The sequence below is a fragment of the Cnephaeus nilssonii genome, assembly GCF_951640355.1.
Source record: "Cnephaeus nilssonii genome assembly, chromosome: 11".
In the NCBI taxonomy this organism is placed as follows: Eukaryota; Metazoa; Chordata; class Mammalia; order Chiroptera; family Vespertilionidae; genus Cnephaeus; species Cnephaeus nilssonii.
The window spans coordinates 42,580,040-42,868,397 of NC_137082.1; the positions used below are offsets into that span (position 1 = coordinate 42,580,040).

Below are 288,358 nucleotides of genomic sequence, written 5' to 3' on the forward strand. Positions count from 1 at the left end.
ATGGGACGATGGTTCAACCAATGAGCCACACCAGCCAGGACTGGCACACAAGTCAGAGGTAAAATCTATCGTCTGTGAGACACTTCAGTAACCTTGTAATTGACCCGAATTTTTGCATAAGCTAGCGGGAAAGGATTTCACTTAGTTTAAACAAAAATAGTGTTAAAACTAAAGTTGCACAACAATTCATTGTTTGCATTCGTGGATTAATTATTATTGGAACCTCATAATGACTTTGAACCTGTCGTATTTGTTAAGAGTAATGAACATGATATCTGCTTGCTCCTTCAGTGTATAATCATGTTTCATTCATGCATGTGTCCATTCGCATTCACTCATCAAACATAATTGAATGCTCCACTATACTAGAGGCAAGGCAGGAGGAATACAACCTCCTTGGGGAGTTCAGATTTAATCTTAAAAATTAGAAAATTATTATACATATTTTAATAAGTGGGATGTTTTAGGCTGCAAGATAAAAAAAACAACAAACTTAATGCAAAGTGGCTGAGACAGTAAGGAAACCTGTTATCTCACAGAACTGTAAGTGAGAGGTAGGACTGGGTGCAGGAGGGTACAAACAGGCTCTGCTCTGCGTCTTTGAGATGTCCCTGGCTCCACCTTGCATTGACTTGGTCTTCAGGCTACTCTCAGGGTTTTAAGATGGCAGTTTCTTCCTCATGTTCCATGCGAGAGAGGGAGAGAGAGAGAGAAGAGAAAATCTCTCTTCCAACCTTGGAATACAATTTCTGCCCTTCATTCTGGTTAGGTCAGCTTAGGTTACATGTCCATCTTTGGAACACTAAGAGCAGCCTGGGAAAGGCCAGGCACTGAACCAATTATTGGTAAGGAGCATAGAATTACCAGGTTTGTTTAAGAACAGTGGTTCTCAAAATAGCGTGATAAGAAATCACCTGCAGAGCCCATCCCCAGCATTTCTAGTTTAGTAGGTTAAGGATAGTGCTCAAGAATTTGTATTGTTAATATATTCCAAGTAATGTTAATGCTGCTTGTCCAGGGACTACACTTTTTTGAGAATCACTGGCTCAGTTAGACAAATCATGACTTGTCCCAGAAGTTGGGGATAGAGGCAGCTTCCCTAAGTCACATGGGCTATGTGTGAGAGGGGGAATATCTGATCAAAGCAGTTTAGAAAGAAGATTGAATTGAAAGATCAAAAGGCAACCAACAGTGTCTCCTACACATATGTAAGCAAGAACATGGTAATGCCTTATATTTTATAGATTATTTATTAAGGATGCAAAAATGCAAGAGTGATCTATCTAAGTTAGGAGGACATGATAACATGAGTTTTCAATTCAAGATTACTCCCCAGTTAAAATAATCATTTTTTTAATCAACAGGAAAACAAGAGGTAAGGTTTCTAAGGAGGATGAACATGGAGTTGAATCAAGTCTCTATGAAGAACTGACACTTGTCTCTCTGGATCATCTCTATCCTGGGTTCATGGAGTCACTATTGTCTTTGCAAGGCTAGTGTGTAACTGCTAGGGCAGGGCTACAAAGCGATTTGCTTAAATTCATCTCAGGATGGTTTTTAATTAGGGTACCTTTAGATAGGTGAAGATGTGATAATGGAATGTTTGATTTGTCAAATTTTTTTATTAGTTGCATTTGCACCTATTAGCCAAAGCAGGGTAAGAAAAATCCAAAGGTGTTTCTCAAACTGTGCTCCTTAAAACTCATAGGTCCCAAGAGCTGCTATGCGGTACTATGAGAAGAATTCTATAAGCCAGTGTTAGGCAAACTGCGGCTTGTGAGCCACATGCGGCTCGAGAGCCAAGGTTTGCCGCTCTGTTGACTAATGAGTTTGCCGACCACTGACCTAGACTCTCGATTCCAATAATTACAGGCTGTTGTTGTTCCTTGTGATTAAGCCCTTATCCAGTGGTTGGCAAACTCATTAGTCGACAGAGAGGCAAACCGTGGCTCTTGAGCCGCATGTGGCTTGTGAGCCGCAGTTTGCCGACCACTGCTATAAGCAAATAAGTTTGAGACTTGACTTTTCACTTGCACCCTTTCAAGTGTTAAAAGCTCATGGAAGTTCTCTAATGTGGAAGCCCACACATTTCCCAAGGTTATTTGATCACAGAATCCTTTTTATACAACATATTAATATATTGCAGGACTTCTGTTTGTGGAACACACTTTAGGAAAAGCTGAACAAAAGTACATTTAAAACGCTGTCAAAGATCTGTTTCCATTGGTAACCACTCCAAGGTTTACCAAACTTCTCTTTAAAATAAGTTCATCCTGACAGCTAACCTAAGTGTACCATAGTCAAAGTCAATTTCCTGATGTCTCACACATACCAAGATTAAGCTGTGAGCCAATGTAATAAAATGATTTTCATATGACTTTTCTGCTAATTCTTACTCTGACTACTACAGTTGAACAAAATGAGGGCTGCACAATGCCTTATATACAATAGATGCTTAAATAGTTTTAAAGGTTGCATGCAGCCAAGGAATATAATCATGAATACACAAAGTTTTCTGTGCAACCAGTCAAGCATTCTGATTGAAAAAGATTTTAGCAATTTGCCAATGACTCCTTCAGAAATCTGGGTACCGTAAATAATTGGAGTGTTGAGTCACCAGTGAAGTTTATTTCTACTACATTCAATTCAGTTCAGTTTCCTAAACACTTTTTGGGTGGATGCCTATGAGATTCCAGGCTCTGTACTGTTTCTAGTTTGATACTTTAATGTTGAGAATTACAACATTTAAAATTTTAAGACATTCCCCCCCCTTAACTACATTCAATAATTTCATTATAGTCTAGATGGATTAAAATCTGGTCATGCTGAATGTAAGCTCTTATGGTAATTCTCAATTGATACCTGCATTTACTCACCTTTTACTTATTTGCAAAGACCATCGAAAGAGGCATCTCATTAGGTACATTCTAAGAATCCCTCCTTTCCACTCATCTCCCTCCGAGGCCATAATATGCTAGGCAGGACACTCTGGTGCTCAAACTTTCCCCCACAAAGTGTTTACTTTCTGGTTTTTAAAAATAGTTTTTTTCAGTTCCCTTGCTGGTCCAACATTGGTACACGAAGCCTTGTAATTGTGTAAATGCAAAGAGCAAACCCCTGCAATTATGATTTAAAAATATGCCCTTCAGTTTAAAGTAGTTAGTTATCAAGGACAAATGGAGGCAGGATCCTAACCAGGATGAATCTGCACAATATTGACATAGAGAATTGTCCTGAGAAGATTAAACCCCAACTAGAAAAGCAGGCGGAGGAACAGTGAGTGACAGGGGCTTTATGGAGGGGGGCGGGGGGGGCGTGCCTCCCAGGGGGAGAGTTCATCTTCTTACTCAAAGAGACGCCTTCAGGGATCATGGAACTTGAATTCCCTGCAAATTCAGTGTCATCTTAGCTTGACCAGCTCTGGAAGAACATATTAACCTCCGCTTGTGATTTTCAGAAAACCATTCTAATTTAGCAAGTAATTAAGGGTCACATGGAGGATAAAGAGCTAGATAATCTTGGATTACCCACAGGAAGCTTTGTCTCCAAGGCAACCCCCCGATGGAGGGGCTGTTAATGCTAAGGCCAGTCGGTTAATGAACTGGGAATGGTAACTGCCTCCCAGACTCTTTTGAGCCAGAGAAATGGAAATAACAATTATATGGCTATTGAATGATTCAGCGATAGAAAATAAGTGCTTCAAAAGTCAGGGGAGGCAAAACATTTAGAGAAGGATATAATTGTCACTGTTCTGCTAGACCACGCCTATGGATCTAAAATCAGCTTATCTCGAACTCAAGCTATGCCCATCTTATTTATGAATTTTAACCTGGTCTCCAGCTGAATCCCCTGGTTTCAGGGCTTCCTATGACCTAATTATTCCGCAGCTTTCTTTCTCCAGGGGGACAGCCTCAGCAACCACATCAGGCTGGGACATCAGCCCAAGGGACCTTTGGGAGAGGAGACAAAAGTGGCATTGTCCATCAGAGTCTTTGATTTCTCACGCTGGGCTGAAAAATAAGACAAGGTTGCACGGATAAGCACCATCGGAGGATTTTAGACCAGGTTGGTAAAGGTGGAAGAGAAAAAGTGCAGGCGACCTAATGAGAGTGCTGTGACAAATGGGAAGGAAACAAAAGCAGCTTCACACGGAAACCTGGGAGGGACTGAGTGGAAAACTCAAGCATCCTCCAAGATGCCTCATTGCTTCTCTCTATTTTCTCCTAATGGCCAAGTTTGGGTCTTACATTCTCCATGAAGCTTTCCGCAACGCTGTGAGCCCTTATTCACTGCCCTTCTTTGAACACTTACTGAAGCCCATTTCACACTCCACTGTAGTTTCTCTTTCAGTGTTCATTAATAGTCTCACCTGGTTTATGTCTCTTGGCTTATAAGTCATGGTATATGTATTCATATTCTATAAACATATAGTAAGGGTCAATTGTGAGGTGGGCACTGTGTTAGGTGCTGGAGAGACAAATATGAATAAAATATGGTGCCGGACAGCAGGTGCTTACAGACTAGAGAAAAAGCAGGTAAGTAGGCAGAAATGTGCTAAAGCTCTGAGAGAGATGTAGACACAGCTGGACATACATCTGGCACTGTACATTCTTGGATAGTCAGTAACAAGAAAGAGAGCTAGTAACATGAAAGACATTTATCACCAAGGCCAAGGCCAATGGCATGGTTGACTAAAACATTTTTAGGAAATATTGGCAGTGAAAAATTTGAGCTCATAAGCACCAAATCTAGAAATAGACGAGCAGCAGAGGGTATTGAACTTCTGGGTTAAGGCAGAAAAAGGTAAGGAGCAAGGAAGATATATTGATGGAGATTTACTATGATTTCCTTACCAGGAAAATAAGACCAGTGTGATGTTTCCATTTGAGCCATCAGGGCCGGCACCGGGTGCCGGCCTTGTGCGAGCAGCAACTCTGGCGCCGGCAGCAGGTGCGAGCGCCAGGCAGGACCGTAGCACATGGGAGCAAAGAATTTTCAGTAACTGCCAGAGGCTCCCCCTGATGCCCTGATGATAGCAACTGGCATCCCACTTTGGTCTGGCGCCCCCCCCCCCCCACCTACTCCACCATCCCTCCGTGGCCCATGCCCGCCATGTTCCACAGGGATCCCCTGGTGGTCATCACATGTCATAGCAACCGGTTGTTCGGTTGTTCCGCAGTTCCATTTACTTGCATATTAGGGAGATATATATATATATATGACTGGAGTGTGGTCAGTATATATATATGAAAGACAAAAGGAAACCTGATAGAATAAAGCCCAAAATACTCTGGGAAGTTGAGACCCAAATAAGATCACTGAGTGAGAAGCAGGGCCCCAAACAAGATCCAAATAAATTCGGAGCCTTCAGGTCCAAAGAGGCCGGCTTCACCAAGGGAAGTGGAGAACACTTCCTTGTATAGTGGGGAAAACGTGCCTCCTTATGAGCTGACCCCGGGGAAAGCCCTACTGGAAATAGATGGCCCTTGGCTAAGCTGTTCACACCTGTGGGCATTTACACAAAAGGCAGAGATAGAAGGCATATCTTACTATCCTGTCTCTGAATATTTGTAAGCAGATAGAAAGGGAAAGTAGATTTGGGGTGGGAAGGGAAGTAGATTTGGAAATAGAGACAATGATGAAGCCAATGGGAGGTTGAGATAAACTGAAGCCATTTATCTGATGACTGTTTAACTGGTCTGGGAGTATGCAGGATGGTACTTAATATCTATAATTATGGTAATAATTTATAACCTCCTCTGGGTTAAATTTCAGATATGCGCGGCCACATATGAAAACCATGGAGATGGGCAAGAAGGGTCTAAAACTGTCACCAATTCATTTAATAATTCCTCTATTGCACACCTATATGTGCTGAGCGCTGCTCTAAACATTAGGGGTAGAAAAATGAATCATACAGAGGAGGTATTGGTCTCATACTATTTTACATACTAGTGCAGGGAGATAGAGACTAAAACTGTGATCACATTTCTTAAAAGAAAGTTTCAAATTCTGATATTGATAACCAACCAACCACCACCACCACCACCAACAACAAAACAAACATAGTAATGGGATTGAGAGTGACTGTGGGTAGAGTGGGCAGGCGAACCGTCACTTTGGGGAGAGGGCCTTGGGAAGGCCTCTCTATGGGGGAGACATTTGATCTGAGGCCTGAGGGATGAAGAGGCAGCCAAGTGAGGATGAGGGGCAGAGTGTCCCAGGCAGAGGGGACAGGAGTGGAAAGTCCCTGGAAAGCGGTGTCTTGTTCAGAGAGCAGAAGAGAAGCCCAGAATGACTGGAGTGTGGTCAGTAGTTGGAGAACAATGGGAGAGGAGGCAGGAAGGATGGCAGGGGCCTTCTGAACATGATAAGGAGTTTGCATTTTTTTCTAATCATAGATGGCAGCCACTGGAGCGCTTCTAGCCAGTGACAACTATAATCCTGCTCTGTGATCTCTGCCAATATAAGAATCTCGTGGGCCAGCAGCACCGGTGTAATCTGGGAATTTGTCAGAAGTGTGGATTTCCGATCCCAACCCAGACCGACTGAATAAAAATCTGTATTTTAGAAGATCCCCGAGTGCTGCACAGGTACACAAAACCTTGAGAAGCACCGCTATAATCACGCTGATGCTTTGAAAAGACTTTAAGGAACACCTACTTAAGATGGCTATGATTTCTTAAAAAAAAAAAAAAAAGAAAGAAAAGTCAGTGTTGGTGAGGATGTGGAGAAATTGGGACCCTTGTACATTGCAGGTGGGAATGTGAAATGGTACAGTCACTATGGAAACCGGTTTGGCTATTCCTCAATAACTTAAAGATAGCTTATCATATGACTCAGCAAGTCCACTCCTGGATATATACACAAAAGAACTGAAAACAGGTGTTCAAACAGATTCTTGTACATGAATGTTCATCGCAGCACCGTTCACAATAGCCAAAAGGTGGAAACAACGCCAATGCCCATTAACTGATGAAGAGTCAACAAAACGCGGTGACATTATTCAGCCATGAAAGGAATGTAGTACCGATACATGCTACAACATGGATGAACCTTGAAAACATTATGCTAAGTAAGAGAATCCATACACAGTACGTCACATATCGTATGGGTTCATTTATATGAAATATTCAAAATGAGCAAATCTATTGAGACAGAAAACAGGTTGGTGGTTGCCAGGGGCAGTGGGAAGGGATACAGGAGGATGATTGCTTAATTGCTACAGGATTTCCTTTAGGAGCTAGACAATGGTGATGGTTGTATGACACTGTAAATGTACATGTCACTAATGGTAAGTTTCATGTTATGCGTATTGTATTATATATTTTTTTAAAAAAAGAGTGAAAAACACACCATATGGTATTTCCTCAAGGGTCATTTGTGGGTGGAGTTGCTAATTGTGTTTAAATTTTGTAACATTCCATTCATGAACAGGATACTAAAACTTTAACATGCACTTGCTTTTAGAAAACATCAAGCTAAATAAACCTAGTTGTACCTTGTTGAAAGCTAACATTAAAATGAACTTGGCCAAATTAGGCTAGAATCAAGTAGAATGCAGTTCCACAAGGTTAAGCAGAGAAACTAAACAGTTGTTGAGGGCAGGTGAGAGAGGTACAAGAGTTTAGAAGAATCGAGGGGTCAGAAAGCGTGGCTAGAGAGAACTCTGTGGACAAAAATCGGTTTCAGTGACTGGATTCATGTACTGGTGAACCACAGAGACACCACCGGGCTCCTTTGCCATTCCATTTAACGTCCCTTGGATGCATTTTCAAATTGTGCTTCCAACTCTAGGATAAGCTGGGAAACCCAGGAGAGCCATGAGTTGGTTAGACTTAGATTATGAACCCTACTAGTATGATGAGAAGTCTTGCATATTCATTGATTCATTTGTCACCCACTTCCCTCCCCCATCCAATCTCTCCATGTCCTGAGAGACAGTAGAGTATGAGAGCTCCGTGTCTGGAGTGGTCTTGATTCATGCATGCCACCACCATTTATTATGTGCAATACTGTGCAAATCACTTCACCTTGTGTGCCTCTGTTTTCTCATCTGTAAAATGGGGATAATGATTCAGAGTTGAGAGAATTAACTGAGTCAATACATGGAAAAGGCTTGGAACAATGCTTGGGACCTAGGAATCACTCAACCCCATTAGCTGCTATTATTGTTACTCATCTGAGCATCTGGGATTATGGCGAGAATAAAGTGTTTTTCCTGCTATGGCAGAGCGCACCTCTGGTGGGAAACAGACCGCAATATTGCCTGGCAAACACAAAGGAATAGGTGGGCACAAAGTGCTTTTGGGTCCCAGAGGGCTTTCATTCTGCTCAGGAGGAAATGGGAGGGTTCAAAGACCAGAGGGCATCTGAGCAAACCAGGAGATGGATGACATTCATGGTAGCTCAAGGGAACAATACGTGCAAAGGTCAGAGGTGTGCAAGACCTGACTCCCTGGAGGAGCTGTGACCGCTTTGGTGCAGCAGAAGGGTGTGAGGGAGGGATCTCTGCAGATGAGGTGGGAAGCCAGCTCTGCTAGCTTCTGGTGGTTGTGGTAATCCTTGGCATTTCTTGGCTTATGGATACATCATCAGGCAAATTTCTAACTCTGTGTTCACATGGCCATCTTCCCTCTATTTCTGGGCCTGAATTTCTTTCTTCTTCTATGGACTCCAGTCACTGATTAAGGTCTTCCCTAATCCAGGATGATCTCTTTTTCACTTGTTACATCAGCAAAAACCCTGTTTCCAAATGAGGTCACATTCATAGATACTGGTGATTGGTCTAGAACAAATCTTTGGGGGTTGGATGAGAGAAGGGATACAATTCAACCCCCAATAGGGACTGGCCAGTTAGAGCAAGGGAGAGATGCACATAAATAATACACTTTACGAGGATGAGTCTGGAGGTTTGAGGTGAGGAGACTAAAGGACTATAAAACACTGGAGGATCAGTTAGGAGTTTATTTCAAAACAGTAAGAACTGCCGAGGCCCTGACAAAGGCCATGTCTGAAAATGCTGAGCCATCAGAAGCACTGGCCACCCCAGCTGGAATTTTTGGCAAGAATCATTCTTAGGCAGTGGGCCATGTGTGCTTCCACTAGCAGCCACTGACAGTTATTTCTTGGATCCATTATTTAATTAGGTTTGATGAGATGGTTATATTCTAATCCCGTCATTTCTTCTTCATTTTTTAGTTGGATGCTTCCATAAAAAGAAACTTCTCATCAACTATTTACTTTTATCTACAGTTTATTTAATGGCAAGAAAAACGCTTGATTCTTTCCTTTTTTTAAAGCAAGCAAACAAACAAACAAACAAAAAACAGTTTAAAAGCTAGATTTAGTTTGCAGGCATCCTCCAAAAGTGACATATATGTTTTTGTTGTTGGGTGTTGTTTTTCTGTTTATTGTGAGGTGTCATTTTGAACTCATGTGTGTGTTTTTTTTAAAACATATTCATGCATTTTAACCCAGTTCAATTATTGTCCTTAATGCTCACAGCGTTTCTGTGGGTCCCTCTTCAAGCTGACTCCTCAGTCCCATTGATACAATCCCAGGAAACTTTGATAAGTTTTCTTGTTTTCTGGTACAATTTGTTGAACTTTTCCAATCTCACAGGTGAAAAGTGTTACATCATGAAGTCTTAATTTGCATTTCTTCTATTAATAGGAGCATTTCATGTATTTAAGTGGATGGATTTTCACTTTGCAGCTGACCAATACATGGGCCAGACAGGTGTCAGGGTGACCAGGAGCCCTGCTGTCTAACGTTACCATTGGCTTGACCTGTAAGGAAGTCACTGATCTTCCTGGAACTTTGTTTCTTCCTTATCACATTGGGGGAGAGGGGTGTCTCTACAATCTTCACATTTTAGCTAAAATGCTGAAAGCTTAATTGCTGGCTCTCGTGTGTCCCAAAGGTATTTTTTTTTTTCAGTAAAGCCAATTGAATCTTATATAATAAAAGGCTAATATGCAAAGTGTCCCCTTGGGAGTTTGACCAGGAGACTGGGAGTTTGATCACTCGCTATGATGTGCGCTGACCACCAGGGGATGGCACCGAACATGGTGAGTGACCAGCTGCAGTGGCGGTGGGGCCCTGAGGGAGCAAGGGAAGGAGGAGGCGGGGAGGCAGGGAGGCAGGAAGGCAGGAAACCTGATCAGCCTTGATAGCCAGCCAGGCCTAGGGACCCTACCCATGCATGATTTTCGTGCACCGGGCCTCTAGTAATTATATAACTCAGTTCATTTTAATTGTCTGTGCAAGTTATTTTATCAAATTAATTTGTAAAATGGAACAGTTTGTTAGATTATGTGCTCTGCTTTTTAAAATTATTTAAAATGTAGTGGCTGCCCTGATAGAGGCCACATTGCTTGACCCTCAGCTTGCACTTTCAGAAGTTGCAGCCCACTGCAAATAGCATCCCAGCATCTGCTGGTGCTCTCAGGTTGCTGAGGTTCCTCCTCCCCCAGTCTCCCCACCCTCCTCTTCAGGCTGCTCATTCACTCATTAGAAGCTGCTTTCATAGCAAGCGCGGCGGGGCGGGGGGGGGGGGGTGTTGTTCTGCTGTCTGCTGACTTGTAGCTCAGGGTTTTCAAAGCACCTGCCTCAGTGTCACCTGGAGACCTGGGTAAATGACCTATAGCATTCACCTGCTCTGGCATCACACCCTGCTTTTCCTCCCTAGCACTCAGCACAGCGTCAGGAATCAGCCCACTCCTTGTATAAGTCTTTGTCAGGCCTGCCTCCTGCATGGGACAAGAAGCTCCATGAGGGCAGGCTGTGTCAGACTATGTTCTGGTTTTGTTCACCTTCGGATCCCCAGCACCCAGCTTAGGGTATGGTATTTGTAGGCATCTGAGTATTCGCTGGATGCTGAATGTATGGGTACATGAGTGACCAAATGAATCAGTTTGATGGAGAGTCACCCAGATATACAGAGACCTTCCTCTTGACGTTTAAATTGTCCACGCGAGTTTAAGAAGGATTTTCCCCAAATTTGGGCCAACGTGTAGGTCTAGGGGCTAGTATATGTGTGCAAATGCATGCATGTGTATGCAAGGACATCAGAGCGCTCCTGTTCTAATCTAACATTCTCAGGAGCTTCAGAGGAGGAGGCCAGCCCATTCCTGGTCCTATGGGGCTACTGAGCACTGACCTGGCAGGCTGGAGATATATATAAAGTCTGGTGTGGACTCGGCCACTTGAGGTGACCTGGGCGATGGTGAGCACATCACTTCTTCTTCTGCACAGCAGTGGCACCTTAGGGATCTTTGCAGCACTGTCACCCTAAGGTTCTCCACAAGGCGAGTGTTGTCTCCCCAACCTGGAGCCAAGACACTGGCGGGCCGCCTTCTCAGTCCATAAATGACATAAACGATTTTCATTATAAATATCTCCCCACAAACCAACTCTTCCTTAGGCTTACAGTTTTCAAGCCAAATGCAGCATCTTTTTCCTTGCATGTCAGTTTTGTCTTTTAGGATTTTGCTTCCCACGGTTACCTCTCTTCTCTCAGTCTCTATGTGTCTATCAACTGTAAGTTACTGACTCCTAACTCTGTGTGCCAGGCATCGTTCCAAGCACTTGACATGTATCAACTCATTTCACAAAGGATAAAATTCGATCCCACTAGGATTTGCACACATCACGTGCTCGACCTGCAGCATGTCAATTTCATGTTTCTTTATGGTCGCTAGCATGGCTGGATTTTACATTAAGGCAGCTTGGAAAACGTAACTTAAGCACTTGAATACTTAGGTGGGAATGGAAGAAGCGGGGGAGGGAAGACCCACAGGTTAGCATGACACATGCTTCTATACACTCTCTTCTTGCAGTTTTGTAAGGGAGCCAGAGAGTTGAAACATAAAGGCTTTAGCCTGAATTCAGAGAATTGTGAGAACTAAATATGAGAATTAAAGGGAAGACACAGCTATACTAACTAGATTATTCCTTTTCTAGCTTAACCTCTAAAGATGCTTTGGAAAGATTTTTAAATAAAATATCTCTGCTGCTTGCCCCTCTCTCCCATCACGCCTCTCCCTTTCACCCCTCCTAGACATGGCAAATGACAGCTTTATTTTTTGTCCAGCTACACTTTGTAAGTTTTTTCTCTCTCTTTCTCTTTTGTCTCATTAACTCCACTCCCTCAGTCTCCCCAGATTTCCCAATGATTAAAGTAGTGGGCTTTTAAAAAAGGCCTCCAATTTGCACCTCATCAGCTCCAATTAGGGGAGACAAAAGCAGGGTAAAGATAACTCAATGAGAGAGGCCCGCACAACCTCATGTAATCACTTAAGACAAGCATTGAGCATTCTCTCTGCTGACCACGCTGGGCCCATTCACCTTTCTTTCTTCCTTTTGGATGCATTTAAGACTGTTTTGCTGGGAAGACAGGCCTCCCAGGAATCTCATAATTCCTTATTCAGAGGCTACCTGTTTACAGCTCCCGGAGCTCAAGGACCTAAACAATCCCACATTGTCTGCCCAGGGCTCCCTTAACCCTCGCCTCCCTAATGGCCCGTTCTCTGGGACCAGCCGCCTGGGTTGGAGCCCGCTTTCTACTCACAGAGTTCTTGTACTGTCTTCTAATTACACGGGGCAGCCACAATGTATTTTTTTTTTTTTTTCAATGAGAGTTCTTTGGAGCAGTTAATTTGGTGCCTGTCCTAAATGCCCCCAAACATTAATTAGGGTGGAAGGAACCCTAATTTCCCCCGCAGCTTTCCCCTCCACTTACTTCCCTCGTTTTCACATAGGCCTGGATGAGTCTCCGTAATGAAATTACCTCATTAATGCCTTTATTCTTCACAGTAACTCATTCAAAACCAACCATTTAGCTTTAACTTAATGCTGTCAAAAGGAAAAAGGTGCATTCATGGCTTTGATTAGCAAAAAATTCCCCCCCCCTGAGGGGCGGACAGATTTAAATTATGAAGATGGTAAGTAGTGAGTTATAATTGGGCACAAGCAGCACTTTAGGGAAGCTTAACTGCTTTCAAAGCCCAGCCTGGCTGGCTCGCAGACTATTAACTGTGTCCACTGCCTTGTTCTATTTGAATTGATGGCAACTTAACTATAAAAAAGAAAATGGGGTTTAATTTTTGTTTAATACACAGTGGGGTTGTATTTACCCACAGAGCAATAGCTTTTCGATGAGCTCAGTCTTTGTTCTCTTAATAATTTATTATCTGGGCTTTCTAACATGCGTTTTGAAGGGTGCCATGCAGGCCCCCCTTTCTAGGGGGGAAAAAACCCTTAAGTGTGCCGGCTGGGCAAGCCAGTGGTTGACCTAACACCTCGGCCAGGGCCATACCAGGTACACGGGCTCTAATAATATACTTCATAATGATTTTAAAGTTACAGACCTTTGGGGATTTAACCTTTAATAAATGCTTTCCTCGACATTTTCTCGTTTGCTAGAAAAATCCTATGAAGTAAGACTTAGATATTAAGCGCCCGTGAAAAAGCAGAGGTTTAGGAAGTCTGAGGGATTTCCTCAAAAATCATGGTGCATGGCAAAGGCAGGACCAGAGGCCATATATGGCAGGCTTGGGGACACACATGCTCTGATTTTGAGGTCAGAACTGCTTTTTGTAACATCCAGAGCATCAAGTATGTTTGCATTGGCTCCGTCTCAATTTGTATATAAAGAAGAGTCTATGCCAGCAGGCAATACTATCCTAGTTGGGATGTATACAGAGAAAATCATATAACACATGGTTCATTACATGCCATTGAGTGGTATTGATGGAGTAGGTCTTTCTGGATGTGATGTGAAGTGGTGTTCAATCATTCAATCATTAAGCACAACAACGAGAGAGAGAGAGAGAGAGAGAGAGAGAGACCAAGAGCACGTAGCTAATTTTTTCAAAACTTGAAATTATGTGACATAACCATCAAACAAGATAAGGCTCAATGGAAAGAATATGGAACTTGGGGTCAGATGGGTCTGCTTTAAAAATCCCCCGCTACCATGAACAGGTTACTTCCATTTTCTCAGTCTGAGTTATCTCATGTGTTTAATGGGGATAATAAACCCATTTGTGAGGATGAGATAACACATGCAAAAAGTAAACCTATAAATAATGCCTTGCAAGTTTCAGAGAGTAAGTGGTGTTGCAGAGGGAAAACTTTGCCTTTCACCTCTTATGTTGTGTTCTGAGGCCTGCAGATAAAACGACAAAGGGTAGATTAGCAACAGAAAAGACAGAGTTTTATTCATAGAAAATTGTGACTCAAGGAGAAATCTGGGGTTTTCAAACCATTTTAATAGGGGATGGGGTATTTCTGGGGGGAAAAATGACTTCTTAGAATCATGGTGTGGGGAGAGGGAGAAAAGGCACTTAAGAGAAACAAATGACATTTCGGAAAGATAAATGGGCCCTTGGGAGAATGGGTGGAAGATATGATAATGTCACAATGTCATGTCTGTGTGGTGTGGTGTAGACTCCTCTCCAAGAAGAGGTTAGAGTTGCTCCAGAGGAGATGGTTTATGACAATTAAGCTCTTTTAGGAGACTATTTTTAGGATGATGTTTCAGGAACTTAAATGTTTTCAACCCGAAATAATTTTTATGCCACAGTGCCTTATACTGGACCCCTTCATAAATAAAGGATGGCATTAATAATAACAATTTATTGAACCAAGCTAGATGCCTTTCATACCTTGGAAAAGCCCCAAGATGCACCAATTCATGTATTTTTGCATTAACTCACATATTTAATATTTATAGTTCATAACATAATATTAGAGGTGTAACTATTTTATTGAATTTATTGGGGTGACATTGGTTAATAAAATTGTGTAGGTTTCAGGTGTACAATTCTATAATATATCATCTGTATATTGTATTGTGTATTCACCACCCCAAGTCAAGTCTCCTTCTACCACCATTTACTATTTTAAAACCATAAGATATTAAACATGGCATTAGAATGCTTTGTACATTTTTGAGAACTTGAGATTATAAAATATTTAGGCAACAAACATCAAATACAAAAGTCCTAACCTTTTAGAAAATACCAGGAAGGGGAAAAATGTATTTTTCTACATCAAGTCTATGTGACTGTCAGATAATTTGCACATATTTAACCTATTTTTTGTTGTCACAGCCAAACATATTATTTGTAAACTTTTTCCCCATCATCCAAGTAAGGTATCTCCCTTAATTAATATAATATTAGTGGTTTTAGAAAATAATCAACTCTGCCAATGTGAGAACCTGTGTCCTGCCAGCGCGGCCAGGTTCGGTGAGCCTAAGGAGGGGCGGTGAAGGATTAAAGAAGGCAGACGAGAGAATACAGCTGGGGCCAGGTCGGATCACTGTGCCTGGATCAGGAAACAGTGACCCAGCCTGCAAGCTGAAGCTTCATTTTATAGTCAGAGCACACAAAGCAAAACAAGGGAAGTGGTCAACATGTTTACAATGTTCTTGTGCGTTTCCCCTTATTTTGGCAGCACTTGCTGCACCTCCCACAGCCCATTAGCTACCTAGGAAGGAACTAGGGAGGACTATAAGGTTAAACTTAATTGTGCTAGGAGGGCTCTGCCCTCAAGGCTGGGATTTGTTTGTGGCCCTGCCACAGGTCAGTCCCAGGCTTGACTCTATAGCCGCTCCCTACAAGAACCAACATTTTTCTGGCCTTTGGTTATATTTACTAGGCTTGGTCATTGTGGAAATGGCTACTGTTCTTGCTCAAGACCTTATTTTCTTGACTTGAACACATGAAACACACTCAGGATTTGGAATAGCTGGGCAACACCAGGTTTTTCAAGGTTATTGGAAAACAGGTGCTATTATGGGTTGACTTGTGTTCCCCCCAAATGATGATTGAAGTTCTAACACCCAGAACCTGGGAATATGACCTTATTTGGAAATAGAATCTTTGCAGATGCAATTACAGTAGTTAAGATGAGGTTAGCCAAAACCGGTTTGGCTCAGTGGATAGAGCGTCGGCCTGCGGACTGAGGGTCCCGGGTTCGGTTCCGGTCAGGGTCGTGTACCTTGGTTGCGGGCACGTCCCCAGTGGGGGGTGTGCGGGAGGCAGCTGATCGATGTTTCTCTCTCATCGATGTTTCTGGCTCTCTGTTCCTCTCCCTTCCTCTCTGTAAAAAATCAATAAAATATATTAAAAAAAAAAAAAGATGAGGTTATACTGGAATAGTGTGGACCTTAATCCAATATGACCGGGTATCCTTATAAAAAGGGGAAATTTGGACACAGGTCCTAGGAAAGAGGACTTCAGAGGGAGCACGGCACTGCCAACACCTTGACTTTGGACTTCTGGCCTCCAGAACTGTGAGATAAGTTACTGTTTTTTAAGCCACCTAATTTGTGGTACTTTGTTTTGGCAGATGGAGGAAACGCATACAGGTTTGGTACTGAAGTATAGTAACCTCCATCTTGTATAAAAAAACTGCTGTTTGAAACTCTCTGCTACTGTTAGATAGTCCCTAGTCCTGTAAACTGTCATTATATACTCTGTCACTTTAAGACAGTCTGTTATTCTGTAAAATGACTTCGTTTTTTAGTTCAAATAATAGAAAAAGATAAACTTAACTGCCTGACCTTGCAAGCTAGCCATCTAAAGTAATAGACTAAAATAGACTAATACTGATAATAATTATGCCAAGTACAAACTCATTATGTATTCAAGGTTACAACTGTCTGTAACAATAACTCACACAGAGCTCTTTGTAATATCTGCAAACAAAGAGGCTCAAAAAGTATAAATACGGAAAAAACTTCCTGTATGGGTGGCTCAGAGATTTGGAAGAAACACCTCCATTTATTGCCGCGCTCAATAAATGACTCCTAATTAATTGACTCATTAAGGCGTCTTGTATCTCATTCGATGATTTACAATACAACAATACAAATACTTTTAGAGTTGGTTATTTCACTTTGTAATAAGTAATGGACCTTACCTTTCTGTCATCATGATTATCAGTAGTACAGTGATTAATGATATAAATCATGTTAATATCTCTTATTAAAGCAATACCTTTTTGTTCATATAATCTTTTCCCCCAAAGACCTTTAAGCAAAAAAATTTTGATAATTGCTAGATATTTATTAGAAAACATATTCCTAAGGCACCCCTCTGACACTCCCGTTTCTCACCCCCCAAATCTAATACCACATGCACAGGCCTCTTCCATGTCTTGCCTTTACTCTGTGGTGTTCTTGACCATAGGGAAAGACCAGATGTCCAGGTGACCTTCTTACTAACAGGAAGCCATTTCCATCTTTGTTAAAATGAAGATAATATGTACATTTCAAAAATTATAGGAGAAATTATATATTTATAGCATTGACAGACCCAAGAACCAAGGAGTACATGAAAATCTTCTCCTTAAATAAGTGAGAAACAAGGTTGAAAGTGTCTAGTTCAATGGCTGGTACATAGTAAGTGCTTAACAGATATCCACCTCCCTCCTCCTCTCCCCTCTTTCATACAATCAGGCATTGCAATCAGTTAGGCAGCAAATCCACTTGTAATTAAAGAGCTAGGTGGGAGATGCTTAAATAATTTTGTAAACTCTTTCGTGTGTGTTAGGCATACCCAGTGCACTTGGATATAACCTTTTCCAGCTCTGAAGGGCACCTTGACATCTGGTGTTTCTCTATGGCAGGTGTCCTCAAACTACGGCCCGCGGGCCACATGCGGGTGTTTTTGCTGTTTTGTTTTTTTACCCCTGCTCTATCGTCAAGAACACCATACCACCTTGTTCCTTTAAGCACAGCCTGCTGTGGCTACTATTTGTGTTCATTAATGAACTTGTCTAACAGACTGTAAGCTCCTAAAGGGCAGGGGTTCTTTTCCTCTTTTTTTTTTTTTTATTTTGGTCCATGATTACCAAATCACTTTGTATCTTGCTCCAGTGTTCTCATTCCTACCCTTTCTACTTTGTTTACATACCTGCCTTCTCCAATAAGCTATGATCTCTTCAAAGGCAGGTGCAAACACTCAGGTACATTCTTATTATTTCCTGCTCTGGGCCCTGGCCAAGTTCACGCCCATTTCAAAACCACTCTTGTTTCTGGCAAAATCCTCCTGGACCTGCACTGGCTTCCTCTTTTGGGCCAGAGCCAAGAATTTGAACTTACTCCACACGAAGTGTTTCCACAACGTAACTCAGGACTGGGCACCTTGTATAGTAGGTCCCCACGGAATCGTACGAGTTATGATTTGGCATATCATAGTTCTAAATTGTGCAGTCCTGTGATATGTGATGTTCATGAAGGACAGTTCGTATACAGAAAAAAAAATGCCATGGTTGTATGGCAGTGTAGGGAGTGAGGTTAACTGAGGACAATTAATGAATAAGAAAATAAAAATGTTAGCCACCACTAAAATAATAGTGTTTTCACTTTACAGGGCATAATTTTCTAATGAGTAAATGAAACTGTGAGCCATTAGGGGCAGCCCTCGCCGTCGATTGCTGGCTCATTTGATTCAGACCAGACTCAGGGTCCATTTGGAGGAACAGGGAGACAGTCTATAATTATGCCTTGGAAAGTACACAATTTCATTCTCTTCACCACGGCTGCATGGAAGGGAAGCCGAACACAAGCCCCCTTTCTCTCTCTCCTCCCTTCCTTGTTGCATCTGGTCAATTCCAACAAACATTACTAATGACCAGGCTATATCGGCATTACCTAGTCAAGTAGCCCATTCAGTTTGCTCAAAAGAGCACAGACATAATCAAGCATTTGGCTGAATGCACAATTCACACTGAATAGGGCAAATATTTGGATTCAAGTATAGGTCAGCCTCAAGCAATTGAAATATTAATAAAGGAAGCCTGTGGGAACCAAATGTACATAAAGGCAGGACAGAAGGAAAGAGAAAAAAGGAGGTTTTCAAAGGGTGAGCCGGGGCCACAAAGACCACAGGGGCGATTCGTCTCTTTCCCGCGAAGGTAGGTGCCTTAGCTTGGGAGGTGAGCAAAGCCAGCCCTGACCATTATTCCAGCTTCAGAAAATGGTATGTCCAAACTGTTTTGTTTGGTTCCAAAGTGGAATTTGTAATATGCTACAAGTGCACCATGAAACTTTCTAATAGGAACTCCCCTGCCCCAGGCACCCAGCTTTATTTAAAAAGAGCATTAGGCTGAAGTCTCTTTGTGACTTTCTTAATATTGTCCTAGTTGGCCACCAGATCACGCCAGGGTCAGTTTTACTGACTGGAAAACCCTGCTGGGCCCGGAAGAGGTCCTGGTAACCTCCTGTGCTCCAACCCCCCCACCCCTCCCGTCATCCACTCACCCGTGACACTGCTCAGCACATCCAGACCTCTGCAGCCCAAAGTCAATGTTCGCCACACTCACAGCTCATTTATAATGCCCTGCTTTATGGATGGTTTAATTCTCAAACATTCACTCCGCATGTGGGCATTCATGTGCCCCAGTGCCGCTCTCAGCCACATCCTTTCCCTCCTGAAAGGGTCAGAAATCCCAATTTCCGACTTCCCCAGAATACTTGGCTTTCTTAGAAATCCCCCACTCTGCCAGGCACCAAGCAACTCTACAAGTCTAGCTCAACCCGCCCCCCCGCCCCCCCAGTCACCCCCCAGCTCTTTAAAACCCACCACTGAGCAGTGATTGGAAGGAGCTCTCCTCAGTCCCAATCTTTCCCAGCTTGCTCTCTGCCCTTGGAATTGTAGTGGCCACCTTGCCGGCAAGACGGGGCAGCAACTTGTGCCACCAGCCCTCAGAGCTCTGCTGAACTTGTGGGGTTGGAGGTAATCGTTCGGCAGCCAGGGCTCACTCCTTGGAAACGAAGGTTCTGCCTCCAGCCTGCACCCCGGCACAGTGATGTGCTTCAGAGAAGAGGGGACGTTCAAAGCTTGTTCAGCTGCATGGGGAACAGGTGAAGGGAAATGACCTCGGGTCTCAGGTTATTTTTGGAGGAGGTATAAAGCCTGAAACAAATGAAAAGCACACTGAATACACATTTAACCTCTCAGAAATTTCTCCCCAAATCCAGGTATAAAATGTTGATTATTTGGCATTCTATTAATCTGCCTCTTTATTAAACTTGGAGTTTTAACCTTATTGGATGAAGACAATTGGTATTAAGAAAAGGAGCTGTAACATGCTCTGTGGTAAAACGTGCTCAGAATAAAGTGTTCTGTCTAGTTCTTTGATTTTTTTCTTTTTTTGTTTATGGCATATATGATCTTTATATAATAATCAGAATATTTATCTTGACCACCTTCCACTCAGTCAATCAGATAACTTACTGTCCTTGACTTATAATAAATGATTATTTAAATGTTAAATGCAAGAATCTTACCCCAAACCACAGGCCAATCAATGGAGTGTATCCTAGAGAGCATACACATGGGTCTCTCATTCAGAAGATTCTTGCTCCCTCCCAACCAGCACATGGGTATCCTGGGCTATTAGAAGTCTGGGCAAGAGGGTGTGGGTGAGTCAGTAAAACCCTTGATCACACCTTGAGAAAGAGGCAACATCTGAACTGGAGAAGTAGACTAATGTGTGGGGCTATGCATGCAGCAGTCATGGCTTAGCAAGACTGTTAGAATTATCAGAGGTAGAACCCCATCGAAGAAAGTAAAAAAGGTAGGGTGAGTTTTTGCAAGGACAACAGGAGTCTCAGAACAGGAAGAGAGAGCAGCTGGGCTTTGCAAGGAAGATAAATAATGAAAGACAAGGCCATCAGGAAGGAAGGCAGAGGGCCCTGGTCCAACCCCCATGCCTTCTGCCTCTCATGTGATCTGTGGGTATCAGTGTGATTTCAGAACACTCACATCATCCTGACTTCATTTATTCTTGACAAGAATGGGAAAGTACCATGCCTTATCTTTTCTAAGATGCCTTAGGTTACAAGACTTAAGTCTCACTAAAGAGGAAAAACCACTGCCCATTGAACACTGATACCATCTTAAGCAGTCCTTTGCAATGCATGAATTGATGTCACTAGCTTCTGATTGCTTTGACATTTCTTTCATCCACTCTGAGGAATTTGACCCTTTCTTCTGCCTTGTGTTGCATTGTTTGGAGCCTGGTAAGTAATCTTTTAGCATGTATCCCAGTAGATAATAGGTGACGAAGCTTTACTTGTTTGAGAGCATCTACATTTCTTAAATTTTCTAAAGTGATTTGCAAGAAAATATAGAATTATGATCATACTGCCATGGAAGAATATTAGCTTTACTAATAGCAAATTCATGCCCAGTGTTCTAGTTCTGTGCCTTTTTGTGGACACAATAATTTTTTGTTTCAATGTTGAATCAGAGGGAATTTTTTTTGAAGCCACCCTAAAGAGCATGGAGTACCAATAATCCATATAACTCAATGGAAGTGATGATAATGATGTGACCAGCTGTGGGTAAGCTGGCAGACACCCAGGTGATACAACTACATGAAGACTGTCACCTGGTTGACAACGATTATAAAAAAGCCTTTGATTTGTAAGATGCATATGATTTTGTAGATGTTTAAGTGGGAAACAATGTGCATCTCATTGAAGAATTGATTAAATATGATATGTGCATGATGGATATTGGGAATAGAGATCTACAAAGGGGACAAAGACGAAACTTCTTCCAGAACATAACTTTATAGTGTTGTGAGAAGGCTACTTGCTAGGAGGGAGTGACCACTCCTGGTGTCTAGTGTAACCCAGGAGCTTTAATGAGCTTATCATGAGGTTTCCTGTGCGCCTCATGATAAGACCTCAAAGTAGCCCTTAGAGGACCTTTATTTAGAGTTGAGGACCTGGAGCAGGAGGGAGACAAAGGGCCTGCCCAGCTCACTCCATCCATCCCTGGGTGGCAGAGAGAGGTTGTGGAGCTTAGATTTACATGGCTCCAGTGTGTGCTTTCCCCATGCCACCCCGGGATGGAGAGTGGGGGACAGCTAAGGATTTGCAGGCAATTCTGCATGAATGAATGAACCACAAGAAATAGCTTAGGGCTGGAGATGGACCTTTGATAAATCAAATTTTAAAAAGAATAGTTCCTTCAGCAGAGAGTAATGTAGGTGATAGCTGAATATTCCCCAGCAGCTCTTGGGTAGAGAATATGTGGGACAGTAGAGAAACCATTATGCTTACCTCTATCTGTCGGGGTCTTGAAATTTATGCATATCTATCCATCTATCATCTATCTATCTATCTTTGCAAAATATAGATGTGAAATCAAAGGAGGCCATCTGTGATTTAGATGAGGTTCTAAAACCATTCTTAACAAATGTTTATGGAATGAAAGGATCTAACCATGACCCTAAGTTGACCTTCATGTACTCTTTCCATCCAAGGAACATCTTGTTATTTTTGCTACTATATCACAAAGTAAACAAAAATAGTGATAAGTGCAGTTGTACTATGTTTAACACATATAAAGCCTCCCATGGTCAGGAGTAGTTGTTTGGCTAATTGAGAAAGTCCATCAAATCACAGACTTCTAAAAACAACAACACATTTTCATTTGGCTTAAAGCATAGACATGTATACTCACACCAATCTTGTGATGTAAACTTATCGTCTTCTTTGTGCAGGATCCATTGATTTGAGCTCTTTATCATTTATTTTGCACAAATTACATCTTTAACATTGACAATCATGTCCGGAGATACTGCAACACAATAACAGTGTAGAATTCTATTAAATATTAATACATTTCCCCTAAACTTTTATAGCGATCTTACCCATATGTGATAAAAAGATGTCTTAGTGACTACGTATTTGTTTTTACCCAGTGTCTTCAACGTGTTCAATTTTGTTTTCTTTTTATGTATACTCATGTGTTCATAGATTTAGTCAATATTTAATTAGCTACATAATTATGCCAACAACTACGTGGGTTTATACTTGCATGATAACCTGACCACTCTCAACCAGGTCTGGCTCCTTCCTCACTTTCTCAAACAGGCCTTTCCTCTAAGAGCATCCATGTACATTGAATTCCATATTTGCATCTGCTTCTTAGAAGACCTCCAACTGACACAGCACACACTACATTTATTGTAGAAAAAAATTAGTGTGGCAGAAAAACACACTAAAACTTGACTAAACTTTCAGGAGACTTCCTGAGACCAGGATCCACACTAACCACAATCTCTGATGTCTCCATAGGCGCCTGTTGAGAACTGCTCAGAAAGAGGAGCCTGAATTTCAGAATTCTTAAACTTAAACAAAAGCTCAGTGCTATGGTTTGGACTATACATTAAGCCAGGAAACTGGGCTTGTGTGTTTACTAAATGTATGTCTACCACTATAGAAATATCATAACTCCATCATGAGAGATGGGAAGAGAAGAGAGAAAAAGGAATCTTGCCTACTAACTAAACTATTGTTATTTTGGTGAAGGGTAAATTCATGAATTTTAGAAAAGTTTTACAAAGATTGAAGCAAACAAGATTGTGAATTAACTGTCAAGTAACCAGAACATCCAGGAGCCCCTCGACATCCCTGATTCTCAAATAATTGCAGGCCAGCCCTGTTCTGTGGGAATCTGTTATGGGCCCAGCTTTCTAGTCCTTTCCTTGGTGGCCTGGCAAGTTGAAGTGGGGTGGAAGGTAGCTCAGGGGACAAACCAGGTAGGTGTCCCTTTTCCCAGGCTGACTGTGGTGGACTGCAGTGTTGTTCCATCTGAGATCACAGCTGCATCATCAGACAGGAATCAAGGGCACAGCCCCCTGTGAGAGGTCTCCACCCTGTGTTGTAATCAAATCCAGCACCAGGTGTGCCGAAGTCTTGGATTTTGCAGTTGAGAGAGGTGCTAGGTAATTACCTGCAAAACCTGATGCTTTCTCAGAGTTATGGAAGGCAGCTAAAGGCACTTCCCATGCTTTGGGGCACTCCCTGACCTTCCACACCAGTGGCTCTTAACAGTGGCAATACTGCTTCCTAGGGGTTTTTAGGAAATTATGAATGGCGTGTGTGTGTTTGTGTGTGTGTGTGTGTGTGTGTGTGTGTGTGTGTGTGTGTGTGTAGGAGGTAAAGGAGGGATTGTCCCAAGTAATGAAAATCGAACTCTGTTTTACATATAAACACAATTTATATTTTATATCTTTAATCTACAATAACTCCATGTAAATTAAGGAAAGATTATACTTATATTTGATTGGGACTTTACTGAGAGTTATTTACTAATACAATGCAGCTTATGGTAGTTGAGTTACCACCACCTATTCTGTGTTGTGGCTGTCACAGACTACTGAGGAAGTACAGGCACAGACATCAGACTACTCCCTTATTTCTTCTACCTATAACTGTGGCTCAGCATTTACATGTTGAAACACATATTAATGTATTATGACAACTTTGTTTTTATTTCTCCTTTATATTACCATTAGGTCATTAGAGTGAGTAAAATATTACCTGTGTAGATAAGTTGGATCTGTGCATCTCATTTTAGGACACTATAGGGAAGACTTATACCATATTTGTTATGAAAGGGGGGCATTGGGTCTGATAGGGTTGAGAAGCGCTATTCAATTGAACTTACAGTCCACAGCAAGGCTGCTGTGCTGGAATAATCTGGCATTTTGCGGTGCTCTGGGATATGGCTGCTGGGGGCTCTGCCCTGGCACACTGTAGTGCCTGCTCATTTGCTGGACATTCTGCAATTGTACCACAGGTGCCCTGAGCTCAACCCTCCACTCTTCATGTGGGTCCAGCGCTTACCCAGCTTCCTGGAGCCGGGCAGACCAGGACATGTTTTTTGGATCCTGGAAAGTTAGGTGCCGCATTCAAGCCCATAAACTTCTGAGGAATGGTGTAGGAAAGATGGCCCGATATAAGGAGCTGCCTCTGGATGTCCTATTCTAATCTGTATCCACCCTCGAGCATCAACTTCCCTTCATCCAAGTAGACTGAAAAATGGGGAGTCCACATATTCCCCTTGATTCCAAAAGCCAAAACCATCTTCATGAAACCCAGGTATGTAACAGTCTTCCTAACAGACAGCATATGAACTGATAAAAAGTTGGCCCCTAAAGAAGCACCTCTGAAGCTTGTCTGAGAGCCTGCAGAAAAGCAATAGAGATTTGGCTTCCCTGCCCCAGGCATAACAGTGACTGACTGCGTCTATGAGAGCCTCCAGGTGGCTCGGGGTTCACGGGAAACCTCAGACTGTATTTCAGCACTGCTGTTGCTGCCACTACTAGGACGGTTGCCTCATCTGATGGACATTCAAGAAAGAATATAAATGGACAACCAAAATAGGAACAGACTCATAGTTACAGAGATCAGACTGAAGGTTATCAGAGGGGAGGACAGTGGAGGGAAGGGGGAAGGTCTAGGTGAAAAAGGTGAAGGGATTGCAAAATACAGATAGGGAATATAATCAATAATATTGTAATAACGATGTATGGTGCCAGGTGGGTACTGGAAATATGGAAATATTGGGGAACAGAGTGGTTAGATAATTCACTATGCTGTACTCCTGAAACTAATACAAGTAATACTGAATGTAAACTGTAATTGAAAAAAAGAAATGCATTACACTTTATGAGTGACTCTGACATTCCCTTAGAGAGAGAGAGAGGGAGGGAGGGAGGGAGAGAGAGAGAGAGAGAGAGAGAGAGAGAGAGAGAGAGAGAGAGAGAGAGAGAATGAGAGAGAATGTAGGGTTGTCCCCAATGAGAGCAGCACAGGGCAGTTGCTTTGTGGGGACATGACTCAGGCCAGCTGTGCTGAGGCTCATCATACAGTTCAATTGCTCCATCTGCCGGGTCAGCTAGAAAATGCAGAACCTGCTGGAGAAAGGAGGAGGGATATAGGAAGGAGGGGGAACACAGACAAGATAACTCTTCCGGTCCCCATATTGAGTTGTTCATTACATTTATGATACAGAGAAACCCATATGTATAAGGAAATTATTGTTATACCCATTTCAGAGGCAGGGAAAATGAGACGCAGAGAGACTGAATTACTTTGTTTGAGTTCATATACCTGTTTACACGGCATAGTAGGATCAGGCACTTGGTTAAATAATTTCACTTTTAATGTCTTACTTAGTACAGCAAACCTTTGAGGTAGGTGTTTTCCTGATTTTTAGAAAGGTGGAATCTGAAATTTAGAGACATTAGGTAACTTATCCGAGGCCCAAAAACCACTAAACAGCAGAGTTCTGCCTGATTCCAAAGCTTGGCCCTCAGACATGGAGAGTGGAAGGTGAACAAATAGAGATAGAATAATATCATGCCTGTAAATAAGGAGCCCACCAGTATACTAATTCTGGATTTACTGACATTCTCACTATTTCCAATGAGCAGATATACTTTGCACAGCACAGACAGATGGGAGAAGATATGTGTAAATAGAATGTTGGTTAACTGAATGCTTTGGAAAGAAAGTTAATGACTGAAATAGATTCCATTGCAAACAGGTTTGTTGCAGAGAATAATAAAACTGTAATTTAGCTTTTTGTAAAAAAAATGGGTTTTCATACTTTGCTTTCATTAAAAAGATACATTTCACTATAGACCAATGGAACAGAACAGAAAACCCAGAAATCGACCCGAGCCATTATGCTCAATTAATATTTGACAAAGGAGGCCAGAGCATACAATAGAGTCAAGACAGTCTCTTCAATCAATGGTGTTGGGAAAACTGGACAGATACATGCAAAAAAAATGAAACTAGAATACCAACTTAAACCATACACAAAAATAAATTCAAAATGGATAAAGGACTTAAACATAAGATGGGAAACCATAAAAATCTTAGAAGAAGCCATAGGCAGCAAAATAGCACACATTTGTCGTAGCAATATCTTTACTGATACAGCTCCTAGGGCAATGGAAACTAAGGAGAAAATAAACAAATGGGACTACATCAAAAGAAAAAGCTTCTGTACAGCAAAAGAAACCATCAACAAAACAACAAGAAAGCCCACTGCATGGGAGAGCATATTTGCCAATGTTATCTCTGATAAGGGTTTAATCTCCAAAATTTATAGGGAACTCATACTAAACAATCCAATAAAAAAATGGGCAAAGGACCTAAATAGACACTTTTCTAAAGAGGACATACAAAAGGCCGAGAGACATGTGAAACATGCTCAAAGTCACTAATCATCCGAGAGATGCAAATCAAAACAACAATGAGGTACCATCTCACACCTGTCAGAATAGCTATCATCAACAAATCAACAAATGACAAGTGCTGGAGAGGTTGTGGAGAAAAAGGAACCCTCTTGCACTGCTGGTGGGAATGCAGACTGGTACACCCACTGTGGAAAACAGTATGGCATTTCCTCAAAAAATTAAAAATGGAACTTCCATTTGACCCAGTAATCCCACTTCTAGGAATATATCCCAAGAAACCAGAAACACCAATCAGAAAGGATATATGCACCCCTATATTCATAGCAGCACAATTTACAATAGCTAAGATTTGGAAACAGCCTAAGTGCCCATCAGCAGATGAGTAGATTAAAAAACAGTGGTGTATCTATACAATGGGATACTATGCTGCTGTAAATAAGAAGGAATTCTTACCATTTGCAACAGCATGGATGGACCTGGAGAGCATCATGCTAAGCAAAATAAGCCAGTCAGAGGAAGATAAATATCACATGATCTCACTCATTTGTGGAATATAATGAACAACATAAACTGACGAACAAAAATAGAACCAGAGTCATAGAAGCATCAAACAGACTGTCTAACCTATAAGGGAAGGTGGGGGGTGAAGGGGTAAGAGATCAATCAAAGGACTTGTATGCATGTATATGAGCATAACTAATGGACACAGACAGTGGGGGGGGGTGAGGGCATGTGCTGGAGGGTGGAGGCAGCTGGGAGAGGTCAATGGGGGAAAAAGGAGACTTATATAATACTTTAAACAATAAAAAATTTAAATGAAAAAAAACACACACACGATACATACCAAAAAAAATAAAATAAAGTAAGCAGATTAGAAAAAATAAAAGTTGTGATAGCCTGGCCAGTGCAGCTCAGTGGGGGTTGAGCATCAACCTATGAATCAGGAAGTTCAATACCCGGTCAGGGCACATATCCAGGTTATGGGCTCCATCCCCAGTATGAGTGTGCAGGAGGCAGCCAATCATCGGTGATGTTTTTATCTCTCCCTTTCCCTTCCTCTCTGAGATCTATAAAAATACACTTAAAAAAAGAGATACATTTCACATGAATTCATTTGTATATTTTCTTTATATAAATCCAAGTACACTCCCCGGAAGGAAATGCGGTGTATCTAAGACCTATTTGCTTTCCTAAATTGAACATAAACAATGCAACATCTTCACATTGCTTTCTCCCCCTCCACCCCAACTTAATATGATTAGATCCTTTTCCATGTCAGAGAGAGCATAAAGATCAGCCTCATTATTCTTTCAAAGTGCTCTATAGAATGGTGTATCACGGTTTACACAATTGTTTCCCTGATAATGGACATTTAGTTTCTTCCCTATTATAACTGTTGTTGCATTGAAAATCATTGCACACACCTCTTAGTGCACACGTGCTGTTTCTTGAGATAAGGACCTGCCAGGCAAAAGGGTATGCGCCTTAAAAATATTGATGGATAGAGCAAATTGCCCTTCTAAAATGTTTATATTTACTAGCAACATCTGCCTTTCTCATTAACTTTGGCAACTCTTGTTATTGTCACTTTAAAACGTTGGCATTATTTTGGGTGAGATTATCTCAATTTTTTAAAAAAATTGTATTTCTCTCATTCTTAGTGAGTCTCATGTTTATCAACCAATCCTATCTTGAATTGCCCATTATGCCTTTCTTTCTATAAAATTGTTTATTTTTCATTGTTATATATAGTTTTTTCATTTAAATAAATGTATTACCTTTGAATATAGTCAAATTAAGCTTTTTCCTTTATGACCCTTAGTTTTTTATGGGTTGATTAAAAGGTTTCACATACAGTAAGGTCATTACCTATAAGTTCCTATATAGCATTTTCTTTTAATACTTTTATGTTTATATTTAAACTAATTGGATTTAACTTATATTAGTGGTGTGAACTTAAGGACCAAATAGTTTTTCTAAATGGAAAGCCTATATTCAAACAATATTTATTAATGATCTATCCAATGATCTAAAGTGCAAATTTCATTATGGACTACATTTAAATATATACCTAAGCCCATTTCTGATACCTATTGTATCCTTGATTGAGTTTTCTATTTATTCACCTTCTGGTATAAAAATACTATGCCTTTTTAACCATGGTGGTTATATAATGTGTTTTAATATTTGTTTGGGCAAATCTTTTCTTGTTTTGTTCTTGTGTTTTCAGTTTCCTTTAGGGATTTTAGGATGAGCTTGTCAAGTTAAAAGAAAATCATTTGGAAATATTGTTTGAGGTTGTTTTGAACTTATATATTAAATTTGGGAAATGTAAAAAACTTACAATATTGAAACTTTCTATCTAAGAACATGTTTTTTTAAAAATCACCATTTTCCCAGTTTGTTTTTAAATGTTTGTCAGGAAAGTTTATAGTTTCTACATAAAGGCCACATACCTTTCTTGTTAGGTTTACTCCTGGGTCCTTTATAGTGTTTGTTGCTATGGTGAACAGAATCTTTTAAAAATGATCTTTCTATTGCTTATGGCTGGCACCTGGCAAATAAAGGTAGTTTGGCCTAGTCTTTCCTATATTTGTATTTTTTTTTATTTCCTGGAGCTCTTCAATTTTACTATGTATAGGTGGGTTTTATAGGTGGGTTTTCCATTTAATTGTATTTTTGTTTGGCTTCCTGAGTCTGAGAAATGCTCTTTTTTTCTTTTTAACAGTTTAGAAAACTTTCTCAGCCATTTTTCTCTTTCTCTTCAATTTATCACTTTTTTTCTTTTTTAAAAATTAAATTTGTTGAGTTTTTATTGAGATAGAGGAAGGGAGAGAGAGAAAGAGATATTTGTTGTTCTACTGATTTATGCATTCATTGGTTGATTCTTGTATGTGCCCCTGATTGAGGACTGAACCTGCAACCCTGGTACATTGGACAACATCCCAATCAACTGAGCCACCTGTCCAGGGCCCTATCACTTTCTAATACTTCCTTCTAGAATTCCAATTAGTTGTATTTTAGTTCTTGTCATATTGTCCCATATGTCTCTTTCTTCATATTTTCCATATCTTTTCTTTGTCTACATTCTGCATAACGTCTTTAGCTCTCTCTTCCAGTCTATCAATTCTGCTATCACTTACCTATATTTAAACCATCCATTTTATTTTTCAAATAGTGATTATACTCTTTTTTTATAGAAGTTTTTATTTCTTTTCCAAATATCCCTGATTAAATTTAACAGTCCCATGTTCCTCTTCCTATTTTCTATGCCTTTCTTCTTAAATTATGTTGAACATACTTAATTTATATTTTGCATCTAAAGTTTCCATATCTGCGTTCTTTGCAGTTCTCATTGTTTCCATCAACCCTCACTCTTGTTTCCTTGTGTTCAATGAGTTTTGACCAGGGGTTCATGTTTCTTGGAAAGTTATCTGTGGAATTTTTCTTTAAGATGTGGAGGGATTTGTGATTCCTTCTGCCAGGTGCCTGGGAACATTACCAGCCTGGGGCCATTTTAAACAAAATTTTCAGCCCTGAGTACTCCCTTCCCAGGAGTAGTTTAAAGCTCAGCTTGTGATGGGTACATCTTGTGGTTCCTCTGTGGGTGCTTTCTCCCTCTCCTTCGCCTACTGAGCTGGTCGTACTCTGTGTGTCCAGGCTTTGGGTGGGATACAAGCATCCAATCCAGTTCGCCTCCCGCTCCCCAACTCTCCCACCCCCATGTTAGTTTCCTCCGGCTGCCGTAACAAGCACCACAGACGGAGTGGCTTTAACAGCAGAAATTTGTTCTCTCACAGTCTGGAGGCTGGAAGTCCGAAATCCAGGCATCACAGGGTTGGCTCCTTCTGAACTGTGAATCTGCTCCATGCTGCCCCCTGGCCTTCTTCGGTATTCCTTGGCTTGTAGAAGCATCACCCTGATCTCTGCCTTCATCTTATATGGCTTTCTCGCTTGCATGCATGTGTGTCCAAATTTCTCCTTTTTATAAGGACACCAGTCATATTGGAGTAGGGCCTACCCTAATGAACTTAACACTTAACTAATTGCATCTGCAATGACCTTATTTCCAAAAAAGGTTACATTCTGGTGTAGCAGGGGTCAAGACCTCAACATATTAATTTGGGCGGGGGGCACAATTAAACCCATAACTCCCCGCTTTGTCCCAGGCTTTGTTTCCAGTCCACATGTACATGGTCCATTAAAATGGAATTTCAAGGTGACCAGGGACTAGTGGATACCCAGAGGTAAAGGCCAACTCAAATTCTCACTTGTCTGTTAGGATTTGTCACTTTCGACCTCCAAATAATTCCTAGTTTCCCGCTAGGTCAACCAGCCATTTAAAAAAATGTTGACAAAATTGTATCCATCATCTCAAAGTTCACAAAAGGAGTATTTTTCCTGAATATCTGCTCCAAAATATTCCTGGAAACGGGAATGCCTTGTGGTGCAAGATGAATGCAAAAGTCCTACATGACTTCTCCTGGGAAAGAAATAAGAATTTCAAATGATTGGTTCAATGTGACCAACATTTCTTTTTAAAACAAATCTCACAAATATTCTTCATCTTAAAATAGCACAAGATATGAAAATTAAACAAAATACAATCCTGGCAGGAATTCTATGTTTAGAAAAGGAAAATATTTAGCAATCCTGAGCATCCTGCCTGAACTGGTGGGATGCTAATATAAATTTGCAACTACTCAAGTTAGTTTTCTCTGCTCTGATACATTAAACATTTTTAAAGCAATCCTCCAGTAACTATCCTATGGGCACACTGTAGGGCTCCAGAATGAAGACTATCTGTCCACACATCAGATAATGAATGTTGCTTAAATAGTTTGATGCTTACGAAGTCTTGATGCACTTGCTAGTTCTCTGAGTGGTGTGTATTGCAGACAGGGTTTGTGTTTGCATCTGCCAGTTACAGTTTCACAATAACTCTGTTCTTTTAAAAGATTGATTTGCTTCTTTCCCACCTACCTCTTTCACAATAGTGAAGTTAATCCTTAGCTTCTTTGCCCCAATTCTCTCTTCCCCTCCCTCTACCCCACTGCCTTGGTCACCAGGACTGCCTTTGGTCATGCCTCTGCAGATCCTCCTCCAAAGGACCATTTCCTCCCACTCTCAGTGCTTTTGAAAATGAGATGCATTCTGGGAAAGATTCTCTTTTCATTCACCCCTCTCATCTTCTTCAATTCTGCTTTTGTGTAGAGTACCTTGACACTTGTTAATTATTTCTGTCTGGTTATATTTCCACTAGTCAATGAGAAAACCAATATTGAAAGGAGCCACCTATATATTATTTCTATTCATAGTCAAAGGCAGGGGTTCTGAAAGGGTGACTCATAGAACTTGTTAGAGACACAACTGTTCTGGCCCTACCCCAGAACCGCTGGATTGCAAGCTCTGGATGTGGGGTCCAGCAGTCTGTTTTAAAGAAGCTCTTTGGGTGATTATGATGCTCACTCAAGTCTGAGAAGCTTAGGGCTAATGTCTCCCTTTTCTACTTTCCTTCTCTTACTAGGTGTGTATGCAGCCCCTGGAGGTGCTGACAAGCATTGGGTCTGGGGAAAGTGAATTCCCAAAGAGCAGCGGGCAGACAAGTACGTTGTAGCATTTAGTTGCACCACCCACCCCCAATCCTTCCAAGTTAGTCTTTGGATGGGATAAAAAGCAAGTCTGAGAGCAAGCAGCCACTCAAAAAACGACTCAATGCCACAGCCAAAGAAAGTAAGATATCTCCAGTCCCCATCTTTTCAAAACCTAGTTTACTAACCCTGGGGCAGAAGGCCAGGTGCTGAAGGACTGTCTCCTCACCACTGAAATATGCCAGGAAATGTTGTCCAGCCCAGACCTGGAGCAGAGTTTCGGAGGGTCTCCCAACTGGCTCTGAGGATTTGCTAATTTTCATTTGCAAAGAATTTGTCTACTGAGGGTTTTATCAGATCAGATAAAGTTTAACTGCACATTACAGAAAACAAAACAAAACAAAATACCAGTAATTCAAGTGGTTAAAAAAGATAGTTCATTTTCATCTCACATACAAGGCCAGAGTTAGGCAGCCAAGGATTAGTGGCATGGCCTCAAGATATCAGGGATCCTGGCTCCATTTTCTTTCTGCTTTACCATCTGAATGGTCCAATTTATGTATGAAATAGCTGCTTATGTTCTCTACATTACGCCTGAATTCCAGCCAGCAGGAAGGAGGAAAAGAGCATGCTCCTCCCTTTAAGGACAAATCTGGAAGTTAAATATAAAATTTTGCTTACTGGTACCTAGTCATATGGCATCTCTTGTTGCAATGAAGTCTGGAAAATGTATTATTTATTTAGGATGGACACAAGCCCAGCTACAAAGCAGGAGTTTTCATACTAAGATAGAAGGTTAAGGACAATGAACAGTCTCCTCAGAGGTCCAATTGTAAGGGCTGCTGGTCACACCTTTATCACTCTGGCTCTCTACGTCCACCCAGAGTCCCTTGCTTGAGTTTTCTTGGGGGCCAGTTCTGCTGATAGACTTACCTCTCTGTTTTTCTCACTTCTAATTAGATTCACCAGCTGCAAGAGATCACTTGGGTCTGTTGGGTAGTGAGGAAGTTCAAAATTGCTTATTAATCCTTTACATTATTCCATGCAGCTCACTTTGGAGACTTCTGAGGCTGCAAGAATTATTCTGTGATTCTCTGGGAAAAAAGCAGATTGTCATAGTTCTTTCTGTAACAACATGAAAGCAAAACAGTTTTTGCTGGGTCATAGATATGATCACGAATTTGGCATGGTCAAATTCCACCCACGGTCAAGTGTGTTCTAGGCAATTGAGACAGTTCAGCTCAAAAGCTTCAACCTTTGTGCTTTAACTCCAAAAACAACTCTTAATGTTGAGGCTTTGTAAACATTCATGTAGTTTAGCATTACCATTCTGTCCTGAGCCTGTCCATTCTTAAAATGCCTCTGGGGTATATTCTAACCACTACTCAAAGCCTTTGTTCTGGTTCACATGTCTCACAAATATTACATCTCACAAATTTCTCAATTTTCTGATGGCAGTTAGCTCATATTAGAGGTCCTAGGGACTGATTCACTGTAAGTTCCACAGCCATATGGACCCATTCATAATGATCAGTCAGACCCATGAGAATGAGCTCAGTAAGGAATCATGACTATACAGCCTAAGTTATTCTGTAGTAACCAACAAGTCCAACAGAAATCCAATTTAACTATTTTAGGCAACAAGGGAAATGACTGGCTCACATACCTGAAAAACGCTGGGGTAGGTCTTACTCTGGGTCTGTTCCAGGTGTTCATCTCATTGCTCAGATTCTTTTTTTCTAGTCTTGGCTCTGCTTTCTCCTATGCTGACTTTATTCTCAGGCAGGCTTTCTCCATGTGATAGAAAATATGACTTGCTGCCATAAATGGTCACTCTTTGGGATCCTCAATAATAGTTAAAAACATGACAGGGTGTTGAGGAGAAAAAGTTTGAGAACTGCTGGGATATACATACTTACTAATGAATCAATCACCGGAGCCAAGATTTCTTTCCCTATCAAGTGAAATTCTCATCCATTCATTCATTTGAGTATAACTGTTCACCTATGTGCTCTAGGCACTGCTTGGCAGCAGAGATACCATGTAGGATAGGCCTGGGTCAAATATGTATCCCGCTCTGTGGTGGAAGAGGGGGCAGCCATACTCCAACCATATCAAATGGGTTCTCCAAAGGGAAGCGATTTTGTTACCAGAAAGAGAGAGAATTGCTGGGTAATCAACAACAGAGATACCCTCTCAGCACTGTAGATGCTGTGTTTGTTTACAGAAAACCAAACTTTCTAATTCACTTAGAATTAGAACATACTGAATTGACTAAAGAGAAAAAAAAATTGAAAATCTTTGGAATCTTTTCCCATGAGACCCAGAGTCTAACTCTATCGTATCCCCTTTGTCTGGGGTCAACGGGAGTAGAGAGAAGCTGATACTAATCTGTGGAGCCTCATAGTGTGGAAAAAGACCCAAAGCAAATTTATGTAAGGATTTTTTTTTTACCTGTTGGGAGTTGAGAATTTCTTTTCACTAAAAATCAAACCTAATCCTAGTGCTTTTGCCTATGGTCATAGGGACGGTCAGGAAATGACTGTGACAAATCTCCAAGTAAATAGATTAGCCCACTAGAAATTTTTAGAGAACAAACCTTGCCCAGAAATGGCAGTGAAGGGTGTACACAATGCAGCTTTTTCCACAAATATTGGGCCCATTATGTAAGGAAGGGAAACACAGAGTAAAACCAGAGGGATGGGATTTCATTTCATCCAAAGTGTGTGGGTTCTGATTTCTCTGGGACAGAGCCAACCTATCAAGTGGGGACTGCTCTAGAGAGGGAGAGGGCTCAGAGCTGCCCCTCAATGGACAGACCCCTGCAGCCCAGGTGGATGCTAAACTGTGATCTCTACCTTAGGACAAATAATGCTTCCACTTGTTAATCAGTAAGTGATTTTCTAAAGCTACTGAGTTTTCATGCAATTTTGAAAGGCCTTTTATTATAGACACTAGAGGCCCGGCACATGAAATTTGTGCATGGGTATGGTCTCTAGGCCTGGCCTGCGATCAGGGCCATCTTCCCCAGCTGCCCACAGCCAGCCCCGCCCACTGCCACCCCCAACCCCTGGTTCCCCACTAGCCATCGGGTGATTGGTGCCTGATGGCTGGGGGAAGGAACTGAGAGGTCAGCTGTTCCCGCCCGCTCGCTCGCTGGTCCTGCCCGAGCCACGGGTGGCCATCAGGCGATTGGAGCCTGCTGGCCGGGGAAAGGGACCAAGAGGTGGTCAGTGTGCCTCATGGTGACTGGTCCAGTGGTTGTTCTGGTCATTCTGCTGTTAGGGTCAATTTGCATATTACCCTTTTATTATATAGGATAGAAGCCTGGTGCATGGGTGGGGGCCGGCTGGCCTGCCCTGAATGGGGCCCTGGATCGGGGTGGGAGGTCCCTGCTGGGGGGCGAGGCCAGCCAGGGCGAGGGGCCGTGGGTGGTTTGCAGGCTGGCCACGCCCCTGGCTTTGTCAGGAAGGACCTCCGGGATGACATCCGGAAGACGTCTGGTCTATTCGATTTACTTAGCATATTACCCTTTTATTAGTATAGATTTTCATTTTCAAAACATATAATAGAGGGAATATTGTTATGAACATCCATGTACTACTACCCATTATCAACACATGGACAATCTGATTTTATCTATATCCCCACCCATTCCCTCTACCCCATGGGATTCTTTTAAAGATATCATGTAACAGACATCATGACATCTTAAATGATTGTTTTTAAGAGTTTAAAAATAATAATATTCACATATGTTTTAATGGTGTCATAGACCGAGCTCCCAAAACTCACAAATCAGAATTAAATAAATCTGGCCAAAGAAACAAATCTGCTTTTATCCTTCTTACCTCTCCATGTGCCTTCCCCCAAAGTGAGTCACCTCAATCAAGAATAATTATGAAGACATTTGGACATCCCCAATGTCAACAGCACTATCCAAATTATGGGCCTGAGTTCCAAGAGTTGTGGATCTTTGCCAGCAAATCTGCACAAGCGTGTGTCTCTCCCTCCCATTTTGAAATCCAATGACCTCAACATTTGGTTTACCATCCATGTCCTTCATTTTTCACTGCCCCTGGCATTGGAAGGAAGTTTTTTCCTATGTCTGGATTTCCTTCCATGCATCCCCCTAGGCAACGTTAGTTGTGAAATGACAGAATGGTTATAGCAGAGATGTCTCTCTTCCTCTGAAAACAGTGTAGAGTGCCAAAGGCCAAAGGATACTGTATCTCACAAAGATGAAAGAACATGTCTAAATGTTCAGGTCCACGGCTTATTGGGTACTTGTGTTAGATTGTGATTGGACCCTTCAAAGATAAAACAAGATCATCTCCAGGAGTAAATAAAAGTAACTGGGCAGGCCTTACAGTTTGCTAAATCTACCTGTAACACATTAGTGTGGGAAGAGGCAGCAGGAGAAGAAGCCTCATTTTACTGGCCAGTGTGTAAAGGTGGATCCTTTTCCTTAAAAGGGGTGAAAGTGAGAATGGGTGGTATTATCTAGGATGCAGAATCCAGTTTTGAGTTGTAAAATAAATATTCTGTACAGAGGAAAATTAAAAAGCTGATGGGGCTTCAGTGTGTGTTGACAAAGCTTTGTGACTTCAATCACTAGACCATAATTCCACACACACAGGGACTGGGGCTGATCTTGACATCCACTGTATTTCCAGTGTGTAAGTCACATTGAGGCAGTCAGTACATACTTGTTGAATAATTGAATGAACAGAAGTAATTGGGGGTGGGGGGGAGCTTTAGTGGCTGTATTCTTAGCAATCAGTTGCTTCCCGAGAACATTTCCTGAACTCTTATTGTGCACTAAGTATTGTCCCCTCAGAAGCTATGAAGATGGTTAACATTCCTGTCCTCAAGAAGTTTATGAGTAAGGGTAGGAGACAGATTGGCACAACTACCTCCCAATAAAGTGTCCAGATTCCATTAGGGAGAAAATAAGACCCTGTCTTTGAAGCCAGCAAGGAGTGGGAGATGGAGAATCCCCTGGCACAGCTCCTACCTGGGCACAGAGTGGTCCAAATTGTTGTGAGGCTAGATCTTTCCTTCATGTTCCCCTAGTATGACATGGGGGTCACCCAGCTAATAATGGAAGTGACCCAGAAACCCCCAAGTTTAAAATGATGGTTAGTGGAAAGAACATTCATTGTATTGGAAGAGAAAGTGCATTGGAGATAATATAGCTCATGGGTTGCTGCCTTGGCTTATTTTATAACCCACCCACCTTCCCTGGGAACTAGCAATACCTGAGTTTAGCTCTCAGATTAGATCTGTTTCTTTCTCTTCACTTTATCTCACTAATTCTCTCAAAATTGCTTTCTGTTGGGTCTTAACATGGAGTCGGGTGATTAACTTCTGCATGTACCTGCTGGTTATTGGATAAATCAGTATCCATAACCAAAAGCCGTAGCGCATGAATGGTCCCTAAGAAGGGAAGTTAGTGGTGAGAATTGCAGACTTGAGGCAGACTTGTAGTGGGGCACTTAGTATTTTGGGTTGTCAGGTAAAGATTCCCTATCCCCTCAGAGGGTGGCCCTTCACTTCTCTAAGGCCCCTTCTGTGCAGACAGGATGGGATCCCCTCCATAGACCTGCATGATTCTGGGGGTGGGGGCAACACTCCCCTGAGAATAGTCACCAGATTTCTTGGTCTCACCTGGGACCTTGGAACCAAGACAAAGGCAAAAAAGAGACTGATTTGCCTGAGGAAGCAATGCCTGTGAGCTGCCCATATACCTCTCCAGAAAATGGGTTTAGGGGGACAGCGTGGCTGCAGCCCTCCAGTCCCACCTGACCATGGACAGGCCACCGAGTGGAACTTCAAGTCCAGTAATCAGAGAACTGACCAGGGGAAGACCCAGAGGCAACAAAGTGGGTGTTGATGACTCAACTAAGACTTGCTAAGAGAAAGTGACCCCTCCATGATCCCGGGTTTTAACCGTGGTAGAAGGATGCCCGTGTAGCTGGGAAAGTCTATCCTTTTTTATTTTTTTTGGAACACCCAAACCAAATCATATTAATGCAGAGGCTTTCATCCCACCTCGTGTGAATATTTATACATAAAGTGTGTCAATCTGGCCGTGGTGTTGAATCTCAGCCGCCAACAACACTGTCGAATAAGCCCAGAAAGAAACTGTACTTGGCTGCTGTCCCAGGAAGCCTGTTTTGAAGGGACCTCTTCTTGAAATGTTTTGCAGCTGTTATTTCCTTTCTGAGTGATCTGAGCCTAATTCAACTTGTGTTACCTTCTCTCTCCCAGACCTTTTCAGAAGGCCAGTTACTGGCATACGGCTCTTGCAGTCATCTCTATGTTCCCTGGTGTTGGCTGAGACTTTTACTGAATCGTAAATCAGTGGCCCCGTGGGTACAGGGGAAAGTATTCCACATCACGTGATCTTTCAATTATAGGGCGCGATGGCAGCCTAGCGAGATGCTGTGTATTATCTGCAGGATGCTGGGGGTAACAAGGTTGACAGCCGTCCCCGAGCCGACTCAGGGCAGATCCAGCACGTTACTGGGTTTCAGTGAGGGAGACCGGCAAGGCAGAGAGAGCCAAGGACACCCATGGATCACAGTGAAAAAAACAAAAACAAAAGAACTTGACTGTGGAAACAGTTCCATCCTCATATATCACCAAAACTATTTATAAAGCAAAACATGACTCCATAGATACGACTTTCCTTCTGGTTTAGTCATTTCCCCACAGCTCCCAGTCCAGTGTGGCCCTCAGCAATGTTAGAGGCAGAAGAGGATACACAGCCACAGAAAATGGACTGGAGGAGAAGTGAGAATCCAAAACATAAGTTGTCACCTTGTCAGAAATGGGAAGAGTCCCTCCACCTCCTGGGGATGCTGGTGAAGACAGCACACCAGGCGGGAACGGAGCTAGTCTAGTTCTGCTGAGTTGATGGATTGTGTGGAGTTCATTTCTGCCATCCTGTCTCTGGAGCCAGTCTCTACAGTCTCATGAACCAAGTCCATAAAACAAATCTCTCTCTGTAATAAACACACACACACATATACATCCATCTATCCACATCTCACACACACACACTCGCTCACTCACTTAGTTGTGAGTACACAAAACACATTTTCTTCTTGTACTATTGTTTATTAATTATTGTATTATTTTCCATATGAACAACTGTAAACCTACTTTTGCCCCAACCAGTATATAGACACCCATCCTATGGGTTCAGTTTCTCTGGAGAACCCTAATACATACATTTGTTTGTCTTCCTGGACCAGAATGCATAGTCCACGAGAGCAGGGACTTTATATTGTCACTACTTTATACCCTTGGCCCTCAATACATTTTTATTGAGTGAAGTGGGCAAGTAAAACTTTCAGATTGTCCCTGGCCAGTTTGGCTCAGTGATTAGAGCATCAGCCTGCAGACCGAAGGGTCGTGGGTTTGATTCCCAGTCAAGAGCACGTACCTCAGTTGCAGGTTCCCAGCCCCAGCAACCAATCAATGTGTCTCTCTCACATCGATGTTTTTCTCTCTTCCCCTCCTTCCTCCCTTCCACTCTCTGTAGAAATCAACGAAAAACATATCCTCGGGTAAAAAAAAAAAATTAGATTGGAAAAATCCTGTTAAAGGAAATAAGCAGGGTGATACGAGCCAATGGATAGAGAGAAAATTTCCTTTTGCACTGGGTTGAAATGTCCCCTCCCCCCAGTTCATGGCTACCTGGAACCTGAGGATGTGACCTTATTTGGGAATAGGATCTCTGCAGATATAATCAGTTAAATTGAGATGAGGTCATACCGGATTAGGGTGAGCCCTCATTCAGTAAGTCTTTATAAAAAAACAGTGACATGGAACCCACAGCAAGAACACCGCGTGAAGACAGAGAGACAAAGGGACAAGAAAGAGGAACAGCATGTGACATCACAGGCAAGTAACACCAGGACGGCTGGTGACCACCAGAACCTGGACAGAGAGCCTCTCGGAGGTAGGGACGCCTCTTGGACTTGCAGCTTCCAGGACTGTAAGAAAATACTTTTCTGTTGTTTAAGCACCTGGATGTAGTGCTTTGCTACTGCAGCCCGAGGAAACAAACACACCCTCATCCTCACATCTCTGCCAGTTCCCCAGAACCTTGCGATTCAACTGCAGTTGCCCCCACATAACTTTCAAGGTTTCTTTGTGACTCCAACCCCTAGTAGCTAAATGCAGATTCGCACCTGGCCACTCTGTAACCTGGAATCTGGACCTGAGCCGGTATTTAAATCTCTAAGTGCAGATTTTCTCCAGGAACTGGGGGTGTTTCTAAAGCACAACATGCTCTTTCAAAACTGCGGTCTACCAGGTGGGGAGAAACTGGCCTCAGGTTCCGCTGGGATCCACACTAGAGCATGAGGTTATCATGTGGGGTGTCCAGAAGCAGTGAGGATGTTTCGGCCAGTGTGGGTTCGTTGAGCTGTCTTTTAAATGAAGAACAGGAAATATTAAACATGAAGGGGCATCCCAGATTTCCATCGACTGCTGCTTCGCCCCAAGGACTGGGGAAGCTTTTCTCTGTGAGGGCCGAGGTCTCATGTGGCTGTGGTATTGATGTTGTTGGGTGATGTGGGGTGCTCCATGAGTGACTGGGGAGCAAAGGGCGGGTCCTACTGGCATGAGCTGCTATTGGCTCTTGCCGCCCTTACAGCTCTTCATAGCACTTATCAGTTTGTAATTGCATATTTTTATGATTTACTTTGCCTGGAAGGATCCTTGTCTGTTTTGCCAAAAATCCCCAGGAGGACGGGGATTATGGCCTTTTCGTTCCCCATGGTGTCTGTAGTGCATAGCACAGTGCGTAGCTTTCAGCAAGCATTTGATAAATATTTGCCAAAGGAAAGGGAGATGTGTAAATATGGATGACTTCAGGATGCTAAAGGCACCCTCTAGAGTGGGAAAAATCCCTTAGAAGTAACTTCCCCTTTTATTGCTATACTAGAGGTCTGGTGTACAAAATTTGTGCACTAGGGGGGTGGGTCCCTCAGCCCAGCCTGCACCCTCTTGCAGTCTGGGACCCCTCGGTGGACACCCTTAGTGCTGCTGCCGAGGTGGGAGAGGCTCCCGCCACCACCGCTGCGCTCTCTAACCATGAGCTCAGCTCATTTTTGGATTCACAATTGATAGAACAGTGCATGGGTCATAGTGACTGCTCAATAAATAGCAGTGTAAGTACTAAATAAATGAATAAATTAAAAAATACATTATTATACATTACTATAATACTATCCTATATAATAAAAGCCTAATATGCTAAGTGTCTGGTCGTCTGGTTGGCCATTCAACCAATCAAAGTGTAATATGCTAATGATATGCTAAGGCCGCTCAACCCCTCACTATAATGTGCACTGACCACCAGGTGGCAGCTCCTGTGTTGAGCAGGATTGGGCTGAAACCAGCTCTCCGACATTACCCGAAGGATCCAGGATTGAGAGAGGGTGCAGGCCAAGCCAAGGGACCCCACCGGTGCATCATCAGGACTGGGGAGGGATGCGGAAGGTAGACCAGCCAGGGAGGGACCGCGGGAGAGCTCCAGGACATGTCCAGCCTGTCTCGCTCAGTCCCAATCAGCCAGACCCCAGCAGCAAGCTAACCTACCAATCAGAGCGTCTGCCCCCTGGTGGTCAGTGCACGTCATAATGACTGGTCGACCAGTTGACTGTCTGCCCCCTTATGGTCAGTGAATGCCATCGCAAGTGGTTGAGGGCCTTACCATGTCATTAGCATATTACGCTTTGATTGGTTGAATGGACGACCAGACACTTAGCATATTAGGCTTTTATTATATAGGATAACTGCCTCCTATATGGCCCAGCTGATGAAAATTCCCTTCCTCTGATGCTCACATAGGGCACTTCACTTACCAACTCATGGGGCTTCCTCCCCTCAACTCTCTATCTATTTTAACCTTTTTTTAGGCAGTCATTTTTTCCCCTCCAAAGGAAACCTAATGAGAAATTCTAATCCAAAACCAACTGAAAATTGAATTGCTTGAGGTGCAGTGGGTGTAGGGAGAGGTGAAACCCTCATAGGCCCTCCATACATGAGCGCCTTAGGCACCTCCAGTGATCCCCTGAGGGTCCCTGGTTTGAAGACCCCACCCTGCGGTCCCAGAGGATCCCAGCTAGGGGATGTGGGCCTCTGAGACTCAGAATTCAGTGGGAACTAGGCCTTCAGACCTGGATTCGGGCTCAAATGTTGGGACCACACTGGTACCCCAGGAGGTGGCCTACCCAGAATGCAGGTTCCAGCTCTGGAGAGAACTCCCTCTCTCCATCCCTTGTATTCATCTTGTAGCGAGACAACACATTGCACAGGACTGCGTATCAGCACAAAACACAGTACAACCACATAAGAAAAATAACTTTGTTATTAAGCATATACAATCTTATCAAAAGTACTTCATAGTATCACATCCATAACTATTTGCATACTAGCTCAGCTGTTATGTGGACCTCTTATAAATAATGAACAAAATAGCTGCTGAAGAATAGGACTAGTCCCTGGGCAGTAAAGAGAGTCCCCACACGATGACACCCCCCCAGGGCACTTGCTTTGGGGAAATAACAAAGAACACCGAGGTCCCTGGGGGATGTGGAAAGCTCTTCTCCTATGGTTTCCCTAAAGCACTGGTAGTATTTGTTGAAGGAGCATGTGAAGCCCAAGATTTTTAACAATTATGTCATGGTCGAATGTGTTTTTCTCTCAAATGGAAAATCATTTTTTGATTTGTTGTGAGACATACATGCTGACAGTGCCAGGGAAAATCCATCAACTTCCATGAATTCAACATTAATAACTTTAGATGGCTCTATTCTACTAGTTGTTTGGCCCAGATTCCTGCAAATACACGTCTTTTTCAGGAAGGCTATCTGATAGATGTTAAATCTGCACAATGAGGCTGCTTCTCTCTGTGACAGGCTGGAGTGGGGGGGCAAAGAGAGGGGTAGTAACACCCAAAGCATGATGAGGGATTTGCTGTCACCCCAAGGACACGTCTGGCACGGAGACTATCTTTCCCAGCATGTCTGGAAATGGGGCTCACAAGGCCAAAGCAGTTACGAACCCTGGAGAGGGAGCATGACCAGAACCAGGGTGCCCTCCACCTAGTGTGTGGTGGGGTGATACTCCCACCGATGCCCATGTGCATTCATCATTTACCTGTTTAACTGTGGACACACCTGTCTGCATTTATACAATAGAAATGACTTCAGTTGGTCAATTCATTTTGTGGCAGGTGTTGGAATTAACAGGGAAGAAGAGAGAAGACAGAATTCCCTCTGTACACCCATGCCCTTTGGCATAGTGAAGCTTATAATTTCTTTCTCTGGAACTGGGAAGGGAGGGAGATATTCCCAAACTAAAATGTTCACCTTCCCTGCACTATTTCCAATAGCAGATTTTTATTCCCCTCGCTGTCCCGAAACAGAAGCAATCTATTTAAGGCCTATTCACAAGTCCTAGTTATCAGGGTGCAAAACATGGAAGTTGGCATTTCTGCTGGAGGGTTGAAGAGGTTACAAAGACTTTTTCCCCCTTGAACCATGAAGTGGTTTAGCAAAACTGTAGCAAATTTTACCCCCCAAAGTGGCTTTTGCTTTTGGTTTTGAGCAGCTGGCCTGTTTAGATAGCGAAGCTTTGGTTTTCTACCTATAACTGAAAGATACATTAGAAATAACAGTGCCTTATCTTTGAAAAATATAATTTGGGCGTCCAGAGTGCATATCTAGTCCTGTGGTCCTAGTCCAACTTTGAAAATCTGAGGATGAAAATTTATTTTATAAATTGACCTGATCCAGCAGACTGAGATGATAGAGGTTATTGTGTGTTTTGCTGGAGAATATTATCTAGAATAGTTTCATGAATCCAAGATATTACTATCATCAGTTCATGCTTTTAATATATTTATCCTAGCTTCTGCATGTCCAACACGCTGTTTGCTTGCATTTTATGAGCATTTAACAATAAAGATTATAGTTCTAAACACAGTTCACTGTTAAAAGAAAAGGTAATAAAATTCCTCATTAAAAAAAAAATCAAAGACAGACATAATAATTTCTCATAGTTTGTGCACAATTTTCTTTAGCATTCATCCACCCACACCCTTTAAATACTGTACTCCACAAGCAGGCAAACATTACATATATTCCAGATGTGAAGCAATAGCTGCTCAGTTCATTGCCTCGTAAACCCGTGCTGGGGAGGCTGGAGAGGGAAGGGAAGTGATAGGAGAGGAGCGTTGGGAACGTGTGGCTTTCAGCTGTGACATTCTGGTGGACAGTCCTTGGGAATTTTGCACAAGGAAGAAGGACGGACGTTGGCTGGCTGACTGGAGTCCCGAGTTTCTAATGATGGGAGGGAAGGCTGCTGTCATTTGAGATTCGTAAACAGAAGCCCTTCCCGTCAACCGAAGCAAGCTGGAACAGTGGCATGCAAACACCAGCAGCGGTTCTCTTGAAACCAGTTTCCCAGGAAGAGAGTTAAATGATGGGAAAAGAAAACTGAACATGAATCTCCCAGAAATATGGGGAGGTGGGGGGATCATATAGGATGGGGAATGGAAGCCCCAACACAAGCAAACATGAGCTGTGGCAGGATAACTGGTGAGGGTCACTGTAAGGGTGAAGGGCTCCTGACCAGGTGGATGAAAAGCCAGTCCGTGTGTCAAATGAGACCTTGTACTTCAAGGAACCTGCACGCTGCCCTCAAAGCTAAGCGGTTCCCCAACGATAGAAGGGAGAAGCCACCCCTGCTGGTCCTTGGGAGCGCTTCCTCTTGCTCCTGCCTCTGCGGATCCAGACAAAGCCTGCTCCAGAGCCTGCTTCCCCTGGAACCCAGAGGTGTACAAGCCAACACGGACAGAATGGGAGGTGGGAATATACCCCTTTCCCAAGGCCTTCCACATTGGCTGGGAAAGGGAAATCAACGAGAAGGCCTGCAACATCTGGAACTTGATCTAAATTATGGACAATTAAGGAAAAAAGGGACTAGTGGGGAGGAAATTTCTGCCACACTGGTTTTTCCCCCTTCTACATCTAGAACTTTCAATAGTGTATAATTCTCTATGCTGGCAAGCTCGGCTGGCCCCAGATGAGGACTTCTAATCCCCAAGGAAAGCAAATGACTTGTCTCTGTGGTTAGTGGGGTCCCTGCCCGAGGTTCCCCTCCCCCCTAGCCAACAACCTGAGCCAGCCACCTCCTTCTAGCCCTGAGTCCCATTGTGCATCAACCCAACCTGAATCATAGTCTAATGGCACCTCTGTTTTTTTAATGGGCACCCAATCAGAGCCTGGGAATATCTGCAACTCTCTCTAAGGGTCAGCCACCTTTGTTCAACCAAAAATCTGTGATTTACTGAACAGGCCCACTTGTTTAATCAAACAGCCCTAAAATGTCCTGGCAAAACAGGAACCCATTGTCCTAATGCGAATCACGGCGCTTTATTCACTTCTTTTTTTTTTTGAAAAGAGGACTTAGTCTTACAACTATGTAACTTCCTTCTCTGAGGAGGATACTTATAGACAAGCATGACATGAACATTTAATAGTTGTATTTGAATTTAGAATGTAGCAACCTATATAACAGTAAATATTATGACTAATTTTCTCCATCTTCCCTAATCTCTGCTCTTTCTTCACTCTCTCCTATCTTTCATTGAAATTGGGAAGTGATGTTGGACAGGAGGCTAGAATATTGAACATCTATTAGATCAACAAGGACAAAGAATTATCCACCAAAGTAAATATACACTGTTGTCTTGCCCTTTTCATTGAAGAGCCTTGTTTTGATACTGAAGAGTAATAGTCTCTTTTGGACACATGTCTAATTTTTTAAATAAGTAACCTAACATTTCTTGGAGCTCACCCCTTGCCACTTTTCCTTTTATTCTGTCAAATTTAAGATACTGTGAGAGTACTTAACTCCGAAACCCAGAAGTTCCAAAAAATATAAATAAATAAAAGAGCAGTTCCAATGTCAACTGCTCTCAGAGGGAGATATGTAAACCAATCATTTACTCCCTCATATAACCAGTACCTCTAGTAGGGGCCTCTGAAAATAGTATTTGGGAGAGAAAAAGTGGGGAGAAGGCAGGAAAAGAGCAAAGACAATTAAAATGTATCTTGTCTAGGTCTCCAGTGGTGGGTTTTGTTTTCTTGTCTTCTCTTTAGATGATTTAACTGTAGGTGTGAAAATTTCTCTTCCTCTGGCATGAAGATGCTGGCATGTGCTAAGGATAAAAGTCCCTGGGGGTCCCCACGTCTCTTGTCTCAGTCCCCTTTGAGTAGTCGTCTCCAGAGCCCAAGTCCATGGTCTCCGGATGGCTGGCAAATTCCTGAGGTAAAAACTCCTCTGCCGAAGAGTGGGAAGAGTGAGTCTGGTGCCGGAACACCTTCTCCTGCAGCTCGGCGATGTCGTTGCGGATGTCAGCCAGGATCAGCAGCAGGAAGTCGAAAGAACCAGGCGGCCCCTGTGCAAGAGAGGAATCAAAGCCAGAACCACACTCAGCCCCTTGCAAAGTGAAGGTTTGCAGGGCTCCATAGTTTGCTATTTCTGCTGTGTGCTGGCAGCTACTGAGTCAATAATTCCGGGTCCCAAATGGAGAAGACATACAGACTATTAGCATAGCCTAGGGCAGTGATGACGAACCTATGACACGTGTGTCAGCACTGACACACGTAGCCATTTCTGATGACACGCGGCCGCTGAGGCGGCCACATGCCGAGGATGAAACATTTGCGAAATAATGTTTTTTCCTCAAAGTGACACACTACCCGAGTTATGCTCAGTTTTTTGGCGAAGTTTGACACACCAAGCTCAAAAGGTTGCTCATCACTGGCCTAGGGGATTCTTTAGATTGCCTTCTGATTCCCTTACCACATGTATAATTCTCTTCCCTCCCAATTCTAGGCTATATCAAATCTGGCAGAATGAAAGAATAGGAGAATAACCTTTCCAATGTGATTTTCCAAAGAAACCTGGACGGTGCTATAGAGGCAGAGAGTAGGGGTTAAGAGATTGAGGCTCTGTTGGGCTTGAATCTCACCTCTGCCACTTACTAGCTGGTCTTGGGCAAGTTAATTTCTTTGGGTTTCCATCTCCCCATCCATAAAAGGGAGATAATAGACTCAATTCATTGGGTTTCATAGGCTTCCAAGTGCGTCTATAAATGAGTTAATAAATGCAAAGGGCTGAGACCATAGTAAATGCTAAAAAAATGTTATCTTTTAAAACAAAATTATTGGTGTTTATAAGGATGCCTGACTGTCACTACAACCTAAATGAAGCAGAGAGAACCTCCACGCTGTGCTATAAACAGCAGCTCACATATGCAAATACTTAAGACGCGTAGTATTTTGACATCATCGGATGCTGGCTGAAGGGCAGCAGATCAGACTCCACTTGGCATTGCACAGGTGAAGGAATGGATGCTCAGGGATGCTAAGTGACATGGCCATCCATGATCAGAGAGTTACCAGGTGGAAGAGCTGAGATGGGAATCCAGACCTCCTACCTCTAACGCTAAAGGCCTTCGTCTTTTTTCAGAAATGACACTGGCCTCTTCAAAAGCAATGGAGTTACTTGAATTTTCTGTGCTTTGGATAAAAGATTGGATACTACTAATTTTCATTTTTATTCTCCCAGATACTATGCATTTATCCAGCTCGTTTCTTCTCAGTGGTCCCAACCCCCCTGCATGCCTCTGTACTCTCTGGAGGGGATGGTCACCTGACCTGCTAGGGCTATAGCGGTGGCTAAATTCTGAAGCGTTCAGAGTCAGGACTTAGCCCATAGATTTCTCTTCTAATCTCCTTCAGATGTTTTATGACATACTTGAAAACAGACTCATGGCATACTGAGGTTTTGAATCTTAAGACATTCCAAATAAAGATTAGCCATGATAAAAAGAAAAAGAAATGGAAAACAAAATTTCAAAATAAATTCCAAGCAGCTGCTGAAGGCCTCCATGATTCCCCTCCTAACCACCTCGTTCTGTTTGGGCGGGCTGAGTGACAGCCAGAGGAAGCCAGCTTTTGCTATTAAGACCACTCACAGGCTTCTCGGAGCTGCATTCCCAGGAACATTTGGGGAAGTGAGGCAGATGGTGCTACTCACCGGAGACCCTCTGGGTCCAGGAGCTCCTCTCTCCCCCTAAAAGCAGAGAAAGGTCAGGGTTAGCTTCTTGATGCTACCACCACAGTCTCTGTGTAGACACCCACCATGACCATCTCCCTGCCCAAAACAACAAATATTTTCCGTCGGAAACAAATGTAAGCTTAAGCTGGACTCATGGGACCACTTATTTGAACAGACTGCTTGGGTCAAGTGTCTCTCATTCATATTTTCCCCGAGGTCATATATTTTAAAACCAGATCTGACAAGAGGAATGCCTGCATTTCCAGGCAGGGTGTGGGATAATTTAGGAGCTTTCTAAAGGAACTCACGCTGACTTTATGAGGCAAGTAGCAGGCAGCTCTCAAAGTGAAACCACCCCCACTTGCACAGAAGGGACCTTCTGCTGTGGACTTAAACACATCACACACAAAATAGCCCTACAGAAGAACACTGGCTAAAGAGAAAAGCATGTGCTACTCTGACAACACAGGGCTTAAGATTCATAGAAGGGGGTTGAGGGAAAGAGGGCCCTAATATAAGGTAACAGGAGAAGATTTGACTTTGAGTGGTGGGCACAGGGTGCAATATACAAATCTTGCAACATAGAAACCCACACCTGAAACCTATATGTTCAGGTTGACCAATGTCACCCCAATCAATTTAATAAATATTTTTAAAAATTCACAGGCATAATCTCTCTTAGGAGTGGTTTTGGTGGTTGTTTTGTTATTATGGTTATTTCATATTTTAAGGAAATTGCTTTATAGATTTTCTTCCCAGCTTTGGGGGGAAAAGTGTATCTGTGTCTCAATTTTGTCACGCACAATGGGGACAGTAAACAGTGCTTGAGCTTTATTGAACGTGGGAAACCTTAGGCTGTTAAGGACCACTCATGAGACTTACCTTAGAGCCATCTCTTCCTGGTGCACCTGGTGGGCCCTACAAGACAAAGGGATCTCATTTAACAGAAGGAAAAAGCAGGGAACAAGAACACGATTTCCTCAACAACAGCAAGTGGATCGCTGAGAAAATACTGACCACAGGGCCCCTCCGGCCTTGCTTAATGTGGGACAGATCAGGGGGTGGTCCCATGGGTCCCATGGAGCCCCGTGGGCCCGGCTGCCCAGGAGGGCCCGGCATACCCGGGAAGCCTGGGCTGCCCTTTGGTCCTGGCGAGCCTGCAATCAAAGAACAGCTCGTTAGCTCTGCATCCTGCGAGGAAGGCCAGGGCGCTGGCTCTCAAGTCTGTGAGCCCTTGCAGCCATTTCTCTGTGCACTGTGCCCTGTGCCTTCTGACACCTCCTCTGGGATGTCCCACTGGCATTTTAAATTTAACCCAGTCTAAATGGACTTCCGCATCTCCCTCTCTTGTCATAAACCACCAGTCACCTGTCCACTCAAGCCAGAATCTTGAAAGTCTTCCTACAGATTTCCTTGTTTCCACAACCCCCTCATCCAATCTGTGACCAGTTCCTCTACATTTTGCCTCTTTCACATCTCTTAGAACCGCTGGTTCCTCTGAATCCCATCAATCATAGCAGGGTGGCGGTTACCACACCAGGAGAGTGGTCAAGAGTACAGGGTTCAGCATCTGAGAGGCCTAGGGAATAGTGGACACCAGGCTGGCCCTGAGTCCGCAGAGCTGGGCAATGAGCCCGTAGGAGTTTACTACACCAATCTATTTTTATATAGATCAATGTTAAAAAATAGTTTTCATTTTGTTTCTCTGTAGTTTAAAATGGTCTCTAAGAATCTTATCCAAGCCCAGGACAATGACCTTTTTCTCCCAAATTACTGTTGGTTATGAGGGTTTCTCAGGCTTGAGGACCAACTTCCCAAGGCCCTCTGGGCACACAGGTGTGGGTGCTCCCTGGACTCCTGCTTCTGCTCTCATCCATGGAAGCTAGAGAACTCCATCCAGCCCCCACTAACCGTGAGCCCTTGGCTGGTGATTCTTGCCCTTCGATGCCCTTGTCCACACTCACCAGGAGGACCCTGACCCCCAGGCAGGCCAGGTGGCCCTGGAAGGTAGGCGTTTGAGGCCAGCACCTTGTCACCAGTGTTGTACTTGCCCAGGTCGGCGGCACTGTTGGGGAGCAGGGCGATCTGCAGAGAGAAGAGAAACCTCAGTCAGGAAGGGATGCTCCACTGCCAGGAGACTCTTGGCACTATTGATAACTTCCCTTTATCTGAGCCAGTTAGAGCTCAGAGGGGATACAGAGATCCTCCTTCTAAACCCAGAGTTCATGTTTTATCAGCATAAGCACAATTTCTGAGCTGCTGATAAACAGGTGAAGTGATTGACTGTAGGTGTAATGAATACTGTTGATGTGGGGGAGGATGCTTGTTCAAGAAACCAGGTCACGAGGTCCATCTCAGGGCATTACCCACAGCACACCGCCATTATTAGAACCCTGATGTTCGGCCAGGCATTCGTGGGAGACTTTTAGGGAGAGTCAGTCCTCACCCTTGGTGACAAGGGTACCCAAACGGCTGCTTTCCGAGGTGCACGGAGCCCAGACAAAGCACAGGCTATCATTTTCAAATGTGAAAAATAAAGCTGCCACAGAAAGTCATCACCAGCTTATGGAAGTGTATAGAGAGGATGTTCCTATTGATAGAATATAGGCAAAATATCGGATAAAATGGAATCGCCTATGTTGGCCCCAGGGCCATGTGTCTGGATGATCATTTCACAAAAACTCTCAATCATCTTAATTCATCCTCCACAGCTCCACCACGTCCCCTGACCTGGGGGCATATTAGTCACCCAGTCCATGCCCTGCCTTCGTTGTGTTCTGCTGCCCCTCAGACGGTCAGCTCTGAGGGTGGTGGGCAAAGCATTCAAGCCTAACCCTAGTTGACACCAACCCCAGGAAACGCTCAACAAGGTTGCGGATTTATTTCCTTCTTGTTTCTAAGCATTCCTCCACTTTATCTCTGCCGAGTGCTCCTGTTTTGTGATTGTGTCTAACACGCGGGGCATGTACCTTTTGCTTCAGCTGCAGCACCGTCTGCTTCATCTGGTGAAACTCCTTGCATGAAGCACAGCAGGTTCCGGCTCTCACCGCGTTCTCAGCCTTCTCATCGTGCCCTGAGAGAGGAAACGGGCTCTGGTCCATCTGGGAGGCCGGAGGACACCCAGCCCCGCAGACAGCATCATGGGAGGCAGACCTGGGCAGACTGGCTGACAGTGGAACGTGCGAGGGTTTTATGGTTTCAGAGGAGCACTGACAGTACGCCCAGGTGGTGGAGAAAGCGAGAGGGACCTGCTATGTTTTGGGCTCAGCTGTTCCCATTCAGGCATCCCAGCCTCTTTCTCCTTCATGTGAGGAAATGTGAACCCTCGCCCTTTTATCAGGACTTTCCGGGAGGCAGGCTGCATCAGTGCGACATGATTTATACTCCCTTCCAAAGGCCAATGTTCACACGCCGTAAATTATCCCCAAGCTCAGGCAGTGGGCCTCGGGCGCAGGGCTCACAAAGCTGGTCCTTATCACCTCTGTCATCCAGCCGATCAAAGGCAGCACAGCCAGACCAGGCGGGGTCACAGATCAGGGCTGGGCACTGACCTCCATGGAGATGTGAAGCTGGGATGGAAAATGTGCCAGACACTCTGGACATACCCACCTGGGGGCAAGTGAAAGAGGCCCTGAGAAGCCACCCCGGCCGTCCGTCCACTGGGAAGGATCCCAATGACATCTTGTAGATCACTGGGAGCTCCAAGGGCTTTTTGTGAAATTATATTTCACTAAAGAAAGAGTGGCTCAAATGGTGCCATGGCCAGGAATTTACACAGCTCTCATCCTACCGGCACTGAAATGCCTACAGTGTGCTGGAGACTAGACACTGGAGGCAACCTTGCCACTGATGAGGAGGTGAAGACCACCAAGGGCTGTGCGGAGGCGGCAGTGGTGTGGGCCAAGAGTGGGGTGCACGAATGTTTTCTTGGGGCGGATAGGGCAGTGTGACTCCAGGTAAGTGGAAACCCTCCTCCTGGCTTAGGAGGCCTTTGGTGTGGGGCCAGGTGTGCTGTTTGTGACGGATAATACTGCTACCTGGAATGTAACTCAGGGGCAGTAGACTAACATCTCCCCCAAGTCATTTCCTGTGCCTCTTGGCCCACGTGCTTTTCTTTTTACCATTCCCTTCTGGGAAGGCCTCTTGGCTGCCTCCACTAGTGAATTCTACCAAGTAGCCAGACCCAGCTCGAGTGTCCACGAAGCCCACCTCTCTGTCTACAGAGATCCTTCAGGCCTCTGAGGTCAGCGGTGTTGACCACGTGTCCCACTCAAGTGGCGGGTGCCCCAGGCTTCCCTGCAGAGGGGATACTGGTGCAGAGTGGGAGCCACCTAAGAACCGGAGTCACTTCTTGGTAGCTCACATAGTAGATGCTCAAAAAATGTCTGTTAAACAGGATGTTAGATGTTGAATTGTCCCCGCCTCCCAAATTCATATGTTGAAACCCTAACCCCCAGGCTATCACGAACAAGGTTTAAAAGCTCCTCTTTTTATTTATACTTTTATATACTCAAAATTGATATTTTCATAAGAGTAAACCTCTTTACCAGGTTCTAGACCAGTGATGGCGAACCTATGACACGCGTGTCAGCACTGACACGCGTAGCCATTTCTGATGACACGCGACCGCTGAGGTGGCCACATGCCAAGGATGAAACATTTGCGAAATAACGTTTTTTCCTCAAAGTGACACACTACCTGAGTTATGCTCAGTTTTTTGGCGAAGTTTGACACACCAAGCTCAAAAGGTTGCCCATCACTGTTCTGGACTATTCATTTATATCATGGGGTGTTAGGACTAATTAACTTTAGTTCAGTCTCCTTTACAGATAAGGTCTCCCAGAGCGCCGTGTGCAGAGACTGAGCACCGTGGGGGTGCAGGGAGCCTGCTACACGGGGTTCTGTTTGGAACACCTGAGGACCGTCTGCCAGGCTGGCTCCAGGGCAGTGGTTCCATGTGTGATCAACAGACCAGCAGCAGCACCAGCACCATAATCACGCGGGGACCTGTTCTTTGAAATCAGAAATCCTGGGAGTGGGCCTAGAGCCCGTCTATCAAAGCCCTCCAAATGACCCACATTCACTGACCCAGAGAACAGCCCTGCTGAGTGACCTTTGACCTAGAAGTACTTGGCCTATTTGCTGTCCCTTTGTGAAATGATCAGAATAGAGATCAAGATGAACTTTGCTCCAAGGTTTTAAAGTCAAATGCATTAGGAAGATATTGACTACAAACTCTTTTTAAATGGATTCCTCAGGATCCATGGACATAATCTCAGAGCTCTGGGGGTTCCCTATAAGAAATTTTTCATTTTATGTTTCTTTAAAATAATCATTAAAACATTTATGTATTCTAAATTATGTATATGACTGCCTTATAATGAAACTTTGTCACACACACACACACACACACAAAGAAAGATAAATTTTGCTGCAAAGACTTCTGAAGATTCCACAGAAAGAGAAACATACTAGTAGTAGCAAGGGGTGTAGGCTCTGGTGGAGTCTGGTGATCAGGACGGAATCCCGATGTTGCTGCTTCGTACCTTTTGGGTTGGAAGTCACAGCCTCTGTGAGCATCCATCCTTTGAAACGTGATAAGTGACAATGACACTTAACACCTGGGATTGCTGTGAATTCCCAGAACAGTGCCTAGTCCATGACAAATGCTCTGTAAATGCTGATATGATTGTTGATGCTGGCATCTTTTTTAAAATTGTTACCTACAAAATTACAGATGTCTTTCCTTTGGAAAGAACTCTCAGAGGGTTTGAAGATAAATAACTGTGTGTAGATCAGAGCATACAATCTCTTCTGAATTGGGGCTCACCTCTCCTGCAATTTGTCCACAGTACTGTCAAATGTGTTAAAATAATCCCGTGTGTGCTACATTAATAATTCATATAAAAATCTGGGTAGGAATCTTGGACTTTGTTTTCAATCCTCTCAATGTAGTCACTGAGTGTCTCTGACTGTGATTATGACCATGTTCAGTGAAGTATCCTATATAATAAAAGGCTAATATGCAAATAAACCAAACGGTGGAACAACTGGAACAACCAAACAACTGAACAACTGGTCGCTATGACATGTGCTGACCAGCAGTGAGTGTGTGCAGAACATGGCAGGCATTGACCGCCGCAGAATGGTGGAGCAGGTGAACAGGGGCACCAGACTAAGGCGGGGCACCAGTCGCTGTCATCGGGGTGAGCCTCTGGTAGTTATTGAAAATTCTTTGCTCCCATGTGCTGCAGTCCTGCCCGGTGCTTGCACCTGCTGCCAGTGCTGGCCCTGCTCACACCCACAGCTGGCGCCAGAACCGCCGCTCGCACCCACTGCCAGTGCCCAGCGCTGGTCCCGATCACTCGGTGCCATCAGCTGGTGTGAGCGGCAGCTGCCAGCCCTGATCGCCACTGAGGGCTTCTCTATCTCCCCCTGCTCCTGAGGGGCAATCAGGGCAGCAGCCACCGCTTAAACACACTGACATCGCCAGCCCCACTTGCACGCGCTGCTAGCACCAGCCCCAATCGCTCCACACCATCGGCGGGTGTGAGTGGGGCCAACGAGTGGGACTGGCGGCGGTGGGAGTGGGGCTGCTGGCTGACAGGAGACCGGGGCCGCAGTGGGTGGAGGCATGGAGGATGGGTCGAGACCCATTCCTGTGCCTACTGCAGCCTCGCAGCCCACAGTGCCTTTCAAGGTGCAAGAATTCGTGCACTGGGCCCCTGGTCATAACATATTGCTCCAACCTGCTCAGATAAAGGTGCAATATTATCAATTAGCCACATGGGGGCAGATAGCTCTAATTTTTACTGATATTGAGCAGTGTATACATCCTAAGCACTAGAGATAGAATTCCTTACATACCATATTAGTAATATTTAATAAACTTAGAAAAACTAAAGAATGTTCCCAACACATTTCATACCAGCAGTGTCACAAACGAACAAAGCATGTTTGTCTTTAAAAGTCGATGGTGCGGATTTGTGCACTGGCAGCAGTTCTCAACCTTGGTGGCACATGCAACTGCTTGGGGGGCTTTTAAAAATTCCACTGACTATGTTGTACCCCTCTCATCTGGGAGTCACAGCACGGGACAGTATCAGCATTTTTTTCAAGCCCCCCAGGGGGAGAACCACTGACCTAGGGATTAGTGGGGCTTGAAAGTTATATGAAACACCTGGCCGTCCCTGACACTTTGTACTAAGTGGCACTGGGGGTCACGGTCACTTTATCAGAAAGTAAACAAAAGTTGATAAATAGCTAATTACTATGGAGCCAACTTGCCCTTAATTCTTCTCCTCAGGGGGGCTACACAGACTCCCTGGAGTGACTAAGCTGGCTCCAGCTACATATTTTCAGAGAATCAAAGTGACTGAGTGAGCCATTCTTGCCTATTAGCCAGCCAAGATACTGTGCCTGTGTGTGCACAGCGACCTTTCGATTATGAGACACAGTTCCAGGGCCAGCCCCTTCTGCTCTCCGCCTGCTCTCTGGATAAAGAGCTGAGGCCGTCCTTGACTTTAAATTCCTCTGACTGTAATGTTACAGACATTGGACAATGCAAAGTTAAAAAAAAAAAAAACACAGGAGGAAGAAAGGAGGTTTTACATCATGTGTTTATACTTAATAATCATTACCTCCTCATCCAAAAAAAATTGACCGTGATGAAATATTGGACTTATTAATTAGTCCAAAACAGATGAAACCACTTAACTGCCTCTGATGTTCCAGATATGAGGCTCGTCTGGCCCCTAACTTTTCTTAGTGCTGAGCTGAATAGCTGGACGTTGATGCTTCATCTGTTGAGATACAGTAAGTTCTCTGTTTTGGTAGTGAAGCTGGGCATGTCTTGGAGTCTTGGCATTCGCTTAGATGAAGGACAAAGACGTGACTGGACAGGGACTCCCAGGGCTGGGAGAGCTTGTATTACTTTTACTGAAGCTACATCACACCACACTGGAAAAAAATATTTGCAAAGGGCAAAAGGGTCTTCAGAGCTCCCCTTGTCCAACCCTCTTGTCTACAGAGGAGGAAGCTGAGGCCTGGCGACCAGCCCACGACAGCTGGTTAATACTAATGCAGCTCCAGCTACCAGCTCTCCTAACTTCTACACCAAGGAGCTTTCGGGGCGTCACCGCTGTCAAAGAAACGCATCCAGGGCACTTGCCTTTTGCTGCCAGAACCACCAAAGCCAGCCCCTCACTCTCTCGGTGGCCCAAATTATGACTTTAACATTCCGGGCAAGCAACGTGCCTGTCCTTTTTCATAATTTTGTGTATGAATTACTCCTCTCAGGCTGTGACTCCCTGATTTCCTTGGTTACGCGTGTTGGAATGTTTTTCTTAGTAAAATACTAAAACCAAATGCTAGGTCCTCTGCGCGTGTGTGGTGAATTCAATAGAGACCAGTTACTGAACATGAAATACTGAGAAATTTTTATAATGCTGTTGCTGGCAGCGGGGCGAGTAAGATACAACTGACAGTGACCTTTCAGGTTTTAAAAAAGTCATTTGAGGCTGTTATATGTAGAGGAGGAGGAGGAGGGAGAGAATCGGCAGCGAGGAGTTCATTACAATGAAGCACAGCGGTAGAGACACCAGACAGTTCTTTCTGATTAAACAGAAGGGCCCCCCTCCCAGCCCCTGTAAACTGAACATCCTGTCTCTCGGAATGGCAGAATGGAGGAGTATCGTCCTGTTTTGTTCATCAGATGCTCTGCTGCCTGCAGCGAATGGCTTCCCTCTGGACTTCGTGGCTGCATCCAAAAACATCCTTCCCTGAAAGTCGACCAGATGACCTACCAAGTTGAGCCCCAGAGCTCAGAGTTTTGATGCTAGTTGCCGGGAACCAATTCCAGCATGTAATAATTACAAGAGTTCCGTCAAAAGGTTGATGGGACTTGGGCGGCTCAACAAGGGTGAGCCACATATGCAGTTTACCTGTTGGAAATGGCTAAACGGCACTTTCCCCAACCCTGAATACGATTGTCTGTTGCCAGACAGCTCAGGGCATTTTATTGCCTCCTGTTGGCCAAACACCTGAACAGCTGTAGGCTATTCCCCAAACTGATAATGCTTCTGTATTCTACCCTTTGATACCTTACCCTTTGAAGTGTATATGTCCACCTTGCCTTGGGATAAATCGTGTGAATAAAAGCAGGGTCCTTGGTCAAGGAGGAGTCTTTAGCTCCCTTTAGCTGAAGCTCCTCTGACCCCCAATGCCTTTCAAAATTATCTTTCATCTCCGGACTCTTTAATCATCTACGTGCAGCCCCTTTCTCCAGAATGCTGAACCCTTTGTACGGCTGGGAAAAGAACCCCAGCACTAGTAAGTTAGAATTTTCCAAACTCTAATTTCCAGGACACCACCATCTGGGAGATGTTAGAAGGTATTTCTTAAGAAACTAATTTTGGGTAATTCAGGTTTCATTAAAATTAACTTTTTTTTTTTTTTTTTTTTGTAGAAAATGGCCATCTCTCAGAGCTTTTAATGCATCATGAATCCTTAAGAAGTGGGTGCAGTAATGCATTCTTCCCCAAACCTCTGAACACAGAAGCTCCTTAAGGAAGAAAGGCACAGCAATACCCAGAGAACCCCAAAGTTGTATAGAACACAACGTGAGGAAATGCTGTAATAAATGGTTGAGGTCACATATGCCTTTACATGAAAGTAATACTAGAGAAGGTACCCAAAAAGCTGCAAATACATATCCCTTTTAATTATGACTGCTTAGGTTTTTACTGAATTCTCAGCTGCAGAAGTCAAATGGCCATCTCTTAACTAAAATTCTTGATCTCTTGCACTGAAACTTTCTGTGTGTTTGAGAAATTGTTTCTCATGGATGGAAACAAGAGTGGGGTCTCAAGACTGACTGAGTACCATCGGCTGCTAATTTCATCTTTTAAAAAATATATATTTTTGTATTGATTTCAGAGAGGAAGGGAGAGGGAAAGAGAGATAGAAACATCAGTGATGAGAGAGAATAATTGATTGGCTGCTTCCTGCACGCCTCCAACTGGAGATCGAGCCCGCAACCCAGGCTTGTACCCTGACTGGGAACTGAACCATGACCTCCTGGTTCATAGGTCGGTGCTCAACCACTAAGCCGGCTGGACAGGCTGCTAATTTCAAAGATGCAGTGAGACCTTCCCGTACCCCTGCCCTGTGGCTGGGCCCCTCCTGGGTGCACACTGCGAAGCACAAGGCACGCTGTGAGTGCCACCAAGGCCACATCGCCCTGCTCAGAGACATCCCTAGGGAACCACACAGCAGTGCAATGTATGAGACTGAAGAGGGATGTGTTTGCAGAACCTAAGAATCATTGCAAGAGGTGGAGACCACTGAGACCAAAGAACCAGTAAATCCAGTGTATAACATCTTACACTAGTCTCTGCTTCTCTGGTCTCTGCTGGTTAAGACCAGGTCTCTGGGCAGGTCACTTTGTCCCACCAGGTGGGAACTGCTGGTGGGGCGGGGCCAGGTCTTACCAGATCCCTAGCATCAAAGGCCACCCTGACACTCGGCAGTAAGCACTGGTTGCTGTTTCTGATGGTTGTGCTCTAGATTGGGTTGCTCAACATTGCCCCCCATGCCCATGTAAATGGGATTTCACCGGAATAGAAATGTGAGGCAAAGAGACGATAAAGTTGGCAGGCTGAGTAGCCCACAGTCTTGGGCTGCCTGGCTCAGAGCGCAGCTGGAAATCCAATTCCAGAATGAAAAATGGGAACGCTGCTCTCTTGCTGCTAATTATTAAGTTGACCCACACATCAATGTATCAGTGACTAAGAAGCTGCACCTCGTTTTTTTCAGTGAGATTCCTCCTTTCAATATAGGACATAATCTAAGAGGTAAGTTACACATCCCACTCCTCCCCCACCCTCTCCACCATGAAACAAAAATGAAGGGATTTTAAAGTGAATTCTAAGAAAAGCCACCTGCACACATTTTTCCCCAATGGACCCCTGCTTTAAGCACCTGTGGGCATGCGGGTCCCGTGTGCTTCTGGCTTTCAGTAGATTTCACAGGGCCCTCTGATTCATTCACATTATCCCAAATTGCCCAATTCTGAGCTGGCTCCAAACAGATATTTTGCCTCCACTTCTAATATATGGTGGCTTCCTCATGACTCAACCTCATAATTGTGCTTTGTAGTTTTTCCTGTGGGAGGCAGCTGGTCCCCAGCTGTTTGTTGCCGTGAGCTGATGGCAACTGCCTTCCGCCCCTTTGTGAACCTCAGACTACACCCCCAAAATCGCTAACTAGCTCCTGAGTACCCAGACAGTTCTGGCCTTTCATTTCCTGGTACCTGGGACTCGCTCCCTCCCCACCCACAGATGGCCCAGACCCAGGCAGCCTCGCCATGCCACCGACAGCATCCAGGCCCCTTTCCCTCCTCAGGATGACAGAGAGGATCTGAGACCTGGGTTCTGGAAGATGAAAACTTCCTGGCCTTGTGAGCCTTGGATAAGGAGCACAAAGGCTTCTTCTTTTCCTTCCCTTCCCTCTACCTCCTTTCTTTCCTTCCTGCCTCCCCTTCCCCCTCCCCCAACTCCCTTCCCCTCCAAACTTAAATAAGGAAGTAACTCAATATGCGAGTTAATCATATCCTTAGGGATCAGACATCTCAGTTCAATCAGCTTCTCAAATGCTGCGAAGAAGGGCCAGCTTTTAAAAATTTCCACTCCACTGTGATTGTATTTGCAAAATACAATTAAAACAAATTGCTACAAAAATAAAGCATAAAATATCAGCAGAAATCTTTGGATCTAAACAAAATTTCTCTGTCAAATCGGAATAAAAACTTCTAAACATTTCAACTTCTGTTTCTATCCAGTCCTGAACCAAATCACAAATAGCTCATCGGCAGGCACAGGGCCATGGACTATGTACTTTGAGCCGCACTGATGTAGATAGCTTCCTTACATGGAAATGTTTCATATGTATATTCAGCCCACTCTCTTTTGAGAGAACGTAGTGTTTCTGGTCTCTTCTTTGCTCATACCTAGTTTGGTCTAAGCAAGTAACTAAACTCTACTGATTTATCCACGAGCACACCACCTCTGCTTGGTGGAGAGCTTCCTCAAACACACACCAGTTCACAACCTTGCTGCTCACGGGCATCACTCTCACCAGGTCTCTTTAGAAGAGACTTGACCTGATGTCCTACCCTCCTCTTACCCAGTCACACCTACCATTCATATAAATGTCCCTTCTTAGTGTCTGTCCATCCAGCCAGCCATCCAGCCAGCCACCCACCCACCCACCATACTTGCCCCACTCACCAGTGTCATTGGGGTATTTGTCTCCCTTGATGCACGTCCTACCATCGTCCTCCTGGATGTAGCCCTCCCGGCATTCACAGCGGTAGCTGCCCAAGGTGTTGACACAGATGTGTGCACACAGAGTCTCGTTGCTGGTGGCACACTCGTCAATATCTAGGTTTGAACCAAATGCAGAGGACACTTAGTTTCCAAGAATTGACTTCCAGCACAAGTGACATGTTTATGTCTGCAAAGCACATTTTGTCAGACTCTAGCAGAGAAGCCTGGAATAGAGCAGGAAGCTAGAAACCTGAGTGACAGGAAGACATCAGGCAGTGTCACCACAGTTACAACCGATCACTGATGGGGTTCCTGGTTGCGGCTCTGCCATTACCAACTCAGGTGGTTGGTGCAGGCATCGCCAGCCTTCACAGTTCTCACCTGTAACCCATGATAATGAAGACTGCCCTACACACTTCATAAGGCTCCTTAGGTGAGAAAACAAGCCCCCCACTGGCAACACACTTTGAAAAGAGAGCATTATAGAAACAGTTTTCTGCAAAAGTGAGCATTATAGAAATGGTTTTCTGCATGGACCCAGTGTGCCACAGGTTTTATGTTTTCTTTATGTTTGGCTATCATTCCAAGTAGCATGTGGTGACCCCAGGTCAGTTAGGAAGGACTCCTTCCCAGTTAAGAGACATGATGGTACCTGGGAAAAGCCACTTCTGATAAAAGAAAACAGTCCTAATGGGTCTAACGGAGAGAGTTCTCCCCAGGAAATTTCAGCCTCATCAATGACCCAAACAGACTCCTCGTGAGCTGTGGAAATGAGCCGTGAGACCCTCAAACAAGTAACCAGTAAGAGTCCACGTGAACTGAGCACATCACAGACTTGCTCCCCTACTGAGTGGGGTAGAAACAAAACCATTTCCCACCAGGAAGAAGAGAGGGAGCCCAAGTCTGGTTTCTCTCATTCACTGAAGACCTGGGTGGCAGTGAGTGGGAGACTGTGCACATGTGGCAGCTGACTCAGCCCAGCCCTCGCTTCCGGATTCCAACAACTACTCCCCAGACAAGCTGCCATGGATCCGCCTCTGGCAGGCTGTGTGTGTGTGTGTGCTGAGGGGAGTGTGGTCATTTTTTCCCCTTGGCGGTACATGCTACGTCATCTGTAGATGATATTACATAGCTGGATCCTCCCCTGCAGTTCCTCAGGCTGACCACGCTCTCCACGTGCCCCTGCCCTACACTTAAGCATGGAGCTGCCTCTATGTCCAGAGGAGGTTGAGAGAGAGAAATGGATGGAACTCGGCAGAAAGCTGGCTTTGCTGACCCCCAATGAAAAGAACAGGGTGCCATACCACAAATATGAGCCCTTGTGCCTGGGACTTTAGGGGTCTAGAGTGGCATCCCATGCTTTCTGTAGGAGAGGCCTTGGGTCCCCACTCCATTCACTTGGTGGCCTCAATCCCATTCCTTGTCAGCATGGGACACTTCCAAGGTGCCCTAATATCTAGGAGACCTAACATCTAGAACTTCTTTTGAATGGTTCTCTCTAGAGCCCCTGCTCATTGCAGCTCCTTTATTTTCTACTTGGGTCATGTGCTAGTCTCCTAGGTTCTTTCTCAAGCTGATGCTCAAACTTGACTTTGCATGGGAGTCACTAGAGGCATTTGCATATATGCAGATTTCCAGTCCCACCCTCAGAGTCTGGAGGGGAGGCCAGGCACTTTTGTTTTTTTAAAGAGAGGACCTTAGATGTTTCTGAGATAGGTTAGCCAGGACTGACTCCACTTTGAAACATGGCTCCAGGGGACAATAAACCTGCCTCAGAAATTCAGAGTGCAGGCTGGGGGAGGGAACACGCCTGTGGCAATGGCAGCGCTGATTTTGCTCAGCTGCAGCCCCGGTGGCGGGCTTTAGCTCCCTCTGACTCCTAAACTGTCTGCCACATGGACGCTCTCTTTCCCAGCCTCTCCCCCTACTCCTCTTCTGAGAGAATGCTTACTCTCATTTCCGTTTTTACATTTCTTCCCACCTAATGTTCTGTTTTATATTCTCCTTGTTTACATTTGCTAATGTTCCCCTTTTCTTGCTCATATATCTCACTGCCCATGAAGACCTGACTGGCACCAACTCCCTGAAGAGTTCTGTGGCCATCGTTCATCTCAATAATTGAGGTGAAGGGCAGTGATTCCTTAGGACAGTGGTCGGCAAACTCCTTAGTCAACAGAGCCAAATATCAACAGTACAACGATTGCAATTTCTTTTGAGAGCCAAATTTTTAAAACTTAAACTTCTTCTAACGCCACTTCTTTAAAATAGACTCGCCCAGGCCGTGGTATTTTGTGGAAGAGCCACACTCAAGGGGCCAAAGAGCCGCATGTGGCTCGCGAGCTGCAGTTTGCCGACCACGGCCCTAGAATAATGACAACACACTGCATCCAACAAATATCAGGAGGGAAGGGCAGGAATCAAAGATCAAAGCGGCCCCTGGGAGCTGGTCCCACTGATGAAGAGCATCCACGCATGCATAGACTCATCTGAAAGAGGCACAGTGTCAGGAGCTGAAAAATACGTGCATTGCCAACACACCCAGGCAGTAGGGCTTCTCCCGTTTCCGGTGTCTGTCACGGTCATAGCGGTATCCCGGGTAACAAGTACACAGCACGCGGCCGAAGTTATCTGTGCACTGCTGCTCACAGGGGGCCTCGGCACACACATCGTAATCTGAAAGAGGAAAGTGTGAGCTCATGTCAACTTCAGTCACTTGTGAGGTGGAGGGGGTGTCACCTGACTCTAGTCTGGAACAGACTTTTTGGGCTGCGCTCTGCTCTAGGGCAACTGTGACGTGTGACCACCTATGTTTGGAGGGGCATGAACTCTTCCAGCCATGAGGGCCTCTGAGAAACGTGGTGTCCAGCTTTGCAGTGGTTAGAAGCAAACATCACTTGTGATTTCCCCCTGGGGGGTCACCGCCTCATCCTTTGGTCTTTGTCCCTTATCCCAAGAGCAAAGGAGCTCTAGTTGGCCAGGCTTTGCTTTGCAGCAGGCGTCCTCAAACTACGGCCCGTGGGCCACATGCGGGTGTTTTTGCCGTTTTGTTTTTTTACTTCAAAATAAGTTATGTGCAGTGTGCATAGGAATTTGTTCACAGTTTTTTTTAAACTATAGTCCGGCCCTCCAACGGTCTGAGGGACAGTGAACTGGCCCCGTTTAAAAAGTTTGAGGACCCCTGCTCTGCAGCATTACCAGGGCCTGTTTTGTTGTTGTTTTTAACCAACTGCTGTAGAGACAGGGAGTCCTTTCTGGTGGAACACTCAAAAACAGCCAGCCCTGGTGATGGGCGTTGTCCCTATAATGTGGGGAACAGGACCAGAACTCAGGTTGGCTCCTAGGAGTGTGAGGGAGGCTTTGGAATGGAGATGTGTGTGAATTAGAGTGTGTGTGGGTTGTAGGTGTGCATGCCAGGGGTTGATTCTGCATGCTGAGAAGGCGCTGGGTAAGGGTGAATAGCTAGGGATCTCATCCTGGCCCTAAGCCTGTGTGAATTGGGTGGGTGGTCTATTACTTGTAAAGACTTAGAGCATCTCCTTCTCTCCGTCCTTACAAACTGGTAGTTAATGTGCCTCTGAAGGGACTTGGCTCTCTGTCAGGTGCTCAGGCTGAACATTTCCTTGCCGACTAGATCCAGCCTCTCATTAATCACAGCACTATCTTCCCCAGGTACTGACAGACGAGCTGCCCTTGGCTTTGCTCTGGGACATATGAAGGTGGAATGTTGGGCTGGCAGCCCCTGCTGCGGGCGGGGTCCTTGTGACAAGGCTCATGCCATTTTCATGATGACCTGGGAAGCCCTCCTGGATAAGTGCTTCTCCCTAAGATGGGGATTCCAGGCTGCTTTGCTTGTGTGTGTCCCTGGTCAAACACACTTTCCTTAACTAAGCATCACCTTCAGGCATCAGTGTTCTGTGCCCTGCATTTCTCATGTTCGTGGGCTTCCACATGGTTATCGAATGCCTACTCTGTACAGGCCCTATTCTAGGAGGGTGCCACACTGAGGTGAAGCGTGCAGGTTCTGGAGCCAACATTGCCAACTCTGCCACAATCTCTGTGATCTTCGGTTCTTTAAGCCTCCGTTTCCTTACCTATAAAATAGGTAACAACAGTACCGACTTCAGGGTGCTTTTATGAGATTACATAGGATGATGCATTAAGCACAATGCCTGACACACAGTGAGAGCTTCACTGGCTCTTCTGCTTTTTAAATTCCTAGTTCTTACACTTGTTTGGGTACCTGGCAGGGACTGAGTTCTCTGGAGCAGCAGTTGCCAACCGGTGGTCCGTGGACCACTGGTGGTCTGTGAGGTCTGAAAGGTTGGCGACTGTTGGTTTAAGGAAACCTTTGGAGCAGCGGTTGCGAACCAGTGGTCCACAGATCACTGGTGGTCTGTGAGGTCTGAAAGGTTGGTGACCACTGCTCTGGAGTACAGCACCACTCTCCTCCTATAGTTTATACTCAATAATTGTTGAACTAGAACAAATCAGATCATCTTGTCACCTGGCCAAGTAAGATAATACAGCACGGGGGGCAAAATATATCTGGTTGGCCAGATAATATTTTTAGCTTTGCAGGCCTTTGTTGCAACTATTCAACTCTGCTGTTGTAGGGCAAAAGCATTCACAGACAGCACTTAAATTAATGGGTATGACTGTGTCCCAATAAAACTTTATTTACAAAAATAGGCAGTGGGTCAGATGTGGCCCATAACCATAGCTTGCTGACTCTTGACTTCCAGAACCACAACTATGAGGCAATAACACTGTTTTAATTACAGCTTCTATTCTTTATTTAGCTTTTTTTTTTAAAAAAAAAAGAAAAGAAATTCTAGTCTCTTTTTACTATCATTGATGGTTAATTTATGTGTCAACTTGGCTAGGCCACACTACCCAGGTATTTATTTAAACATTCTAGGTGTTTCTGTGGAGATCTTTTTCAGATGCGATTAACATTTAAATCAGTGGACTTTGAGTAAAACAGATTGCTCTTCACAATGATGGTGAGTCTCATCCAATCAGGTCTCAATAGAGAAAAGATGGACCTCCCCTGCTAAAGAGGGAATTCTGTCAGCAGACAGTTTCTGGGTTCAAACTCTGACTCTCTCCTGGGTCTCCAATCTGCTGGCCTACTCTGCGGACTTTGGAGTTCCCAGCCTCCACATCTTGTCAGCCAATTCTTTAAAAATTAATATCTCTGAAGAATCCTAACTAATACACCATCTTTTCTGAGATCCTACATTTACACTTTGCATTTTTGTGCAATAGAAACCTTTACGCCTAAAGATATTTTTAGTAAATGATAAACAAGCCAATACTGACTTATTCTTACAAATTAAAACGAATTAACTTTTGAAAGTGTTCTAGCGAAAGCAAGAGAGCAAAGAATTAGCTATGACAGAGCAGCTTTCAGCTCCTGAGACCACTTTTCCTGGAAATACTCAGTTCTAGACTACATTAATCATGGATGCTGTGGCCCCACCTCAGGATGAGGGAGATTAGTTTTGTCCCAGATGTTTAAAACCACAATACCTAACATTTAAAGGAACTGTAAGTATGTGGTATCCATATAATGTGTTTTTAATTAGTTGGGGTAAGGTCTTTAGCTGGGATCTTAAAATGATTGGCCTAAACTTAATTTTCTTTCGGTAGCTGCCACATTGAAATATAAAAGACACAGCTGGTGACTGAGAAAAGCTGGCTTATAAAAGAATGCAATTACTTTAACTTTTGTGGTTTTTCCCCCACCACGCGCTCAGCAATGGAATTGGCTGGCTGTGAGAAAGTCAGTCTTGCAGAGACCTGAAGCCATATAAACCATCGAGGGTGATGAGATTTCCTAACAACCTTCCTCACCCAGCTTCCTCAGAGGTCCTAGCTATGGATTAATGAACTCGCCGTCCTTCCACCGAAGAGAGCAATCAACAGGAGGGATTCATTTATTTCTAACAGATAAAACAATTGCTCTCCATGAGATAACACAACATGCAGTAGCTTGGCTGGGCTCAGAGACCTGGCTGCTGGGGCAACAGTGAAGAAACCCATTTCACATCAATCACTCACCTGTCTGTCCCCAGCTTTGGGCCAACTAATCTCATGCTCTTCAAATGGTTCTTAGCCTTCCCTGTGTCAGTGCTGAATCCTTTGCAGTCTTCTTCCTCCTACTTGTCTAGGTCCTTGGCAGCCTTCCCAGATAACCTAGCTCGAGTCTCCCTCCTCTTAGACACCACCTCTGACCACGCTGGTCCTCTGTGCTACGTGCCCCCCACACCCCCGCACACTTGCTGCACTGTAGGCCTCTAGCACACGTATTTCAGTTATTATTCATAACAACAGCAACAATAACAGTAACTGCCACTTACCAAGCTTCTAAGTACTTTAGATTCGGTAATAGTCTTAAACAACCACATGAGTCAAATACTAATACTTTCCTGCAAAAACTAAATTTAGGAAGTAACTTGCCCAAGTCATCGCTAACAGGGAAGGGTGCTGTGGACTGAATGCCTGCATCCTCCTGAAATCCATAAGTGGGAATCCTAACCCTCAATGTGATGGTACTAGGTGGGGCTTTGGGAGGTGATTCGGCCATGAGGGTGGAGCCCTGATGAATGGGATTAATGACCTTGTAAAAGAGACCCCCGTGGGCTCCCTTGCCCTTTCTGCCATGTGAAGAAACAGCAAGAAGATGGCTGTGTATTAACCAGGAAGCTCTCTCCAGATACTGAATCTTGCAGCACCTGGATCTTGGACTTGCCAGCGTTTAGAACTGTGAGACATAAATGCTGGTTATGTAAGTCGCCCATATATGGTATTTTTGTTATAGCAGTCGGAATGGACTAAGGTGATGTGGAACCATGAGGAAATCCAGGTCTCTCTGATTCTGCGCTGTCCAGACCCTGTCTACTCAGCTGGAGGGTGAGGGCGTTGAGGGCTGGGCCTCTGTCTCTTCAGGGCTGGGCTGCACACAGGGCTTGCTGATGGTCATGTGAAGGGGTTTCAAGTTTAACACATGAAAAGCAGGTAGAGAGGTAGGTGAGGGCGGCTGTGTTCTGTGTGTGATATGCTGATTAGAGAATTACTCAATGTATGATTACATGTTGTGTAATGATTTAGACAGAGCATGCTACATGTAACCAAATCAGCATTGGAAGGATGTAATGCCCCCACATAGAAATTACACACACACATGCACAGATAATCAGACATAGATAACACACATCATTCCAGGCACATTTGAACGTTACAGACATCTGGTGATTAGTCATGAATAAGGTGAGAAGGCAGAATCTTCCCTATGACATACCTTCTGGGATGCATTGTCCGAGAACAAATTTATACCCTTTGCAGCACTTTTTCCTAAGAGACAAACAAACAAAAACACATTTTAAATGGGACATGTTGGATAAAAATATCATTCTTTCCAGTTACTGGTCTTGAATGAAATAACTTGTGTCCAGGAAACACTGAAGCAACACAGGAGTTATTTTAAAGGAAATCTGAGATAAAAAGGGAAAATATTGTCAATATCACATGACCACATCTTCTAATAGCAGAATGTCCTTCTCATCACATAATGCATGGACTTATTCCTTTAAATCCCATGAAGTGAATTCACTCAGAGATCTCAAGATACTTAAATTAGATAATTCCAGGTCTGCAGAAATAGGTATGAAAAGAACCTTCGAGGCTGACTTGGCCCCTCATCCTACACACCAAGGATTCAAGTAGGGGCCCAGGGCACGAATTCTTGCATCTTGAAAGGAACTGGCCACGAGGGCCACGAGGCTGCAGGAGGCAAAGGGGCGGGTCTGAGCCCATCCTCTGCACCCCGGTCCCCTGTCTGCTGGCAGCCCAGCTCTCGCAACTGCCGCTCCATAGGCTGACGGCGCCGGCCCTGCTCACACCTGCTGAAGGCATGGAGCAACTGGGGCCGGTGCCAGCAGCAGTACAAGGGGCTGCTGCTGCCCTGATTGCCCCTCAGGAGCAGGGGAATGTGGAGAAGCCCTCAGGGGTGATCAGGGCTGGCAGCCGCTCCTTGCACCCGCTGATGGCGCTGAGCGATTGGGACCGGCACCGGCAGTGGGTGCAAGTGGTGGCTCCAGCGCCGGCTGCAGGTGTGAGTGGGGCCATCATTGGCAGCAGGTGCGAGAAGCAGCTGTGGGCCCTGATCTCCCCTCAGGAGCAGGGGGAGGTGGAGAAGCCCGGAGGGGCAATTGGGGCTGGCAGCTGCCACTTGCACCCACTGACAGCACCGAGCAATTGGGGCTGGCGCCGGGTGCTGGCAGTGGATGTGAGTGGCGGCTTAGGTGCTGGCAGCAGGTGCAAGCACCAGGCGGGATTGTGGCATGCGGGAGCAAAGAATTTTCAGTAACTACCAGAGGTTTGCCCTGATGTCAGTGACCAACCAGTGCCCCACATTGGTCTGGTGTCCCCGCTCACCTGATCCACCATCCCACCGTGGCTGACGCTCACCATGTTCCATGCATGCCCCCTGGTGGTCAGCGCACGTCATAGCGACCGGTTGTTTGGTTGTTCTGCCGTTCGGTCTATTTGCATATTAGCCTTTTATTATATAGGATTAGCTAAGTATAATCACCACTGGATAATTATAACATAATGATTGCTAGTTATAGTAGAAGACGAGGACTGGAACCCAAGCATTCTAACTCCCACTGGAGTGCTTTTTTAATGTCTGTACCATGGAAGATACTGAAAGGGACCTAAATTAGCTAAGGACGAAAAACCGCCAACAGGCAATTATACACACACATATCCAAATCTTACATCTCTGTCTGCAGTAGAGAAATGGTGCCATCCTTCCAAATGGGAATCTCCACTGGGAAGATGCCATTTCTGGTAGGAGTGGGGGGCTCCTAACAGGCCTGCCCCTCAGCAGATAGCAGCTGCACCCTCCGGACAAAACAACGTCCATCAACTACGTGAGAGTTCCAAAGAGTCAATCAAACAGGCAGACTTAGGAGGAGAGTTGAAATTCTGAACAGGGGACCAACACGGAGTAATTATTATTTTTATTAGAAATAATCAAAGGTGGGAACTAAAGCAAGTGCCCTCAACCACATTAGACAAGACCTGCTGTTGAAGAATAATTTGATACACTTAGATGTCTTTTTTCCATCACATTGTAATAAAAAACAATTTAACAGCATTGTTTTCTACTTTTGCAAATAATATACTCTATACTATTGGTCAAATCCATTCTTGTGGACTGGTCTGCTAGGTGGATTTCCATCTGCCGGGTGAAAGAGAAACTCCAGCAATCTCTTCCTAAGACTTCTAATATCTAGAAAAATTTTATTCAATCCATTACAAGTTTTACATAAAATTTATGAAAAATGTATACAGCTTGTAAACTTTGCATCTGGCAGGAGAAGTTTCTGAGGCCCCATCGGGTGCTGCTACACCGCCTCCTTTCTCTCTGCAATACATCTCATGTGCAGCCCAGCTGCGAGAGATAATCTTACTTCAAAGGTGTAACACTTGGCTTCCACTAGAAAACACAGTGGCATCTGGGATGCTCTTGAAACCGACTTGAGGGAACTAGCTAAGGGTCCCCTGTGCTGCAAAGGACACATTTGCCTACCTGTATGTGTCCACTCAATATAGACTATTTTGAATCTTTCTTCAGCATATTTATGTCAAAAGGGAGTGTATATGTATTTTATGTATGTATTTTAATGTATATGCACGTATTTCTTCATATATAAATAAAATGTACTGATATAAATGGCATGTGACAGTGTCCAGAGTTTTCCCATTAGATATAATGTCACACCATCTCCGGCTGACTTATAATTTTACATGACAAAAGAATCCCATGGGGTATAAATTTATGATAATTACTATTTCTAACAGAGGTAGAGGATCTACTTTTATAGTTCATGAAACTTACTAGTAAAATCTGCCTAGTTTTGCATGGTTTAAGAAAGACCAAATTCCTAACAACCAAGAAGAAAATTGGCTTAATTGAGCATTCATTACAATTTTATGGTTATTAGTTACTGTGTTACACGAGGCTGTCTAACAGAAATCTATAAGAGGAAAAGCGGTACACTCCATGGTCTGAAACTAAGTGATTCATGAGAGAGTTGAATGGAGGGGGAAACATGTGTTTTTGATACTCATGTCTCAAGGATAGCACCACATTTAAACATATGGTTCTGTGTGGCTCTTCCTACTTAAATGGTGCATCCAAGGTACAGCCTCAGAGGTGTTGGATGGCATTTTAAAATTCATGCAAATGGATGCAATCCTTACAATCTCTCTTTCCACATCTGAGACATTCAACTTGGGCATTCTGACCTTGTTGAGCATTTCAAGGGCTTGGGATTGTCCACACAGCGGAGTCCAAAGTAACCTGTCCTTTGCCTTGTTACAAAATTAAGTGAGAACGCAATGATTTGATATGTTTTCAAAAGGCTACGGAGCTCTGTCAGGAGCAGATCTGAGCTTCAGGATGGGCACGCTTCATTTAAATACCTTCTCAGCTATGATTTACCTTCCCCTCTGCTGCTTTTTCTTAATTGCATAACTAATGCCATGTCTCTGCTCAAGAAAAGGAGGTTTGAGACGCCTCCACAACCTCCTGTCTCCCCCAGAATTCCTGGGGATGCAGCATTATTTTGCATGTTAAACACACATCCATCATAAATCACCATTTAAAATAAACAATGAAATATTCCAAAAACAAACACTGGCTACACATGTTCTACCAGTTCAAAGATTACTTAGAACATCATTTGCGCATAATGAAGTTGAGACAGCCCACGTGAAATCTCCTCCTGGTTACGCAAGCACTTGCTAGTCCTAACTACCAACACGGCTGTGTGGTTTTTATCTTTAAGCAAAACAAACTCAGACGGGGGAAAGCTCATGTGGATTCAGGGGAGGCCGTCCTTCTTAATATGCTTCACGTGGCGCAGCTTGGTTTTCCAAATGCAAATGCTTTTCTCAATTCTTGGCAAGAGGCCGTGGTGATTAGACAGTTGTTACACAGAAAGGGCGACATCTGGTAATCAGGAAAGTCTGTGGAGGTTTCCCCCTGGGTGCCTCTGAGTAAGTAACACACATAAAAAAAATCATAAATAAAAACAGTGCAGCCCGAAATATATCCCATCAACCAATGTGTGCGAGAGCTTTTGGAAGGGAAAACTAAATCAAGGCAATGAAGATAACAGAGGTATGGTCATCCGACCGTCTGCTGTTAGTTATCAGATTCTAGAAAAGAATTTGAAAAAATAACTGCCTAAGCATTAGAGGACTACAAGGGACTTCGAAAGGTCAAGTGAATTAGTAGGCAAGAAATATGTCAACACATGCTCCAAGGCAACAGTAAATTTTCCTATGATTTACTTGGGGTTTCCTTTCCAGAACTGCCTAGACATGCACCAGATAGATCAGGTTTTGTGTTTTTTTTTTTTTTGTTTTTTTTTTTAAATGAGAGAACTGCGCTTTTGTGAGTTCTTGGTGCCAAGCTCTGTGCAGTGGGTGAAGCAATGGCTTTAGGGTCAAGCAAACCAGGCTTGCAGCAGTTCTGGCTCTGCCACTGGAAGAGCTCAGGATGTGGCCTTGGGCTCATTTCTGCAACTCGCTGAGCTTCAGGTTCCTCATGGATAAAACATGAGTAATAACATTTGCTTCACAGGATTATCACACCGATTACAGATAACAAAGTACCTAGCACAGGGCCTGGTTCAGGGTCAGAACAGTGTGCTAGCTGCAGCTTTCTTTTCTTTTTTGTTTTTTATTCTCACCCGAGGATATGTTTTTATTCATTTGAGAGGGAGAGGAAGGGAGACTGAAAGAACCATCCATCACTTGCCTCCCATACGTGCCCCAACCCTGATCTGGGATCAAACCCGCAACCTACTCATGAGCCCTGACAGGGAATTGAACCTGAAACCTTTTGGTGTAAGGGACGATGCTCCAACCAACTGAGCCACCCGACTAGGGCTTTTTTTCTTTTTAAAGAGCTATATAAATTAGTCTTTTATTTCTTTTTTTAGATTGAACTTATAGGGGAACAGGTTTCAAGTGTATTACTCAATAAACGATCATCTGCACACTGCATCGTGCACCCATCACCCCTAGCAATGAGCGAATAAAAAAAGCTGTGGTACTTTTCACAACGGACTACTAGCTGCAGCTTTATGAACATGGCAAGAAAACAACAAAAGCCACTCCACCCAGACGACTTCATCTTAAGACTCATCTCTTTCTTCCACTTCTTATTCAGTGGTAGATGCCCTGTCTTCTCCCGAAAGGAAGAAGCGGGGAGAAACTTCTGGTTTTAAGATGATGGAAAAGTCATATTTTTGTCTTCTTCCTCCACAGGTTAATCCCAAATAACAAAATGAACATGAAATGAAAATGCAAGCTCATATCCCATGGATTCAGGAGACCTCTCTAACTTGGAACATGGCCAGTGGATGGAAGGATGGGAGTGATTTTGCAGAGTGGAATAACTCAAACCTAAGTGCCTCCAGAGGAGCTCATCATGGAGCAAGGCTTAGCAGTTGCAGACACCAGGCATCGAAGAAAGTGGGGGCCAGAAGAGAGCAAGATGAGCTGATAGTCTGGCGAGAAGTTGGATTCCCAGTCCCCGCTCCCCCCCCCCCCCAACTCCAAGCAGTTAGCCTGATAACCTTTCCCACTCCTGCAAAAGGCAGAAGGTATATATTTGTGAGAACTGTACGGGAGAAACTCAAGATTGGGACACCAAGCCAGGGAACTGAGTGGAACCCTGACATGCAGAGTTCCAGATGTTTTTAAAGAACCGCTTCAATTTAATATTTCATATTTCATTCCAAAACAATGAAGCCCTTTTGGTGATGGCTTCTAAAGGCAAACTGATGGTGCTTCCTCTCATCAACTAATCAGTTCCAAAGGAAGACGCATGAGACTGAAAATCTGTAGAGCCCAACTTGCCTAATTCATGTTCACCATTCCAACTGCGCTGTGGCATGCCTGTTGAGGGGGTCCATGCGAAACTTTAGTCAGGAAGAACACAGGACGTGAATTCCTCGAGGCTATAATTAAGGGCCCAAGGATCTAAAAGTGGCCCTGAATTTCCATGTAAAGCTCCTAAGAGTGAGGAAGCCTTCCTCTCTTCCTTTTAACCTCCTTGCTTTCCAAAACTTTTATTGAGCTTTGCGTGACTTCCCGTGAATTACTGGGATTCCTCTTATGCTAGAAGTCCTGAGAACAGAACCCCGTAAAATGACTCACCTCCCATCTTGGCATGCTTGGTTCCAGCCTTTAAACCAGAATGTGCACCCCAGCCCCCGAAAACGGAATGATATGTTTACTACAGCAATCAGTAAACTAAAAACCAAACAAACCCAAACAAACCTACACATTTATTCATCTAGGACTCAGTGATGGCGAACCTATGACACGCGTGTCAGCACTGACACGCGTAGCCATTTCTGATGACACGCGGCCGCATGCCGAGGATGAAACATTTGCTGCTCCTGAGGATGAAACATTTGCGACTAGAGTCTTAGAGTTAGTTTTTTCCTCAAAGTGACACACTACCCGAGTTATGCTCAGTTTTTTGGCGAAGTTTGACACACCAAGCTCAAAAGGCTGCCCATCACTGATCTAGGTATTAGCTTGTTACTGCCACATCAATGACAATACTATGAGAATTGTAAGGAATCTATTATGTATAACTTGCTGTAGTGTATGTAATTACTGATGGTGAAGATCAAATGATGGAAACAGTATGGTAGTTCCTAAAAGAATTAAGCAGAGTTACCATGTGATTCAAAATTCCACTTCTGAGTAAATAGCCAAAAGAACTGAAAGCAGACTTGAATGGATGCTGGTTCTTGGCAGCACCTTTCACAATAGCTAAAAGGTGGTGACAACCCAAATGTCCATCATCAGATGACTGGATAAACAAAATGTGCTATATACGCACAACAGACTAGTATGCAGATATAAAAAGGGAGGAAATCCTGACACAGGCTACGATATGGAGAAACCTTAAAAACATTATGCTAAATGAAATAACACAGAATATTGGATCATTCCACTTATATGAGGTACCTAGAATAGTCAAATCCACAGAGACAGAAAGAATGGCAGAGTCTGGGGGAGGGGGAATGGGAAGTTATGGTTAGAGTGTTAATTTGGGAAGATGAAAAAGTTCTGGAGATGAATGGTGATGATAATTGCATGACAATGTGGAAAAACTTAATGTCACTGTACTAAATACCTAAAAATGGTTAAAATGGTAAATTTTATGTTGTGTATATTTTACTACACAAATACAAAATGATCAAATGAGGAAGGAACATCATTGAAGTTACTCCTCTAACCATTAATACCCTGGTCATGGTATCATCTGGGTTTTAGTTGTGTGAATTACAGGGGAAAAGTGTGTGTGGCTATTCTTAAATGGAGCTAAGGAAACAACCAGAAGTTATTTACCCCTACAAGACTGTGGGTGATAATTATTTCTTCATTCAACAAACATTCATATTGCATCTACCTCAAAGGCAGAATAGCTGATGGTGAGGGCCCTGGCCTTTGGGGATGTATCTTCTGGGTTTGAATCCAGGCTCTGCTGCTTTCCAGCTGTGGGACCTTAGACAAGCGACTTTAAGTTCCTCTTCCTTAATTTCCTCATCTGTAAAATGGGAACAGCTTGGTGTGAGGGTTCAATGAGTTAGGGTGCAAGGACCTTAGTGCTTCACTGCTGGCCTACATTCATTCCAACAGAAAATATAAGAAGAAATGTGATGGTTTTCCTGTTGTGTCACTCCTCTGCCCCCACCTTCAAGGACCCTGGAGTGTTGCAGAGGAGGGAGGGTCAGGAAATCTGCGGCCCGCCATAGGCTGACTTCCCATGGGCCTGCTTTAAGTGAGAGGCAGAGCAATACAAGGGCTGGTATCTTGGCCATATTTGTTTCCACGCAAACGCCTGCGTGCAGATGATTTTATCGGATCATCTTGCAGGAGAAGTGAAACCCTAAAGCATTCCACCTCCCTCTCTCTGATCAGCACGGTATCTGTTCTCAGTGATGAAATGCACATGTTTGGATCTCTGACTGTTTACTCAAAGCTGGCCCAGGAGCACACGGGCAATTCAGACAACAGCCCAGGCTGCAGGCTGAGAACACGCATGGTCACCTTTGCAGGGTGTTTCTGCCAGCACCTCCCCACCTCCCTGGCATAGTGTCCTCAGACTCACAGGGTCAAGGACCTCCGCAGCGGGCCACCGGAGTCCAGAGGGAACAAGAACCTGGGATTGATTCAACTCCTCTTCGCACCTATGCCAATGTCAGGTGCTCAACCCTCTTCTCGCACATTTCCTCCCCTTGTTTATGTCCCCAAATGAGTTTCTACCTCGTCAACCTCAATTGTCTTGTTGGCTGTCTGCCTTTTCCCAATTTCTGAAATATAAGAAAATAATTATAACTAATTAGAAAAAGTAGCTTGGTATTATCTTTGTAAAAATATAAAATTGTATCTATGTACATACTTATATATGTATAGGTTGTGAAATAATTTTACATTAAAATACAAAGATCACATTGGGTAGTCATTAAGTTGACTTATGTGGATGCGATGTTTTTCTCATGTTCTTTTCTGTGTGTTCTCTGGTTTTTCTGTAATGAGCAGGTGTTGATTTTGTAGCAAGAGAAAATAGAGGGAATAATAAAATAGAGAAATCTTTAGGAACTTTCAGGTGTCTTGGCACATTTTGAATGCCAGGCTTGGCAACAGTTTCAGAAACTCTGGATTTGAAAGTTGGTTAGGGCGTAATGCTCATGAACACATGTTTGAGAATCACTGCCTACAGGGTTATTTAACCAATCCAGAAACTGAGCAGTGACATTTTGGAACAACTTGACCACCGAGGTTTCAACCAAACTACTTTTGGAACCAATATATTGTATTTATTAAGAAACTAGAGGCCCGGTGCACAGATTCCAGCACATTGAAAGGAAATTAATTAGAATAAATATTTTAGAGGCCTGAGAGGGACTGCAAGAGGTTGGCTCCAGGGCATGTCCAGCCCATCTTGCCCAGTCGTGATTGGCTGGACCCGCAGTAAGCTAATCTACCGGTTGGAGCGTCTGCTCCCTGGTGGTCAGTGCCCGTCATAGCAATTGGTTAAACAGTTGAACGAACGGTCGGACACTTTTAGCATATTAGGCTTTTATTATATTATAGATGGCCTGAAGGATTTAGTGCACCATTTGGCAGGATAGTCATTATTTTTTCACCTCAAATAACTGGTTTAATAGAGACTTCTCGTAGAGAGGATTTTAATGGAACAATTTTCTCTATTTGTGAGATGCGTTTAAACCAAGGAATCTCTGCTCACGTTTATTTCCACAGTTGCTAATTTTCAGAAGCACCGATGGCTGTGAACTGTGTCTCATTCTGTGGGTCATTGTCCCTGGACAGTGCAGTGACACTGTGGGACCCAAAGCTCTCACCGTTGACTTATTTTTATTCTAACCTTAACTTTCTAAGCATTCTAGAATCACCTGGTTATTTATAATATGTTGCAATGGCATTCATTAAGAAAATCCTATCTTCAAGAATTGAGTTATTCATGATAAATTGAGCCATACAAGTTATCTACAGTGGTTACCAAGGCATTTCTGGAAGTTTCCTGACTGCTCCTCCACCGTCTCCTCCCACTCAGGGCTTTCTCTACAGATGAGCCATTGTTACCTCACTCCTCTCTCTTTTTCAAAGGGTGGATCTAGCCTCAGGATTTCAACTCTCACCTCTCTACTCATGACTCCTAAACTGCAAACTTCCAGGGATCTTAATGGCCTTCATTTTGCTTGCCTGAATTTTCTAAGTTTTCTATAATTATCAGATATTACTTTGGTAATGAGAAAATGTGCTATTTTAAAACTAACAGAAAAAAAATAATTTCTCACTGCCAAGGTGGAATAGAATAGCATCCTTGATGGACTCAGAGCATAAAGGCAAATAATCCACAATCCTGTTTTATAAATATTGTCCTCTAATTTTTCCCCTAGTAGAAGCCCCATAACAGCTGCCTTTTCAAAAGGTCACTACTGGGTCAGAGATAGCTAGCTAGCTGTTTTCCTAAATCTATCTTCTCTTTTTTGTTCATTAACAAAATCCCAAATTATTCTACCAGAATAAAGGAAACATTTCCCAGACTCTTGTTCTACCAGGCATGGCCCTATGAATAAACCTGGCCAATGGGAAGTGAGTGACCATGACGTGTGCAACTTTCAGGTGCTGCCCCTAAATCCATTTTTCACCTTCCCATGAGTGGGGACTTGAAAGAAGTGGTGGTGAGCCATTTTGGACAATGAGATTGACACCTTAACAATGAGTGGATGGACATACAAGGAGCTGAGTCCATGATGCTATCCACCCCCACGTGAGCTAAGGACTCCTGATAGTTTTGTGTAAGAGAAACAAGCTTCCATCTTGTTTAAGCTATTATTTTTGGTTTCAGCTGCAGGAGCCTAAGATAAAAAACGGATGGAAATGAATCCTTGGGGAAAAGTCTACTGAAATGCAAGGTTCATAAGTCAAAAGGGGCCCAGAGAAGACATGGCCTTTCATTTTGCTCCAGTAACAACTGTGCACGGAACCCTTGAGCCTTATGAAATACTGACCCTTGAAACATAAATGTCTGGAACCTTCTCTGTAAATTATCCCAAGCTACAGAGCTCTCTGCTTTGACAGGAGTTCTCTCTACACAGTGGATAGACTTTTGTTGGTGCTCAGACCCTTTCCTATACTTCACTATGTCAATGAGGCATTTCCAGAGAGATCTCAGCATAGGAAACATAAATACAATTTGCTGATTCAAATTTTTGCCCACAGGTCAGTCACTTGGGAACTAAATGAGGCAGTCTTAGAGGGTGTTACTTGTAATGATTTGGAAAGACAGAAAGGGACCCAATCTGAGATTTTCTCTCTTAGGTTAATTAATCATGATGTGACACAGCCCATTCCTCACATGCATAAAACCCTCATGGAAAACAAAATACAACTGACATCGATTCAGGTCTAGGTCACTGGTGGGTAGAAATTCAAATAACACTGAAAATGGGATTTCTACCTACAAATCATTTACAGATAAGAGTAGGAATCTTCTATTTGCTTTAGACAATATCAAGCAAAAATTTCAATTCAGATTAGTTAAGAACTGGAAGCACTGAGTCTGACTTAATTCAACACACACTTGAGAGCTCACTTATACACTAAGCCAAGCATTTTCCATAGATTGTTTAATTCTCATAACCACCCTTTTCTACATATGGGAAAACTGAAGCACGGAACACTTAAGTAACTTGTTCAAATTGGTAGCTGAGCTGGATAAATTAATCCCAGGCTGCGGGACTCCCGAGGCCACCTCTTCCCTGAACTGGGTGTTACAGGAGAAATGGAAATGATTAAGATTTGCATTTAGCCCTTGAAGACAATGTAGGAGAAATATATATATATATATATATATATATATATATATATATATATATATATATATATATATACTGCTACAAATAACCCAAGAGAGCATTAAAAGCATCCTAACACAAATAGAATGTGTTCTTTCGGAAGAGAGGGAAGAGTATTAACTCAGTTTCAGCGGCTGCAAAAATTATGGCCCATTGGAATTGGTCCTGCCTGAGAAAAATATATCAGGCCCCATATAAAGGGGCACCCGCCCTCACAACCTACCAGTCTTGCCTCTCCAGCTTGGTCCCAAATTCAGTTTCTCTGGTTTGCTATCTCAGCTTCCCTCTGGGGAAAATGTCCCTGTCCTTGGTTCAGGGTGTCTTCAGACAACCTTTAGGATCTGCCTCCCAAGCCCAACTTTATGTAATCTGTAAGCCTGAGAGCCACATATAGGCTCAGAGGAGAGGTAGAAAAGACAAGACTGTAGATAGAGAATGCAGCTAGAACCAGAATCCAGGGGCTGCTTAGCAGCTCAGCCACCATTCCAGGGTAGTGAGCTCACAATGCAATATACAGATGTATTATAGAATGGCACATTTGAAACTTACGTCCCAATAAACCCAATAAAAAACGGAAAGAAAATCAAATGTGTTTTACAAGCCCGAGCTTGCTTTAAATAACATGGAAGATCTAGTGTCTCTGGCAACATGAACACATAATTCACTGGCGGTACCTCGGTGCTCTCTGTCTTCTGTTTGGCTTGCCCTGGGGTCTGGATCCTTACTCTCAGCCAAAATAAATCCGTCTGTGGGTTCCATTAGAGAGAAGGGTTCAGACTGATAAACAGATGCACTGTATCATGCACTTGACCACTCCTTGTTGTTGAATTATTAACTGACTCCGCTCCTCCAGATCTTTGAAATACTTTCTCATCTGTTCTCCTGATGTAACCTAAGGCCATGGGGCTCTCAGAAGTTGGAGAGAGCAGTTTTTCCCCCCATTCCAAGTATGGCATTTAAGGTAAAGAGAAAATAGTGCCATATGATTAAGTGTAATCTGTAACCTTAAAAACCTGCCATAGTGGCTTCAGTATCATTTACTCATACATCCCAAAGCATTGCTAGAAGGTCTAGTCTAGTGGCAGAGGATTCCTTTTATTTAATTCTAGGGGTCTAACAAAAGTCCACCAGGAGAACTGGGCATCCTCAAAAAAGACCACTATTTCAGGGCATCAGCTGTACAAAGGATAGTGTTCAACTCAGAGGAGTAACTCTTTGATGGAATTCCAGGCACTATAATAAAAGATAGAATCCAGGTATTGTGGTGGGAGTGATGCCTTATGGTAAGATGGAGTGAGGGTTGCTTTCTGAAGTCTAGTAAAGGACACCAGCAGCTGGCTTTTCTTGCAGAACTTCTGGGACTGAAGTGTGCTTGGTAGGAGGATGGAGGGACAGTGGTGGGGCACAGGTGTAGATGAGATGGCCTTTCCCAAGGAACCACAGTCGCTGTAGGTGGATCCCTTTGGGGCCAGTATCTTCCCAGGAAAAGGAGCTCTTGGGGCCTTGGACAGCTGTGAAGAAGGCTAACACAGGGTATATATTATGAAATAAGGGTCTACTAGATGGCCGAATTCTACAAGGTAGGGCTTAGCCCCAGCAGGGGCTTCCCTAAGTCAAAAGGTAACCTCCAGAGCAGAACAAGAACACCCTGACAACCACCCAGACCACCCTCATCTCCAGGCCACCCCATCAGCAGCAGCCTGAGGCCAATCCTACTACATAACTGTAGGCTATATGCTGACCAGCTGGGCCTAAGCACAATGCTTTCCCACAAGTCCTGGGAGACCCTCTGCAGTGCCTTTTTTTCACCTGTGACTTGCTCTGGGAGACAATGATAGCAACACCCTTTCTATATTTCCACTGTCACAGAGAAGGCAGCTCTGACAGCAGTGGGGACCTTCAGAAGGTCTAGCAGGTCCCGGGTATGTAACTTTCCTTTAGCTTGTTGGCTTTTTTCTGCTGATAGAGACCATAGTTCTAGTTGGCCTCCTGAGCATCCTTCTAGGAGGAGTCACCCAGCAGGTGCTGCTTCTTCCAGCAAACTGCCCATGATGCCATTCAATGTCCCCATCCCACCTTCCTAACGAGGAGGCTCTGTCTAGACCCACCGTCTGATAAAACCTGGCAGGCAGGCCTTATGTTGAAAAGGCAGTGGTGGTAGAATCAGCAGAACAGTGGTAACATTTACTGCTTTCTGTGCACAGCCTGGTGCATCATGCCCTCCAGCAGAAGCCAACAAGCCAAAGGAGAAATCACATACCCAGGTCTTGCCTACCTTTCCCTAAAGACTGTTCCTGCTGCCGCCGGGCTTCTTGCCTTGGGGTCTCACAGTGAGTTACAAGGTAAGAAACTGCCCCCTTCTATGGTTTCAGTGAATCATCAAGAACAGCAAGACAGTCTGTGACTATCCCAATTTTACAGGTGAGGAAACTGAGGGCCAGACAGCTAAACAATCTCGCCCAAGGTCACACTGTGAAGAAGAGGGACAGCTGAGATTTCAGTCCCCAAAGAGGGAAGCACAATGTCTAGCTCCAAACAGTCACTGATTAACATCTGAATGAAAAAAAAATGCAGATGTGGAAGTCCTCACGCCACCATGAGCAGAGCCCACTTCTGAGGCCAGGAGTGCCAGAGCCACTCAGCTGGACCATCAGTCTGATGGCACCGTGTGCTGGGCTGCTCTCTCCTCCTAGGCACAGCGCCCATCTTTCCATCCCCTGGCTCTAGGGGGGGAGCTCTGGACACATGGTTACTGGGTTAGGACACAAAGGTGGGTAAAACCAGTTTGTGCCTCGCCAGCACGGTGAACCTGAGTGGGGGTGCTGAAAGGCTTAGAAAAGACAGACAAGAGAATGAAAGCTGGGTCTCGGTGGGACGCTGCTTCTCTGACAGACAGTGACGACGCCCACAAGCCGTATCTTTATTTTATAGCAGATGCTGCGATGCAAAGTAAGGGCATGATCAAGATGTTTTCAACATTCTCGTGGGTTTCAATCCTACTCAAGTACATGCACCTGAACTCTATCAAGCCTACATTACTTAGGCCAGTGGTCGGCAAACCGCGGCTCGCGAGCCACATGCGGCTTGCGAGCTGTGGTTTGGGGCTCTGTTGACTAATGAGTTTGCCGACCACTGACTTAGGCACATGGGGCCACGTGTTCGGGCCAAAGGTTCAAGCTTACAACTACAGCTGTTGGCTATAATAGTGCTGGGAGGGCCCTGCCCTCCAAGCTGGGACTTGCACATGGCAATGAGAGGACTGTGCCCTCTCATCAGTCCAAGGCTTGAACCTGTCCAAACACTGTAGCTGCTCCCCACACCAATTCATCCTTCCTAGGACACAGGTGAGGATGATGGGCAGTTCGCATTCTGAGTGAGTGCCAGGTTGAACTGAGAGTGTTTCGGAATTACTAGAAAACCCACTGAGGTGTGGAGGAAACCCCTCCTGCCTTGACTTGGATTAAAGCATCAATAGTTTTCCCTGCCTGACCCCAAACACATCTAATGCACTCTTCAGAGACCCCCCTCCTGGAAGCCTTGGAATTCTACTCCAGGAAGGGGTTTCTACTTTCTCTGAACATTCACATGCTTACAATCTGCACCCATCTCAGGATATCTAGAAAAAACAAACAAACAAACAAACCAAAGAAAACAGTGGTTCTTAATCCTGGCTGCATTCTAGACATGTACCAGAGAACTGTTTAAAAATAAAAGATGAAAAAATATTTATGCCCAGGCCCAGCCTTGAAGTAATTATGATCAGAATCCCCAGGCTGGAACCAGAGAAGTGGTATTTTAAGAAAAGTGCCAGGGGTACTGAAGGCCTAGGTGGGGTGGGTAGGCTGGAGGGGGTCAAAGGGGAAGGAAGGGGACATATGTAATACTTTCAACAATAAAGAATTATCCTATATAATAAAAGGCTAATATGCAAATCGACCAAACAGCAGGACACCGGTCACTATGACGTGCACTGACCACGAGGGGGCAGATGCTCAATGCAGGAGCTTCCCCCTGGTGGTCAGTGCACTCCCACAGGGGGAGCACCGCTCAGCCAGAAGCCCTGAGCTGGGCTCACAGCTGGCAAGTGCAGCGGCGATGGCGGGAGCCTCTCCTGCCTCCATGGCAGCGCTAAGGATGTCTGACTGCCGCCTTAGGCCCACTCCTAAGCCGGCAGTCTGACATCCCCTGAGGGCTCCTGGACTGCAAGAGGGCACAGGCCAGACTGAGGGACCCTCCCCGCCAAGTGCACGAATTTTATGCACAAGGTCTCTAGTTGTAAAAATAAATAAAAATCTCAAAAGAAAAGAAAAGCGTCAGGACTGAGAACCAAGGCTGGAATGCCTTGGGATTTCACTGTGTCCTTTTCCCCACCCAGCTGGGTGCTCCTCCAAGAAAGGCCCAGCCTGGTGTTGTGCTGCCCTTAGCACCAAGCCCAGGCCTTGCCCAGAGTCAGCGCTCCTCAAATGTTTGCTGAGTAACTGCATCCTCGCCTGAACATCAAACAGTGCCCCAAGGGAGAGGGAGCATGCTTTGCTTTGTTTGTAAGGTAAAAGCTGCATGTGTGTCATCTCCTGGGTTGGGCAACCCGAGAACATGAATTCCAAGGAAAATAAATTTCCCCATGTTAACATCCCGAGGGAGGAACAGGCTGTGTTGTTGGTTATCTCCTGCTTTCAATTAAAGAGCCTGCAGCCAGATTCCTTTGTGCTCCGAGCTTTGTAAATGGCACACTCTCAATTATTTATCTAAATAAAGGTGAGCCAGAGGGCAGCGCCAAACACTCGCCTGGTGAACCTGAGCACCACTTCGAGCCCTTGGAATTCTCAAGCTTATACGATTTGGCTTTGTGGATCCAATTTCCTAAAAAAAAAAAAAGAAAGAAAGAAAAAGAAAAGAAAAACAAGGCACACTATCTAGATAGAAGGCCATAAATTCCATTTCAGAAATGAAAGCATGCAAGCCGGCTGGAGTGGAGCGGTGAGGATGCTGCTCAGTGTGGCTGGCGCGGTTCTGTTGCTAGGCTGCCTAAATCAAACAGCCCTAACTCCCTGGCAGGGAGGCAGTCCTAGGCATCCCTCCCTTCCAGTTGCTGCGCTCTCTCTCCCATCAAAGGACACTTAACTTTCTATATCACCAATGAACAAAAAATCCTCTTAAAAAAGGAACAGGGACCAACCTAGGGTGATCTGCAAATGGAAGTGGAGGAAAGACCATCTCTCACATGCAAAGACAGGCTCCGGGCTCACTGTCAGCAAGACAAGTGTTGCGAACTGTTGTTAGTGGGGTGGGTCTGTGCCGATTCTCCTTAAGGACCACCCTGTGATGTGCATATGACACAGCCTGCTGTGCTGTGGGTACAGTTGGTGGCCGTGGGGTGAGCAATGAGAACGACCCCAGTGGAAATCAAGTGTCTCTCCCCTCCACCTCTTTACCTGCCATGAAGTGTCAGCTGCTGTGAAAGAGTGATTTGGGAACAATAACCTATCTGGAAGTCAGGATACTTGGGTGTAAGAGTACCAGGAGCAGCAGTAACAACAGCTAGAGTTTAATGAGCACATACTATATGCCTTTCATCTGATTGCCCTGCACTATAGTACCATGGAGAGACATTATCCCTACTTTACAGATCAGGAAACTGAGGTCCAGAGCAGTTAAGCAACTTGCCCAGGTCACACAGCTGCTAAGTGACAGGGCTGGAACCTGTACCCAAACCTTCTGGCTCTAGGCTTCCTAATCACCCTGTTCTACAACCTCACTACTGGAACCTACCTGTATTCTCCATCCCTACTGCCACCTACCTTAGTTCAGACCTTAGAATCTCTTACCCTTACCCTTTTTTTAAGCCTCTTAATTAATCTTCCTGCTTCTAATCTTTCCCTCATCACATCAAGCAGGTATTTTAAAGCACATCTACTTAATTCCTCTGTATGTCTCTTGGCTCCCACTGCCTGTTACTCAAGTCCAACCCTTAGCAAAGCACAAGCAACCCCACTCCACCCTTTCAGTCTTTTCTCTGTCATTCCCCAGCATGATCCTGTCCCATCAAATGCCCAGCTCGCGAGATCCCTTCAGTAAGACATCCTGTTTTCTCCTTCAGTCTCATCTGTTTACATGTTTGTCTTTCCACCCAAGTTGTGAGCTAAGGAGGCAAGAGACTTGCCTTGTTCACCTTGGTCATTTCCATAGGGGTTGGCAGAAAATACATGCTCATATATGTTATATTGCTGACTCGCTCACTGACCAAATAAACAGAATCTCATGGGGGGTAATTAGCAAAGATCATTGTGTTTTTACCAACCGACTATATATGTAATCTTAACAATTCCTATGCTACTGTTTTAGAGATTTTACTTATTTTTGGAATAAACATGAGAAACTAGAGTCTTTGGGGTCTTTGATGTCTTCCTGTCTTCTGCACAGTGAACTGGAACTTAGCTAACCTCTGCCCACACTTCAAGGTTTGCTCGATTTCTTCTTCCTTTTTGACTCCATCCCTGGTTCTTGGAACCAAGCAGGAAGTGACTTCCTCTCCCCTTGAACTTCATAGCACTCACTCGCTGTACTATTCACATTTGTCAAGGTAACATGCAGCACCTCAGAGGGGCAAGGACCCTGCATGAGGACACTGTCACGAATGCATCATGGACACTGGGTGTGGAGTCACCTCTCTGGGCCTTCATCTATTCGTTACAAAATAGCTGGGGTACACGGCCGTTCAGCTTTCTTCCACCTCTAGAATTCTATGAAGAATGCCAGATATCTTGATACTATTTTGAAACTCCCTAGTGGGGTGGATGATGAAGTGCAAAAGTATAGAACTTTTGGGTCACATTCAAACTATTGAGTTGAAGGGATTTGGATGTTATGTTCCTCTTCATTTTCCAAAGGATGTTGGCATTCTCAAACTAAGCATGCAACCAAGAGATGGCCCAGCGGGGAAGAATTGCTGGGCCTGATGCTGTGGGTTATATGAGCTATGCTGAGAAATGTGCATCATGAAAAGGCTGGGTTATCACAATTATTCACAAACTCAGCATTACACACACACACACACACACACACACACACACACACACACACACACACAGAAACCAAACAAACCCAAAAAACAACTACTTAAACATTCCTTTTAGTCATGATCAACCATGGAATTCAAGACATAATTCTTTAGATTAGCCAAATGTACTTCTCCCAGAATGTGAAAAATAGCTGCTTGAATATGATTCCTCTGAGGGTAAGCTATAAATTGTAAGCAATTTAGCAAGAGAGAGGAAGACTGGAAAACCAGCCTTTTTCTTAATACAATTTCATATCTTTTAAAATAATTCATAAAGACATGTTAAAATGAGAACAAAATAACAGTCATTTGAAAGGAAAAGAGCAATAGAGCAGGACTTTAAAGAGAGCTTCTGTAGTTGAGCACTATTTTTAGGGCTAATTTTCCAGACAGCTGATCCCCAAAAGGGAGCTTTGACGAGTTCATTTTAATATAGGTTTGTATAAGATGTAAGACATTTACCAAAAGGATGTTCATCAGTCAGATCTTCAACGGGAAATAGAAGGCATGGTAAAGTTAGGATAAGTCAATCAGTGGTCGTTTATGAAGGGACTAAAGTACAAATGCATGGGCAAGGTGTAGGGGAACCATAAGGTCATGTGCAGGGACATAGAGCTGACCACAGAAGAGCTGTTACCGCCTCTAATAGGTTGAATAGTGCTCCTATCCTCCCAGCCCCATTCATGTCCCTCCCAGGAACCTCAGAGCATGACCTTATTTGGAAATAGGGTCTTACAGATGTAAGGTAAGGATCAAAGTAAGATTATACTGGATTAGGTGGGTCCTCAATCCAATGGCAATCCCTGTAAGAGACAGAAGAGGACACATAGAGACAGAGACACAGAGAAGGCAACCACTTAAAGAGGGAAGCAAAGATTGCAGTGAGGTGTTTACAAACCAAGGAACATCAAGGATGTTGGCAACCACCAGAAGAGAGAACCATGGGATAGCATCTTCCTAAGAACCTCCAGAAGGAACAAACCCTGACAACACCTTGATTTCAGACTTCTGACCTCCTAAACTATAAGAGAATGAGTGTCTGTTGTTGGAGGCCATTCAGTTTGTGGTGATTTGCTGTGGTAGCCCTGGGATACTGACACACCACCCATCTCTTCAAGGGATGAAAGGACGGCTAAGAAAGATGTTATAGTGATTAAGAGCTTGGACTTTGGAGTCAGACAGACCCGAGTTAGAATTCCAGCCCATCCATATACCACCTGGGTTACCTAGAACAACTTATTTCCTCCTGACTGTGCCTCAGTTCTCTCAATTGTTAAACGGCTATTTGAAATTTGCCTCTTAGTTTTATTGTGAAGGTAAGAATGGATAATTTATGTAAGACACTCAGCACAGTGCAGCATAAAATTAGGCTGTTAATACAGTGAACAACAAAGTCATGTAATTTATACTCAAGGCCAATAAGTGAATATAGTTTTTAACCAGATGCAGCCCAGATATGGACAGTTGGCTGCTGGTCACATAGAAAGCCAACATTTTTGCTCAGTCATGCTGGAGTTGAGAACAAGCAGAAATTAGTTTCTAGATCAGAGTCTTTCCAAACAACGAAACTGGGAATCAGTGTTTCCGTTTATCCCACAGTGGATAGTGGCTGTCATATTATTTCCATACTTATCAACATTGCTAGCTGCTTCTAGGACAAGCATGTCAAACTCAAAGGCTAACACGGGCCAAGTACACAAGGCTTAAGTTTATGTGGGCCACAAAAAAACAAAAGCTTCACTTTTTATAGAAACCTGGGTTTATTTCAATAGAGACATGCTGAATACAAAGGGCTGAAATAAATGAGTAATCGTTAACATAAAATAATAGAACATTTTAATAAAAATGAATATTTTTTTCTTGAACATTAACTTACCAGACACTGAAGAACTGCACAAATTAATAAGCGTAACGCAAATAAACCTATTTTTTCTTGTTCTCTGAAAGTGAAATATTTCCTGTTGCACACACCCAACAAGTCAGTCCAAGACTAATGACGTGGCAATTGGCTGCTAAAATATTAGCTGCTACTATCAGGGTAGAGAAATGGTGCGCCTGCGAGTAAGGTGCGTAAGGGAAATGAATGCAACAAGATTATAGTAATCAGTCATTAGCAAATGTTGTAGTTCATTATTAATAATTACGTATAATGGGATATTTTAAAAGTTAAATTATAAAATTTTTATTAAAATGTTTCTTACAGAGTGCAGAGGCTTTGGAGGGGGTGGGTGGTAAAGGGAATGCTTCTGATTCTGGATACCCAGTGAAACCGCAGCCAAGAGCATTTCCAGGGCTGGCAGGAAAATGCTGCAGTGAGTGAAGAATAACGTCTCAAAACGAAGAGAGAGCCCTAGTCGGTTTGGCTCGGTGGATAGAGCGTTGGTCTGTGGACTGAAGGGTCCCAAGTTTGATTCCTGTCAAGGGCACATGCCTGGGTTGTGGGCTCGATCCCCAGTGGGGGGCGTGCAGGAGGCAGCTGATCAATGATTCTCTCTCATCATTGATGTTTCTATTTCTCTCTCCCTCTTCCTTCCTCTCTGAAATCAATAAAAATATATTTAAAAAAAAGAGAGAGAGAGAGAGGAAGGGAGAAGGAGCGAGAGATAGAAACCTCAATGATGAGAGAGAATCATGGATTGGCTGCCTTCTGCACAACCTACACTAGGGATCCACAACCTGGGCATGTGCCCTGATGGAGAATCAAACTGTGACCTCCTGGTTCATAGGTTGACGCTCAACCACTGAGCCACACCAGCTGGAAAGAATTATGCAAGAATAGTTGTTGCCCCAGGGAGGGGAACTTGATGGCTATGCTGTAGAAATACAGAAATGGAAATTCTGACTCTCAAATTCATATGGCAATCAAGGGGCCCCAAATAGCCAAACAATCTTGAAAAAGAACAAATTTGGAGGACGCACATTCCTGACTTAAAAATGTACTACAGTGCCCATCAGCAGATGAGTGGATTAGAAAACTGTGGTACATCTATACAATGGAATACTACCCTGCTGTAAAAAAGAAGGAATTTTTACCATTTGCAACAGCATGGATGGAACTGAACAGCATTATGCTAAGTGAAATAAGCCAGTCAGAGAGAGATAAATATCACATGATCTCACTCATTTGTGGAATATAATGAGCAATATAAACTGATGAACAAAAACAGAACCAGAGACATAGAAGCATCAAACAGACTGTCCAACCTATGAGGGAAGGCAGGGGGTGAGGGAGTAAGAGATCAACCAAAGGACGTATATGTATGCATATGAGCATAACCAATGGACACAGACAGTGAGGGGGGGTGAGGGCATGTGTTGGGGGGTAGGGGTGGGAGTGGCTGGGGAGAGGTCAATGGGGGAAAAAGGAGACTCATGTAATACTTTAAAAATAAAGAATTTAAATTAAAAAATCCCAACAAAACGTTTCTTATATACCATTATATTGGCTGGGCCACAAAAATATTCATTGTGGGCTGTGTGCAGCCCGTGGGCCACGAGTTTGACATGCTTGCTCTAGGGCATTACTTAACAGTCAAAATCAAAGGTTCTAAATGAAAGGTTCTCTATGTAAACATGAATGAAAAATTACTGCATATATTGTAGTAGCTGTAATGGATAGTAATCTAGTCTGATTAAAAATTTTAATGATGTTATCTATAAACTAGAAGCCCAGTGCATGACATTTGTGCATGGGTAGAGTCCCTAGGCCTGGCCAGTGATCAGGGCCTATCAGATTCCTCACCTCCCCACCTCCCTGCCTCTTCCTTCCCTTGCTCCCTCAGCACCCAGCTGCTGCTGCTGCTGCTGGTCACCCGCCATGTTCTGCGCTGCTCCCTGGTGTTCAGCACATGTCATAGTGAGTGATTGAACTCCCAGTCGAACTCCTGAGGGGACACTTTGCATATAAGCCTTTTATATATATAGACTAGAGGCCCGGTGCACAAAATTCGTGCACAGGTGTGTGTGTGTGTGTGTGTGTCTGTGTCTGTGTGTTTGTGTGTGTCCCTCAGCCCAGCCTGCACCCTCTCCAATATGGGACCCCTTGAGGGATGTCCGACTGCCCGTTTAGGCCCAATCCTGGTGGGATCGGGCCTAAACGGGCAGTCGGACATCCCTCTCACAATCCAAGACTGCTGGATCCTAAATGCTCGCCTGCCTTCCTGCCTGATTGCCCCTAACTGCTTCTGCCTGCCAGCCTGATCACCCCCTAACCACTCCCCTGCCAGCCTGATCGATGCCTAACTGCTCCCCTGCCAGCCTGATTGCCCCTAACTGCCCTCCCCTGCCGGCCTGGTCACCCCTAACTGCCCTCCCCTGCAGGCCTGGTCACCCTTAACTGCCCTCCCTTGCTGGCCTGGTCACCCCTAACTGCCCTCCTCTGCTGACCTGGTCACCCCTAACTGCTCTCCCCTGCAGGCCTGGGTCCCCCCCAACTGCTCTCTCCTGCTGGCCTGGTTGCCCTCTACTGCCCCCCCCCACAGGTCTGGTCCCCCCAACTGTCCTCCCCAACAGGCCTGGGTCCCCCCCAACTGTCCTCCTCTGCCAGTCCCATCACCCCCAACTGCCCTCCCTTGCAGGCCTGGTCCCTCCCAACTGCCCTTCCCTGCTGGCCCAATCACCCACAACTGCCCTCCCCTGCTGGCCATCTTGTGGCGGCCATCTTGTGTCCACATGGGGGCAGCCATCTTGTGTGTTGGAGTGATGGTCAATTTGCATATTACCTCTTTATTACATAGGATTATTTGTGATCGCTTAATACATAAAGGAAAATTCCATTTTTATTCTTACTGTTGTGCATTTACAGATACATGATAAATACTAAGAAAATTGTAACATTTTTATTTTGAATATAATTAACACAAAGGGACAAAAAAGGAAAAACAAAGAATTTGGTCCTTAACCAGAACCCCTCACAGTCACATACTGAAACTATAAGATTTTGGACATATTGAGGACCTAGCACATTTCTGATGTTTGCAGAAGCACACCACACAAAAGAGGACCTTTGGTGCCCAGTGGAAACAGCCAGGTTCATACCAGTGGGCATTAGGAAACAGTTATTTCGTATGCGCTGTCTAATGACCTCCCTGAAAGCCAGATGGTTCCTTTGCTCTGAAAGTATTTGTAGATAGGACGGATTTATTGAATGTCGTTATTAATGAGCTGGGTGAGAAAAGAAATAATTGTTTAAGTGACCCAGCATGCTTTTCAAGCGATGGAATGGCGATATTCAGGGGCCAGGCTGGGGAAGGGAGTGACTGTGCAAATCATGTTACACAAGGATGCTGGGCTGCCAGAGGCAGGAAGCCAGCGGAAAAATCCGTGAACCTGAATGCCCGGCCACAGCAATGCTGAGAGTTCATGTTGTGAAATGTGAGCCCCCGTCACCATGGAGCCCAAAGGCTTCCCACCCTGGAAGTCCAGCCCAGGACACATCCTCCTCTTTGGCCATGAAAGGCAGAGATACCTGGGGATCAATGCCTCCTGTTTTGGCAAAGTGACAGCATCTGCTCTTCTACATGACCATCCATTCTTTTTTTTTCTTTTTTTAAAAAATATATTTTTATTGACTTCAGAGAGGAAGGAAGAAGGAGAGAGAGATAGAAACATCCATGATGAGAGAGAATCATTGATCAGCTGCCTCCTGCAAGTCCCCCACTGGGGATAGAGTCCACAGTCCGGGCACGTGCCCTTGACCGGAATCGAACCTGGGACCTTTCAGTTCGCAGGCTGACGCTCTATCCACTGAGCCAAACCGGCTAGGGCACCATCCATTCTTGCTGCTGGTGAATGATGGAGAATGCTGGGACCACTGGCCATATTTTGCTGTGTGAGTTTTGAGGGAGAACACATGCTAATATTTTTATTAGGCTTTAATTGTAGTTTCTCCATTTCTGCTCCAACCTTCCCCGTCTTCAGTCCCAAACCCTTATCCACCTCTGGTCTCTCTGCCTTCTTTCCTTACTACTGATATGACATTGTTTTCCCAGTAAATAGAGTGGGTGACCTTTTAAAAATGTCAATTACTCTTCTGCTTAAACTCCCTCCCTCCCACCATCAGCGGACACCAGCCTTGAAGGCCTGCCCCCCAATAAACTGGCCGAGCCAATCAAGCTTGCTCAGGAGTTTCAAGTGAGAGACAAGAGATTGAAGGAGGTGGCATAGAAGATAGCCCTGGTTACCCTGCAAACTGGCAAAGGCTACACTTTGACAGAAACCAGGAGGAGAGGCTGGGCAACATTTATGTGAGAGAGCCTGGTCTCAAACTGAGCAATGAGCCCTGAATTAGAGATAAGGAAACTGAGGCTCACAGCAGGAATACAGATGCATGTCTGAATGGCCCTAACCCCCTGCTCCTGCTGCTGTCCACAGTGTCTCCTGCTTTGGGGCAGCCTGCATCCCATGCTCAGGCCGCCATGGCTGCTGTGGGCACAAGGGACTTGAATGACCTTGCTGACCATTGGACAGCTGCAGCTTGGAGGTCAGGGACAGGAGTAACCATCACAAAAACAGCAGTATGACCACCACCATCTGGCAAGGGGCCATCACTTTATTATCATTTTCAAAGAACTTTCCCCAGGACACCACTTGTCCTAAATAAGCTCTTCAAGGGACGGACCACTCCTGCATCTTCTGAAGCATACAGCGGACGCTGCTAGGTGGTACAGTACACAGTGGCACTTAGTAAGTGCTGATTACCATGCCTGGGAGGTCCCTCGCTTGGCTCCTCAGTTGGCACGTGGCCCTCCCAAGTGAGTGAACTTGAGAGCCGTCTGGCTCTTTGATCTGTCACTTCGTTTTCCCCAAGCTCAGCCTTCTCGGCAGCTGAGACCAGCGACCTGACCAGCTAGACTGCCTTGGAAAGGCGAGGGCGACATCGTCAGCTGGCTCAGAGCCCTGTGCGTGGAAGGGTAACTTCTGGCTGGGGCCTTGTTTGCTATGGAATACAGACTTCCCTTGGGGGATTCAGGCATGTTTTCTTCTTTTTTTTCTTTTCTTAAAAAATAAAATAAAATAAAGCCAAAAGCCTACAACCCTAATCTAAGTGGCATCTGCTGACTTTGAAGAACACACACTTACTCCTTACCCCCGAGCACCCTTGCCATGGCACAGAATACCATTAGGTTTAATCATTAAAACATGAGGGAAAACTCATCCATTTTAGTAGGTATATTTGAAGTCGTTTTGGCCACAGTCCCTCAGCTTTCTCCGGGGTTGCTGATAAATCTTTATATTATAACTCCAATTCCTGACCCTCCTGACCCTCAGTTGTACTTATGGATGGCGCCTGGAATTACAGTAACCAGGGGGCCAGGTTCAAATACGTCTGGTTTTACTTTCATGTTTGCAAAGCTGGGAAGCAGGAAGTTCTGATATTTATTTGACTTTGAAAATGCATGCATGTCATAGCTTTCTCCAAAGAAGATATAAAGTCATGTAAAGTGATACATGAAAATCACGAGAACAAGGGGGAAAATTAGGGGTGCAAAGAAAAGATGGGTGGGAGGGAAAGCAGACCTAGAATGAGGTTTGAAGGGGAAAATGCATGACCATCACAACACACTTCTAACGTTTTAAAGCTGACATTGGAGTGATGCAAACAGCAGCTATATTTCAGTTAAAGACCAGTCAATAGAATAGGTTTTAATAATCCAAACAGCAACTACTTATTAAGTGCCTACTGCATGCCAGGGATGGCACTAAATACGTCCTCTATACACATGAGGGGTACTTCTCCTAAGAAGGGCCCTGAGCGGCACTTTGCCCATACATGGTCTCATAGCCAAAACTGTGCTGTTAAGGTTGACTTCCACCCTGTCTTTTCAGGTCTTCCCAGAGCTACTGTGTTCTGTGTTTCTGAGACCAGCAACTCCCAGTGCTCTGATTCTATCTCTGAGCAGTTCTTTGGGAATGTCAACACGGACCCTCCTGAAAGTCCATCTTGGACACGATTTCAGGTTAGGAGGCCAAGGTAATCTTTAAGTTGGATGAAAATTAATTAAATAGTAAGAAAACTGATCCTTTGGGAAAACAAACATTACTTTCAAAAATCATGCTGGCTCTATGTTGCTTTCTTTTAGTCCTTGTAAAATCATCTTTGGAGAGAGGCAGGAGAAAGGTTGGGATGTCAGGTTGACTGAGTTCAAATCCTGCCTCTGCCACTTTCCAGCTGTGTCTCAGACAAGCTAATCTCCCTGAGCCTCAGTTTCTTCATCTGCAGAATGGGCACGATAGGATCTACTCTAAAGGTTTGAGGGGAGGTGGAGGGGATAATGCAAGTAATACTTAAATGTGGTGCCTGCCTTTCCTTGTATTTTTTTTTCTAATTAACTTTGCAGAGCACACTACCCTTCTTCATAGAAGCCACGTTGCCAAAGAAAGGAAACAAGGTCAAAGGTTTTCCTCTTCAGAAAGACCTCTACTTATTCTCGCTCTTTAGCTAGGAACACAAACATCTACAATTCTTCATCAAGGCCGAGGGAGAAGAAGAAGCCAGGGGAAGGAGAAGGGCCAGCAAATCTGTCAAATGGCCGATTGTAGCTGCCAATGTTTGCTGCTGCCGTGGCACCTCGTGGATGGAGTGAGTCATTCACATTCCACTGATAGGGGGGCACATGGTCTGTGCTGGAATGGCAAGTTGGGGAGTCACCAACCTTTATCTTTGTTTACCCTCCTGTTATGACTCATTTTCAGAGTCTGTTTTTCTTCTTAGGAGATGATTCGGCTCATTACCATAGGCCTCCCTGGCTTGCTAACCAAATTTCTATTTAATTGGTTTCCATGTTGTGACCTCGTTCCTGAGACTCCAGATGCTTCAGAGGCCATCAGTCTCCTCGGGTCGGGTTACAGTGACATGTGATAGGCGAGTGTGGTAACTTACAAGGGGCTGCCAGGATATCACAGCAAACACTGAGAGTGTGCGGGAAGTGTCTACAGTGGCTGTCCACACACAACGGGCCAGGACAGAGTCTTTGTCCCAACTCAACCTTTTCACTTGGTCTTCTGTAGAAAGCATGGTGTAACCATCTTTCCTATCGTATCTTATGTTCAGGTCTTGAAATAAACTAGGTATTGATCAAGCTCCTTAGTGCCAGCCAGATCACCCAATTACCACTTTTTTTTTCTCCTGGTACATTAGCCCATATCATAAGTTTTAACTACATGAAGTAGAAGCATTCCCACTTTTCTCATGGCAGGTGGGACCAGTCATTGGAGATGAGGTCTGATACCACCTACAGGGGTCATTTAGTTTTAATGCTTCTATTTCCTTGTTTTTGCAAACATGGGAGTAGATGAGCTTGCTAAGGCCCTTTCAAGCATAGGATGCTGAGAGAACGGGGCATGAAAATGAATTGTATCACTGAGAACTAATTCAATGGTTCACTCATAAACAAGCTGTTCTTTTCCACTGTTGCTATCCAACTGTAAGGAACCCTGGGCATTTGGCATTCTTGGAATATTCAGTTTAGCTACCTTAGGGGCAAGGTTCCCTTTTGTTGGGGTAGGAGGAATTTTCACCTATTTTTAGGTGTGTTCACAAGGATAAGCAGAGCTATTCCAGCTCTGCTTCGGGTAAAAATGTCATTTATTCACATATGAAGAATATAGTGCATACACCTTAAACCAAAGCTCCCCGACTCCCCTGTAACACACACCATTATCTTATTTTTGACCTGCCCATATCATTGGGCTCCAGAGCCCCAAGTCCTACGGAAGCCCCATTTTAAGAAGTGAATGTGCCGATTAGGTGAAACCATATGATAAATTCCGTTCCCTTCTTCCTAAAGCCATTTTTAATTTTCACTTAGAACCTGAACTTCTATCAGCAAGGGTGGGGAGAAGTGGGCCCTCAGAGTACTGGGTTTTTCTGCTGAGCCATTAACAGGGGGTTAGAGCCACAGCCCCTGAACGTCATATGTCTTGAGTTTGGAAGCAATAACAATTTTCTCAACCACACAACACACATGGTCATGGAGGTGGGGAAGATTCAAAGATTAAAAAAGAGATATGTCACAGGATCAATGTGTCCTAGATTGCCAGATGGCATCTCCCACAACACTGTCCGTGGTTCTGAACCCAGCTGGACGCTTCTCAAGGAAGTTGGGGTGGAGGGAACTTATACCCCTGTTGCTAGGCCTGTGATCAGCATCATGAGAAAAGAGGAAATGATGTTTTGTGGGTTTGGGCACAAAACAGTAGTATTGAGTGAACCCTGGGACTTCCTCATGGCTCACAACATTTTTCTGATATACTCATGGTACCTCTATGAAACACCATTAAAAAAAAAGAACTTTCAACAATAAGTATTTAATAAAAAAATTAAAAATGAAAGTATAATTGACACACAATACTATATTCATTTCAGGAGTACAACATTGTGATTTGACATCTATATACCTTATAAAGTGATCACCATGACAAGTCTAGTAACCTTCCGTCACTGTATACAGTTATTATATTACTGACTATATTCCCTATGCTGCCCATCACATCCCTGTACACACGCAGTGCTGCTTTTCAAATGTTCACCTTCTCTAAACATTTCTTGGTAAAGGAGTGTCATACACTGGAGAGTCCCCAACAAAGGCACACGATCCAATGTGCTGCAACACAGTATTGAATCAGAATGAATGTTATGGTATCTGGCTGGTTACTGTATTTTTCTACCGGGCTTCTGTACCACTTACTGGTCACTTACCAGTAGTTGAGATAAAATTGAACCCAGAGTAGATTAAACGGCAAGAAAACTTACTGGCTCAGACAATGGGAAAGATTAAGTTTAAGGGATGCTCAATCCAGAGTACAAGCACCATCAGGCTCCATCTCTCAGCACTGTTGCTCTCAGTCAACTCCCTGCAGCTTCAGGCACACATCCTCACAGCACCAGGTCCAACGGTCTTACACAACATGCTGCACATATCCTGGGATCTGCTCTCTTCCACTGGCCCAAACTGGGTCATGTGCCCATCTCTGTACCAATCATGGCATGAAGGCTAAGGCTTTGACTGGCTCATGTGTCAGCCACAGGCTCTCACCCTGGGACCAGCACGGGAGGTCTATTCAACTCGATGTACTCAGAGTGGGAAAGAACAGTTTCCCCAAACAAAATGAGAATGATATTATGAAGAGAGAATGGATGCTATGCAGTATAAAAATCACGTTAACTAAAATTGATCATATGTTTTAGAGAAAAAAAATTGGTCAAATATATTCTCTCTGGTTATTTCTAAATTAACTTGACAAGCATTTGAATCAATCCAGGAATATGCCCTTCCCTGTTTTAAGACATATTTGAACTTACAGCTTATGTAGAGATGTATGTAAGGGAGAATGCATTCATTTCAGCATATGTGCACTTGCATGAACATGATGCAAAGTTTTACATTTTTGAAAGTTTTACTTCCATTTTTTAAAATGTTTCAGGCCCAGCCAGTGTTGCTCAGTGGTTGAGCATCGACCCATGAACCAAGAGATCACTGGTTTGATTCCCAGTCAGGGCACATACCCAGGTTGTGGGCTCGATTCCCAGTAGAGGGCGTGTAGGAGGCAGCTGATAGATGATGTTTCTCTCTCATAGGCGCTTCTACCTCTCTATCCCTTTCCCTTTTTCTCTCCTAAAATCAATAAAAACATATTTTTAAAAAATTAATTACTTGGATATTTTGAAGGCTCTCTCATAGCAGGAAAATAAACCCAATAAGAAAAACAGCTTACTCTACACATTTCAATTGAAAAGTAACACCTAAATCTATCAACTTTTACCTAAATTAATAGCTTTCATTAAATATCCAGAAGTGGCTTTGATAGGAAAGATCTTACTCCTCTCAAAGGCAACATGTCACACATTATGTAGACTCATGCCATTGCCAAAATTAAGGTGTTGAATATAAACTCTAGTTCATTAATGAGATGTTTTGGATTTAGTAGAAGTCAACACAGACTGTGTTTACCTGCTTCATGATGATTCAATGGCAGTTTCTAAGTAAGCACATATGTTTGAACTTTCTCCAAGTGACTTCTTGCAATGCGGACTTTTTAGATAAAGGTCAAAATATCCATAGAGGGAGGGTCAACGTAGCAATTTTGCACACAAAGTAGTTGGCAAAACTCACAGAAAGAACACAAGTTGACTCTAAGATTTAGAATAATATTTGAATTCATGTTTCCTGATAGAGTAACATCCACCAGAACCACACCTATCCAATTCCATGATGATTTTGAGCTGAGCTGATTTGGCTGATTGCCAACATGAGCTTCATGCTCACCATCATTTTCTGCTCTGGAAAACATTCATTCAAAGCCTTAGAACCACTCATAGACACAGACAACAGAATGATGATTACCAGAGGGGCAGGGGTGAGGGGTGACAGAAGAAGGTAAAGGGGAGATAAATGGTGATGGAAGGAGACTTGACATGGGGTAGTGAACACACAATACAATATGCAGATGATGCATTATAGAATTGTACACCTGAAACCTGTATAATTTTATTAACCAACTAGGAGCCCAGTACGCGAAATCACGTAGCCCTGCCCGCTCACCCACCCACCACCCTGCCTTGACACCTGAACCTCTCCACACAGAGCTCCAGTGTGCCTGGTCCAGCCCCCAACACCTCTAGCCTTCTCTGGCTGCTTCAAGCCCCGCCCTCAGACACTCCAGTCGTCTTGGGCTGGTCCTGCCTTCTCTGGGTGCCTCCCAGCTTCTGCCCTATCTCCGGAGCAACGTGGTGGCTCCATTCTGTCATGGCGCCCGAGGAGAGCATGGGAGCTTCCCGCCTGCTGCACTGTGCTCCTTCCCCTGGCAGGTGGGCGGCAGGGCGCTCTGAGTGCAAGCAGGACTGGTGAGGGGGGCGCTACGGGCTCTCACCGCCGCCCTCCCCAGCACAGGATGCTCCTGCCTCCTCTGGGTGCCTCCCTTCTTCCGCCCTGCCTCCTGCTATCAGTCGTTATGCGTTATGGCGTCCCAACCATTAGCATATTAGCTCTTTATTATGATGACTAGAGGCCCAGTGCACAACATTCGTGCACTGGGGGATGGGGGTCCCTCGGCCCAGTCTGCACACTTTCACAGGGAGCAGGTCTAAGCCAGCAGGTGGACATCCCCCGAGGGGTTCTTAGCACTGCAGAGGAGCTGGGAGAGGCTCCTGCCATGGCTGCTGTGCTCAGCAGCCATGAGCCTGGCTTCTGGCTGAGTGGTGCTCCCCCTGTGGGAGCACACTGACCACCAGGGGGCAGCTCCTGCATTGAGTGTCTACCCCCTGGTGGTCAGTGCATGTCCTAGTGACCAGTTGTTCCACCGTTCGATCGATTTGCATATTAGGGTTTTATTATATAGGATGATAAGTTCAATAAAAGAACGGATACAAAAAAATGTAAATATAGATGTGTATATACACTTACTCAGTATATATGCATATATTCCAAAATGTTAACAAACTCCAAATGGAGCTCTGTAGGAAATTTCTATAATATTTTTGCCAACTGTCCTGTAAGTCTAAATTTATTTCAACATAAAAACTAAAAAAATAAAAAGTGAAAGGCTAGACTAAGAGGCAAAATGACCTGCTAAAATGCTTAAACAAGAAAAAACTTGCTTAAAAAAAAAAGAAATAAGATCCAGACATACTAAACACAAATATAAATTAATCCACTTTCACAAATGCCTCTTAACTGTAACAGTGTACACATTTGGTGCTTTGTTAAAATAGTGATTTTTAAAAAGTAATACATTTTTGTTGGTTTTTATCAGTCATGAAAGGGCTGTAACGCTATTTTTCTGGAAAGATGTTCTCTGAATGCTGAACTTGTCTCGTTACTCACTCCATCTGCCTTCATCCCTCAGCCAGATATGCAGACTTTACAGTCCAAAGTGGAATCTTCAACCCTCCCTGCCAACAGCTAATCCCATGCGTTGCACTCACATTCAAATATTGCTCCATTAGAGCTGAGATGACTATTTTAAGCGCACAAGAATTTTTACTAAGTTGAAAATTAAGAGCCAAATTTGAAAAAAACATTACACACATAAAAATCCCCCAGCTCTGATTTTGATACGCATCAGAACTGTGATTTTGGATTTATTATGTGATTTCAACACTTGTTTTTTCAATACAGATTTCACTGTTTCTCGGTTGTGGTGACAACGAAGAGATGTATTTGTGAATTATGTGGACCACAGATGAGCCTGGGTGGAATGCATCCTTCCTTGGGAAAAGAAATCACTTTGGGGGGAGCATTCCCAAAATATGGGGGGGTCAACAGGGAAGTCCAAGATGATTTTGGAAATGGCCAATAGTCTTTATAACCAGTAGTGGAGCCAAGGGCTCTTATGCAGAGTTGGACCCAGCTTCCCACCCATATCTCTCGGTATGGCTGCCAGTCAAGGATTCTTTCTGTGTTTACCTCACTCTAAGTTCAGGTGGAAAAAATTAACGATTTAAAAAAGGAACCAGATATCACCCTTGACCTCTTCTCATAAGCCAACCTGTCATACCACTAGATCTGTTTTTGTGTATGTGTTTGTTTCTTATGTGGAGGTAGTGCTATAGGAAACCTCTTGGCTTTGCAGAAAACCACTTGTGAGAAGTTCACGCTTTTAAAAGAAGACATTCATTGGATTTAATGAATATTTTAATGAGAAAAAAATTAAAGTAATGTTTAGTGTTTTTTTCTAAATACTACAATACTATTTGGTGATTATATAAACTTGGAAAATGTAAAGCATGAGTAAATGACAAATGTTCCATAATCCCACTTGTCATGCATAAGTAATATTTACATTTTATTGTATAAGACATACTCACATATTAAACAAAATCAGGACTGTGTTCTTTATACTATTTTATTTCTGGCTCTCACTGGAAAATCTTATATTTTCTGCCATTAAAGATCTTGTGAACACATGACATTTTTCTGGCTACATTGTGCTCTTGCAGATGGATAAACCACAACTTAACCTTTCTCTAGTTATTGTATATTTGACTAGAATGAGGTTCTATGCTAAGACATATAATCCTTTAATAGACATCTTTCATATGAACCCTGGTTATATTCTTATTACCTATTCCTAAACAGGACTTAGAGGCTGTTGATTGCCAAATGGCTCTCCAGAAAGTTCTATCATGGAAAATGCCTATCAGCACAATGAAAAAGTGCCCCTCCCCCCACCCTCCCATCAGCACTGAGCACTGAGTTTTAAAAATTGTTTCCAGTTGGCGACGCATATACTAAGATTCATTCTGGTGCAGGAACAGGGGTGGGGATTGAGGGAATGAAGACATTCGCAGCAGAGGCCCTGCTTGGGCCGTGCCCAACAGTGGGCAGGGGCTTCAGCAGAGAGGCAGTGTGTGGACCAATAACGAGCACAGTCCTCGGTCAGACATTCTGGATTCAAAACCTGGGTGTGTAACTCATGGGCTGGTGGTCTCAGACAAGCTACGTAACCTCTCTGGGTCTGAATGTCTTCAACTGTATAATGGGAATTGTAATAACATCACAGGGCTGTGAAGTTTAAGTTAGATACTGCATAGAAGGTGCTTTCATTGCTAGCTTACCAAGTACCTTCAGGCTTTCCCAACTACAAAGCCATGGGACACCTGGGTCCCAAGAGGCCTTCAGTAAAGGAAGCCTTGCTAAGGGCGGAGCAAGGAGTCCGCTGTTCAGGCAAAAGGTTAAGGGAGCACAGGACACAGTATCCGATGGCTCACCTCATTGAATCACACTCGCCCTGCAGCTCTTGTTTGCCTGCAGAGTGTGTGAACGTCCTGCACCGTGTCCTCTGTGGAGGCCTGCCCTGCTAGCTCATGTCCACTAAGTGCCCTTTGCAGGCTGAAACTCCCTGCCTGAGACTCTCCTTATCCAGCTAAGTAAGCTGTTTAGGAAAGGAAATCTGTTGGGAGATGACTGATGCCAGCTTTAGCACCTAATTGATGAGTTAGCGATAAGGGCAAGGAGAGGTAACGACAGGCTGCTCTGTCCCTGGGGCAGACTGCCTTTCAGGTCTGGAAGAACAACAAGGTCCTTAGTTTCAGCCTACATCTAGACTAGCAGAGTCAAGGAACCAAACGTCAGTTTTTCTCCTTTGCATTTAGTTGGCTAAGCACCAAGTTGTCTGGTGCTATTAAACTTTCCTTAAAAACATCTATACCACGCAAATGAACCCAAACCCCAAAATGATAGCATATCCTCGTCCTGGTTAACCTACTTCACAGATTTAATTACTTCACCATTGGGTTTCAGATATCTCAGGTTCCTGCTTTGTTTGCAGCTACTAAGTCTGGGCTGAGTTTTGTGAGTCAGTGAGGGGCTTGTCTACTTGGACCCTCCCAAAGAGGAAAAGCAAGCAAGGCTTCAATAGCTTTATGGTGCAAGTCTCTAAGGACTATAGCTGTCAAACTGGGACACGTGGTCAATCCAGCCTACTATCCACAGATGGAACTTTCCTGAATGAGTTGAAAGATTAGAAATAGGAGTGGTCATAGACCAGCTTTTTCATCCCATATGTGCATTCTCTTTTGATTGTTTCTTCCTTCTTGTGTACATCATATTTGGTAAATTGGAGCCCGGGGTCCCTCCCCTCACCTCTCAAACACCAAGTGAAGTCAGGAGTGCCCACGGCCTGGTGTGGGTGAATGGGAAACCCTACTTGTAGGCCTGGGCCCTCAAAGCAAATTTAACACTCTGAAGAGACTTTCTCCTTTGATAATCAGATCCTCTCCTAAGTTATTTGCAGTCTGCAGGTTAGAAATAATTTTATTAGCTTGCACTTATTGGAAATTAGGCTTAAATTCCCTGTTTGAAATATATTCCTCTTTCCAAAAGGTGGGGTATAATTCCCCTCCCCTTGAGTGTGAGCTGGACATCATGACTTGTTCGCTACAAACAGAATATAGTGGAATTGACAGAGGGGACTCGGTCATGAGCGGCATTGCAATCTGAAGCTATGGAGAAGTCAGGGTCCTGTGTGCCATGCTGAAGAGCCGAGACTAATCTTGTAGGTTGTGAAGAAGCACTGACATCTTCAGGGAGGGGAATGGCATGACCATGTGTGAGTTCTAGCCTAGTGACTCCAATTGGAATAAAATGGTAGAATCTGATGGGGACAAGACTGAAGTCAGCAGGACCGGTAGGAGGGGAGGCCATCAGAGAAAGATGACAAGTGATAAATATCACGGGATGGATTCAGAAATAATAACTTTGGAATTTAAGTCAGAGGCATGCTGATGGGTTGGATGTGGAAGATGAAGAACTCCTGTTTCTAATGCAGGTCTGGGTAACACTGGAAATAAATAACGAGAAGCAAGTAGGTGGGGGGCAGGGGTTACTGAATCAAATAGATGAGTTCAGTCATCAGTGAGCCTTAAGTAGAGGGAAAGTTTGGGAGTCATTGGCCATGAATGTTGGGATCCTAAGAGATGTGCTACCAGGAAGCAGAGGGAGAGCAGTGAGCCCAGGATGGCACCTGGAGAACACTAGTGAATGGATGGTGGAGAAATGGGGAAATGGTCACAGCGAGATGAGAACCTGAGAGAGCATGTTCAAAATGAAGAGTAAAGAGCTTCAAGGAGAAACAGTGCCTCAATAAGAGAAGAGTTGAAAAATGAACACTGCATACAACAAGAAGATCTTTTGTCGACTTCAAGAACAATTTCAAAAGAGCAGTGAGGGTAAAAGTCTTACTACTGTGGGCTACTGTAGGGAAGAAGGTGAAAATGAAGTAATGGAGAGAGTTATACACAGACTATTCTTCCACCAAATTTGGATGCTAAGTGGGGAGAGAGACTGACAATAGTCAGCATACTGTTAAAGCATTTTTAGGTGAGAAGGAGCCAGAAAATAACAGTGTAAAAGATAACCAACAGAGCAAGGTCTTTGAGGAAGCAGAAGGGAAAGGGGTCAAGGTTGGGGTTGGCCTCCATTCGAGGTTGGACATCCCATCCTCTGGTGCTAATTTTCTATGTCGTTCCTGTCTCTGTTAATAGCTGACATCAATCAAAGTGACATGGCTTCTGGAATTTTCTGGAAAATCTGGCTTAAGCTATGGTTGATGGCACAAAATAGAGGAACTAAGAATGAGAACAGAGTGATACATACAATCAATAGGACTAGGTATTATTATTATTGCTATTGCAGATACAGCTTTCCAAATTATTTTGACATTTTCTTATTCCAGTACTGGATCTAATTATTTCTTGAATTATCCATAATATTTTTCTTAAGCACAATATTTAATGGATGCTTTATTACAATGAGCAAACTCTTCCATTCTGACTATGCCAGATGTCTAAGTAATGGTCATGAATTGATGAGTTCAAAACTGTTCAAGTAAAATACCAAAAACCCAGTTGGAACGTCCGCTAAATGAGGGCTGTCTTCGTTAAATACACCCGAGAACTTCATGTTCTTCCAACACAATAAGGATCGTGGGGTGAGCTGAATGATCTGATATCCCTCAAATTAACTTGCTGGCTACACAATTACTGAACAAAACAGAACTCCCAGCACTACAAAAGCAATGACCCAGACACTGGAAATATGGTCTCATCAGTGCCCCTGCCTGAGTGAAAGATGAGAAAACACATTCAAGATAAAAATAAAAACCACTTTTACTTTCAACCACATGTGATCTTTCCTTCTGTCCAAACTCTCATGGGCTATTAAATTAGGCTTCTTATTGGAATAAAAGAAAAACACGTGTGTGTGTGTGTGTGTGTGTGTGTGTGTGTGTGTGTGTGTGTGTGTGAAAGAGAGAGGCAAAAAAATTGTCTCCAGGAACAATAATAAAAAATAATTAAATACCTACCATGTATCTAAGGGACTCTCTATAAAAGGGTGATGCCTTCAAATGGCAACTCATTTGGGGACCAAGGCACACCAGCGTAAAATAAGGAGTGATTCAAGTTGGAATCCAGCCAGTCCAAGTGAGTAGCAGAGACCGGGAAGGTGCAGGTCTTCTGAGAGTGTGATCTAGCAGGGACAGTAGCCATGGAAGAGCCTCAGAAGACACAGGAGGAGAAATGTCTGTGACATTTCAGAAAAGGAAAGTGGGTGAGCAAGGGATAAGTCCAAGACTGTTCAGTTTCTCCAGGGTGTGGCAAGGGCAGAAGAAGCAGAGAAGAGTGATGGGGATACATCTGAAGAGGAAGGTGGGTCCCCTTGGGTACAACAGTTAGAACTTTTTTAAAAAATATATTTTATTGATTTTTTACAAAGAGGAAGGGAGAGGGATAGAGAGCTAGAAACATCGATGAGAGAGAAACATCGACCAGCTGCCTCCTGCACACCCCCTACTGGTACATGCCCTTGACCGGAATCGAACCTGGGACCTTTCAGTCCGCAGACCGACGCTCTACCACTGAGCCAAACCGGTTTCAGCAGAACTTTTTATGTGAGGAGTGTGTGTGTGTTAGTAGTGGTAGCGGTAGTAGTACTGATAGTACATAATAAGCATGCTCATTTTCTTCATCATTAAAATCCCATCTTGTCCTAAGTAGGGTTCCAGAAGTACATAATAGTATGTTAACTAAAGGGAGACAGGAACTAAAAGATGATCTTAAGGACAATGTAGTGTAATAGAAAGAACATTGGGGTTCAGGTTAGGCTATCTGAATCCTGGCCTCAACCCTGTCACTGCTTACCCTCCTGCCCCAGACAACTCCTCTGCCCACCTGCCCACCGATTTCTTCATAAAGGCAGCGTGGATCAGAGGACCACTAAATCAGAAACCTAGGAGTTCATGTAATAGCATTTACCTCGTAGGGTTGTTGGGAGCATAAAATAACAAGGCAGGTAAAACACTTATCACAATGCCTGGCACATAATAAGCACTCAAAAAATGTCTGTTGCCTTTGATGTGATAGTGTTAATGATCATTTTAGCATTTGATTGCTACATACGATTATATGTGACTTGACACAGAATTTAATAGACAACCTGTCCATTTGGGGATCTGAGTAATAAACTGGAATGGTTGGGAGTCTACTTACAACGATCTCATAATATTGCCTATTTCACCTTGAAACTAGCATATATTGATTCCAGGATATTCTGTCTCACACTTTCCAAGGTATCACTGTTATCCTTACACCCGAGAAAAGTCCATACGCTAACCATCGGAAGGAGCTCAGAAGCGTGCCTGACACATTGCAGCAGGCATTACTGGAGTGTTAATTATTACTCCTGTCTGGTCACTATTGGAAATGGATGGCCCTCCAGTTCATCGTGGATGTACTGACCACCCACAGCAAAGACAGGCATGAAGATGGGTGATGAGTCCTGGTGTCTTGATGAATTGAAAAGCAAGCAACAAATAAACAAAAACCTCAGGGGATTAAAAAGAAACAATAGTCAAGGGCCCTGGACATTGTTCCTTTGAAGAGCTCCACAGCCCCTCACTCAGCTTCTAGAAACATGATCCTTCTCTGAGAGCATTATTACAATATCATAAGAACATTCAAACACGTTGGCTGGGGCAAACCTATAGGTCGTCCGTTCACTCAACTACCAGTGACTCATCATCCAACTAATGTGCTGAGAACAAGTAACTTCTGCATTCTAAGGATTGGGGGAGGGGACATGCTGAGCAGGCCAGCTCAGTATGGCCTCTGAAAAGGACCCAGTGAACATGGGCTCCCTGCTCACTTTGGCCCCCAATCCGAGCATGAGCCATTTCAATTGAGTTTGCTTTAAAAACCTATTTCCATGTCATTTTCATCAACTGGGCAGTAAATAAATACACTCATGACCACCTACACCTCTTCATTTAATGTTCTTATGTTTTAGTCTCTATGTGGACAATGTCTAGAAAGCAGGATTTGTATCAGAAAACATGGTTAGCGGCACATCAAATTCATTCAATGATGGGGCCAGGCAATAGCTGGGGCCAATAGCCTACTTAACCTCCAAAGCTGCTGGCTGGGAGGGTGCCGGCACCAGGCACCACACTTCAAAGACCAGGTTTGAGCAGAAAGAGATGGGAAGTAACATTTCAATAACTTGCCTTCACTTTTCTCACTGTTGACTCAAATCCTGTGACATATTATGATACCTACTCCACAGACCGAAGAAGCATTCTCACCAACGTTACGGTTAATTAACTTGGATTAAATATAACAGAGCCAGGAACAGGAGGGAGGGGAGTGCACATGTCTGTCTGATTTCAACGTTCATGCTCAGAACTCAGAATATAGAGATTTCACAGCAAACTTTCCTCCTGAGAGAACAGTTCTAAAATATAAAGCATTATTCTGGAGGCTACCCAGGGCTCGTCCATTTTCCCCAAACCCCTCAATGCTGTGTCTGCCTGGGAATTGGAACCTTCCGTCTGGCAGGTCACCGGTGCCCACGGGCTTCAGAGCACTTCCCCGAGGGAGGGGCGAGGAACCAGAGCCAGAAGAGCAACATAAAAGGGAAGTGTTGCATTTGATTGTTTCCTTTTCATAATATTTTGAAACCTTGATCCTAGTTTTCTTACTCCCCAAGCTATTCTTGGTTTCCATTTCATTATGTTTAACATATGTTCAAATAAAATCTTAAAAGACAGGAAAACAAAAAGTAGCTTACAACTAGAAATTACATTTTATTCTCAGCACAGTAAGTCCAAAGGAAACGGGCTGTTAGAATTGTTAGGTTGAAATGAAATGCCAGTGATATCAGAGTACATGCATACGGATTTCCCGTTACTTCAGACTGTGAATCTATATTTGTCTTTTGAAATGAAGAAAATAAAAATGGAAACCAAGGCACATCTTCCTGTTAGAAAACTTAAAATAATTAAATCCTCCCATGTAAGACCAGTTATTTATTAAAAGAGAGATTATAAGGAGAATAACATTTTATTTCCTTATATTATTTTTAACCCACATTTTCCACATTTTATATTCACACATGCATATATATAATACACTAACTGTAATGACTCTACATAACTCCTCTAAAGAAATGTAAGCAGCCTTGGCTAGGTAGCTCAGCTGGCTAGAGTGTCATCCTGATACGCCAAAGTTGCGGGTTCGACCCCTGGTCAGGGCACATATAAGAATCAACGAATAAGTGGAACAATTAATCAAAGTTTCAATCTCTCTCTCTCTCTCTCTCTCTCTCTCTCTCTCTCCCTCCCTCTCTCTCCCTCTCTCTCTAAAATCAGTAAAAAATGTGAGCAATATAAAAAAAAATTTAAATGATTTGGTTTTAACTTTATTCATATTTATTCATATTCATATTGTGAAACATAAAACTAGTATGTAAGTTATATAATCAGTGTAACAAATGTTTATCAAGAAAGACCTGTGTAAATATCACCTAAGTTAAAACACAGGCCTTCCCCGGCATTCTAAAATTCCTTCTCCATACCACATGTCTGCTCACAATTATAATTTCTTTAATCTTAGGGCATGCAATTCAGATTGCTGTAGTTTTGCCTTTAGTAATAATGAAATCAAGAGCATAATGGAATCTTGCTGAAGAGAAGGTACTAGAAAATGTTGAGACTGTCAAAGTTGGTGACTGTAGACTATGTTGAGATTTGACAAGATGATGGTACTCAATTAGCATTAGCTCTCTTTTGCACAGTAGTAATTATAAGAACTCAAATTTATTTCACACACATCAGACCGGCAGACACCCCAAAGCTTGATATAACCAAGTGTTGATAAGCACATAGAGCAACAGGAACTCTCATACACTGTAAGTGAAAATTATCATAATCATTGGAGAGCAGTCAGCAATGCCTAATGAAGCTGAAAATGTGCCTATTAACCCCAGTAGCTCAATCAACTTCTCTAACTACACTGAGGACTGGAACACAGAAATTTGTGCTCCTCAGTGCAAGTGCTCACATATAAGAATGTTCACTGCAGCATTTTCAATAGTTAAAATTTTGGAAATAACTCAAACATCTATCAACAAGAGAATGAATATATAAATTGTGGTTTACTCATACTGAAAAAATATCACGTTTTGATAATGTAAAATACAAAAATCAAGCTGTGGAAGAATAGGTACATTCATGATACCATTTATGTCAAAATCTAAATACATGAAAATAGTAGTATTTATTGCCAAGGAATATATACATATATCAGCATAAAGACATTTCTGAGAAATAATACAATCCAGATTTGGGACAGAATGTATTTCTTCAAAGGGGAGAAGGATATACACAGACTTTCAATTGTTTGTAATATTTTATTTTTGTCAGGTAGACACAAAATGTTTTCATAGTATGTAAAGGTTCTGAAATATTTTATTTAAAAAATATGTTTTGAATCTAGAGAGATAGGAATATCAAGTCTAGCCATCACTAAGAGTGAGACTTTGGTCAAATTAACCTCTATGAACCTTGGTTTTCACATCTGAAAGAGTTTTGAGATTTCAGGAAATCTTTGTGTCCCTTCCCTGGGTTCACCATCTTCCTTCTTTCCGCCCCCCCCTACCCCCTCTTCTGCAACATGACCACCATCATCACTAGCTCTTCTTATTTCTTGTCAACTAGATTCATTCAGATCCTGTAGCATGTGTAAGAGGGACAATGCAAGAGGGAAATTTGTATGTACAAAAGAAGAGAAGGTTATCTTGAGCTGGGGAAACATAAACTTTCCCAGAAAAAATGAAGATGAGAGTAATAAAATGCCAGGAGAACCACAACTTGCTACTGGAGATAGTGCAGAAAACAAATGAGAAGAATGATGGACATAAAAGTAACGGAGCAAAAATTACATTAACTGGGCATCTCTCCTTGTTTCTTGACATGAAATCAAGAAAACAAAAGAATACTTTGTGTGTTTTTTTATTTCACTAGCTTATAAAATGGAGAAAGCAAAATAATTTTTAGTGCCAGTTCTTGGGTAAATTTGGGAGACCTCTGACCTCATCTGCTAAGACTTAAAAACTATCTTTGGGTTTGGGGTTTTTCCAACGATTAATGTCATTCGTTTTGTATTAGCTCTGACCCATTTTCAAGCTGTCATTTTCTAATCTTGTCCCTAAATTCCAAACTCAGAACTTGGAGTGCTCTATATTATATTTATAGTCTCTGTGGCACAATGCCAGCCAAACCAAGGTGACAAATACTTGGAATACAGCTGCCAAGTTTCTTACTTTAGCAAGAAAATAATTTCTGTATTCAAAAGGAACTTGGCTAACCCCTCTGTTTTCAACACATTTTTCATCTCATCCATAAAACTTATAGTTGAACCACATAATGTACCTTAATGGAATCCGATAGACAGCCCCACCCCTTCCCTAGCCATGCGTCATTGGGCAAGTAACTGAACATTTTCTATGTCTCCTTCCCCATCTGGAAAATGGAGATAATAATAGCTATTATTTCATAGGGGTATTATGCAGACTAAATGAACTATTATTTTAAAATATCATAAAGCGTGCCTAGAACATATAAATGCAATTTGTATTTCTAAATGAATATGGTTATAAATAAGCTACATAGGCAAAACAAGGTGATATTTCGCAAAACATATTGGTTTTCATTAAATATGGACAATAGATAATGTGTCTAAAGATTTATAGTCTTGCATACCAAGGATGTCAAGAATGATGAGCACATTTAAGTATATTATAGAATAGCTAGAGTAAAAGTTGTGAAATGGATGAGTTCATTCTCAAAAACCCAAAGATAGTTCCCAAACCTCAAAGAACTTAAAAAAAATATTCCTCTTCAGTTGCCAAAATATACATGCACATTTGCTTTCTCCATTTCTATTTCTAAATGTCTCTGATAAAGCCATTATTCCTCAGAACTTAGCTCCATTAAACATAATCATAAACAGGTTTGTATCTGTTATTGAGATACTTTGAAAAGAAACAAAACAATGCTAAAAATCAAGTATTTCAGCAGACATCTCTCAAACCTGCCACTGCTGCCTTCTCTCTATAGAACATACGCCTTTTCTTGGCTAGCTTCTTAAGTATCACAAATTTCCAAAAGGAAAATTAAAGGACATGAAAATATTTGTACTTAATTTTGAGAACTACTAGCCAAAGGTACTACACGTGACAACCTGAAAAATCAGTGCCTAACATAAAACAGGACAAGAGAAAACAGCCGAAAGCGAGCCACCTGTTGTGAAAACACTAGTGAAGCTTACATGCAACTTCTTACAAAGACTGGATTGGCCTGACAGGAAAGAAGTTAGAAGTCTATAGTGGGCAGACTTCTGCAATAACCCCAGTGGTTCCCACTCCTGGTATTTGCATCCTTTTGTAATCCCCTCCTGTTCTGGGTAGGCTGAGTGTAGTGACTTATTTAGAATCGACAGATACAGCAAAAGTGACAGAACGTCACTTCTTTGATTAGGTTATAAAAGACTGTGTCGTCTATCTTTCTGGTTGACCCTTTCTAGCATCTCCTAGGCTTGCATGCTTTGATGAAGCACACTGAAGAGCTTACTTGGCAAGAGGGGCTTCTGGCCAACAGCCAATGAAGACCAAAGCCCTTGGGCAACATTCTATGAGAAACTGAATTCTGCCAACCACCACGTGATCTTGGAAGCAAATCCTTTCCCAGTTGAACCTTGAGTAAACCATGGTCCAGCTGACACCTTATTACATACAGCCCGTGAGAGACACAGAGGAAGAGAACCCAAGCAAGCAGTGTCTGAATTACACACCAACAGAAATCGAGATAATAAATATGAATTATTTTAAACTGCTAAATTTTGTTACACAGCAATAGATAACCGCTAGAAAGCCTACCAACTAATGATGAAAATCTGATAAGGCATAAAGCTATTTGCAATAACACCATCCTAATTTCCTAGGGCTGTATGAATATGACCGTACCTTCTGGTTCCTCAAAACCTCTAAACTTCCATTTATCAGTTTGAGAACTAAAATAGTAAATTCTTGTTCTCCCAAGTTTGTATTACCAAATACGCTTTAAAACCCACATAATAGTCAAATAATCATGATTTTCAACTTTAACCTTTTGCACTCGGATGTCGAGTGTGACTCGACACGGTTAGCATTAGAATAAAGGAATCGAGAAAAAAGCAAGTGAGTGCAAAGGGTTAAAAAAGTATGTCATACTGGACTATGATTTCTGTTAAGCTTTTTCTTCTCTTTTGTTGTTTTTGAAATATAAAATTATTTTATAGCAGTAAGACAGGCTTCTTCAAATTCTACATGCCCTTCCCCCCTAACTGGCCAATTCTCCCTGAGGGGTCACGCCTCACTCCCTACCCCTTGAATCTGCTTTAATGGACTTAGTTGACTTTAAAAATCACGTATAATTTTGGGCCCATAAAATTTTTGGGTTCTGAGATAAACCTCTCATTTCCTATGATGAATAAAATAGTGGAAACTAGGAGGCATTATAAATAATTAAGGTATACTTAACCCCCCACTGTTATCTCTGAAAAATAGATGGACTTACTATAAGCACTCTTATATTTCCTGCATAGAGAAAGGCAGCTAAACATTACAATTGTATTTTTTGTTTTGTTTACTTGTTTGGGGTTTGTGTGTTCTTCACATTGGCTCTAACCCAAAGGAGCCAACAGCTCAATTTTTCATCCATTATCTGAGAAAATTATATACAGGACCCAGAAGGCAGTGCAGCTTAGGTCTCTTATAAATAAACTGGAGTAATTCAGAGTCACACATGTGCCAGTGAAGTTGAGCACCAATTTTGTCCAGATTTTGGTTGGACCGTGGTCAGCCTTGGTGTTATGTGGGTGGTAATAGGGAGGAAGGGGAAGAGGGGCTCTGCTGTCATTCTATTTTTTTTTTTTGCGGGGGGGATGGGGTTTTTTGACTTCTTACAGTTTCAAACAGTAGTGGTTTAGTTTAAAGTGCCAATGCAATCCTTTCCCCCCATTGATTTTCTTAACACAAGCACTTCCACAAATGAAATCAATCTTTCTATGTTGCAAGGTCTTACTTCTAAACGAATTCAAGTTCTAAAACAGGTGTCAGCAAACTATGGCCTTCTGCCTGTTCTTAGAAAGTTCTATTGGAACGCAGCCGCACCCCTCATTTACATATTGCTTATGGCTACTTTCATACTACCAGGACAGAATGGAGCAGTTGTGACAAAGACCATATGGCCCATAAAGTATTTAATATCTGGTCCTTTACAGAACAGGTTTGCTGATTCCTGTTCTAAAAAATCATAATAGAAACTAAGGAATAGATAGTCTGTCCAGCCAGTGCTTTACAATAAAGTAGATAGACCTGTTAAAAAAAATGAGTGAAAGATTTAGACTAGTTATCTCTTCCCTGGAGGTGGGGCTAAATTTGGAGTCCAGAGAATCATATTTGAATCTTTACTTCATCCCCTCTGACCTGAGAACCTTGGGCAGGGTTCATTAAAGTGCTCTGAGGCTGTTGTTTCTCATTACACAATGCTATTAATATCTGACCCATTTCTCAAGGTTGCTTAATGACATAATTTATATGAGACAACTTTGTAAAGCAATCGTCTTTTTTTTCTCTTCACTATTTACTGGTATGTCTACTATTTAAGTTGAGGAATTAGGTGCAATCGTCTTGAGAGAATTTATTTACTTTAAAAAGACACAAAAGAAAATCACAACAAATGCACTGATGATGGGAAACTGAAAATAAGGACAAATAGGAGAAGGTGAAGTTTATAACCACATGCCAGGAAGATTTACAACAATCATAGACAAAATTGTAGATTATTATTTCCATGGAGCTTTGTAATAAGGAGACAGCAGGATGTAGGGATAATTTGGAATAAAAATGGATTTACTAAGAACAAGCCATTTTCAAATTCATTACTTTCTTGGAGACAGTTGCCAGCCTAGTGGAAGTGAATGCAACACATTCCTAGCATATCTGGATTTCAACAAGACATTTAACAGTCTCTTATGATCTCCTTGAGGAGAAGCTGGAAAAACGTAGTATTGTGGAGGGAAGGTACCATTACATCCGTTGTTCCAAAGAAGACCAATGGATTGAAATTCATTGTTGGCCTGGAAGTTCTACATACTTATTAATAACTTGGACAAGATAAGTGATAGAATTGGGATTTAATCCCATGCTTTGATGACAAGTCCCACTTTCTCTTCACTATGCAAGAGCTGAGGCAGGACCCCAGGACCCAAAAGGATCAACAGGCTGTAAAAAATAAGCCAAATCTAACAAGGTAACAAGTATACTGGATTCTAACAACCAATTTCAGAAGGTTAGAATGGGAAAGAAGGAGCTCAATAGCAGTTAATAAGCAAAAATTTTAAGTTCTTAGCTAACTGTAAATTAAGTGGATTGCTCTATGATGCACCTGTTATAAGAGATAAGTAAAGATTATTCAGCCATAAAGAAAAGGATATCCTGGCACTGGCTACAATATGGATGGAACTTAAGTGGAATAAGTCAGACCTAGAAAGACAAATGCTGCATGATCTCACTTATGTGAGGAATCTAAACAAAACAAACTCATAGCAACAGATCAGATTGGTGGTTGCCAGAGGCAGGGGCAGAGTGTGGTTCTGTTATAAGATGAATAAGTTCTGGGGGTGCATGTATAGCAAGGTGACTATAGCTAACAACACCGGTACATTTGAAAGTTGCTAAGATAATAGACCTTAAAAGTTCTCATCATAAGAAAAAGGTAATTTGTAACTATGTGAGGTGATGGATGTTAATTAAACTTATTGGTGATTATCATTTTCAATATATACATGGATGAAATCATTATGTTATATACCTTAAACTTATACAAAGTTAGATGTCAATTATATCGCAAAACAACTGGGGAGGGGGAGATAAGGTTACTTCAGCAGGCCTAGGGGATCCAGAAAGGGGGTAACAGTCCTGCTGAACACTTTGATCAGACTTGTTAAAGGGCAGGAGTGAGTCCGAGGTGTCTACATGTCAGGGTCACTGATAACTGGAGCTGTCTGACATTTATCAGCAGGAGGGGTGAGGGATTGTGAGAGTGACCCATGGGAGGAAGCAAGCTTGAAAAGGGAAGACATAGGGTGATACACTCACTGTATTCCAACAGGTGATATGACGTGATAGAGAAAACATTCTACTTTTCCCAGGTCAGAATTAGCCAATTAGTCAAGATGCCAGAACATAGTTTTCCGATTAATTTTTTAAAAAGCATTTCTTACAATTAAAACTAGCTGTCCCTAAAAGAATGGTGCCTTCTCGGTGTGATTTGGGTCCTCTGTTGCTGAATAGTGTCTTGTATGTGCTCCTATGAAAAGCCCTGTAGAATTTAGGTGGCATTTGCACAGTATGAGATCTGACAACCTTTCCAAACATGAGTTTCCAGAGTTTCTATGAACAAGTAGTCCATGTAACATGATACATTAGTTCTCATACAAAGGCAGAACTCTGAATCTCAATGTAAACCTAAAGCACCACCGAGATGAGAAATATTACATGAACTGAAGACAATGGAGTTTTTAAATAATATATTATAGATGTTTAAAAATAATACCACAAGGGATCAGGAAAAATGATACTACCACTTTAATAGGACTGATGACAAAGTCATTCTTAATGTTCCTGTGCTCTGTGTTCATGTGAAAAATGAAATATACTAAAAGAGGCAAGCCCTGCTTTAAAGTATTTATGAGATATTGCTGGGAAGCTAGTCACAATGTAAAAGGTCTTTGGCCAAGACAGTCCAGGGAAGGCAGGACTGAAGAGTGCTCTGACATGGTGTCGGAGCATCGCAGACCACAGAACCCTTCCTCCTCAAGGGCAGTAATTCTGGCTCTGTCCTCCTGAGGTCCCAGGTGCCAATGCAGCAGGCTCCATGTTACCAAACCTTCCCTGAAGCTCTGCCCTGCCGATGTCCCTCTTCTCTTGGCCACTGCTGGTTTCCTCATCCTGGCAACCCTCTGGAACCTCACTACGGAGGAAGACTGATTCCTCCAAGATCCCGCCAAACCCAGGCCACCCAGAAGTGACCTCTTCCCTCTTTTCAAAAAGTATTTAAAATTTTTTATGGAACAAGCCAACAAGCATAATTAGCCTTCTCCTCAGAATGTTGGCTTCCTTCTTTGGAAGTCCTCAATTTTTCTAGTTCAATCCTAAATGTTTCATACATTAAAAATTACCTGGGGAATAGTTTAGGTCAAAAGGTCAGGTGGGCCCACAGGGGAGTGACAGACACACACTGAGCCCATCTAAGGTGGTCTCCTCATCTTATGGGGTTGGTTAGTGATCCATCTGGGTTCAAGACGTCAAGCCTCTTTACTCTCAGCTCATAGTTCTTCCCTTGAGAAGAAAGGTATCCTTTTTATGAGACCAAGAACATTTGTACTGATATGAAAAAAATAAAATTATATGGAGACTTCCAGATTGCTCTGGTTTCCATTGTTCAAACATAGTCAATTCCATCTGTCTTACTTCAGGCTTCTATAACAAATTACCAGAGACTGGGTGGCTTAAGCAACAGAAATTTCTTCCTCAACAGTTCTAGAGGCTGGGTGAAGTCCAAGATGAAGGTGCCAGCAGATCTGGTGTGTCCTCACATGGCGAAGAGCTGCGAGAGCACACAGGCAAGCTTTTTTGTTTCTTCTTGTGAGGGCATTGATCCCTGTCATGAGGGCTCTATCCTCATGATCTTGTTACCTCCTAAAGGCCCCACCTCCTAATACCATCACATTGGATGCTAGGATTTCAACACATGGGTTTTTGGGAGGACCCAAACATTCAGTCCATAACTGACTAGGTAATTACTAAGATTCCTTTTAAATCTGGCAAGGAATAAGTGCATGAGAAGGAAAGCCCTCCTGATACACCCCAGATAGACAAAATCAACTGCTGCCACAACAAATGCAATCATGGGTCAATAAACTATTTGCAGAAACCCTTTAATACTAAGAGCATAAACCAAAAGAAATACACTTTGCACTGTGAGGTTCTTCATTTCACTTGGAAATATAGACCAGACTATGTTTTATGTGTGCTTCTAAAACATAAAATAATCCACACTTCAAAATGGCAACATCTGATTCACATATGGCAGCATTTTAGAAATGTAACATTGCTGCAAATAATCCATCACGGTGAATGTAGATTTCAACTAAACTATTCTTATTCCGCCAAAAGAATTCCAGCAAAATAAATCAAACTAAAGTTTGAAGGAGCAAGCAATACTTATAGGCACTTCCATGGAGGGATACAAGAGAGTCCCAGAAAGCAAGTTGAATTAAGAGCATGTAATATTTGATCTCACTGATTGAGGCTGAGTTTTAAAATAAACCATCTGGTGCACCTGGACCCAAGAAGGTAACCTCTGTCAATCAGCTGCTTAAACCCTTGGGGACAACAGGCACTGAACCCACTCTTGCCCTCTGTTACCAATTGAGTGAACTGCCTTCTGTTACCAATTGAGTGAACTGCCACAGGGAGATGCCAAAACTTAGACTATTAGCTGAACAAGAAAGGCCAGCAGTCAGCAGTGTGGCAGTGATACGGTATCTAGTCAAGCAATTAGCATGCCCTTAGCAAAATGAGTGGGCAATAACTAATGACCTACAGCTGCTCTCTACACTGGGTGATGAGAGCACTGAACTTGACTCCTCTCCGTGAGCATGGGGAGAAGACAACACCAGCATGACATAAAGAACTCCCTTATTTGCCGAGTTTGCTCCTTTTCATCCCCCCATAATACAGATAAATATGCTAAGACTCAGAAAGATAATTTGCCCAAGGGCACACCTGTGCCAGATGGTTGTCTGCCTGCTGCCTGGCTTCCTCAGGAACCCACTGAGATGATGGCACTATTGGAAGGGTGCTTCCATGAATCCTTGGAAAGCAATTCTTGATCTAATCCTGTTGGCTGTATCTACAACCAGCTTTAGTTTGTCTACACAACAGCCACCTGGAAGCTATGTATTCACTCAAACCTGATAGAGCCCAGGCCAGCAGCACAGCCACCGTGGCCTCCTGATGGGAAGGCAAATGATGACCCATGGGCCAAATATGGCCTGCTGCCTGTTTTTATAAATAAAATTTTATTTAAACACATCTATACTGATTGATTTACATACTGCCCTTGGCTGGTTAAGAGTGTCACAGGCATAATTGAGTAGTTGTGACAAAAACCATCTGGCCTTTTACAGAAAAAGTTTCCTGACCCCTAATTGGTGGCCTCACTCTTCAGATGGCCCTCACCTATAAGACTTCACAAACTTCAGAACACCTGGTAAATCTTTTCCTTCATCAGATGGATTGGACTAGAAAAGGCCTATACTGCAGATGGTTGTGCCTGCTCATGCCCTGTGATGTCAGAAAATCAGCAGCCCCAGAACCCTGTGAGATCGAGAATCCTGTTCCCAAACAGCAGGTGATACATTCTCGGAAGGTGTTTTCAAAAACACTCCCTAATCAAGACAAAAAAACAAAGACTCAAACGAAACAAGGTGTATTTAACTAGTTTTTATCATCTATATATATAAAAGCCTAAGCAACCATTATGACCAAACAACTAGAACGACCAGTCAACCAGTTGCTATAATGCGCACTGACCATCAGGGGCAGACGCTCAATGCAGGAGCTGCCCCCTGGTGGTCAGTGCGCTCCCACAGCCAACCTCCCTCAGCCCCTCCCCCCCAGCTGGCTGGCCTCCCCGATAGGCCTCAATTGCCGGCCAGGCCGAGGAACCCCCACCCATGCACGAATTCGTGCACTGGGCCTCTAGTCTATTATAAGAGACTAGTCCTTTAAAAAACATTTCCAATGATTCAGGACTTTTTCACTGAAGTAGTTTTGATGTGGACAAGCAAAAAAGAACATGACATCATGAAGACATAGTTCAAATCACAACTCCACCACTATTGCCTCTACAACTCTTGGGCAAGTTATTTGACCTTCCTGATTCTCAGTTTTTTTCATCTGTAATGTGGGGGTATGCATCTGTTATCTATGGCTGTGTAACCCAAAACTCAGTGGCTTAAAACCACCACCACTTATTTGATCATCATTCTCCATTTGAGCTGGATAATTCTCCTTGCTTTGACTCACTTATGTGGCTGTAAAATTTGGCAGCTGGCCTGAGGCTTGAGGGTATAACATGGCCTCATTCACATGGCTGATGCCTTGTCATTGGCTGTCATATGGATCTCTCTCTCTCTCTCTCTCTCTCTCTCTCTCTCTCTCTCTCTCTCTCCCTCTCTCTCTTGGGACTTGTCATCCAGTAAAAAAAGATTGGACTTCCTTTCTTTGGGGGCAGGAACATTCCAGGAGGGGAGATGCCCCTTGTGGCCGAGGCTGGGGAATTCATACATCATCACTTCTGTCACATGCTATTTGCCAGAGGAAGCAACCAGGGGTGGAGAAATGGACTCCACCTCTTGATGGCAAGAGCTGCAAAATTCTGTGGCCATGTTTTCCCCAGGACATTCATGCCTTTGTGTTTATTGTGATTACTGAATGAGGTAACACATGCAGAATGTTTCATCAGAGGGTCAAGTTCATGAACTATCCAGAGCATATAAAAAGAACTTCTCTACTCTTCATCCAGTTTTTGGCAAGACTGCATGCATATCTTAACAAAGACATTCCTCCCGTTAGCGTGCATCCTGATTCTGGCAGGCGTGGAACTAATCTGGCAACTCCTTATGCTTCAACAGTCCTGAGTATTCATTTGCTCACTTAACAATTTGAAAGGAGTGTACGTCAAAGTTGGCAATAGTTCCAATGCTGTTTCCCTATCAGGAAACCTGGTTGGGAAGATTACTCTGGGAAGTTGTCTAAATAAAAAAGGAAAATACCCTATCAAATTCATTTTGTATCACAATAAATAATGCTAAGAAGCAGCCTACGAAAAATATATCAGAGTATTTTTGCTTGATTCTTTAGTGAAAGGACCCATGTAATCAATAATTTTTTGGGAAAAATCATTGTCTATCTATGCCCTTGAAATGAGTGTTTAGACTTGGTTAAGGGTGGAGTTTTCCCCTTTGAGCTGACGCTGGCCTTCCTCTGATCCTCTAATCGTCCCACATGCCCAGCCAGTCAAAAATAAAATAGTAATATTGGGAGACATGGAGAAGATGGAACATTGGTCTCTGCTAATTACACAGCTGCACTCTTGACAGCCTTTTGCAGATCTTCTCAGTGTCAGGACATATCCTTACTCTCCAAAGCTGGTTGCAGCCTATGTGTCATCAGAGGGTTGACCATCCTATTCCTAGAATCAATAAGAGAAGACAGCAAAGCCCTGGTCAAATGAATGAGACAATTTTAAATGGCCTCTGTGGTACTCATCTGAAGCAAAACAGTCTTAGTGGGGGAGAGTCTCTGCTTATTTAATCACGGTCATTACTTTGAGATGGGGTGAAGGTGTGTTACAGCTAAACTGAGCAACCCAACCTCATCCAAGCACCAGTACCCATGACACCACAGACCTCAGATGTACCGGGGACCCTCTTAGTTGACAGATAAAGGGACTGAGACCTGGTGAGATCATTATATACACAACCACTTCTCATGCCAGGCATCTGTAACCCAGTGACAGTCCCGCCTTGGAAAACAATGGATGGGCTGTCAGGCCCTGAATGGGTATGGAGATATTCATAGTGCCTTGTCAGCAGCATCATAAACCCAAGCCATTAAAATCCTTCCTGTTCCAGGGGCAAAGGAAAAAGGAAAAAGTTTGGGGCAAAATCCAGACCTACCCCAGGTACCATTTCTGTTTGAGAAAAGCACACTTTTTTAGTGGGCAGACTCTGCCTTGCAGTCAGTGTCCTGCTATCGAGCCCAAAACTAAAAAGACAAGTGGAACTGAAGTGCCCCCACTCTTTTCAGTAACCTTGATCAGCCACCGACTCCAAAATGCTCCTCCAATACTGCAGCCCCTTTCACCACTGTGGTGACATGGAGGCCCAAGGAAGAAAGTTCTGGAAGCGTAAATGAAATACATCTGAGGTATCGCCAAGGATGGCCAATGATGGTGCAGCTTTTGATTCCCTTCCAGGCTTTGGATAAGGCACTGTTGTGGACAACTAGCATCTAGAAAAGAATTTTTGTTGCCAATTAATAGTCAATGAAAAGAGTATACGTCTTTCCAAATCGAAAACTTGACCTGGAGTAAAGGAGTTAGGAAGGGGAGCTGGCTCATGACTTTTGTGTTTGGTTTTAAAAACCTGAATACAGTTCATCACATTCCATCATACCCCCCCCCCCGCCCCCACTTAGTGGACCCTGTTCCATATGGTCGTTCTTCATGATCATCTGGCTTAAAACAGGTTATACAGCTCAAAGCATTTCTTTACTTCACTGTGGGCCAGAGGTCTTTGAGTGACTGAAATAGCTCTACTGTATTGATAGCATGTATGTCATTCCCACTTTCCTCTGGGTCAGCAGTCCCAAGAGGCAGGGAGGCCAGGAGATTTCCAATAAGAGATGAGCTCTCAGGTATAATGACAGGCCAAAATGGCCAACTCTTAAGGACTCAAAAGGTAGACCTGCCAGATATCCATGAGCTACTAGAGTCTCTTCTCTCCCTGTGACATCAGAGACTTTGTATGAGAAGGTGATAAGAAAGTGTTCCAGAGTCCAGCAGGTGAGCATCCTCCTCTGTGCTAGATAAGATATTCCTGAGGAGGCAGATGATGGGGAGAGGTTCCTGGGGCTACAGAATGTGGTCCAGTAACTACATGGAAAGGTACCCAGAAAAAAGTGGGACCATAGATCTCCAACTTAATCTCCCATTATCTGGAGAAAATAACACAGCTTGGAGATGGAAAGGGGCTGGAATGTGAGCTTAGAGCATCAAGTTTTGATCTTCTGCCCGTGACCAGCACAAGCCTCAATAAAGCCAGGCATTGGTTTAAAGTCATCTGTATGAGGACACAGTTGGAGGACATGATTTCTTTGATTCCTCTGGCTCTGGCATTCATTTTATTCTCCCCAGCCAACTTGATAGGCATGTATGTTCTTCAGATTTCAACATATAAATTAGAAATATTACCCATTCAGCTCTAATAATGAGAACTTTAGGTGATAAATGATTTCAGAATGTGAAACTTTTATTCTTGAAATGGAACATTAAAAAAAATTCTTCAACAAGAGGATTGCCTAATGTTCAAAGGTAAAAGATGAAAAGTTTAAAAGAACACATGGATTCTTGGCTCTTTGTCTGGAGAGGGGGTAGGGGAGGGGGAGCTGGGCTTGATGGCAACTTGGAACAGGCATGTTACAGTCATCAGAGCTGTGACTGTACCCATCACCTGCCTCCTCAGCTCTTGATGTCTCTCTCCTTATGTTTGCCAACAGGTTGTGTTCAGCATCTGCTCCAGCCGTCCAGGTCAACGGCATAACTCAAGAGTCTGGCTACTGTGCCAGCTCCTTGGGTTTGCAGTTACCTTAGAAATAAATAGTCACAGAGCCCACTGACTGTGGAAGTTTTCAGTTTCATCTGAAACATGTAAAAGTTGGAAAGAAACGCTGCCATATCTCCTACAAGTGCCAATGACCTGGAGTCATTCTTTATGTTGTACGAGGGAAGTCAATGTTCCTGTCACATGGGGACATCCTGAAGACAGAGACCAACTCCATCTGTTATAAACTAAGTCCTTCTTGGCAACAGGAGCTGGGGGAGCTCACAGAAAGCACAGGAGGAGTGCTTTGCAGCTGCAGCCTTGATAACAAAATGCCTTCTGCAACATCTCAGGGCATTCAGACGCTCACCATTTTCGGGGTTCACTCAGGAGCATGACATTCAGGTCTCAGCTATGCAAGCTCCCAGGTGAGCCACACCTGCCCCAAGACCTTTGTCCCCCCTCCTCTGACACCGCCTCCTGTCTGGTTCCTGGCTTGACTGACATCTCAACTGACCAACCTGCTATGGCCTTGGTGTGGGCTGTTTGGGGAAATGTGTGGAATGCAGACAAGGCGCCTTGTCCTTAGAATGTCCCTGAGATCTCAGCAGAGCCAAAGCCCAGCTGTGGACAAGTCTCCCAGGGTGTGCCGGGTCCAGCTGTGTTCTGTCTTCCAGGAGCAATGTCAATAAGGGCCGATCCAGTGCAGAGCATGAGGAGACCTTGGATCAGCAGGTCAAGAGAAAGTGACCTGCAGTAACCTTTGCCTCCCTGGCATTCTTTCTTGGAGATGATTAATGGCAGCTCTGGGAGTGACCTTAATCAGAAGCTCTGTAATTCCTTATTGAATGTGACCCAGCTGCAGAAGACAGGGGTTTATGCAACGTTAAAGGTAGCTGGAGGCAGAGGCCCTGGGGCAGGGAACAGGTGGAAGGCCCAGCAATGACCTTGTGTGTCAGAATTTAATTAAAAGGCTCCTTTCTGCTCAAAGAACCAGCCTTGCTTAGGAGGATCTAATCAGTTCTCAAATTAATAATTACTTGGAAAATCAATACATCACCAGTTTGTAACGTCTCCAGCCCACGCTGAGATTTTGGTTTTTTGTTTCGTCGATGTGATAGTTTCCAAGGAAGGAGGTTCCATAAGTCCATTTTATGGATAGCTTCTGCTTTAAGCAAGACGAGACTGTTTGCATTGTTTATGGAAACACACATTTTCTGAGTCTGCTGCACTCATGCCACGTCAGCTCAGCTCAGCTGGGACTGCATTTCTCAGAACTCCTGGCCCTGGATGCTTCTATATCAACACTGGTCACTAGAGGAAACCCGTGCGCCATGTGCAAGGGGAAGTGAAGCCCAGCCATGCACTGCCTGTTCTCAAGATCAAGCAAGGCATCAGGTGCTGCTGGGGTTTGTGGGCAGCAGCTGGGCCCCCAACTAGCATCTCACTGTCCTTCAACGTCTCTGCATCCCAGGCCAGCGTGTGCAGCTTCTCCTGCAGGTACCCACACTGTGAAATCTGGAGGCCTAGAGACAGCAGAAGACAGACATAGATTCTAGCTGGTCTTTGCTCTTGCCCACTTTCTCCATCTTCCTTTGCGATGCCAGCCCCGCAGACTTCAGGTTCAGCACCAGATACAGAAGGAAGAGCTTTATAGGACTGTTTAACCATCACCCACAATTGCATAAGGTTAAAGCCCTACAATCTTATTTTATCATTGTGTTTCTTCTTCACTAATTCCCTAATGGATACACATACCTGTATTAAACTGTATATGGGTATGATGGAAGTTTTTTGTGTGTGACTATGTTTTTATCATGACTGCTCCTGCCTGTCAAAGATCAGACACAGTTAAATGTTGGTAAGAAAAACTCTCAAAACTCTCCCACGGAAGAACAGAAGACTGTTTTATATTTGGTGACTTGGGTGTATCTTAGGTTTCCTTTCTAAGTGATTTACAATGCACCTTGCTTTCTTCAAACTTTTCTTTCTTTGTAAACTGTACTTTTTTAATAGTATAAGTATTTATGTATGTATGCATATGGTTATTTACTATTGTGGCAAAAACACATCAGGAGATCCACCTCTTAAATTTTACAGCACAGTATTGTTAATCACAGGTATGAAAGTGTATGGAAGATCTCTAGAACTATTCATCTTCCATACCTGTGACTTTATATCAGTTGAACCACTCCCCATTCCCCTTTCTCAACACCATTCCCAGTTTGCCAGCTGATGGAAACATGATCCCCTGATTTATGAAAGCATCAAACTTCATTTCACAGACATCCAAGTCCACTTTGCAACAAAATGGGAAAACAGTTAACCTCAGTTCAACAGTCTACTTGGAATAATTACAGTTTTGTAGTTCATTTAGGTTGCAGGAGGACAGGACTCCCTGCCCAGTGTCATTCACTGCATAAAAGCTGAAAATCAAAGAACCCAGACTAGATTATAATGAGATCTTCCCCCAGATTTGCTTGGGAATTCTTAGCTCCATGAAATGTGTAAAGTCTGTGTGTGCCCACAGGCTGATTGGCTTGGCATAAGCACCTGACCCACAGGAAACCCATCCATTGGGGAACTGGGAACCAATCCAGGCCCACCTTTCCAGAATACTAAGACATTTAGAGATGTAAACCTGGTATCATGGGGAGGAGAGCAGTCATTTTCCACGCTGGGCAAATTTATATGTTTTCAGACAGACAAGAATATCAACCAGAGGCAGAGAGAACAAAAGACCATGTGACTACAGAGAGACCAAAAAATGGAGACAGTGTGGGCCAGAGGAATCCCAACGCCTATGTGACCCTGTGTGACTATCCTGCACTGTACTTCCAGGATAGTCCCCCAACTTTCAATAATAGCACAGCTTTCCACCTGAGTGGCTTGGAGGGGATCTGTGTCTTATAATCAATGAGTGCAGACCAGAGTCCAGGTGTCGCTCCCCAACCCACACAGTGTACGGCTTCGTTATTGCACGACTCCTGCCCAGGGGTTAGCTGTGCCTTATATGGGTACGGACCTGCCCCTCCTCTGGGACCACGGACAGACAACTCAGCTGCTCCTATTTCACCCTGTGACGCTATGGAAGGCCTTTCTTGTGCTGTGGTCACACATGATGTGTACAGTCCTTGGTGGTGTCACTGAATTTGCTGTGAAGCCATCTTAGATGTTTCTACCTAGTCTCTGCTAAGCCATTTCTGCTTCCCTAACTGAGAGCAGTGTTCTGGAAAGAGGTCTTCCAGGTGGATCAAGGGTATGAATTGCTTAAACTTAAAGCAAAACCAAACTGTTGGCCTGTGAATGGGACAAATTACCTGTTTTATTCTCTGGTGGTCCTGTCTCCATAAGGAGGCCAGGGTGGCCCCATGCCCCGCCAGGTGGTTATGGCATCAGAGCCGCAGGTGGCAACCGCAGAGGTACATGCCTGATAGAGCATTGCCTGATCCAGACAGAACATAAAATACAGTTTTGTCTTGTTTCCAATATAAAAACTCAACACTTGTTTGAGAGAGAAGAAGAGAGTTGGGGGAGGGGAGAACCAATTTGCTGAAATAAACATGATCAGCTGTATTTTATTTTTTAAAATAATATATATTTTGCTACTTGTGCATTTATTTGGCCATCTGGTCAACACTCATAAGCAGGCAATTGGTAGCAAACATCAGGGTGTTTAAAAATTTGAGAAAATTCTGTAATACCTTTTTTTCTCTGTGAATTAGGAAAACAATGCCACTATTTGACTTTGGCTGTGGCCCTTCTTGGACCAGCTCCAAGGTCACAGAACCTGGAGCAGCACTGAGCTCACACGGTGAGGCCTCTTCTGGTGTGAACCAGCTTCAATAGATGCTTGGAAGCTAAGCTCCCTGGGTTCTGATTCAGCCCCAAAGTCCTTGTTGGGTGCCTACTGGGTGCACAGAATCCTCATGCTACTGGGGACATGAAAGATTATTAGAATCCAGCTCTTACCAACTAAAGGGCTTAAAATCTAGGAGTCAGTAAATCATATGCAACAGGCCCACAAAGGTAAAGGTTATTAATGATCCTGACCCCAAATCAGTGGTGCCTTAGTGTTGAGAAGAAATAGCATTGCATGGGGCCAGGGCAGGGATGTGATTGACAGCAGGTCTGAGTAAGTGAGGAGGAGGTCAGGTTTCTCAGGAAGAAGAGGAGGAAGTCAGGTTTCTTGGGAAGAGGAAGAGCATGAGCACCAGCTCTGAGATGGAAGAGCTGTGTGAGTACAGAACCTGTGCAGGCCGAGTGGAGAGCTCCAGGAACAGGATCCCAGACAAGGCCTGGGGAGGGGCAAGCTCCAGCCCCAAGGCCAGTGGCTGAGGAGGGCTGTCATGGCCTGTGTTGGGGCCGCTGCAGGGAAACAGGCCGTCACCCAGGCATCCAGGCTGGACCAACCCTGAGGGGTGAGAGCAGGCGGAGTGCAGGGTCTCAAATTCACTCTCCACGCCTGATCTCATACAAGCTACATAGGAAGACTGATGTCTGGGCCCCCTCAGGGCTTAACATGTGCCTCCCCAGCCTGAAGTCAGGGGTGGCTGAGGCTGTAGGCAGGGCCAGCTACATTTCTGACAGGAGCAGTGCAAGGTGAAAATGTGGGGCCCTGATTAAGAAACTGTGAAGACCTCTCAAGATGGTGATAGCAGAGCATTAAACTAAACTCAGGGCCCTCTGAGCATAGGGTCCCCTGCAGATGCAGAGGTCACGTGGTCGTGAAGCCAGCCCCGCCTGTGAGGAAGGACAAGCCCAGACCTTGCACTAAGCGAGGGAGGTGGGCTGTCAACACGAGATCATTTGTTTTCCAGCACAGATCAAGATCCTGCTAAATTCTCAAACATGCTGTTGGGTTTTCAGGCTTTTTTTCTCCCCGAAGAAAATCAAATGAATCACCCAACCTCATGCATAAGACAGTCTAAGGCTGCTGCTTCAATTACTCATCACACCGCCAAGGACCCCTGGGTCACAACCCCTGACCTCTGTGCTCTGAAGGCACAGCTTTCAGGCCATTGCGGTGGGCTCGACTGTGCTCCCAGTCAGAGCGCGTCCACACGAGGACTTGGCAGCAGGGTATCCAGGACACACGCTGCAGGAGCAATGACAGCAACCAGGTGCCACAGAAGCAGCAAAGCAGTCCATCCCCAGACGTGTCGTTTTCCCACCCCCGGGGGAGCACATCACGCCTCTTCCAGGCCCACTCATAACACATGCATGTTCCGTTATGAAAAAGGCCCCTGAGTTGATCACTTGCCTCTTGTGACCATTTCGGGAGGAAATTTCTGGGGGAGAGAGAGGATACTTGATATTGAACATGTTTGCTTAAGGCTCATCTGCACAATTTACTAGTAAACCTAATTCAACTTGTTTTTAGAAATGCTGTAAAATTTAGGCAAAAACATAAAAAAAATGAACCTAAAAGTGCTATGTTATTAAATACCTGTAACTTTAAAGAGCCAAGAGGGGGACAGGACCGCTCTCTGTTGAATGCTGCCAGAGATATTTGCTGATGCTGCTAATCTTATCTGGACATATTCATAAAGCCCCTAGGTTCCCTTCATAAGAAATGCCATCATTGACACTGTGACTAACATTTGGTTCTTAAGAAATATCACTCCCTCCCTCGCACCACCGTTTTTATTTTTTTCCCCAAGAAAAAAATTGCTGCTGCTTCCTGGAATGTCTAGCTACCAACAAATCTTTAAAGCCTCAGAAGACATTAAGTGGAAAGATGAAAGCCAGGGTGAAAGGCACAATTAAGATGAAAAAACCCCACTTAGTTTAAGACCCCCTTGCTAAGGCAACCACGTGACCACAAATCACTCGGCACATTTTCCCCTCTCTATCTGTCAAATGAGGCAGAGGGACAGGTCATTTCCAAGGTCTTTCCTTGTTCCAACACTCTGGCTGTACTGAAAAAGGCAGTTTCCTTCCTTCACTGTCTTTAGTCGTTAAAACTTTCTTGCTGTGCGCATCTCTGAGGCTTCACACTCTTCAAATAGCTAGGAGGGAAACGAAGCAGGAAGTGGTGGGGGAACAAATGTTCCCATTTTTTGCTTGACTCCACCCTGGAGTGCCCCCAGCTGCCACCCAAGTGGAGCTGGTGACCGTAGTGATTCTGCGCTGGCCACCGCCTCTGCTGGTGCCCGATGGCCCTTCTACGTGTCAGTTTCCAGGCCTCGCTGTCCTGTGCTCCGCCTAGAAGTGTCTGGAACTATATCCGAGACTTGCCAACAATGTGACTTTGCTAAACAACACACACAAAACACTGTTCTGCTTCTGACAGGGATCAAAGTCACTGTCAATAACGTGCCGATGGAAAGCAGAGCCAACTCCAGGTTTTATCAATAGACTCATATTTCATGCACCAGAGCATCGATCCAAAACATCCCTTTCCTAATGCTATTTTTAAATTGTGCTATTTTAAAAAATTTTTTTAACTTGTGTTGAACTTTTCATTTTGTTTACTTACTCGTAGGCTTTTAAAAATTACTGTTGTGGTTTACTATTATTTTTCTTAATTTTTGAAACCTGAATTCGTACAGAAAGAATCACAGTGAGAAAAATCCCCCAGGAGCAAAAGGGGTCCCTGCAGGGGTCCTTTCAGCCCTTTCCAAACCAGAGCCCTCCTGGGTTAGTCTGCTCAGGCCGCCTAACAAAGGACCACAGGTTCATGGCTTAAACAACCGAACTTTATTTTCTCATAGTTTTGAAGACTAGAAGTCCAAGATCAAGGTGCCAGCAGGGCTGGAGTCTGGTGGGACCTCTCTCCGGGTTGTAACAGCCGCCTTCTCTGTCCTCACATGGCCTTTCCTGGTGCTCATTCACGCAGAGAGCGAACAGGGACACTAATCTTATTGGATCAGGGCTCTACCCTTCTGACCTCATTTAACCTTAACCACCCCGATAAAGACCCTTTCTCTAAAATAGTCATATTGGAAGTTGGGGCTTCAATATATGAATTGGGGAGAGGGGCATAAACACTTAGCTCAAAATACCTCCCAATCCTGACATTAAATAAATTAATACCTCAATTAAATTACTTGGGAGAAGCGAGAAGCCGATATTTTCTGCAGAATGATGTTCAAGTCTGCTCTGTTGTCACAGTGCTGTCTTCTCACTGCTATTCAGTTGGTTTATAAGAGAGTTGATCCAGAATTCCTGCCTCTGCTCTGTCCAATGCTCCGCACGGGCTGTGTAAATGGGCCAGTGCGACTGGAGCAAGGTGGGTGGGAGTTCAATACAGATGTGGCTGAAAATAAATAGTGTTATTTTCCCCCAACTACTTCTTGAAAGACACCAGCACAGAGCACTGTGAGGAGTCCTCTGAGCAACCCCTTTTCCCAGCTGGCCTCCAACAAAATCAGTCCATTGACTCTTCTTAGTAGTGTTTCAAAAGAATCTCTAATAATGTAAGCCTTCCAATTTGTGCCTCCGATAATGTAACCCTTTCTTGACCAGAAGAACTAAGGAGAAAATGGCTAAACTGAAATGACTGGAAGCTGGTCTTTCACAAGCCAGGCTGCGCATCTGGTTGGATTACGTACACAGAGAAAGAACAGTGCATGCTGTAGGCAGCCTGGCCGACCGCTCAGGGCTGTAGAAGCCCCTCAGCTGGGCATGTGCCTTGTTCCCATGCAGGCCTCCGCCTTTCAGGACCGGTGCACTGAGCCCAGAGGGGCTCCCTAGGTGGGCACCTGCACACCTCTGCTCACCTGCAAAAGGTGGACAGGATGCTTGCTGCTAGGGCCAGACTGGAGTCGCACAGCAAGCCAACTGACATTCATGGGCAGGGCATAAATTCTCTCAATCTAGTTACATCCTCATCAACTAACCCTCTCACTTGCCACCTCCACTCCAAGGACCCACCTGAGTGGGTTCTCATCTAGAGACTTTTTAGGAGGTCACTGCCCTGTTTCTTTTTTTTTAATGTTTTTATTTTTTAGAGAGAGAGAGAAGCAGGGAGAGAGAGAGAGAGAGAGAGAGAGAGAGAGAGAGAGAGAGAGAGATAAAAACATCAATGAGAGAGAAATATCATCAATTGGCTGCCTTCTGCACACCCCCTACTAGGAATCAAGCCTGCAACCCGGACACGTGCCCTGACTGGGAATCGAACTAGCCACCTCTTGGTTCATGGATCGACACTCAACCACTGAGACACACTGGCTGGGCCATTCACTGGCTGTTTCCACGTGCTTTCCCAATGGCTTCCCCTTCCAATTTCCTCTGTGCAATGAGGCTCATCTGCAGTTGTCTCTCAACCAAGTTCAAGACTCTCTGCAGTCTCTGTGTAGCTTCATTTAAGACTTTACCAGCATTTAACTCTGAAATGGTATATCCGACAACATAAACATGAAAGGCAGGTACAGTAGGTCTTCAGGTTATGTCGGAGATCTGTTCCTACGACGCGCGACATAACACGATTTTCGCCATAAGTCGGAACCCACCTACATAAGCACCTACGTCACTCACATGGAGCACATACACAGCAGTAATGAAGTGAAACAGTAAAAAAAAATTGAAAGAAAGATAACAATTCCTGACCTTTACTTGTGGTAAATAAACAATAAAAAACATAAAGCACATATGTACATACGTCAAAATGATGAAACTTTTTTTTTATAAATAAATGGGAGCTGGCGACATAACCACGAAACGATATACGTCAAGTCTGATGTAACCCAAGGACTGATTGTATTGTTTTCTGAGCACCTACTGTATTGCCGGTGCCAATAGATTCTCTATTAGTTTATTTACTTTTGCATATATCCACCGAGACCTCTAATTTTTGCAAAATCCCTGCAAGGTAGATTTAATTCTCATTTTACAGACACACACACACACACACACACACACACACACACACAAGAATATCAGAGGGAGAAAGTAAATTAACAGAAATCACATAGCCAGTAAACTGAAGAGTCAAAATGAGGCAAAAGCCCAAATTTGTACTTACAGGATGTTGTGAACACATTATTTTTTTAGCAATTCAGCTCCCTTTTCATAGGTAGACATGGCCACCAGGAAGATGTAAGATTCTAAACCCTCCTTCTTCCTTCTTAAGCAGGACAGGAAAAGTCATCTTCAACTTCTTTTAAAGTTCTTTGCTCTTCATGTACTTTCAACAAGTGGGTATTGTATATCTGCCACGAACTCTGACTAGGTGACCAGACACCAAAGGGTCAAGTGTAAGGACTTCTGTTAGGAGTTTAGTAAGCTGGGGAGAGGAAGTTCCCTGGATGCCCTGAGAAAGGAATTAAGTAGGAAGCTACATGCTGAGACCATATAGTGAGACTAAACCTGGGACTCATAAGGGAGGGGGACAATAGTCTGCTGGAGCGGGGGGGGGGGGGGGTGCACCAACACAAAGGGACAAACGCTTATCCAGGCCACGCAGACCACCCTCTGAAGGAGAGACTCTATGCTCGGTAGGGAATGCAGAACTGGAAATAGTCCGCATGGGGTTTGATCAGGGGAGTACAAGGCCTTTGAGGAAGGTGAGCCTGGTCCCAGGTCTGCTGGCTGCAACATCTCTGGCTTCTGCAGGGCTTCACATACATTCTCTTGGATTTGACATAAGCCCCAAACAGCTGTGAGCAAGAATAGTAGCTGGGGCAGGGTCCCTGGGATCACAGCCAGGGGAGAAGAGTTCTGTGTGACATGGCCAGGGCAGTGACCTCCCAGAAAATGAAAGGGAAGTGCCCTCAGGGATGTGCTGGGGGCCAGGACCTCCCAGGGGCCCTGCAGCTCATGAAAGACTTGTTTAAAGTGCTGTGTACACTGGGGGGAGGGCAAGGGGGACTTCCAGGAAGGACAAAGGGCAGGACTGCTGCTGGGCAAAGGAATCAGAGCAAGAGAGCCGGACGCCCCTGGGCTGCCCACCAACCAGGATGAAAATCAAGGCATCAGAGCCTCTGTCGTCCACATGGCCCCCAGCAGTGCCCTGGGCCCAGATCCCACCAAGCTGGTCCTTCAGCCGCGGCCATATTGCTCCAATTTCACGCTCCATCATGAAGTAAGAGGGCTGCTGAGTTGGAATATGTGAGCTTGACTTAGAAATTCTCCCTACCACTTCTGATTACAATAGTCAACCCCAAGCATGAAACATGCTTCTTATTCTTTTCCTTTTGGTCCGTGGTGGAGCAAGCCAGGATTCACTTAGTTCCTTTTAGAGGTCAGCTTGTGAAGGGCGTCAGGAGAGGCTGAAGCGCTCGGCACATGATAAGAGGCCACTCTGCACGTTCACATGATTTGCCCTATGTGTGTGCTTCCTTTTTGTTTTGGTTTATTTTAAATAGATTGTAAGGAATTCGGTGACAGTGATTTTTAAAAATACCTATCCATATAGTTGTTCAAGTAAATGAATTACTAGATGACATGGACAATCAGGAGAACTATCTGGGCCTTACCACAAGGTTGATTTGACATCCTTCCTCTGGTATACATAGAAGAGCGATTCTCAAAGTATGGCCCGGACCTGGGAACCTGTTAGAAACACAGATTCTCAGGGCCCACCCCAAACCTGCTGAATCAGATAGTCTGAGCCAGTTTTACTTGTCTGGACACTGGACAGAGCCCACACTTAAGACTCCTGGAGAGTCTAGTCTGGACTCTAGTCACTGGAGAAGCCCAGTGACACCTCCATCCTATACAGAATCATCTGAGGTCAACACCCAAGAGGGTTTCTGCCATGGCTGTTTTGGCAGAGGTGGTATCTGGGGGAGAAAACAAAAATGAAAAGAACACTTTACTTGGTATCACCTTGGCATTTTCATAGTTCCTGAGCATGAAAAGAAACCATGAAGCGCCTAACAGTGAGTGAATGTGTGTGTTTTTAAAAAATGTCTCACGGCACCAAATCAATGCCCTGATCAGCTTGCTGTTGAGTTTAACCCAGCCCGGGCAGTGTTATTGTAGCTGCCACAGATTTCACGTGTTTTCTGCTTTGCCCAGTGAAGCTGGAACCAATTGCTGTTATAGGGAGACTAAATAAAAGAGGGCCCGGATTTCCTGCTATTACAGGAGATGCTAGAATAATATCATATGAGTGTTTGGTTTTTTTTGTAACATAATTAAACCCATGTGAAATGGCACTGCACAGACTTTGCCATGGATTATTTTGACAATATGTCCAAATGAAATGCTTCAAGGAAGAAAAATGCCTCTATAACATATTTTCCCTTAATATCTCCTATCATGAATTTATATCACATTGATTATTTGAAAAAAAAACAATCTGTGTTTTTGTGAAATGTCAAAATATGTAAATCAGTCAAGATAATTTCAATTGCCTGGGCAAGCTTGGATGGATTAAATTCATTCACTTGCAAACCTCAGCCCGTAGCGATAAGCAGGGTGGCCCAGAGTTCCTGGGGCAGCCCGGAGACGGCAGGTCGCCGGAGCTGGGTCCCAGGACAGTTTTCAAGAGAATCAACTATGATCTCTTGGGGCGTTTGTGCTTCATTCAGGATGCAATGTCTTGAAAACAGTGAAGACCATCTACAGAGGTGGACAAAAGTAGGTTTACAGTTGTGAGTATGAGAAAGAGTTTATTCTTGTATTATGGGCTAATTTGTATTTTTCCAGATGAACAACTGTCAACCTTCCTTTGCCCACCCCTGTACATGTGTGTCGCTGAGATGCGTGATTCTGTCTGTCCACTTGGGTAGACTATGGTGACAGGCTGTTTAGTCAAACATTAGACTAGAATAGATGTTGCTGTAAAGTTATATTTTAGATGTGATTAACATTTAAGTCAGTCAACTTCTAGCCTCGAGAGCTGTGAAACTATAGTAGATGTCCCTTCTCTGAGCCTCCCAGGCTGGGGTGCTTGTTCCGGCAGCCCTAGGAACTAACCCACACTCCTGCCTACAGTGCCCCAAAACTCATGCACGACACGCGAAGGGATGGGCTGCAGGAGGCACCGGTTGCAGTGCCAAAGGTTTAAGAGCAGAGCAAGGCCATGAGTGCCCACCTTCCCTAGGTTACTCCAAAAGCCAGCAGCCAGCGTCTTACCAAATACATTTGGGACAAGAAACCTATAGGAATCAAGGATTTTTAAAATAAAAAATGACATTTTTATAAAAGTGACCTCAGAGACTGAGAAGTTCAACAAATTATAATCAGAATTTTGATACTAGGAATATCTAAGACACAATATGTATATAATAGACTAATTGACTAGCACAATAGGATAGGCATAAACAGAAGATTTTGAAAGTGAGGAGAGTTCAGCTGGTGTGGCTCAGTGGTTGAGTGTCGACCTATGAACCAGGAGGTCACAGTTCGATTCCCAGTTAGGACACATGCCTGGGTTGTGGGCTCAATTCCCAGTAGGGGCTGTGCAGGAGGCAGCTGATCAGTGATTCTCTCATCATCAATATTTCTCTCTCTCTCTCTCTCTCTCTCTCTCTCTCTCTCTCTCTCTCTCTCCATTCCTTTCTCTGAAATCAATTTTAAAAAGTGAGTAAATGGAATATTGACTAAATGACTCTCATAGAATCTTGTTAATAGGTTTTACTTAAGTCAACTGCAGTTTTCATTTCATTTATGTGCCTTCACTGTATTCTTAACCAATGCTTTGCTAGTCATTTGTAAAGACCTGAGTTAAAACAGTTGGAATCATCTGGAATACTGGACCCAATTTACTTTGGTGGCTGCAATCTTAATGCCCCAGACGGGCAATATTGGGTGAGAACCCTTCTCACCTCACACAGGTGGGTTTCTTCTCCCTACCCTCACCTTTGTTTTCTTTCTATATATTAAGTTATAAATTACATACAGTAAAATTCACTTCTAAGTGTATAGTATCTGTAAATTTGGTGAATGTACACCTTCAGTAACTACACTCACAAGACATAGAACACTTCCATCACCCCAAGTTCTCCCCTCATGTCCCCTTGCACTCCAGCCCCAGGCAACCAGTCATCTGTTTTCTGTTCCTGTAACTCTTCGTCAGTGAGAATGTCACATAAATGGAATCACACCGGAGGTGACAGCCTTTTAGCATTTGGCTTTTTTTTTTTCCACGTAGCATAACGCACTTGAGATCCATTCATGCTCTTGTGTGTACCCACAGTCCCTCCGTTTAGTGCTGAGCAGTATTCCGTGGTGTAGACGTATGCCATGGTATAGATGCATCACAGCTTTATACGTTCCCCGTATGAAAGACATCTGGCTTGCTTCCAGTTTGGGGAGGTGACAAAAGCCACTATAATCACTTGCATACCAGTTTTTGTGTGAACACAAGTTTTCATTTTGCCTAGGTAAATGTTCAGGAGTCGAATTTTGGAGTCAAATGATGGATGCATGTTTAATTTTATAAGAAAATGTCCAAGTGTTTTCCAAAATGCTGGACCATTGAAATAGTTGTTTTTAAAGGACGTTTTGTTGTTTTTTAACTACATGGGCTCTACATTACCCTTGACATCCAGGAAAAGATTAAAGTCAGTTGGTAAACAATGTCAGTGAACAGCTTCATTAGAAATGGGGAAGGCTGTCAAAAACCATAACATTTACGACCGAGGCAAAAAGCAAATGGAGCAATGCTGTAAGTGGAGAGAGGCTTAAGTGAAGATGAAATGCTACTTCTTTCTGCCTCTATTTCGCTTGTGATTAAATGTGGAACTAAATCACTCTCGCTCCTCCCCTGCAGTGATGAGCTGGGAGTGGAGCCAGGACATGGTTCTTACCCTGGAGGTCCCTGCCTGTACACCCTCCCACCTGCCGCTCTCACCACGGCACCTCATCGTGGCTTCTGTTTTGGTGCCAAAAAGTGAGTGATCACTTCAAAAGAACTGAGGATGTGAAACGCATCCATCTGTGAAGAGCTCCTGCGTGTCTCACCCAGACAGCCTCTTCCCTGAGAGGTCTGCCTCTTTGGAAGTGAGGATTCCAGCCACCCTTCGGAGTGCTTTTGCCCCACCTGAAAGAGGTCTTTTTTCTGACTGCTCCCTAATCCCTATTTTCTCTCTGAACCTGATTCCAATCACGGATGTGCCTCCATGTGCAGGACCAGGAGATATCCCGGTAGTGAGTCCAAAGGCCATCTGGCTAGGATGCAAAAGAAACAAATCTGATACCCTTGTTCCTTCTCTGAAGGGTCCTCCTTCGAACCTGTGTTTGTGGGAAGCAGGATTTTAGCAATTCTGAATTCTGGATCCCGCAGTGGCAGGGAGAGGCGGGGTTTGAGAGAGAAAGGTGTGAGCATTAAGGGCACGTGCAGGCCACTGCATACTCAGGGAGAGAAGGGGTTACAGGGTCACCAGGCAGAGCAGCCCTACCTGGGGGGCTGCTTTAAGTCTCTGGGCAAAGGCTTCAGCTCGAGCTGGTTTTCTCTCCAACAAAAGCGAAGTCTGGCAGGGCAGTGGGTTCAAATATTGACTCAATAAAAGGAAAGCCCCCTGGAAAGACACGAGGGACCAGCTTAAGCTGCCCTTGATTGATGGCACTTCTGTTATTCCCCAAGCTCTAAAGCTAAATCATCAGAAATCTACCCCAAAGGTCTTCAATCACATTTGTTGAAAATAGGCTCAAACTGGTTTGCCATATGGAAAGAAGCATTCATAAGACATAGATTTTAAAGGATCAATTCTACAGGCGTCTACGAATAAATGTGGGCACGGGCTTATACAATTCAAGCTTGTGCCCACACACATGCCATGTATCTTCTTGGGAAAACACGCAGCAAAGTCAGCAATTGTAATATTGCTATGCCAACCTAATTTTGAACAGATGTAAAAAGAAAAAAATCGAGGATGTGATTTATTTGACTGAAGGAAGTGGTCACCCAGAGAGCCAATGTACAGCGCTGCAGTGCTTTCACTAGAAGATACCTGCTTTTATTATTAAGAACATGAAGAAAAGCACAATACAAACAGCTTAATGACAGATTAATTCCAGCCTCATTGACAGAAGTCTAATCACTGAATCTTAGACTCTCAGAGGTAAGAGTTCTTATTCAACTTCTCTCAAAACACAAGAATCCCCTCGGCAAAAGCCTCACAGGTCATTCATCTTTTTGTGACAACTTCTGAATCTCTTCTGACAACTGCTGTTAACTGCATATCTTGCAAATGCACTGATTAGCCTCCTTTTTTGTTAAAATTAGCTAGAAAAGCAAAAATAAGCAACAGTTTTGCGGTCCCATAAATACACAAACACAGATCATGTACCTGATAAACATTTCCCAAGAATGGCTTTCTCACGCTGGGCTGCATGCTGGAATCCCAGGGACCTCTGAGACAGATCCCTGGTCCCACTCTCAGAGATGCTCATTTAAATGCTCTGCCCTGTCACCTGGGCAATGGGCCCTTTAAAAGTTCCTCAATGTGCAGCAGAAGCTGAAAACTACCAACCCAGGACAATGCTACTGGGACCACTCTTCATAAAACATTTGTCAACATTCATAATGATGTAACGCCACCTCCCAAAATACCTCATTCCAGGACCCTCATTGTTCCCCACACTGTGTGCGGTGCCACCTGCCATGCCAACAGAAAGAAACGTGCAGGTTCTTACTGTATTAGAGAGCCCTGTCAGTGAGACCCGCCTGGGACTGTCCCTGAGCAGCAGCATTTGGTTCCCTGTCCAGGAATTTCTAATTATTTTACCAGCACACACGGACCCGACTCTTCCCTGCTACAAAGGAACATACCTGCATGTGCTGAGCTACTGGCGCCTGCCTTCACTGAACACCTGATGACCCTGAGCCCCTGGAGAGAGAAAGATGCCTCCAGGATCCGAAGACAGGAGATTAAGAGCCTAAGGAAAAACCTACCTGAAGTTCTTCTACTTTCCATAATTCGAGGAGAGCAAATCACATCTGATTTTAATATAATTTCTTTTCAATGGAAAAAAAAAGGTAAACTCTCCTGAAAGTCTAAGAAGGTGAAGCCAGTTATCAATCTTTTATAGAAAGTCTCAGGATTAGAAAACCCTGGACATAATTTAGTTCCACATTCTCATCTGTGACATTGAGTCATGGAGTCCTGAAACATAGTGACTTGTCCAAGGTATTGTCTGGTGACTGGGCCAGGATGGAAGTGGGGGCCCAGTGACATGTCTGTGCCTTTTCCACTGGACTATGTACTTGCTTCCAACTTCCAGTTCTTGCTGGGATGCTGTGTGATCACTTAGGGACCGGAGAATACTGACGTGTCTACAGCGTGCTGGCCAGACCCGGCAAAGCCTGACTGTGATTCTATCCAACCCTGCATGCTTTCCATTTGGAGCTGCCTTAAGGGCGGATGAGAGGGGGCACCAGACCTCTGTGCCATTTCCTTTGGCTAGTTTTATTTATTTCCTTTAATCTGAGCAACAGTTGCCAACACATCTGAAACCGATGTAACAAGTTTTCATACCTCACTTAACACCCAGAGGGAGCCGAGGAGAATGCTCGCTGACGGGAGAGATGTCAGCTTACCCAACAGGCTTTCTATTTCCTGTGGAAAATGTTCAAGGCACTCCCACTCATGTCTCCTCAACTTTCTTGAGAAGTCCCAAAGTAACAAACATTGGATACGAGGAGAAGGAGTTATGCCCAAGGGTAGTTAACAGACCCCAGCTTGCAGATGCCCAGATTCACTGGGTAACAAACAACACTCTTGTCTTCCTATGTTTAGAAATACCCATGATTGCTACCATTTGGGGCAACCTAAGGAAAAGAGAGGTTGAATGGGGCTTTCTGGACCCTCCAAATACCTTAGGACATTCTCAGCCTCAGTACTATTGACATTTGGGGGCACAGTGCGGGGGCGGGGGGGGGGGGTTCTGTCCTGCACACTGCAGGACATTTAGTAGCATCCCTGGCCCCTACGCGTTAGATGCTGTGGCAGCCATCCTCGGTTGTTGACATCCAAAAATGTCTGCAGACATTGCTAACAGTCCCCAGCACCCAGTTGAGAAGCCCTGCATGAAAGTGTCTTATCCAGCCCCATCTGCAGTTCATTTAATATTGTAGATTTTCTATCCTTGTCTCGTGGCTAATAATAATAACCCTGCTTGTCACATGGGCCAAGTGTGAAGATTAGATCAGACAGCGAGGAAAATGGAGGGTTACTGTCTGACCCAAACACATCTTCCCCTCACAAAACCTCTGCACTCAGTTAACTGACCTGCCTCTGTTCCTCATGCTATGACTCTCTTCCCTTCCTTCTGAAAGCTCTCTTCCCTTGTCTCCAACAGCCAAGTCCTACCCACTCTCTAAGACCCAAGTCAAAAGCAGCTTCTCCCAAGGGGTCTTTCTTCACCACCTCTCCTTCCTTTCACTTTCTTATACTTTCTGTTGAACTTTGATTCTTCTGGGGAACAGAAAAACTGCATCGTGACCCAATGCAATGCAGGCTGCATTGACTTTTCATGATAGGATCTTAGTGTGTTAGACCTCAGAGCTTATGGTATCCATGCCTGAGGCTTTACCGGCCTTACTGTGATCACCAGACCCCGATGCTAATGCCAAGTACTTGATAAGGAAAAGCTGGAACAGAAATGTGCTTTGTGCAAACAGACTGAGAGTTTGCTTGGAGACTCTCAGCAGAGACTGAGGCAAGAAACACTGTTGGCTTAAGATGTAAGGCTCTTCCACTCAGCACCTCGTGTGCCCTGGAGCTTCGAGGAAGGAAGGAGCTGCTGAGTCATGGAGCCAAAAGATCAGTCCCCAACAGCCAAGGAGTGGCCAGCAGCACAGCAGCCACACTTCCCCACACCCATGCCCTGGATTAGGACGGCCTTCGGGCTCACATTCTATCCTGCTCATCGGAGAAAGTGAATTCTCTTTTCCAACCAGCTAAACACACACACTAAGCCTTCTAGCTGAAAAGTGCTTATGTACTTTTTGTGAGGGAAGAAATTGAGCTTTAAGGTGAATACTATCCATTTTTAGGCTAAATTTTAAACCTGCACTGGGTTCATCACCTGAACTCAGCACATGGATGAGTTCTCCCAATTAAGTATCTTCATTAAATTGAAATTGCTGCTTTCAGCATTAATTGTATGTCCATAGAAAAAACATAAAACACACAAGCTTTTCCTAAACTTTCTAAAGATATAAAATTAAAGATTCTCACAGATGAAAGGGAACTTCAACTCTCTAGCTGTCCATTTTAATGTTCATTATATCCGAAATGTCTCCCACACACCTAACCAAAAATTGTTTCCTGTGAGGGTGGAGGGCAAAACTGTTCCAGGTAAGAGGCCCGGGGGACAAGAATGTGCTCTATCCTTTGGTTTAAGGTTATCATTATCCACCCTGCAGCCAATGCCTCTTTTCTAAAGAGCTCTGTAACAAATTTCCCTTGGGATGTATCACTTAGCAACCAAAGGCCGTCCCCTAAATAACAGCCAACTGCCTTGCACCCTCACTGACCTTTGGGGTCTTGGATGACTGAGTCAAAGCAGAGAGCTTCCCACACAGAGAAGGGCAATTCTTTGGTCCCAAGTGTGTCATGGGCTTCATGCTCTCTTGGAACCTTCCAGCAAACTCAGGGCCTTCTCTGTATGAAGCCTGAGAGAATCCCCTCAAAAGACAACTTTGATTCATTAATCACCCTCCTGCTCAGACCAGCGAGTAAGTGGTTTCCTACCAGTGCAAGGCAAAGAATCAAAACTCAACACATATGTTCTGTCTGCTGCCATTTCTCAGAGCCGCATGCACTGTGGACCACACCCCTCCTGGCAGTCTGGGCCTGAGCCACACTGGCTTTCTTTCAGCTCCTACAGCGTGCCACGTTTCTTCCAGCCACGCGGCCTTCCAATGTGCTGCTCCCGCCACATGGAACGCCCCCGCTCACCCTTCATATCTCATAAATGTCACCTCCAGGAAACCTTCTCTGATGCCCACTCCTCTCCCAGGTCGCTCACATAAACACTCTCATCCCCACGAAATCTCCTAAGTACCACTTCCTACAAGGTAATTTTACATTTATTCAGTGATTGTTTGATTATTATTTGCCCCTATCCTATATACTCCTGAAAACAAGGAGTCACAAAGGTCCTGGTGAGAACAAGGAGTTTGTTGGGTTTTGCTGCCTCTAGGTCCCTAACACCAAGGTCAGGGCCTGATGCATCAGAGAAGCCCAGAAAATAACTGGTGGGTGAGTGACTTCTGAGTCAAACCCATTAAAATTTGTGGAGAACAGATACTTTAAATTCTAGCTTCTCCAACTAGAAGTGGAAGAGCAGGGAAATGTCTTATTTTGCTAAGTGTCAACAAAATAACTCGTTAGCCATCATAAACCCACTTGGAGGTAAAAGCTACAAACAGACACAGCAAATGGCTGGCACCATAATTCATTTCTCACCCAGCATCACATTCCTCACCATGTGTCATGCTTGTACCTTTTGTTAAGTGTGTGCAAGTACCTTACACTATACATGCAAGCTCCCATTTTCTTTAAAATAATGAGGTAAAAGGACCTGCTTTGTAAAGGAAGCATATATTAGATAAATAGCCTGTTGCTGACAGCACCAAGAACAAGTGTTACAACCCACATCACAAAAGAATCCTATATAATAAAGAGCTAATATGCTAATTAGACCAAACAGCAGAACAACCATCCGGAAGCTGGGGCTGCAAGGGCTCGCTGAGGCAGGCGGGGCTGCAAGGGCTGAGCATTGATATAAGATTGATATAAGATTCCAAAGACAATAGCAAATAGAATCTAATGTCTCATTTAAAAATAACACACCACGGTCAACTGTATTTAGGAAATCCCAACTAAGATATACTTCAGAAATGTTAGGTTCTATAGTAGGAAATGCATCAACAAACATAGCATACGAACAGATCTAGGATGAAGGATCATAATTTCCATAGTGGTAAAGAAAAAGTCTGACAAAATTCAACACCCATTCTTGATTTAAACACACATATACACACTCACAGATTTATTCTCAAGAAAATAAGACTCGATGAACATACAGCTTAGTCCTAAAACCACCTTGTTATTTAACAAATTTCTTAATGGAGAAACATCAGAGGCATTTCCACTATGGCCAGGAACAAGGCAGAGATGCTATCTCCACTACTATTTGACATTAACATTATTCCATTTGGCCAACTCAACTAGACTAGAGAAATCAGAGACACCAAAATTAAGAAAGAATTAAAACGATCTCTGTGTGCAGATGATATGATAGTATACCTAGAAAAACTAAGAGAAAAGTTTTTAAAAATCTCCACAGTAAAAAGAAATTAGTTAAGTGACATATAACATAGCTACTTAAAAGGTGAGCTTGGTGAGAAATTTGCAAAGTTTATATGAAGAATATTTTATAATTTCTTTGGAAGACAAAAAAGTACACTAGCACAAAGAGGACATGCCTTGTCCTTGGACAGGATGACTAAACATGACACAGATGTCAATTCTCCTTAATTCACCAATTCCAATATAATTACCAACTCCAGTAAAAATATCAGCACTTTTTTTGTTTTGTTTTGATGGGTCTAGACAAGAGGACATTAAAGTTCATATGGAAAGACAAACATGAAAGAATAGTTAAGAAAATACTAAACAAGAAAAGCTTGGGCAGGGGATGAGAGGGGCTAGCCCTGTCCAACAATAAGCATAAAACAAAGTGTTAAAGATTGAAAGAGAGTTTGAATTAAAAATGGGCAAATTCTAGGGTTTAGGAAGGCACAGGTGCGTGACAGAATTATGAAGAAATGCAAGAAAGTATTAGAATAGTAGTTATTTTTTGGAGGGATGGAAGGTTTGTACCTTAGGATGTGGTATATGGAGAGACTTCTAGGTGGCAGACAGTTATATTTCCTGCCCTGGGTGGTGGCTACAAAGGTATCTGCCTTATATTAGGGTGCACAGTAGTTCTCCGTGGTGTTCTATATCATATAGTATTTCGTTTTACAATAGAAAGCTCTTTGAGAAAAGACTCCATGCGTGGCCATTTCTCAACTGTCCTTGGCATGCTTATCTGCGGGCATCCTTACATCTCTAGCATTTTTCTGCCACTCAGTACAACTGTGTAACACATGCCTTCCATTCAATGTCGCGTGATCAGAGAACATATTCTAATTTTCAGATTAGCTTTTAAAAAAAAACATGGATAGAAAACTTTAAGTATTGCCAACAAAAACTTTTGTAATACATTCCAGTACCAACTATAAATTCTAAATTGTTTGCCCTATCAGCTGTTTTAAATTAGCCACATTGCCATCCTCCCTCAATAACACAGACAATGAAAACAAAAATGAAAATATAGCCTCATTTTCTTAAGAGTAAAAAAACAAAAAGGTAAAAGAAGCCTAGTGTGCTTACATAAGACAAGGCCTGAAATTTTGGGAACTCACTGGACACATTTATAATCTTTGTAATCCCAGCTGCAGGCAGTTTTGGCTGCAGTATTCCCAAGATTCTTGATTTGTGCTGACATTTGAACACTTAAAACATTTGGGGAGAGAGGGAAAAAGCAAACTCAAGGCTGTTCACATTGTCCAACTTCTATCAGCTAGTTGTGCAAACTGTGACTAAGTCTGGTACACGGCTGTCAACTCAATTGGTCACTGGAGGCCTTTGGTCCAGAAAAAGAAAAGCCACAATGACTTTGCGGGTACCTGCAGGGGCACCATTTCACAATGGAATGGGGGTTCTCATTCCAGTGGCAATATCACATTCATGCTCACCTTGCACATTCGAGAACCATGGCCCCTCATAAACCCAGGCAGAACGACATGGGCTCCCTCTCCTCTCAACGTCCTAGGAAACCTACTGAAGGCAGGGGAAATGCCTGCTTCAGCAGAACCCAGGCAGCTGCAGCGACCTCCTGAAAAAGACATGCTCTCTCTGCAGGGTTCCTGCTACCTTCTGGGCCCCAACAAAGGCCAGTTTGATCTCTATCCTCCTCCTTAACCCTTTGCAATCCCTTGCTTTTTTCTCGATTTCTTTATTCTAATGCTAACCGTGTCGAGTCACACTCGACATACGAGTGCAAAAGGTTAAGGATAAAATAGCCATTGAAAAAGTACCCCAATGTCTTCCCTATGTCTTTCTTCTATCTGTGCAAGTGAAGATGCTAGGATGGTTCTGGACAATTTGCGTGTTAAAATGTTAAACAGTGTCCTACTTCTGGGTATTTAGCCAAGAGAACTGAAATCAGGATCTTGAAGAGATAGTAGGTCTCCTATGTTCATTGCAGCTCTAATCAGAATAACCAGGATGTGGAAACAAACCTCAGTGTCCACGACAGATGGATAAGGAAAATGTCTATACGCACAGTGGAATACTGTTCATCCTTAAAGATGAACATCCTGTAACATGTGACAACCTGGATGAACCCTGAGGACATTATGTAGAGTTCAAAATAGTTCAGTGATTTACTGCGAGAAGGGGTGGAGGGAAAGATGCTTGGACAGAAGGTCCAATGTCAGGTCCATGGACCCTCCTCCAGGCCGCTGACAACAGATCACAAGAACAGAAGTCTACTTTTTAAAAATAATTTTGCCAAATAATTGTTAGTCTTCCTTGTTTAACCTAAAAACAAGGTGTACCTGGAAATGTTTACATGAATTGACCCTTTTTGAAATATTTCGCTTTCAATATCTGAATCCTTTTCGAAAGTTTTAGAGGAAAGAATATAGTATTTCAGGCACGTGCTAGATCTGCATTCACAGGAAATCATTCCTGGCTCTGATATATGAACAGGGAAGAACGCCCTAAGAAGTAGCAAACAATTCAGTGTTACTACAGACGCTAACCTCCTGTGCCCAGTGTCTCGCTCCCAAGCCCAGGCTCTCACAGGTGATAGTGAGGAGAGCACCCAAGCCAATTCTCCTGTTTTATATGATGGAGATTGCAAGGGTTCGAAGAAGCCTTTTGTCTGTTTCTATCATGTAGTGATGGCTTGGGTGTGAGCCCACTATTGATAAAGCATTGCATTGAGAAGGCAGTGCAATTCATTTTGTTAAAACAGGACTCATCTGGAAACAAAGCCACAGGTTTGACATCTAAGGAGACCAACCAGTACCACGTGGGCAAAACCTCTGTTCAGTGGCCAAAGGACACACACCACCATTACAACCTCATAAAGGTAGGCTTGCAGTTACAAAGACAGCCACAGAAAAGAGCATGTGGGTGGCCAGTGCGAACAGGTCAACAGAGCACAATGAGAAATAGAAGTTCTGAAGATCTATTAATGAAACCCTCTTCCAAAAGGAATGGGGGTGCTTTGTATTCCGTTATTTAAAGCGTTCACATTCATTTAATAGAGGATAGGGCAAAAATAGGTTTACAGTTGTTTGTATGGAAAATACATTAATAAATCATAATACAAGAATAAACTCTGTGGCCCAGCCAGTATGGCCCAGTGGTTGAGCATCAACCTATGAACCAGGAGGTCACAGTTTGATTCCCAGTCAGGGCACATGCCCCGGTTGCTGGTTCAATACCCAGTAGGGGGTGTGCAGGAGACAACCAATCAATGACTCTCTCTCATATATATATATACACAAGAGGCCTGGTGTACGACATTCAAGCACTGGGGGGGTGGGGGGTGGGGTGGAATCTCTCAGCCCGGCCTGCGCCTTCTCACAGTCAGGGACCCCTGAGGGGTCCTTAGCACTGCCACAGTGGCGGGAGAGGCTCCCAGCCATGAGCCCGGCTTCTAGCTGAGCAGCACTCCCCCTGTGGGATGGCACTGACCACCAGGGGGCAGCTCCTGTGTTGAGGGTCTGCCCCCTGGTGGTCAGTGCATGTCATAGTGACCAGTTGTTCCGCCGTTTGGTCAATTTGCATATTAGGGTTTTATTATATAGGATATATATATTTAAAGAATAAACTCGTGTTTCATGTACTCACAACTACAAACCAACCTTTCCCTCACCCTATATTTTGAGCTTCCAGGGTGCTAGGAATAAAGCAACAGTACAGCCAGTGGTTGTGGGCTCTGGAGTCAGACTGATGGGTTTAAGTCTAGAATCTATTGCTCACTAGCTGTGTATACTTAGGCAAGTTACACAATCCCTCCCTGCCTCCATGTCCTCATGTGTAAACTCAGAATCATCAATGTACCTGTCCCATGAGGTTGTTGTGAGGGTTAAATGAGATGATCCATACTAATATGGCTGGGCACAGAATAAGTGTTCAGTTAGTATTAGCTATCATTTCATGCAGTGTGGAGTCAGAAAAGGAACAGATGGGGCTTAAGGGGGAAAGGTATTTACTGGCATATTCACTGAGTGAAACATGTACGTACGCTATTTAACCCTCACAGTGAATCCATGAGGTCTTATTACTATCCCCTTACACACAAGAGGATTTAACCTCAGAGACACGAAACACAGTTGTTCAAGGTCACACAACCAGCAAATAGAAGAGCAGGGCTATGAACCCAAATCTTACTTCAAAGTCCATGATACTTCCACTAACACTGTCTTTCATTAGGAAATGTCCAGAAGAGCACAGGTATATAAGCTTAGGGGAGACTTTAAGAGCCTTGCTAGTCCATCCCCATATCTGCACAGATTTCATTTAAGCACCTTAGAAATAAATGATCTATCCTTTTCTTCAAGACATTGAAGGAGTAATATTTTGGAAACTCTTGAGGAACACAACTTGGAGCCCCCCAGTCTAAATTTCAAAGGAATGGAGAGAGAGAAGTGAAAGAAGAAAATGGAAATGGAGCTTAGGGGCCCCAGGGACATGCATTGTGCTGCTCACCCAGCGTCCATGTCCTCATCTTCCAGTAATAGCACCATATCAACAGGGGATCAGTGAGGGCAAACAGAAACCACCCTAACTAGTTTAAGCAGAAAGATATTACCAGGTATTAAGTGGTTTCTAAAACCTGGAGTAGCAGGCTCTAGATTGAGCTGCCAAAAATTAGCCTCCTACCTTGCAGAATCACACTGCCTCTGCCTGATACAGAAAGGCACCACCGCTGGAGGAAGCCGCCATATCGTGAACTTGCAGAATGCGGGGCCACATTGCCATGGACGTGGCACCATGCTGCACACTACTCGTTCCAGGATCTCATTTAGAACTAATTTTAAAATGATACGTGACAAGTAGTCATTGAGAACACATGCAGTTTGGGATCCAGCAGGCATCTGCAATGAATACAATTATCATACCCGGATAGAACAGAAGCAGCCCTGAATTACATAAAGACTAAAATTTAAATGACTATTGTGGTCCATTTCCTTGACCATCATCGCTACAGTGTAGAGAATAGTTAGCCAAACATGGTTTATTCCTATAAGTCTCATGTTATCCCTGGGCATTACTGAGGTATGTCATTGTGATAATATGCCTTGCGGCATGGTGGCTCAATGGCCAAAGTTTAGAGTCAGATCTGGGTTCAAATGTCAGCTGCATCTCTTCCTGACTGTGATATCTGAGCAGGTCACTCTCTGTGCCTCAACTTCTCCATCTCTACCACCGGGACACCAAGTCCTGCCTAAAGAACTAATGTGGGCTATGTACAGTCTGGGATCTACAGATGGAGTCCAGACACATGAGAGACTTCCAAATGGAATGAGGCATTTCCAGAAATTGGAAACTCATTTGTGGCAATTAAACCATATATATATATATATTATTGACTTCAGAGAGGAAGGGAGAGAGAATGAGAGATAGAAACATGGACGATGAGAGAGAATCATTGATTGCTGCCTCCTGCACACCCCACACTGGGGATGGAGCCCACAAGCTGGGCATGTGCCCTGACCAGGAATCGAACTATGATCTCCTGGTTCATAGGTTGACACTCAATCATTGAGCCACACTGGCCGGGCTGAAACCATATTCTTATTGGAGTTAATGTCATTTCAGTTTATGAAATAACAATATCACATGACTTTGGACACCTGCTGTTGGTTTTAAAAAAAAGATACCATGTCATTCCAATTCCATCCACCATTTGAGAGCAAAATTTCTTTTTCGTTGTTGAAGATCATTCCAGAGTGAGAGCCCTCATCTCCAGCGGTTTTGTTTTTTTTGTATGTCAGAAGAACTGCCAGGCATTTTTGTTTCTTTAAATGAACAGGGCAGGTTCCACTGAAGGATATGTAAGGAGATGAAGGAAAGGCTCATAATACACCGTGGTCAGCGAAGCCCCCTCCATATCCTAAAGTTCCTCTCATTCCAGCTGCACCCCATCCAGCCCCGCTGGCTGGTTACCAACTCTTCCCACATAGAGTCTCCCGTCTGAGCAGCCGGCTCCCTTTTCTTATGTAGAAAAATTTGGTCTTCTCCTGATTTCTCCAGTTAGCATCCTCACCCCTCACCCCAGCCTGGGAATTGATATTTCTCCAAAGATTTCAAGCGTGGAGGAGTGGCAGGCAGGAGAGCATACCTAATAATGTTCCGTTAGGAGACTTCACTAAACCCGTTTCCCTGCTTAGGGGAGAGAAAAGGGGGCTCATGTTCTGCTTGAAAAAGGAGGCTGTTTTATTAGCTGTCTCTGTTTTCTTTTAATTGCATTCAGTACCTATCATCTAACAGCAAAACTTGTATTGAGAAAGTCTGTGGAGCCCAGAACATTACGGAATTGGGGGAGGGGGACATTCTGCTTTTGTTAAGCCAGACATTTTAATTAAATAATATCTTTGAAATTTTAGAAGAAACCGCCTTTCCCCACACATTCACACCCTTCATCACCCTCTGTAGCCTGCTAATTTTTCTAAAAGATCTTTTCTTTTCCACTTGGCCCATATTTAAATAATTAGCAAGTTCAACATCTGATCAGCTTGCTTATATAGGAAAGTTAAAACATCCACAAATCTGAAACATTTTTAACATCGGCAAAATACAAGATTGGAATGAATAATAGTGAAGGGGTGCACCCCAGTTCTTGCGAGCGCTCATTATTTACAGAGACCGTTTGTTATTACATATGTGAATTCTCCTCATTTTACTTTACAAACGCCACCTATTGGGTCCCATAAAGCTAATGAAAACCTAAGAAAAGTGCAAGCTCTTGACACCAGGATCCCTCTAGGGTGCCAGGGGGGCAAAGAGAGGCTGGAGGAGCAAAGGACCTTTTTTTCATCTCCCTTTCATCTTTTTTCACTATTCTGCTTTTGCCTTTCAACAGCCATGTCCAGAGACAACAAACATTATCATCTTCATGTGATCCTTCATTTCCTCCTTCTTGCATCAAGATTTATCAGCATGACATTAAAGATTTAAAGTACTGCCCTTCCTCTTATATTTCATTTGTATACCTGGTCCTTATGCACAAAGCACGGATTCAATATAAAACCATTGGATGGATAAATGAATAAATACATGTTTGCATCTACAAAGACCTAGCTATAAAAAACATCATATTGCAAAAACAAAAAGTAGATACAATACGGAAAAGGAGAGAGAGAGAGAGAGAGAGAGAGAGAGAGAGAGAGAGAGAGAGAGAGAGGAAGGGGAGGGAGGGAGGGAGAGAGGGAGGGAGGGAGAGGGAGAGGGAGAGGGAGAGAGAGAGAGAGAGAGAGAGAGAGAGAGAGAGAGAGAGAAAGGCATGGAATAAAGAGAAAAACTCTGAGTCCTGAGGGGAGGAATCTCCAAGAAGCAGTGCTCACAATACACTGGAATAGCCATGAAAGGCTATATGGAAACTTTGAAGCATGAGTAGGACTTGGAAAAGTAAGAGGAAAAGAATGGGAAGGGGGTTCCACAGGGAGAAGCCAGGCTTGAGCCAGTGGGCCACGCAGAGGAGTGTGATTGGTCAAAGCAGCCCCAGGAACTCTGAGACACAGATGATTTTGATCAATAGCAGTGGGACCCTCAGACCATGGAGAGGGTCACCGTTTCCATACAACGGTAACCGTTTCCAATTCCAAACCAGAACAGGTGGTCTCACAAAACATGAGAATATGCAGCCAGATGGGGAAAAGCTCAGGTTCAAAGTCAGATTTGAGATCAGAACCTGGCTTCACATTTATGGACTCTGTGCCCTTGGACAACTTGCTAAACCTCTCTGTGCCTATTGTCTTGAACCGTAAAAGGAAGTGATAATACCTACCCCAAAGGGTTGTTGTGGGGCCTTCAAGAAGATAATATTTGAATTGTGCTCATGTGCTCCCAGGAACACAGAATACTGAATTTGTTCGCTATTACACATAGAAGACTAGTTGGACAAAATATTTCATTTTAAACTATCCTTGAAAGAATGTGCGCACCATAGCCAAATGCTCACCACTCACTCAAGATGAGCACTAGAAGAAAACAATCAGGACTCCTGCAGCCTCAAATATCAGCACATAGAACTCAGTTCCTGGGCTTAATCTCTTCTTCTGAAGAGCTGAAGGATTAGGAGAAGCTTAGTGTTTCAAGGGTTCATCAATTTTTTAAAAATATACTTTTACTGATTTCAGAGAGGAAGGGAGAGGGAGGGAGAGATAGAAACACCAATGATGAGAGAGAGCCGTTGACCGGCTGCCTCCTGCACACCCCCTACTGGGGATCAAGCCTGAAACCCAGGCATGTGCCCAGACTGGGAATTGAACCGTGACCTCCTGGTGCATAGGTTGACGCTCAACCATGGAGCCACACTGGCTGGGCTGGATTCATCAATTAATGTCAACGGGGCCCTTCAGGTCCTTGGCCAAAAGGTTTCTGTATATACAGTTATTTGTAAACAAGCTTTCTCCTCCACCCCTGTGAAGAGGCAGAATTGGGCCTTTAGAGATAGTGATGGCTCGTCCCTCCATAAAACATCTGATTTAAATACAGTCTTTGGCTTTCTTCAGGGAGCGTGTCTCCCTGCTTTGAAACCTTTTGCATCCTGGGGCAGGTCCAAGTTTTTGCTCTCCTTTAAGTAATTAGAGAATTATCTACCAAGCAATTATGTGTTCCTATCTTGTTGCTCTATTCAACGGAACGAAAAATGAAATTAGTGTCCTTTTCCTACTCCAAAGCAGTTGTTATTTTTTCCTCCCACTCCAGAAAAATCTCCCTTATCCTCTATAAAGAAACACACCCACTTTTTTTTTTGTTTTAGGAGAAAGAGAATCTCTTATCCTTGTTAAAACCCAGGAGGCTGAGCCAATAAATCACCACACAAGAAAGAGATAAAAGGCAGTTCCGACAGGACAAGGGGATCTGAGGAAGCACCTGCAGCCGAGGGGACAGGGACATTTCTACTCTGCCTTCCTCCGGCTGAAAGGTGCGCAGGCTCTCTATGCCTCGGTTTCCACATCCAAACAGGAATGACTTTGCAGGGCGATTCTAAGATGAAGACAAAGCCTGACACTCAATATGTACAACCACTGGTATTGTGATCAATTACTTTTATAACAATGACCGTGGGAAGAGGTCTCCCGTTTCTCTCTGGCACTTTACCCCATCTCAGGCAGGCCAATGAGGAAGGGGCCAATGGAGAAAGGAGGCAGAAGAAACTGAAAACTTACCCAAGTGGGACCTCTTCACTCCATGAAGAGGTTCCAATCTACAGGGCCACACAAGCCCCAGATAGTTCCTGGGCAGAGCCACGGTACTTGCTGAAAAACCAGGGACCTAAGGATGACACAGAGCCTCTCTCCTCACCTGGCACTTTCAGGGACCCCCACCTCTGCTTCTCATGTAACCCAGCGAATGTTCCCAGGTGGATGACGAAGCACCAGGACACCTCAAACAGAGTTAAAATTTATTTGGTTGTCATCAGGGAGGAAAAGTCAAAGGATGACTCGACTATTCCGGAGCCAACTGGACAATCGCCCAGGGAGGCAGCCTTAGGGTGACCTGTCTGCTTTCTAGTGGTTTTATGGGAAAAGGAGAAGGTGGAAGTGACCTGCTCTGCTTGAAAACTGCCTAGGCCAGGCCCAGGAAGCCTGAGCTAGAAGTTGGCCAAGGCCATGAATCAAAATGCTTGAAGTTCCCAGCTATCACTTCCTGTCCAAACTGTGTTAACCCCCTCCCCGACCACCACCACCACCACCATCACCACGCAACTGATCTCAGCTCCCACTGTGCTTTGGGATAAACGCCAATTCACCCCAAACTTAAAGATGGACAAGTATAGCTTTCTTAGTAATGCAAGCTTAGTTCTTAACTGCTTATTAACTGTTTCACAAAAGTGCTTTGTGGAGCTCTCAGAAGGCAGGGGTCACATTTGCATGCTCCATGACAAAACTTAAAAAAAAAATGTTACTTAGGATGAAATTCCTCAGACGTGACAGAGAGGGACACAGTGACCCTTTCAGGAAGAGCAGAAAGGCATCCGTAACAAGGAAATGTCCGTTTAGCAAACCACAAACTGCACACGTGCAATGCTGACTTTTTGTTTATAAATCAGACTTTGTTTTAATTATCTACATACTTAACAAGCCTGTTATGACATCCCATTGCAAACTGTCTTCAAATAAAGCAGTAAGCATGGCTTTAGTCTTTAAGATAGCGCCCATTTGTGACTCCTGCCATCTTATACTAACTGAGCATCCGTAAATCAGGCATCTCCATCGGGCCACAGGGTGACATAAACACCCTTGGAGGGTGTCAAGAAACACCAAGAATAATGTCTGCAGATCGTATTTTATCTTGGTTCTTCTGTCACTCTGGCTCTTTGACCATGAAAAGAAAACCAATTTGTTTTTGTTTTGTTTTTTAATTCAAGAATTCTGACTTTGAGCATGAACACTTTCTAACTAAAATGGATTAACTTTACATTTATAAGCACGAATGCTAGTTCTCTCACTTTCCATTTTAGCAGCTGCTTAGAGAAGCCTTTTTCAATGGACGCCTCACCGGTATCTCAAATTCAGCCAGTCCAAATCTAAGCCAATCATCATTACCCACACTCTGCATGAAAACCTGTGAGCCTATTCATGCATCAGTCAGACTGATAAAAGGGAGAGACTTACTCTAGAAAATAAAGGTTAACCCCCAAATCCTCTCCAATATGCGTGGAAATGTACAGTGTTTTTGCAATTGCGGATTTAGTCCTCTAATTTTGTGCAGTTTGGGCTGACATTTATAGAAGCAGCTACCAATCAGCATCGTGGATGAGCTTGTCTATGATATGAAGACCCTCCTCTTAGTGCCCAGAATCAGATCATCTGTGAACCAAGAGGATGGATTATTTACATGGATGCCGATGCGTTTCAGTGAAAGCCCAACCTTTTACAATATTGTTCAGATTGCAGAATCGTGCCAAATTTCAAATCACTGACATATGAACTATGGGATGCAACTCATTTATTAGATGGGAACTGCCTGTGAAGATAGAACTGTGAGGCACAGTTGCTACCATCCCATAGACCATCGTAAGCAAAGAGAGAGATGGCCACGTAGTTGAATCTCAACATGCATTGTTCTCCTTTTATTTCTTTCACTGTTCTCCTTCCCTGACCTTCAGCTGCCCTCAGGGCCTCAGATTTCATTCCAGAGCAGAATACTGGGGCTTGGGAGCTAATGAAGCACAGTGGTTAAACACAGGTTATGGAGTTGGTAACCTGAGTTCAAATTCTAACCACCTGCTCTGTGACACTAACAATGCTATTAATCTCTTTAAACTCACATTCTTCATTTTCCATATGTAAAATGGGGATAATAAAAGCACCTATGTCATTGGGCTTATAGTAAAGATGAAAAAGAAAGGTTTGTAACAAGCTACTCAGTGGCTGGTGGCTGCTGTACTAGTGCAGCATTTGAGGAAGTGATGTTGAATGACTAGTAAGCCATTAGAAGTGTCTCAGGATTGCACTTTCTTGCTTCTTTTATTGTGACTCTACTCTCCACGGTGCTTTGTGGGCATCTCTTAGCATTCTAATGGGTTCTGTCTTTAGCCATTTCCCCTTCTCATTGTACACACTCCTTCTGGAGCCTCGTATACTTCCTTGGCTTCATCCACCATTCACATCCCAAGTCTAGCTCCGGCTCACACATACTTCCTGTTCCCCAGACTCATATATGAACTTAATTACTGGACATCTCCTCTCTCATATCTCACAGGTATCTCAAATTCAGCAAATAAACCAATCATCATTATCCACCCTCATCACCATCTAAATGGTTCCTTCCTAGGTGTTCCATATGCTAGAACATAGTTCCATTATTCACCCAATAGGCCAAAGCCAGATAGAAATAATTTCTTCCCTCCTCCACTTCTGGTCCACCAAGTACTATAGTTTCTACTCTCTTACTATTTCTGAAATCTTTATACTTCTCTCAATCCCTTCTGCCACTGTTTCGTCATGGACTTCACACTTTCTGGTCTAATTCACTCTAAAAGCATCTTTACCTCACATCAGTTTTACCCTCCTCCAATTCAGTCTTCAGATGATCAGACTTGAACATTTAAGTAAATTTGCAAAGGCATTTTCCATAGAGGGTCTACTCTTCTCCTAGTAAGAAGCATTACCAAAACACACATTTTCCAAATCATAAGCTGGACCAGAAAATCAACCCATGTCGGCCATGATCCAGTTATGGGGGGCAGTATTTCAGTATGATTGTGCAAGACAAAGATTTCCATTTACTACCAGGACAACATGAATGAAACATTTCTGCACCAATCAAACTCTTTCTCTGACTTTGGCTTATTCACGCACGGGAATATCAGAAAAGAGAAAATGGTTAACAAGAGCTGGCTGGGTCAACATGAGCTGAGCCTCAGACAGAGGCCGAAGGTGACAAGGTGCCTTCTCTGCAGAGCCAGCTGGCACAGTGAGTCCCAGCACACAGCTCCTCATGTCTCTGCCAAAGCTCAGGACAGTGACAAGTGTTTCACTTGGGCACAATCCAAAATGCCTCTCTATGCACAACATCAACTTTTGAGATGTCCCCAAGCCAACACCCTTTGAATCAGGTTCACCCAGCTTTCTGAATTGCTTTCACCACGTGGCTCGCACGCTTTAGCACAAAGAAAACAAGGAAATGAAGAAACGCTGCAGCAGCCTGCTTGTTTTCAAAGAACTGGGAGGTCAATGCCCTGGAAAGAACTGAGACATCAACTGACAGAGCTCATGGCTGACTCTGGCTTGTCAGACGTGAGAACAATGCACTCAGACACCACACAGGAGCACTACTCTCAATGTATGTCCCTTGTAAGTTATTAGGCGCCACCTAGCCGGTACCCTCAACACCCACACTTGCTTCCAGCTGATGGCTGGCAAGCCTGTGGGTCAGGACTAGAGAGACAATGAAAAAGGGGACTCCTAGGACACCTGTAGCCTTTCTCTTTGATTTGATCCTTTGAGCACAGCTCAGAAAGAAAAGCATAGCAAAATTTTTCAGAAAGCTGAAAGACAGCTCAAAACTTGTTAGGAGAAGCCCACACGTGAGCAAAGCAGAGGGTTATCAAAAAGCATTTCTTCATTGAGTGCAGAAAAATGACATTCGTGACGGTGGATTAAGAGCTCCAAAACTGTGCCTGAGATTTAAGTATAAGTTCATAGTGAAGTACAGTCACTGAGAAAAGAGATGCCTGAAAGTCTTAGTAGCAGGGTAAGGTCCATCTAGTTTGCTGGGTTGCAGCTATGCAGTCTACATACACTGAGCCCTGCTCAGATGTGATGACTTTGGGCTTTGCATGGTTTCTCACACTCCTAAGCAGTGGAGTCCCCTAAGAGTTCCTGGATTTCACAGGTCATTGCAGGAAACCCACAGCGTGGCCTTAATGATGGTGTCTTCATCAACAGTCTTGGCTCATCTTTGAACAGGTTGTCACGGGGTAAATCCTAAACCTCACATAAAATCTTAGTCCTTCGGCAGAATTGCTGGTTCTTCACATTCTCCAACCATCCATCCGTCTAGCAATGTGGTGGCAGCTTAGAACGGAGAGGACCCCAATCTCCTGCCTGCTCTGGGGCAGAACAGACACAGCAATTCCAGGACTATAATAGGGGACACAGGTGCCACCCAGCTGCCCATCTTCCCTCTGGCCTGCTCAGAGGAGAGGAGCCTCTCTAGCTGGAGGTGGAGCCGTTCCTTTCTTCCCTAGAAGGTGGAAGCTTCTGCACAGCTGGCTTTGCCAAGAGCAATGAATGTTTACAGAACTTTATTACTTCCCAGGCACTGGGCTAAGGGGATGCTGACACTGAGGGCTGGAAAGCCTCAATTAATTAGCCAAGTTCACACAGCTAATAAATAAATGATGGAGCCAGACAGGAAGCAGGGCCTTCTGAAGCCTAAGCCCCTTGCTGTGCCACGGAGTTGATTCTTAAAACGCACCTTATGTGATTTCCTTGTACCTAAAAGTCATCGGGTAAAAGAACTCGGAATGCAATCAGTCAAACACTGTGTGCATCTGCTTTTTCGATCATTCCTTCTTCTCTTTTGAAGCCTATCTCTCAGATGGCTGGCTGGAGCTTAGATGTGAGGAATGGAGAGATAATTCGCTCTGGTTTGGAAAACTAGCCTCACACACACTGAAAGAATTAGACTGTGACCAGAGGGTGTACAATTAAGCACTAAATTGCATGGTATGGATTTTAAACCCTAAAGGGATTTAGAGAAGAAAGACCTCAAGGGAGCTCCCTGAAGTGGGGGATGGGGTGAGAAAGGGCTAAAACCTGCATTTCAAAAAATGACTGGAGAGCGTGCATGCGTGTGTGTGTGTGTGTGTGTGTGTGTGTATGTGTATGTGTATGCACCCATGTCTGAGCAACTACAAACCAGAGGCCAGACACAGGAACATTTGTCACCATTTATAAGTGACAAAATATCAACTATAAAGTATGTTTCCTTTGGGTGTGGGTTTTGTACTCTTGAGAGTGGTGTCCGCATGCACAAAAGAGCATTCAAAAGTTACTTGTGAATTTTTATTAATTTTAAATATTACTATTCAATGCATCCAAGTGAAATCCAAATTTAAGAAATAAAATTCAACTCACAAATCTTCTTCTAGACAAGCACATTTTAGAAATTATTCTTAATGGGGAAATGATACCCTCCGAAGGTTTTAAACCACATTTGGAAATGTTTGGTGCCCATTATTTTAGAGTACTTCAACTGTATAACAAGTTAACTTTCAGAATTTTAATTTGAAATGCCAATATAATTCATTCTTCATGTCTTTCATGCTTCCATACTTATAAAACTAAGCCCAAGCCTTTTATCCAATTCACTATTCTAAATTTAAGCATAGCCCTAGCTGGTTTGGCTCAGTGGATAGAGCGTTGGCCTTCAGACTGAAGGGTTCCAGGTTTGATTCTGGTCAAGGGCACATGCCTGGGTTGCAGACTCAGCTCCCAGTGTGGGGTGTGCAAGAGGCAGATGATCAATGATTCTGCCTCATCATTGATGTTTCTACCTCTCTCTCACTCTCTGAAATCAATCAAGATATATTTAATAAATAAATTTAAGCACAAGGATGATATTTCTCTCTCATGAGCAACATTTTTATGAATTTTAATTATCACTAATATTTGAAATAACAAATGTACACAGATGGGTCTTAACAAAAAAAATGACTTGATTGACTTTATCCTTTTTTTTTTTCTTTAACATAGTTTTCACTTAAATTTAAAACACACTCAATCTACTTAGTAAATGAGCAGGCCTTTTAAATAATTTCTGAGTTGCCTTCCTAAGCTAATTCTAGGGAATAGTTTTCAGCTGGCTGGTTCAGATGTTTACCGGAAGCTGGAGCATCAAACAGCTGGGCAATTTTTCAACACCTCGTGTTATGGCTGTCATGTCAATGCGTTCCAGAAGGAATGGCCTCACAGCCTGAGGACTTACTAGTAGGTACAGGATGCTGACTTCTCAATCCTGACGCGTCTGAACACTGGGTCTCTGGCTAACTTCCTTTAATCCTAGGACACAGTTTAGATTTCTCTGGCTCTTAACCCTTCTCTCTTAAGGCTTTGTTTGGCCTCCATGGCCAAAGTTCTAAAGTTGAGTTGATGGAAGTTCTCCCGACTTTCACTGAGTTGGTACAGAATGGATGACATTATCCCACCTACATATGTCTCAGGGTTGATTTCAGAACAAATGTTAACATGCGACAAAGAAACATGTATCTCAGTCACAACTCATTATGCTCCCTGCATCTCCACCTCAAGTCATAGCATATTCGTTCTTGGTTAATGGCACATCCAGCTGTCCAAGCTAGAAACCCGTCTCCTGACTCCTTCCCTGACTCGCTTAGCACATCCAATTACCAATGACGGACAACCAGGCATCCAGTTTTCTTTGCGTCCTTCTCTCTTCTCCATTCACCCTGTCTATGATGGAGACTAGAACCTCATAGTGGCTTGATTAGACTACCCGTAGCTGGGCATCCTAACCAGTGTACTCTGTACAGGTCCTCCACTCTACTAAAGTGACCTTTGCAACGCGCCTTTTAAACCACTAAGCCTTGAAACCTGGAATGATTTCCTATTATCTACAAGGTCACCCCTTAGGATTGATAGAGCTGTTCAAAGCTTTATTTCCAGTTTCCTTCCCAGGCAGAATCCCTTGCTCTTGTTTGTTCCCTGGCACTGGGCTCATTCATTGCTCTGCATCTTCATCCACCCAATTCCTCCTGAATAGAATGGCCTTCTCTCTGTCTACTCATCAGATGCCAGTCCTCATTCCCAGGTCATTTCCAATGTCATTTGCATTGGTCAAGCCTTTCCTGATTAGCTGTCGGAAAAAGAAATGGACTGCCTCTTACATGTGTTTCCATTGCATTTGTTATACACTTTGACCATATTAAACTATACTATTACGTTTATCTCCTAAATAGGTTGTGAGCATAGGACAAGGGGCTGTTTTATTTATCAACACCATACTTGGTTTAACCTGCTGCCCCTCTTCCATAAAGTATATGAGGTTATTCCTGGCACAAAGTAGATGCTAAATAAATGTCCTCCCCTACCCCACACAGACATCACCTTAAAAGACAAGGCCCACATGGGAACTTTGTTTTGTTTGCTGGCATTGCTAAAGCAGTGAATTACCAAGCATTCAATATTTGCAGAAGAGAAAGAAAGGGGACAAGAAAGATGAAAGCAGATAAGCAAGTGAGTTCCTTTAGAAGAAAGGGGACACTTCCCTTTCTATTAATAGTAGGAAAAGCTGACTTAAAAAAAAAAAAAAAGCCTGCTTCCATGGTCATATCAGGATCAAAAGGAAATTCTAAAGACACGGAAGCCAGAGCAGCCAAGCCCTGCTGTGGTCCCATAACAAGGTACAGATCCATGAATGGGTGGCCTGGCCTCCTCCTGGCTGGCACACACCTGGTGCCTCCTTGACCTGAGGATCTACTTGGGGGCCAGTGGAGACGAGCTGCAGAGAAGCCTCCCTCACCTCCCCCACCATTCTGGAAAACATGGGCAGCCCTGTCCAACAGGTGAGGTGGGGTCTGTGCAGGGGAACATGAGCACTGGGTGGAGGAAGAAAGACCAAGAGATGACAGATTTGGGGGAAACTTGCTTTAAATACAAAGTTGGCTAAATATGGGGGATGGGGGTGGAGATCCACAAAGGTGATCCAGAGAAGTCTTAAAAATGATGGCTAACTGACTTATGGGGAACCTCAAATGTGGTTAATACAAACTCTGAGGGAAGCAATTTCAGGTTAAGTGGCATTATCTAAAACATTCGGAAAATTGGATCCGTTTCAAGTCCAGATATCAAGAGCATGACAGGGAAGAGCTGCCCCTCCTCTTCTTTGGGGTTATGGCTCCCCAGGGAGGAAACAGGTCCCCTGGGCGAGAGGGAGATAGTGCCATCTCGGCTGGAGTTCGTCTCTTACGAAACTCTCGCTCAGAGGCTCGGCGCCAAACCCATTCCTTCAGTCCTGGCTCTTGCGAGGGCTGGTTGCCTTCATCTTTCTCCATCCCAGCGAAAGCTTGGTGCATGGGAGAGTGTCCATTAAGGTTGGAGGGCTTCCAGGACTTAAAAAGTTGCATTACATTTCCCAGAAACGGACTCTTAATGTAATAACCAAAGAATTTCACACAGTGTGATAAATGGATGGCCAGATTTCATTAGAAAGTCCACTCAGATGGAAGCTTTTGTTTCTCATCCCTACTCTGCCACTGGCTACTTGGGTAATGTTGGGTAAGTCAGTTCATCACTCTGGCTTCAGCTTTCACATCTGCTAAGTGAGAATAATATTGCCTGTCTGGTCTGCTTCACAGAGCTCATTGATCATCAACCTTGGCTGCAAAAATCTAGCTGTCTAGGTTTCACCCCACACCAATGACATCAGGATCTTTGGATATGGAACCTGAGCATCGGTATCCTTAAGAATTTCCCAGGTGATTCTGATGAGCAGCCAAAGTTGGGAACCACTGCGTTACAGGAATTTACAATATGATGATGATGACCATGATGCTCAAGGTGATCACTCAATCATGGCTTCACACGATTGAGAAGCTGAAAGAATTATTCTGGAATCTCCTTAGGACAAAATTGTATGTTTCTTTTGCATTTCCCATTGTTCTCTATAAACTCTAGGCATTCAGTCACTCCTCCTTTGAGGTCACAGGCGATTTTGAAATGCTCACAGATTTTAGCCTGAGCTTCTTTGTTTAGCAAAACTGCCTTTGAAGAGGGCACCTGCAGGACCACACGCCCAGACTCTGGCAGAGGCATCACCTGCAAACATGCTCCTTAGCCCGAAGGTCAGCTGCTGACATAAAGAACAGGAAACATGAGAGTGGTGGTTTTATTTTAAATGGAGAGAAAGGCAATTTTCCATCAGGAAGGTGACTGCCTGTCTTTGTCTGGTCAAGAGCAGGTCACAGGGCAGGAGGTGAGATAAAAGGAGGTGAACCCTCCTCAGGGGACTTTCTTGAAAAATTTTCCTGATGGGTTGAAAGCAATGCCAGTCTTGTCCTGGCTGGCCTTTGACTCAGACCAATTTCTTTTCCTGGAGAATTTTATCATCAGGTTTTTCATTTTTAGGCTCGGAAGGCAGCTGTGTTGGCAGAAACTTTTTTTTGAGACGATACTTCTCTGACTCCAGGATTACTAGGGTCAGATCTGAGCCAGGCTGACCTTGGGGGCCTCCACATCTGAAAATGCTCCTGTCTGCTCCATCACTGCCCACTGGGAAGGACAAGGCCCAGCTCCTGAGCTCATAAAGTCAGTGTGCGGCCTTCATGCCTTGCAAGATTAATCAGGTACTCGATAAACTAATGGATCATACCACTCACCTCAAAGTAAGATTTGTACAAGTGGATCTAGGATCCATTTATCCTTTAGAGTTAAGTACTTAAAAATTGAAGCATTCTCAGAAACATAGCCAACTTGCCCAGCCAGTGTGGCCCAGTGGTTGAGTGTCAACCTATGAACCAAGGAGGTCATGGTTCCATAATCAGTCAGGGCACATGCTTGGGTCTCAGGCTCGATCCCCAGTAGGGGGCATGCAGGAGGCAGCCGATCAATGATTCTCTCTCATCATTGATGTTTCTATCTCTCTCTCCCTCTCCATTCCTCTCTGAAATCAATAAAAAACATATTTTAAAAAAGAAAAGAGCCTTAATCGGTTTGGCTCAGAGAATAGAGAGTCAGCCCGAAGACTGAAAGGTCCCGGGTTTGAATCCAGTCAAGGGCATGTACCTTGGTTGCGGGCTCCATCCCCAGTAAGGGGTGTGCAGGAGGCAGCTGATTGATGTTTCTCTCATTGATGTGTGTAACTCTCTATCCATCTCACTTCCTCCCTGTAAAACTCAATTTAAAAAATACATTTTTTTTTAAAAGAAAAGAAAGGGAGGATCTGTGTTTTGGAGGGGGGCGGGGAATTGGGCACAACCACTGTCCCTTCATTTTTTGTCTTAACATCAGAAATATCAGCTTAAGTACCCACGGGAAACCTGTCACACAAGTGGCAAGCCATAGGCAACTCACAGACCTCACCCTTGGCGACCTGAACTCTCACATTCCATCTGAGACTCCAGCACTATCAGACACCCCCATAACTGCTGTGTAAAGAAACCTGCCTGCACGTGTCCTCTCAGACTCCCCACCCTGGCACTGAGTAAGGCAAGGCCTGCCTTCTCTCAGCATCTTCCCACCTCCTTGTATCTGTCCCCCTTCCTCCCAGGTCCAGACTTTCACTTGGTATTTTCTCTTCTGTGGCAATGTCCAAGGATGCTTCCTGCCTCTTATCAACGTGTTCAAGGGACCTCCTTTACCAGCCGATACGAGGCCACTCATCTGAAATCCTACAGGGATGAAAAAATGTGCATAGCCCTTCAGTCTGATCTGCCCTTCAAGGTAGAAATGCAGTTTCATACGGTGTGAAGCTGCCTGCCCACTTTTCAGAGCTTCTGGTAAAACCAGTCACCATACAGCTGCATATTTATTTCAACAATCCTGCCATTTCTCAGAACTTTGGGGAACCTCATCTATTGAGATTATTTCCAGAGTCTGCAACATCTTCTTTTAAATATTCTCTTTAAGATGTATTTAGACTTTTGGTAAGAGGCAAATGTTATCCAGGGCCAAATCTAACGAAAATGTGATAAACTGAACATCGTTTGGGATTTAAAAGGAGCTACCAACGACAGGATGAGGCCAGTGGACCACGCTGATCACTGCGGCCAGTGAGTGCCTGCGCCGGGTCCTTGGAAGGGTCTCTCAACACTTGTATCAACTAGGAACACTATCACTGTCTCCCATTTTGCAAAAGGAAACTGAGGCATGTCGTGTGGTCAAGGCACATGTCCAAGTCACAGTATTATGAGACGGCACAGCCAATATTCAAACCCCGCTCTCGCCTATCTCACCAGCCATGCTCTGTGCACTGGCCACCCTGCTTCTTACTGAGACAAGTCTGCACAGGGACAAGGTACTTCCTGGGTCAGCACGCTGAAGGACCACACCTGGGGAACGTGTACCTCCATGTAGCAGTGAAGGGTCTTAAACTCTCCTGACTCTCATCCTGCCCGTGCTAGGATCCCACTGACCGAGGGCAGCACTTCAGGGCTACACCTTTGCCTTTATGGTAAGCAGTAGGACCCTGGGGGGATCTGTTTACTAATGATTGTTTACCATTCCCCCCCCCTCCGAAGAATAAACACACCCACCAACAGCCACAGAGAGGGGAGAGGGGCGCCATTGAAAACACAGCTGGTTTGTTTATAAGGACACACGTGAATTCAAAGGAATGCCTGATTTTGCAATCAAAGAACACAAACTGAAAATAGAAGAGAGTAAGTCACGAGCAGCGACTCACTTTGGGAGAGATGGGCCAAGTCTGTCAAAATGAATTGTGTGGTTTTCATTAAACATGTTCCCCAGTGCATACAGACCCAAACCACAAGGCCACTGGGAATAAGTTGTTCCAAATGATGGGGGGTGAATATGAACTTAGTAGCAGAATCACCTTTCCGCATAAAGAGGAGGGTGGTCTGGCCAGGCTGAGCTCGCTAGAAATGCAATTTAAGATGATGTGTAGTTGCCTGCCCCGTCTCTGAGCTTCTGGTAGAGAAGTGCTTTGCAACTCTAGCTGCCCTGACTCCTCACTGCAAAGGTGGAAGAGAGCATCAGGATATTTCCTTCTCCTTGGCTGGACCGTAACATTTAAGGCTCAAATTCTCTTTGGCCTGTGATATAACCATTCCAAGGCTATGATAGAACTGTTGGGACTCAGCTACAAATACAAGAGCATCCTGGAGTTGAGATGAGGGGACCTCAGGGGGTAGGGATAGGAAGTGGTGGAGAAAAGATGTCGGCATCACTTCTGAAACATGCAATAGATGTGAATGGTTTTCTAAATTTTTAAAAATATATTTGTGATTGTTGGAACTACTGACATCTAATGAACACAACTTCCCAACCTCATTATACTCCAGGGAGTAAGGGAACAAAATACCGAGCTACGCTTCCTGAAGTTTAAGCAGCCGACACAATCAAGTTTTCAAATATTGTGATGAGGTGGTGACTACAAAACAGGATGATCCAGAAACAGTGGGTCCTCAGCTTCCCATGACTATAAGCACACAACCACAGCGGTTTCAAGTAGGAGAGGCTTTCTGACATAGCGAGCCTCGGGCAATCTCAGAGACAGACATTTGCCACCAGCCCCTATCATGACATTGGCCAGGTCACTCTATCTCCCAGGCTTCATCAGTGTCCCACCACCTCACTCATTCCTGTAACTCCAGACTTCTGGTCTTCAGAATGCGAGAGAATAAATGTCTGTTGTTTTAAGCAACGTAGTTTATGGTATTTTATTATGACAACCCTAGGAAATTGATAGAGGTTTACTGGAAACTATTACCTGCAAGTGGATTACACATGCCAGATTTGGACGTCCATCCTTCGGGATAATATTTTCAATTAATAAATATTACACAAGGATCAACTAAGTGAAAGTGCTAGTTTTTTTTTTTTTCAATAAAAAAAGAAGAAATAAGACAGGAAAAAGTGCTTTTTCTTTTATTGGCTTCTCTCAGAATAAAATGGTATTTATCCTAATTTTTTGTCTTCTACTTTGAATTCTCTTACCCCCATGTGACATGAGGTGATGGAAATAAATTTGTCTTTGAGCTCTCCAAACTTAAATACACACAGGATCAGAGAAGACAGCTCTCTATCTGATCATGCCAACAGGCCAATCTGTGCGCCAGGCCGACCCTGTTGTCACGGACAACTCTGGATGGTGCTGTGAGACATCTTGTATTTCTGTCACCACCACAATGTCCACAAGTTTGTGGAAGAGATGGCAGTCATAAGACCAGATGGGCTAGAGAACATTCTGGTACCTAGTGATAAAGCGTGTGCCCACTCTGCTCTGAGAACTAATCTAACCCAAGTCATCATGCTGTCTAATAGGAAGGGCTCTTTCGTTAAAGCCTGTTCCTGGCTTGGTCAGTGTGGCTCAGTTGGTTGGGCATCGTCCCGTGCAATGACCAAGAGGTTGCTGGCTCAATTCCTAGTCAGGGCACATGCCCAGGTTGCAGGCTCCATCCCCAGTAGGGGGCATGCAGGAAGCAGCTGATCGATGATCCCCTCAACCCCCATTTCCTCTCTCTCTAAAAATCAATAAAAACATTTTTTTAAGCCTGATCCTCACCTTTGACCACTAGCCCTGCACATCCAAGTGCCTACTCATAGCTCTATTTGGTGTCTAGCAGCCTCCCACCCAAATGCAGAATGGCAACTGCTCATCTTCTCCCCAAACCTGCTTTCTCAGCTGCCCCATCCTCCTGGTTACAGACCAAGAACTTCAGATTCATCCTTGACCTTTTTCCCCACTCCAAATATTCCCAATCCATTAGCAAATTCTGTAGGCTCTACCTTCAAGATGCTCTCAAAATCCCACTATTTCTCACCTCTTCTATAGTTACCTCCAGGGGCCCTGCCACCACCATCTCTCATCCAACACTCTCTTACAAATCTCTTGTGTGCACCCTTGTACCCTGCAGTCTATTCTTCAGCAGCAGCCAGAGTCACCTCTCTGAGACACAAGTCATCCTGTCCCTCCTCTGTTCAAAACTCTCCAACAGCTCCCATGTCTGTCACAGGAAGAGGTCCCTCCAATGGCCCACGTGGCCCCTGACCTATCTACTCTCACCTGCTCAGGACACTCAGAGACTCAGGCTTCCTTGCTACCAGTTTAGCTCTTTTCACTGAGAGTTCCTTCTTCCCAGAATAACTTTCCCCCGGATATCACGTAACCAGCTCCCTAATCTCTCTTGGGTCTTTGCTCAAATGCTGTCTTCTTCATGAGACGACCTCTCTGACCACACCATCCATCACTGCAACCCCATCACCCATTCCTGACCCTGCGCTGGCTAGTTTTCATTTCAGCTACAGCTTCCTAACTTGCAGTGTGTTTTATGTGCTCATTGCCTGCCTCTCCCTCTCCTCCACTTCAGAAGGTAAATCCCACAACCACAGGAATTTTTGTCCGTTTTGCTCACGTACATATTCTCAGAGTCTAGAGTGCTCGCCATCTGGCTTGGTGTGTGAGCTCCGTGATTACTGGTTGACTGAGTGAGGAGGGACGGGCAAGAGGGGGTGCTTGTATCCTCTTCTTTCCAGCAAGAAGTCCCTTTGCATCTGCTAAGAAATAGAAGACAGTGCAGTCTCTGGGGGTCCAGGGATCCCCAGCTGGGAGACTTCGTCCTAAGGAGGAAATTGTGGGTTCCCAAGCACACACGTGCACATGCGCCTCCTGGTTCTGAACAGTTTGGGGGAAGCTGGGGGCAGGGCCTGTAGGTGGAGGGAGAGGGAAGGCCAGGAGAAACCCACTGGGCAGGCAGAAGGGGTCCTCCCAAAATCACCCTAGTTCTCTTCCTGCCCCGTCATTAACAAGGTTCTGGAGAAAGAAAGAGGCTATATGCCTTGGGGAGGAGAGGAAAAAAGGAATCAAAATTCTAGAAAGAGAACCTACTTTCTCTTTTGTAATATACCAATAAACCTCATTGCACTTGCCCCCCAGATCCATCTGTCTGAGGAAATTCTGCAGGTCCCTGAGGACCTGTAAGCCCCCACCATGTGCGGCAAAGCCGGGACAGCCAGCGGGCTCAGCCTTGCCTCTTGCTCTCACGCTGCATGCCGCACGGGCTCCCTGAGATAAAAGGAGGCAGCCCGCCAACAAGCTGCTGGCAGGAGGAAGACTTTTATTTATCCAAACTCATTATTTGAAAGCCTTTTGGGGGAAAAATCATTTAATCTTTCTTCATAAACAGCTCTTTTTATAGCACGTTTGTGTTGAGATCATAGTCAAAGTAATGTGCAACGTGTCTGGTCTTCACTTGCTCATGAAGGTTGTTGAAGAGACAGCAGTTTGCTGCTCTTGTATTGTTACTGAATGACAGGCTAACCCAAAAGTTAGTGGCTTCCAACCACCTCATTTTGTTAAACCTGACACTTTGGTGGGTCAAGAAACCAGACAGGGTTCTGCTGGGTAGTTCTGTTCCATGGGATTGAGGTGGGCACATGACTGAGACCTGGCCAACCAGAATTCAACTTCTTCCCCCACCCTCTTTCCTCCCTGCAGTAATTGGTTCAGGGATTGATACATGGCCCAATAGTATACCCCAGGACTTTTGCATAATTTGGAGAGTAGGAATAAAGTAAGCTTCAGGGAGGGGGGGGGGAGGGGAGGGAGGTTGGTGGCACCAAGTGAAAAATAAGTGTCATTAAGTAAAGCCAAGAGCAGAGCCAAGAGACAGATGGGAAGAGGCTGAATCCTGATGATACGGTTTCTGACCTGCCTACAGCCAGCCTATCCCTGGGCTTCCCAGTTACATAAGTCAATACACTCCATTTGTTAGCTTTAAATAAGCCTGAGCTGGGTTTCTTTCCATTGTAACTGACAGTCCTGACTTATGTCCAGGAACAATGAGCAAGGGCAACACAATATTGTAAAGAGGCATTTGTGGAATGAGCCTCTAACACTAGACGTGAAAGGTCACTGGGTAAAGACCTCTGAGCAGTAGAACCCAAATCAACTCCTTCATGTCACATGATGCAGACCTCAGCCTACTGTACTATGTGTAAGGACAGAATGGTTCTAGTCACACTGCTGCAACTCACTCCAAAGCTCCTGCTTCTCCTTCTCATCAATTAAAGAAGTAGCAGGGGGGTGGGAGTTGGTGGGGGAGCATGGCACTGAATAGCCTACAGTTGCAACTTTTTCCCACTAGGTGGCAACCCTGCATCAAGGGAGGAGAAGTCTGGGGTTTGACAAGTAAACTGACCATAATCAAGAGCCCTAATATTAAGCATTGGTGGTTGGGATGGGAATCTTAGAGTGAGAAGATAATAGGAAATATGAGACAGCGAAGATCTGGGATAGTCACCATTTTTTATTACCTATTCTAGATTCAGCACTGGACTGCCATAGTTTGTCCAATGGATTCAAATAAAATATGACACAGATGTCCACAAGAACTTAATCAGGATGTGAAGCCAAGACCAGCCTGCAATATAAGACAATGAATAACTAGCACTGAAGTTTGTGCCATAGGCTGCTGCTTAAGGGCAGTAAGACTCTCCATAGACCGAGTCAGGAGAGCCATTCCAAGCTACTCGTTTCACTGATGAGGAAACAAGGGCCCACAAAGGGGCACAAGGACATCAGAATCTCAAAAGAGATCACTGATGGCTGGGGAGTCAGAGAAGGGCCCATCCTAGATGTAGGTTCTTGGCTGCGACTTGACATTTAAAAATAACTTTACAAAGTAAAAGGAAATAGAGTTAACCAAGGAGAGGATTGTAAGGGAAAGTCAAGCATTCATTCTTAAGGCTATACAATTGTTAAAATTGGCTTTAAGTATTCTGTGCTTAAATAACTTTGTCATTAAGAGGGGATGATCCAAAGAGCCTTCTTGCCCTAGCTGGTTTAGCTCAGTGGATAGAGTGTCGGCCTGCAGACCAAACGGTCCCAGTTGGATTCTTGTCAAGGGCACATACCTCGGTTGCAGGCTCCTCCCCTGCCTGGGCCCTGGTCAGGGCACATGCAGGAGGCAACCAATTGATGTGTTTCTCTCACATCGATGTTTTTGTCTGTCTTTCCCTCTCTCTTCCACTCTCTCTAAAATCAACGGAAAAATATCCTCAGGCGAGGATCAAAAAAACAACAACAACAAAAAAACACACAACAAAGAGCCTTCTTTCTTAAGGACACCTGGATAACTCATATTCCAGGAGCTCACAGGAAGAATATCTTGTAAAATCCAGTTTATGACAGAAGTAACCTGTGGTGATGGATGTAAACAGCAGCCAAGCATTCTGCAAGTATTTGTGTTGCTATATAAGCATAACATTTTTTTTCTATTAAGAAAGACCCCCCCCCCCCCCGCAAAAAAAAAAAAAAGAAAGACTCCCTGTTGTTCAGCTTATAACCAGTTAGCTGAAAACAACTACAGTGTAGCTTCCCATCCCTTTTTCTCACATTTCCTCTCTGGCTTCAATTTTCCCACTAGGATGACTGCTTTGAGAATCACTGAAGATCATTTTTCTGAAGATACATTAATTTTCTCTAGTCCAAATGCAGGCATATTCTCTTGTTTCATTATTTATTGACTTTAGCATGAGTTTTTCTTCCTGCTATTGAGCTCCTGTCCCTACGGACAGTGGGAACACTTCTCTCCATTAGCATCATCTGTACATTTCATTAAACTAGGTTTCCAGGTTTTCAATCCCTGAAGGTGTTATTAAAGGACCTTCAGCCAGGAATAGCCCTTGAGGCAAAACACTGAGAGCAGTTTAAACTGTTCAGAGGTTAAGTAGCCAGGAGAATGAAGGGCCAGCCAACCTATCCAAACACAGGCTGCTCCTTCCTGTATTACACACACTCTGATGTAATGTAGAATTTGTAAAAAAAACATTTCATACATAAAAATATATGGCAAAATATTAGGTTTCTTTTATGGTATCAACATTCTACTTGACGTGGGGCCCAAACATAAATAAGTTGTATAAATGCATCAACACCAAAACAAAGGGTCAGACCTTGATTTAGCATAGGAAAAGCTTAGTCAAATTCTGGATGAATATCTGTGACCTCAAGGGAAACACAGCCAATATGGAAAGTGAAACAGGGCAGGCAGATGTGCCTGCAAAATTAGAGGAACTGCAGTAAATCTATAAAAATGAAATAAAGAACTTCTTAATCATTTGGGTCTCAATAACCCAACTAGGAAGTAAAATCTAGAACAAACTCAATATGTTAAACCTCAAACTGAAGTCAAAGACAATCATTTTGCCTAATGGCAACAGGACCCTCAAAAGGCTACATTCTCAGAGAAAGGATAGGCTAGAAAAACTTGCTGACCAGCAGCGAAGCACAACAAGGAAACCTGTCTGGGCCTCAGCTCAGATGGAAAGAAAAAATCTCCCCTGTGAATCTGTAATCAGAGATGATCTGTGTTCACACAACTTCAGGGTTTGCTTTTCTTCCTAACTCTATGATGTGGGATCCCCAAGCTGCAAAATTAACTGAAAGCAGTTCCAATTCAAAAGCATTTCAAGGTACCTGGAAGAGGCAAACCCACAAGCCAGGCTTTTTGGGATTCCCACAAATCACAATATGAGTTCACAATAAAAAATTACAAAACACTAAGGAAACAAAATTCCATGAGCTAGAGTTAGCAAAAAACAAAACCAACAAAATTAAAAATTAGAATGCCCTAGGAAATCAATCTGAATTTTCAAATAATAATGTAAAATACCCAAATGTAAAATATCATTGATTTTGAAGAAATAATAGGTGAAACTAAACATGAGCAAGAAACAAATTACTTAAAGGACCAAGAAAATTTTAAAAAGAAACTACAATTTCTAATTATGCAAAATATATAACTGATATTAAAGACTCAGAAATGAGTTAAATAGGTTAGACACAGCTGAAGGTTGAATTATAATTATCTGTGGAAACATCCCAGTAAACAGCACAGAAACTGAAAAATGAAAGAGGGATTAAGAGACAGGAGGTCTGCCCTGGCTGGTGTGGGTCAGTGGTAGAGCGTCGGCCGGTGCACCAAAGGGTCTCCAGTTCCATTCCCGGTGAAGGGTATGTACCTGGGTTTCAGGTTCATTCCCTGCAGTCGGGGCATGTGCGGGAGGCAACCAGTCAATGTGTCTCTCTCACATCAATGTTTCTCCCCCCGCACCGCCCTTCCTTTTACTTTCTCTAAAATCAATGGGGGAAATATCCTTGGGTGAAGATTAACAAAAAAAGAGAAAGAGACAGGAAATCTATGAGAATGAGAAGGTTTAACACATCTAATTAGAAACCCAAAGAAAGAATAGAAAAACAGCATTTAAAGCCACAAGAGCTGATAATTCCCCAGAATTGATGAAAGACAAAATTCTCAGATTCTGAAACCACAAAAAATTCTAATTAGTGAAAAAAGGGGAGGGCGATACAGCACAATAAAAATGTAGAAAGCAAAGACAGTCTGCAGACAGAGCAAAAATAGATTACTTCAAAGCAATGACAATTTGACTGACATCAGACTTCAGCAGCTATAGATGGAAGCCAGATGACAATGAAATAATAACTTCAAAGTGCTTTTAGGAAATAACTATCAATCTAGAATTGTGTGAACAGCTAAACTAGCATTCAAGAAATAAAGAAAAATAGAATTTTCAGGAAATAAGAAGTTAAATATGAACAGCACATTGCAAAAGAAATTGCCAAAGGGTTTTATTTCATCAGAAAGGACAGTTACCATTTTGAAAGGGAGTTCTGAGATGCAATAAGGAAAAATGAGCAAAGACAGAATAAACATGTGGTGAAATCTAAAAATAAATCAGCCACTGTAAAAACTAATAATAAAAAATATAGTTTGAAGGATTGGAAGATATATCCAAAATACTGATCAAAACTTACAAAAGGTATGATCACAATTTTAAATATTCTAATAAAATATTATCTTATTCAAGAGAAGAAACAGGTATTTATTAATGTTAGACTTGAAGGTCAGTGTGCAGATTAAAAATTTAAGAGTAACCCACCAAATGACCATAAATAAAGTGTTTAACTTCCAAAAAAGATAGAGGGGAAAATATTTAGATGAAATATCTAAAAAGAAGACAGGAAAATAAAAAGACAGCAGCATCATAAAAAAGGAAAAAAGCACAAAACGATGTGGTAGAAATAATTTTTTTAATCCTCAGCTGAGGATATGTTTATGTTGATTTTTAGAGAGAGAGAGGAAGGGGGAGAGAGAGAAACATCAATGTGAGAAACATTGGTGGGTTTATTACAATGAAAATGACACTATAGGGAAAAATTATTATTTAAAACACAATGTTGAAGTAATAAAGCAGCTCACAGGGAGTATACTGAAGATAAAATAATTTAGGGCAAATGTTATTCTTTTAAAAATTAGTGAATTCATAATATTCTCAAGGTCCATCCATGATGCTGCAAATGACTGAGTAGTATTCCATAGTATACATATACCACATCCTCTTACCCAGTCTTCTATTGAAGGATACTTTGGTTGTCACTTATGCTAAGCAAAATAAGTCAGTCAGAAAAAACTAAGAACCCTATGATTTCACTCATATGAAATGCAAAGTCACAGATAATAGTATGCTAGTTACCAGAGGGAAGGGGGTTTGGGGATATAAAGGGTAAAGGGGACCAAATATCTGACTTTGGGTGGTGGATGGCACACAATGTAATATACAGATCATGTATTATAGAAACATACACTTGAAACCTATATAATCTTATTAACCAATGCCACCTCCATAAATTTAATTAAAATAAATTAATTTTTAAAAATTATTAAGTGCATGAGTGGATGGGTGGGTGGGTGGCTCCAGTCCAGACTTTGATCATTTACTATCAATGGCTTTTCTTTCTGCCTCCCCAGATGAACTTTAATTTGCTATTAAACTCCTATATATTTGTTTAAAGAAAAGATCGGTTACATTGGAGTCAGGGTCCAGCCATAGCTTCCGTCCTCAATATTTTAATCTAAAGCATAGTTATAAAATAATTGGATGTATTAAAACTAAAGACTTTGTATATTTTAAATGAGTTATTTATTTCCATGAGTTATTATCAAAGTCCTATCTGAAACTCCTTTTTCTTAAACTGCACTCAAAGCCTGTGTGGATGTATACACACATATATAAACATATTTGTGTGCATTTCATGTATCCAATTATTTCATGTTATTTAAGCCCATGTAATATTACTTAATCCTGTTTATCTTTTTACCAGACCTTAACTTAAATATGTGGTTCTAATTTCAAACTGACCCTCAAGATAAAGAAAACAAACCACTATAGAGGCCACTTGAGCATATTTTCCATTGGTTTCAAAGCAATTTAACCAGAGCTTGAAATGCATCTTGAGTCATAGCAGCTGCTTAGGAAACTGAGAATATTCCCACGAGTGAAATGCTCGATGTCCCAATGGCACAAGTCCTAACACTTAGTTCAGGAACTTTGGGAAACACTTCTTTAACCCAACTAGACAAGTTCCTGAATGGTGAGTTTTATCAGAACTATTAATGTGTTAAAATGTACCATGAATGCCCAAACCAGGGATGCAAGTGATGCCTCCTAAACATCTCTCAGCATAACCCCTTCCTCTCCCTGTCTGAAATATCCACAGGATTGTATTCTGTGGAAAATAGTTTGAGACACACTGACCTGGATCACCTCTAAGGGGTGTCTCTTGATTGATGGTATAAAGCAGTGGTCGGCAAACTACAGCTCGCGAGCCACATGTGGCTCTTTGGCCCCTTGAGTGTGGCTCTTCCACAAAATACCATGTGCGGGCGCGCACGTACAGTGCAATTGAAACTTCGTGGCCCATGCGCAGACGTCGGTTTTCGGCTCTCAAAAGAAATTTCAATCATTGTACTGTTGATATTTGGCTCTGTTGACTAATGAGTTTGCCGACCACTGGTATAAAGTATGCTCTTGCTATGCTCTTTGGCTACAGAAAGCACCACTTTGAGCAAGCCATTTCAACCTGTCCTCCGGTAAAGAACTGCATGCTCTGAAATTACTGTTTTCCAGTCTCATTATTTCTTTAGAGCAATCACCCTCAGAAGAACAATTTGATTTTCTAATTGAACATCCATGTGGGTAATCCTTTTCAGAGACCACTTGCCATTTCAAAGCTTCTTAAATGAAAAATGTCTCTAACTGGTACAATGTGTGGGGAGGTGTTTCTGGGTATAGGTGTATCCCTAATACCTCTTATCCCTCCCTCCATATTATCACTAACTCCCAGCTTGAGAGGGGGAGGACGACTGGGGACAGAGACTCTTCACCACCTCTTCCCCAAGGGAATAACTTTACCAATTCCTCAATGAGTGAATTAACCCTTTGCACTTGCTTGCTTTTTTCTCAATTCCTTTACTCTAATGCTAACCATGTCAAGTCACACTCAACATCCGAGTGCAAAAGGTTAAAACCCAAAGAAAAGACTTCCCTGCTTCCCACAAGGAATCAGTGAAAAATAGGAATCTCAAATTCTTGCTCTCAAGTCTCTGCTTTTATTAAATATCCTATATAATAAAAGCCTAATATGCAAATTGACAGAATGGTGGAATGACTGGTCGCTATGACGTGCACTGACCACCAGGAGGCAGATGCTCAATGCAGGAGCTGCCCACAGTCCGCAGGCCGCCGGCCAGCCAAGGCAGGTGCCAGTGGGGGGCTTCCCCGATCGCCCCGGCAATAGCCCCGCAGATCATCCCTGATCTCCAGCCAGGCCTAGGGACCCTACCTTAGTACAAATTTCGTGCACCAGGCCTCTAGTAAATAAAAATGATGAAAAATTATATCCATCATATCAAGATGCTACACTTGCTCCCAATGTAAGTCATCTGTTGGTTTAGGGGTCTCAGGAATGCCACAAGCTCACATGTGGCTTCTGAGAACCAGGATTTCCCATCTGGATATTTAACACACGCAGTATAATAGGTTGTGGAAAATGTCATGCTATGTTGGACATGTCCCTTCTGCTTCTCAGTGAGAGAAAATAGGAGCCGGGTTAAAAAACTACCTGTTCCCTTTCAGAATCATTCCTGTAGAAGCATATCCATTGCACTTCTCCCAAGCCAAACACATTCCCTCCCAAATCCCATCCTATTGAGGCCCCTACTTTTGGCCATCTGCAAGGAGCAACCTAGGTTAAGATGTTAAAATGGAATACTTTCTGTCTCAGATTGCCCATAAACTAGGACAAAATAATATGTGGCAAAGACCTTTTCCCTTATTCCAAGGAAGCAGCAGACACACTATGTAAGGCATACTAAGTGGTTTTGGAACCAATTCAACTAGACTTGGCTCATCACCTACCTTAAGAATATCAAAAAATAGCCATGTAAGAGAGAGGTAGAGAGAATTTCTTTGCAGGAAGCTAATGGAGTCACTCTCCCTTTGCCTCAAACCAGTGAGAGGGGCTCCAGGGAACAACTTAAATGTATGGTGTGTCCACTGGAGTTTGGAGGCCACAATGACGAGTGCTGAACTCACAATGTAAAATCCCCAAAGGCTACCAAGGTGGATGATCATCCTCAGAATGTGTCAAGGCCAAGAATGTGTGAGTTTCCTGCAGGACTAGGGAAGGGAGCAGGACTGGCCTGGCCTGAGAGGGACCTCACCCAAGAAGAACCCCACCTGGAGGAAGCGATGATCCTAACCGAGAAGGGAATGAGCATGGTCATCTAAAGAGGCCAGTGCTCAGGCAATGCTGGTGCTATGCAGGACAGAGCTCAGAGTATCTAAAGCAAGACTTATCAACGTGGGGAGAAGCGTGGGTTTTAGGGGACTACAAACCCTGTGAAATGAACGCAGAATTTCACATGTATGTGGCCAGTTGTTTTGACTCTTAAATAGGTCTGTGACCTACTATGGTTAAGAACAGATGCCCTGAAGACATAAATATCCCTCATAAAATCTCTCAGCAGGTTTTTGATTGAACTTGTGCAACCATGTTTTCGAAACTGTGCTTCCTGTGGAGGGCCTGGCGTGCAGGGCGTCTCGGCTGCTGATGACGTGCTGATCCATATGCTTTAACCATCAGCAGAGCATGGGGCTGTCCGTGACATGTGAAGCCTAAGATGAGGACCAGGTCCTCTCAGAAAGTCACTTTGGGCCCATGTTCACTCCTAATCCAGCACTAGGGACCACCAGCCTTGGCGAAACAGTCAATAGGCTCAGATCATTCCATGTTTTGAAGGATGGGAGCATAAGTTCTAGAAGAAATGTGCTGTGTTGACTTTATCTAATAATAGCAATAGTGACTCAAGCAAAAAGTTGATGCTGATTCTATACTCTTTAAAAAAAAACAAAACACCAAAACCCAAAAAACTTTGGTGGCAGTTTCCCAGACTCTTTTTTTCTTTAATCCCTATTTACATTTGGCTTCATGTCTGCCTAAAAATATCTACCATATAGTCAATGAAAACAAATTCAGCCTCAAAATGTTCTCAATAAAATGGAATGTGTTAAAAGTCATCCCCAAATATAATTGTTACAAATTACCTTAATTTCTGTATAATTAATACCATGGGAAATATTCACCATATATGAAAAAATAAGATTAACAGTATGTGCATATCACAATAACAAGAAATGAACATGTGCACATATACACAGAAAAAAGGATATACACTAAAACATTAGTAAGGCTACCTCTGGATGACGCAATAATGGATTATTTTCATACTTTCATAGTTTTCTGCATTTTTCCAAGTTTTCAACAATGACCATTTTGCTTTTGAAATCAGAATCTGTAATGACCCTGTTTACTCTGCAAGGCTTGCTCCTACCAACTGGATTAACAGAAAATGCTGTTCATTTCCTTCCTTTGAAAAATTCTGGCCACTTTGCATAATTGAGTCCAGAGTCACAGAAATAAATGAATGCATTGTATTATAGACTTGCCCCTCCACCTGTGAATAATAACCTCCAGTGTATTCAAATATGCTATTTTCAACTGGTACTTGTGGAAGAAAGGGCAGAATTTTCACAATTTTCCATTATTTCGGTACACATTTCAATTGTTTTCATGGAATAAATGAAATATAAATTTGGTTTTGAATAAGAAACCAAGGCTTTCAACCTTGAAGAGTTTTAAGTGAATAAAAAATTAAAAAGTGCTCTGAGAGAGAGAGAGAGAGAGAGAGAGAGAGAGAGAGAGATAGATAGAGATATTTAGGGAATATATTGCCAAAAGCTGAAACAATTTTGGATTTTGCGTATACCATTATCTCCAGACTCTCTCAGAGAGCCACCATAACAGTATATCTGAGAAAATCCTTACATCAGAACTGAAGTTCATGACAAAGAGGAAAAGACAGAGAGAGGCAGATGAAGGCAAAGGGGAAGAATATATGAAAATGAAAAGCCTGAGGTTGACCTATGTCAGGTCTCCCACGTACTGCAAGGAACAGTGGGCTTGACTGACAAGTGTGAGGTAGCAGTGTCACTCCTGTCCCCTCCTCCCCTCCATCCATGGAACTGGCTGGTTGTCTTGTCTTGAAGACCTGGGGACATAAATGCTTGGAGAACCTGTGGCCAGAAACCATGGGAGAGACTGTTCAAGCTCAGATGTTTCTAGAATCCCTTGGCTGATGAGTTTGTAAAGCCAGGTACCAGCAGCTGGAACTGGGAAACTTTGGATGCCTATAAACCAACTCAGCTAGGCCACCTCCCACACAGCCCAGAAGTTGGCCATGAACAGGGCCTGACCCTTCACTTCCCTTTACTTCTCAACCAATGCTAGCCCCCTCTCAGAGATGCCCAGATTAGAGCTGTGAGCATCTTGTGCTAATTGCTGTCATTTGCTGATCCTGCTTAAATCTCTAGGTCTGATCTCTCGACACATTTCAAATTAACTATAGGACTTTCCACATGCCTGTGAAGTGGACAATTTGAATGGTCCTGTTGAGACTTTTTAAAGTTCAATGTATATTTCTAAGAGTGGACAGGAAGGTTCCATGAAATACAACACACATTTACTGTTTTGTTAGCAGACACTAGAACCTTCATGAAACTTCTATCCCTCCCTGTATCTTCTGGAGAGGAGTGGCCACCAGGAGATCTGTGTGCCGCCTGCTTTGAACCTGGTGGCCAGGCCTCTGGGCTCGGCTCCTCCAGTCCCTAGATAAGCCCAGAAAATACACTCTGCATGGCCGGCAGTCGACTTACAGAAATGCAAGTCAAAATCCACACCCAGCGCTCCTGCTTAAATTTTCCAAAATTAAAAAAAGTTGTTTACAAGTTAAGGCTTTATGCAAAAGAGCAGCTACTGTTCTTAGAGTATTTTAATAACACATGGCAGGCATTTTACACACAAGAGCCGATTTCAACCTCATGACAATCATTTTACAGAGGGGGAAACGGGGCCTCTGAGAGGGTGAGGAGAGGGCCCCGCTGCCCTTGTAACTGCTGAGCAGTGAGTCTAGATTCAACCGATGTCTAAATGATTCCAAAGTGCACTCTTTCAGCCACCTGGGCTACTGTTGGATTTTAATAGCACACACACCCTCCATCCCTTTCTCATAACAGAAAAAGGGGGTGGGGTGGGAGACAAAGGTTTCATAAATCTAAACCTTCATGGAGCATGTGGTGCAGTGATGGGGCATAGGCTACCCCAGTCCAGGTGCAGGAGCTCCAGGAGTGACCCCGCCAAGGCTAGCATCAAGGAGCTCAGTCAGAGCTTTGTGGTCCCTAGTGGCAGGACATGACCATGACAGGGTGGCCTCTCGGGGCATATGGGAAAGGGGCTCAGGGACACAGGCTGGCTTTGTCCACTTGTTTGGCAGCAGTTTGGAAGGGGTGTGAGCCATGGTTACCCAGCTGAAGAGCCAGTCCCCTGCAGCCCTCTCTTCCCAGCTTCAGCGCCATAGAGGGGATCTGAAATATGGCAGAATCCATGAAACTACTTCCCAGAGAAAGGCTTCTGCTACAGAATGAAAATAATTCCCATAGAATTATCTAAGAGAATCTTTTTTAAAAAAAAAAATATTTTTATTGATTTCAGAGAGGAAGGGAGAAGGAGAGAGAGAGAGAGAAACATCAATGATGAGAGAGAATCATTGATCGGCTGCCACCTGCATGCCCCCCCACTGCATTGAGCTCGAAACCCAGGCATGTGCCCTTGATGGAATCAAACCCAGGACCCTTCAGTCCACAGGCCGACACTCTATCCACTGAGCCAAACCAGCTAGGGCCAAGAGAATCTACTTTTAGAAAAAAACAAGACAGATGCACAGCAGTAAGGCTCGTTTCCGGTCCCACCTCTGCCTGGACACCACTTTGAGTGGAATGGGGAGGGGCCACAAAGCATCATTAAAACATAGGCTCCGAACCTCCACAGAGTGCCCCGTTTCTTCCAGGTTCCTCCTATGGACAACATTTAACCTACTGCTCCCCTCAGCTTGTATCATTCCATGGAGTATCATTCTACTCCTAACGTGAGTAGACTCAGAAAGTGATGTGTTGAAAGTGCCTGATCCCTTCGGTGTAAGCCTGGATAATCGGTTCAGGGAAAACTTCAGCACCAGGGCACCCTCAGTGCAATGTCCTCTAAGTTATTATCTCAGCTGGAATGTGAGCATTCAAACATTTCTGATGCCCTGGGAAAGCTCCCCAGACATTCTAGAATCAACCATACGTCACCCTCTAATCCACTCTCTGCTTGGACCTTACAGCCACTCCTGTGGGCTACTGAGCTGAGCATCTTTTTTTATTATGACTTCCTCTACTCTTACTGCCTTGAAGGTCCCACCTGAAAATATACTCCCATCCCTTTCCCACCTCTCCCCCACCCCCCACCAAACTGCACCTGGGAAAGTGACGCTGAAGTGGGAAACAGGGTTAACCGTCTGCGGTCAGGAAGCAGCAGAAATAGATGCATTATAAGGAGGCAAAGGTTCTCTTCCTGTGCATGGGAGCAGCCACAGGACCTGGAGGAAGAAAAAGACTAGTGCAGGGAGAAAACAAGATGGCGGCATAGGTTAAACACCTAACCTACAGCCGGGCACAACAATATCAAAAACACAACTAAAAGTCAAAACGGACATCATCCAGAACCACAGGAAAGCTGGCTGACTGAAATGCCCACAATTAGAAGGAAAAAGAAAACCACAAGGAAAATCAGAGAAGCCGTAAAAGCTTGAGGTATGGAGACACAGGCGGAGACACGAGCCCGCGCGCGTGCGGGGAAGACGGAGCCGGAGAGGAAGGGGCGGCTGGCCGCCTGGCTGGCGTTCTCTGGCGGGAAGGAGATAAAAGCGCCAGATTGTGCTAAACCCCAGCTCCGACTGCACTGAACCCCAGTTCCCGGCGAAACCCTGGGAAGCCGGGCTCATGCTGGGGGAGTCTGAGCTGTGGGACGGAGACACAGAGGAGCTGCGCCGGAGCCGCGCACGGGAATGTGCGCAGAGGAGGGTCTGTTGCCTGTGCCGCTGGATTGTCCTAGCGGGAAGGAGACAAAAGCTCCGGACTGTGCTGAACCCCTAGATCCAACTGCACTGAACCCCAGTTCCGGGAAAGACCTGGGGAAGCCATGCTCCTACTGGGGAAAGCTGGGCTGTGGGGCAGAGATGCAGAGAGGCGGCGAAGAGCAGAGCACCGGAGGCACGCACGGGATTGTGCGCGGAGGATGGGCTGTTGACTGTGCCGCTGAGTCGCCCTGGAGGGAAGGAGACAAAAGCGCCAGACTGAGGTGAGCCCCAATTCTGACTACACGGAGACCCAGTTCCGGGAGAGAATCTGGGAATCCAGATTCATTGGGGGAGAGACTAGACTGTTTGGCAGCGCGCGAAACTCCAGGGCACTTTTCTCTCAGAGGTGTTTGCTGGGAGTACAGAGGGACACTGAGACACAGGAACCTCATAGGGCGGGGCTGACGGGAAGCCAAGGCGGTAGGCTCCGCCCTGTAACTCCGCCCCATCCAAGCTGAACACAGAGGCTTTTACAATTTTGCAAGTCTAGTTGAATGGGGCTGTCTCCCGGCATAGACACAGCTGATCCTCACAGCCAATTGGACTGGAGGTCACATCCTCCCAGTGTACCAACAGCAATCAAGGCTTAACAACACCAAGACTTTGCACTCAGCCCACAAAGGGGGGTATCAAGAGCGACCACCTAGGGAAATTGGGGAAGCTGAGCGATAGGGAGGCAGCCAAAAGGGGAAGACACCGAAACAGGTCACGAATATAAGGGATGCTGTAATTCCTGCTGAGGGGCCACAGGCAGTAGCTGACCTACACTCCATTGGAGACCCAGAAATGAGGGCATCTAGTGGTCGGTGTGAGATGACACCAGATTTCGACCACTCCCATAAGGGACATATTCAAGAGGCAGACGCAGTGAGCGCCGAAGCCTTGCTGCACCAAGACCCGGCACATAGGCGTGTCTCCCGCACAGCAACTCTTCCTTTATAGACACAGAGGATCCGCACGGCCAATAGGCCTGGAGGACAATTCCTCCCAGTGACACCAACAACAATCAAGACTTAACTATACAAACAAGGACCAAGATGGAGGCATAGGGCAGAAGCCTGATTGCTGCCTACCACAACGGTTTTGAGACTACGACGGGAGAGCAGAGCAGACACCATCCAGAACCACCGGAGGGCTAACTGAGCGGATGCTATACAACTAGAATAAAAGAGAGGGGTACGCGGGATGAAGCTGATGCCGGTGACCCAAAGACCACACTTTAAAAACTACGGCTCAGGCGACACAATGGCGGCCTGGAACGTGCTCGGCGCAGTTCCCCCAGCGGTCTCCGGCTGAGGGGAAGGCTTCACTCGCTGCCGAGCACGGACAGATGAGCCCCTGGGAGACATGGGGCGGGAGACTACGCGCTTGCTGACCTCCGAGTCCTTCAAGAATCTCAACGCCCCGGAAGCGGCCAGGTGCGCACGCTCGGCGACCGGCCACCGCTGCAGACCCAAGGGCCGACGCAGCCACCCTGGACCAGCCCGCCGCCGCGCACCGGTCACACCGGAGCTTCGCCGAGCCCGCCGCCCAACGAGTTCTGCGGTGGCTGCCCTGGAACTCTGAGAAAATGGCCGAAGGAATTGCTGAGAGGGAATTGACCAACAGGAATTGGGATCAAGAAGACGAAACCCCGCTGGGTCCCGGATCCGGGTGAAGCCACGTGCCCCTGGGTCCGGGTGAGGCTGGGAACTGGGTCAGGGTGAGGCTGGGCCCCGGGTCCGGGTGAGGCTGGGAACTGGGTCAGGGTGAGGCTGGGCCCCGGGTCCGGGTGAGGCCACGTGCCCCTGGGTCCGGGCGAGGCCATGCGCCCCTGGGTCCGGGTGAGGCTGAATCCTGGGACTGGCGAGGCCGTGTGCCCCTGGATCCAGGTGAGCCTGGCCCCGGGTCCGGGTGAGGCCGTGGGCCCCTGGATCCGGGTGAGCCTGGGTCCCGGGTCCGGGTGAGGCCGCGGGCCCCTGGATCCGGGTGAGCCTGGGTCCCGGGTCCGGGTGAGGCCGCGGGCCCCTGGATCCGGGTGAGCCGGGGTCCCGGGTCCGGGTGAGGCCGCGGGCCCCTGGATCCGGGTGAGCCTGGGTCCCGGGTCCGGGTGAGGCCGCGGGCCCCTGGATCCGGGTGAGCCGGGGTCCCGGGTCCGGGTGAGGCCGCGGGCCCCTGGATCCGGGTGAGCCTGGGTCCCGGGTCCGGGTGAGGCCGCGGGCCCCTGGATCCGGGTGAGCCTGGGTCCCGGGTCCGGGTGAGGCCGCGGGCCCCTGGATCCGGGTGAGCCTGGGTCCCGGGTCCGGGTGAGGCCGCGGGCCCCTGGATCCGGGTGAGCCTGGGTCCCGGGTCCGGGTGAGGCCGCGGGCCCCTGGATCCGGGTGAGCCTGGGTCCCGGGTCCGGGTGAGGCCGCGGGCCCCTGGATCCGGGTGAGCCTGGGTCCCGGGTCCGGGTGAGGCCGCGGGCCCCTGGATCCGGGTGAGCCTGGCCCCGGGTCCGGGTGAGGCCGCGGGCCCCTGGATCCGGGTGAGCCTGGCCCCGGGTCCGGGTGAGGCCGCGGGCCCCTGGATCCGGGTGAGCCTGGGTCCCGGGTCCGGGTGAGGCCGCGGGCCCCTGGATCCGGGTGAGCCTGGCCCCGGGTCCGGGTGAGGCCGCGGGCCCCTGGATCCGGGTGAGCCTGGCCCCGGGTCCGGGTGGGGCCGCGGGCCCCTGGATCCGGGTGAGCCTGGCCCCGGGTCCGGGTGGGGCCGCGGGCCCCTGGATCCGGGTGAGCCTGGCCCCGGGTCCGGGTGGGGCCGTGGGCCCCTGGATCCGGGTGAGCCTGGGTCCCGGGTCCGGGTGAGGCCGCGGGCCCCTGGATCCGGGTGAGCCTGGAACCTGGGTCCGGGTGAGGCCGTGGGCCCCTGGATCCGGGTGAGCCTGGCCCCGGGTCCGGGTGAGGCCGCGGGCCCCTGGATCCGGGTGAGCCTGGCCCCGGGTCCGGGTGAGGCCGCGGGCCCCTGGATCCGGGTGAGCCTGGCCCCGGGTCCGGGTGAGGCCGCGGGCCCCTGGATCCGGGTGAGCCTGGCCCCGGGTCCGGGTGAGGCCGCGGGCCCCTGGATCCGGTTGAGCCTGGGTCCCGGGTCCGGGTGAGGCCGCGGGCCCCTGGATCCGGGTGAGCCTGGAACCTGGGTCCGGGTGAGGCCGTGGGCCCCTGGATCCGGGTGAGCCTGGCCCCGGGTCCGGGTGAGGCCGCGGGCCCCTGGATCCGGTTGAGCCTGGGTCCCGGGTCCGGGTGAGGCCGCGGGCCCCTGGATCCGGGTGAGCCTGGGTCCCGGGTCCGGGTGAGGCCGTGGGCCCGTGGATCCGGGTGAGCCTGGCCCCGGGTCCGGGTGAGGCCGTGGGCCCCTGGATCCGGGTGAGCCTGGAACCTGGGTCCGGGTGAGACCGTGGGCCCCTGGATCCGGGTGAGCCTGGCCCCGGGTCCGGGTGAGGCCGTGGGCCCCTGGATCCGGGTGAGCCTGGCCCCGGGTCCGGGTGAGGCCGTGGGCCCCTGGATCCGGGTGAAGCAGTGCCCCTGGGTCCAGCCGAGACCAAACCAGAGGGAGTCGGACCTGCATTACCACATTTGTCCACCATCCAGAGCTGAGGGGTCAGTGCCGACATGTACTCATAGGGAACCGGTGGACATTGATATTGGGTCTCAAAAGAACTGTTGGTCCAGAAAGAAACTCACTACAGACTGATTCATTTGCCTGTCAGCATAACTATTATTGCTCGTCGCACATTCAATTCTTATAAGTATATCTCTAGTGACACATGATTTCGCTCATCTAGGGGAAATGATGAACAACATAGACTGATGAACAAGAACAGAACCAGAAACAAGGAGGCATCGATCGGACTATCGGGCCTCAGAGGGAGGATAGGGGAGGGTGGGGGGAGGGGGGAGAGATCAACCAAAGGTCTTGTGTGCATGCATATGAGCCTAACCAATGCTTAAGTTCAACAGAGGGTTGGGGCATCCAAGGGGAGGGGTGTGGGATGGGAATGGGGGGATGAGGACAAATATGTGACACCTTAATCAATAAAGAAATTAAAAAAAAAAGAAAGAAAGAAAGAAAAAGACTAGTGCAGCTTGAGAAAAAATAGTACTTACAGGTCAAGATGAACTTTTTGAGGGGTTATTAAGAATTGAGACAACATGGATGGACCCAGAGGATATTGAGCTAAATGAATTAAGTCAGACAGAGGAAGACAAATAAATGTATGGTTTCACTTACATGTGGAATACAAAAAACCAAAACAGTGAACAAACAAAACAAAATAGAAACAGATTCATAGATACAGAAAACAAATTGGTAATTACCAGAAGAGAGGGTGTGTGTGTGTGGGGGGGGGGGAGGTAGAAGGAAGTGAAGGGGATTAATAAGTACAAACTTGCAGTTATAAAATAAATAAGCCATGGGGATGCAATGTACAGCATAGGGAATAGACTCAATAATATTGTAATAACTTGGTATGGTGATAGATGGCAACTTATCATGGGGAATTCATAATGTATATAAATATCAAATCACTATGATGTACACCTGAAACTACTAAGATATTGTATGTCAATTATATGTCAGTGGGGTATTTTTATTTTATTTTTTTAAAAGAATGGACTGTTTCCAGGTCATGGAAAGCTAATGAATCTGAGTACTGGGTAATATTTCTTAACTTCACTGAAAATAACTTTTAAAAATTAAATCTATTGGGGTAACATTGCTCAATAAAACCACACCGGTTTCAGGTGTACAACGCTATAACACATTATCTACATACTTCATTATGTGCTCATTACCCAAAATCAAGTCTCTTTCTGTCACCATTTATCCCCCACTTTGCCCTCTTAGACCTCTCCCAACTTCCCTTCCCCCCCCCCCCCCCCCCCCCCCCCCAGCAATCACCGTGCTGTTATCTGTGCCTGGGGTTTTTCTCTGCTTAATCTCTTCACCTTTTTCACCTAGCCACACAACTCCCTTCCCCTCTCACAGCTGTCTGTTTTCTGTATCCATGAGTCTGTTTCTATTTTGTTAGTTTTTGTTCATTTGATTCCACATATATAAGTGAAATCATATTCAGGCCCATCCATGCTGTTGCAAAAAGGTAAGATTTTCTACTTCCTTTTTAAAAATATGTTTTTGTTGAGGAAGGGAAAGGGAGAGATAGAAACATCAATGATGAGAGAGAATCATCGACCGACCGGCTGCCTCCTGCATGCCCCCTACTGGGAACTGAGCCCACAACGCAGGCATGTGCCCTGACTGGTATTCTAACCATTATGCCCCAGGCCTTCACCACACTATTGTCTGTGTCCATGGGTTATACATATATGCATATAAGTCAAATCTCAGAGGTGGGTGGGTGAGTGGATGGGAAGAGATCAACCAAAGAACTTATATGCATATATGCATAATCCTTTTTTAACTGAATTTATTGGGGTGACATTAGTTAACAAAATTATACAGGTTTCAGGGGCACAATTCTACAAGACATCATCTGTACACTGTATTGTATATTTACCACCCCAAGTAAAGTCTCTATTCATCACCATTTATCCCCCTATATCCTCCTCCACCTCCCCCAATGCCCTCCTCCATAGCAATCACCACACTGTTGTCTGTGTCCATGAGTTCTCTCTCTCTTTTTTCCCCCCTCTCTCTCTTTTTTGCTCAATTCCTCCACCCAATACCCCAACCTGCTCCCCCCAGGGAGCCTCAGCCCTGGATCAAAGAATCAAGGGAAACTCAGCCCTCTTTCATCACTGATGAGTTTGAACAAGTTAGGAGGATTCCAGCTGAATCTCTTTTGACAGATGTTGCCAATCAGCAGTGATGGATCTGTCATGTGGCCAGGAGTCTAGCCTGACCCCGAAGGTAATGGGATAATTAGGCTCTTTCTACATCCTTGGTTTCTGTGATCAGCAAAGTTGATCTACAAAAAACATTTTGTGACACTAGGGTAAAGAGGTAAAGAGAGATTACCAGTACCGTCCCACTTTGGCTCAGAGCCAAGTGAAAGGGACTTCCAGGCGTAGAAGGGAATTCCAGTTCCAGTATAGCCCCAGTCCCAGTATAAAGGTGCTTCTAAATGAAACTCTGAAAAGAAAGCTGCGCAGGACTATTCTGATTTTACTTCTCAGCCCTCCTCCTCACCATGTTCCAAAAAATAATCATGTAGATTTGTGGCATGAGCCTGGAAAAACATTCCTATTGACATAGTACCCTTTCCTTCAACTCTCTCAGGGAATGACATTTTTCTTGTCTCCAATGCCACAGAGCTAGCTAACATCCCTCCTGTCCCCAAGGGCCTGGTGAGAACCAAACTGGCCTTCCACAGACACCCTGAGACCGCTGGAGGCCACTCCTTCAAAGGAAGGAGACATCAAAACTCTTCACACTCTATTAAGGATAAACTTAACTGGTCTTTTCTTACTTTTTAAGTCCACCTGCTTAATAACACCAATATATTGGAGGGCTCATCACTATCTAAATAGAAAACCAATAACAAATCACATAGTTTAAAGGCTTCTATTTGGACTAGTTATACCAAGCATGTCAATCTCATGGCCCACAGGCCACATGATCCCACAATGAATATTTTTGTGGCCCAGCCAATATAACGGTATGTAAAAAATGTTTTCATAAAAATTTCATAACTTAATTTTTACAATATCCTGTTATACATAATTATTAATAACAAACTACAACGTTTGTTGATAACTGATTACTATAATAGTGTTGCATTAATTTCCCTTGGCGCACCATTTCTCTCCACTAATACTAGCAGCAAATCTTTTAGCAGCCAATTGCCACATCATTAGTCTTGTACTGACTTGTTTGGTGTGCGCAACAGGAAATATTTTGCTTTCGGAGAACAAGAAAAATAGGTTTATTTACGTTATGCTTATTTGTGCAGTTATTCAGTGTCTGGTAAGTTAATGTTCAAGAAAAAATATTTTTTATTAAAATGTTCTGTTGTGTTAACGATTACTCATTTATTTCAACCCTTTGTATTCAGCATGTCTCTATCAAAAATAAACCTATTTTTCTATGAAAATTGAGGCTTTTGTTTTTTTGTGGCCCACATAAACCTTGTTTATTTGGCCCGTGTTAGCCTTTGAGTTTGAAATGCTTGAGTTACACTATGCTAAACACAGTACCCTGTGCTTTCCACTCATTCTGCCAATTTTTCCCTCAGCAATCCTAAGAGATTAGTACCATTGTTCTACTTTATAGATAAGGACTCTAAAGCTCAGAGAAGTTAAGCAACTGCCCAAGGTCAAGGTCATCCAGTAAGCCCCCAAATCCATTTTCTCTCTCCCTCTCTTTCTTTTCTTTTCTTTTCTTTTCTTTTCTTTTCTTTTCTTTTCTTTTCTTTTCTTTCTTTCTTTTCTTTCTTTCTTTTGTTTCTTTCTTCCCTTCTTTCTTCCCTTCTTTCTTCCCTTCTCCTTCCTTCCTTCCTTCCTTCCTTCCTTCCTTCCTTCCTTCCTTCCTTCCTTCCTTCCTTCTCTTCCTTCTCTTTCTTCTCTTTCTTTCTTTCTTTCTTTCTTTCTTTCTTTCTTTCTTTCTTTCTTTCTTTCTTTCTTTCTTTCTTTCTTTCTTTCTTTCTCTTTGTCTTTTTTGTTAATCCTCACGGGAGGATATCTTTTCCATTGATTTTTAGATAGGGTGGTAGGGAGGGGGAGAGACAGAGAAGAGAGAAACATCCATGTGAGAGTGACACCTGATTAGTTGACTCCTTCACACGACCTGACCAGTCAGAGATAGAGCCTGCAACCGAGGGATGTACCCTTGACCAGAATAGAATCCGAGACCCTTCAGTCAGCAGGCCAATGCTCTATTCACTGAGCCAAACCAGCTAGGACTCTAAATCTACTTTCAATGCCAATGCTGCTATAAACAGATTAAGAGATTCCATGCTGGCAGTAAAAAGTAAAAAAATTCAGAACTAGGCATGGTAACTGCCTTTCACTGAACTAATCTATTATTTTGCTAAAAATCAAGTATAAGTGTAAATATTAATTACTATCCAATTTAAAACTGACCCTGTCATGAGAATAAGAAATTATATCAAAAGTGGGTTATTTGATGGCTGTCATGTTAATTACAAAATTGAAATGCTTATAATGCACACACATCGTAAAAAAAAAAAATCAGCTCTCTAAGCAACACTAATATATAAAACTGCTGATTTGTGGTCACATATGTAGCCAGAAAGCTTTAGGCATTGCTAAAATTGCACATTAAAAAGAGCATAATTTGATGGTTTAAAACTAGGCTGGTTAGCATTAGAATTACCGACAGGAAGAATTAAAAAACACATTTTATTGTTTGATGGCTGAGTCCTTGGAATAAACAGTGAATAAACATATCCAGCATTAACAGGAGTTTTGCTTTTACTTCTGAGCATAAATCATCTCTCTCTGGCCAACCTGGATAAAGTCACACACAGTAGAAATACTAGTAAAGGAGGAAAAAAAATGCTCACCTTTAACTAAAAATCACAAAGCACGTGTTTTGTTCCAGCAGGTGCGTTTGTGTAGCAGCAATGTGGCATTTGTGGGGAGAGAGCTAAAACCTGTGCCAGGAGGCCCAGTGGGGACCCTGACAGCCACTACCTGGATGTGTGACTGAGGGCAGTCCCTCAGCCTCCTATGGTCTCAACATTGTCATCTAAACAAAGAGGAAGCTTGATCATGAAAGGCTGGTCTCTTCTGGTTCTAAAATTCAGTGTCCCACTTTTAGATGTTAGTTTGTGACTGTCATATTGATAGGCTCCATTCAACATGGAGATCCAAGGACAAAGGCTTCGACCACAGGTTAGCAAGAGAGCCTGACCCCAAGCACAGCTTCCAGACTGGTCACCCATTGGGAGCAACATGAGGGAGCTCAAGGAGGTGAGGCTGAACCACTGAGCAGAGAGGCGAGAGCATCAGTGCATAGGTGACAGAAGCCAAGTTTCAAGGACTTGTTTAAAAACAAATAGGATAGAGGCGGGGGAGGGTGGGTGGGTGGGAGGTAATCAACCAAAGACCTTGTATGCATATATGCATAACCCATGGACACAGACAATAGGGTGGTAAAGGCCTGGGGTTGGGGTGGGGAGGTGGGGGCGGGCTGGACGGGGTCAATGGGGGGAAAAGGGGACATTCTATCTAATAAAAGGGTAATATGCAAATTAGAAATCACTCCATCACAAAGATGGCGGCGCCTAGTCCTCTCAGCCCCGCCCAAGTCCCCCAGTACTGAGGGTGGGGGGCGGCCGCTGAGAGTGGGCAGCATGAGCAGCCTGTTGGAATGCGCGGATGGGCCTCTGGCCAGGCCAGGGTGCGGAACACTTGCGTCGTTGCCCTGGCGATGAGGCAAGTGTTCCACGCCCAGCCACGGATGGGTCTCTGGGCCGCTGAGAGCCTCTGGGCAGCGGGCGCAGAGCTGCCAGGCCCTGCAGAGAGCTACTGACGCACAGATTCGTGTGCAGGGCTACTAGTATGTAATATTTTCAACAATAGAGAATTATTTTTAAAAGGTCATCAAAACAAACAAACAAAAACAAATAGGATATAACGCCTCCTGGAAACTCTTTGGTGAAGGGTCAGATGGCAAATCCTTTAGACTTGATGGTCCATAAGTCTCTGTCTCAACTACTCAGTTTTGCTATTGTAGCAGGAAAGCAGCCATTGACACCATGTAAAGAAACTGGTATAGTTATGTTCCAATAAAACTTTATTTACAACAACAGGCAGCAGCCAGATTCAGCGCATAGGCTACTGGCCAACCCCTGAGGATAGAGGGTGATTCTCTAGTCCAGTGGTCAGCAAACTGCGGCTCTGTTGACTAATGAGTTTGCCGACCACTGCCCTAGTCAAAACATCCCACAAGAGGCTAGTGGGGCTGCAGAGAGCCCACGGGTCACAACTGTTGGCCGAAGCCTGTCTCCACAAAAAGTCACAAAGGGTTGCCACTCAGCCATCAGTCACTCAAGCCCCATGTGAACATGCCAAAAACAAACACGCCATCACTCAGAAAGCAAAGAACACGGTGTTCACTTTTTCATGAAGCCTCATAGTGGGCCTAGGAGGTTTTCATAAACCTGTAAACAATCTGGTCTGGCAATATGTTGACTCTACTTTAAAGTGGTTCCCAGGATCACAGAACATAAGGGAGCCGTGGGAGGAAAGGGAGGGCAAGATAAGGTGCTCTGAAGGTAATTTCTACTTCAGCATCTTTTAAAAGACTGACGACCATTCCCAAGCACGTGAACTTGCACTGTAATTTTACCATTAGATTTTCAATGAGCAGGTCCATTTCCAGAGAATCAGAGAGAAGAATGTCCATTTCAATGGATGGGGGTAGGGTTGGTTTCAGAGGGCACAATAGTTGACTGAAATTCTCTTCCTTCATGACAAAAAACAACACACGCCAATTGTATTTTGTACTATTTTTAAACAGTGGAGAAGAATTTTTAAAACCTTACAAAGCAATCATGATTGTGGCTCATTTCACTGTACATTAGATGGAGTATAATAAGTTACATTAAATCTTAGGAGAATGACTATGTACCAACTAAATTATTTTCCTGGGTATTTGGTCATTACTAGTTTGCAATTATGGAAGGAGGTTAATCTACCTTTCAGAGAGTCACTGCTCTAAGTTGGTCTTAAAGGGAGAATTTAAGGATGCCAATCTGAGGACACGAATTCCAGGTCATTAGTTTTAGTTCTTGATGGTCAGGAATGGCATCTGGGCCTAATTATTTGTAAGTGCATCTAGTGGGCAATTGCTTAGCTAACCAATATATTTTAAGAGGTCAGCATTTTTAATGATGGAGTTGTAAACACAAGACTTACTATTTGTCTAAAGAACAAAGTTCCTTATGTACCGAATGCTTATTTCACAGACTTCCTTTACTATAGAAACTATTGTAGGTTCGGTATAACTTCATACTGATGTGACCGTAACCTTTGGTTAGAGTGCAGAGAGGACCACAAGCATCTCTCTCAGGGTGCTTAGCACCTAGAGGCCAGCACTGTAATCTGTCATTAGCTAAACCTGGAGATTCCAAAAAAGCAGAAAAGGACCATTACAAGTGAGAAGATGAATCTAGGGTCTCAAACTGTTTAATGATCTTTCCCCGGGGCCAATGGAAGGGACAGGTCCGGGCCCCCAAAGAGCTCTACCACTACCTTTCACAACCTAAAATTCTACCGTGAGCCTTCCTTTCCTTGGTCCCATTATCTCTAGCAGTCCTGTACAAAAATGAAATTAATTTCAAAGGCCACCTATCACACACATATGTGGCAACACCAAGTGGTGCAGATTCGCCCAGCTACCCAGCAAGCATCCAGGAAGCTGGACCTGAGGCAGGTTTGGATGCAATGGAGGGGAAGGTTAAGGTTTCCAGGCACACCTGAGACAGAGAGCTAGTTCTTTAGTGAGGGGTTGCAAAACAGCCAGGGAATACTAAGAAGGTTGTTGAAAGGAAGAAGAGAGAGAAGGAAGACCCCAAGGACAAACATCATCTCCTCCATCTGTACCCCACCCCGATGGAGCAGGCACGACACAGCAGTGGGCACATGCAAGGTGCATCCAACTCTTAGAATCCTGGGGTGCTTTTGACAAAGAGGACTGCTTTCGTTAATTCTTTGCTTCATCTATAAGCTTAACAATGATTATCCCCCACTTATTTAGAATTAAATTGAAAAATTTCTGCAGATTCCGTCCTCTCCCATGATCACCAGCCATCTAGTCTGGTGTGTGTTTGTTGTTTTAGTTGTTGTTAACCATTGGGGGGGGGGGTGCCTTTAATGCTAATACACTGAGCAGAAGTCAACATATTTTCTGTACCATCACCAACAAAATTGGGTTCAAAATGCTGAGATAGGGAATATCCTCTGGAGCTAATAAGATACGATTATTGGCTCGTGAACAGAGGGCTTTGCCTGTGTCCTCATGAGTGAGCTTCTGTCTTGGGGGGCACAGCACCCTGGTTGATGGGGACACAGGTCGGGCCATCTGGTTTTCAGATGGTCCACAGGCACTGAGAAGAGAAAGCCAGATGATGCACTTAACTGCTTTGGCTTTCGTGTGTGGTTACTCCCATGCAGAAACCACAAGGACACTGCAGTGGAATCTTACTTGAAGTCAGGGCTGACGTTTGCTTTTGGTCTTACCCTTCAAGTAAATGCAGTCCCTAAGAGAGGAAAACAACGGGGGAGGTGATTTAAGAATGTAGACGCTCTTATTCTTATTATCAGCCCCTTCCCTTCCCTCTAACTCCAACCTATGCCCTGGTACTGGGCTTAACTGTCATCCTCCTCCTGAACCTGCTGGTAGATTATGGTCCCCCTGCATGCCTCCCCGTATCTTCCACATCATGCAGTTACCACATTTTGTAATTACATATTTGGGTGATTGTTAGTTTAACTTTACCTCCCACTGGACCACTAGCACGATGAGGAAGGAGCCTGTCCACTCTGGTCACCTTCCTACCATAGTGGCTGGCATTGAGAAGGCTCTCAGTCAATATTTAGGGAATGAGTCAAGTACAGTCACTCCTCATTTGTGGAGTGTGCATTTGCAAATTTTTCTACTGGTTAATATTTATTTGTTAACTCCCAGTCAGTCCTCACGGGACCGTCGTGGTCACTCACAGACACATGCAAGAGCAGTGAAAACGCCGAGTGTCCCGATGTGCACGCTTCCAGTTGAGGCTGACCCAGTGAGGCTCTGCCTTCTCATTTCAGTTTTCATATTGGAAACACGTGTCCTTTTTTAACGCTACTTTTTTGCATTTTTGTTTGTTGGTTTCACGGTTGAAAATGACCCCCAAGTGTAGTGCTGAAGTGCTGTCTAGTGTCCTAAACACAAGAAAGGAGTGATGGGCCTTGGGAAAAAATATGTGTGTTAGGTACACTTTGTCCAGGCATGAATTATAGTGCTGGTGGGTATTCATTAAATAAGGTGTTTTTAAGCAGAAACACATAAAAGAAGGTTATGTATTGATCCGTTGGCAAAAACGCTATGACTAGAGGCTCATGGAAGCCTAACCCTGCATTTCCCGTAGGACTCATGGTCAGTATTGGTTAAATGATGTTTGTGACAAACTCACAGGACATAACTACCATGGATAATGAGAAGCGACTGTACTAGCTCCATTTCTTTAATTGTGGAAATGAAAGCACCAAGAATTTCAATGTCTTGCCTCAAGGCACAGACAGCTAGTGAGTACAAGACTTGAAGCTTTCATTCATTCAACAAATATTTATTAAGCCCCTCCTCTGACTCAGCAGTTGTGTCCATTTGACCCTCCAGATCCTTAACCCCCAAACCAAATGGATGTGAACAAAGTGTTCTAACTTCTTCAGTAAATTATTTAAACAAATAAGCTCAGATGCACAGATCCGCCGAACGCCTTCCGAGCTAGACCAAAAACTATTTACTGTGTGCTTCTGGTCTCCAATCTGCAGGTCCACAGAGACGCCTGTTAGAGGGCTGCGATGTTTTGTTAAGTTGCAAAATTTTCCAGATGAATTCCACAATGGGAGTATGTTAGCAGTATGTTGTTGGAACATCTCCAGGGAACACAGCTTTGGTCAAGAAGGAAAAAATACACATAGAAAATCCATGCTCATCAAGTAGTCATGGGTGGAAATAGTTTACAAAGATATATCTATTTATACATCTCCTCTCAGTCTCAAAGTTTGCCAGGTATTGGGATGTCTGGGGGGCAGGGCATTTGTAGACCTGTGGTTGGCCGTGAAATGATGAGGTTATTCCAATGAGGGAAGAGTTCCAGCTGAATCCTTCCATGAATCTAATTCTCTAAGCATTTCAGGAGGAATTTTTGTATTATCTCATATCATCTTTGAAAGCCAAATTGGGTTGGGTTTTCATTTATTACTTACATAGGCAGAATCTTTTTTAAAATTTATCTTTATTGTTGAAAGTATTACAGATATCCTCCTTCCCCCCTACCTACCCCCCTTTGACCCCTTCTAGCCCGCACCTGCACCACTGTACACAGAGGTCCCGAGTCCTGAAGTGGCCATCTGGAGAATTAACATGGGCTCAATAAACTCCGGCATTGCCTGCCCACTCAACTTAAGGACACAACTAAAGAGAAGAGGAAACTGTACCACAGAGAGATGCTAGGGATAAAGGGACTTGGTGTCACAGACACCGAGAACTTGAGGGGACCTCTGAGCCCTGTTTTGTCTGTATAACCTTCTCATTTTACAGATGAGCAAACTCTGGTCAAGGAAACTTTAATCCATGTGCTTGATAATGCAGCTCCTTGCTGATGATGGGAAAGGTTTCTGCTTTAGTCCACCCAGAGCAGACCTCCTATTTCCTCTGCATCCATATGAGACACAGCCACATGTCAGTGAACTCTGTGGCCAGGCCCAGCCACATTTCCTGGGACCCAGGCTCTCTAGAAATGTTGATACTGTGGTCAGGCAGAGCCATGGCATGGTGCTCTCTGGCTCACACTAATAGCCTTGATGAATTTTGTTTCATGTCACTTTTCCTCTTTCAGTTGGGCATGCAATGAATAAATTGCTAAATGTGCAACCTGATCGCTTCTTGTAAACTCTTAGAAGGGCTGGGAGTAAGTTTCTGCCTGCCCACCTCCCCACCTTTTGGTACCCAAGAGAAGGCATCAAGCAGCACTTTTGGGAATTAGTTGGCTATTCGAAAGCCATGTAAGAAACCTGTGTTGTTAGATTTAATAGTGTCTGTACTGGCTTCTCATTCAAAATTGGCTGCTGTAAAAAAAAAAAATCATGTAAATTCTTTTAACTTAATGTATTAAGAGCATTTATGGAATGTGTTTACACTTCAATGTGGGAGGCCTCATTTCCTTATGTAAGTTCTCCAGTAACATAATCCAGTCTTGACATGGAACCTTTCTCCAAGGAGGTCAGAGGACTTGCAGTTATTACTTCCATGACCCCCGACCTCTGTAATGTGTGTGGAAGCCTCTCGCAGAAATGTGTGGCATGCGCGTGGACTTGGGTTGCTTTCCTTTTCCATTTTTAAAAGGTTATTCCTTGTGGGGTGTAGGTTTTGATATGGGGCTGATGGAAATAGCAATTGGTTGAACCTTTCTGGTTGTACAGCCCTGAGCAGCCCATCTCATTTCATGGAACACGATTTACTTAAAATGAAGGGTAGATGGTGTCAGATAATGTTCATTGGGTACATGTGCCAGTGTGTTCTTGTGTTTTAACTCATTGAGTCACCATAGGAGCCGTATGAGGAAAGTAATATTGCTATCCATATTTTGCAGGTGGGTAAAGTGACATGAAAGTTAGGTTCTCTGCCCAAAGTCACACAGCTCCTCTGTGTCAGAGTACTTTAAAACTTGGGCCATCTGCCATCATGGCCCCCACTCTTAGCCTCTCTGATATACTGCCTCCAAAGCTATAAGGCAGCCTCCTTACCACCAAGTTGTGTAGGGCCTTTAATGTGTTATTTCTTATTTCATGAGAATTTTTCCTTTAAAAAGCAGATTATGTTGTTAAGGATAAATATTAGCATCAACAACCTTAATAATCAAATTACCCGAAGAGTTAACGAAAGCAGTCCTCTTTGTCAAAAGCACCCCAGGATTCTGAGAATTGGATGCACCTTGAATGTGCCCACTGCTGTGTCTGAGATGAGAAAGTGTGGGCTTAGGATGGAAAAAGTGATCCTAAGGGAGATGTTATCAGCCGCCTTCATAATTAAGATTTACCTCATAGCCATGCATGTGTGTGCACAGTAATGTCATGGCTCATACCCATGTCTTAGACAACTCCAACTGAGGAACCACCTCCATAGAGCCACTACTTTAAAGTAGATCTGCCCGTCTCCTCCTTAGCAAAACTTTCTGCTCAATGCCAGGCATCCATGAACCCACATCAATATAAAATCAAAATCTAAACCCACGACGAACATTCAAAGCCATGTCACAAAATGGTGGCAAGCAGAGCTCTGCAGACAGCGACTGACTATGGGAGAATGCTCGCTTAACTATTCCTGAGTCTGGGGGCAGCAGGCAGTAGCTGCTGGCAGGTCCTGAACACTAGGAAAGCAGTTCAAGCACCCAGCAGTATGACATGACTGGTGGGAGGGGAGGTTTCTTGGGGAGGAAAATGATAGAATGTAGGTTTCATTAAGAGCACTTCCAAAGACCAGCAGCTGCAGGAAGGAGAGAGTGAAGTGGGGGAGATAAGGCTGGGAGAGCGATCACTTTGAACCCTGTGTGAAGTGAGGGATGAGGTGATACAAGCCTTAACATGAGTGGTGAAGGGAGGAGGAAAAGGCATGTTCAAAGGCTGTTATTATGGGTTGGATCAGATAGAGGAAAGGAAGGAGGGAAGCTAAGAAAGGGATCAATACTCCTTCCAAGATAGCAGGTTTAATGAGTCCTATTAGCAATAATGACAAGGCTGGCAGGATGCTAGTTTGGAGATAACAGATCATAAGTTCAATCAAGAGAAGAGTGAAGCCTGAACATTCAAAAGGCAGTTAGCTGTGGGCATGGGGACTGTCTTTATTTGCATAAAATAATAAACGCATTAATGCTGATATAATTGGACTAGACCTTGGGGCCAAGGGCTCCAAACTGCTATTTTGTAAAGAAATTAACAGGGAATATGAAATGTAGCAAAGACGTGGTTGGAGTGGCTGTGTAGAGAATCACAGTAACCATATGAGATTAGAAGTCAAGAGAGAGAAAAAGTCAAGTGAAGGAGGATTATGGCTCACAGGGTGGTGTTTAGAGATCTACAAGGAAGCGTGTCTGCAAGCATGGCCTCACACAACCCTCCCACCCCTCTGCACAGGCCACCTCGAATCTGGCTGGCCCTGTTCCTTGCTTTGATCAATAGTATACAGAGAAAGTGACCTGTGTAGTCCGGTCTTCAGTAGTTTATGGCTTCAAAGCTCCTACCTCTGACTGCTTCCATCTCTGTGCTACTGGAATGCTTATACCGCCATGAAGCAAGCCCCATCTAGACTACTGACTGAAGAAGAGCAGGTAGAGAAAGGTCACTTGGAGGACAACAGAGGGTCTCCAGCTGGCGGCCAACACCAAAGCCTCGCATATGAGCGAGTCCATGTTGGTTCCTCCAGCTCTAGCTAAGTCTCTCTAGCCAACACCACATGGAGCACGGCCAGGCCATCCCTGTGAGGCCGGCCCAAATTGCAAACCTACAAAACCGTGAGCAAGAAAATTGCTGTTTTAGGCCACTAAGACTTGGGGAGTTGGTTATGCTGCAGTACATGACTGATAGAACAAAATTCTAAGAAATGAATAAAGAATAAACTATGAAAATTGGAAACACTATTCCACCATGGCTCCTCCACTTAAGAGCTATGTGACTTTGAGAAAGTTGCTGGCTAAGCCAAAACTTTAATGTATCTCATCTGTAAAATGAGAAATAAAAGCAGTTTGTTACTCCCATGATTGCCAAGAACATTCAAGAAAATCATCTATTTTGCTCCATACAGCAATTGGGACACGGTAAGTGTTCAATGCATATTACTTACAATTGTTATCATTAAAAGGTCAATCAGAATATTTCTGAACATCACCATAATATATTATTAAGTGTGTATTTGGTAGCATCTAGAAAAATGTACCAAACACAATCTCTTCTGTTGTTTGAGACATTACATTTCTAAGGAATCTTGTGTAATCAACAATTACGTTGTAAAAATAACTGCTTCCATAGGGAAATGGTGGGGTTTAGGGCTGTAAAACCTAAACATCCCTGAGCAAATTTAGTATTTAATCACATCCAGGTTGTGCTCAAAAGGCCTTTTTTATCTCCACCAAGACTATCACTTGCACTCTCTTGTACACATTCTCTTTATTAACTAAGGCTTTTCATAAAGTGGAAACACGAGGGTTAACAAAATCCCCAAAGTTAAAATAAATTGCGTTTAAAATATAAGAATGTTGAAGGGAAGAACCCAAAGCCAATCAAAGAGTCAGCTGCTCAAACCAAGTATCACCGACAATATTTGCTGCTGTGAATGTCCTAGCTCGCTGCAGAGAAGGAAGGCTTCTTTACCCACGTGACAGCGTGTGATAGAAAAGGTGCTCTCCAGTTAGTCTGCTGCATTATATCCAATTTATGGTATTAAAGCCGATCCTGCAGGAAGTTTTTCTGTATTTATGCTACCCAGGGTACTAAATAAAATATGCTAGTTCTGCTTATCAGCTAGAATAATGATTGCTTTCTGTAATGATCAATTTCATTTTGAGCTCCTTATGGGGAAAACCAAGCAATACTAATTAAGATCTACTGCTACTCCAGCTGCCCTCCCTGCTGCGCACACAGGATTACGGAACTATCAGGTAGGCTTCTGCCCCTCAATAAGTTTTGCTCTAAGCAGTCTCACTGTACATGGACAACCCCCACATTAAAAGACTTACTTTACTCTTCTTACAAAGGAATATAACTTCCTTGGTCTCTCATCTCCATGCTCTTTAGAATCCCAGTGGCTGTGAACATACATACAGCAGCACTACTGAGTGCAAAGGATGTCCCACAGCATTCTAGAGTTGGTCCATCCAGAGTGAAGAGACACTTATCGAATATGAGAATAAAGAAGGTTTGGACATTCTCAAAATACAGCCTGGGAGATGAGCACTAGGAGCTAGAAGATGCTGCTAGAGGAAGTGTGCAGCAGACCCAGGGACAGGCTAGAAGGAAAGGACAGAGAAGTCTGTAAGGAGATGTCAGGGACCAGCCTGACAGGTTGAACTGGGCTGAGGTAGGGAGGTGGGAATTGAGAAAAGAAAGAAAGACAGGACAGTGGGATTGGGAGGAGTCTGCAGGTAGTCATCGATTGACTGCGGCTCTGCAAGCCGTCGAGCTACTGCAGCTAGCTTTATTAACCGCGTAATGCCTTTTATACACCAATACTGAATAGGAGGTCAACAAAGAGGAATGTACTCTCTGTTCTTCTTAATCTCTAAGAGAAGTCAGGAGACCAAGTTCTTGGTAAATATTTACAGACTTTTGATAAGCTATGAAAGGTTTTTCTTATTCTACTCATCTGCTGACAATAGGAATGTGCCATCAAAACAAATTAGATTGAAACAAGTCAGGGGACACTGCGTGGGAAGGGACTAATTCTTGTCAGTCCCTTCGGGTGCAAGGACTCTGTCAGCTTACACCTGGTCTCCAACGAGGAGAGGAGCGGGATCTCAAAAATGTTAAGCAGGATCAAATAAGCAATAATGCCAATAGTAAAAGTCAGCAGTTTAGGTCAAAGAAAGTAACAAATATGTGTTTCCCCTCTTGCGTGCCCCCATAGATAATGTGAAGCAGGCAGCAGCAGAAACCAAAGCAGCAGCGACAATGTCATATAGCATGTAGAGTCTGGACAGCTTCATATTGGGTCCCATCAATGGGCTTTAACCATACTGCACTTGGCAAGACAGCAACCAACTATACTTGAAGGTCATGACCATGGGCAACTTACCATGCCCATCCTAGGGGTGAGCACTATCACATGAGGTATTTTTCTTTTTACCATGACCCTTGGATGAAATTTCTCTTTGGTCTGAAGAACAGCTGTCATAGTCCTGGGCATTTTACCATATGGACCAGTTTGACATCTTTTCTCCCTGGCTGCTAGAGAGCTCAGAGCCTCATGACCTACCCATCATCGCAAGCCTGTGTGCCTTTATGGCATACATGCTTACCTCAATCCTGGCTCCCTTCCTTAAGTCTCCAATTTTGTTTTTGTTTTTTGGTCTTTTTAATGGATGCTATCTTCTCATATTTTATGTATTACAAACTGCCTTATATATCTGGAATAGATCCAAGTATAAGTTTAAATCTACAAATACAAAACGTGGCTCTGTTTCAGAGGATGATCTTACTATACAGTAACCATGTGGATTCATTCACTCTTCCACAAACATTTATGCTGCTGCACAGAAAATGGACCAGGCATCGTGATACAGGGGATACAAACATCAATAAGACAGGCCTGGCCCTTGCCCTTATGTCTAGTCAGGAAAAGACAAAAAATAAGCTACAAATTATTTAAGCACTGTAGCAAAATAAAACAAGGACCTAAAATGGACAACCATAGACTTGAGTGCGGAGCACTTCCGAGACCCAGCTGAGGTTCTAGGCACGGGAGCTGTCAGGCACTACCTGGAGCAGTTCAGGACATTCCTGGTGAAGGAGTCAGCCTGGGCTTATACTTCAAGTTTAACCTGTTCCTGAAGAAAAATCCTCAGAAACCAGTGCTATGGCCCTGAGACCAGCAGTACACAGGATACTGATATGCCTTCCGTGGGAAGCCCACCTGACGCCAAACTGGTGGAGCTGGACTTCCTGGGAGCACCAGACCTCCCTGTGCTGGGCCCACCTCTGTGTGTCCTTGGGCCTGGGGGCTCTATTGTGGACATGCTGCAAGACCGCCAGAAGGACCTGGATGGAGGCAACACAGAAGGAGAACCTGCAGCTGAGGAGCCAGTGTGGGGAGCTGCATCAGATGAACCTGGAGATGGGGCAGGGATGAGAGCTTCATGTCCCAGGGATGGGGAAGGTCATGGACGGGGATGAGAGCTTCATATACCAGGCAATGGAGAACACTCAGAATCAGCAGGACTTTGCCAAAGCCGAGACCCAAAACATTCTGGGAGGAAAAGACCAGTTGACCGTGGATCTGAACTCCATGGAAAAGTCACTCTCTAACCTCTTGAAGAGGTTTGAGAAGCAGGAGGAGTTAATCAACGGCAACCATATGAATGAAGAATCCCTGAAGCAGTTATATCATCAGGTTTAAGGAGGAAGGCCAGAGGTACCAAGCGCTGAAGACCTAGGTGGAGGAGAAACTCTGACTTGGCCAACAAGGACATTGCCCAGGTCTGGAGTGAGGCTCAGACAGAGGCGCTGGCCTTCCAGGCAAGCCTAAGGAAGGAGCAGATGCATGTCTACTCACTGGAGAAGGCTGTGGAGCAGAAAACTAAAGAAACAATGAACTGACCAGAATCTGTGATGACCTCTTTTCCATGATGGAGAAGATCTGGCAATTTAAAAATGGGCAAAGGACCTGAATAGACACTTCTCCAAAGAGGACATACAGATAGCCAACAGACATATGAAAAGATATTCAATGTCACTAATTATCAGAGAGATGCAAATTAAAACCACAATGAGATATTACCTCACACCTGCTAGAATGGTTATTAACAATAAATCAACAAAGAACAAGTGTTGGTGAAGATGTGGAGAAAAGGGAACCCTCATGCACTGTTAGTGGAAATGCGGATTGGTACAACCACTGTGGAAAGAAGTATGGAGTTAACTCAAAAAATTAAAAGTGGAACTGCCTTATGACCCAGCAATTCCACTTCTGGGAATATATCCAAAGAAACTTAGAACCTTAATTTGAAAGAATATATGCACCCCTATGTTCACTGCAGCATTATTTATAATAGCTAAGTTTTGAAAACATTCCAAGTGCCCATCAGTAGCTGAGTGGATAAAAAAGCTGTGGTACATTTATACAATGGAATACTTCTCAGCTGTAGTAAAAAAGAAACTCTTACCTTTTGAGATAGTATGGATGGACCTAGAGAGTATTATGCAAGTAAAATAAGCCAGTCAGAGAAAGACAAATACCATATGAATTCACTTATATGTGGAATCTAATGAACAAAATAAACTAACAAACAAAACAGAAGCAGACTCAGATACAGAAAACAGACTGACAGCTGTCACAGGGGAGGTCATTTGGGGGACTGAGTGAAAAAGGTGAGGAAATTAAGCAACAACAACAACAACAACAACAACAATCCATAGACACAGACAACAGTATGGTGATTACCAAAAAAAAAGGGAGATGAGGAGCAGTAGTAGAGGATAAAGGAGCGATAAATGGTTATGAAAGGAGACTTGATTTGGGGTGGTGAACACACAATACAATATACAGATAATGCATTTAAGAATTATACACCTGAACCCTATGTAATTTTACTAACCAACTAGAGGCCCGGTGCATGAAAATTCATGCATTGGAGGGGGGGTCCCTCAGCCCAGCCTGCCCCTTTCACAGTCTGGGAGCCCTCAGGGGTGGGAGACAACTCAGCAATCAGGGGAAGGCGATGCCCCATCACACCTCTGCTGCTGCCATTGCCAGCAACGCAAGCCTCGGCTTGCCCTGGTTACCTGCGCCTTGGGCTGGCCCTGGGCTGCTGGGCAGCCACCATCCGAGGGGGCTGAGAGGATTGGGGGACTCCAGAGGCAGGCGCATAGGGCGGGCCCAGCCTTGCTGCGCCTGCCGTCCAGGTGGGGCTGAGGGGACTAGGCGCCACCATCTTGTGGCTGTGGGCACTGCCATCTTTGAGGGTGTGGTAGTCAATTAGCATATTTCCTCCTTATTGGCTGTGGGTGCTGCCATCTTTGAGGGCGGGGCAGCAATTAGCATATTCCATCCTTATTGGCTGTGGGCGCCGCCATCTTTGCAATGCGTGAGGGTCAATTAGCATATTCCCTCTTTATTAGATAGGATGCCTCCCCAATAAATTCAATTAAAAACATAAATAAACCCTAAATATAAGTATACAAATAAATTAAAAGTTACCACCCCCAAAAAAAACTGCATTTTAATCTAAGAACACACCCCTATTTATAGTATGGTATCTTGGGGGTCAATGTATAGAACTACTTTTGAGGTAAAATATTCTTATTTAGGTGAAGATTAAGATTTCACAACCTTATGGTCAAATTTAAGCCAATAGCTGCCCCTGGGCCACTGCCTCGCATGGAGTCCTGCTCTGCTACAGACAACACCACAGTGTACAATACAGGGTTTCTACTCCAGACACTTTCTCAGAATTAAGCATACGTGTTGAAATGTAAGGTCAGCCCGCTGGTGTGGCTCAGTTGGTTGAGTGTGTCCCATGCACCAGGAAGTTACTGGTTTGATTCCCAGTCAGGAACATGCCTGGGTTGCGGGCTCCATCCCCAGTAGGGGGCATGCAGGAGGCAGCCGATAAATGCTTCCCTCTCATCAATGTCTCTTTCTCTCTCTCTCCCTTCCTCTCTCTAAAATCGATAAAAACATATTTTCTTTAAATGTCAGATCACTCATTAGTGGTGACAGAAGGACCACTCATCCATGGCAGAATTCAATAGAAATAACTTCACAAAACAAACCCCCATTTTATTTGCGGGGGGGGGGGGGGGGAGGGAGGGGTGATGTTTAAAAGTAACATTCATATTGGTTTGTTTTTTGTTAGTTTTTGGTGTCATAATGACATTTTGGTAATGTATGAAGACTCCACATTTCTTAGAAATATGTAGTGGTCAAATGCCATCATGTCTAGGATTTGCTGTAAAATACACTAGCACAGGAAAATGGGACGGATAAAGCACATGGTGCAAAATCTTGTTGGTGATGAGCAGGTGGGTAGTGGTTTTCTCCTTACTAGAGCATATTTGAGTTTCATAATTCAGAATCACATGCTGAGGGAAAACATGGCCAGCTTTTCTTCATCTTCAAAAAGGGTCAATTTGTACATTTTTTAAAATTTTTTTATCCTCACCCGAGGATATTTTTCCACTGATTTTTAGAGAGAGGGAAAGACAGAAAGATCAATGTGAGAGAAACACATCGATTGGTTGCCTCCTGCACGTGCCCCAACCAGGGCCCAGGCTGGAGAGGAGACTACAACTGAAGTATGTGCCCCTGACTGGAATCAAACCCGGGACCCTTCAGTCCACAGGCCTATGCTCTATCCACTGAACCAAACTGGCTAGGGCATGCACATTTTTTCTTTATAAGTGATTTATGGTACAAGTAAAATCCATTGAAAAACAAAGGCTGCAGTAAAGATTCACTTTCATCCATTAAATTATAACCCCAACCTCATTTAAACTCCTTCCAAGGGAACATATGTTGAAATGCAGACAAAGAAGGCTAGCATGCAGACAGAGCAAGTGAAAGAATCAGGCTTCAAATACGACACTCACCTGGACATTCTCTGCTAAAGGGAGGCTGCCTAAATGTGGAAAGGGAGGGGCAAATAGCAGACAGTTATCTGGATGATACAAGAGAAGCCTCATCCTTGTATGTGGGTAAATGGCTGGAAGAAAAAGAAAAGAAAAAGCCAGTGTCTCAGTTATGTAGCTGAGTGCCTTGCTTCACCGTCTCCTTGGTGGCTCTAAACAGAACCAAATATGGACCCAGAACCAGGACAGTGAGAAGGCGACAGGGCAGTGGGGCTGCAGCACATGAACTCTTTACAAGGGCCCTTGGAGAAATCAATTCAAAAGGATATGCACGTGTTGACTCGTAAGTTTGTAATAATTGTTTTTTGTAAATATAAGACAAATATTAAGCCTGTTAGGCTAAAAGATTTGAAATTTTATCAAAAGGCCGTCTCACCCGATGTCACCTTTTCTTTCCACTTTCTTTTCATGAGTCTTCCCAAATGAAATAATTTCTCCTTTCTAGAAGGGGAGAGGTCACCATGGCAGTATAGGTCCTCCCTAGATGAGGAAACTGACACCTCGTCCTCCTTGTCCTGTTTTGTGGGAAGCATGCCTTGAAAGAAAGCAGCAGAGAGCAAAGCAAGCCGGTGGGGATGGGGGGTGTCCCTAACCCTTGGCAGAATGAAATGATGGCCCCTATGCTCACCCAGCGTGTTCTTGCAGCAAAGAGAGGAGCTGGCTCCCACTTAGTGTGGCTCAGTGGTGCAGCATCAACGTATGAACCAGGAGGTCACAGTTCAATTCCTGGTCAGGGCACATGCCCAGGTTGTGGGCTTCCTCCCCAGCAGAGGGCGTGCAGGAGGCAGCCGATCAATGATTGATGTTTCTATCTCTCTTTCCCTCTCCTTTCCTCTCTGAAATCAATAAAAATATTTAAAAAGAGAGATCTGTCTATAAAACAAACTTATTTTAAAAAAGAGGAGCTGGCTTTCAAAAGTGTGTATCTGGAAAGTAAAAAGACATTTTCCTCTTTAAGTAAATAATTGGGATAAGAAAAACTACCCAAGGCACTGAAGAGATGCAGCTGACAGCTCACTAACGGCTGTCCTGTTTTTAGGGCAGATTAGGAAGATAAGTGTCCAAATATCCCACGGTGTCTTCACAGTCAAGATTGTCTTCCTTCTGTCAAACAAATCCCCTGGGCTGTAAACTAAACCTGCTTCCGTTTGCTCTGCTCACATTGCTGATCCTAGATGGAACTCCATCAGAGTGCCCATCCCCCCGACACACCCAAAGAGAACCATAGGGTTTTGAGGACCCTTAGCCACACCTTCTAGGAGGGCAGAATCAGGGCTAGACCCTACAGGCCATATCTCGAAGGTTCCAGACCCATGTGCTATCCGGTGACACTAGATTGTTTCCTTTTTCTGATTCATTTAGTTCAAGCTTGATATATGTGAAATCTGCATCTGAAGTTTAAACCTGAAACCTCAACATCAGGGAGGGCTCCATTAGCATCTGATAATGGCCTTATAAAAAGCTCTCCAGTGAAGAGATGAATTATGATGCATCCGTACAGTGAAATACATATAAAAGAATACCGTGCTGTAAAAATGAATTGGCACTCTATGTAATGATGAGTAAGTGTCCCTTACCCATTGTTATATAAAAAAGCAACTGCAGAACAATCCCATTTCTGTAAGTAATGACTGCAGGTAGGGAAAGGTCACAAAAAACACATGCAGTCCCTTGACAGTCAACCTGGAGGGCTGAGATTAGGGAGGACCTGCAGTTCTAAGTCAGACATTGCTAGAAGTAAAATGGGCGAAGACCAAGTATTGCTATCATCATCACAGAAAAAGGTCAAGTTTTAGAAAGGGAGATTTCCTCTTTCTTGTGCCCCTTCCCCAGCAGGAACTGCAAAGCATGACCCCCCGCCCTTTATAAATTCTTCCCTAAAAATTAAAAGAGCATTTCCCCCTCATCATCAAGGCAGTTTCCATCGAAAGCCAAGCCCCTCAGTTGTAAAGTCCTAAAAAGAGTGGATGAAACCCTCATCTGTCAGGACCTAGGGAGTTCAATGCGGTCCCAGCGCCACCCTGGGCTTCGCAAAACAAAAGCTGCATCACATCAAAGGTGCACATATGAGCACATACCAGTGTCAGGGCAATCCAACAGAGCCAAGCTGGGGATAAGTGAACGGATAAATACACGTCCAAAGATGACACAAGTCATATTTTAAAGAATGCATGTGAAAAACGCATCTTAAGAAACAGCAATGGAAGGATTAACTGAAGAGGCCGGACTTGGAAATGCAGCTTGAACAGAACTGGATAGCTAAGAAGGGTGGGGGGTGGAGGGTCGGTCTACACTGGAGCTTCCCAAAAGGGGCATCCCCTCCCCATGACACCCTCCCAGCCCTGACTGCCCAGAAATGGCTCCAGGTGTGTGAGGACCCCAACCTCCTCCCGCCCTAGGACAGCACGGTGGCAGCTAGGCTGCCAGAGTTCCCTGGGCCAGGCATCTCTAGCCTGAGCGTCCGCTGTCATTGACCTCCACGTGCCCTCCACAGATGATCATTTTGTGTGGCTCGATCAGAAAATGTGCTTCCCAAACATGACAGGTCTCTGGGAAAGGACTTGAAGAAGAGAGTGAGGGTGACAAAGGTGTCGAGTAAGGGGTTGGGACTCTTTCATGCCTTCACTTAAGATTTTAAATATCCAGCTCTGGCCAGGTGGCTCAGTTGGTTCAAGTGTCATCACGATCTGCCAAGGTTGTGGGTTCGATTCCCAGTCAAGGCACATACAGAATCAACCAATGAATGCATAAATAAGTGGAACAACAAATTGATGTTTCTCTCTCTCTCCTTCTCCCTCTCTAACATCAATAGATTTAAAAAATATTTTAAATATCCATTCGTATTATTTCCTCTCGAATAGGGTGCCAAACTCATATGCTATCAAACTCCAAGATCACTTACAAACCACTTCACATCTTGCCAGCTCCAATTCAAAGAAATCCCTCAGTAAGAAACTCAGGGGCACATCTATCCCTGAAATACAATTACAGTTCCTTTATTTCTGGATTTATAGTAATTTCTATTATTTAATCAGCATAATTGCTGTTATTGCACTCAAAAGATGCAGTTCCATGAATGTAACTATGCACTACAGTAGGCATTTCTTTGGGGCTGCCTGGCTTAAGGCCATATGGTAAATACAGGGTTGGGATGATAACTACACAGTCAAACCGCAGAGAGCATTGTCTCACGTTGCATCAAGTTAATACAAACCTATAAAAAGCCTTGCATTTGCTGGGGGCTGAGAAGTTCTTTCAGTTAGCACAGGAGAAGACTCAGGAGACTGCTGGCCAGCACATAGATTTTCTATCACACTATGTGAGAAAAAGTGTGTTTGTGTTTGATGCTTGCAAGGAAAGAAAAACACAGCTTGACACTGAAACACTAATTTATAATATTCTGAGCCATGTTTACATCTTGGAAGGTTTCATGCAGTGCAGCAACAAAGCAAAATATTTTATAAAAATGCATTTGAGGTCACTAAGTAGCTAGAGACACCAAGCTGAGAGCCTGCATAGGAAATGAAAAGTGATGGAATTTGCACTATGCGACTTAGAACTGATCAGCTTCAGAAACTCAGAACTCTCCACCCTTTGTGATCCACCTTGGCCACCTCTTCGTGCCCTGACTGCCCTCCAACCCTCCCTCACTGAGTGGAGAGGAGATGCCAGGAGGAAAAGACTGTGACCTAGCAGACAAGGGATGGGAGACACCAGGCTTCCGATGGCCCGCCAACACAGGCCTTAGCTGTACACATACCTGTCCAGGGCCCTGGACCTCAGACAACTGTGAAACATACTAGTAAGCAGGACATGGGCTTGGGGGCCACAGAAGAAGATCCAGGCTGCTCACACCTTTTTGCTGCAAGGTTTTTAACCTTGGCTGCATATTGACATCGTGAAAGGAGCTTTAAAAACACCTGGCACCCACCTCCAGAGTTCCTGGAGTTTCTGGTGTGTCTGGTGTGTCTACCTGAAGACTGGGATTTTTTTTTTTTTTAAGTTCATCAGGTGGTTCCAATGTGCAAGTCCAGGCTGTGAGTCACTGCCTTCAGCTTTACAAGTAGAAGAGCCAAATGAGAGTGAGGAGCCCTGGAATGATGCGGTGCTGACCATCGGGGCACGTAATGTGCGTGGGAAACACCCAGGATACCTTGTGAACATGCAGGTTCTAAGTCAGTGGATCTGGAGCAGAGCCTGAGTGTCTGCAACTCCAATGCGATGTCTTGAAAGCATTAGAACAGGTGATGCCTGACGTCATCAGGCACCACCCTGCAGAGAGAGGTTCCACAGAAGTCAACAGCACAAACATTGCTATTTGTGACATGTTAGATACAATTTAATCCTTTATCTTCTTCAAAGGTATTGCTGAAGGTTCTCTAATTTCCTTGGCTGGCTCAGGAGCACCATGGTGGACAGCAATGCCATGGGGATTACAGTGTGTTTATGAAAAATGTCCCCTTTATTACATGGCCCCACTGTGTGGGGTTTGTTTGTGTTTTAGGGGGTATGTTATGGGCTGAATTTTTCTCCCAAAATTCGTTGGTTGAAGTCCTAATTCCAGTATTTCAGAATGTGAGCATATTTAGAGATAGGGGCTTTAAAGTGGTCACTGAGTTCAAATGAGGCCATTAGAATGGCCCCTAATCCAATGAGTCCAAGCAAGGCGGTGTCCTTATAAGAGGAAATTAGGACACATACATGAACAGAGGAGAGACATATGAAGACACAGGAAGAAGACAGCCATCTATAAGCCAAGGAGAAAGGCCTCATAATGATCAATCCTATCAACACCTTGAGCTCAGACTTCTAGCCTCCAGAACTGAGAAAATAAATTTCTGTTGTTTAAACCCCAAATCCACAGTAGTTTGTTTAAACCAGTGGTCGGCAAACTCATTAGTCAACAGAGCCAAATATCAACAGTACAACGATTGAAATTTCTTTTGAGAGCCAAATTTTTTAAACTTAAACTTCTTCTAACGCCACTTCTTCAAAATAGACTCTCCCAGGCCGTGGTATTTTGTGGAAGAGCCACACTCAAGAGGCCAAAGAGCCGCATGTGGCCCACAAGCCTCAGTTTGCCGTCCATGGGTTTAGACAGCCTGAGCAAACTAATGTGAGGGGAGGGGAGGGGGTCTTGTGTCTACTCTGAATGACTTGTCCGACTTACGTTTTCACTAGTCATTACCAGTGGGATTGCCATCCCTATTTCTAGCAGCCCTCCCTCCCTCTTCTAAATGCCTCTTTTAAATCTGTGGTTGGCAAGGTAACTGCAATTGTCAGGCCTTTCAGGAGAGCCCATTGGTTAAGAGGAATATAGGCTCTGGAGTCAAGACTGTCTGGCCTAGAACCCCTGCTTGGTCACATACCGGCTCAGAGACCCTGAGTGAGAACTTGTACGAAGTTAGAATAAGTTCTGCCAAATGCATGCATGCAAGATGTTAAAAACGGGTTTGTAAGTCTGTCAACCCTCTTAGTCTGCCTGTCTTTTAAGCTGCATTTAGCCGAATCAGTAAAAATAGCTGTGATCAAGGTCACAAGCTCCCACATGACTTTTTTTTTCCCCATCTTCATATCCACAGGATGTTCTTATCAAACCTTCATACCCCTATTTTTCCTCTTTGCTATACCCCACAACATTTTAATCTTCCTAGTATGTCAAGTGGTGCATTCCAACATGTTTCTTCCTTTCTCCAAAACACCATTGGCAAACTTTACTTCTCTCCCCTCAAAATATTTCTTTTAAACAGCTCTCTTTCCTTCTCCACTTTTCCCCATTCTCAGTGTCACAAGGCATCACTATTTAGGACTCTCCTCCATCTTTCACGGGACAGAAGAGTTGGCATCATGTGATAAACACACAATTCAATATACAGCTGATGTATTATAGAACTGTATACTTGAAACCTATATAACTTTATTAACCAATGTCACCCCAATAAATTCAATAAAAATTTTTAAAAACACCTAGGAGAAAAGAAGAGTTGGCATCGTGAAAAGGCAGTTGAGAGTTTAAGTTCAAAAGTTTAATTACTGATGTACAGGGTGGGGTAAAAGCAGGTTTACAGTTGTTCATGTGGAAAATACAATCTATATATATAAAAGGCTAATCTGCAAAGTGTCCCCTCAGGAGTTTGACTGGGAGACCAGGAGTTCTATTGCTTGCTATGATGTGCGCTGACCACCAGGGGGTGGTAGGGAATGAAGGAAGGCCATGGCCGGCAGCCAGAAGGCCCCAGATCGGCCCTGATCACGGGCCAGGCCTAAGGACCCTACCTGTGCATGAATTTCATGCACCGGGCCTCTAGTTATTAATAATACAAGAATAAACTGTTTCACGTACTCACGACTATGAACCGACTTTTGCCTCACCCTGTCTTGTATATAGTGTCATCGTGTAACGGTATGATACTTGTTAGCCATATAAGGAAAAATATAACACTGCAACTCTGATTTAGAATACCATTCATTGAAAATGACTTTTTCTAGACGTTCTTCCAAGTAAAATATATATTATCATTTGATTTCTGAATGTGAAAAGTTTTCCCCTGTACATGAAGTTTATGGCTTCATAGGGTGGCTTTGAGTTATCAAAGCATGTGATCAATATGCATGTTCAGGAATTAAGTAGGGCATTAGGGAAGGTGGGAGGACGGCCCAGGCCATCCCAGGATTGCTCAACAGGTAAGGAAGGCTCATCTTGGGAATGCAGAAAAGCAGCAGTGAGTTAATACTTAACTACCTGCAATAAAATCCAAATTCGTAATGTCCTGGCAAGTTATGTTTATTTAGCATATCACCGAGGAGTGATGATTCAATAAAGTTCCAGCTCAATAAAAACTATTAAGTGATTCAGCAAACCAAGTCACAGTCAAAGATGCTCACTTAGACCAGGAGGTCCAATAACAATAAAATGAAGCAATACACAGGCAAAGGACCCAAAGATGAAGCTGACTAAATGCCCCCAGAGTCGCCTCTTTGAGGACTCAGACCTGTGGACGAGGTTATGTATGGCAGAGAAACCCACTCCTGGTCTCTGTGTTCTGATGGTTCTTTAGAAGTTGGCAAGAGGCCAGATAGTAAATATCTGAGGCTCGGGGGGCCAAATAAGGTCTCAGTTGCATAGACTTTTTCTTTTACAACTCTTTAAAAATGTAAAAAGCATTCATAGATCATGCATTGTATAAAAACATGCCATGGGCTCTACTTTGTCAATTCCTATTCTCTACACCAAACTCCCAGGGCCAGATCTGAGTGCAGAGGGCCCTCCTGGCTTCCTCCCAGTTCAGGCTGACATCTGCCCCTGCCATTCCCAAAGAACTAAAGATGGGGGGCTTCACCCTGGTAGGAGCACACAGAAAACACCCCACAGAAGGAGCCAAGAGGGAAAGGGTAAGAAGGGATATGAAGGCTGAGAATGGATGGAGATCAAGTTTCTGAGATCATAAAGGGCATGGAAAGATGTTCTAGTTCCTGTTCTATCCCACTGAACAGGGAGGCAACATATAGACCCAGACAATTTCTCTCACACCTGCTACTGACTTGCACGATCACCCCTTGAAGCTGGAAAGAAGATAAAGCACTCCTTTGCTCAACGGGGATTATCACATTGACATTATAACACCACTCCACCCCCAACAGGTGTTTCAGGTCCAGAAACTGTCCAGAAGGTCCCAATACATTTACGACAATAGATCTATAATAGATCATTAGGAGAATCGGGGAATGTTGGAGGTGTATGCACTCTGCTTAAAGTTACTGTTGGAAAATACAAGGTGAACTGGCCAAGGTGTCTGTCCCTAATGGGCCAACGTGTCTGTCCCTAATGGGCCAATGTCTGTCCCTGATGCCACTGGCTACCTGTCGGGGCACATGACCAGAGAATTCGCCACCTCCCGGTAATGCTTTCGCATTCCAATCATGCTTAGGAGAAACTTGTGGCACGTGGTAATTTCTTGCTAACACCTCTGCAGAAAAAAAATCTTCGATTCCCACCAACCTCATGTTCTCGTGTCCCTGTTTGGACCTGTGGTGGTTCTTTTGTTGAAAGGATACAGCTGGGCCACAGGAAATTTTCAAGTCCCTAGCCCCCCAAATGTGATATTAATCAGATGTGAGCCAAAAACAACTTTCTTTAAAATGTCCCAAAGCTCATCTTTGGCTCAAAATTCCTTTACTGAAAGATAAGTTGGACTAAAATCCATAAATTCCACAATAGCAGAAGTTTGTTTTTTATCTGCTCTATTCACAGATGTATTCCAAGTGCCTAGAAACTGTGCTTGGCACACCAAGCAAGCTCACAGGTATTTGTTGAATAAATGAATGAAAATTGTTGGTAAAACTTTAAGAGTGGTAAATGGCTTCTTAGAAAAGGAAGAACCTAGTTTGGCAAAAGAGAAGCTGCAGATGTTATAGATGTTTACTTTTTCATCCCCCAAATAAAAGCAATAAACTGAACAGACTGGAGACCTTTGTTCTCCCGATATTCTGCAACTGCCCCAGCAGGCAGACCCTCTAACGCACAAAAGTGAGAGTCCTGCTGAGCAGCGGGGTAGGGGCTTTCGGAAGCTGAACCCACTGACACGGAAACTACTGATTGAAATGCAAGCTTTCTCCTAAGAAGATCGAGTATTCTAGAACAAAGAAAGAGCACATTTGCTTTTTCCGGGTGCACCCACCCCAGCTTCACTTAGAAAAGATGAAGTGAAGTAACGTAGGAAGTCAGGCATCAACTACTTCAGGGACAATGAGAGTAGCAACTGGACCCGGACTCAAAGGACACACCAGTGAAAGCACAGCCTTTGTGGCGAGTTCAATTGTTAGCTGTTTCCTAACACGTTGTGTTGTGTCTCCAAGAATGAGTGAAAAGTGATTCCAGAGACTGCCCTGGCCAATGCCCGCTACCTTCCCTCCTCTAACACCTGTTCTTCAGCTTAAAAAATAAGAGAGTGGGGGAGGAAGCGGGATTCCCTTTGAAACTATCATCCTCCCTATCAAAGCCAGTGTCTATAGGGCAATTGTTATGTGAGCAGGAATACCCAGGTCCTCTTCAGGCGTTATTTAAAATAGCAAGCTCCAGAATCAGCCCTGTACTAACTACATCAGCAGTTAAAATTAAGCCAAACTGGGAACCAATGCACACCGTGGCAGCATCTCACAGAGGTGCAGGTCATCGGTTTGCTGAAAGGCCTAAAAGATTTAAGGCAAATCTCATCATTATTTACTTGTAATGTTCACATGTTCATCCTCGTGGTCATTTGATCCTGTGTATGCAGGACTGTCCAGGCATAGAGCTAACCTCCAGGGATACAGTTGTGGATGAGGGGACAGTTGATTCGGGCCCTCCGAGGGCTGACTGCCCAATGGGAGGCAGGACCAGCACAGGGAAACAGAGGCTGCCTTCAACATGCCTGTGACTTAGGCAGTTTTGCACAAAGCCGCCTTCACCTGTCCCCTGCTCTGTTCTTCCCAACATCCATTACCACTTTCTCCTTAACATTAGGGTGTCAACGGTTAAGATATAAATGATTTTTGAAAGGGGGATCTCGCATGCCCTGAAATAAGCCAACAAGTATTTACAGAGCTGCCCCCAGTGCCCGCCCTGAGCTATGTGGGCCACAAGACAGGGAGGCAGCACAAAGAGAGACCAAAACTGCGCTTAATCATCTGATTTCTAGTCTTCTCTCTGCCAACAAGACTCCTTCATGACCCTACGCAAGTGATTCACCTCTAAGATCCTCTAAAATGGGGTAACTGGGCCTCTATCTGATCCTATGGTCACACAAGTTGGGCACCTTGAATAGTCAGGTAGAAGGCAGGAAGCAAAGATATGTTCTTTTGTAACTTTCCCAATCTGGGCTACCCTACATTTGAAACAGCATCTAGAAACAACTGATGTGTGACTGGTACATAAACACCCTCAGTGTTTCTGGCTTGTCATCTGAATTTGCACTTTCAAAAATGTCTACTAGTAAGCCCCAAACTCACAAATAAAACTCAACAAATGAGCATCTATTACGTGCACTCACTACACCAGACACAGGGAGACACAATAGTGATCATGAGAGGTAATAGTTGTTGAGCACTTCCTACACATGTTAACTCATTTCATCTTCATGGCAACCCTATAACTCTAGTACTAATGTGATCCTCACTTTACGAAGGAGAAAATTAAAGCACCGAGATTAAGAAACTGTTCAAGGTCACAACACAAGTGGTAGAGCTGGAATTCAAACCCTGGCCGAGTTTCTACTGTTGTGCATGTTTGACATTACCAAAGTCCTCTGTAGGGACCCGGTGACCTACCAGATAGTGCATTCTCCAGGCTTTCCTGCAGCGTAGCCTTCGCTACAGTCCAATGCTCTCATCTGGCGATGCTGCTCTAATTAAGTGACCTTCTTGTTCTCCAAATTCCAAGTAAACACATTTGCAAAAATATCACATTAACTTCCAAGTTTTAATAGGATTTGGCAAGGCTGTTGTATTATCTCAAAGAGAAGTGGGAGGTTTGCTTCCCTGTGTCATTACTTCCTATGGGAACATGACCCTGAGCAAGAGCAGTGCCTAGTAAGACACCACTGCCTGAACAAATACAGCTGAGTGGCAGCTGGGGGCCTCCACTTGGAGGTCCATGAACCTCGACGCTGAAAATCGCAGCTAATGCAAGTTAGACAAACATCGAGCACACTATGTTAAACAGCCATGCTAAAAAACAAACCTGTGTTCTCTTACCCATAAACTCATTCCCAGCTGTTTGAATCTCTCCCTGATCATTGATAGTATAGTATAAACTACATGACTTTGAACTCAATCATGTACCATGTGTGTTGGTTATAGTTTCAAAGGCCTTGTCTAAAAATCAAGTCTGTAAACTGTAACTAGGGACTGTAGCTTATTCTTCTGTGCTCATTTTCTAGGACTATTTTTTAAAATATATTTTTATTGATTTCAGAGAGTAAGGGAGAGGAAGAGAGATAGAAACAACAATGATGAGAGAGAATCATTGATCGGCTGCCTCCTGCACATCCCCACGGGGGATTGAGCCTGAAACCTGTTGCATATGTCCTTGACCAGAATCGAACCCAGGACCCTTGGGTCTGCAGGCCGACATTCTATCCACTGAGCCAAACCAGCTAGGGCTCTAGGACTATTTTAAGCTCATAATAGATGTTCAATAAATCTGTAATAGATCAAAAAAGTTAACTAGGATGTTTATTAGACATAGCCTCACTCAGTAAAAACTGGATTTTACTGGCAATTCATACACATAACATATGTATTCCTTTTGTCTTATTTTAAAAAAGCCTTTAACATCTCCTTTTATTGATATGAGACCCATAAAAGAAATGGGAAGTAAACACAAAACTTTCATTCAAGCTACATGGTTTGGGGAGGGGTGGGTGGGTAAAAGGAAAAGTCAGCTTGTGGGAAAAGCTTCAATAGTCACAGGAGGAGTAAGGCCATGATAGCTTTATATGCTTCATTTGGCTCTAATAAACTCAGCTAAATCCCACACCAACTCTGACATCATAGCTGGGAAAGAGTATGCCCTATGTCAGATGATAATGCTAAGTAAATATGAACTCTTGTTAAGGTGTCATTGGCATTCATTCAACAAGTGCTTAGTACATTTTGGGTATTGGCACAATATGCATTGCCCTAGAGAATCTCTAGATATAGACCCTATGATTAAGGTAAAATCCTACAAGGAATGAAAAGCTATACATGTATGAACCAATTTTGTGTATAATATTATAATACAGAGTTAATTCTTTAAGACAGATCTTAAGGGCATAAACCACTACGGCCATGGTGAACATTGGGACCCATCTAAATGGGTTCGCACCATGACCCAGGTTTCTATTAAACTATCTTTTGAATTTATAGTCACTTGAATTTAGTCTTCCTTACTTAGATCCCAGGATCTGGAAAGTTCGGCCTCATCTATAGACACCTCTGGGAGGTAAAAGGCCCAGACTTTGAAGTCAGACAAACTTGGGTTTGAATCTTGGCTCTCACATGCATTAACTGTGACTCTGGCAAGTTTACTTAATCCCTCTGAGTTTGGATTCCCTCCTCTGCAAAACTGAGAATACAAATGCTACAGTGTGGCTTTGAGGATAAGACATAATGTATGCAAAGTGCATAGAACAGTGCTGAATACATAGTCAATCCTCAAATTGTCATTATTTAACATATTGTAAAAGGCTAAAGTGGAGAGATGGCCCTAACAGGTTTAGCTCAGTGGATAGAGCGTCGACCTGTGGACTCAAGGGTCCCGGGTTCGATTCCAGTCAAGGGCATGTACCTTGGTTTCGGGCACATCCCCAGTAGGAGGTATGCAGGAGACAGCTGATCGATGTTTCTCTCTCATCGATGTTTCTAACTCTATCCCTCTCCCTTCCTCTCTGTAAAAAATCAGTAAAATATATATTTAAAAAAATAAATATTGCCAAAACCGGTTTGGCTCAGTGAATAGAGCGTCGGCCTGTGGACTGAAAGGTCCCAGGTTCGATTCCGGTCAAGGGCATGTACCTTGGTTGTGGGCACATCCCCAGTGGGGGGTGTGCAAGAGGCAGCTGATCGATGTTTCTAACTCTCTATCCCTCTCTCTTCCTCTCTGTGAAAAATCAATAAAAATATATTTAAAAAATAAATAAATAAATAAAGTGGAGAGATGCTGCTTATGTGAAGCCACGTAGAAATGTGGGGGGCGGGGCAGAACAAAGATTATTCTCATTTTTTCATCTCCCTATCTTTTTAGGTAGGAAATCAGATTTATTGCATCTACCATACTCATTTTAGTATTAAACCCATCCTCCATATCAATAATAATTTCTTAAGTCATTTTCCACAAGTTCAGAAGTTTCTTCGCTTGTGCTCAAGTTGTTCACCTAAAGACCGATAGTAAAGAGTGGACCTACATAATCAGATAGTGTTCCCAGAGCAGTAGCTTTGTATGCTGTACTTACAGCTTACTTGGAGGTCATCTAAGAGCTGAAGAGTTGATTTCCTGGACGGCTGTTTCTCGGTCTGGTTTAAGGAGAATGTGGTCCATCTGCAGAGGCCGCCCCGCCCTCCTCGAGGACTGAGCTAAATGGGTTCGCACCATGACCTGGTTGGGGAGCCTGGCTTCTACAGCAGAAGCTTCCCCAGCTTTAATCACAGCTCATTAACCTGCAGGTTCTGGATCCAGAGGTCCAGGACTCTGACAAGCTTCCAGATGATGCCCACGTGGCTGGTTTCCAGATCACGGTCGAATTAGCAAGAGCCAGGACAACCACAGTTCACAAACCAAGGCGTACATTGTATTCCTCCATTCTTAGGGTTCAAAACCAAAATGGGGGCAGCAACTGCCAAGAAACTGTCTTTACAAAATTACTAATTTTTTTTTATTTTTATTGAGGTACAAAATTACTAACTTTTGGTGGGATATACTGATTGGCCGGCCTGAGACAGCTTTTAAACTACTGGCACTGCTCTGTATCGTCCCTGAGTGGAGGTTGCAGGGGTGTACACATACGGAATGCAGAGTTTCAATTTGTGTGCTCACTGTCACTTATATCTCAATTATGGGAGGAAAAACTCTAAAATAGAAAATAAAGGGATGAGAATACAAAGGAAAAAAGCACTAAATTATGGAAGTAGTGTTAAACCAATTGAGTATTCCTAGAACTCTCACTCCCATAAAGTAACTTAAACCCAAGTAACTGAATATTCACAGGACCATTTTCTCCAGCTGGAAACAGCCTCTCCCATTCCTCTTAGTGGAAACACATGGAGACACTGTTCATGTCTCTTGCCGAGAGTCTAGGTATGAAAGAAACACTGTTGTTTAGAAAATCTGAAGGAAAAAAAAAAAAAAAAAGACAGTAACAGTCGTAACAAATGAAGTGAGCTTAGGACACTCATCAGGCACCCATGGCTCCTGAAAATTGGACATGCATTCTGTAACTCGCTGATTTACGTGCAGTCGGACCTTCAGGCTCTGAACAATTGAGCAAACCCCCTCAGGGACACTTTCCATGTTAAATTAGAGGCTTTGTACTGTGGTGATAGGAAAACAATGGGTCCGAAGAAATACTGTGGTCGTGTGGATGAAACACAGGGCTAGAACCAGGCAAGCAATTCTGGTGCCAGTACCACCAAGTCATTTCACCAGCTGGGTGACCTTGCTTACCCAGTTAACCTCTTCCAGTCTTTACCTGCCAACTAGACACACTTCCTCCTCCTTCTCTAACCCTCACGTATTTTGTTCAGTGGTCACACACACACACACACACACACATACCATGTCCTGGAGAAGGCAGCCCTTCCCAAGGAGTGACTACTGATCCGCCTAAAAGGCCAAGGACAGATTTTAAAGCATCGTACCTGGCATAACTGATGGCGCCTTTGTACCACTAAACTGATCAGCCCTGAAACTACTTACACCAGAACCTTTGAGCCCATGAAATACCATGTTTCTTAAATCTGAAAACAATCATGGTTGATCCATCCGCTATGACATTCTAAATTGTAAAATTTCCTTTTCTTTCAAGTTCATCTCTGGGGGTTGCAGGGTTGCCTAGTACTACCCAATATTTATCCTGGCACCCCAAACAGTGTACAGTTCCCAAAGATGGAGATGAGTCCGGTGTGTATGGGGGATCCCCGAATCTTCCACAGCACCTTTAGAAAGCAGGCAACGAATACACACTCATGGGTGCATGCCTCCTCCATCCAGTGAGAGCACTGGAATAGAAGCCAAGAGCACATGATGAAAAACACATCAACCCTCACCTCCAAAAAGCTGCATGCAGGGAACAGTGCCTCCCCTTCCTTTTGTTGAAAAAACAACAACAAAAAAAACTGGGGAGCATTTTCCGAGCTACAGATTCCCTAGCTCCATCCAGGCTTAGTTTTAACAAGCACGCAGGCGACTGACTTACCAAGCACCCAGGTGATCTGTGGGCCATGTTTTAGGAAAGACTGACCCTCTTCTTGTTGGCTCAACAATCTTGACATTGTTTTGTTTTTGTTTTCAATCAACACAACCACCTCCCCACCCCTTTGCCCACAGAGGCCCTGACAGTGTTACACTCTGTCCTGGCAGAAGGTCACAAGACAGCCCAAGGCCAAGTATTTATTTGTTGATGTGTTTTCAAAACAAGATACAAAAGCAGCCATTCGTCTTTGCCTCGCTGTTTACAACCACAATCCGATCCACTTTCCTTATAAACTTTCCACCTCTTCCCCTCCAACCTCTTGCCACGCAAATATTCCCGAGACCAGTCAACAGCCTCCGGACCTTAGGGCCAGACTCCAGGCCCTGCTGCCCTGGCCCAGAAAACACAAAGAAAGGTTTGCACCACGGAGATGTCACCCAGCGCGTCCCAGCACCACCGTGGCACGCCCCCCTCCCCCAGTGCCCGAACGCACCTCCATCCTCCTCCTTAGCGGCGCCGCCTTCCCACAGCCAGGGTGCCCGGCGGCGATACCACACAGCCTGAGGCTTACCTGAAACACGTGGTGAGCTCGCCCGAGGCCTTCAGACACGGGTATTTGGTCGTAGCGATTTTGTTTTCTGAGCAGACTTCTCTACGAAAAAGTTAGAGAGGCAAAGTCGTTGACTCTCCACGTGAGAGCGCAGGCCAGTGCGCGCTGGGGGATCCGCGTCCCGGCGCGCCGAGCAGCCACGGGTCCCCGAGCGCGGACGCCGGGCGGCCTCCGGCGAGGGTCCCACCTAGCGAACCCAGTCCCAAGGGCACAGGAGCTGAAGAAGCCCGTCACAGGAGAGCGGCAGGAGTGGGGGGCAGAGGTATCACAGATGGGGGAAGCCCAGGCTGATGGCGCGGAGGCTGTCACCCCCGGGCAGAGTTGAGTGTCTCCGGGGACAGTTGAGCGCCCAGCCTGTGACTGATGGATGGCGAGTGTGCGGGTCGCCTGCACCAGCGCCTGGCGTGCACCATTCGGGGGCCGGCAGCGCTTACCTGTCGCTGTTCTCAGGCTCCTCGCGGTAGCTCCACGTGTGTCCCAGCGCCAGGAGCAGCAGCAGCGGACCCAGGCTCTTGCCCAGCTGCCCCGTCGCCGCTCCTCCCCGGCTCGGAGGCGGCGGCACCATCGGGGACGCTCCCGGCTTCTTCCAGGCGCCCGAGCCCTCTGCCCGCCCTGCGCCCGGCTCCTCGGCGCCCGCCGCCGCCGCCGTCTCTCTCCCCGGCAGGGGGCGCCGGAGGGCAGGGGCGTTTGCGCCACCTGCGAAGGCACAGGGGCTGGGGCTGCTGTGGCGCTGGGGGATCAGGCTAGGAGTTGGGGTGCAGAGTGCAAATTCCGTAGACTGGCTGGTGAACGACCTGGAGGGTGGCGGGGTCCAGGTCTTCTCGGCCGGGGTGGTCACACCGTTACCAGACTGGCTGGACTCAGCCTTGGGCTGCGCGCTCCTTCTTGCCTCTGTCCTGGGCTGTGCGGAGGGCAGGGTGCGGAAAGCGGGCGGCTGCTCGCATCTTACACCAGGGTCGCTCGACCAAGAGTAGGAGGAGCCGCTTCTCCCCTAGGGAAAAGGGGGGCCGAGGGGTTAACACGCTTCCTTCCTGTCGTCAGTTGGCTTCCTAAGACCAGGACCAGGACGTGGGCTTTCGCGCCTGGAGCGCCTGCCCTGGGCTTTCCCGTCGCCGTTTTCCCTGAACGGAGGAAGGAGGTAGTGGGGAGACTACGGCTGCTTTTCCAAACTGCCTTTCATGCCCGATCGCTAGTCTGCCTCCGTTAGAACCCCAGGAGAAAGCTCCCCGCTCGCTTCGCTTCATTCGTTAGCAGAGCGGCTCGATTCAGTAATGAGCTCTCAGCGGCTCTTTCCAGGGGTTTTAAATCCTCTTACCCTGAGCTGCTTGAATGCTGTTTATATGTCACACGTGAGAGCTGGAAACTCCTGGAAGATCAGGTGAGAGGCTGAAGGTCCACCCCCAACCCCATCCAGTTAACACCTCGGGGTATGGCTAGCCTGAAAACCAGGCTGGGGGCGTCCATCAGCGCATCTGGTGGGGGCTCGGCTGTAATTGGTATATGTCTGCATCTTAACACTGGATTGCACGTTGGGAGTTCTCTTCTGATAAAGAGAAGCTCGTGATATAAACGTGCCCCGAAGTGCCAAGCAACTGTTCTGGCCCAGAGATGGTAGGAAGAGCACAAGGTTGTAATGTCTAATTCCACCCCAGGACCCTGAGGCGAGAGGTAGCTTGTCACAAGTTATGAGGGTGCTAATTGGTTAGGTAGGCAGGTGTTTTGATTCAAAATAGTCTGATCAACTGAGAATGGCCGTGCCTGTCACATACGCCTCCACATTTTTAATAGCAGTGACATCCTCATTCCTCTGTAGAATGCTTCTATATTTTCCAAAGGTTGTTCCACATTTCTGATTTTATTTGACACTCACAATAGTCCTTGAAGCTACGAGTCTGACTTTTCGGTTCAGTGAGGTGTTTTTCACCCCCTGCAAATGTTACCTAGACATGGAAGACCGTAAGCCACACAAATATTTAAATATGGCACTACACAAAATAAGTGTATTTTCACATGGTGATTTAGAGGGTACTTCAGATGTTTGCAAAACCTGAGAGTGGCCATTATGTAGTCAGAAAAAAAGAAAAAACCTTAGATTCAAACCCAGGTTGTGAGCTTCCTAGGTGTGTGGACTTGGCCAAGTTACCTTTACCCTTTCTGAAACTCAGTTTTCTCATTTGTAAAATGGGGAAACCTCCCTCATAAATATTTGTGAGTATTAAATGAGGTAATGCCTATAAAGCATTTTTTATTGTGCCGGGGTATATTTAGTGCTCAGTAGACATTAACTATTGTTATTTTTTTAAACATAAATCATTGCACAGAAATTTTGGTTTTAACTTTTAAGCTTTCCCTTTCTGGCTATAGAAGAGTTTATTTCACAACAGTTGTTTGGGTTCCTAAAGAGACAAGCATATGCAAAATAAACCCATCCTAGACTTTATAAAGACTGTGTCACTTCCAGATTGACCCACAAAAGTGTTTAATCTTTGTCTTGCAGGGAAGAGGCCATTCTCTAGCAGGTCCTGTTTTTATTTGCTTACCCATTACTCTATTTTAATATCTTACTATCTTTCCCCCCATCATTACTCCTTCTGTTTTTCTGCTGCTGCATTGTGGATGCTAATTCTGCAAATAATAGAGACCGGTGTAGGAGATTAGCTATCAGCTTCATTAAATAGTTAGTAAGCCACATATGGGGACACGCAGCGTTGCAGAGAAAATAACTCGGGCTGCAGATGATAAAAGCAAAACTGTCCATATGCACAGCTGTGTGGCAGAAGATTGGGGACCGAGCCAACTTTGCTGCCTCCTTATTTTCAGCCTCTTACACTGAGCACAGATAAGAATGAGGTGTCAGAGAAGGTGCCCGGGCCAAGCAAACAGCCCGGGTTTGCCAGGGGAGGGTGGTCGGAGCTTTTATGAAGGAGGTGAGCTGCAGCAGAGACCTCTTGAAAACCTTTGCCTGGAGGCCTGGAACTTAAACGAATTGGCAGCTACTGACAGTGTGACATTCAGCATGGGGCTTGAGGGGCCGGCTAGAGAGCAGAGCCACGCAGAAGGGGATGTGACTGGCCATGTATGGATAACAGTCCCCTGAGGAGGTAAACACTCCTGTAAGAGACAAAGCCTGCATCTGCTCAGCCTGCAGCCTGCATGGGACATGTCAGAATGAGGCTGAGTGTAATAGGGACCTCCAGGGTCTTAGGTTTGCTCTCCTGACACCCTAACTCTCTCCCTCCCCATTTCCTTGTTACAGAACAGAAAGTTCATCCTCCCGGCACTAGCAGAGCCCAAAAACTCGACACCTGAGAACTGCAGTGAAGAAATATTGGCTCTTTTATAATGAGTGGTGCCATCCAGAAGAACGGGAAGCTAATGCTCAAAGCCTGAATCCCCCGATGGCATGTAGGTTACAGATTATATAGGGCGAAGTCGCAAGGGGTTTGGGTCTTGCTGGGAGCTGATTGGCCGGAGGTGAGGTAAGGGAGTTGAATCATTTCTTCAGGTCTTGAGAACAGCTCTGAGGTCCTTTCCAGCGTCCCTCTGTCTGATTTCTTGGACAAGTAGCCAGGGGGTTGTCCAAGAAAGAGAACCATCTTAGGGCTCAGGAGCTGAAACACAACTTACATCAAGAAGTTTATCTTTAGCTGCCAGGGGTCTGGGACTGTGACCATTAGGCAGGTCTGGGCAACCTTCCTCTGCTGCCTTAGGGGGAGCTGATTATCAGGGGGGAAGACTAGGTCCCTGAGGGATACAGACAGAGAGACAGAGATGATTTCTAGAGCTAGGATTTAAAACAAAATTTAGTCAAAGTCCTGAGGACCCTCGATTTCCCTCTCCTCTCTGAAACACTGGATGAGCGGACTCGCCTCCTGCCTCTTCCATCAGAGTGTTACAAAGATTAATGATATGGACCTGAGTGCTCCCCAGGGGAGGCTCTGCATGATTATTTCTTTTCAGCATACCACTCTCTGCGATGTTTTCCACATAGACCTGTCAGCTCCCCTGAAACAAACCAGAGAGTGGATAGTTATACAATTTACCTTGTCCAGGGCTTTTGGGCATGGACTGTGCTGTGTTGGACTCCCTGGTGGCCCGGGTATTGTTAAGGGCCACTGAGTGTTGTCTGGGGGCAGTGGGGTGGGGATGAGGAGATGGGCTGCAGAATACGGAGGCCAGCATACAAAGCCAACGTGAAAGGAAAAAAGAAAAGTAAAGCTAGGGCCATCGAGCAGAAATTGTCCTTCTAAATAAAACCAGTGGCCTCTTGCACTCATTTTTTTTTACTTTTATTTATTTTTCAATTGAGGCCAAATTGACACATGCCATATTAGTTGCAGGTGTACAAGATAATAATTTGATTTTGTATACGTTGCGAAGTGATCACCACAATAAGTTCAGTTAACATCCACCACCACACAAAGTTACAACTTTTTTCTTGTGATGACAACTTTTAAGATTTACTCTTTTAGCAATTTTCAAATATATGATATTAACTGTAGTCACTATTTATATATTACATTCCCTTGATTTATTTATTTTATAACTGGACATTTGTATCTTTGTATCATTCATCTTCACCCATTTTGCCCACTCATTTTCAAGAGACCACAGGATCTCATTTGGAGACAATCAACATAGTATTACAAAAGAGAGATTAATAAAAATAAAAATAAAAAATTTACTCTAAAGAAAACAAAACACACCACTAATTAGGGGCACAAATCATTTTGCTATTGCTTGTTTTTAAATGTCCTAACTAAAAGGATTTCTGGTGGCTGACAAAAATACATACTATTATACAGTATGTATATTTCTGTGCATATTAGACATATTATTATAGCATAGAGCACGATTGAATGAAGCAATTCAGGCAAAGGGGGGGAATCAAGACTGAATAATAAAATGAAGCTACATGATTGTATAAGCAGAAAGTCCTGTGCTGTTTAAAGTTGATCACACTCAATTCTCAGGTTCTCAGAAGTCCATTCAGGATAATTACATGATCAGTTACAAGTTTCCAGGTAGCCATAAAGGAAAAACCTATAAATTCCTCAAAAAAAAAAATTTACAGATTTTTCCTGTAGATCTCCCTGAAATGTTACAACAGCCACCTACTGTCAGGTAAATGTCTCTCACAGAAACAAGACTCAACAAGCATGGGTCAAGTTCCTACTGAATTGTGAGTGATGTACATACAACATAATTTCTCGACAATGAACAGGTTGCCCTGACTCCTTTCCTTCAGTTTCAGTTTTGATTGACAGACTTAGAGAATTAGGGCTACACCTTGAAAAGTGGTAAAGTGTGCCAATTTCCAAGCCATTGTGAGGAAATGCTAGAGGCAACAACAATCAAACATGTTAATACAGTAAAAGGGCTTTAAAGCCCTGCTTTTGGGGTGTGTACATTCTCTTTGCACTTACTACCTAAGTTTTAACTTGCAGTATATTGAAGCTATGGGTCTCTGGAATTTCCTCCCAAGACAGGAAGAAACATCTGATTCCTATGTTTATAACAAAAATCACACCATTTTGGCCGAACTTAGAAATAAAAGCAATTTTAAAAGATTAGTTAGCCTTATGTGTATACAGGCTGCTGAAAGAAAAATGTGCGAACCATACCAAAAAAGAGAACCTTCTTGTTACTTGGTTGAATGTCTCAAAAAATTTTCAAGAAAAAGTATTCTTGTTATTTTAGTGTCATATTCTTCGAAGTTCTGATACTGAGTCTCTGTCTCGGGTTCCTTCCGAACCAGGAGCTCCTTGAGGCAATAGGAGTTGGCAGTCTCCTGGACCAGGGAGAACTGTAGGACCAAACCCTGGGTTTCTAGGAGAACTGGGTTCTAACACCACTCAGTTCTGTAGCTCCATCTGGGACCAGTGGAGACAGCAGGACATGCGGTTGGGATGGCGCCATCTCTTGTGGTCCCCACAGCCTGAACAAGGGAGGGTAAGGGGCCAGCACGAGAGGCAGGGCTGCGGGCCCACACGACAAAGTCTCAGATAGAGAAAAGGGTGTTGGGACTCTCCCAGGGTTTATGAGCTGGCTCCTGTGAGTGTGTCAACTCCAATCCCACAGCGTCTCTGCTTTCCTTATGTAGAGCTAATTCTGTTTATATGCCTTAACCCAATGGTCGGCAAACTCATTAGTCAACAGAGTCAAATACCAACAGTACAACGATTGAAATTTCTTTTGAGAGCCGAATTTTTTAAACTTAAACTTCTTCTAACGCCACTTCTTCAAAATAGACTCGCCCAGGCCGTGGTATTTTGTGGAAGAGCCACACTCAAGGGGCCAAAGAGCCACAGTTTGCCGACCACAGCCTTAACCCCTTGAGGGTAAGTTCTTATTTGATATTTAGTGAGAACTGGGAGGTACTCAGCCCTGTAATATGGCATAAAGCCAGTGTGACAGGTAATAAGAATGTTGACTTTGAAAGTTTTCTGATCTGAATCATGATATCTTTTATGGTGAATAACTATATTACCCATGCTAGCAGAGCATAGGTACTTAGTATCCTTAAAGACAGCTTTTTCCTCAGGATAGGAGGTGGATTTTACCTCCCTCCTTTAAAAAATGGACTTAGGGAAATAGCGTTGGGAAGTGGGAAGAAATTAAATTTGAAATCCTGCTCTTCTACCTAAAACCTCGAGGACGCTAAACAAATTGCATAACCATCCTGGGTCTCAGTTTATCCATAAAAAATATAGAAGCAACAATCTCCAAGTCAGGATCGTTGAAAAGAATAAATGAGATATATAACAGGCATGAAGTCACATCGGAGATAATGATAGCTAATAGAATTTTAATTGCTTTTCTTCAATAATGTGGATGTGATTATGCAATTATCCACCCTGTCTCATCTCATTTGCTTTGCGTTAAGAGATACGTTGTGAAGTGGATGGCCAGCGTGGAGATGCCCTGTCACAGAACAGACTAAACTAAGCTGCTGGGTTGATATTGGTGTCGTTTCCACTGTACTTTAATTAGACGCTGGGGAGGGATTAAGGCTCTGGGTAAGTGAAATCAATAACAGTGGCTGGAGATTAGAATGTATATATTTCCCAGAGGAGAATAGCTGTGCTTCTGGGTACTGTGCCTGTCTGACTTTCATACATTCTAAATGAAATCATGGTTTAAATGTAAAGGAGCTGGCTAGTGAAAACCCAGCTGTGCTCAATTCTAGAGTGGAGCAAAAACTCTCTTCAAAGCTATCCATTGGTGGGATTGTGTTATTCCTGTGCAGCTTAACCGGATCAGGCCTGGAAAATTTGCACCAGTGTGAAGGGCCTCTGCCTGAGGAGGCCACAATCTCCCAGCAGGGCAGTTATGTTTTTAGAAAACGTTTCAGTCCTGATAGGTTTGCTCAGTGGTTAGAGCGTCAGCCCAAAGACCGAAGGGTCACAGGTTCAAGTCCCTGTCAAGGGCATGTACCTCTGTTTGCTCCCTGGTAGGGGCACGGGACATGCGCAGGAGGAAACCAGTCAACGTGTCTCTCTCACATCAATGTTCTCTCTCTCCTTCTCCTCCTCCTCCTCCTCCTCCTCCTCCTCCTCCTTTTTCCTCCCTTTCACTCTATCTGAAAATTAATGGAAAAAATATCCTCAGGAGAGGATTAAAAGTCAAACAGAAAGATAATAAAAGAAAATGTTCCAAACCAATTGTGTAGCAACATCTTAGAGTTCAAGTTAAAGGTTGTTAGAGTCTAATAGAACATGGGATACATGAACTAAAATGACACCTATTCATGATGTAATACCAAAAGAGCTACATTCCTGCAAACTTTTAATGGATCATGATAATTTTCCAAGAATTTAACACAAAGAATAGTTCTTGAGCACTTGAGACAAAGCACAAAGCATTGTCTTATTTAGTCCTTATTATAGTCCTCTGTCACTATTATTATCTGCATTTTACAGATGAGGAAACTGAGGTAGAGATTGCAATTAATTCACCTCAGATACAGAGTTATGAGTAACTGAGCAGGGTTTGAATTGGGGCATTTTGGACCCCCAGGTCCATGCTCTCACCACTACACTAAGTATCTGGGCAGTTTTGTCCTAAGAGACAGACTGCATCCTGGAAGTTTGTCCAGGGGTGTAATGAGAACCAGGGAAGCCAAAGGACTGCCACCATAACCCATAACCCTAAGGATCTACCGTATTATGGTTCATGCTCAGGTATAATCCTTCTGCTGCTCTATGCCAACTCATTTGCCGTAAGTTCTCACCTTTGTGTATCAGCTGACCCCTCTCTTTGCAACAGAGCTGAGCTAGATGCACCAGACCGTCCTCATGGGGCAGATAGCCTGCTGACTTATGTGGGAATGTGGCAGAACTCTTGGAGCTCAGAACTCTTGGAGCTCTGGCACGTTTGCAAACCATGCTTCCAGTTCTATTCCTGGACCTCATACTGGTCTTTCTCAGACCTAGAACTCACACAGAATTTAGAGATTAGGAAAGCTCTTGTGGGGTTGGGGGAAGGCATTTCTGTGGTCATGACAAAGAAATACCTAGGCAAATTGTTTTGAAAACTTCAGAGTCCAGCATAGTCCCATGCAATGTCCTTCCAACTAGACACTGATTCTTCTCAAAGATCCAGAAAGAACAGAGGAGGATAAGCAGTTGCAACCAAGGTTGGAAGAGTTTGGGATCTCCCCCACCCCCAGCTCTCAAGAGACTGTGGGCTAGTCTGCAGGGGATGTTTAGGATCAGCATGGGTTTGCATTCCTCAGTTCTAATCTTCACCAACAAAGCAGAAGCCCCAAGGAATGCCAGATAAAATAAGCTGCCTTGGGGTTCAGGTTCCCTTTCGGTTTGGGGCCTATCTGGACAATTGTTTGCTTTCTTTCTGCTTGATCAGTGATGTTTAGACCTGAGTGTACCTTTTTTTGTGTTGTTTACTTGGTTTGATTGCTGATGAGCATCCTAACAATTCATCTGAAAAAGAGTTAAGGCCTTTTGGATGTTCCCTGTTCCAGCATTTATCTGTGGTATAATTATAATGAGCCTGAAAGTCATGTGTTTGCTGTTTGACATGTATTTGGCTCTCGAACCTTCACCTCCTGATAGAAGATTAATGGGCCCTGACCCTTCATGTCAGGAACCCATCATTAAACCCCATGAGTGACCTGCTTTGAAGTCAATTCCCTCTCAGGCTACGTCCTTCCTTCTTGGCCCGTCATCCCTGATTTCCTTTTGAGTCCTGTTTCTGCTTTTGGCTGGTCTCCTTGTCCATCCCTCTCTTTCATCAATCATTTTGCTGTAATTCCTCCTTAGGTCAGATTCTGCCCTTTCACCCACCAACTTTCACTTTCTATCTCCTTATCTTATCTGTGTTATCTTCTTTCCCCTACTCTGCTCTTCCCTAGTGTCCGTCCTTCCCCAAGTACCCAAGCATCAAGTATTCTCCTCCCCCAATCCTATGTCCTCTTCAAAATCACTGGTTCTCAACTTGCCAGTGGCGGAAGGTCAGCACCAGGTGTTAACCTGGGTTCAGCAACCTTGGCACTTGAGTCCTGGCTAAGAGAAGAATTCAGAGCCAAGACTCCAACTATAAAAAAAAAGTTTATTTAGGAAGTCACAGAGGTAGAAGTGAGCTCAGGAAACCAGCTTAGGAGAAAGAGAGAGACAAAGAACAGAGAAAATGCCGAAACCGGTTTGGCTCAGTGGATAGAGCGTCGGCCTGCAGACTGAAAGGTCCCAGGTTCGATTCCGGTCAAGGGCATGTACCTTGGTTGCAGGCACATCCCCAGTAGGGGGTGTGCAGGAGGCAGCTGATCGATGTTTCTCTCTCATCGATGTTTCTAACTCTCTATCCCTCTCTCTTCCTCTCTGTAAAAAATCAATAAAATATATTTAAAAAAAAAAAAAAAGAACAGAGAAAATGTGTCTGTAGGTCAGAAGACGGGGAAAGGTTCCAGCACATGGTGAGGGGGGAGGGGGTATAGTGCATCCTGGGAAAGATGAGGGGTGGGGAAAGGCTCGGGCATACCCCATAGAGATTTGGCAGTGGCCGGAGACATTTCAGTTGTCACAACTGGGGAGGTGGATGCTGCTGGCCTCTAGTGGGTAGAGGCCAGGGTGCTGCTCAGCCTCCTGTAGTGCACAGGCAGCCCCCTCTCACAACAAAGAATTGTCACGGTCAAGAGGTCAATCGTGCCTGAGACTGAGAAATCCCACCCTAAGCAGACATCTGTCCATTTTTCACCTCTATTTTTATCTCCTGTTTCCAAATCCCAGTTGCTTAATCCCTTTCCTCCCCTGACCACCCTGTCATTTATTTCCCATATTCTCTCTCTTGTATTTTTAAAAATATATTTTTATTGATTTCAGAGAGGAAGGGAGAGGGAGAGAGAGATAGAAACATCAATGATGATAATCATTGATGGGCTGCCTCCTGTGCGCCCCCTACTGGGTATCGAGCCCACAACCCGGGCATGTGCCCTTGACCAGAATCAAACCTGGGACCCTTCAGTCCACAGGCTGACGCTCTATCCACTGAGCCAAACCAGTTAGGGCTATTTCCCATCTTCTCCTTATCAATTCCTCCTGGCCATGCATTCCTCTCCTTGGCTGTGTCTCCTTTATGCCTTTAAATTTGGTCAGATCTCACCTCCTACACTCTCCCTCCTCCCGCCTCTGTTTCTCACCTTAGTTCAGCAGTTACCTTATCTCTCAGCTGGAGGAACTGTGAAAATATTTTTCTTAGAATTCTGTTTATTTTCCAAGTCTTCACAAATCCAATGCAGCTCTTAAGCTTCTGGTTCTAAATTCTCTCAAGCATGTCACATGTGCCCGAAGGTGCAGCCACCACCATCTGCTCTGAGCATCCACGCTCCTTCCAGCCACGCCTCCTTCCGCTCACCTGCTGCTGGCCACACAGGCCACCCTGTTGTGTCTTCATGATGTTGATGGTTGTGTTGCTTGCATTAGTGTGGTGTGGTAGTACTGGCTCGTTTCCTGCTGTAAGAGAGGGGAGAAACACCTTCCCCTACCTTCATTCTTTCACTGAAAAAAAAAAAAATCAAATGAGTGTTTGCTGTACGGCAGGCAATACTGGGCATGGTAATAACGAAAGTAAACAAGAGAACAACTATCTCCAGGAGCTCCGGCTCTAATGGGGAGACAAGCAGGGCAAGTGCCTTCACCCAGACTCGGTGCTGCGTGGTATAAGTCCTTTATATTAGTTCCCTATGGCTGTTATAAAAAGTTAGCACAGTCTGGCCAGTGTGGCTCAGTGGTTGAGTGTCAACCCATGAACCAAGAGGTCACCAGTTCCATTCCTGGTTAGGGCACATGCCCTGGTTGTGGGCTCATTCCCCAGTAGGGAGCATGCAGGAGGCAGCTGATCGATGTTTCTCTCTCATTGATGTTTCTATCCCTCTCCTTTCCTCTCTCTCTCTCTCTAAAATAAATAAAAACATTTAAAGAAGTAGTAGAAAAAGGAGGAGAAGGAGGAGGAGGAGGAGGAGGAGGAGGAGGAGGAGGAGGAGGAGGAGGAGGAGGAAGAGAGGGGGGGAGGAGGAGCAGAAGTTTTTACCACAACATAGTGGCTTCCAACAACACACATTTATCATCCTGCAGATCCGGAAGTCCGAAGTCAGTCTCACTGGGCTAAAATCAAGGTGTCAGCAGGACTTTGTTCCTTTTGCAGGATCTGGAAGAAAGTTTTGATTGGATGCAGGAAGGAAAGAACCAAAGAGCTTATTCTTTTTTTCTTTTTTTTTAAGACTCCAGTGTAGGCCCCGCCCTGGCAACTCAATTGGTTAGAGCCGTGGTCGGCAAACTGTGGCTCTCGAGCCACATGTGGCTCTTTGGCCCCTTGAGTGTGGCTCTTCCACAAAATACCACGGCCTGGGCGAGTCTATTTTGAAGAAGTGGCATTAGAAGTTTAAGTTTAAAAAATTTGGCTCTCAAAAGAAATTTTAATCGTTGTACTGTTGATATTTGGCTCTGTTGACTAATGAGTTTGCCGACTACTGGGTTAGAGCATCATCCCAATACGCTAAGGTTGTGGTTTCATCCCCAGTCAGGGCACATGCTAGAATAATCAATGAATGCATAGATAAGTGGAACACCAAGTCGATGTTACTCTCTCAAAATCAATAAATAAAAATTGAAATAAAATAAAACCAAAGAGCTTATTGATTAAATATTTGCAGGCAACGAAAGCTGAATGAATGTGTGAGGCTACAGCAAAGCAAGGACCAGGAATCAGAGGCTGCCAATCATCAGTTTCCTTCCTGGTATCTAACATCCCTCTTTTACAGATGAATGGAGGGTGAAGTACGGCCATCCAGTTGGACACAATGTAGTTTAGTGGAACCATCACCAGAACCCAGGCCTGCCACCTCCCGTCTGCCCTACTACCAGCACGAAAGCCCAACATTCTGGAAAAGACCACTGTAACTGGAGATTCCTATGTTTGACCCCAAAGCACAAAACACCGTGACTCTTTCAGGAGCTCCTATGCTGCTGTGACAGCTCCATGGCTGTGTATTTATTTATTTCTCACTCCTTACAAAAACACTATCAATGTCCAAGTCTCAAAGGAAGGGGTCAGAAGGCAAGTGGTTTTAACTACCTTCGCTTACCAGCCCCTCCCTACAAAAAATACTGTCTTTCTCTTAAGACCAAACTTGTTCTCCTAACCTGGAGCAATTACTAAATCAAAGCCACTGAGTTGTGTTGCTACCAAAGGAAACTCGACCCTGTCGGCAGCACGAAGGCCTCACCTCTGGAAATCAAGACATTTACGAAAAGTGGGAAAGTTGCCCCAGCTTGGGGATAGGACGTCTTCCCAATATTATGGAATCCGTAGCCAACAGTAACTATTTTGAGGCCGGCTTTATTTTTCTTCTGGCCTCACTTCCCTGAAATATAAGGGCAAGGTTAAGAAAACTTAGAGCAGCAGTTTAGGGGATTGAAGGAAAACAGGAAGAGGTAGCCTAAGCCTTCAAAACACTATCATTCTTGGAGGGGCGACTTGGGTACCGAAAAGTCCCTGAAAAGGAAGAGATTCCTCCCTCCCCAAGATCAAACTGAGACCAAAGCCCATTTGAAACTCCTTTCCCTGTGCATTCTCACCTTCTGTTTTCCCACGAGCAGGGCCTTTCTCTGTGGGTGTGCGGGTGTCCCTGAAAGGACCATAATCCTGTTTGTGATACCACTATCTGCTGCCAGGCTGGGGTGCTGGTGCCAGACTGAAGATTAGAGGCACATTCTTCACGGCTCTGTGCAATAAATGTGCTTGTGGTGAGAACACGGCCTCCCGATGTCCCCATCACGGGTGAGCTTGTGCTCTGTCATGCCCCAACAACAATTTTGGCAATCCTTGATGGATCATTTGCTCCCTCCCGAGGGCGGTCCTAAGTGATTTAGTGATGTGCTGTCATCCAGTCCTTAGAACAAGCCTGCCAGGAGAGTGTTATGATCTCCATTTTCTAGATGAGGACAACTGAGGCAGGGCCATGCCAGTCACTCATCTAAGGTCACCTGGCTAGTAAGTGGTGGGGCCTGTATGGTCTGGGAGAGCACACGCTTAGCCATTATACCACCCGGCTCTGGCTCTAGACAAAAAGACTATTTTGCACAAGGAGTCACTGTCTAGGCTACCCCTCTACAGAAACCTCATTTGGATCTGTCACCACTGTTTCCTGACATGTATGATCTCCACTGAGCCCTTGGAGACCTGAGTCACCAGGCAGCCTGGGCTTTGCCTGCAAACAAGGTCTGAGCGTCCCTTAAGGAAAGAGGAAGGGAGTCCAGAGTTCACTCCACACAGTGTCCTGTGGTGCCTTCTTGATACCCACGATCAGTTGGTCCATTTGGGTGATTCATGGCACCAAGGTTCATAGAACAGTTCTTGTGTGAGCCAGACAGCTGTGCTGAGCTCCGTGGCCACAGGCCGTGTGCGTAATTCCAGGCAGCCATCTGCAATTTCATGAAGAGTCAGAAGGGACCTTGTGAGCACATAAAAATGGCTGATTGCAAACATGACCACAACCAGAAAAGCTACTGCAAGCACGTCTGGGGACGAGGGACATGCATGTGAACAAAAGGACATGTTACTACATTATTGACAAGAAAACAGTCAGGGTCACTGGGGATTTGCCTAGAGCCTGAAGCCCAAGTTTAAGACTCAAGACAAGAAACTTTATACATCTTTGAATATTTTCTGTAGGCCTTATACATAACATATTCCTAACAATTGATTGCTGGATAAAGAAAAAAAAAAGATTTATTTAGTGCATGGTAGCATTCTTCATATAGGATGTACATCTCCTATATGTTAAATGATTCCACCATGGTCAGAAGGAAGTGATCAGAGTCAGTTATGAAATGATTTGCTAAGTTGTGTGTGTGTGGTTTTTTTTTATCATATCATCATCATCATCATCATCATCATCATCATCATCATCATCGTGAGAAAGATCAGCTGCTCTGGGCATGAAACTGAGAGCTAGTAGCCAGTGTCCAGATCAACCTGTCTCACCCTGACAATATCCACCTCCTCCTCAGCTGGCTGGAGGCTATAGGATAGGGTGGCTGCCTTGCTCAGTCCTCTGCTATTTGGTTTTCTGGTTCTTCTCCATCAACTCAGCTTCTGATGATTTTCAGCTATAGCTGGCTCTCCTGAGGAAAAACAAGCAGCAGAGGAATGACTGGGTGTATGGGTACCCTAAGATAAAGGACAACAGAACCTCAGAGATAGAAATTGGCTGGTAAGCTCTATGGGAAACAGATACTGACCCCAGCAGGGACTGAGAGCTGGAGCCCCGGGTGGGCAGGAGGCTGCAGCAGAGGCACCTGGATAAGAAGTCCTGGGCTCTGTCTGCAGCCAGTGTTAAGGATGAGACCTGGGATTAGGACTCCATTCCCCTCTCCATGAATCTGAGTCAACCCTCACAGCTCAATCAATTATTATTATTCATGTAATGAACAGATAGTGTAGGTTTCTAGACCTCTAGATGCCAGTTTCCCCTGAAGTTCTTCACTATGTAGCCACCTCACCAGACTCTACAAGTCTGGGGGAAGAAATAGAATTAAAATTTCATCAGAAGCTTTCCTTATTGGTACAGTTCTGCTCGGCGGCCCAATGGGAGAGGTTGGAAGTTGTGGTTAATGAGGGGCTGTGATTGTTGGAAGTGGCCTGGTCCCTGATGGGAGATTACTGCAATCATGGTGAGGTCTGCCAGAGGCAAGGATGAGCAGGCAGCACAGGGATGGGGTGGGGAGGAGACATCTGTGTGCTTCGTACTCAATACACCCCCTTGTGGGCAACACCACTTCTTTGGGAAGCTATGGCCCCAGTTTTAAGGATAAAAGCTGCATAAACATAAGTATCAGAAGGGAACAGTGCCTTCCCCCATTCTCCATGGCCCACAAACCACTGAGACCCTCTCTTGCATTCCCCATCAAGGGATGTTATCCCAAGTTTTCTAACACCTCATGTAACCCATTCATGAAGTCAGCTATTGGGTTCTTTTATTTGGGTTTACTTTGCCTTTTGGGGGACTATTTCAGTACATGAATGACACATTTTAGAAACAAATCAGAGAGAAATGGTAGTCCCCACAGCAGCTCACCGTTATGGTGAAATCTGACTTGAAAACAGAAACACTCTGACTTCAAAACGCATGTTTTGGCACAAGTCACAGCTGGCCAAGGTTATTCCTACTTACTCATCTTCCTCCAGGCTCCCCAAATGTTTTCCTGGAATATGCTTACGGCGAGGGTGGGGGTGGGGTGTTATTTATAATCTCACATAATTCTCGTTCTCATACTGAACACATCCAGGGATTGCTTTCCACAGGAAGAATAGCAGCTCATGTGAGTTGGGAGGAATGCAAGGGAGGTACTTGGCTCTCCTGACACCTGCAGCCTGCTTCCAATTTAGAAGAGGCTTGGCCTCCTGGGGAGGCCTAGGAAGTGATGGCCCCGCATACAGACTTGTCTGAGCCCAAACTTCAGTGCATGCCTGACCTTCAGCAGGGACATCATGGGCAATCTATGACAATGGCGGTAACAAGGATGCTGGTTCTGATCAGATGCTGCTTGTTGCATCTTTGAGCCTTAACTTTTCAGCTCACATAACTAAGGTCACCCCTGAACCTACGATGAATTCTGGAATGAGCATCAACTGGAAACACAACCACAGATGTCTTTGTAAGAGACATAAGACACAGCTTAAGGATGCTCTTTAGAGGAGGGGGAATAAAGCAGACTTAGGAAGAGAACAGATTTTGGAATTGCCCCCATGGGTTCATATCTATGCTGTACCTTACTAGCTAGGGGTCATAGTCAAGCTGTTTAACCTTTCTAGTTCTCAGTTTCCTTTTCTTTAAAATGGAGTTGATAAATCCCATTATGTAAGGTTACTGTGAGGTTAGAAACTACGTGAAAGTCCCACACAGGACAGAGTGCTGAGCATACAAAATGTGCTCAGTAAACACACTGCACAAGATTTTCTGTGAGTGTGCACTTAGTGACTGGAGAAGTCATAAATAAGAATCTGAATTTTATCCACCACCCGGATCATAAGAGAGTCGTTTAATTCGCTCTTTGTCTCAGATTTTCCTCCTTTAATCTGATGTGCCTACCTCAACGATGGGGGCGGTTAATGAAATAACATTTAGATAGTGCTTTACATTCTACTGAGAGGCATATACAAAGTGTCCTTCTGCTATCCTTCATCAGTTCTAATGTAAAGAAAAATTATCTTAACCTTTGTAAATCTCTTTGTTGAGCTTGTTCTAGGGGTATTTTATAAATTGTTCTGCTAGCAAGCTTATGTTACATACTACAGATTCTTCATACCACCACGGGTATTCTATAAGCACAGTTGGTTAAATAAAGCATGCACAATTTGGCTACAATGTCTGTGTATAATTAATTTATTACATGACAATCAATTCATCAATGAGCTTTGGGGTTTAAATGAGTGCTTTCTGAAATAGCCTCGTGGCCAGCAATTACTTATCAAGAATGATGAGGAGAATGATGAGGAAAGCCACATTGCAATGCAGTCTTTGGTGACTCAGGACATTGCCAGTTAGCCTGTAGCTGGAGTACATTGGGGCAGACTTTTCTAATCAAGGCTCATTCTGGGAAACATCTTCTCCTTTGGCTCTTGTGCAACTGAGATGGACTCAATCGCAAATCAGATGAAGAGCCAGGAAAATTTGGGCCTTCCAGCCAGATCACTCTATATCACACAGTACTGTTACTCTGGATCATAACACTCATATTGAAATTCAGAGAAATCTGGGAAATTCCAAGAAAACAGTAGTTAACTCAGGAGGCTCCCTTACTAAAGTTTGTGACCATGATATGTAGAGATGCTACACTCGCAGAATGCTCACATGATACTCTTGAAATTTGGAATTTAAATAGAATGTGGGTTGGTAAGTGACTAAAGGAGAACTTTCCATCATTCTATTAATTAAAGCCATCCCACAATTGTAGAAACATGTTTTTATTATTTATTCACTCTTTCCAGCTAAGCAACAGGAGCAAATACTCACATGGGGAATTTCAGTTACTCAGGGATTTAACTTTCCATTTCCTGGTGCCATGGATTTGAGTTGTGTCCTTCAAAAAACTATGCTGAAGTCCTAACCCCAGGTCCTCAGACTGTGGCCTTATTTGGAGATAGGGTTTTTGCAGATGTAATTGGTAAGAGGAAGTCATACTGGAGTAGGGTGGGTCCTTAATGCAATATCTCTGATGCCCTTATAAAGTGGAGAAAAGTCATCCATGTGGAGATGGCCATGTTGACATGTCAGAGAGACAGAAATGGTAGCGATGCATCCACAAGCCAAGGAATGCCAAGAACTGCTGGAAAACACCAGAAACTAGAAGAGACAAGTTTCAGCAGGAACATGGCCCTACTGACACCTTGAATTTGAACTTCCATCCCTCATCACTGTGAGACAATACATTCCTGTTGTTTTAAGCCACCTAATTTGTGGTACTTTGTTAAGGCAGCACTAGGAAACTAATACACATAGTTTGTACTTTTAATTCTATTGGATGTCTATTTTTAGTATATAAAGGATTAGTTAGGTTAAATATTCAAAAATTAATCCTTAAACCATTTGCATCTACTAATACTTCCAGCCTCATTAATAAGTATTGCCACACCCTAAGTGGTCCAGCAGAGAGCTACACATCTGCTAACACTTAAAGTCCTTATAATGAAAAGCAATTGATATTATAAACTATCAAAATTCTATGATTTAAAGTTTTAATATGTCCCTTCATCTAGTTAAGCAGTCACCAAATAGAGTTTTTATCAAACTGTCAGTCCTAAGAAGAAAATCACTAGAAAGTATCACCAGGAAAACATATGTTACTATTACTAGGGTAATAAATGAGCCAGGTATGGACTTTTAAGGAATTATTGTGACTTTTGTTGGCACTGGTGAATTTTGGCTCCCATCCTGATTAGCCTGGCTAATAGTTGAGTTGTCTACTAGTGAATATTGTATAAAACTAGAATTTTATCACTATCTGGGATATACTCCCTTCATCTTTACCTGTTTTTTAAAGATGTGCTTTATAAACAATGCAGAAAGCATTAGCTTAAGAGGATTGACAGATGAAGATAAAAATAGTTTATATAAGTGATTGGATAGAGGACCTCTATGTGCTGGAATGCTTGACTGTTGTTAATATTTTGTTTGGAAAGCTTGTTTAATGATATAGAGAATGCTTAATATATATTTTGGAGTGAGTAGTGGTGATGATTGTACATTATATATATATTTTAAAAAACCATGGTTCTGTTGAGAGAAGAGAATGAAAGAAAAACTAGAATAAAGAAAAAATTATTCATAATATTACAATCTGCCAAAAACAACTATGAATGTTTTAGTGCATTTAGTTTTAACATGAAATTGCTTTTGCATTACAGAAGTCATTTTTGCCAATGTTGAGAATTTAGAAAATATTATGTACACATGTAATACCTTAATCAATAAAAAATAATAAAAAATATTATAGTATAGGTATAAAGTATTAAAAATATATAATATAAAGACTAAAAAATTCACTTGAAATCCCACCACACAACAGTTGTTTCTTTTAACACTTTTCTATGCACAGATTTTGTTTTACTTAATTGATACCAAATATATATGAATTTCTCACCCTTTAATCAAATGAGGGAAAGGCCCAAGCTACAGTTTCAACATGCTCACACCCTCATCCTGGGTGTCAGTGACTGATTCTTTGTCACCATTCACACTGACAGGCCACACCACCAAGGCGCCCACCAATTCGTCCCCCACCACGTGCCCTGCCTCTCCTCTTCAGGGTGGGAGTCTCCAGGCTTTTACCTTCAAGGACATGATGCTAGGTTTGTTTGCTTTAAAATGAAGATGTAGCCATAAAATTCCAATTCCTGATTTATTCATTTTTTAAAGTGTCTTCCAACTCTCCCACCAGGGAGTTAGAATTTGTATCCAATTCGAATTGCTAAAGATATATTAAAAAATGCAAATAGGCTGATCGTGGGGAAATGACCTGGGGGAGGCATTGGAACTCTTCTAAGACATGCTCCACAGTTCCACATTCCTGTCTCCCGTGGGCATACCAGAAATACTTTATTTAGTTTGAGTGGAAAGATCCAGCACTTGGAAAGAATTACTTCTAGCCTTGTTTGTTCCAATAAACAACCAAATTTCTTGTTGCTCAATAAAAAATCAAAACTGACATTGTAAAAAACCAGAAAACATCAAGTCTTGGACTGTGTTTAGGGCTGATAGATATTTCCAGACTCTTGATGACCCTGAGGGAGAAGCCTATTTTGGTTTTCACGATGTCAGTAAAAAATACCTCTCTGGAAAACCTGCTACTAATTGGCCAAAAGTTTTTTATTCCAATTCCAATTTGTATCTATTGAAATATTTTGGGCCCCTGGAGCAGCATTACAAGGAAGTAAGCTTGCATCATTATAAGTTGAAAGATTCATTCTGCATAATTCTCTAGTTTAATCATGATTTCAATTTTCTTAAAACGGGGTCTGGGGCATATTTTAAAGATTCACTTGACTTAAAGAGACTTTAGCTATGTATTTCCAGGAGAAAAAGAGAAAAGATTTGAGCTCAGCAATTGTCTGACTAATGCAAGCAAAGAGAACTTACTCTTAGAAGAGGGTCTCTGTGAAAGATCCTAGACCAGGCCCATTGGGTGATATGAATGAATAAGAAACCTGGCTAACAATGAGAGCTTACTAGAGACAGAGTTCCAAAATGGACTTGGAAGATTTCCTGCCCTAATTGTTGGAACTGTGAATATGGTGAGATATCACACTTGTGCTTATGTTATGTTACTAGAGGCCCGGTGCATGAATTCATGCACATTGAAAGGAAATTAATTAGAAGAAATATTTAATATCACTATTCGCCCTTTCTCTATAATAGAAGTGTCAACCAAATTCACAATCAACAATGACAAATGGAAACACATGCATGAGATTGGCACCAGCGAGAGCTTGATAGATTAAATAGATAGATAGATAGATAGATAGATAGATAGATAGATAGATAGATATAGATAAACTTGCTTAATTAGACCTGCTTTCTGATTTAGCTAAACCTTTTCCAGCCCAGTGAAGCACCCCAACTTCTCTTTCAGGTAATTGTCAGCAACACAGCAGTAAATATAAACATGAAACAGATTATTATTGTTGATCATGCAGGGAGAACAAAGGGTAAAATATTTAACTGTAGCAGTGTTTGACTATATTCTGTGCAGTGAAAAAATCTGAAGTCATTTTCAAAGTCCACCATTTCTTACTTCTTTTCAGTCGGGTCAAGTTTCTAAGCTTTCTAAATGTCCGTTTTCCAGCTAATGAAAAGAAAATAGGGCGCGCCCCTGAGTCCGGGTGAGGTCGCGCCCCTGGGTCCGGGCGAGACCAAACCAGAGGGAGTCGGACCTGCATTACCACCATTTGTCCACCATCCAGAACTGAAAAGTCAGTGCTGACATGTACACATAAGGAACTGGTGGACATTGAAATTGGGTCTCAAAAGAACTGTTGGTCCAGAAAGAAACTCACTACAGACTGATTCATTTGCCTGTCAGCATAACTATTATTGCTCATCTCACATTCGGTTCTTATAAGTATATTTCTAGTAACACATGATCTCACTCATCTAGGGGAAATGATGAACAACATAGACTGATGAACAAGAACAGACCCAGAAACAAGGAGGCATCGATCGGACTGTCGGGCCTCAGAGGGAGGGTAGGGAGGGTGGGGGTAGGAGGGAGAGATCAACCAAAGGACTTGTGTGCATGCATACGAGCCTAACCAATGGTTAAGTACAACAGGGGGGTGGGGGCATCTGTGGGGAGGGGTGTGGGATGGGAATGGGGGGATGAGGACAAATATGTGACACCTTAATCAATAAAGAAATTTAAAAAAAAGAAAAGAAAAAGAAAATAGGATTCCATTGAGTCACTTATCTACCTACTCCAGGACTTCTGTGAAGATCAAATGAGATGAAGCACGGGAAAATGCTTCACAGACATTTGGTTAAAGCGTAAAATGTTTCCACCTGGCTATAAAGCAAGTCGTGTTTCTGAGCTGAAGAAACTCCAAGGAGGCTAGTCACTAGGGAGAGGAAGCCAGGCGTTGCTACGTGATGTCATTACCCAGTGCCCACAACCACCGTTTCCAGGCTTGGCTGGGCTGTGGGCCGCATTTTGCACCATGGGGTCTCGGCAGCATCAGCTGCGATTTGGTGAGCTGTTGCTCTGGGATGGTGGTGGGGCCGTGTCCCACTTGGGGAAGTCGAGTGTTGCTTTGTGGGTGCCAGATCCGAAGTGCTGTTTCTCTGTCAATCTGGGAAACAGCAGCTCCTGCATTGAGCGTCTGCCCCCTGGTGGTCAGTGCGCCTCATAGTGACTGGTCAGACAGTCGGACACATAGCATATTAGCCTTTTATGTATATAGATAAGGCAAATGAGATTTTGTAGGTGTAATTAGATTATCGATCAGTTGACTTTGAACTGATCAAGAGAGATTATCTGGATGTTCCCAAACTAATCATGTGTCTTTTAAAAGCAGGGAGTTTTCTCTGGCTGATGGCAGGGGGGGAAGTCAGAGATTGAAAACTCCAGAAGGATTGGACACACTGTTGCTGGCTCGGAGAGGGACGCGACCTGTGAGCAAGGACAGCAGAGCAGCCTATAGAAGCTGACAGTGACCCGTCAATAGTTAGCATGGAAAATGAACTTAGTTCTACAAGTTCAAGGAACTAAATGCCAACAGCCAGGAAAGACTTGGAAACAGGCTTCGTCAGAGCTCCCAGATGCACCCAGTCCAGCCAAAGTCCTCATTCTGTCTGGCTTTGTTGGGACCTAAGCAGAGAGCTCAGTTGAGCCCACCCAGACTTTTGACTCACAAAACTGTGAGAATAAGTGGATATTGTCTTTAGTTGCTTCATTCGTGTAATTTGTTACACGGCAATAGAAAACTAATACAAAAGTCTGTATTAGTTTCAGTAAAAGATCTAAAATTCCATCATGTGCTATGGTATACTAGTATAACACATAGAACAGGGAAGGATCTTTGTTATTTAACCTTTGTAATCATGGAAAATTTCAAACCACATATTTATTATTTGTTACCCATTTGTGTGTATGTGTGTGTGTGTGTGTGTGTGAGAGAGAGAGAGAGAGAGAGAGAGGGAGGGAGGGAGGGAGGGGAGAGAGAGAGAGAGAGAGAGAGAGAGAGAGAGAGAGAGAGAGAGAGAGAGAGAGATTGGTGGAATATTTTAAGGTAAATCAGAAAAAAGAGTATCCTAAACTGTGGCTAGAGGAAGATCTGTGTCAGCATCCCTTGGGAACGTACTAGAATACACATTTGAGTCCCACTACCAGAACTATTGAATCAAAATCTATGTCATGTGGGGCTCAAGAATCAGCATAATTTCAAAGTCCCCAGGATGAACTTTGAGGGCATATGCTAAGCAAAATAAGCCAGCCAGAGAAAGACAAATAATATGTGATCTCACTTATAGGTATACTCTAAAGCCAAACTCAGAAACAGAGAGTAGATTGTTGGTTGCCAAGGGCTGGAGGGTGGGGGAAATGGGGAGATGCTGGTCATAGGGAGACAAACTTCCAGTTATAAAATGCATTCTGAGGATCTAATGTACAGCATTATGACTATAGTTGACAATCTCTATTGCATACTTAAACATTGCTAAAAAAATAAATCTTAAATGTTCTTACCACGTATATACAAAAATGATAATCATGGGAGGTGATGGAGGTATTAATAAACCTTATTGTGCTAATCATTTCACAATACAGTATACATGTATATCAAACTATCACACTGTACACCTTAAACTTGCACGATGTTATCTGTCAATTATATCTCAATAAAGCTGGAAAAATTATTTTAAAAAGAAGACCCCAGGCTTTGCTAACAAACCTAAGGAGACTTGAGCCTAGCTGGTTTGGCTCAGTGGATAGAGCATCGGCCTGCAGACTGAAGGTTCCCTCGATCCCGGGTTCAATTTTGGAAAGGGCACATGCCTGGGTTGTGGGCTTGATCCCCAGTAGGAGGCATGCAGGAGGTAGCAGATCAATGATTCTCTCTCATTGATATTTCTCCCTCTCCCTTCCTCTCTGAAATCAATACAAATATTTAAAAAAAAAAAAAAAAGAAAAAAGAAAGAAACTCACTCTCTGGCAGCCCAGACTTCCCCCAAAGTAGTCTCATTCCTCAGTCTCAGATTGGATAAGGATCCACATGCTGGTCACCCCTCCCCTGTTGCATGCACAGTCCTGCACAGAAGAGGAGACAGGTGGCAGTGCACAGGAGCAGAGTTGGTGCTGGGACAGCGCTGGCGAACCACTGAGCCTGGACTCACAAGTCCCAGCACCTGGCTTCGCATCCCAGCTCTGCAGCTGAGCAAGGTGGGTGCTCTTGGGCAGGTTACTATAACTCCCTGTAACTTAATTTTCCCATGCGTAATTGAGAATGATAAAATTACCTACTTTGTAGAGTTGTCGTAAGGATTAAATGAGTAATTACAATTGAAGTTCTTCCAAGTGCTTGAAACATCGGAAGCCCACAGCGAGTGGAGGGTAATATCATTAACCCTGTTCTCTTGGCACACTTTCCAAATCCATGTATTCTTTTCAGTCAGACTCTACATAAAACATTCTAGGTACATGCCCAGAGTCAGAGTTAAAATTTCAATTAACTTATGTTACAATAAACTAGCCTACTGAAGTGAATATCAAATTGATTTGGGGGGGGGGAAGTTATTGTAATGAATTGAATTGCATGGGGTATCATTATCAGTAAAAAATAAAATAAAAAAACTACTGTTCTTAACATTGTGCTGTAGTTCTCCCTGTTGTGTGTCTGAACAAATTAGCAAGGGTTTTATATAATAGAGATATTTTTTGTTTTTCTATAGAGAAACCTGATCGTTCATTGAACTTTTACAAACAAATAATTGGATTTATTTTAACATGATAATGTTACCACACATCATTTCTTTGGGTAATCCTCTTTGTGATTATAATACCATCAATGAGATATCAGGTTCTTTGTGGTTTGTTTGTTTGCTTTTCCCATGACTCAAGAAGGAAATACTCCTGAGGAGGAAATTCTGTCTAAATAAACGTGGCAATGGGTTGAAAGAAACTTAGCGCTCTTGGCGATGACATTATTGCCAATGTGCTCACATGGATTTCTTTGCCCTTTCATGTCCTCTGTTCATTCACTCATTCTTTTTTTTTTTTTTTAATATATATTTTTATTGATTTCAGAGAGGAAGGGAAAGGGAGATAGATAGAAACATCAATAACAAGAGAGAGTCATTGATCAGCTGCCTCTTTCTCGCCCCCTACTGGGGATTGAGCCCGAAACCCAGGCATGTGCCCTTGACCAGAATTGAACCCGGGATCCTTCAGTCGGCAGGCCGAGGCTCTATCCACTGAGCCAAACCGGCTAGGGCCATTCACTCATTCTTTTATTCAAAATCATATATTGACAGTTCACTACATGCTGAGTTAGGAAACAATGATAGACAGACAGACAGTCCCTACTGTCATGGAGACTAAAAACTTAAAAGAGCTAATATTTCCCGACAGCTTACAAGTCCAGGCACTGTGTTAGGTATTTAACTTGGGTTGTCTGTTCATCCTCACAGCCTGATGAAGAATACAGCTCCAACTTACAGATAAAGAGACTGAGACTCTGAAGTTAAGTAACTTGCTCAAGGTCACACAGCTATAAGGAAATAGAGCTGGATTCAAATCTGACTTTGAACCTATGTTCCTAACTGCAGTACTCGCCATCTCTTTTTTCCAGTTACTCCTCAATATCAAACCTACTATTCTTGTTAGGTAGCTCACTCTGTGTTCCAAAGATTCCCTGCCTTTCCCTTTGCTAGGCATCCAGATCCCAAATGCAACCCAACCTTATACATCTAACCTGAGCCCTTCTCTGGGTGCATTCTGGGCTCCCTAACCTATGTCCCTTCTCTAGCCTCTCATGCTACATCACACCCCTATCCCACCCCCTTAAGCATCAACTCATTTTGTATGTTCATCTGATGTTCCAAACTAGAACATAAATTTCAAATTAGATTATAAGGTTCCCCAAAGACCTCTATTTTATTTTCTCTCATCTTAGCCACAGAATTTAGGCAGAGAGTTTAATAAATTACAATTGCCTTTCCATTGTTAAATTGGTTCTGTGATCCTAAAAACATAAATAGACTCATAGGGGGAAAAAAGGTGGGTAACCTATTTAAGAATCAGTTAATAATATGTTCTTGCCTGGTGGAGTCTCCTCTCTTCAATTAATCACTACCATTGTTAGGATACTGCCTATATGCCTGGTTTTACAATGGCTGCACAGTCCTGGTTTACATAATGTAGACGGGGCTTATATCTCTACCTTAAGTTTTTGGGCCAAGGCCAAAACTAGAGGTCACTGGAGCACCCACTTAATCTGAAATTAAAGGACAGAAACTCAAGAGTCTGTCCTTGCTTGTCTGATGCTCTGAAAACTCACAGACCTTTGTATTAGCCCTTTGTAACTCAACACTTACAGCCTTGAGAGGTTATTTTTAATAGCTGTGTGTTCTACAAACTCCTGAGCAGTGCCATGGATGAACCCAGCAACTGAGAAGATTATTGCTGGGACCTCCTCTATGGAAACTGCTACTGTGTCACAAGTGTTAGGCTGACATCTTGACTTCCATTATCCCCCTTTCCCACTGCTTCCCTTTTGGAGTATCAAATGCTTTGTGTTTGTAGTCATGACATCATAGAATTGCCTTGCTAACTCATGAGACAAAGAAAACTCTATGGGATCTCACTCATTTTCAATCCATCTCTATATTACTTGCTATGTCTTGACCTCAGCCTGAAGAGCTTGTATTTCTTTTCCTTCTTGGGAAGGGGAATGGGCCTGGACTACAGAAGATCTGCTGCCCTGGGGGAACTTTGGATCATTGGCCTGAAAACAAAGCAGTCCTCCCAGAGACTCCCTCCTTAGGCGAACTCTGGGAGCTATGTTCCATAGGGATACCAAGTGGGAACTTCAAGCTGGTCGTTTGTTGACATTTCGCCTCCTTCTCACCTCTGCCAGTGCTGTCCCATGTCACGTGTAGATTGCTTTAGGGATGATGTAAAATCAATACCTCCAGAACTCACTTTATCCTTCATATTCATATAAGTAGATGATAAAGTATGCCATTGGAAAGGGCTTCGCGATAAATTTTCTTTTCTCATCTGTCTCTCCAGCCTTCACACACTCTACTGTAGTATTTATGTCCTCTCTAAGGGAGGAGAAGTCCAAGTGATTACATAGTAGGGGAATTAGAATTTCCTCTTCGTGGGTTACTTTATTTTAAATGAATATTCCCTAATTCCTCACTCTGGTCTTCCATAGACTTGCATTCCTTGTACAGACTTGAACCACTTCCTGACCACAAATTTCCCCATTTGGCCTGCTTTAACCCTGGGCCTTATTTATCAACTCTTTTCACTCATCTCTGGTTCAGTTCTGGGGGTTTTCCTTGGCTTTCTGCAGTTGGTGGTCATTATGTCCTGAGCAGAACAGATTTGTGATGTCTCTGGGGGTCCTTTCCTCTCTCTCTCTCTCTCTCTCTCTCTCTCTCTCTCTCTCTCTCTCTCTCTCAAGCTGCTGCCCCTAAGGAGCACTCGGGAATCATAGTTAACAGTTTGGCCTCATACTTTAGTGGTCAGACAAGACATTAGGTCACCCTCTTAATCATCATCAGAATAAAAACCTGTTGAAGATTTCATAGAGACCCCCTGACACCAACTCTGTTGTCCTTGCCAAGAAAGATTACTCTTCAAATAAGTGTGGTTCTCCAGCAGACCGTCGAGGAGGGTAGTTTCAGTACAAATGAGATATCAATTCCTTTAAGAAAGCCCCTGGTTGAGTAATTCTGAATGTACTAACCATTCTGTGGCAAATGTGAACTGCAGAACAAGGGCCTCTAGTATATATATATTTTTATTGATTTCAGAGAGGAAGGGAGAGGGAAAGAGAGATAGAAACATCAATGATGAGAGAGAATCATTGATTGGCCCTCCTGGACACCACTACCGGGGATCGAGCACACAACCCGGACATGTGCCCTTGACTAAAATCAAACCCAGGACCCTTCAGTCCACAGGCCGATGCTCTATCCACTGAGCCACACCAGCTAGGGCTCTTGTCTTTATTTCTTGATATAACATGAAAATTTGGCCAGTCTTCCCATTTAACACTGAGGTAGAATAACATAGGATGCTACTGGTTTTCATGTCAATAAAATGGTGAAAAGGGGCTGAGCCAAAAAGACTTTCTGGAAATGTCAGTTGGTAAATGGACTTAAGGCAATAGTCTTAAAGTTGTCTTCTTGAGTTTGAGTATCCCTCCCATCCTCCCTCCTTCTTCACCTCCCTCCTTCTCCTCCTCCTCTGCCTCCTTCCCCTCCCCTTTCTTTTTGTGGATACCATGCATGTTATGTTTGTTAGTCATCTGTTCTGTGAAGCAGCCTATCTGTGATTCAGCAGGATGATCCCATCAAATGGGTGCTATTGCCATAAGACACCAATGGGAAACTAGAAATAGAAAAATGCTCCTATTTATTTGAGTATTCAGCTGTGGCCCATTCAAACTTTTTGTTTTAGCTACAAGAGATATAACAAGGAAATATTCTTTCTGGGTATGCAAATACATAACATTTAGAAAAAAGAATTCTAAAATTAGAACTCCAGATGATCTCACTAGTCACAAATGGCTCGAAGCAAAATAAATATGAATTCATTTTAAGAAATACATGCATTCTACCTGGAACTTTTAAGAGACCCGGGAAACCAAGCAACCTTTGTGCCCCAACTCAGAAGAATTGAGTCAGATTAATAGAGCCATTCTGTGGTGGCTGGATAGCTGATGGACTTGTGGCTCAGAGTTGATGCAACCCAAGAGAAGGTTTTGCTTGACTTGGGAGAAAACTGCTATCTCAGGTGGTGGCCAAGAAGGCTGGGCATATTTCCAAAGACAATGAAAATAGGATCTCAAAGAGATATCACCACTCCTATGAAAACTGCAGCATTATTCACAACAGCCAAGCCAAGGTATGGAAACAACCTAAGTGTCCATCAATGGATGAATGGATCAAGAAAATGTAAGATATATATATATATATATATATATATATATATATATATATATATATCAGTTGCTAACAGAGATAGAAACCATCTTTCCTGCTCTATCCAAAGGCCTGGCCTGCAGATTTTGGATTTGCCAGCCTCCATCATTGTGTGGGCCAATTCCTTAAAATAAAACAAAATCTCTCTCTGACTTGCTCTCTCTGTCAATTGAGATATATAAATCTTCTTGTTTCTGTTTCTCTGGAGAACTTTTACTAATACTGTTATTAAGCTACCTTTTCTGATCTTTAAGGGCTGTTTGATCTTTAAGGACAGCATGATTATTCTCTTAATATATTTTTTACATCAATAATTGGTGTTATTGCTCTCTGTGTCCTTTTATTGAGATTTAAGACAATTTCTTTTATCTTAGATCTTTTCACAAGTGTAAAATCAATAATGTGGCTTTATTATACTCCTAAGAAAATTCAAAATTTATTTGCATCTGTTTGAGCAATGCTTCCACTCATTCTTTACCTCATTACTAACCATTGACAGTCAGCACTGGCAACTCTCTGTTGGCAGTATGCCCCAGTTGTCTGCTATATTTTGAAAATCAACACATCCTTTAATATAGCAGATTTAAATATGTTACAGCTGAAGTCTGGCAATTTAAGTCCATTGATGTTCAACAAATTAAATAATATGCCTTTGTTGCTCCTTTTGTTCTTAGTCTAATTTTTATTTTATTAAAGTGTGCTCTGTTGGCACCTAGCCTCCTTGCCTATAATCTGGCTCCGGAAAGAGGAATTCTACAGAAAAATGAGTTTGGGAAGCACTGCATGTTACATTCCACTTACGAAGTTTCATAATACACACAATGTATTAAATGTTTGAGAAGTCCTATAGTAACCTGTTTAAATTAATTTAATCCAATGTGTCCCAAATGTATTTGACCACAGAAAAAAATGTTCCTGCAATATCTATTGGAACACATTTTGGAAAATGCTAGTCTCATGTTGTAACTTACTGTCCTTGTTAGTGGTCATAAAAATGCTAAAAAGGATGTTGCGTTAAGCAAAGAATAAAGAAAAGAACATTATTTTATGAAACCTACTAAGCAATCAAGGTACTAATGATCCCTGATAAAGAGAGCAGTTAATTAAATAAGCTACCCTTTTTATTACTAGCTGTTTTTACTTAAATATAGTGTCTCATCTTTAAACCATTACAAGGGCTGGCTAAGAGGACAGTCACTTTCTTTGCAAAGCTAAGTAGTATTATATTTGATCCAAGTTTATAAAAAGGGAATGTATTCTCCCTTTGCCTGTTTTAGAAATTCTAATAATAATAAATGTAATTGGACAACTTGAATGAAAGGGCGTAGTCCATATCGTCCAAGAGAAGAGGAAATAAAGTCATATGCTTAGTTTGAGCCAATTGTTTCTCTCTTTCCTCCCCAGCTTTCCTGTAATATAATTGGCATATAACACTGTGTAAATTTAAAGTGTACAGGTGATGATTTGATACACATATCCACTGCAAAATGATTACCACAATAAGGTTAGTTAACACATCCATCAACTTACATAATTACCATTTTTTTGTTGTGGTGGTGGTGAGGATATTTAAGATCTATCCTCTCAGCAACTTCAAGTATACAATACAGTATTGATAGCTGTAATCACCATGCTGTACATTGGATTCCCAGAACTTATTCATCTTATAACTGGAAGTTCGTACCCTTTGACCATCTCCTCATTTTTCTCAATCTGTGTAGAAAGCAGCTAGTAAAGCACCAACATGATAAAACTATATAATTAGGAACATACATGCAAATGCGGTAAATTAAAATCAAGAATATATTAAAAGACCTTAAATAGATAAATTCATCAAAACAGGAAATAGAGTAATGGTTACTAGAAGATGTAACCATTGGGAGAAATGAGGTGAAGGGAATTTGGGATTACTTTGTAGTATCTTTGCAACGTCCTATGAATCTATACTTATTTCAAAAGATATTAAAACTAAGAGAAATCATATGATGTTTTCAGGTGCTTATAATTCTCTCATTAATTCTAATGAACTTTCTTATAATTGATTTTAATATCACCAGAAAGATCTATCTAGAACAAAGAAGATTAACACTCAAATATTGTAGGTATTTTTAATAAAACCGGGAATTATACTAGGATGCTCAACATCATTGTTACTTAACATCTTTCTGGAAGTTTTGGTCACTGCATGGTCCGTGATTATAACTGACAATATGGAGAGACCATGAGAAGCTATTTTCTACTGCAACATCATCTGCTTAGGTCTTAGATGTCTTTTAGCTTCTTAGCCTGTTTTCTCTTTTATAACAGTAGAAGATTGATTAGACTAAACCATTACTTTTAATCCTCCTTTTCTTTTTCTTAGTATTGGACACTTTTCTTCAAAACATTTTCTTCTATGGGATACCGAACTATAAAACAGGTAGAACTGGAGTGGCTCTTATGGAAACAGGGGTAGGGCACCCAGATCCTGGTCTATCCTGATCCTTCTCTCCATCTCTGCCCATCCCGAGCTTCCTCTGCATGAAACAAGCCCCTAAGACACTCGAGGAAGCTGGCAGAGGCCATACTGTGTCCCACCAGTACTAACATGCTAGGGCTCTTTGAAGCATGCTGGGTGAGCTGCTTTATGGAATTTGAAATAGAATTCAAAGTGACAAAGAAGCAAGAGAACTAAGTCTGTCTCTAGCGGAGTACTTGATCCTGGACCTGGTACAGGTCTTGCTTTGCGACTCCCAGTGAGGGCTTTCTCCTCTCTCAGCTTCAATTTCTTATCTGTTCATTCAATAAAGACCATGTCACTCTAGCCTTGTGACTGGCTCACTTTTGTCAGTGGATGCTGACATCTGAATGGACAGCCTTCAGCTATTGGGAACACAGGCAGAGCTAACTCATACGATGGGTCTCAAGATGAGCTGCATGTAGAATCCCCGGAAGGAGCTTTGAAGATGAACATACGCCCGGGCCCCACTCTATCCCATCTGATCAGAACTCTACCCGGGACACCTGGGGAATCGCTGGTTTTAGAAGTTCCCCAGGTGATTCTAATGAGCAGCCATTAGAGTTGGGTAATTTCACTTAAAATCAGACAGTCTGTAAGGCTGCATGGTGATCTCTTCATTGTCTTGGTGACAAATTGGTAATATTTGTCCTTTAAGGTTTTCAGATCAAATGCATCTCTATCTTGCTTCAGGGCACAGAACGTGGAGCTCTTAATCAAATACCTGCCCACACACCTGTGAAGATTCAAAGGCCTGTCTTGAGAAATATTTTGACCCTGCCAGATAAACTTTTCTCTCTCTCTCTCTCTCTCTCTCTCTCTCTCTCTCTCTCTCTCTCTCTCTTTATTGATTAAGGTATTACATATGTGTCCTTATCGCCTCATTGCCCCCCTCACCTCCCACTCATGTACTCACCACCCCCCTGTTGTCTGAGTCCATTGGTTAGGCTTATATACATGCATACAAGTCCTTTGGTTGACCTCTCCCCCTTACCCCCACCCTCCCCTACCTTCCCTCTGAGGTCTGATGGTCTAATCAAACTCTTATGATCAGCACAGAGTAGTATTCTTCTAATTTCTTCCACAGGAGACGTGCCATGGCAATGATTCCCAACTCCTGGGACAGTCAGAGGCAAATCCTCCCATGTTAAGTGATTAACTAGCTTCCCCTCAAAGGATGTTACTATGCTTGAATGCCAGAAGTGTGTGTGTGACTTTGCCTAGTAACTGCCTTGCTCATGTTGTCAGGGTGTTTGGCTTCCCGTCAGCATTTTTTGGATCATGAGCGAGGAAGACCCATTTTTATGGCAGGAAGGCTGGTTCTAGCCTGTCTGTGGGTATTTAAGGAGGAAGGCAGTTTTTAGTGGCATGCTATAAATCACTTAGACCTTTTAAGGTAATCCACAGTTTTTGGAGCAACCCTCCATCTATCTTAGCTTTTTTTTATCCCTATTATCTTTGTTCCGGTTTTATGTAGGCTGAGGTTCAGAAAGCAGTACTGGAGATTAGAGTAAGTTGCGTAACTCCCTAAAAAAGAAGAGACTTGAGCACAGAGGATATTTAGGGCAGTGAAACTACGCTGTATGATACCGAAATGGTGAATACATATCATTATATTCTTGTCAAAACCTATGGAATGTACAATAAATACCAAGAGTGAACCCTAATTCTTGTCAAAACCTATGGAATGTACAATAAATACCAAGAGTGAACCCATGGACTTTGGGTGATAATGATGTATCCGTGTAGTTCATCAATTGTAACATTGATAGGGGGGCATTGGTAGGGGCATTGATAGTTGGGGAGGCTGTGGGTGTGGGGGGACAGAGGGGTATTTAGGAATTATCTTTACTTTCTGCTCAATTTTAATTGTTGTGCCCCCCTCCCCCACCATCCAATAAATAAAGTCTATTTGAAAAATAAAAAAGAGGAGAATTTGAACATTTTCTTTAATTTTTTTAATCCCAGAAATTGTGGGGAGGGGGTAGCAAAACCAAACCAAACCCTGGGAAATAACCTAGTCTCCAGTTCTATCTGACCCTTACTGAGAATTCTGTCCCCCTCCCAGTCTTTGCTCTCCTCAGTGTCTCCTCCCTACTGATAACTTACATACATCTTTATCTAACCCAGAATTATCTCCTAAGCTCCTAACATCTCCAAGAAATCTCTATTTGCATGTCCCTTAGGAACTTCAACATCAATTTGTCCCAAATGGAAATCATGAACTCCCCACCCTAACTCCCCCTACCATATTCCAACCTTGATGCAAAAGAGGTGTGACCTTCTATATGGATGAGATCTCTAGTTGTCCTTGTAAATGTTCATGCTAAAATAGCCACAGTCCTCACGTCTGGTTCAATTTAGTGAATGAAATACTTGTGGGTATTCCTGTTCCCACCAAAACCCCATCAGAATTGCATTACAATAAAAGCACTTAAAAAGAAGCATAAACCCACAAGGATAATGAGACTGTGAAGAGAGGACAGCTATACAATCTCAGAAGGTAAGCACATGGATAAATAGTCAAACCAATGAAAATCAGAACCTAATTGGCAGAGGGGAAAAGCCAGCAACAAGCAATCAACATGGGTGAACCCCAGAAATGGTCAGGAAGAGGAGGCTCCAGGCACCTCTTAGAGAAGCAATCAAATAAATAAAATTGCAGACATGTGAGGTCTCACAAACATAGCCTTCTGCCTCATGTTTACTTTCTCAAAAAGCATCTGGAGCATGTGTTCCACCAAAATAAAAGAGTAAGCCAAGAATCAAGATGGCATGGGATTTAACACAGAAGGGAGGCACACGGTGTCCTGGGTTGTTGCTAAAGGACTGTCCCAGGGTAACAGCTATCTATGCTCCCGACTTGTTCATCCTTTTAATCATTTGCACGTAGGTTTAGAAAAGTAAAATAATTTGTCCAAGGTCACACAGCTAGTGTAGTAAGTTTAAAGTTAAGAATTAAACCCAAGTGTGTCTGCTGCAGTCATGATAAAGCAGTTCTATAATTATGGGATTCTGAGCAAAAGAATGCCTACTGTGGATAGTATCAGTTTCAAGACATAAGCTTCCAGTGAGATTTAAATAAGATAATCACCCAAAGCATTTACCCAGCATCTGGCACAATGGGAACCTAAGTATTACTGTCTTACTTCTAGTTAAAAATGTCATCTATGCTCTAGCTGGTTTGGCTCAGTGGATAGAGCATCAGCCTGTGGACTGAAGGGTCCCGGGTTTGATTCCAGTCAAGGGCACATGCCCGGGTTGTGGGCTCAATCCCCAGTAGAGGGCATGCAGGAGGCAGCTGATCAATGATACTCTCTCATTATTGATATTTCTATTTCTTTCTCACTCTCCCTTCCTCTCTGAAATCAATAAAAATATATTTTTTAAATGTTATCTATTATTATCATTACTAGTGGCCCAGTGCATGAAATTCGTGCACATTAAAAGGGAATTAATTAGAGGAAATATTTTATTGCTATTTGCCCTTTCTCTATAATAGAAGTGTCAGAGATGAAAGAAAATTAGCAAAATGTATATGAAAATCTCCCTCCTGTCAGAGTCTGGGGCGCGCTGTGGGACCCAGAGTCAAGTCCCCGCTTACCCGTGCATGCCTCGAAATCGCATGAGACCCAGACCCGGCGCAGGGCAGGGGGGGCAGCCTCGGGTCCCCCAGCACAGCTTCAGATCCCGCAGCCCAGCACCGGGGCAGGGGGCATGGCCTCAGATCCCCATCAAGCCCTGGCACGAGGGCGCGAGGGTGTGACGATCATTTGCATATTAGCTCTTTATTATACAGGATTGCCTCTGTCAAATGTTCCATGAAGGATTACCCTTTTAGCTGGACCTGGAAAGACAAGAAGGGCTTTGATGGTTGGAGAAGAAAGGGACGTTTCAAGTTGAAGAGACAACATTAAGGAAGGAAGAGAAGACAGAGCGGGTGCACACACTTCAGGCATTTGTCATGGAACCCATCACAAACTAACTGTAGCTCAACATTTGCCAAAGTTTGCTTAAAGCATCTGGGATTTGAAGGAAATACGTTATTTCTCCATTTCTCTAGATCCTATAAGCCCAATCCCTGAGGTAAAATAGATCATCAGAAAGCCACAACCCTGAACTTTATTATCTTTACTCCCCACAGATCAGGTTCCATGGAATTAAGATTAATGTTATGTCCTTGGACTTTAGAGAAGAGGAATAGAGCATTAATCTGAAGAATATTTTCTTATCTTTGCAAAATCCTACGCATTGTAGACACTGCATACCATGTTATCCATCCCTAAAGAATCTGAAAAAGACTTTCCCTGGACAAATTTGTATACTTGCTGTTATCAAGCAGTAACAACTTCATAACCCAATGCCAGGAGCTGATTTAATGCTCAAAAGCAGTAACTTAATTCATACCAAATGCTTCAGGACCTCTCTCTTTTTCCTATAAATTTATAAAAATAAGTGTGTTTATTTTATTTTATTTTATTCTTACATATGTCTAAAAATATTGTGTACTATCTTGGAAGAAGTGAGTTTTAAACAAATAAAACTGAATATGTTGTTGAATCATGGTTTAATCTAAGTGCCAGGAGGTTAAGAAAAACATGTTACCTGAAATGTGAGTAAGGGGCATTCATATATAACTGAATCTCCAGTGTCCCTATAAGGAGGTGTCTTAAAACAGTAGATCATTTGTTGCACTAAAATTTCAACAAATACACTGAGTGGCCAGATTATTATGATCCCTAAACACATAATAATCTGGCCACTCAGTGTATATCCTATATAATAAAAGGCTAATATGCAAATTGTCCCCTCAATCAGGAGTTCAACCAGCAGGCAGGCCCGCCAACTGCCCAAGTCTCCTCCCCCTGGCCAGTCTGGCCGGACCCCACCCATACACGAATTCATGCACCGGGTCTCATACACACACACACACACACACACACACACACACACACACACACACACACTGAGTGGCCAGAACATCACTCTGTGAAAAATATAGCTTCTTGTGTATTTCCTTCTGGTCAGCTCCATATGCCAATAGCCACAGTTCCTTTTGAGACACAATCCTCATATTTACTATATTGCTTTGCTTTCTTGCTCTCATATCACTTTAGCAATTTAATTTCAATTCCCTGGGGCCATCAGGCTTTAATCAGAGAGACACACACTTTCTTTTTCTCTTTTCCTGAGCCACTTTGTAGAAGTAAAAGGATTTTTGGACACCACACCATTAATGGAAATTTATTCAGAGAGGTCTTAATTCATTCACAGATTTTAATAATGAGTATGACTACCATACCCTCAGTTTGCCCCTTGGTGCAAGGTAGAGTTTTAATTGGTCTTGGCCACTTTCAATTTTCTTCATTTTATCATTTGCTATTTAGAATTGAGTCTTATTTCAGTCTTTTAAGTCCCTGAACTCTTTTTTTTTTCTTTTCACATTCCTGCTTGAACATGAGCCACTTCCTTTTTGAGCTCACCACTTTCTTGTAATAGTTTGCCAAAAACAGTCATCAGCAAACAACACACTCTACTAACAATAATCTTTTCTTCCTACTCTTTTCCCCTAAAAGCACAAGCCCATGGGGTAAAATCTACATCCCAAGTTGCCACAGACACAATGTCTTTGCCACCCACTACCTGGCCTATTTGTTTTAGGTCTTTGCCATAGCTGCAGCCCTCTTCTGTGGACTAATTGTTATGTTATTCAGTATATGCAAGGTTATGCTGCAGGAAAAAAACACCCCTGGTATTTCAGTAGCCTGGAATAATTTTATGATATTTTTGTCCATCTCAAGTTAGTGCGGGCACTTCTTTATATTATCCTCACTCCTGGACCCACACTGGTGGAATCTCTACCAACTGGAACATTACTGAGTTGCTGTGTAAAGTGAAAGGGAACACTAAAAATTGTGCATCAACCCCAAAGAGGCACATTTTATTTCTGCTCATTTTTCAGTGGCTAAAGCAAGTCATAGGGCCAACCCTAACTTCATATGGGCAGAAAAGTGAAATCTTCCCATGTCCCAGAAGGAGGAGAAGCAGAAATATGGGCAAATAACACTAGTGATCCCCTCCACACCCACTTAGTAAAAATGTGTACAAATATACTCTCCCCCCACACACATTGTTTATGTTGGACTTACAGTCTCTAGGGACCTATTCCTATAGTAAATTGAGGAGGCTAAAATTTAATTCCCAGAACTTCCAGTTTCAAGTGGATGTTATTGGCACAGTCGACATTTACAGAGAAAACAGCTAAAATGGAGAGAAACATTCATAAATAGACACTAGAATGGGGCAACTGAAAGTGTGAACATTTTACTTGCAAAATGTCATAAGAAAGTATTTCTGCCCTGGTCAGATGGCTCAGTTAGTTGGAGCCATTGTCCTGTACACCAAAAAGTTGCGGTTAAATCTCCGGCCAGGGCACATACCTGAGTTGCAGGTTCGATCCCCGGCCAGGGTGTTTACGGAGGGCAATAGATAGATGTTTCTCTGTCACATTGATTTTCTCCCCCCCACCCACCCCTTTTCTCTCTCTCTAAGATCAATAAAAGACATATCCTCGGATGAGGAGATATATATATATATAATGTCTTTCTGCACGTGTATCTTCTTTTCCAGCCAAGCCTAGGTTCTTTTCTAAGCTCCAAAGCAAAAGATGAGCGTCCATGATCTCAGCTGCCTGAAGATTCTAAGGCAGATAGTATGGAATACAATATGATCCAAGTCTAATTTTTCCATTGTTTGTCTGGTTACTCAATAAATATTTAATTGACTGAGTAATCCCATGGCCCAGACAAATATTGTGGCCACAGAAGGGAATAACAATACGCCAGATGACAGAAACAAGTTTCCATTCCAAACCCATTTGGCCACAGGCACACACTCGGTCATAAAGCTGGAAGTACTTCTCCAAGGTTGATCTGGAACCACTAGCTAGGAGCTATTTATAAACTTTGGGAAGATTTTCGAGAGAAAATGTTGAAACATGCTTTTGGAAAGCAAATGTTTGTTCAGTTTGTTGTCCCAGCTCTCTTTGATCCATTCATTTCACTTTTCCTTTGATTTCCCCCAAAGTCTCAAAAGAGAAAGTTTGTTCTTTCACATGGCGAGCAGCAAACCATTTGCTCATAATGGAGAGACCTTGCGAACATATAAAATGGAGTTTTCCTTAGCCCTAAGCCCACTGCTCCATAGTACAAAGCCATTGCCAGTAATGTCTGTCTCACGTAGGTGCATAAAACAAAGGTTTCCTAATCACAACAGAGCCTGCCGGACTCAGGATTGTGAGGAAGGAGGGATGTTCCCAGGAAACTCAGCATCTTCTTTCGGTTCGTCCCCTGTCCTGCGGTGAGACCACAGCTGCTAAGTCAGGGCCCCAGCGGCCAGGCAGGGCATCTTTCTGCCAAAATGAAGAGTTTTTTGCTGTGTGAATCAATTTATAAATTAAAATTTAGAGAAGAACTTTTGGGAAGTCCAGAGGGCCAAGCGGGCTCAGTTGAGTGGTGGTTCAGCACGTGCTCACCTGGTAAGTCAGGGATGAAACCAGAAAAGAATAAGTGGGGAGCAAGTGTGGGTCGGTGGGTGGCCTGGGGAGTACAGGTGGGAGCTCCTTTGGGACAGACAGATACCAAAAAGCAGAAGCCGGTTCCATGAGCCTTGCTCCAAACAAGCCAAACTGAGTGAAAACCATATGGGGACCAGTCCATGGTGAGAGATCTTTACCACATTTCTTCCAGTGAGGCCAGTTACAGCAACATGGGCTTGCAGTCAAGGCTACAGTTACCTGCGCTCCTCCAGGGTAGGCCGGGAAAGCTGGCCATATCAAATGTCAACAGGAATCTCACGGGATTCTCCAGATCTCACCTTGGAACCTATCCAGGAATCAGGGTGGAGTTTTCCTAGTTTTGTCCCTCCTTAAGTCTTCAGGGCTAATGGAGAGCCTTTAACTCAAAGACTGCCATTACTGGTCCACTAGATGTCACTCTCACCTAATTAATAGTGCTCTACATGCAAACTCCTTTGTAAGACTAGACACTGAAGGGACACCAGGTCGGTTCCAAAGAACAATGCATTAATCAGCATTACATGACACTTGGGGAATAGAAGAAAGGGTTTCAGAATCTTGGGATGGGAGGGCTGCAAACAATGAAAGAACGCTATGGATTGGAATCTGATCATTATTGAGAACAATGCATTAATCAGCATTACATGACACTTGGGGAATAGAAGAAAGGGTTTCAGAATCTTGGGATGGGAGGGCTGCAAACAATGAAAGAACGCTATGGATTGGAATCTGATTATTATTGCTCACTCTGTAGCTAAATGTACCTGGATAAAGTGAGGGAACAAGAGAAAAAAGAGGGGAAGAACATACCAGGAAGTAAACACAGCAAGCGCAAAGGGCCTGAGGCAGAGAGAGAGTCAGGACCAGTAGTGAGGAAGCAGGGCCTTGTAGGGCTTGGTAAAGTATGTAAATTTCATTCTCAATGTGATAGGAAGCTGTTGGAAGAGCCCCATGATTTTTAACTTTCCATGGAAGAGCCCTCAGAATCTACTTGAATGTAACTGAGGAATCACCAAATATACCCAAATTGAGAAAGTTTCTATATGTGGCCTGTATTCTTAAAAAGTCACTGACATAAAGGACAACAAGAGGCTGGGAAACTGTTCCAGAGGAAAGGAGACTATAATCCTGCACTGTGTCTTGGACCAAACGTTATTAGGGATAATGGATGATATTGGAATATGGATTACAGACTAGATGAAATTATGGGATTTATACCAAATTTCCTAAAATTGATAACTGTCCTGTGGTTATGTAAGAGAATATCTTGTTTCTAGAGTAAACACAATAAAGCACTAAGGGGTAAAGAGGTATGGCTTAGGGGTTCTGAACCCTGTTAGAGAGTGGGGAACTGCATTCGGCCACACTCAAAAGTGAATGGATATGTAATCGTGCAGTGATCTATTGAACAGTGCCCCAAAGGGAGTAAGGAGGCAATCTAAAAGCATGAGCCTCAGACCTGGAGAGTTCATGCTAAGTGAAATAAGTCAGAGAAAGACAAGTATCACATGATCGCACTCACATGTGAAATCTAAGTAACAAAATAAACTGATGAACGGCCTGGATCCAGACACATGGAAGCATGGAACAGAATGTGGAATCTCAGCGAGAAGGCAGGGAAGGTAGTTAAGTTAGATGGGAGGTAATCAGCCAGAGACCTTGTATGCATATATGCATAACCCATGGACACAGACAATAGGGGGCTAAAGGCCTGAGGCTGAGAGGGTGGAGGCTGGCTGGAGGGGGTCAACAGGAAAAAGGGGACATGTGTAATACTTTCAACAATAAAGAATTATTAAAAATAAATTAATTAAAATAAAATCATGATCCTCAGAGTGTGGACTGAAGGGTTCCGGGTTTGATTCTGATCAAGGGCACGGGCCAGGTTGCAGTCTCAATCCCCAGTGAGGGGGGGCATGCAGGAGACAGCCAATCAATGATTCTCTCTCATAACTTATGCTTCTATCTCTCTCTCCCTCTCCCTTTCTCTCTGAAGTCAATAAAAATAATCTTCTATAATAATAAAAGGGTAATATGCTAATTAGACTGGATGTATTCCGGACGTCCTTCCTGACAAAGCCGGGGCCGGAGGGAAGGCAGCCCAGGTCCTGGGTCCCGGGTGCCTGCAGGCAGCCCAAGGGAAGCAGCCTGGGTCCTGGGTGCCTGCTGGCGGCCAGAGGAGGGAAGCCCGGTCCCGGGTGCCAGAGGGAAGCAGGTGCCAGCAGCTGGGGGAAGGAAGGCCTACTCTTGCACGAATTTTTGTGCATCAGGCCTCTAGTACTTTAAATAATAATAATAATAAAATAAAATGTAAAATAAAAAATTATGACCCTCACAACCATTATTTTTATTCAACATTATTATATATCTGTTAATTTTTTCATTCTATCCCCAAAGTAGTTTCTGTGGTTTCTATATCCCTAAAGAATCTTCAAAAGAATACACACTATCCACTTGGGAAGACTTAAGATAGCCACTTCTCATCTGAACAGATGACAGCCACTCTTTGATGATGTGATGAAAACTTGGCTGAGATAGATTTCAGTCTCAGTTTTCTCCAGAACTGACATTCCCAAGAGCACTGGCTTTCATCCAAGAAAATCATCCCTAGTGCTTAATCATTGGCCTTTGAAAGCCAACTCAAAAATTAAGCCCTCAGTCAACAGTGGGCATAAATGGCATTAGTTTAGAGTCCACATTTGGTCTGTTTCCTAACTGTGAATGTTGGAAGACATGGGAAATAGACCAAATGAAGAGATGGTTTGAGCTGAAATGGCTATTCTTTTTAGGAGCATCTTATAATCAAGACAGCACGCCATGGGCTATGAACAATGTACAAGTAATTGAAACATGAAATCTGTCCCCGATTTTGTATCTTCATACTAGAGGACTTTGACGAGATGTGGGGAAACTCAAGAGAGACACTGTGGTTTCAGTTATTTTATTTAAAAGTTTAACATTTGGGGAGGTATGGCGGCTGACCAACAATGTCTCTGGGAAGCAGCAACTCTGTTGACTGTGACGTAGGCTGCGCTGGCTGTTGGCTTTCCAAGTGACACAGCAACAACCAGGCACAACCCTTGCACTTTAGATATTATGTGGAAAAAAAATGGAGCAAGTTCCGGAAAAAGGTGATGATAGTGTTAAAGCAATGCCAACGGGGTTCTTATTAAGAGAAATACAGAGAAACTGAGGTTATATTGCCAGAGAGGATGATACTTAATGACTGTCTTCTGTATATGAAACAATGCTTAATGAGAAGAGTTACAGCCTAATTTCGGTCCACCTTCCCCAGCAGCTGGGGGAAGGAAGGCCTACTCTTGCACGAATTTTTGTGCAGCAGCTGGGGGAAGGCTTCTGAATTTTTGTGCAGCAGCTGGGGGAAGGCTCAGCCTTCACTGAGCTAGAAACAGAAGAAAATGAGTTCAAGTTTTAAAAGAAGGCTTTTTAATTCTACATTTGGATTTATTGATCTTAGACAATCAAACCCAGAAATGAGCTCCTATGGGTTCCTAGAGGACCTTCCAAAGAATATCGAACCATCCACTTTGGAAGGCTTAGATATTGGCTTCTCACAGGAGTAGATCACAGCCTCCCCGCCCACCCCCCCCCCCCCCCCACGCACCCCGTACCCCCATCACCCCCACCTACACCCCTTTGATGATGTGATAATAAATGACAATGGAAACTCATTACCCACATCCCAACTAGCTTTCCCACGGCCTTCCCATAGAGCCTGAGGTTCTCACATTAACCACTTCTTTCTCTCTCAGATTAAGGCATTCAAGACCTCAATTAAAATGGAAATGTGGCCTGCTGGGGATGCACCATGCTGCCAGTATCGGCCATTAACACCTCCTCTCATTCGATTATCAAGTCTGAGAGTCCCATATCTGGGACCTGAGTAACTAAGGGAAAAAACCAGTAAGCTTTGATGACAGAGAAGTTGGGAAAATAAGGATAGAACAAGTAAGTGTTGATGGTAGAGAAGATACTGGGAAAACTTCAGAATTTTTCTGGGGAGGCCAAATCCGCATGGGTTGTCACTGTTGGAGAGCTCAGGAATTCACCAAGCCCTGAGCTTCTGGGTTGGCTTCTCACATCTTCTACTTCACATTCTCCTCTTCCTCCCCACCCTCCCCTTCTCTCTCCTCATCCCTCCCCAGTCTCTCCCTTCCTGCCTTTTGCAATTCTGTGATTATCTCTGGAACTACACCAGATATCAGAGGCCTGGTTCTCAGGTCTCAACAAACCTTGAACACACTTGAGTGCCATTTATTCCCAGAGGGGAATGTTTTTTGCATGTACTGCACAGGGTTAAACTGAAGGCTTACCCCCTTCTTGGTTGCTAGGACTCTCAATACTGAAGCAAACAGCACCTTGCAGGAAAATCCTTCATCCCTGAGACTTAAGCATCAGCGGCAGCAGCATTGACTTGTGACACCCCTGTGGGGCCTGTGCCTTAGAAGCACAACACATATGACTCTTGCCATGTAGGCACTTACACCCTGTAACTGTCCGAACTACATGGAGTGACTGTCTACCTTAATTCATGCTGTCTTTGTTTATTAACTTTCCTTTTTAAATCTAGATAGCTTATTCTTTCTTCTGTCAATGGGATTTGAGAATCTTTCTATTGTTTTCTGAGTACTTGGTGTGCAATTAATTTGTGAGGCCACATATTGACTGTGGCAGTTTCCTATGAAGGCTTTGCATTTAAAAGAAGTTCCCTGTAAGTGCGTGCCACGCCAGGACGGCCAAAGGTGAACCTGAGTGGGGGCAGTGAAGGATTGAGAAAAGACAGACAAGAGAATGAAAGCTGGGTCTTGGTGGGACACTGTTCTCTCTGATGGAGAGCTAGTGACAGCACCACGGACTACAAGCCGTGTCTTTATTTTATAGCTAGATGCCATGAGGCAAAGTAAGGGCGTGGTCAAGATGTTTACAACATTCTCGTGGGTTTCGATCCTACTCAATTACATGCACCTGATCAAGCTTTGTTTACTTGCAGCCTATATCACTTAGGCACGTGGGGCCTCGTGCTTGGACCATAGGTTGAAGCTTACAACTATAGCTGTTGGCTATAATTGTGCTGGGAGGGCTCTGCCCTCCAAGCTGGAACTTGCACGTGGCCATGAGAGGATTGTGCCCTCTCATTAGTCTGAAGCTTGAACCTGTCCAAATACTGTAGCTGCTCTCCACATAAGTGTAACTCAGAAAGCTCTACTCAGCCTCTGAATTTGGTGCTCATTATTTCCAAAACAAGGTTTAATGCAATAGCATTGTGCTGAAACTACTAAAATCACTTCAGTATCAGAAACAATGTTCTGAACGATATGTAACAAAATGAAGGATTAGACACAAATACTCAGCATTTGAAAAAATTCCATTCTAATTCCTAATTATTACAATTATTTCATTCCACACATTTTTAAATATATTTCTTTTTATTTTATTATTTTAAATATATTTTATTGATTGTTTACAGAGAGGAAGGGAGAGGGATAGAGAGTTAGAAACATCAATGAGAGAGAAACATTGATCAGTTGCCTCTTGCACACCCCCTACTGGGGATGTGCCCGCAACCAAGGTACATGCCCTTGACCGGAATCGAACCTGGGACCCGTGAGTCCGCAGGCCGACGCTCTATCCACTGAGCCACACCGGGTCAGGCCATTCCACACATTTTTACTGAGTGCCCACTGTACAGGCTTCATGCCAGACGCTGAGCACACAGAGTAAACAAAATCACAGCCAAGGTCGAGCAATCCTCTCCACTGTGCTTCTCTCTGGAGACTAATCAAACCAGACCCTGGGTCCTATTACATTTCTTTTTAAAAAAAATATTTTTATTTATCTTTAGAGAGAGAGGAAGAGAGGGAGAGAGAGAAACATCAATGAGAGAAAAACATCATTGATCCACTGCCTCCTGCACGCCCCCTACTGGAGATCGAGCCGCAACCTGGGCATGTGCCCGAGCCGGGAATTGAACCAGCAATCTTTTGGTGCATGGGAAGACACCCAACCAACTGAGCCATACTGTCCAGGGCCTATAACATTTCTATTGAGCCAAAGCATCCCTGCCTAAGCTCTCTCCTGTTGCTTTTTCTATCTTAAGCCCTTGTTTCACCATCCCCAGCTTTAATAAACATACTCGCAAAATAAAAACAAGCAAACAAACAAAACCCAGACCCTGCAGAGAAATGGCTTGTATTCTAAAGGTCCACTTGTAAAGTTGCCCACTGGACACTCGCCGCCTAATTCTTCTTGGGAAGAGTAGTATGAGGGGCAGTCAGCTTCCAGTACTGATTAGAGACGTGATGTATAAATCTACCCCAGTCCAGTCTGGAGGGGTCTATCTCCCATGCTCTAAACACCATCAAAATATCAGTTTTAGAGGACACCATGCAACTGAGGAAAAGAGGAACACATCTGTCCCGGGGCTCTTCTGAACCAAGACTGAAAACAGGCAGCACAACAAATAGCTTCAGGGCCTGCATTGACTGCAGAAAAGGCCTCTCTCAAAGCAAACAGCCCTCATCTGTTCCCACTTGCGGATCAAAGGCAGCTGAACCCAGGGAAGGGAGGAGTGTGAGATCATTCCCAAATGCTGTTTACTGATCTGGGGCTGAAAGTCACTAAGCCCCTCGTGCAAGTACCTGGCACTGGGTCCAGGCAACCTCAGCAAGCACAAGCTTTGAGGGTCTGGGCCATGCTGGCTGGCCGTGTGTGCTTAGTCACTCCCACAGCCTGCCGGCGGTCACTCTCCATTCAGTTTGGTGCTCTTTCCTCAGGTGCACTTGTTCTCTGCATCGATGAAAAGATCGAGAAACTACCCACTGAGTCTCCACAGTCGTTTCCCTGGGTCCCCCAGGCAGTTTAATCCCATCTACACCTTTCTGCCCCACTGGTCAAGCTGGGAGCAGGAACTAGCTGGGACATCTTCTCAGGGACATTCCCTGACTCCTCCTCTTCCTCCTTCTCCCTGCCTATCCACCCACCCACCCCATGGGCTTGGCCCCTCCCTCCTGGGCTCCAACCTTGCTAGTAGGGATCACTACACACATTTGCTGAGAGCTGCCACTTTGTCTTTCTTACCTTCGATGCTTCAGTCAAATATAGAGACAGGCACTGAAGACATTTTTTTAAATGAGTGTATGTTATCTACTAACATGGTTGCCCTGAAAATAGAGGAACAAATCACTGCATCAGTTTCAACTCTGAATTGCTCCCCTGCCAAAATGCCAACAGGTGGTGGCTATGTGTATGATTCAACATAGATTTATATTGTTCTTTCTTTACCTCCAAAAACATAAAGAACTGTAAAACACTCTTCTCTGATACAGAATGTCTTCTCAAAATTTTTGGCATTATTTGCCCTGACCAAGTGGCACAGTTAGTTGGAATGTCATCTGTTCACCAAAAGGTTACAGGTTCAATCCCCGGTCAGGGCACATATGGGAGGCAACCTAAGACCTATCGATATTTCTCTCTGACATAAATGTTTTTCTCTCTCCCTTCCTTTCTCTCTAAGATCAATAATTTATTTTTTAAAATAACCTCAGGTAAAGATTAAGAAATTTTTTGGCAATTATTGTAGTAGGCCTAAAATGGAATTTGAAAAACTGAATTAAAGAAAATGTGGAAGGACTTAAATGAGATACAAACTAATTTCTCACAAACTTTAGAGCACCTTTCTAAATAGTATTGTAAATAAATAGCAGTCTCCTTAAATTCATATTCCAAAATCAATGTCAGTAAACATCTGTTCTTTATTTCTTTTACTTTTCCAGCTAAAGAGAATGTGATTCTTACTGAATCTGTACATTACTCTCTATTACACCTCAGTACTGTCATATTCAGCATAAATTATATGTGTACTAATCAGATAAGCCATGTAAGATTTTGCATTACTTTAATGCACTATACACATTCACTTAGAATATTATTTTCCCCACCAGAGACTACTCTCCTTGTGCTAAAGGAACAGTGTTAGATCTAGAAATTCACAATGAATAGCAGGAAAACTATATCAGATATGTTTATTTTGCATAACAACACATGTCAAGATTGGACTAAATTTTATAATAAAATCTATTCATGAAATAGCTTATGTAATTACTAGTAGCCCTGTGCACAAATCCGTGCACCAGTAGGTCGCTGCTGCCCTCCTGTAGCTCCCCCGGCCCCTCCCCCTCATAGCTTGCTGCCCTGCCCTCTCCTGTAGTTCTCAGCTGCCCACTTGTAGTTCGCTGCCCCTCCTGCAGATCCGTGATCGGGTCATTACTCAGTCAGTCATTATGCCTCAGGGTATAATGGATAATTAGCATATTCCTCTCTTATTATATAGGATTATTTTATAAATGTCTCTAACATGTAGTGGTTTTCATTTTGGCGATGTTGAATTCAGGAAAACATTCCTCCAGGCTTTAGCAATGATCACTACATGTTCATACTTATACTGAAGAGAACAATGGATATAAATTATATGATCATCTCAATAGATGCAAAAAAAAAAAAAAAGCATTTGACAAATGCTCCTTTCATGATAGAGACTCTCAACAACTTAGATATAGAAGGAATGAACTTTAACATGATAAAGGCCATATATGTAGCATGTGCAAATACCTGATTCTCTATACCTTCTGCAGATCCTGGATGTTATAATCTACCTATATATATAAAAGCCTAAGCAACCATTTGACCATTCGACCGGTAGCTATGATGCGTACTGACCACCACAGGGCAGACGCTCCAACTGATAGGTTAGCTTGCTGCTGTGGTCCAGCTGATTGGGACTGGGAGAGATGGGCAAGACACACCCTGGAGCCCTTCCACAGTCCCTTCCCAGTCCCTATCATGCACCAGTGCGGTCACGGATTGTAAGAGGGCTCAGGCTAGGCCAAGGGACCCCACTGGTGCACGAATCCGTGTACCGGGCCTCTAGTACTTTAATAATATTTTATTATAAGTAGAATTTTATTACAATAGAATAATCAATATAATCATATATAGTTACAATAGTTGTTTTATTATAATTTTAATATTCACCAATTTTATATAACAATCTTATATAGAAATAGAAATTTTTGAATCTTAATTGTCATTATCTTGTTTGCAAATAAGGTAGGTCTAACATTTCTATTAGATTATTGTATTGGTCTTTTTCATTTATTCTTCTATTTATTTCTCTACTGTTTTTTTAAAAATTAATTTGTAAAAGGTCAAGAGCAAATAGTATCCCCATGAGGTTGTAGCAGTCACCATTTCTGGTGTCTGATCAGCCCATGGTGACCCTTTTCCTCTGATAATAGCCCAGTTACCCTCAGCTGTGTGTGTTCTACGTGACCATGGGTCCTGGTCACAACTGTCTGGATTAAGAATTTACAATTGGAAAAACTGGCCAGTAATCTTCTCTGTTATAGGGACAAAGGACTGCAATGAAAAGGCAGCTTCTGTATGTGGGTGGAAGTGAGAACCTACAAGGTCAGGAGCAGTTAGGTTCATGGAGGTGGGGATAGACAGCCTGAGAGAGAAAGGAGGGAAGTAATGGTGTAGACCGAGAAATGAGTGGCAGGAGATTCCGGTCCCAGGACAACTCTGAGGGTAGACACTTCATTTCTTCATTCCCAAGGGCCTCACATACCCTGGTTCTCAATATCTTCTGTGGTCCAGCTATGCTCCCGTCCTTGGAGTCTGGGAGATATTCCTAATCCTTACCTTCTGTCCTTTTTCTTTTGTAATAAGCCAGCCTTGAGTGGCTTATGTGCAACCGAAAGGAAACTTGAAGAGAATTTTGTACACATTTCTTCCCACGTTGGTTTGCCTTTGTTTATGGTGCTTTTATCTTGAACAAATATGTTTTTTTAACTTGAATAAAGTCAAATCTAACTCTCATTTCCTTTATAGTTTTTGCTGTTGATTTTATCCTTCAGATAGACTATTTGCACCTCAAGACTGTAGAAATATTCATCTGTATTTTTGTCGTTTTGTTCTGTTTTCCTATATTATTTTCTCTGCATTTTTTCAGTGGTTCTTATGTGGTTTTATTTTTTTACAGTAAAATTTCAAATTAGTCTGTGATTTACTTTAGTAAAAGATGTGTGGTCCAAGAATGGTATCAATCTTTACCATTTTTCCAGGGTTAAAGAAAAAAATGCACAAGTTTGAGAAAAAGCTCTGGAATGTTGTTTCCTATCTAGACTAGATCCAGTGTTTGTAACTGAGCTTTTGTTTTCTAAAACCTTGAATCTATCATACTTCTTCTGAAGTTAGTCCTTTGTTCTTGGCTTGTTCTATCTTCATGAATTCTTGGACATTAAAAGAATTGGTAATAATTTCCTTCTTAGAGTTTGTTCCATGAATATTAGTAACCTGGGAGTGGAGCCTATAGTTTTATATTTCTTATCTATCTATCTATCTATCTATCTATCTATCTATCTATCTATCTATCTATCTATCTCCCAGTCTTTCATGCCTGAAATGAATTCACAGCAATCAGCTTCCCCCCACCCCCTGCCTTTACTATATAATCCTGGCATCTAGAGCAATAAAGCCTGCTTCTCTGGGGAATAACAAAACCAAGGAGACTATGTTCCATTTTTATGATGAGATGCAGATTTCCCCAAAGAGACAAATCCTTCATGTTAAATAATTGAAGGCCTGGTATTTGTAAAACAGTCCAGCTGGTTAAATGAGGGGCACTGACAAAAGTCACTGCTAACTATTAGTTGGCCCTGGCCCCATAGCATGCTCATTTGATTGAGAATTGGATAAGCTTTTGCTCATTTGAAGCCCTTGTCTCATTGTTTTGAGGAAAGAGGAAAAGGTTTCTGCAGCCAGGTTGGTTGGCTTTCAATCTGCCAAATGTGAGGTGTACACATCTGTTTAAGGTAGCCCCATTCTTACAGACGTGTTTTCAAGAAGTGTGCAAAACAGTGGGTTGTGTCTGTGCCACTTTGACTTTTAATCTATTGGCCTGATTCCCATGGTGCCATTTAAATTTTTTAAATTAAATCTATTGGGGTGACATCTATAATAATAAAAGGGTAATATGCTAATTAGACTGGACGTCTTTCCGGATGACCTTCTGGACGAAGCTGGGGCTGCGAGGGAAGCCCGGGTCCTGGGTGCCTGCCAGCGGCCAAAGGAAAGCCTGGGTCCCGGGTGCCAGAGGGAAGCTGGTGCTGGCAGCCAGGGCAAGGAAGGCCTACTCTTGTATGAATTTCGTGCATTGGGCCTCTAGTTGGTTAATAAAAGTATATAGGTTTCAGGTGTACTAGTCTATAATACATCATCTGTATATTGTATCGTGTTTACCACCCAAAGGCAAGGCTCCTTCCAGCACCATTTATCGCCCTTTACCTTCTTCTACCTCCTCCTTAACCCCCTTCCCTCTGGTAATCATCATACTATTGTCTGTATCTATGAGTTTTAGTTTTTTTGTGTGTTTTTTTCTTGCTTAATCCCTTCACATTTTTTAGCCAGGCCTTCATCTCCCCTTTCCTCTGACAGCTGTCAGTCTGTTCTCTGTATGTATGAGTCTTTTTCTATTTTGTTTATTTTGTTCATTAGATTCCATAAGATCATGTGATATTTATCTTTTACTGACTGGCTTATTTCACTTAGCATAACCCTTTCCAGGTTCATCCATGCTGTCGCAAAAGATAAGATTTCCTTCATTTTCATTGCCGAGTAGTATTCCATTGTGTAAATGTACCACAGCTTTTTTATCCACTCATCTACTGATAGGTGCTTGGGCTGTTTCTAAATCTTGGCTATCCTATATAATAAAAGCCTAATATGCAAATTGTCCCCTCGGGCAGTCTTTCAACTGGGAGTTCGACCACTTGCTATGTTGTGTGCTGACCAGCAGGGGGCGGCGCGTAATATCGCAGGCATTGGTGATGCTGCGCTGGCAGCGGGCAGCAGTGGAGGTGCTGCCAGTCCTGGTGGGCCCCAATGAGAACGGGACCGTGGCAGGATGGTGGAGCAGGTGAGTGGGCGGTGCCAGGCCAAGGCGGGTGTGAGCAGGAGCCTGATCGCCCTGCCAGTAGCCCTGCAGATGGCGATCAGCTGCAGTGGTGGGAGTTGGGGCCACCAACTGACTCCCAGGCTCTGAGGGAGCTGGGCGGGGGCCCAGCCCCTATTAATCACCTGAAGGTGGGATGGTGGAGCAGGTGAGGGGTGGCACCAGGCCACAGTGGGATGCCAGGCAGGGCTGTGGGCCTGCGAGGCTGGGGGCATGAGCTGAGGCCTGATCCCCACAGGCCATCCCGAGGGACCCCCACATGTGCGTGGTTCATGCACCGGGCCTCTAGTTGTAAATAACATTGCAATGAACATAGGGTGCAGATGGTGCCATCTTTCTATGGATGATTTGCCTTGGTTAGAATCTCATTTAGTATTGGTTCCATTCCTTTAAGTACACATCTCTCTTCCTGCCTCCTTCCTCTGGCTCCTTTAACTGTCCACAGTACAGAATGAAAGTGCGATTCATATTTCCTTAGGACACTTATGATTACTACATAGTGCTTCCTGTTACCTTCTTAAAATTTGACATGTAGATAACCAAAACATTTTCAATATCTCAACTGAAAAGATAAATCAGACTGTTTAAACTGATATAACTCAAACTAATAGTGTGCATATTTGGTTTTTATTTTGTCATTTTATTATTTTTTCGATCTCAAAGCTGTGGATTAGGAATGGATCCTGGACAAATAACATAAATTATTCCTGTTCTTCCTCCTACTTCCCATTAAAGACTAGAGTGATCCTCCTGTCCTTCCTCTTCCTCCCAGTCCACAGCCCCTTGACCTGCTGCCCAGCTCCCACTCTGCCCCCCATTCCTCAGCCTTAAATGTCCTTGTCTAGGTGGCATCACAATGCCAACTGCATAGTCCACTCCTTTTTCTACTGTTGGCCTTTGCAGCCTCATTCCCACTAGATGGTGCTCAGTTTGACCACTCTTATCTTCTCTCTTAGCTCTATGGCTCAGACTCCAACTGAGCACTGTTCACAGAGTCACAAATCTCCCAAAGTTGGAAGCTGCTGGCAGACTGTTGAAGCTAGTTGGTATTGCCAGTCTCTTCCCAGGCCTGCACTCATCCCAGCAAATCACCAGGCAAGATTGCAAGTACAGTCAAACCTCGCTTCTAGAACATCTCCCACCTGGAACAATTCGGTTCTCGACCAAGTTGTTCACAGAAAAAATGGTTATGTTGTGGACCAAAACTTCAGTTTTTGACCTGACAAGCCTTTCAGCATGACAAAAGCATCTCTCAGACAACAAACAAAGGAGAGAATGCTTTTGTTGTTGGCAGAAATCTATATTAGCACAATTTTAAAACATAAAGAGGCCATCAAGAGTGCGAATGTTGCTTAGGGTGTGAAAGTGCTCACAAAACAACAATCACAGGCAAATGAACAGGTAGAAAAACTGTTGTTGACTGGATAAACCAAACATAGTTAGCTGATGATAGCATTTGGGAGCCAACGATATAAAAAAAAATTCATTTAAGTCTAGTAGGGTGTGGTTCAATAAGCTTAAGGAGTGTTTATTTATAGATTTAAAAGTACATTAGACATATACTGTATATAAGAAAGGTTAAAACAGGGAATCATTTGGGGGTCTGGAACAGATTAATTCACTTTACGATGGGGTCTATACAGTGCCAAGCTAAGCACAAAAGGGGTGATTAAGCTCTACTGGTGGAATGGATTTTAAAAATGTGGAAGAAGGGAGATTGGTTTGACTGTGATGTACAAGACAGATTGAGAGGGGAGACGCAAAGGCAGGCAGACCTTGTAAGAACGTGGTATGATGATCCCACGGAGGTAGGTATCTTGCCAATCAGAATGGAAAGGTGGATTTAAGACAGAATGGAGATTAATAGGAGTTGATGACTAACTCCACGTGAGGTGAGAGAGAGAAAATGATGTATAGATGGTGAGGTCTAGGTAGGGAGGTAGGGTAGTATAGAATAGTGGTTAGGAGCTCAGTCTTTAAATACAAACAAATGAAGATTTGAATCCCACATGTACTACTTACTAGCTGCATGCCTTGGAAAAATGCTTCATCTCTCCAAGCCTAATTTCTTCTTCTATAAAATAGCAGAGTTATGAGCAATAAATAAATGATGCATGTCAAGTACTTATAGTGGTGCCTGGAAGAAAATACAAGTCATCATTTTCCCTTTGTTCTACTTACCTATCAAAGATTCTCCAGAAGGAAGATGGTGCTCCATTTTCCCACATCAAAATGACTATTGGCTCTCCAAACAGTCCAAGCCAAAAGAATGTGACAGTGTCTCAGGGGTTACCATGGTCACAGCTGCTGGTCATGAAGCTTCTCATGCAGATAAATGAGGCTGGCCAAGCTGACATATAATAATCACTGTTGACAAGGAGGAAACCAGGTTCGTGTCATAGCATGCTTTATTTGCCCTCAGTGGGAAACTAGCAATGCCAAATTGCTTTCTTTTTGGAAACCACAAATGGAAACCTTAAATTCATATACTTGTGTTCAGTAAAAAACAAAACAAGTGCAATAATAAAACAATTGTTTGTGGTTGAAGTTGGTCAACTTTGTTATTATTATCAAGGATCCTGGAATAAGTTTACGGCATCATATTATACTTCAAGAGTGTAAGTTGATGCCTACATTGGCATTTCTTTGAAGTCCTTTACTCCTCAACCCTCCAGTCAAAGCCCATGCTTATGTTTGTGTCTTAACAACAATGCCACCTCTGATCTCTCTCTCTCTCTCTCTCTCTCTCTCTCTCTCCCTCTCTCTCTCTCTCTCTCTCTCTCTCTCACACACACACACACACACACACACACACACACACACACACGTGCGCGCGCGCGCGCACTACTCTCGATGTGAAAAATACAGCTCTGTCCTTTTCTGAAATTCTGCCTCCTGGTTTTGATTAACTGAAAAGGGTCAAGACAAAGTTTTGATAAATGGCAGGAGGCAGATTGTGCAGAAACGTGCTATTCTGGCCAAGGAATGGCCTCAATTTGAGAACCTAAGATAAGAAGCAGGAAATGAAAAAAGAAAAGAAAACTCTCCCCCAATTGTAAAGTGTATTAATGGTCAATAACCTGCTGGAGATTGTTTCTCTTCAAACATCCAAGAACGGACTGTTGGTGACTTCTTGGCTAGTTGAGCATTACTTTTTATGAGATACAGAACCAAGGTCCACACAAATTTAGAACACAGTTAAATGAGTCACATTTTCTCAGTAAGTATTAGTTCTCTTCCTTCCTTCCTTAATTTTGTTATTCACAGACAATAATTTTTCAATTACATTTTTGTTTATGCATTATTCACTCAACAAACATTTACTTTAAGACATCTTTTTCAAGTGACTGAAACACATCTTTATTTTTCTCTTTCTGTTCTCCTTATGAAATGACTAAAACATGTTTAAGAAAAGGGCCACAGAAGTGTGACTACCCATTACAGCCACTTGAAAAATTAGAAGAATGTCACAGACTAGGTAGCAGAAATCCACTGGGGATGCCCATGGTTCACTTTAAATATGGTGATTTTCATCCTGGCGGCCCTGGATGATTCTGGTTTATGCTTGTAGTCCTGCTGTAATTATTAATAGGTTTCCCAACCAGCTAAAGTAGATAAAAATGCTTTTATCAAAAGACTAAAAAATCAGGCGGAGAAACCAAGATGGCGGCAAAGGGAGATGCCTAAACTGCTGCCTCGCACAACAATTTCAAAACTACAACTAAAAGACAAAATATCTATCACCAGAAACACGGGAAAGCTGGCTGAGTGGAAGTTTTACAACTAGAAAGAAAGAGAAAGGAGCACAAATGCTGAAAAGCTGAGGTATGGAGGCACGTGAATCGGGTTGGTAGCGGGCAACTGGGCAGGCGGCTTTTTTTCAACCCGAAGGGAGACAAGCTCCCCATCACTCTGAAATCCAGTTTCTGGGGACACACAGGGGACCCAGATGCCTACGGGGAGAAGGTATGCCCAGCAATCATTGTTTACTGCGCTGGAGTGCAGGACACAGGGACTTCGAAACGTGGAAAGGCAGAGAAGGCAGACTAGCAGCCATTGCTATTTGCTACGCCCTAGCCTAGTGACTCCCTGAGACCCCACCCCGCCCTGAGACCCCGCCTCGCATAATCTACAAACCCGCCCAGGCTCCACACAGCGGCTTTTGAATATAAATGGCCTGCCCTGTGGCAGCTTAACCAAATAAACTGCAGCTCCAGTCAGACTGCTCCAAAACCACCAAATCCCAAGCAAAGAGGAGAAAACTGTAGTTCTTGCTGTAGCTCCTGCTGGGTGGCCTCAGACAGTAGCTGACCTGCACCCCATTGGAGATCCAGAACTAGTGTATCTAGTGGTCTATGTGAGACGACACCAGATTTCAACTACTCTCACAAGGGACACATTCAAGAGGCAGACTCAGTGAGCACCAAAGCCCTACTAGAACAAGTCCTGCCCCATAAATGTGTCTCCAGCACAGCAATTCTTCTGTTATAGACACAGCGGGTCCTCACAGCCAATTGGCCTGGAGGTCAATTCCTCCCCATGATACCAACAACAATCAAGACTTAACTACAACAAGGGTGTACACACAGTCCACAAAGGGGTGCACCAAGAGTGTCCACCTCAGGTAACTGGGAGGCTGACCCATTGAACCATATATGTCACCTAGCACACAAAGCTACCCTACCAACTCAGGGAAGCAGCGAAAATGAGGAGACAAGGAAACAGATCACAAACGAAAGAAATGGAGGAGAAAAAATGACTGGATATAGAGTTCAAAACCACGGTTATAAGGTTTTTCAATAATTTCCTAGAAAAGGCCGGTAAATTTAACGAGACCCTTGAGGGTATGAAAAAGGATCAACTGGAAATTAAGCATACACTGACTGAAATAAAAAATATTATACAGAGACCTAAAAGCAGACTAGAGGAACGCAAGAATCAAGTCAAAGATTTGGAATACAAAGAGGCAAAGGACACTCCTCCAAAGAAGCAAGAAGAGAAGAGAATCCAGAAAGTTGAAGATAGTGTAAGAAGCCTCTGGGACAACTTCAAGCTTACCAACATCAGAATTATGGGGGTGCCAGAAGGAGAGAGAGAGCAAGACACTGAAAACCTATTTGAAGAAATAATGACCGAAAACTTCCTCCACCTGGTGAAAGAAATAGACTTACAAGTCCAGGAAGCGCACAGAACCCCAAACAAAAGGAATCCAAAGAGGACCACACCAAGACACATCATAATTAAAATGCCAAGGGCAAAAGACAAAGAGAGAATCTTACAACCAGCAAGAAAAAAACAGTTAGTTACCTACAAGGGAGCACCCATACGATTATCAGCTGATTTCTCAACAGAAACTATGCAGGCCAGATGGGAGTGGCAAGAAATATTCAAAGTGATGAATAGCAAGAACCTACAACCAAGATTACTCTACCCAGCAAAGCTATCATTCAGAATTGAAGGTCAGTTAAAGATCTTCACAGATAAGAAAAAGCTAAAGGAGTTCATCACCACTAAACCAGTATTATATGAAATGCTGAAAGGTATTCTTTAAGAAGAGGAAGAAGAAGATGAAAGTAAAGATAAAAATTATGAACACAAATACATATCTATCAACAAGTGAATCTAAAAGTCAAGTGAATTAAAAATCTGAGGAACAGAATAAACTGGTGAATATAATAGAATCAGGGGCATAGAATGGGAGTGGATTTATAATTCTCAGGGGGAAAGGGGTGTCTGTGTGGGGGGTACGGGAAGAGACTGGACAAAAATCATACATCTATGGATGAGGACAGCGGTGGGGAGGTAAGGGCAGAGGGTGGGATGGGAACCGGGTGGAGGGGAGCTATGGGGGAAAAAAAGGAGAAACAATTGTAATAATCTGAACAATAAAGATTTATTAAATTTTTAAAAAAGACTGAAAAATCAAGATTGGGAGGAAATAGGACAGGGGTATGATGGTTTTCATTTTATTTTATTTTTAAATGGAAACAGGAACTTTTTTAAATATATTTTTTATTGATTTCAGAGAGGAAGAGAAAGAGAGAGAGAGATAGAAACATCAATGATGAGAGAGACTCATGGATCAGCTGCCTCCTGCATGCCTCCCACTGGGGATTGAGCCTGCAACCCAGGCATGTGCCCTTGACTGAAATCGAACCCAGGATCCTTCAGTCTGCAAGCCGATGCTCTATCCACTGAGCCAAACCAGCTAGGGTGATGGCTTTCATTTTAAACAATGCAACTATTTAACTTGTAAAACTGTGAATGTGCATAAACTTTAAAAATATATAAATTAGCCCTGGCCAGTGTGGGTCAGTTGGTTAGGCATCATCCTGTGCACAGAAAGGTTGCTGGTTCAATTCCTGGGCAGGGCACATGCCCAGGTTGCAGGCTCCATGGTGTGCAGGAGGTAGCCAATTGATGTTTCCCTCTCACATCAATGTTTCTCTCTCTCTCTCTCTCTCTCTCTCTCTCTCTCTCTCTCTCTCTCTCTAAAAAAAAAAAAAATCAATAAAAGTCTTAAAATATATACACACAAAAAAAATTAAATGAGACGTCTGCTTTCTGGATTATTTAAAGTATAACTTATTTTACAAGAGATTGGTTTTCATCCAATTTATCAAGTACATATTCCCTAAATACTTCTCCCTCTAAAATTGATCAAAACTGCTTAATAAGAAATGGGGTTGGGGAGGGGGGCTGATTTCATTTATTCATTTGTACAATTCACATATTTGTGGAGAGTTTACTGTTCTGGCCACCTGGCATACATCAGTGGACAAAATTGAAAAAGGGCCATCTTTTCACATATTCTCATGGGGGAAATAGACAATAAACTATTGTCCTAAAACATATATACGTTATGCAGTATTTTATAAAGTAGAACAGAGTAAAGGTGATCAGAAGTGCAGGTGGGATGGGAGGATGGCAACTTAAAATAGAATGGTCATAACAGGTCTCATTGAAGATGATAACTAAAAAAGGATGTGAGGGAAGTGAGGACATTAGCTTACAGGAGATGACCTCTAACAGATGAAAGAGACAATACAAAGGCTGGAAGGTGGAAACATGCCACATGTTCTGGAAACACCAAGGAGGTCAAGGGGATGAAAGGAGGTCAGAGAGAGAGGAAGGTGGGAGTGGGAAAGTCAGGAGTGGGGAAGGTGGTGGGTATTTGGATTCAGAGTTCAGCAAATGCCGAGAATAGAGAGGAGGGAGACTAGGGGGATCAGGAAAACCAGGTAGGCAGCCAAGTGGAAATAAGATGGCGGGGTGGTAGAAAGGGAATTCCCGAGAAGTTGTTAGATCTGGATCTATCTTAAAGGTAGATCAGATATGATTTACTTTTGGATCAGATGTGAAGTAAGAATGAGTCATGATATAGACTCCAAAGTTTTTGTACTGAAGAATACAGTTACATCACCTGAGATGGGAAAGAGCAGGTGGAGCAGATTGGAAAGAAGATCAGGCACAGGGCTAGTCAAGAGAGGGTGAGGTGTTCAGAAGGCCAAGTGAAGAAAGCGAATCAGGGCAGAGGGAGTGGTCAGCTGTGTCAAACACTGCTGACAGAGCAAGTGTGGGGAAGTCATTGGTGTCCTTAGAGGAAACAGGGAGGAAAGGCCCAGTTAAAACAAAATAAAGAGGGAAAGGGAGGAGACAGTGTGGAGACACATACTGATCACTGTATTGAGGAGCTTTGCCGGCTCAGAATAATGGGATAGATGGCGGCCAGGAAAATGGTCTGGAGAGGGGAGTTTCCTTTAGTGGGGAGAAATAATAACAGTTTTTTGCTGATGGTGATGTGACTATAGGATTAAAAGAGCGTATTTGATGATGAAGGAGAAAGAGGAGAGCCTTCCTGGAGCAATGTACAGGGTGGCTGAGGAGGGGTGGGGTCTAGCAGGGGGAGTGTTTTGGGGAGGAGCAGGGAGAGTGTTTTGGGAGGAGCAGGGAGAGCTTACCTGTGCTCACAGGAGGGGAAGAAGGGTGCATGGTGAAGAGCCCAGGGAGCGGGGACCTGTAGCTGAGGTGGTGTGAAGGTAGAATAGAGAGTAGAAAGTGTGCAGCAGTCACAGGAGAGGGAGAGCGGGAACAGACTAGGGAAGATAGCGTAACTGGAATATAGCATGTCAGGCCCAGGGAAGTTCATGGTCATTGTCCATCAAACACCATTTTGTACATTTTTTATCTGCTGTAAGCATCCACATGAAAGCCCTGGTCCAACAAGAGGGAAAAAATGAATTCAGCTTAAATATCTGTGATTAATGAGAAACACAGTAGAATATGGACACCTTCACTACCACCCACTCCATGTCATTTGTCATAAAGGACACATCGACAAAACTCAATGACACTATGTGAATCATCTTAGTCAAGAGCATGAACTGAAGAAAGGGTGAAGGATGAGAGAGGAGCAAAACTATTCTTTAAAGAACAATACCAGCTAATAATCAGAAGGAATAATAAAATTAGAAAATTGCCATTTTGCAGCCCCTTGTATTGATTAAGGCAAAGATCAACAATGGACAAATAAGTCCAACCTGTTGAGTATCAACCTATGAACCAGGAGGTCACGGTTCGATTCCTGGTCAGGGCACATGCCCAGGTTGTGGGTTCGATCCCCCATAGAGGGTGTACAGGAAGCAGCCGATCGATGATTCTGTTCATCATTGATGTGTCCATTTTCTCTCTCCCTTTCCCTCTTCCTCTCTAATATGAATAAAAATATATTTAAAAAAACAAAAAACAATGGGCAATAAGGCCATCAGGTATAAGATTATTGGAGAACATATTATTCACACAGGCTCAAAGTAGCCCTGACATATTGCTTCTCTTGGAGAGATTCGGTGGACATCTCCTTAGGAAAGTGATCAAACTTAGCCTCAACCTTGGGGCCTCCCGATGTGATGGAGAAAGAAGTACACAGTATCACCAGTGTGGCATTCTTGGCAAAAATGTCCAACTGGGATCTTATCATAAGGAAACAATCAGATAGTTTCAGAATATGGGATATTCCAGGAGACCAATTGGCCTGGATCCCTCAAAAAAGTCAGTGTCATAAAGGAAAACAGAGAGTGAGAGGACTGTTCTTAATTAGCGAGAGACCCGGGAGACAAAAGGCACCGCTGCACGTGCACCTAGATTGCATCCTGGATCAGAAAATAGAAGAGCTGTGAAAAGACGCGTTTGGAACAGTTGGGGAAATCTGAATATGGATTGTGTATGAGATGATGTTATGGAATTAATATGGCTTTTCTTAGGAGTGATGTTTAAATAATATTTATGTGGGAGACGGCCTTATTCTCATGAGATGTAGGCTGAAATACTTAGAGTGAAGTGTTATGATATCAGCAACTTATTTTCGAATGTTTCTGCCCAAGGAGAGTGGTGTGTGGGGGTGGGCGGGGGTGTCAGTGTAGGGTAGGAAGGTAGTGAATGGACAATGAAGCAAATGTGGGAACATGTTAACAACTGGTGACTCTGGATGGACAGTATACTATGTGTGTACAACTTCAGTGCTGACTTGAAAGTTTTGCAGATAAAAGTTAGGTAAGAAAAACAGGACGGGCTGTGGCAAGTTGCTAAAAGTACCCTGAATGCAAGAAGGGCGAAGGGACAAGAGACCAGAGTCATTTGAATTCCAAATGCTCTCTGTTTTTTTGAAAGCAGTGATTGCTACATTGTTTTCCATTCCTAAAAGTTTCCTTAATTCCTGCATAACAAATAATTCTACAGGAGTTCCAAAAATGCCTGACGATTTCCATATTCTGGGCAAAGGTTTTCTGGGTACGAAAACACACACACACTCACACACACGAAATCAAATATCCCCTGCCCCACTGAGAAAGGACATGAGCTTCTGATGGTTGAGTGAGAGTGAGGACGCTCCTGCCAGAAGTGACCAGCAGCCCGGCTCTCTGGCTTCTCCCAAGATAAACTCAGAACGTGGCTGGCACGGAAAGGATCACCCATTGAGTAAGTGGAGATCCTGGAAGCCAACAGAGGAAAACAACTGGGTCTTCTGAAGTTCTTCCTTCAGAACTCAGAACTCACCAGCCTGAGCCTGGTGTAAAGCCACGCAGTTGAAGAGGGTGTAGACAGCTTGGAGGAGGACCCAAACTCATAAAAATGCCTTCAGGATTAAAGGCCCGGTTTTCTGGGGAAGTTCCGAGAGAACCGCTGCTTTGCCAGAAGAGCAACTATGTGGCGATTTAATGATGCTTCTTCTGGTGCACAAAGAAAATGGCAACCAGATGCGCCCGCTGCCAGGAGAGCAGGGAGAGAGGAGATTGTTTGCCGTAATGAAGAGATCGGCTTCTGGAAGGTTGTTGAAAAGGGGGTGGGCATTACCAGGAGACCTAGGTATCCTCTCAAGGTGACCCAAGATGTGGTCACAAATACCTTTAAGAGAACATTTCTAACGCCATTTGAAGTGTGGAAAATTTAGTAACCCCCAAATCTCTAGGCTATGTTCAACTTACCCAGTAGATTCTTTATGATTCTATTTTCTTTTTTAACTCACCAACCAGAGAAACGAGATTGGCAGGACCTTCGGTAGGGGAAAAGAACACTTCCTCATCACGAGAGTCTGTCCACAATAGGCCTGACAGAAGTTTATTTCAAAGTAGTCAATCCACCACCGTCTATCCACCACGGTGAACCTGTACTTGACCTGGGAGCCTTGTTCCAGGGCCTGGAGCCTCGGCCTGGCTGGACCACTGACTCACTGCAGCTGGGGCAAGCCACCTCCGTCTTCTGGTCCTCAGTGTCTTCACCTGTAACATGAACCAGACTAGCCCAGCTGTGAGCATACGTCAGCCCTCAACCTGTTTGTGTGAATAGTTTTACTGGAACACAGCCAGGCTGCCATTTACATATTGTCTATGACCACTCCACTGGGACGGAGTAGTTGTGACAGGGATTGTATGGTCTGCAAAGCCTCCGATATTTACTCTCTGGCTCTTCACAGACAATTGGACTAGACCCGTGGTCAGCGAACTGCAGCTCGCAAGCCACATGCGTCTCTTTGGCCCCTTGAGTGTGGCTCTTCCACAAAATACCACAGCCTGGGCGAGTCTATTTTGAAGAAGTGGCGTTAGAAAAAGTTTAAGTTTAAAAAATTTGGCTCTCAAAAGAAATTTCAATCTACGTTGTACTGTTGATATTTGGCACTGTTGACTAATGAGTTTGCCGACCACTGGACTAGACAATTTCTTAGGTACTGTTTCCTAAGAAAAGAATCACTTGGGGAGGGCGCTGGGGTGGGGGACTTATTACAATACAGACCACCGGGCCCTGCCCCTGGAAATTCTGATGCAGTAGACCTGGAGCTGGGTCCAGCCATCTCTGATTTTAAGTGGCACTCTGTCACCTTCAGGCAAAGGCGTGGTAGGGCCCTTCAAGCTCTAAATTATATCAATACATTATTGTTTTTTGTGGGTTTTTTTGTGTTTTTTTGTTTGTTTGTTTTTGTCACTATAGCTTTATCTTTCAAATCATTTTTACTTCGATAAGCACACTTACTGGTTGGGTAAGAAGATGAAGGTGGGAATGAGGACAATAGTTAGAGTATGCTTGAGGAAGAGGGGCAGACTCTGTCAAGTTAACGTCTTCCACACACAGTTCCCCAAGTATTCGGTGTCCCAGCAGCTAGTCAGGAGTTGGCACGCCTCGGGTCTGAAGTGAGCCCCGCCCCTCTGTAATTCCGGTGCTCTCTATAACCTGATCAGAAAGTCCTCTGCTTCTTTTTTTGCAAGGGAGCATCCTGGCCTAACACAGCAGGTGACTGTGACGAAGAGGAACCGATGAAAAGCTGGAGGCTGATTTTGTCAGGAGAAGAGTTTGAAATGGACCGATCCTGCAGTCAGAGTGATTGACTTTCCATGAACAGCTGGACAGAGCGGGGCCAAATGTGTTCATTGCATGAAAGCAGAAGATGAATATCATCCCAAGAGCTCAGCAATGATTTATGATGCCAATTACTTTTGTTTGCTTTTTTTTTTGCTTTGGTTCATCTGTTTTTCTCTCGTTCACCCACATCCAACTTTGTCATCTGTGCCAGGATTTCTCTATGACAGTCACAGCTTTCCAACGAACCTTCATAAAGTACCTCCCCCGCCTTCCTCACCGCCCTCCCCCGCCCCCCTGCAAGATTCTCTTTTCTGAACAATTAGAAATTCACAGGGCTCCGTCTTCCCTTGTATTTTTCTATCATGTGCGTCTGGGAGCTGAGCCCTTTCTGAGGATAAGATTCTTACATACGCTGGCATGGGCGTTTATTTGGGGTTTGCGGAAGCCGCCAAGGCCAAGAGAAAGCAAATCTAACAAGTCCCAGGCCTTGCATTTCAGAGGCCCTTCATCAGCTGGGAGGTGTCTCCTCCTGTTGGGCTCGCAGCGCCATCTAGAGATCCTAGCGTGCAATGCAGTGTCTTGCGCTGCTGCAAGAGCGGTTGCCTCAGGTAAGCAGGTAAGCAATATCCTGAAAGCAAATCTTTAATTTAGCAATCCTCCTCATCTGAGGTGGACTTCCGGATCCTGACAGGAATAGGAGCCCCAGGCTGCTGAGATTGGGGTTCTTCATCCTTACAGCACCGGACACTGCCTCCCCCCAGTTCATGGCTGTCTTTCCATGGGTCTCAGAAAGCAAGTGTTTCAAAGTATCACTTAAAAAAGTCATTTCAGACCCTCCACACACAGGTAACTTTGAGGCACCTCCTGGTCATTTGCGGTAAGGCAACAAACCAAAACCACAAAAATTAGTTTCTAGCAGAGAATTATGAATCTTGTCAAACCGATTCTGTAAAAGATGTTTGCTCTGAGTGTTCAGAGACCAATGAAACAGAAAGACTGGGAATAATAAAGTAAGCAGCAGGAAAATAAGAAAGAAAATGGATTGTTACCCCCAAAAAGCAATTCCCATTTTTCTAAAGAATTTTTAAATGTATTGTTTCCTTTGATGCTTATTTGGAAATAAATTGTGCTCTGCAGAAATATTAAATACAAAGCAGCCAGACCAGAAGCAACAACTTAATTTTATAAACAATAAAATAAAAATTAATTTGAGTGGTTTTGGGGGCGGTGTACTATGAGTCTAACTCAACCAAGGATACATGTTTGGGCCTCAATAAACGAGCACAGTTCTATTAAAGACAGGTAACCCTTCCCAGTCAGCCACCACTCCTAACACACACACACACACACACACACACACACACACACACACACACGTTCTTAGAATAGAAAGGGGTTGAGAATGGATCAGATGTCGTAAGTACAGGAAAACAGTGGTCCTGAGTTTTCTTTCTGCAATATAAAGAGCCTGGCTGTTATCCAAAAACCAGAGACTGTATTTCTTTTTTTTTTTTTTTTTAATATTTTATTGATTTTTACAGAGAGGAAGGGAGAGGTATAGAGAGTTAGAAACATCGATGAGATGAGAAACATCAATCAGCTGTCTCCTGCTCACCCCCCACTGGGGATGTGACCACAGTCAAAGTACATGCCCTTGACTGGAATCGAACCTGGGACCCTTGAGTCCACAGGCGGACGCTCTATCCACTGAGCCAAACCAGTCAGGGCGGAGAGACTGTATTTCTTGACATGGTGGCCAGTTTAATGCTTCTCACTGTGGTGTTTCAGTCTTTGCACTTACACATATGAAGCGATCCCTCACCATCCCGGGTTCAGCTTGATCTTAACAAAGATTCATCCCTTCCCTGCTTCCCTGTGGAAGCTCAGAGAGATGCAGGACAGGGCAGGTAAAGTGGCTCCTAGGAGAGTCCTCCCTGAGGACTAGGTGACTAACAAGAAACGTGAGGTCTCAGTGGGCCCCTGTGAATCCCAAAGGAGTAGGAGCTCTGTATATCACAAAAAGGGGAGAAATGTAGGGACCTTTCAATACTAATTGTATTAATTTGCTAGGGCTGCCATAACAAAGTAGCATACACTTGGGAGATTTAAACAACAGAAATGTATTTTCTCACCGTTCTGGAGGCTGGAAGTCCAAAACCAAGAGTTAGCAGGTCAGTTTTCTTCTGGCGCCTCTCTCCTGGGCTTGCAGATGGCCTCTCTAGCTGTGTCCTCACACAGTCTCTCCTCTGCATGTTGTCTGTGTCCTAATCTCTTCTAAGGACACCACTCATCTTAGGTTAGGGCCCACTCACATGACCTCATTTTACATTAATTATTTCTTTAAAGCCCCAGCATCCAAATACAGTCACATTCTGAGATATGGGGGTTAGGGCTTTAACATGTGAAGGGGGGCGGGTGTCACAACTTAGCCAATAACATTTATTTTCTTTTTATTTTTTTAATATATATTTTATTGATTTTTCACAGAGAGGAAGGGAGAGGGATAGAGAGTCAGAAACATCAATGAGAGAGAAACATCGATCAGCTGCCTCCTGCACACCCCCTACCGGGGATGTGCCCGAAAACAAGGTACATGCCCTTGACCGGAATTGAACCTGGGACCTTTCAGTCCGCAGGCCGACGCTCTATCCACTGAGCCAAACCGGTTAGGGCCAATAACATTTATTATAAATGTTTTAATCAAAGAGCCATCGTTTTGTTGTAGGTGACGGGAATGGCTCTGGGTGTTAGACCCATGGGGTCAGACTGGATATGGGTTCAGCAACCTCGGTACTTGAGTTCTGAAAGAATTCAGAGCCAAGACTCAAACCATAAGAGGACATTTATTTGTAAAATGACGGAGGTAGAAGAAGTAATTTGTACAAGAGATGGGCTGAGGAAATGGAGGCAAAGGAAGGGCCCAGGTATAAGGAAGGTACTGGTAACCTGTCTGGGGGGAGGCGGTGGAGGGAAGGCGGAAGGGGTAGGGAAAGGCACAGGCATGCTCCCAGAGGGAGAGTGCGCTAGGGCCTCTGTCCTAAGGGTTTTAAGGGTGGAGAGCTTAGGGGAGGTCCCAGGGGAAGATCTTAATAGAATATTCGGCAGCTTTCCCGGTGTGTCCTTGCAGGGTTGTGGTCTCCACTGAATGATTGGTCAGCACCAGGGCAGGGGTCATTATTCAAAGCACCTGGTCCTGAGGGCAGCTATAGGATCACTGGTCTGGTTTTATTGCTTTTCTGGGCCTGGAGCTGAAATGCATCTGAGGCCTAGACGTTATCTCTAGGGAGGAAAGGTCAGGGGCAGTGATGTGCTAGGGGAGGAAAAGTCACCCTGGGGGTGAGGTCCCACCCTACCGTTGTCCTTTGCTAGGCACCTGGGGCTTTTCCCCTTGGTGACCTTCGGTATCTGCCCACCACAAGAAAAATTAACTGAGTACAAAACATTCTCAGTCCTTTCCCCATAGATTCATCTTGTCAATCCATAAGAGAAAACATGAACAGCAAATGGAATATTCTGCGAAAGTAGATCTTTATCAGCTATTTTACTTAAGAGGTTAGCCCAAAGCAAATTCATATTAGAAATCAAATATGAACTTTCACAATGATTTAAAAGTGAAATTTACTTTTTATTATTATCCATGTATCTATATTTCCACATAGAGGCACATGCCTCCATCCAGACACTTCATTTTTTAAAAAATTATATTGAGTGTGTGTGTATATTGAAATGAATGTATTTTGCAGGCAAGAAGGACATGAATTTGGTGGGCCAAGACTGGAATGATATAGACTGAGTGTTTGTGTTGAACCTAATCCCCATATGATATTATTAGGAGGTGAGGTCTTTGGCAAATAAGTCATGAGGACAGAGCCATCACTAATGGGTTTAATGCCTCCCCCCCCCCTTTTTTTTTTTTAATCTTCACCTAGGATATAATTTTATTGATTTTTAGAGAGAAAGGAAGGGAGAGAGAGAAAGAGAGGGAGAGAGAAACATCAATGTGAGAGAGAAACATTGATTGATTGCCTCCTGTACATACCTCACCCAGGGATCAAACCCAAAACCTAGGTATGTGCCCTGACCAGGAATCAAACCTGCATCCTTTCGGTGTACAGGATGACACTCCAAACGTCTAAGCCACCAGGCCAGGGCAGGATTAATGCCCTTTTAAAAAGAGACCCTAGAAAGATCTATTTCCCTTTCTGCCATGTGAGGACTCAGTAAGAAGATGCCATCTATAAACTAGGAATTAGGCCCTTACGAGATACGCAATCTGCTGGCACCTTGACCTTGGACTTCCCACTCTATAGAACTATGAGAAGCAAATTTTGTTGCACATGAGACACTCAGTCTATGGCATTCTATTATAATAGCCAGGAAAGAATAAGAAGCCACTATTCTATGTTTTTGCTTAAAAAATATAGCTGTTTTTCATAAACAATAATTATATTAACATGTAATGAGCTTATTACTGTTACTGTTAGCGAATAAGTTAATTATAATAAAAGTTATATTGAGCACTTCCTGTAGGTACTGTATTTGCAACAGAGAGATGAAAGATATAAGCTCCATCAACTGAGATAAGATGATATCATGGGGGCTGGAAAAAGAGATAAACAATTACTTTAACAACAATGGCCGACATGCTCTGACATGCCCAGAGTGGAGATACCTGTAACTGAAGCTAAGCCGGAGGGTCCAGGTCGGCCCAGGAAGGCTTTCTGGGTAAGATGGTGCCCAGTTGAATCTTGGAGAAGCTTTGACCAGAGGTAGAAAGAGAAAGGAGGTAGACAGACGTGTGCCCAGGCACTGGGTGAGGGAAGGAGCACCCCCAGTGCAGGCCCCTTCTCAGTGAGGAGCACATGTGCCCCCAGGGGTAATTTCAGGAAGAAACATAGGACATCTTCTGAACCAGCAATTTAAAGCATCCCTTTGCTAGTACAAGGGGTCTTGGCTAGGTGAGAGCTGAGATTCTTTACTAATAGCTGCCTCTCTCTCCCACTCCAGAAGGCTACCTTTGTCTCTGTTCTGTGTGACACTTCCTGATTGGCCAATGAAGAGTTTGGGGAGATGTTAAGAAGGGTTTGGATTTGAAAGGGACCCAGGAATCCGTGGGGAAGTATTTGAATGCCGTTCACAATCAGAGTTCATTGCGAGCATGTCTGAAGGTCTGAAACCCTGATGACAGCCAGGTTACAAAGAAGGACAATGGAGCCCCTGAGATTATTTTTTTTTAAAGCCCTGAGCAGTTTTCTCAGTGGTTAGAGCATTGTCCGTGGATGGAAGGGTCTGCGTTCGATTCCCTGTCAAGGGCATGTACCTGAACTGCAGGCCCCATCCCGACCAGACCCATTGTCGGGGCATATGCAGGAGGCAACTGATCAATGTGTCTCTCACATTGA

At 43.9% G+C, this 288,358-nt stretch overlaps 1 protein-coding gene across 1 annotated transcript; it reads right to left on the bottom strand.

Annotated features, from left to right (window-relative positions):
- Positions 1 to 43,049: 43,049 nt before the first annotated feature.
- Positions 43,050 to 221,459, bottom strand: CCBE1 (collagen and calcium binding EGF domains 1). Its single transcript, XM_079784997.1, has 11 exons — positions 220,717 to 221,459; positions 220,244 to 220,324; positions 68,409 to 68,461; positions 63,644 to 63,778; positions 61,067 to 61,219; positions 51,749 to 51,852; positions 50,744 to 50,864; positions 49,797 to 49,936; positions 49,662 to 49,697; positions 48,759 to 48,794; positions 43,050 to 47,112 (listed from the first exon to the last, which is right to left on the bottom strand). Exons 1-11 carry the CDS (start codon positions 220,845 to 220,847, stop codon positions 46,873 to 46,875), a joined length of 1,230 nt encoding a protein of 409 aa, XP_079641123.1. The 5' UTR covers positions 220,848 to 221,459; the 3' UTR covers positions 43,050 to 46,872.
- Between the last annotated feature and the right edge of the window lie 66,899 nt (positions 221,460 to 288,358).

Excerpts from the sequence above, each read along its gene's own strand:
- CCBE1 (XM_079784997.1), bottom strand. The coding sequence starts at position 220,847 with ATGGTGCCGCCGCCTCCGAGCCGGGGAGGAGCGGCGACGGGGCAGCTG. Across the intron at positions 220,325-220,716 it reads GAGCCTGAGAACAGCGACAG|AGAAGTCTGCTCAGAAAACA; the intron begins GTAAGCGCTGCC and ends ACTTTTTCGTAG. Across the intron at positions 49,937-50,743 it reads TGGGGGTCAGGGTCCTCCTG|GCTCGCCAGGACCAAAGGGC; the intron begins GTGAGTGTGGAC and ends CTTTGATTGCAG.